The sequence below is a fragment of the Salvelinus alpinus genome, chromosome 2, assembly GCF_045679555.1.
Source record: "Salvelinus alpinus chromosome 2, SLU_Salpinus.1, whole genome shotgun sequence".
NCBI classification, from domain to species: Eukaryota; Metazoa; Chordata; class Actinopteri; order Salmoniformes; family Salmonidae; genus Salvelinus; species Salvelinus alpinus.
Window position 1 is genome coordinate 108,791,195 of NC_092087.1, and position 288,358 is coordinate 109,079,552.

Here is a 288,358-nt window from a genome sequence, read left to right on the forward strand (position 1 = left end):
CTTCACATCTGACTCCTGATGATCAACCTCCTCCTTCACATCTGACTCCAGATGATCAACCTCCTCCTTCACATCTGACTCCTGATGATCAACCTCCTCCTTCACATCTGACTCCTGATGATCAACCTCCTCCTTCACATCTGACTCCAGTGATCAATCCAGAGCGTCTTCTTTTTTGGGGGACCCCGATGGACGACGTCATCGAATAGGACGTCATCACCACCACCGCCCACAAGTTAATTGTCATTCAGGTTATTAATGGGAAGAACATTGGCAATATGTCCTGTCTGGTAACTTGTCTCGTTCAAAGGATTCACATTGGCAGGTGCACAGGGAGAAACACCATTAAAAAAACTCAGTTGATCTTAAACTGCGGAAACACTTTTGTAAGTCTTTAACTGCATCAAAGTCTGTGGCCTGAGGGCCTCCCGGGTGGCGCAGTGGTCTAGCTGTGCCACCAGAGTCTCTGGGTTCGCGCCCAGGCTCTGTCGTAGCCGGCCGCGACCGGGAGGTCCGTGGGGCGACGCACAATTGGCATAGCGTCGTCCGGGTTAGGGAGGGTTTGGCCGGTAGGGATATCCTTGTCTCATCGCGCTCCAGCGACTCCTGTGGCGGGCCGGGCGCAGTGCGAGCTAACCGAGGGGGCCAGGTGCACGGTGTTTCCTCCGACACATTGGTGCGGCTGGCTTCCGGGTTGGAGGCGCGCTGTGTTAAGGAGCAGTGCGGCTTGGTTGGGTTGTGCTTCGGAGGACGCATGGCTTTCGACCTTCGTCTCTCCCGAGCCCGTACGGGAGTTGTAGCGATGAGACAAGATAGTAATTACTAGCGATTGGTATACCACGAAAATTGGGGAGAAAAGGGGATAAAATAAAAAAATAGTCTGTGGCCTGTGATGTTGGGACAAATGATAGTCCCTTAATATACAAGAGACAAAATTCACAAATTCTACAGCACAACGTCAGAGTCATGTCTTCAGTGTAAAACTAACAATGACTCAATAATCCTTCTGGGAATGTTATGATGTCATAAAGGTATGGGCGGAGTTAGAAAGTTGGCTGTCAGAAGTACAGTTATACAATGTAAAATTACTTTTAATCTGTCTGTCTGTATATTTCAGTTAGATACCTCAGAGTTGGATAGGTGCTAGGTGCTGATGAATGCTCTGGCTGTGTTCCAGTGGGTCTGGGCAGGTGTGATGTAGTTAATGGAGATGGGGGTGTGTTCTAGTGGGTCTGATGTAGTTAATGGAGATGTAGGTGTGTTGTAGTGGGTCTGGGCAGGTGTGATGTAGTTAATGGAGATGGAGGTGTGTTCTAGTGGGTCTGGACAGGTGTGATGTAGTTAATGGAGATGGAGGTGTGTTCTAGTGGGTCTGGGCAGGTGTGATGTAGTTAATGTTTCTATGATGTTGTTTGTATGTGTATCTTTTGTACTGTTTATAAAATATCAAATAAAATATTAAAACATTTCCAATGTTCCATTTCCATTTCCAACATTTCCAATGCAAAATGCAAAATAACACCATACAGTTCTATTTTTGGAGTTATTACATTAAACCAATCAGAATTTAGAAGAATGCCAAAGTCAGGTGTGAAGTAATATGGAGGACCAGCCTATTCCCTATGATGTAAACTACAACAGAAATAACTTAAAATGTATAACTTTAAATTAAACCAATCATTTGCACTCATGACTTGAGTGATTAAAGTAAACCACAGTTTTGTAAATACATAACGCCATCTAACCAAATATCAAAGAATGTTAGCTATATGCAGTTATCTTAGCCAGCCAGCTAACATTAGCTATATGCAGTTATCTTAGCCAGCCAGCTAACATTAGCTATATGCAGTTATCTTAGCAGTTATCTTAGCCAGCCAGCTAACATTAGCTATATGCAGTTATCTTAGCCAGCCAGCTAACATTAGCTATTTAGCCAACTAGCTATTAGCCTAACCAGCGTAGCCAATCAGCACGGTTATGGTCAGCGAGCTGGAGCCCAACTAAAACATAACACTAGGTCAAAAGAGCAGAGACATACAGAATGATGGCAGGGAAAATCCCTTACATCCAAAATAGATTCCAGAAGTCAGTCAGAGTGCTAGCAATAAGCCAAGGTGGAAAATGTTACAAAACTCCCGTAGTCTAATTCACAGAAAACATGAAACTGAAAAGTAGTGACTATGGTCAGCGAATTATCTTAGTCAGCCAGCTAACAATATATGATGACCTATATGCAGTTATCTTAGCCAGCTAACATTATCTATATGCAGTTATCTTAGCCAGCTATCATTATCTATATGCAGTTATCTTAGCCAGCTATCATTATCTATATGCAGTTATCTTAGCCAGCCAGCTAACATTATCTATATGCAGTTATCTTAGCCAGCTAACATTAGCTATATGCTGTTATCTTAGCAAACCAGCTAACATTAGCTATTTAGTCAACTAGCTATGGTCAGAAAGATGGAGCCCAACTACCGGAGACCAGTTAGAACCCAACTAAAACATGATGTGTGTTGAACGTGTTTGCATATCAAAAGATTAGGGACGAAATGAAGCTTCAGACGTCATTGATCACTGCTGATAAAGTGACACACTGCTTTGAAGTTTACTGCTAAGCGATTTCAGCGCATGCCTCGTAGCTCCGGTATCAAATGTTACACGTAACAGCGCGTGCTACGGGTGGGTGTTGTTATCGTGACCAGTGAGCTGAGTAACGAATATCGAAAAGTTGACAAAACAAAAAGGAGCAAGCAGGTTGATTTCATCTGTTGTCTTGAGCCCACGGCAAGAAGGCACCAGAGCCTACCGTGCTAACGGGTTCCCACTAGATAACACAACCACACAGTTAATGAAAAGCATGAGGTGAAGCTTGAGCTAGATATCAACCTATCGAGCTAGTGTGACCTTCCTGGTCTCTCAAGTCAGTGAGTCAACACAGGAAGGAGCAATAGATGGATAGTTCATTTATTTCCAAAGCTGCAATGATGGGACACACACAGTATGGATGAATGATCAGTAGTGACAGGATATAAATAGCACTCCCACAGCAATTCTACATAAATCTGCCCTATAATATACTAACAAAAAAACGACTGAAATGTCTATCAAAGTCATTGTGATCGTATAGTGGATTTAACAATTCCTACTAATTCATAATTTACTATTATAAATCAATCAATTGTTTCCAAGTGTCTCATATTCACTACATCAGAATAAACTGTCATCCATTTTAGTTTCAAAATATATCAAATTAACCTGGAAAATGACTAATGTCCCCCTCTGGTGGTGAAGAAGTATAACACACCTAAACTAACAAAACCGGGCTAATAAACTGGCAGGTGTTCATGAGTTTATAAAACATATACTTTATACATTTGTCATAAATGACCTGCATTGATGAGACACACAGTGTGGATGAATGATCAGTAGTCGACAGGGTAAAAATAGCACTCCTAAAGAAGATGCATTTTCCAGTTAGATACCAACTTGAAAGAGGGAACTTTAGCATAAAACCCACATGGAAAACTGAGATTTGGCAAATAACATATAAAGAGAGGCTTACTTGACACCAAACCAACAACAGTAGTTACTAAAACATAAATTGCTAATGTATGATTTAAAAGGTGGATTTTATGATGTAATGTCAACTTTATATATTTCTATCCCGGGACTATTCCATTTTGAACTCACCCACAGCAATTCTCCATAAATCTGCTGTGGATTACCCAGAATCCCGAAATATGTGATAATTCAAAAACATAACTGGTTGTGCTTATAGGGAACCAGATCGTGAACACAACTACGTTACTAAGTCTTTAACCACACTGTATTGTTACACTGGTGAGTAAAAACTCATGCTTCCTACACTAACTTTTTGTCTGAACATTATAATATATATTTTACGTCACACTAGCGTCATTGTCTTAAAGTCGCACATCTCCATCGCAGTCAGAGGTTCAGACTGAGCGTTACCCACTCCAGTCAGCAGATGGCGGTGTGCGATTTTAAGGCAATCCTGTTAGTGTGACGTATAATCTAGTGGACGGAACGCAATGCTGTTAGTGTGACGTATAATCTAGTGGACGGAACGCTTCTTTCAGCAGCAGCAACAGTTAGTCCGCCACCTCGGTAGCTTGCTAGCCAAAATAGCCGAACCCATAAAGCTCTTTAGACGCTATAGTGTATATTAGCCACTGTGTTTTAAACCCTCTTCTGTCGTCTAGTTAGTTAGTTATCCTATTTCATTTCATGTTTACGGTGTTGTTGTTATTATTCAGCTGGCGGGCTGGTTAAGTTAGCATTAGCCTAGCTAGCTAACATCTCCGACCATGAGTTCACTAAATTACTCTCTTCCTGCTGAAGAAGAGACGGTCTGCTGGACGGAGAAAGAAGCTCTCATCAAAGAGGAGGAGGAAGAGAAGGGTGTTACAATACAAAAACAAGTAGAGGGTGAGGCTGTTAAAGGGAAAGAAGAAGAGAAAGACGTTACAGTGAAAGAAGAGGCGTTCAGAGTGAAAGAGGAGGAGGGTGTTACAGTAAAAGATGAGGAGGATTCAGTTTTTGAAGTGAAAGCGGAGGAGGGGGAGATTACGGTCTCATCGGAAGAAGAGGAGGAGGAAACTGGATATCTGGGCCCGATTTCCCAAACACAATTTAAGGCATCCAGTGGTTCTAAAGATGAACTTAGCCATAAGATGGTTTTGAGAAACCGGGCCGTGATTACCACTGGTAAGTACTGTCTTAAAAACAGAGGTACAAACTGCAGTTGTTGAACTGATGTTTGGTGTTAAAGGGGAAATCGGCAATTGCTACATCCATATTTTGACTTTTAAATGATTTATTTATAGCCATTGATTATTGAAGAATATAACACATGCCTCATGAGCTTAGTTCAACTGTTGTACCCCATCAGAACCCCAAATAAGTTTTTTTTACTCCAATGTTTAGAAACAATGGAAATCAACACTGTATCGCCTCAACATGGTTAAAACTATAATGTTGATATCATGGATGGTCAGTCCTTGCATCCATAGGTCTGTCTATGAATTTGAAAGTAGTTACATTTCTCCAGCCCCATCATCATCTTATTAGCAAAACAGTGGTGGAATTACAGCTTTGTTATTGGTTGATTGATTGATGTGTGGCTTTTTTAAAGGGACAACCTTGGATTTAAACAGAAACAAAATGGCTGCCCAGAGACTTGGTTTGGTAAACAGCTGAGGGATGGGGGTTGGAGAAATGTAACTACTCTCACATTCATAGAGAAAGCTATTGTATCAACCTTAACTTCTTTGGGCTGCAGGGGCAGTCATTTACCTAGGTCATCAGGAGCCAGGTCATTTACCCAGGTCATCAGGAGCCAGGTCCTTTACCCAGGTCGTCAGGAGCCAGGTCATTTACCCAGGTCGGCAGGAGCCAGGTCATTTACCCAGGTCCTTTACCCAGGTCGTCAGGAGCCAGGTCATTTACGCAGGTCATTTACCCAGGTCATTTACCCAGGTCATTTACACAGGTCATTTACGCAGGTCGTCAGGAGCCAGGTCATTTACCCAGGTCATTTACCCAGGTCGTCAGGAGCCAGGTCATTTACCCAGGTCGTCAGGAGCCAGGTCATTTACCCAGGTCCTCAGGAGCCAGGTCCTTTACCCAGGTCGTCAGGAGCCAGGTCATTTACGCAGGTCGTCAGGAGCCAGGTCATTTACCCAGGTAGTCAGCAGCCAGGTCATTTACCCAGGTCGTCAGGAGCCAGGTCATTTACCCAGGTCGTCAGGAGCCAGGTCATTTACCCAGGTCCTCAGGAGCCAGGTCCTTTACCCAGGTCGTCAGGAGCCAGGTCATTTACCCAGGTCATTTACCCAGGTCGTCAGGAGCCAGGTCATTTACCCAGGTCGTCAGGAGCCAGGTCATTTACCCAGGTCATTTACCCAGGTCGTCAGGAGCCAGGTCATTTACCCAGGTCCTCAGGAGCCAGGTCCTTTACCCAGGTCGTCAGGAGCCAGGTCATTTACGCAGGTCGTCAGGAGCCAGGTCATTCACCCAGGTAGTCAGCAGCCAGGTCATTTACCCAGGTCGTCAGGAGCCAGGTCATTTACCCAGGTCATTTACCCAGGTCGTCAGGAGCCAGGTCATTTACCCAGGTCGTCAGGAGCCAGGTCATTTACCCAGGTCATTTACGCAGGTCGTCAGGAGCCAGGTCATTTACCCAGGTCGTCAGGAGCCAGGTCATTTACCCAGGTCGTCAGGAGCCAGGTCTTTTACCCAGGTAGTCAGGACCCAGGTCATTTACCCAGGTCGTCAGGAGCCAGGTCCTTTACCCAGGTCGTCAGGAGCCAGGTCATTTACCCAGGTCATTTACCCAGGTCGTCAGGAGCCAGGTCATTTACCCAGGTCGTCAGGAGCCATGTCATTTACCCAGGTCGTCAGGAGCCAGGTCATTTACCCAGGTCCTCAGGAGCCAGGTCCTTTACCCAGGTCGTCAGGAGCCAGGTCATTTACGCAGGTCGTCAGGAGCCAGGTCATTTACCCAGGTCGTCAGGAGCCAGGTCATTTACCCAGGTCATTTACCCAGGTCGTCAGGAGCCAGGTCATTTACCCAGGTCGTCAGGAGCCAGGTCATTTACCCAGGTCGTCAGGAGCCAGGTCATTTACCCAGGTCGTCAGGAGCCAGGTCTTTTACCCAGGTCGTCAGGATCCAGGTCATTTACCCAGGTAGTCAGGAGCCAGGTCATTTACCCAGGTCGTCAGGAGCCAGGTCAGTTACCCAGGTCGTCAGGAGCCAGGTCATTTACCCAGATCGTCAGGAGCCAGGTCATTTACCCAGATCGTCAGGAGCCAGGTCATTTACCCAGGTCATCAGGAGCCAGGTCATTTACCCAGGTCATCTGGAGCAAGGTCATTTACCCAGGTCGTCAGGAGCCAGGTCATTTACCCAGGTCGTCAGGAGCCAGGTCATTTACCAAGGTCGTCAGGAGCCAGGTCATTTACCCAGGTCGTCATTTACCCAGGTCGTCATTTACCCAGGTCATTTACCCAGGTCGTCGGGAGCCATGTCATTTACCCAGGTAGTCAGGAGCAAGGTCATTTACCCAGGTAGTCAGGAGCCAGGTCATTTACCCAGGTCGTCAGGAGCCAGGTCATTTCCCCAGGTTCACAGGAGCCAGGTCATTTACCCAGGTCGTCAGGAGCCAGGTCATTTACCTAGGTCATTTACCCAGGTCGTCAGGAGCCAGGTCATTTACCCAGGTCATCAGGAGCAAGGTCATTTACCCAGGTCATTTACCCAGGTCGTCAGGAGCCAGGTCATTTACCCAGGTCGTCAGGAGCCAGGTCCTTTACCCAGGTCGTCAGGAGCCAGGTCATTTACCCAGGTCGTCAGGAGCCAGGTCATTTACCCAGGTCGTCAGGAGCCAGGTTATTTACCCAGGTCCTTTACCCAGGTCATCAGGAGCCAGGTCATTTACCCAGGTCGTCAGGAGCCAGGTCATTTACGCAGGTCATTTACCCAGGTCATTTACCCAGGTCGTCAGGAGCCAGGTCATTTACGCAGGTCATTTACGCAGGTCATTTACCCAGGTCATTTACGCAGGTCGTCAGGAGCCAGGTCATTTACCCAGGTCATTTACCCAGGTCATTTACCCAGGTCGTCAGGAGCCAGGTCATTTACCCAGGTCGTCAGGAGCCAGGTCATTTACCTAGGTCGTCAGGAGCCAGGTCATTTACCCAGGTCGTCAGGAGCCAGGTCCTTTACCCAGCTCGTCAGGAGCCAGGTCATTTACGCAGGTCGTCAGGAGCCAGGTCATTTACCCAGGTAGTCAGCAGCCAGGTCATTTACCCAGGTCGTCAGGAGCCAGGTCATTTACCCAGGTCATTTACCCAGGTCGTCAGCAGCCAGGTCATTTACCCAGGTCGTCAGGAGCCAGGTCATTTACCCAGGTCCTCAGGAGCCAGGTCCTTTACCCAGGTCGTCAGGAGCCAGGTCATTTACCCAGGTCATTTACCCAGGTCGTCAGGAGCCAGGTCATTTACCCAGGTCGTCAGGAGCCAGGTCATTTACCCAGGTCATTTACCCAGGTCGTCAGGAGCCAGGTCATTTACCCAGGTCCTCAGGAGCCAGGTCCTTTACCCAGGTCGTCAGGAGCCAGGTCATTTACGCTGGTCGTCAGGAGCCAGGTCATTTACCCAGGTAGTCAGGAGCCAGGTCATTTACCCAGGTCGTCAGGAGCCAGGTCATTTACCCAGGTCATTTACCCAGGTCGTCAGGAGCCAGGTCATTTACGCAGGTCATTTACCCAGGTCATTTACCCAGGTCGTCAGGAGCCAGGTCATTTACGCAGGTCATTTACGCAGGTCATTTACCCAGGTCATTTACGCAGGTCGTCAGGAGCCAGGTCATTTACCCAGGTCATTTACCCAGGTCATTTACCCAGGTCGTCAGGAGCCAGGTCATTTACCCAGGTCGTCAGGAGCCAGGTCATTTACCTAGGTCGTCAGGAGCCAGGTCATTTACCCAGGTCGTCAGGAGCCAGGTCCTTTACCCAGCTCGTCAGGAGCCAGGTCATTTACGCAGGTCGTCAGGAGCCAGGTCATTTACCCAGGTAGTCAGCAGCCAGGTCATTTACCCAGGTCGTCAGGAGCCAGGTCATTTACACAGGTCATTTACCCAGGTCGTCAGCAGCCAGGTCATTTACCCAGGTTGTCAGGAGCCAGGTCATTTACCCAGGTCGTCAGGAGCCAGGTCATTTACCCAGGTCATTTACCCAGGTCGTCAGGAGCCAGGTCATTTACCCAGGTCCTCAGGAGCCAGGTCCTTTACCCAGGTCGTCAGGAGCCAGGTCATTTACGCAGGTCGTCAGGAGCCAGGTCATTTACGCAGGTCGTCAGGAGCCAGGTCATTTACCCAGGTCGTCAGGAGCCAGGTCATTTACCCAGGTCGTCAGGAGCCAGGTCATTTACCCAGGTCCTCAGGAGCCAGGTCCTTTACCCAGGTCGTCAGGAGCCAGGTCATTTACCCAGGTCATTTACCCAGGTCGTCAGGAGCCAGGTCATTTACCCAGGTCATTTACCCAGGTCGTCAGGAGCCAGGTCATTTACCCAGGTCCTCAGGAGCCAGGTCCTTTACCCAGGTCGTCAGGAGCCAGGTCATTTACGCTGGTCGTCAGGAGCCAGGTCATTTACCCAGGTAGTCAGGAGCCAGGTCATTTACCCAGGTCGTCAGGAGCCAGGTCATTTACCCAGGTCATTTACCCAGGTCGTCAGGAGCCAGGTCATTTACCCAGGTCGTCAGGAGCCAGGTCATTTACCCAGGTCGTCAGGAGCCAGGTCATTTACCCAGGTCGTCAGGAGCCAGGTCATTTACCCAGGTCGTCAGGAGCAAGGTCATTTACCCAGGTCGTCAGGAGCCAGGTCATTTCCCCAGGTTCACAGGAGCCAGGTCATTTACCCAGGTCGTCAGGAGCCAGGTCATTTACCTAGGTAATTTACCCAGGTCGTCAGGAGCCAGGTAATTTACCCAGGTCGTCAGGAGCCAGGTCCTTTACCCAGGTCGTCAGGAGCCAGGTCATTTACCCAGGTCGTCAGGAGCCAGGTCATTTACCCAGGTCGTCAGGAGCCAGGTCATTTACCCAGGTCGTCAGGAGCCAGGTCATTTACCCAGGTCCTTTACCCAGGTCGTCAGGAGCCAGGTCATTTACCCAGGTTGTCAGGAGCAAGGTCATTTACCCAGGTCGTCGGAAGGCAGGTCATTTACCCAGGTCATTTACCCAGGTCATCAGGAGCCAGGTCATTTACTCAGGTAGTCAGGAGCCAGGTCATTTACACAGGTAGTCAGGAGCCAGGTCATTTACCCAGGTCGTCAGGAGCCAGGTCATTTTCCCAGGTTCACAGGAGCCAGGTCATTTACCCAGGTCGGCAGGAGCCAGGTAATTTATCCAGATCGTCAGGAGCCAGGTCATTTACCTAGGTCATCAGGAGCCAGGTCTTTTACCTAGGTCGTCAGGAGCCAGGTCATTTACCCAGGTCATTTACCCAGGTCGTCAGGAGCCAGGTCATTTACCCAGGTCCTCAGGAGCCAGGTCCTTTACCCAGGTCGTCAGGAGCCAGGTCATTTACGCTGGTCGTCAGGAGCCAGGTCATTTACCCAGGTAGTCAGGAGCCAGGTCATTTACCCAGGTCGTCAGGAGCCAGGTCATTTACCCAGGTCATTTACCCAGGTCGTCAGGAGCCAGGTCATTTACGCAGGTCATTTACCCAGGTCATTTACCCAGGTCGTCAGGAGCCAGGTCATTTACGCAGGTCATTTACGCAGGTCATTTACCCAGGTCATTTACGCAGGTCGTCAGGAGCCAGGTCATTTACCCAGGTCATTTACCCAGGTCATTTACCCAGGTCGTCAGGAGCCAGGTCATTTACCCAGGTCGTCAGGAGCCAGGTCATTTACCTAGGTCGTCAGGAGCCAGGTCATTTACCCAGGTCGTCAGGAGCCAGGTCCTTTACCCAGCTCGTCAGGAGCCAGGTCATTTACGCAGGTCGTCAGGAGCCAGGTCATTTACCCAGGTAGTCAGCAGCCAGGTCATTTACCCAGGTCGTCAGGAGCCAGGTCATTTACACAGGTCATTTACCCAGGTCGTCAGCAGCCAGGTCATTTACCCAGGTTGTCAGGAGCCAGGTCATTTACCCAGGTCGTCAGGAGCCAGGTCATTTACCCAGGTCATTTACCCAGGTCGTCAGGAGCCAGGTCATTTACCCAGGTCCTCAGGAGCCAGGTCCTTTACCCAGGTCGTCAGGAGCCAGGTCATTTACGCAGGTCGTCAGGAGCCAGGTCATTTACGCAGGTCGTCAGGAGCCAGGTCATTTACCCAGGTCGTCAGGAGCCAGGTCATTTACCCAGGTCGTCAGGAGCCAGGTCATTTACCCAGGTCCTCAGGAGCCAGGTCCTTTACCCAGGTCGTCAGGAGCCAGGTCATTTACCCAGGTCATTTACCCAGGTCGTCAGGAGCCAGGTCATTTACCCAGGTCGTCAGGAGCCAGGTCATTTACCCAGGTCATTTACCCAGGTCGTCAGGAGCCAGGTCATTTACCCAGGTCCTCAGGAGCCAGGTCCTTTACCCAGGTCGTCAGGAGCCAGGTCATTTACGCTGGTCGTCAGGAGCCAGGTCATTTACCCAGGTAGTCAGGAGCCAGGTCATTTACCCAGGTCGTCAGGAGCCAGGTCATTTACCCAGGTCATTTACCCAGGTCGTCAGGAGCCAGGTCATTTACCCAGGTCGTCAGGAGCCAGGTCATTTACCCAGGTCGTCAGGAGCCAGGTCATTTACCCAGGTCGTCAGGAGCCAGGTCATTTACCCAGGTCGTCAGGAGCAAGGTCATTTACCCAGGTCGTCAGGAGCCAGGTCATTTCCCCAGGTTCACAGGAGCCAGGTCATTTACCCAGGTCGTCAGGAGCCAGGTCATTTACCTAGGTAATTTACCCAGGTCGTCAGGAGCCAGGTAATTTACCCAGGTCGTCAGGAGCCAGGTCCTTTACCCAGGTCGTCAGGAGCCAGGTCATTTACCCAGGTCGTCAGGAGCCAGGTCATTTACCCAGGTCGTCAGGAGCCAGGTCATTTACCCAGGTCGTCAGGAGCCAGGTCATTTACCCAGGTCCTTTACCCAGGTCGTCAGGAGCCAGGTCATTTACCCAGGTTGTCAGGAGCAAGGTCATTTACCCAGGTCGTCGGAAAGCAGGTCATTTACCCAGGTCATTTACCCAGGTCATCAGGAGCCAGGTCATTTACTCAGGTAGTCAGGAGCCAGGTCATTTACACAGGTAGTCAGGAGCCAGGTCATTTACCCAGGTCGTCAGGAGCCAGGTCATTTTCCCAGGTTCACAGGAGCCAGGTCATTTACCCAGGTCGGCAGGAGCCAGGTAATTTATCCAGATCGTCAGGAGCCAGGTCATTTACCTAGGTCATCAGGAGCCAGGTCATTTACCTAGGTCGTCAGGAGCCAGGTCATTTACCCAGGTCATCAGGAGCCAGGTCATTTACCCAGGTAGTCAGGAGCCAGGTCATTTACCCAGGTCGTCAGGAGCCAGGTCATTTACCCAGGTCGTCAGTAGCAAGGTCATTTACCCAGGTCGTCGGGAGGCAGGTCATTTACCCAGGTCATCAGGAGCCAGGTCATTTACTCCGGTAGTCAGGAGCCAGGTCATTTACACAGGTAGTCAGGAGCCAGGTCATTTACCCAGGTTGTCAGGAGCCAGGTCATTTACCCAGGTTCACAGGAGCCAGGTCATTTACCCAGATCGTCAGGAACCAGGTCACTTACCTAGGTCATCAGGAGCCAGGTCATTTACCCAGGTCATTTACCCAGGTCGTCAGGAACCAGGTCATTTACCTAGGTCATCAGGAGCCAGGTCATTTACCCAGGTCATTTACCCAGGTCGTCAGGAGCCAGTTCATTTACCCAGGTCGTCAGGAGCCAGGTCATTTACCCAGGTCCTCAGGAGCCAGATCATTTACCCAGGTCATCAGCAGCGGTCACCAAGTCAAGATTCACATCCCATTGCCAAATGTGGTCAATTTCTTTCATATCAAATGAGGAGAGAAACTTACCACACAAGTCAGAGTTATTCTTAAACTAAATCTTTATTCACTTATTAATAAGGGAGCAGGTCAATACAACACGCAAATATAAAGTTAATCAATTGAGTGCTGTACGATGATGGCTGGTTAACAAATCACCCCCAGATGATTCGTTGAGAGCCACAAGACAGAAGTACAAAGGTCTTTCAACCTACATGACGAACAACAGATGTATAGAACGGGTCACAAGGTTAAGATTTGTATGAAAGATACTTATAATTCTCAGCAGACAGTATCTGCTGTAAAAACAGTACTCTTTGTGTAGAGACCAGGATCTGGCCCTGAGGTCATCTCTCCCTGGTACCATATAGAACAGAAACATTAACTCATGCTCTGGAATGCGGTCTCTTTGGGTTTTATTACCCAAAAGACATTATAAATCTCCCGTCAGTGTTTTCTCCCAGAGGCCCATCTAGTCTAGGACATCTAGTGGAAGGCGTATGAAGTGCATGTATACTAATACATATCAAGCACATTTATAGGCAGGCCCTAGAACAGAGCATCGATTTCAGATTTTCCACTTCCTATCAGGAAGTTTGCTCACAGATATAATTCAAACGGTTTTAGAAACTAGAGAGTGTTTTCTATCCAATAGTAATAATAATATGCATATTTTACGAGCAAGAATTGAGTACGAGGCCGTTTGAAATGGGCACCTTTTATCCAGGCTACTCAATACTGCCCCTGCAGCCCAAACAGGTTAAGACACATGTCAAATATTGAACATTCATTACAGATGTCATTGTTTGTACAACATCATGGCTATGCTGTTGACATCACCTTTTTACAGTGGATTTTTGCTGTTGTGGGCCTTAAACCACCTGTCTGACATTTTGTTCACACAGGAGAGATACGGGACTATCTTGGATCCTCTGGGGAGCCTCAACAACAACATGATGCTGAAGAGGCAGAGAAGAGGCTCTCCACATCAGAACACCTCAAGAAACACCAGCAGAGACCCACAGGGAAGAAATCTCACTGCTGCTCTGACTGTGGGAAGAGATTCACCTCATCAGGCATTAAAATTCATCAGAGAATCCACACAGGAGAGAAACCTTATAGCTGTGATCAATGTGGGAAGAGTTTCGTTCAATCTGGAGCGCTGACAGTGCACCAGAGAATACACACAGGAGAGAAACCTTATAGCTGTGGTCAATGTGGGAAGAGTTTTGGTCAATCTGGAGAGCTGACAGTGCACAAGAGAATACACACAGGAGAGAAACCTTACAGCTGTGATCAATGTGGAAAGAGTTATTCTAAACCTGGCTCTCTGGCTCTGCACCAGAGAACACACACAGGAGAGAAACCTTATAGCTGTGGTCAATGTGGGAAGAGTTTTGGTCAATCTTGCCATCTGGTATCACACCAGAGAACACACACAGGAGAGAAACCTTATAGCTGTGGGCAATGTGGGAAGAGATGTTCTACATCTGGCAATCTGACTATACACCAGAGAATACACACAGGAGAGAAACCTTATAGCTGTGATCAATGTGGGAAGGGTTTTGGTCAATCTGGAGAGCTGACAGTGCACAAGAGAATACACACAGGAGAGAAACCTTACAGCTGTGATCAATGTGGGAAGAGTTTTGTTCGATCTTGCCATCTGGTATCACACCAGAGAACACACACAGGAGATAAACCTTATAGCTGTGGTCAATGTGGGAAGAGTTTTGTTCGATCTTGCCATCTGGTATCACACCAGAGAATACACACAGGAGAGAAACCTTATAGCTGTGGTCAATGTGGGAAGAGTTTTTCTTCTTCAGGCTATCTAACTATACACCATAGAATACACACAGGAGAGAAACCTTATAGCTGTGGTCAATGTGGGAAGAGTTTTTCTTCTTCAGGCTATCTAACTATACACCATAGAACACACACAGGAGAGAAACCTTATAGCTGTGGTCAATGTGGGAAGAGTTTTAGTCAATCTGGAGATCTGACAGTGCACCAGAGAACACACACAGGAGAGAAACCTCTTAGCTGTGACCAGAGATAATCTGATAAAAGATCTCTGATCAAGTATCAGAAAATGTATATATGAAGGAGTTGTTTCATGATATCAATGAATTAATGTCACAATGTAGAATGTTTTAACATTGTAGTAGAAGTGTTTTAATGTCTCAATGTAGAATGTTTTAATATATAGTATATTAATATACTCTGCAGTCAGTCAGTCAGAATGTCACAATGTAGAACCCTAAACTTTTGCCCCCTTATCAATTGGTTTCAACATGATATGGATATTAGGCTCATTGGGGGAAATCCAGGCTCTGAATTGAAAGAGTACTATTTATGTGATTTAACACAGTGACTAACAAAAAAAAAGAGTTGTCCTCTAACCAGTGATGTACACATTATTTCCAGAATCAACTGATTTCAACATAATATCGATGAGTTATGACAAATAGGTGATGTGTTCCTTTGTTTAGCGACCCCTAAATTTAAATGCATCACTCCAATATGTAGCTGACTGTCTTCTGCAGGTTGTCCTCTAACCAGTGAGCTAAAAGATATCTCCCATTTCCATGTTTTTTTGTTGTTAGTTAGTTTCAACAGCATGAACTAATCGATATCCGTGATTTATTGCTACTTGTCAAAACAACAGTGTTTTTGGTGCTTGTGCAGTTTATAAGGAGCTTGTTTTAAAAAAGACAATTATTGTGGCAGATGTTTGTGTATTTACCACATGTTAGGTTTTCAATTTATCCCAAACTGTTTCTGCATATTGGATATTTATTTGGACACGTTAAAACTGTGTTTTGACATTGGGCTATCCCACCTAGCAAAATGTAATTGAAAAGCCGTTGAAAATAATACTATGCAATCAAATATTTCACATTTTACATTTCATGTAACATTTAGTAATGAAAATTATTCATGCAACCAACTGACAGTTTTTTGGGTACACTTATATTGACATTGTTGCCCTGTTTTTAGAATATCAGGGTTCATTCTCACATGTGCCAAACCAAATGTACTAGAGCATGACAATGGGGACTGGGCCCCGATCCAACAACATGCCTATCTAGTGAACCCTGAAAAGAGAGAGAAGCTCTGCAGTGAGGTGGAAAGTTACTATGGTTATTGCAGGAGTTTCCTCTTGAAATCAGACATGTCGGTGGTGAGAACAACCTGGTTGCTGATTGTCTCAAGGGGGGCAGTCAAAATGTTTTGTGTTTTGCGTTTAGCCAGTGCATTGCCATGGATCACAGTTTATTTTTACTGCACGTTTTTCCATATTGGAGATGAGTTTTGTTTGGGCTCGTTCCAAGGGGACGAGAGTTCTAGAAGTGAGTGGGTTTTAGGAAGACGAGAGTTCTAGAAGCTATAGAAAGAAAAATCTTTCTTGTGGGAATAATAAAAAATAAATATTGTTTTTAATTGTTGTTTGCCAGTAGACGGACACCATTTTTATATTGGTGACGGTGAAGCATTGTAGTTGATTATAATGTGAAATGGAAGTTGTTTTCTGTTGTTGGTGAGCAAACTCTTAAGGTGTTAGTTAGTCTTTGGTTTTTCCATTTATGTTTTGAGGTTGGACTTTAGCAAGTATAGCTCGTCAGCACGTAGGATGCACTGATAAGTGTCACCTCGTTAGTCAGTATGTGTTACACCTGTGCTGGCTTGTCCATCTCGTTAGTGGGAAGGTGTTTCACCTGAGCTGGTCCAGGTTCTATTTAAGAGTGTCTGGCCCAGTGCTCCAGTTGTCTTGATAGATGTGGAGAGTCAACACCTTTAGTTGATCCACCTTTTTGGTTTGCTTCCTGTCTTTACGTTTGGTGTGGGTTTTTCTTTTGGTGTGGGTTTTTCTTTTGTTTGCCTCTTCTTGGGCAGATTTAGTGGGTCTCATGGTGGGTGTCTTTTAGGTCCCAGTTGTTGTTACTAGTCAACTTTCAGTGGACACCCCCATAGTGTCTTTCAGAGCCCCTCCTAAAAAACAAGCTTATATTTTGGGTTGGATATTGCATCCAATTAGTGTTTAAATCAATGGAATTTCCTTAGGATGCTAATTAGTCTTTCAGTTGTTAGTCTTCTGTTTGATGTGTACTAAATATTTCTGTTTATTTTCATTTTTTCCCCCCCTGTGAAGCCGTTCTGTTGAATCCATGTCTGAAATGTGCTGTATAAATAAAGCTTGATTTGATTTCAACAAATGAACCCAAGACAGATCAATCAACAGACTCTTGGTCCATCTTAGTATGAAAAACTGTATCACTTTTCCAGCCTGCTGAAGGTGTGGTGGAGTGGTAAACACCACCCCCGGCTCTACCAGGGGCTTGAGGTGGTCTCCCACAGCTCTGCTTATGTCATGTTCTGTGGCCTTGCCGTTCCATTTCTTGACTGCCCCTGCAACACAGAAATAAACACTTTTAGTCATATTATATAAAACATTAAAAGTAATGGATATGGAGCATCTATGGCCTCAGTTACACCTGGCACCTAAATGTGACTTCTGTCATCAGATCACTCCAAGCTCCATTAGGTTCAGATCTAACAGGATGGGCCTTTGACAGTCTGGACGCAGTCAGGCCACTGAATATAAATAAGCAACGTAAAGAGGTGGGGTGAATGAGTGGGGAAAAGTACCTTCTACACAAATGACCTTCATAATATCAAAGAACAAATGTGTGTGTCTGAGGGAAAATGTACTTTCATACAGCCAAAAGGGGTGAGAAATTACACCAATATCAGTGGATAATTTGCACTAATGTAAATAAACAGATGATGGAACATATTCCCTTTTGCTTACGTGATGAACTGCTAAGGGAACATAAATATTTATCATCTAAACCATCTGTGACCTCTCACCTCTCTGGCTGTAGAAGTGTTCTTCCTAACCAGTCCCTCAACAGCTCTCTGACTGAGCTCCACCCTCACTGGGTCTTCAGAGGAGAGGAAGGCTGAGGAGGGATGGAAGGATGAATGGATCAGTCAGTCAATAAAGTATAGAGCTGCTGTCTGACAAAATCACTATTTTAGTAGTTCATTAAAGTAAATAAGGCTTTATGACTGATGAAGACCAACTATCAATCACTTAGATCATGTATTTTCAGGTAGCGATACATCCTTGGGACTTCCCTAGCCCGTTGAAGTTGACATTTAAAATGGTTAAGTTAGGGGTTACGGTTAGGGTTTTGGGTAGGGATGTCCCAAGAATCCCAGATAGCATTGACCATTGTGCATTTGTAACCGATGTGAAATGGCTAGCTAGTTAGCGGGGTGCGCGCTAATAGCGATGGTAACGATGTTTCGTGGGAGGCAGTTGTTGATGTGTGCAGAGTCCCTGGTTCGAGCCCAGGTAGGGGCGAGGAGAGGGACGGAAGCTATACTGTTACACATTCTTCGGTCTCTTTTACGTAGCAGGTGTAAAAGAAACACAAAGACAAGTAGGCGCTCAGGTTAATATGGTCATTGTAGTTTTAAAAATACCATCTAATTATGCGTAACTGTATGTGGGGTTGTTGGAGAAGAATGTGATTGTCAGCCCTAACAATCCATTCTAGCAGCTCATCAGGCTCTGTAAAAGTCTTCATTGATGACGTGTTCCTTCTATTCCAGGGGACAGCAGAGGAACTTCATCGATTCCACTCCTTCATCAATACAAGCAGTGAACATCTGAAATTCACCCTCACCTTTGATGCACATGAAACAAGTTACCGGATGGTTGGACTATACTTTTCTCGTCAATCATCTTAAATACTATACTTAACTGGAAATCAACCAATCCTCTATTGTTAACGCAATAGAAAGGTGTGCTGGGCGACGGAGAGAAATAAAATGGTGCAGTTTGAGGGAGATGCAGGAGCTGGAGGTGTGTTCTAGTGGGTCTGGGCAGGTGTGATGTAGTTAATGGAGATGGAGGTGTGTTCCAGTGGGTCTGGGCAGGTGTGATGTAGTTAATGGAGATGGAGGTGTGTTCTAGTGGGTCTGGACAGGTGTGATGTAGTTAATGGAGAAGGAGGTGTGTTCTAGTGGGTCTGGGCAGGTGTGATGTAGTTAATGGAGATGGAGGTGTGTTCTAGTGGGTCTGGGCAGGTGTGATGTAGTTAATGGAGATGGAGGTGTGTTCTAGTGGGTCTGGGCAGGTGTGATGTAGTTAATGGAGACGGAGGTGTGTTTTGTGGGTCTGGGCAGGTGTGATATAGTTAATGGAGATGGAGGTGTGTTCTAGTGGATCTGGGCAGGTGTGATGTAGTTAATAGAGATGGAGGTGTGTTCTAGTGGGCCTGGGCAGGTGTGATGTAGTTAATGTTTGTATGATGTTGTCGTTTGTATGTTTTGTATTGTTTATAAAAAGATAATATAAAACATTTTTCCCAATGCAAAGTTACACCTCACTGTTCTATTTTTTGGGAGTTATTACATGAAACCAATCAGAATTTAGAAGAATGCCAAAGTCAGGTGTGAAGTAATGTGGAGGACCAGCCTATTACCTATGATGTTAACTACAACAGAAATAACTTCAAATGTAGAACTTCAAATTAAACCAATCGTTTGCTCTCATGACTTAAGTGATTAAAGTAAACCAACGTTTTGGAAATACATAACGCCATCTAACCAAATATCAAAGAATGTTAGCTATATGCAGTTATCTTAGCCAGCCAGCTAACATTAGCTATATGCAGTTATCTTAGCCAGCCAGCTAACAATAGCTATATGCAGTTATCTTAGCCAGCCAGCTAACATTAGCTATATGCAGTTATCTTAGTCAGCCAGCTAACGTTAGCTATATGCTGTTATCTTAGCCAGCCAGCTAACATTAGCTACAGCCAGCTAACATTAGCTATATGCAGTTATCTTAGCCAGCCAGCTAACATTAGCTATATGCAGTTATCTACGCCAGCCAGCTAACAACAGCTATATGCAGTTATCTTAGCCGGGCCAGCTAACATTAGATATATGCAGTTATCTTAGCCGGCCAGCTAACGTTAGCTATATGCAGTTATCTTAGCCAGCCAGCAAACATTAGCTATATGCAGTTATCTTAGCTGGCCAGCTAACGTTAGCTATTTAGCTAACTAGCTATTAGCCTAACCAGCGTAGCCAACCAGCTAACGTTAGCTATTTAGCTAACTAGCTATTAGCCTGACCAGCGTAGCCAACCAGCTAACGTTAGCTATTTAGCCAACTAGCTGTTAGCCTAACCAGCGTAGCCAACCAGCACCGAGACCATTTAGAACCAAACTAACAAAACCTAAACGTGTTTGCAGATCAAAAGATCAGAGACAAACAGAATGATGGGAGAAAATTAATCTTCAGAAGTCATTGATCAATGCTGATAAAGTGACACACAGCTTCAATAATAATGAGTACTTATTTATGATGCAAGGTGATTTGTAGATCAGTCAGTCGCCTGCAGTGTCGAACCAGCCCAATACCAAACCAATCAGGTGGTTGTTCAATGAAATTAAGCTTCAGACGTCTTTGATGACGTGCTGCTGATAAAGTGATACAGGCATCAGCACACTGCTTTGGATGATTGTTTAGTGATTTGGACGCATGGCTCGTACATAACATCCCCATCGAAAAGTTTACAAAAACAAAAACCCACAGCAATTCTACATTAATCTGCCCTATAATATACGAACAAAAAAAACTATTGAAATGTCTATCAAAGTCATTGTGATCGTATAGTGGATTTAACAATTCCTACTAATTCCTAATTTACTATAATAAAATAAATACATTGTTTCCATGTGTCTCATATTCACTACATCAGAAAAAACTGTCATCCTCAAAATATATCAAATTAGCCTGGAAATTAGTCATGGTCCCCCTCTGGTGGCGAAGAAGTATAACACACCTAAACTAACAAAGCCGGGCTAATAAACTGTCTGGTGTTCATGAGTTTATAAAACATATACTTTATACATTTGTCATAAATGACCTGCATTGATGAGACACACAGTGTGGATGAACGATCAGTAGTCGACAGGGTAAAAATAGCACTCCTAAAGAAGATGCATTTTCCAGTTAGATACCAACTTGAAAGAGGGAACTTTAGCATAAAACCCACATGGAAAACTGAGATTTTGCAAATAACATATAAAGAGAGGCTTATTTGACGCCAAACCAACAACAGTAGTTACTAAAACATAAATTGCTAATGTATGATATAAAAGGTGGATTTTATGATGTAATGTCAACTTTATATATTTCTATTCCGGGACTATTCAATTTTGAACTCACCCACAGCAATTCTCCATAAATCTGCTGTGGATTACCCAGAATCCCGAAATAAATTAATACATATGTGATAATTCAAAAACAAAACTGGTTGTGTTTATAGGGAACCAGATCGTGAACACAACTAAGTTACTAAGTCTTTAACCACACTGTATAGTTACACTGGTGACTCATGCTTCCTACACTAACTTTTTGTCTGAACATTATAATATATATTTTACGTCACACTAGCGTCATTGTCTTAAAGTCGCACATCTCCATCGCAGTCAGAGGTTCAGAGTGAGCGTTACCCACTCCAGTCAGCAGATGGCGGTGTGCGATTTTAAGGCAATGCTGTTAGTGTGACGTTTAATCTAGTGGACGGAACGCAATGCTGTTGTAACAGTATAACTTTAAACCGTCCCCTCGCCCCGACACGGGCGCGAACCAGGGACCCTCTGCACACATCGACAACTGACACCCACAAAGCGTCGTTACCCATCGCTCCACAAAAGCCGCGGCCCTTGCAGAGCAAGGGGAAACCCTACTTAAAGTCTCAGAGCAAGTGACGTAACTGATTGAAATGCTACTAGCGCGTACCCGCTAACTAGCTAGCCATTTCACATCCGTTACACTGTTAGTGTGACGTATAATCTAGTGGACGGAACGCTTCTTTCAGCAGCAGCAACAGTTAGTCCGCCACCTCGGTAGCTTGCTAGCCAAAATAGCCGAACCCATAAAGCTCTTTAGACGCAATAGTGTATATTAGTCACTGTATTTTAAACCCTCGTCTGTCGTCTAGTTAGTTAGTTATCCTATTTCATTTCATATTTACGGTGTTTTGTTATTATTCAGCTGGCGGGCTGGTTAAGTTAGCATTAGCCTAGCTAGCTAACATCTCCGACCATGAGTTCACTAAATTACTCTCTTCCTGCTGAAGAAGATTCGGTCTGTTGGACGGAGAAAGAAGCTCTCATCAAAGAGGAGGAGGAAGAGAAGGATGTTACAATACAAAAACAAGTAGAGGGTGAGGCTGTTACAGGGAAAGAAGAAGAGAAAGACGTTACAGCGAAAGAAGAGGCGTTAAGAGTGAAAGAGGAGGGTGTTACAGTAAAAGATGAGGAGGATTCAGTTTTTGAATTGAAAGCGGAGGATGGGGAGAATACGGTCTCTCTGGAAGAAGAGGAGGAGGAAACTGGATATCTGGGCCCGATTTCCCAAACGCAATTTAAGGCATCCAGTGGTTCTAAAGATGAACCAAGCCATAAGATGGCTTTGAGAAACCGGGCCGTGGTTACCACTGGTAAGTACTGTCTTAAAAACAGAGGTACAAACTCTGCAGTTGTTGAACTGATGTTTGGTGTTAAAGGGGAAATCGGCAATTACCACATCCATATTTTGACTTTTAAATTATTTATTTTATAGCCATTGATTCTTGAAGAATATAACACATGCCTCATGAGCTTAGTTCAACTGTTTACCCCATCAGAACCCCAAATAAGCTTTTTTTACTCCAATTTCTAGAAACAATGTAAACCAACACTGTATAGCCTCAACATGGTTAAAACTATAATGTTGATATCATGGATGGTCAGTCCTTGCATCCATAGGTCTGTCTATGAATTTGAGAGTAGTTAAATGTCTCCAGGCCCATCATCATCTTATTACCAAAACAGTTGTGGAATGACTGCTGTGTTATTGTTTCAACTGCAGATTGGTTGATTGATGTGTGGCTTTTTTAAAGGGACAACCTAGTATTTAAACAGCAACAAAATGGCTGCCCAGAGACTTGGTTTGGTAAACAGCTGAGGGATGGGGCTGGAGAAATGTAACCACTCTCAAATTCATAGAGAAAGCTATTGTAGCAACCGTAACCCAACACCTAACGACCTCGTCAAGAAGTTCAGACATCTTGGTGTAACAGTTATAAGGTGTTGGCTTGACAGTCGCTGGACCCAGGTTTGAGTTCAGCTCAGGGAAACCCCCTGAATTCACTACACTATGAATACAAGGACTGGCCATGCATGATGTCATAATGATAGTTTAACCAGGTTTCTAGGATATATAGTATATTCTAGAATTCATCCATGATGTCATAATGATAGTTTAACCAGGTTTCTAGGATATATAGTATATTCTAGAATTCATCCATGATGTCATAATGATAGTGTAACCAGGTTTCTAGGCTGGTTACGCTGGTAAAACAGTTTGTGGGCACAGAAACACAAAATAATTTCAGAGTTTGCTAAATCCAATGGTTTTTAACTGAGAGTCATCTTGTAATCAGATGGCGTAGCAGTAAGACGTTTGTTGAAAATGTTACCTTTTTTTGTATATATTGAAATATATTGCAATATCTTTTTCCATTTTGTAATTACATATACCTTCCGGCAACCCACCTCACCCAATGTGATACGGATCAGTTTTTTTTTATAGACCTTATAGCTAGAACCTCCATCAGAAGCTAGCCATCAGAAGCTAACCAGCTAATTAGCTACTAGCTATTTAGTCATTGTTAGCCACTGCTAGCAGCCTTTACCTTTTTAGCTCAGACACCCGCCACTTTGACAGGTACTATCCAGGCTAAGTCTGCACAGCGCGATATCAACCCTTAGCATATCGGACTGTTTTTCTCCATTACATCACCGTATTCTTGCCGTAAGCTCTGGACCATTACACCAGATAATCGCAGCTGGCTAGCTGCTACCGAGTGGCCCAGCCCCGAAGCTAGCCTTGAGCCAGGCCCATCTCCCGGCCTGCTCGTGGACCCTATGATCACTCGGCTACACAGCTGATGCCTCCCAGACTCTTCACTAAGACGACTAGAAGCCACTACATCACCGGATTCCTGCCGTAAGCTCTGTACCTTTGCACCGGATTGGCTATAGTGGCTGACGCCCTTGTCCCGAAGCTATCACCAGTTAGCCTCGAGCCAGGTGCATCTCCCGGCTAGCAAACAATATTACTCCAGCTACAATACCTCTTTTGCCAATTGGCCTGGACCCTTTGTCGACACAGAGCCCCGCCGATCCATCACGACTGGCCTGCCAACGCAATTCCGTCAGATATGCCCTCAACCGGCCTTTGACAGACGTCAGTGACACTTTGTCCCGAAGCTTGCACCAGTTAGCCTCGAGCCAGGGCCGGCTCCCGGTAGTAACATTTAAGTCATTTAGCAGACGCTCTTATCCAGAGCGACTTACAAGTTGGTGCATTCACCTTATGATATCCAGTGAAACAACCACTTTACAATAGTGCATCTAACTCTTTTAAGAGGGGGGCGGGGGTTAGAAGGATTACTTTATCCTATCCTAGGTATTCCTTAAAGAGGTGGGGTTTCAGGTGTTTCCGGAAGGTGGTGATTGACTCCGCTGACCTGGCGTCGTGGGGGAGTTTGTTCCACCATTGGGGTGCCAGAGCAGCGAACAGTTTTGGCTGAGCGGGAGCTGTACTTCCTCAGAGGTAGGGAGGCGAGCAGGCCAGAGGTGGATGAACGCAGTGCCCTTGTTTGGGTGTAGGGCCTGATCAGAGCCTGAAGGTACGGAGGTGCCGTTCCCCTCACAGCTCCGTAGGCAAGCACCATGGTCTTGTAGCGGATGCGAGCTTCAACTGGAAGCCAGTGGAGAGAGCGGAGGAGCGGGGTGACGTGAGAGAACTTGGGAAGGTTGAACACCAGACGGGCTGCGGCGTTCTGGATGAGTTGTAGGGGTTTAATGGCACAGGCAGGGAGCCCAGCCAACAGCGAGTTGCAGTAATCCAGACGGGAGATGACAAGTGCCTGGATTAGGACCCGCTTCCTGTGTGAGGCAGGGTCGTACTCTGCGAATGTTGTAGAGCATGAACCTACAGGAACGGGTCACCGCCTTGATGTGGGTTGAGAACGACAGGGTGTTGTCCAGGATCACGCCAAGGTTCTTAGCACTCTGGGAGGAGGACACAATGGAGTTGTCAACCGTGATGGCGAGATCATGGAACGGGCAGTCCTTCCCCGGGAGGAAGAGCAGCTCCGTCTTGCCGAGGTTCAGCTTGAAGTGGTGATCCGTCATCCACACTGATATGTCTGCCAGACATGCAGAGATGCGATTCGCCACCTGGTTATCAGAAGGGGGAAAGGAGAAGATTAATTGTGTGTCGTCTGCATAGCAATGATAGGAGAGACCATGTGAGGATATGACAGAGCCAAGTGACTTGGTGTATAGCGAGAATAGGAGAGGGCCTAGAACAGAGCCCTGGGGGACACCAGTGGTGAGAGCACGTGGTGCGGAGACAGATTCTCGCCACGCCACCTGGTAGGAGCGACCTGTCAGGTAGGACGCAATCCAAGCGTGGGCCGCGCCGGAGATGCCCAACTTGGAGAGGGTGGAGAGGAGGATCTGATGGTTCACAGTGTCAAAGGCAGCCGATAGGTCTAGAAGGATGAGAGCAGAGGAGAGAGAGTTAGCTTTAGCAGTGCGGAGCGCCTCCGTGACACAGAGAAGAGCAGTCTCAGTTGAATGACTAGTCTTGAAACCTGACTGATTTGGATCAAGAAGGTCATTCTGAGAGAGATAGCAGGAGAGCTGGCCAAGGACGGCACGTTCAAGAGTTTTGGAGAGAAAAGAAAGAAGGGATACTGGTCTGTAGTTGTTGACATCGGAGGGATCGAGTGTAGGTTTTTTCAGAAGGGGTGCAACTCTCGCTCTCTTAAAGGCGGAAGGGACGTAGCCAGCGGTCAAGGATGAGTTGATGAGCGAGGTGAGGTAAGGGAGAAGGTCTCCGGAAAAGGTCTGGAGAAGAGAGGAGGGGATAGGGTCAAGCAGGCAGGTTGTTGGGCGGCCGGTCGTCACAAGACGAAAGATTTCATCTGGAGAGAGAGGGGAGAAAGAGGTCAAAGCACAGGGTAGGGCAGTGTGAGCAGAACCAGCGGTGTCGTTTGACTTAGCAAACGAGGATCGGATGTCGTCGACCTTCTTTTCAAAATGGTTGACGAAGTCATCCGCAGAGAGGGAGGAGGGGGGAGGGGGAGGAGGATTCAGGAGGGAGGAGAAGGTGGCAAAGAGCTTCCTAGGGTTAGAGGGAGATGCTTGGAATTTAGAGTGGTAGAAAGTGGCTTTAGCAGCAGAGACAGAAGAGGAGAATGTAGAGAGGAGGGAGTGAAAGGATGCCAGGTCCGCAGGGAGGCGAGTTTTCCTCCATTTCCGCTCGGCTGCCCGGAGCCCTGTTCTGTGAGCTCGCAATGAGTCGTCGAGCCACGGAGCAGGAGGGGAGGACCGAGCCGGCCTAGAGGATAGGGGACATAGAGAGTCAAAGGATGCAGAAAGGGAGGAGAGGAGGGTTGAGGAGGCAGAACCAGGAGATAGGTTGGAGAAGGTTTGAGCAGAGGGAAGAGATGATATGATGGAAGAGGAGAGAGTAGCGGGGGAGAGAGAGCGAAGGTTGGGACGGCGCGATACCATCCGAGTAGGGGCAGTGTGGGAAGTGTTGGATGAGAGCGAGAGGGAAAAGGATACAAGGTAGTGGTCGGAGACTTGGAGGGGAGTTGCAATGAGATTAGTGGAAGAACAGCATCTAGTAAAGATGAGGTCAAGCGTATTGCCTGCCTTGAGTAGGGGGGGGAAGGTGAGAGGGTGAGGTCAAAAGAGGAGAGGAGTGGAAAGAAGGAGGCAGAGAGGAATGAGTCAAAGGTAGACGTGGGGAGGTTAAAGTCACCCAGAACTGTGAGAGGTGAGCCATCCTCAGGAAAGGAACTTATCAAGGCGTCAAGCTCATTGATGAACTCTCCAAGGGAACCTGGGGGGCGATAAATGGTAAGGATGTTAAGCTTGAAAGGGCTGGTAACTGTGACAGCATGGAATTCAAAGGAGGTGATAGACAGATGGGTCAGGGGAGAAAGAGAGAATGTCCACTTGGGAGAGATGAGGATCCCAGTGCCACCACCCCGCTGACCAGAAGCTCTCGGGGTGTTCGAGAACACGTGGGCAGACGAGGAGAGAGCAGTAGGAGTAGCAGTGTTATCTGTGGTAATCCATGTTTCCGTCAGTGCCAAGAAGTCAAGGGACTGGAGGGAAGCATAGGCTGAGATGAACTCTGCCTTGTTGGCCGCAGATCGGCAGTTCCAGAGGCTGCCGGAGACCTGGAACTCCACGTGGGTCGTGCGCGCTGGGACCACCAGGTTAGAGTGGCAGCGGCCACGCGGTGTGAAGCGTTTGTATGGTCTGTGCAGAGAGGAGAGAAGAGGGATAGACAGACACATAGTTGACAGGCTACAGAAGAGGCTACGCTAATGCAAAGGAGATAAGAATGACAAGTGGACTACACGTCTCGAATGTTCAGAAAGTTAAGCTTACGTTGCAAGAAATCTTATTGACTAAAATGATACAGTGCTGCTGGCTGGTTAAGTAGGCTAGCTAGCTAGCAGTGGCTGCGTTGTTGACTTAGTTTGAAAGTGTAGCTGGCTAGGTAGCCCCGATAACTGGCTAGGTAACCTCGACAATTACTCTAAACTACACAATTATCTTGGATACAAAGACGGCTATGTAGCTAGCTAAGAAGAAATTGCTAAGATCAGACAAATCAAACCGTTGTACTGTAATGAAATGTAATACTACCTGCGGTGCGAACTGCGACCACAAAGACATCACCTACAGAGAGATAGATCTACATTTGTGCTCAGGACAGGTAGACTAGTCCTTCTTCTATATATGTAACCAGGTAGACTAGTCCTAGTTCTATATGTGTAACCAGGTAGACTAGTCCTACTTCTATATGTGTTGTCGGGTAGACTAGTCCTACTTCTATATGTCTAACCAGGTAGACTAGTCCTACTTCTATATGTGTAACCAGGTAGACTAATCCAACTTTTAAATTTCTAACCAGGTAGACTTGTCCTACTTCTATATGTGTTGTCAGGTAGACTAGTCCTCCTGCTATATGTGTGATCAGGTAGACTAGTCCTAGTTCTATATGTGTAACCAGGTAGACTAGTCCTACTTCTATATGTGTAACCAGGTAGACTAGTCCTACTTCTATATGTGTAATCAGGTAGACTAGTCCTCCTGCTATATGTGTTGTCAGTTAGACTAGTTCTACTTCTATATGTGTAACCAGGTAGACTAGTCCTCCTGCTATATGTGTAACCAGGTAGACTAGTCCTACTTCTATATGTGTAATCAGGTAGACTAGTCCTACCTCTATATGTGTAATCAGGTAGACTAGTCCTACTTCTATATGTGTAACCAGGTAGACTAGTCCTACTTCTATATGTGTAACCAGGTAGACTAGTCCTGCGGGTAGACTAGTCCTCCTGCTATATGTGTAACCAGGTAGACTAGTCCTACTTCTATAAGTGTCACCAGGTAGACTAGTCCTACTTCTATATGTGTTGTCAGGTAGACTAGTCCAACTTCTATATGTGTTGTCGGGTAGACTAGTCCTACTTCTATATGTGTAACCAGGTAGACTAGTCCAACTTCTATATGTGTTGTCGGGTAGACTAGTCCTACTACTATGTGTGTTGTCGGGTTGACTAGGTCTACTTCCATATGTGTAACCAGGTAGACTAGTCCTACCACTATATGTGTAACCTGTTAGACTAGTCCTACCTCTATATGTGTAATCAGGTAGACTCGTCCTACTTCTATTTGTGTTGTCGTGTATACTCGTCCTACTTCTATTTGTGTTGTCGGGTAGACTATTCCTACTTCTATTTGTGTTGTCGGGTAGACTCGTCCTACTTCTATTTGTGTTGTCGGGTAGACTCGTCCTACTTCGATTTGTGCTGTCGGGTAGACTAGTCCTACTTCTATTTGTGTTGTCGGGTAGACTCAACCTACTTCTATATGTCTAACCAGGTAGACTAGTCCTACTTCTATATGTGTAACCAGGTAGACTGGTCCTACTTCTATATGTGTAACCAGGTAGACTAGTTCTACTTCTATAAGTGTAACCAGGTAGACTAGACTTACTTCTATATGTGTAACCAGGTAGACTAATCCAACTTTTAAATGTCTAACCAGGTAGACTTGTCCTACTTCTATATGTGTTGTCAGGTAGACTAGTCCTCCTGCTATATGTGTGATCAGGTAGACTAGTCCTAGTTCTATATGTGTAACCAGGTAGACTAGTCCTACTTCTATATGTGTAACCAGGTAGGCTAGTCCTACTTCTATATGTGTAACCAGGTAGACTAGTCCTACTTCTATATGTGTAATCAGGTAGACTAGTCCTCCTGCTATATGTGTTGTCAGGTAGACTAGTTCTACTTCTATATGTGTAACCAGGTAGACTAGTCCTCCTGCTATATGTGTAACCAGGTAGACTAGTCCTACTTCTATATGTGTAATCAGGTAGACTAGTCCTACTTCTATATGTGTAATCAGGTAGACTAGTCCTACTTCTATATGTGTAACCAGGTAGACTAGTCCTACTTCTATATGTGTAATCAGGTAGGCTAGTCCTACTTCTATATGTGTAACCAGGTAGACTAGTCCTACTTCTATATGTGTAACCAGGTAGACTAGTCCTACTTCTATATGTGTAATCAGGTAGACTAGTCCTACTTCTATATGTGTAATCAGGTAGACTAGTCCTACTTCTATATGTGTAACCAGGTAGACGAGTCCTACTTCTATATGTGTTGTCGGGTAGACGAGTCCTCCTGCTATATGTGTAACCAGGTAGACTAGTCCTACTTCTATATGTGTTGTCGGGTAGACTTGTCCTACTTCTATATGTGTAACCAGGTAGACTAGTCCAACTTCTGTATGTGTTGTCGGGTAGACTAGTCCTACTACTATGTGTGTTGTCGGGTTGACTAGGTCTACTTCTATATGTGTAACCAGGTAGACTAGTCCTACCACTATATGTGTAACCAGTTAGACTAGTCCTACCTCTATATGTGTAACCAGGTAGACTAGTCCTACTTCTATATGTGTAATCAGGTAGACCCGTCCTACTTCTATTTGTGTTGTCGGGTATACTCGTCCTACTTCTATTTGTGTTGTCGGGTAGACTAGTCCTACTTCTATTTGTGTTGTCGGGTAGACTCGACCTACTTCTATATGTGTTGTCGGGTAGACTTGTCCTACTTCTTTTTTGTTTTGTCGGGTAGACTAGTCCTACTTCTATATGTGTAACCGGGTAGACTAGTCCTACTTCTATATGTGTAACCAGGTAGACTAGTCCTCCTGCTATATGTGTAACCAGGTAGACTAGTCCTCCTGCTATATGTGTAACCAGGTAGACTAGTCCTACTTCTATATGTGTAACCGGGTAGACTGGTCCTACTTCTATATGTGTAACCGGGTAGACTTGTCCTACTTCTATATGTGTAACCTGGTAGACTAATTCTACTTCTATTTGTGTAACCAGGTAGACTAGTCCTACTTCTATTTGTGTAACCAGGTAGACTAGTCCTTCTTCTATATGTGTTGCCGGGTAGACTAGTCCTACTTCTATTTGTGTTGTCGGGTAGACTCGTCCTACTTCTATATGTGTTGTCGGGTAGACTAGTCCTACTTCTATATGTGTAACCAGGTAGACTAGTCCTACTTCTATATGTGTAACAAGGTAGACTAGTCCTACTTCTATTTGTGTAACCAGGTAGACTAGTCCTGCTTCTATTTGTGTAACCAGGTAGACTAGTCCTACTTCTATATGTGTAAACAGGTAGACTCGTCCTACTTCTATATGTGTAAACAGGTAGACTCGTCCTACCTCTATATGTGTAACCAGGTAGACTCGTCCTACCTCTATATGTGTAACCAGGTAGACTCGTCCTACTTCTATTTGTGTAACCAGGTAGACTAGTCCTACTTCTATATGTGTAACCAGGTAGACTAGTCCTACTTCTATATGTGTTGTCGGGTAGACTAGTCCTACTCCTATATGTGTTGTCGGGTAGACTAGTCCTACTCCTATATGTGTTGTCAGGTAGACTAGTCCTACTTCTATATGTGTTGTCGGGTATACTCGTCCTACTTCTATTTGTTTTGTCGGGTAGACTAGTCCTACTTCTATTTGTGTTGTCGGGTATTCTCGTCCTACTTCTATTTGTGTTGTCGGGTATACTCGTCCTACTTCTATTTGTTTTGTCGGGTAGACTAGTCCTACTTCTATATGTGTAACCGGGTAGACTTGTCCTACTTCTATATGTGTAACTGGGTAGACTAGTTCTACTTCTATATGTGTTGTCGGGTAGACTAGTCCTACTTCTATATGTGTTGTCGGGTATACTCGTCCTACTTCTATTTGTTTTGTCGGGTAGACTAGTCCTACTTCTATATGTGTAACCGGGTAGACTAGTCTTACTTCTATATGTGTAACCAGGTAGACTAGTCTTACTTCTATATGTGTAACCAGGTAGACTAGTCCCACTTCTGTATGTGTTGTCGGGTAGACTTGTCCTACTTCTATATGCGTTGTCAGGTAGACTAGTCCTACTTCTATATGTGTAACCAGGTAGACTAGTCCTACTTCTATATGTGTTGTCGGGTAGACTAGTCCTACTTCTATATTCTTTGTCAGGTAGACTAGTCCTACTTCTCCAGTGGGGAGAAGAAGTATTTGATACACTGCCAATTTTGCAGGTTTTCCTACTTACAAAGCATGTTGAGGTCTGTAATTTTTATCATAGGTACACTTCAACTGTGAGAGACGGAATCTAAAACAAAAATCCAGAAAATCACATTGTATGATTTTTAAGTAATTAATTTGCATTTTATTGCATGACATAAGTATTTGATACATCAGAATAGCAGACCTTAATATTTGGTACAGAAACCTTTGTTTGCAATTAGAGATCATTTGTTTCCTGTAGTTCTTGACCAGGTTTGCACACACTGCAGCAGGGATTTTGGCCCACTCCTCCATACAGACCTTCTCCAGATCCTTCAGTTTTCGGGGCTGTCGCTGGGCCATACGGACTTTCAGCTCCCTCCAAAGATTTTCTATTGGGTTCAGGTCTGGAGACTGGCTAGGCCACTCCAGGACCTTGAGATGCTTCTTACGGAGCCACCCCTTAGTTTCCCTGGCTGTGTGTTTCGGGTCGTTGTCATGCTGGAAGTCCCAGCCACTACCCATCTTCATTGCTCTTACTGAGGGAAGGAGGTTGTTGGCCAAGATCTCGCGATACATGGCCCCATCCATCCTCCCCTCAATACGGTGCAGTCGTCCTGTCCCCTTTGCAGAAAAGCATCCCCAAAGAATGATGTTTCCACCTCCATGCTTCACGGTTGGGATGGTATTCTTGGGGTTGTACTCATCCTTCTTCCTCCAAACACGGCGAGTGGAGTTTAGACCAAAAAGCTCTATTCTTGTCTCATCAGACCACAAGACCTTCTCCTATTCCTCCTCTGGATCATCCATATGGTCATTGGCAAACTTCAGACGGGCCTGGACATGCGCTGACTTGAGCAGGGGGACTTTGCGTGCGCTGCAGGATTTTAATCCATGACGGCGTAGTGTGTTACTAATGGCATTCTTTGAGACTGTGATCCCAGCTCTCTTCAGGTCATTGACCAGGTCCTGCCGTGTAGTTCTGGGCTGATCCCTCACCTTCCTCATGATCATTGATGCCCCACGAGGTGAGATCTTGCATGGAGCCCCAGACCGAGGGTGATTGACCATCATCTTGAACTTCTTCCATTTTCTAATAATTGCGCCAACAGTTGTTGCCTTCTCACCAAGCTGCTTGCCTATTGTCCTGTAGCCCATCCCAGCCTTGTGCAGGTCTACAATTTTATCCCTGATGTCCTTGCACAGCTCCCTGGTCTTGGCCTTTGTGGAGAGGTTGGAGTCTGTTTGATTGAGTGTGTGGACAGGTGTCTTTTATACAGGTAACGAGTTCAAACAGGTGCAGTTAATACAGGTAATGAGTGGAGAACAGGAGGGCTTCTTAAAGAAAAACGAACAGGTCTGTGAGAGCCGGAATTCTTACTGGTTGGTAGGTGATCAAATACTTATGTCATGCAATAAAATGCAAATGAATTACTTAAAAATCATACAATGTGATTTTCTGGATTTTTGTTTTAGATTCCGTCTCTCACAGTTGAAGTGTACCTATGATAAAAATTACAGACCTCTACATGCTTTGTAAGTAGGAAAACCTGCAAAATCGGCAGTGTATCAAATACTTGTTCTCCCCACTGTATATATATATAGTCTGTTCAACCTCTCTTTCGTATCGTCCGAGATTCCTAAAGATTGTAAAGCTGCCGTGGTCATCCCCCTCTTCAAAGGGGGAGACACTCTAGACCCAAACCTACAGACCTATATCTATTCTACCCTGCCTTTCTAAGGTCTTCGAAAGCCAAGTTAACAAACAGATTACCGACCATTTCGAATCCCACCGTACCTTCTCCGCTATGCAATCTGGTTTCAGAGCTGGTCATGGGTGCACGTCAGCCACGCTCAAGGTACTAAACGATATCAGAACCGCCATCGATAGAAGACAGTACTGTGCAGCAGTCTTCATCGACCTGGCCAAGGCTTTCGACTCTGTCAATCACCGTATTCTTATCAGCAGAAAGTCCGTACAGCCGATAAGAACAACCGATCAATCAACAACCGATTGCTGCCCACACCCGCCCGACTAGCATCACTACTCTGGACGGTTCTTTCTTAGAATATGTGGACAACTATAAATACCTAGGTGTCTTGCTAGACTGTAAACTCTCCTTCCAGACTAATATTAAGCATTTCCAATCCAAAATTAAATCTAGAATTGGCTTCCTATTTCGCAACAAAGCCTCCTTCACTCACACTGCCAAACAAACCCTCGTACAATTGACTATCCTACCGATCCTTGACTTCGGCGATTTCATTTTCAAAATAGCCTCCAACACTCTACACAGCAAACTGGATGCAGTCTATCACAGTGCCACCCGTTTTGTCACCAAAGCCCCATATACCACTGCTCTCGTCGGCTGGCCCTCGCTACATATTCGTCGCCAAACCCACTAAGTTGTCTGGCACACTGCTTAGAGTTTCAACAACATGAATAACTTATTTCTACTCTACAATCATCGATGTTACTACTAAAATATGACTATTCTTGCTCATTTTGAGACAATTGTCAAATAATTTTAACATTCATTACAGACGTCAATTGTTGTACAACATCATGGCTACGCTGTTGGCATCACCTTTTACAGTGGATTTCCACTGTTGTGGGCCTTTAATCATCTGACTTTGTTGTTCGCACAGGAGAGATACGGGACTATAGTGGATCCTCTGGGGAGCCTCAACAACCTCATGATGCTGACGAGGCAGAGAAGAGTCTCTCCAGATCAGAACGCCTCAATAAACACCTGCAGAGATCCACAGGGAAGAGAACTCACTGCTGCTCTGACTGTGGGAAGAGATTCACCTCATCAGGCATTAAAATGCATCAGAGAACACACACAGGAGAGAGAACTTATAGCTGTGATCAATGTGGGAAGAGTTTTACTACATCTAGCAATCTGACTATACACCAGAGAATACACACAGGAGAGAAACCTTATAGCTGTGGTCAATGTGGGAAGAGTTTTACTACATCTAGCAATCTGACTATACACCAGAGAATACACACAGGAGAGAAACCTTATAGCTGTGGTCAATGTGGGAAGAGTTTTGCTGCATCTGGCTCTCTGACATTGCACCAGAGAATACACACAGGAGAGAAACCTAATAGCTGTGGTCAATGTGGGAAGAGTTTTAGTCAATCTAGCAATCTGACATTACACCAGAGAACACACACAGGAGATAAACCTTATAGCTGTGATCAATGTGGGAAGAGTTTTACTTCATCTAGCAATCTGACTATACACCAGAGAATACACACAGGAGAGAAACCTTATAGCTGTGATCAATGTGGGAAGAGTTTTTGTCAATCTAGTGAACTGACAGTGCACCAGAGAACACACACAGGAGATAAACCTTATAGCTGTGATCAATGTGGGAAGAGTTTTACTTCATCTAGCAATCTGACTATACACCAGAGAATACACACAGGAGAGAAACCTTATAGCTGTGATCAATGTGGGAAGAGTTTTTGTCAATCTAGTGAACTGACAGTGCACCAGAGAACACACACAGGAGATAAACCTTATAGCTGTGATCAATGTGGGAAGAGTTTCACTACATCAAGCCATCTGATTCGACACCAGAGAACACACACAGGAGAGAAGCCTTATAGCTGTGATCAATGTGGGAAGAGTTTTTCTACATCTAGACAGCTGACTACACACCAGAGAACACACACAGGAGAGAAACCTTATAGCTGTGATCAATGTGGGAAGAGTTTTACTAGATCTAGCTATCTGACAGTGCACCAGAGAACACACACAGGAGATAAACCTTATAGCTGTGATCAATGTGGGAAGAGTTTTAGTCAATCTAGCAATCTGACAGTGCACCAGAGAACACACACAGGGGAGAAATCTTATAGCTGTGACCAATGTGGGAAGAGTTTTGTTCAATCTAGCTATCTGACAGTGCACCAGAGAACACACACAGGGGAGAAACCTTATAGCTGTGGTCAATGTGGGAAGAGTTTTGTTCAATCTAGCTATCTGACAGTGCACCAGAGAACACACACAGGGGAGAAATCTTATAGCTGTGACCAGAGGTAATTTGATAAAAGATCTCTGACTAAACATCAGAAAATACATGAAGCAGTTGTTTCATGATATCAATGAATTAATGTCACAATGTAGAATGTTTAAACATTGTAGAAGGAGTATTTAAATGATGTCACAATGTAGAACCCTAAATGTTTGTCCCCTGTTCTATTGATTTCAACATGATATGGATATTAGCCTCAGGGGGAAAATCCAGGCTCTGAATTGAAAGAGTACTATTTATGAGATTTAGTAAGTACACATTATTCCCAGATTCCGTGTGGTTTTTGAACTGTTAGTTTTAACAGGACGTGCAACCTCATCTCCCTCCTGTCGCACAAATGATTTTAGCATGATATCGATTAGTTATGACAAATAAGTGTTGCGTTCCTTTGTTTAGCGACCCCTACATTTAAATGCATTCCAACATCACGTACAACCTGATTTCCCCCCTAATCGATATCAGTGATTTATTGCTACTTGTCAAAACAGTGTTTCTGGTGCTTGTGCAGATTATAAAGTCTTTTTTTTTTTTTTAATACAAGAAATATGATTATTGTGGCAGATGTTTGTGTAAATAGCACATGTTATGTTTAGGTTTTCAATTTATCCCAAACTGTTTCTACATATTGGTTATTGATTTGGACATGTTAAAACTGTGTTTTGACATTGAGGCTATCCCACCTAGCAAAATGTAATTGAAAAGTCTTTGAAAATAAGACTATGCAATCAAATATTTTTTAAACATTTTTTATTATACCATGCCTTACCATTAAGTGAATTATTGACAATACATATGATCAAAGGGGTGTACATTTGGTTTTGGTAATTCATGTTTACAATTCATGTAACTTTTAGTAATCATAATTATTTATGCAATCAACTGACAATTTTCGGGTATAAATATATTGACATTGTTGCCCTTCTTTTAGAATAGCAGGGTTCATTCTCAGATGTGCCAACCCAAATGTACTAGAGCATGACATTGGGGACTGGGCCCCGATACAACAACATGCCTATCTAGTGAACCCTGAAAAGAGGGAGAAGCTCTGCAGTGAGGTGGAAAGTTACTACGGATATTGCAGGAGTTTCCTCTTGAAATCAGACATGTCCGTGGTAAGGACAACTTGGTTGCTGATTTTCTCAAAGGTGGGCAGTCAAAAAGATTTGTGTTTTGCGTTTAGCCAGTGAGTTGCCATGGATCACAATTTATTTTGACTGCACGGTTTTCCGTATTGGAGATGAGTTTTGTTTGGGCTCGGGGACGAGAGTTCTAGAAGCTAGTGAGTTTTAGGAAGATGAGAGTTCTAGAAGCTAGTGAGTTTTAGGAAGACGAGAGTTCTAGAAGGGAAAAAATAATAGTTTAGGAATCTATAGAAAGAAAAAGGAGAAAAGATACGATATTATTATACGATTCTATATTATTATTTAGAAGGATGTGTTTTTTCTTGTTTTTAATTGTTGACTGCCAGTAGACACCATGTTTATATTGGTGAAGCATTGTAGTTGATTATAATGTGAAATGGAAGTTGTTTTCTGTTGGTGGTGCAAACTTGTCCAACAAAAAATATAGGATATATTTGTTGTCTTGAGGGGGTAGGTGTTACAGGCTTTGGTTTTTCCATTTATGTTTTGAGGTTGGATTTTAGCACGTCTAGCTCGTTAGCACGTATAGCTCGTTAGCACGTAGGGCGCCGATTGATGTCACCTCGTTAGTCAGTATGTGTTACACCTGTGCTGGCTTGTCCATCTCGTTAGTGGGAAGGTGTTTCACCTGAGCTGGTCCAGGTTCTATTTAAGAGTGTCTGACCCAGTGCTCCAGTTGTCTTGATAGATGTGGAGAGTCAACACCTTTAGTTGCTCCACCTTTTTGGTTTGCTTCCTGTCTTTAAGTTAGTTGTGGGTTTTTCTTTTGTTTGCCTCTTCTTGGGCAGATTTACCAGGGGCTTGAGGTGGTCTCCCACAGCTCTGCTGATGGAGTGGTAAACACCACCCCCAGCTCTACCAGGGGCTTGAGGTGGTCTCCCACAGCTCTGCTGATGGAGTGGTAAACACCACCCCCGGCTCTACCAGGGGCTTGAGGTGGTCTCCCACAGCTCTGCTTATGTCATGTTCTGTGGCCTTGCCGTTCCATTTCTTGACTGCCCCTGCAACACAGAAAGAAACACATTTAGTCATATTATATAAAACACTCAAAGTAATGGATATGGAGCATCTATGGACTCAGTTACACCTGGCACCTAAATGTGACTTCTGTCATCTGATCACTCCAAGCTGCATTAGGTTCAGATCTACCAGGATGGGCCTTTGACATAGTCTGGATGCAGTCAGGCCACTGAATATGCATCAGCAATGTAAAGAGATGGGGTGAATTAGTAGGGAAAAGTACATTTTTACACAATTTACCTTCATAATAACAAAGAACAAATGTGTGTGCCTGAGGTGAAATTAACTTTCATACAGCCAAAACGGGTGCAAAATTACACCAATATCAGTGGACAATTTGCACTAATGTAAATTAACATAGATAATGGAACATATTCCCTTTTGCTTACGTGATGAACCGCTAAGGGGACATAAATATTTACCATCTAAACCATGTGTGACCTCTCACCTCTCTGGCTGTAGAAGTGTTCTTCCTAACCAGTCCCTCAACAGCTCTCTGACTGAGCTCCACCCTCACTGGGTCTTCAGAGGAGAGGAAGGCTGAGGAGGGATGGAAGGATGAATGGATCAGTCAGTCAATAAAATGTAGAGCTGCTGTCTATGCTGTCTGACAAAATCACTATTTTAGTAGTTCATTAAAGTAAATAAGGCTTTATGACTGCTGAATACCAACTATCAATCACTTAGATCATGTATTTTCAGGTAGAGATACATCCTTGGGACGTCCCTAGCCCATTGAAGTTGACATTTAAAATGGTTAAGGTTAGGGGTTATGGTTAGGGTTTAGGGTAGGGATGTCCCAAGGATTCCAGATAGCATTGACCATTGTGCATTATTCTGTCTCTTTTACATAGCAGGTGTAAAAGAAACACAGACAAGACAAGTAGGTACGCAGGTCATTATGGTCATTGTAGTAAAATAGCGCCTAATTATGCGTAACTGTATGTGGGGTTGTTAGAGAAGAAAGTGATTGTCAGCCCTAACAATCCATTCTAGCACCTCATCAGGCTCTGTAAAAGTCTTCATTGATGACGTGTTCCTTCTATTCCAGGGGACAGCAGAGGAACTTAATCAATTCCACTCCTTCATCAATACAAGTAGTGAACATCTGAAATTCACCCTCACCTTTGATGCGCATGAAACAAGTTACCGGATGGTTGGATGATACTGTTCTCGACAATCATCTTAAATACTTCAACTGAAAATACTATACTTAAAAACCTCCGTTGATAACACAGTGGAAAAATAATTTATTATCTAAACATTAAAGTGCTGGGAGACAAATAACATGGTGCAGTTTGAAATAAAATAAAATATTTTTCCCAATGCAAAGTTACACCTCACTGTTCTATTTTTTGGAGTTATTACATTAAACCAATCAGAATTTAGAAGAATGCCAAAGTCAGGTGTGAAGTAATATGGAGGACCAGCCTATTCCCTATGATGTAAACTACAACAGAAATAACTTCAAATGTAGAACTTCAAATTAAACCAATCATTTGCACTCATGACTTGAGTGATTAAAGTAAACCAACGTTTTGTAAATACATAACGCCATCTAACCAAATATCAAAGAATGTTAGCTATATGCAGCTATCTTTGCCAGCCAGCTAACGTTAGCTATATGCAGTTATCTTAACCAGCCAGCTAACATTAGCTATATGCAGTTATCTTAGTCAGCCCGCTAACATTAGCTATATGCCGTTATCTTAGCCAGCCAGCTAACATTAGCTATATGCAGTTATCTTAGTCAGCCAGCTAACATGAGCTATATGCAGTTATCTTAGCCAGCCAGCTAACGTTAGCTACTTAGCCAAATAGCTATTAGCCTAACCAGCGTAGCCAGTCAGCCAACGTTAGCTATTTAGCCAACTAGCATTAGCCTAACCAGCGTAGCCAACTAGTACGGTTATGGTCAGCGAGACCAACTACCGGAGACCAATCAGAACCCAACTAACAGTAAGCCAACGTGGAAAAAGTTACAAAACTCCCGTATGGAGCATCCTTGGTCATGCGCAGTGTTGTTCTATGTTATTCTGGTACTAACGGATTCCAGTAAAATGTGAAGCTCCAGTACCATTTCTTGTATTCAGAGTCTTTCTTATTATATAAATAAGTAATAAGAGCTAAGACACTACAAAAATAAACAACAGTTACATTTTCACCTTCTAGGTCCTCAATCTAAACTTCCTGAGCAGCATTAACACGTCCAATTTGAATGAGATCTGCTGATTATTCCAGCAGTGGGGCGTATTCCTTGTTAAATGTAAGATTAAATAAATCAAATAACTGCGGTATATCCACTCCAGTCAGCAGATGACGATGTGTTTTTCTTCAGGCGATGCTGCCAGTGTGACGTGTAATCTAGTGGATGGGACGCTTTTTCATCAACAACAGCGAGTCAGTCACTTCAGTAGCTTGCTAGGCGACATAGCCTAAACGTTCAAGCTTTTTAGACTATTTCAGTGCGTATTTGCCTATGTGTTTTAAACATACTTCCGTTTTATATCTAGTTGCCACATTTATTTTCATATTTACATTGTTAGTCAGGCAGATGCCTTAAATTTGCCTAGCGCTAGCCTAGTCGCTAATGCTAACTAGCTAGCTAACATCCCCGACCATGAGTTCACTATTCTACTCTCCTCCTGCTAAAGAAGAGGTCTGCTGGACGGAGAAAGAGGGTCTGTGGCTGAACATTGTCGTGAAAGAGGAGAAGGAAGAAGAGGATGTTACAGTAAAACAAGAAGTAGAGGATGAGGCTGTTACCCTGAAAGAAGAAGAGAAAGACACGTTCAGAGTTAAAGAAGAGGAGGATGCCGATTTTGGAGTGAAGGAGGGAGAGGGGGAGATAACTGTCACATTGAAGGAGGAGAAGAAGGAAGAACAAGAACAGGAGGAGGAGACAGGCGATCTGATTAAGACCAGTAAGTACTGTCTTAAAAACAGGAGCACAAACTATTGATGAACTGATGCGTGGTTTTAAAGCAGCGTTCTACTGAATGTTTATGCTTGAATGTGTTATTATTTAATGTAGGAATTGATAACTACACTGTAAGATGTGTATACCACCAAAGAGCGGGTCACCAACAAAACCTTAACAATGGATTTACACGCAAAATCACAACTTTAATGTCACTCAGAATTGACAAACAAGATATAAATGACACGGGATGTGTGTTGCTATAGTAACAATGGGGAGTGATGTGTGTTGCTATAGTAACCCGTGGGGGGTGATGTGTGTTGCTATAGTAACCCGTGTGGGGAGTGGACACCCAGACAGTGGACATCTTTGAAAACAAAACCAGGAAGCTACTTCATCGTTACCCAGAAAGGATTTGATGTTGAGATTAAAAACGGCTGCATTGGCCCTTTAATGTAAGATACATACGGCTTCTTATGTGTTTTATTTATCCAACATAACTACCTTACCGTGAATGATTTATATTAAAATTGTCAACAAGAAACAATAATAATATTAACTACGACTACATACACCCTTCTAGCTAGCTGACCACCGATTTTCATTGTAATTCATGTAATTAAGTTAGGTTGTAGTGAAGTTAGGTTGTAGTTAAGTTAGGTTTTAGTTAAGTTAGGTTGTAGTTAAGTTAGGTTGTAGTTAAGTTAGGTTGTAGTTAAGTTAGGTTTTAGTTAAGTTAGGTTGTAGTTAGGTTTTAGTTAAGTTAGGTTGTAGTTAAGTTGGGTTGTAGTCAAATTATGTTGTAGTGAAGTTAGGTTGTAGTGAAGTTAGGTTGTAGTGAAGTTAGGTTGTAGTTAAGTTAGGTTGTAGTCAAATTATGTTGTAGTTAAGTTAGGTTGTAGTTAGGTTGTAGTTAAGTTAGGTTGTAGTTAGGTTTTAGTCAAATTATGTTGTAGTTAAGTTAGGTTGTAGTTAAGTTAGGTTGTAGTGAAGTTAGGTTGTAGTTAGGTTGTAGTTAAGTTAGGTTGTAGTTAAGTTAGGTTTTGAGAGTTTTCAAAAGAGTAATACGTACACATTTTGTGGGACATTCTGTATATTGTAAAATTCGACTGCGTGACACATTTCATTTCATATCCAACTTTTAACCTCTGAAATATAGTTAACGGGTTTGCTAATGTTGTTAGTTTAACGTAGTTGCTAAATGTTCAGCTGCTCAGCCTATAAACATGACATTATCTATTATTATAGAGCTCTGCTCAGCCTGTAAACATGACATTATCTATTATTATAGAGCTCTGTTCAGCCTATAAACATGACATTATCTATTATTATAGAGCTCTGCTCAGCCTATAAACATGACATTATCTATTATTATAGAGCTCTGCTCAGCCTAAAACATGACATTATCTATTATTATAGAGCTCTGCTCAGCCTGTAAACATGACATTATCTATTATTATAGAGCTCTGTTCAGCCTATAAACATGACATTATCTATTATTATAGAGCTCTGCTCAGCCTATAAACATGACATTATCTATTATTATAGAGCTCTGTTCAGCCTATAAACATGACATTATCTATTATTATAGAGCTCTGCTCAGCCTATAAACATGACATTATCTATTATTATAGAGCTCTGCTCAGCCTGTAAACATGACATTATCTATTATTATAGAGCTCTGCTCAGCCTATAAACATGACATTATCTATTATTATAGATCTCTGCTCAGCCTAAAACATGACATTATCTATTATTATAGAGCTCTGCTCAGCCTATAAACATGACATTATCTATTATTATAGAGCTCTGCTCAGCCTGTAACCATGACATTATCTATTATTATAGAGCTCTGCTCAGCCTATAAACATGACATTATCTATTATTATAGATCTCTGCTCAGCCTAAAACATGACATTATCTATTATTATAGAGCTCTGCTCAGCCTATAAACATGACATTATCTATTATTATAGAGCTCTGCTCAGCCTGTAACCATGACATTATCTATTATTATAGAGCTCTGCTCAGCCTGTAAACATGACATTATCTATTATTATAGAGCTCTGCTCAGCCTGTAAACATGACATTATCTATTATTATAGAGCTCTGCTCAGCCTGTAAACATGACATTATCTATTATTATAGAGCTCTGCTCAGCCTGTAAACATGACATTATCTATTATTATAGAGCTCTGCTCAGCCTGTAACCATGACATTATCTATTATTATAGAGCTCTGCTCAGCCTGTAAACATGACATTATCTATTATTATAGAGCTCTGCTCAGCCTGTAAACATGACATTATCTATTATTATAGAGCTCTGCTCAGCCTGTAAACATGACATTATCTATTATTATAGAGCTCTGCTCAGCCTGTAAACATGACATTATCTATTATTATAGAGCTCTGCTCAGCCTGTAACCATGACATTATCTATTATTATAGAGCTCTGCTCAGCCTGTAACCATGACATTATCTATTATTATAGAGCTCTGATCAGCCTGTCACCATGACATTATTATTATAGATCTCTGTTCAGCCTGTAAACATGACATTATCTATTATTATAGAGCTCTGCTCAGCCTATAAACATGACATTATTATTATAGATCTCTGTTCAGCCTGTAAACATGACATTATCTATTATTATAGAGCTCTGCTCAGCCTATAAACATGACATTATCTATTATTATAGAGCTCTGCTCTGCTATAAACATGACATTATCTATTATTATAGAGCTCTGATCAGCCTATAAACATGACATTATCTATTATTATAGAGCTCTGCTCAGCCTGTAAACATGACATTATCTATTATTATAGAGCTCTGCTCAGCCTGTAACCATGACATTATCTATTATTATAGAGCTCTGCTCAGCCTGTAAACATGACATTATCTATTATTATAGAGCTCTGCTCAGCCTGTAAACATGACATTATCTATTATTATAGAGCTCTGCTCAGCCTGTAAACATGACATTATCTATTATTATAGAGCTCTGCTCAGCCTGTAAACATGACATTATCTATTATTATAGAGCTCTGCTCAGCCTGTAACCATGACATTATCTATTATTATAGAGCTCTGCTCAGCCTGTAACCATGACATTATCTATTATTATAGAGCTCTGCTCAGCCTGTAAACATGACATTATCTATTATTATAGAGCTCTGCTCAGCCTGTAAACATGACATTATCTATTATTATAGAGCTCTGCTCAGCCTGTAAACATGACATTATCTATTATTATAGAGCTCTGCTCAGCCTGTAAACATGACATTATCTATTATTATAGAGCTCTGCTCAGCCTGTAACCATGACATTATCTATTATTATAGAGCTCTGCTCAGCCTGTAAACATGACATTATCTATTATTATAGAGCTCTGCTCAGCCTGCAAACATGACATTATCTATTATTATAGAGCTCTGCTCAGCCTGTAAACATGACATTATCTATTATTATAGAGCTCTGCTCAGCCTGTAAACATGACATTATCTATTATTATAGAGCTCTGCTCAGCCTGTAACCATGACATTATCTATTATTATAGAGCTCTGCTCAGCCTGTAACCATGACATTATCTATTATTATAGAGCTCTGATCAGCCTGTCACCATGACATTATTATTATAGATCTCTGTTCAGCCTGTAAACATGACATTATCTATTATTATAGAGCTCTGCTCAGCCTATAAACATGACATTATTATTATAGATCTCTGTTCAGCCTGTAAACATGACATTATCTATTATTATAGAGCTCTGCTCAGCCTATAAACATGACATTATCTATTATTATAGAGCTCTGCTCTGCTATAAACATGACATTATCTATTATTATAGAGCTCTGATCAGCCTATAAACATGACATTATCTATTATTATAGAGCTCTGCTCAGCCTATAAACATGACATTATCTATTATTATAGAGCTCTGCTCAGCCTGTAACCATGACATTATCTATTATTATAGAGCTCTGCTCAGCCTGTAAACATGACATTATCTATTATTATAGAGCTCTGCTCAGCCTGTAAACATGACATTATCTATTATTATAGAGCTCTGCTCAGCCTGTAAACATGACATTATCTATTATTATAGAGCTCTGCTCAGCCTGTAAACATGACATTATCTATTATTATAGAGCTCTGCTCAGCCTGTAACCATGACATTATCTATTATTATAGAGCTCTGCTCAGCCTGTAACCATGACATTATCTATTATTATAGAGCTCTGATCAGCCTGTCACCATGACATTATTATTATAGATCTCTGTTCAGCCTGTAAACATGACATTATCTATTATTATAGAGCTCTGCTCAGCCTATAAACATGACATTATTATTATAGATCTCTGTTCAGCCTGTAAACATGACATTATCTATTATTATAGAGCTCTGCTCAGCCTATAAACATGACATTATCTATTATTATAGATCTCTGCTCAGCCTAAAACATGACATTATCTATTATTATAGAGCTCTGCTCAGCCTATAAACATGACATTATCTATTATTATAGAGCTCTGCTCAGCCTGTAACCATGACATTATCTATTATTATAGAGCTCTGCTCAGCCTGTAAACATGACATTATCTATTATTATAGAGCTCTGCTCAGCCTGTAAACATGACATTATCTATTATTATAGAGCTCTGCTCAGCCTGTAAACATGACATTATCTATTATTATAGAGCTCTGCTCAGCCTGTAAACATGACATTATCTATTATTATAGAGCTCTGCTCAGCCTGTAACCATGACATTATCTATTATTATAGAGCTCTGCTCAGCCTGTAAACATGACATTATCTATTATTATAGAGCTCTGCTCAGCCTGTAAACATGACATTATCTATTATTATAGAGCTCTGCTCAGCCTGTAAACATGACATTATCTATTATTATAGAGCTATGCTCAGCCTGTAAACATGACATTATCTATTATTATAGAGCTCTGCTCAGCCTGTAACCATGACATTATCTATTATTATAGAGCTCTGCTCAGCCTGTAACCATGACATTATCTATTATTATAGAGCTCTGATCAGCCTGTCACCATGACATTATTATTATAGATCTCTGTTCAGCCTGTAAACATGACATTATCTATTATTATAGAGCTCTGCTCAGCCTATAAACATGACATTATTATTATAGATCTCTGTTCAGCCTGTAAACATGACATTATCTATTATTATAGAGCTCTGCTCAGCCTATAAACATGACATTATCTATTATTATAGAGCTCTGCTCTGCTATAAACATGACATTATCTATTATTATAGAGCTCTGATCAGCCTATAAACATGACATTATCTATTATTATAGAGCTCTGCTCTGCTATAAACATGACATTATCTATTATTATAGAGCTCTGATCAGCCTATAAACATGACATTATCTATTATTATAGAGCTCTGCTCAGCCTGTAACCATGACATTATCTATTATTATAGAGCTCTGCTCTGCTATAAACATGACATTATCTATTATTATAGAGCTCTGATCAGCCTATAAACATGACATTATCTATTATTATAGAGCTCTGCTCAGCCTGTAACCATGACATTATCTATTATTATAGAGCTCTGCTCAGCCTATAAACATGACATTATCTATTATTATAGAGCTCTGCTCAGCCTGTAAACATGACATTATCTATTATTATAGAGCTCTGCTCAGCCTGTAAACATTACATTATCTATTATTATAGAGCTCTGCTCAGCCTGTAACCATGACATTATCTATTATTATAGAGCTCTGCTCAGCCTGTAACCATGACATTATCTATTATTATAGAGCTCTGATCAGCCTGTCACCATGACATTATTATTATAGAGCTCTGCTCAGCCTGTAAACATGACATTATCTATTATTATAGAGCTCTGCTCAGCCTGTAAACATGACATTATCTATTATTATAGAGCTCTGCTCAGCCTGTAAACATGACATTATCTATTATTATAGAGCTCTGCTCAGCCTATAAACATGACATTATCTATTATTATAGAGCTCTGCTCTGCTATAAACATGACATTATCTATTATTATAGAGCTCTGATCAGCCTATAAACATGACATTATCTATTATTATAGAGCTCTGCTCTGCTATAAACATGACATTATCTATTATTATAGAGCTCTGATCAGCCTATAAACATGACATTATCTATTATTATAGAGCTCTGCTCAGCCTGTAACCATGACATTATCTATTATTATAGAGCTCTGCTCAGCCTATAAACATGACATTATCTATTATTATAGAGCTCTGATCAGCCTATAAACATGACATTATCTATTATTATAGAGCTCTGCTCAGCCTGTAAACATGACATTATCTATTATTATAGAGCTCTGCTCAGCCTGTAAACATGACATTATCTATTATTATACAGCTCTGCTCAGCCTATAAACATGACATTATCTATTATTATAGAGCTCTGTTCAGCCTAAAACATGACATTATCTATTATTATAGAGCTCTGCTATAAACATGACATTATCTATTATTATAGAGCTCTGTTCAGCCTATAAACATGACATTATCTATTATTATAGAGCTCTGCTCAGCCTATAAACATGACATTATCTATTATTATAGAGCTCTGATCAGCCTATAAACATGACATTATCTATTATTATAGAGCTCTGATCAGCCTATAAACATGACATTATCTATTATTATAGAGCTCTGCTCAGCCTATAAACATGACATTATCTATTATTATAGAGCTCTGCTCAGCCTGTAAACATGACATTATCTATTATTATAGAGCTCTGCTCAGCCTGTAACCATGACATTATCTATTATTATAGAGCTCTGATCAGCCTATAAACATGACATTATCTATTATTATAGAGCTCTGCTCAGCCTATAAACATGACATTATCTATTATTATAGAGCTCTGATCAGCCTATAAACATGACATTATCTATTATTATAGAGCTCTGCTCTGCTATAAACATGACATTATCTATTATTATAGAGCTCTGATCAGCCTATAAACATGACATTATCTATTATTATAGAGCTCTGCTCTGCTATAAACATGACATTATCTATTATTATAGAGCTCTGATCAGCCTATAAACATGACATTATCTATTATTATAGAGCTCTGCTCAGCCTGTAACCATGACATTATCTATTATTATAGAGCTCTGCTCTGCTATAAACATGACATTATCTATTATTATAGAGCTCTGATCAGCCTATAAACATGACATTATCTATTATTATAGAGCTCTGCTCAGCCTGTAACCATGACATTATCTATTATTATAGAGCTCTGCTCAGCCTATAAACATGACATTATCTATTATTATAGAGCTCTGCTCAGCCTGTAAACATGACATTATCTATTATTATAGAGCTCTGCTCAGCCTGTAACCATGACATTATCTATTATTATAGAGCTCTGATCAGCCTATAAACATGACATTATCTATTATTATAGAGCTCTGCTCAGCCTATAAACATGACATTATCTATTATTATAGAGCTCTGATCAGCCTATAAACATGACATTATCTATTATTATAGAGCTCTGATCAGCCTATAAACATGACATTATCTATTATTATAGAGCTCTGCTCAGCCTATAAACATGACATTATCTATTATTATAGAGCTCTGCTCAGCCTGTAAACATGACATTATCTATTATTATAGAGCTCTGCTCAGCCTGTAACCATGACATTATCTATTATTATAGAGCTCTGATCAGCCTATAAACATGACATTATCTATTATTATAGAGCTCTGCTCAGCCTATAAACATGACATTATCTATTATTATAGAGCTCTGATCAGCCTATAAACATGACATTATCTATTATTATAGAGCTCTGCTCAGCCTATAAACATGACATTATCTATTATTATAGAGCTCTGCTCAGCCTGTAAACATGACATTATCTATTATTATAGAGCTCTGCTCAGCCTATAAACATGACATTATCTATTATTATAGAGCTCTGCTCAGCCTATAAACACGACATTATCTATTATTATAGAGCTCTGCTCAGCCTAAAACATGACATTATCTATTATTATAGAGCTCTGTTCAGCCTATAAACATGACATTATCTATTATTATAGAGCTCTGTTCAGCCTGTAAACATGACATTATCTATTATTATAGAGCTCTGCTCAGCCTAAAACATGACATTATCTATTATTATAGAGCTCTGCTCAGCCTATAAACATGACATTATCTATTATTATAGAGCTCTGCTCAGCCTGTAAACATGACATTATCTATTATTATAGAGCTCTGCTCAGCCTGTAAACATGACATTATCTATTATTATAGAGCTCTGCTCAGCCTAAAACATGACATTATCTATTATTATAGAGCTCTGTTCAGCCTGTAAACATGACATTATCTATTGTTATAGAGCTCTGCTCAGCCTAAAACATGACATTATCTATTATTATAGAGCTCTGCTCAGCCTATAAACATGGCATTATCTATTATTATAGAGCTCTGCTCAGCCTATAAACATGGCATTATCTATTATTATAGAGCTCTGCTCAGCCTATAAACATGACATTATCTATTATTATAGATCTCTGTTCAGCCTATAAACATGACATTATCTATTATTATAGAGCTCTGCTCAGCCTATAAACATGACATTATCTATTATTATAGAGCTCTGCTCAGCCTGTAACCATGACATTATCTATTATTATAGAGCTCTTATTATGACATCATGACATTCCCTGAGAGATTAGATTTGGAGCTCTACATTATTTGTTTTTAAATCTCACCGTCACCAAGTTTATTTTTAATGATGTAATGTTGTGAAGACTGACCTCAGGTTATTGAGGGATCTAGTCTAGATTAAACCTCATCGGAAGACAATTTTATTTAATGCAGGCTTCATTCAGGTCTTTCTGTTTAACTAAATAATCTGTTTGTCTTTTGGCAGGAGAGAGACCAGACTCTGACAGCGAGAAGAGTTCCTCAGAGGAAACAGACCCAGAGACGCCTAACCAACACCACTGCTCCCACTGTGGAAAGAGTTTTAGGTGGTCAGGGAGTCTGAAAACGCATGAGAGAAAACACACAGGAGAAAAGCCTTATCACTGTTCTCACTGTGGAAAGAGTTTTAGGTGGTTATGGGTCCTGAAAACGCATGAGAGAATACATACAGGAGAAACGCCGTATCACTGTTCTCACTGTGGAAAGAGTTTTAGGTTGTCAGGGACTCTGAAAACGCATGAGAGAAAACACACAGGAGAAAAGCCTTTCCAACATACTAATACACAGGAGGAGACAACATACCACTGCTCTCATTGTGAAAAGACATTTTCCCAGTCAGAGGACCTGAAAACACACGAGAGAATAGAGAGGCTGTGTTCTGACTTATGTTTCTGACTGAGAATTTGTCCACGGCCAGGATTCACAGGACCAGGGTGTCCGCTATGGACACCTGGAAGAAATCAGCAGCGGACATTTCTGAAGGTTTATCCAACAGACCTGTACATCCATGAATGGATCTCTATAATGTGTAACTATTTCTGGAGGTTTATCCAACAGACCTGTACATCCATGAATAGATCTCTATAATGTGTAACTATTTCTGAAGGTTTATCCAACAGACCTGTACATCCATGAATGGATCTCTATAATGTGTAACTATTTCTGATGTATTGTGATGTATTGTTTAATAGATGTACTATGTTAGGTATATTTATCTGTGGTTTTATTTCAACAGATTTGACTGATGCTATTAGATTGTACTATGTTAGGTATATTTATCTGTGGTTTTATTTCAACAGATTTACTGATGCTATTAGATTGTACTATGTTAGGTATATTTATCTGTGGTTTTATTTCAACAGATTTTACTGATGCTATTAGATTGTACTATGTTAGGTATATTTATCTGTGGTTTTATTTCAACAGATTTTACTGATGCTATTAGATTGCTGGGTGGGGGGAGTTTTATATATACAGAGACTTCAGAAACTATTCACACCCCTTGACTGGTCCCACATGTTGTTGTGTTACATCCTGAATGTATAATGGATTCAATACCCCATAATGTCAAAGTGGAATTATGTTTTTGGAAATGTTTACAAATGTAATTAAAAGCCTAAATAAGTTCAGGAGTAAAGATGTTGCTTAACAAGTCACATAATAAGTTGCAGGGACTCACTCTGTGTGCAATAATAGTGTTTAACATGATTTTTGAATGACTACCTCATCTCTGTACCCCACACATACAATTATCTGTAATGGCCCTCAGTCGAGCAGTGAATTTCAAACACAGATTCAACCACAAAGACCAGGTAGGTTGTCTAATGCCTCGCAAAGAAAGACACCTATTGGTGAATATCCCTTTGAGCATCATTGGTGAACTTATTAATGACACTTTAGATGATGTATCAATACAACCAGTCACTACAAAGATGCAGGCGTCCTTCCTAACTCAGTTGCTGGAGAGGAAGGAAACCGCTCAGGGATTTCACCATGAAGCCAATGGTGACTTTAAAATAGTTACAATGTTTAATGGTTGTGATAGGAGAAAACTGAGGATGGATCAACAACATTGTAGTTACTCCACAATGCTAACCTCAATGACAGAGTGAAAAGAAAGAAGCCTGTACAGAAAAAAATATGTGTAACGTCAGGTGAATGATGGGTGTAGAGTCAGGCGCAGAGAGAGCAAAAGTTTTACGGGAACAAAATGCTTTAATGTCCTCAGTGAAACAGGAACAGGTACAAAAGGGGTGACGCCAAAACACAGGCGCAAACACAACCCACAGACCACTGTTTAAAATAAACTGGACAGCGAAAAACCCACAATCAAATAATCCACTCCCGACGTAACATGAACACACAAATAAGCCCGCACAAACACTAGCGGGCGAAACTAACCTAAATAGTACACCTCCCAAAACCCCAACAAGAAACAGGTGAAAACAATTAGACAGACATAAACGAAAAGGAAAAAGGGATCGGTGGCAGCTAGTAGACCGGCGACGACGACCGCCGAGCGCCACCCGAACGGGAAGGGGAGTCACCTTCGGTAGTATTCGTGACAGTAAAATATGCCAAAACATTTATCCTGTTTGCAATGAGGCACTAAAGTAATAATGCAAAACAATGTGGCGAAGAAATTAACTTTTTATCCTGAATACAAAGTGTTTTATGTTTGGGGCAAATCCAACACATCACTGACTACCACTCTTCATATTTTCAAGCATGGTGGTGGCTGCATCATGTTATGGGTGTGCTTGTCATTGGCGTCACTACAGTCCCTGGTTCTAATCCAGGCTGTATCACAACCGGCTGTGATCGGGAGTCTCATAGGGCGGCGCCCAATTGGCCCAGCGTCGTCCGGGTTAGGGGAGGGTGGCAGGAACTAATGGGGCTCCATAATAAACCCCAGGAAGAGTAGCTGCTGCCTTGGCAGGAACTAATGGGGATCCTTAATAAACCCCAGGAAGAGTAGCTGCTGCCTTGGCAGGAACTAATGGGGATCCGTAATAAACCTTATTTGTAAATGCTTATTAGCATCAAAGTAGATGACATGCAAGACTACAAATAATAATAATAATAAACTTCTTCCATTAAGTATGATGGAGGCCACTGAGACTACAAATCCCTGCAGCTCCACGGATTCAGACTACAAATAATAATAATAAACTTCTTCCATTAAGTATGATAGAGGCCACTAAGACTACAAATCCCTGCAGCCTCACGGATTCAGACTACACATAATAATAATAACAAACTTCTTCCATTAAGTATGATGGAGGCCACTGTGTTCTTGGGGACCTTCAATGCTGCAGAAATGTTTTGGTACCCTTCCCCAGATCTGTGCCTCGACACAATACTGTCTCAGAGCTCTACGGACAAATCCTTTGACCTCGTGGCTTGGTTACCTGTGGGACTTTATACACACAGGTGTGTGCCTTTCCAAATCATGTCCAATCAATTGAATGTACCACAGGTTGACTCCAATCAAGTTGTAGAAACATCTCAAGGATGATCAATGGAATCAGGATGCATCTGAGCTCAATTTCGAATTTCATAGTAAAGGGTCTGAATACTTAAGTAAATAAATGTGCAAAAATGTCTAAAAACCTGTTTTTGGTTTGTCATTATGGGGTATTGTGATGTCATAATGGGATATTGTGATGTCATTATGGGGTATTGTGATGCCATTATGGGGTATTGTGATGTCATTATGGGGTATTGTTTGTAGATTGATGAGGGAAAAAATCTTCCATTTTAGAATAAGGCTTTAATGTAACAAAATGTGGAGAAAGTGAAGGGGTCTGAATACTTAACGAATGCACTGTATACCCCTGGTAGAGTTTTCTACCGCTGGCAGAGTTTTCTTCCGTTGGCAGTTTTGTACACAGTCATGTGTCATGATACTTAGATGTATGTGTATTGGGTATATGTTGTGAAATGGTTAGATATTACTTGTTAGATATTACTGCACTGTCGGGGCTAGAAACACAAGTATTTCACTACACCCGCAATAACATCTGCTAAACACGTGTATGTGACCAATAAAATGTGATTTGATTTTGATTTGAAATAAATGTCCTATTTATCAAAGGTGCTTTTGGCTGGGGTCAAAATGACTCCAAAGGATTTGAATTTGTTAAAAGTCAATTTGATACAGAAACACTAAACCATGATTTAGATTTATTAAGAACAAGTTGATTGACAAAGTCATGAAAAATTGGAACAATTGAATAAACCACATTTTGGCTATGATAAAAGAGATGCCTCTGGGGTCAAAATTAAGTATGGATCAATGCAAATATGTAGTGGTGTAACGTTTGTTTTAAATTATCACTCATTAAACACGAATCAATCAACACATGCTTCTCTTTGAACGACTTTATATAATAATCAACTTTTATTAAATAAATAAAAAATAAACTTTTGGTTCCTCAACTGCGTTTCCCACTCCAGTCAGCAGATGGCGATGTGCGTCTTTTAGGTTCAGGCGATGCTGCCAGTGTGACGTATAATCTAGTGGACGGGACGCTCCTTCAACAACAACAGCTAGTCAGACACCTCGGTAGCTTTCTAGCAAACATAGCTACAACATTCACCCTCTTTACACTGTTTTGGTGTATATTAGTCGATGTGTTTGAAACACACTTCTGTTGTATGTACTTGTTGGTCCATGTAATTATATATTTACGTTGTTTGTCAGCTAGCTTGTTTGCTAAGTTAGCTTTGAACTAGGCTAGTCGCTAATGCTAACTAGCTAACATCCCCGACCATGAGTTCACTAAGTTACTCTCCTCCTGATAAAGATGAGGAGGTCTGCTGGACGGAGAAAGAAGCTTTCGTCAAAGAGGAGGAGGAAGAGAAGGATGTTACAATACAAATACAAGTAGAGGGTGAGGCTGTTACTTTGAAAGAAGAAGAGAAAGACGTTACAGTGAAAGAAGAGGAAGACGCGTTCAGAGTGAAAGAGGAGGAGGATGTTACAGTGAAAGAAGAGGAGGAAGAGAAAGAGGAGGATGTAGTTTTTGGTGTGAAAGAAGAGGAGGTTGGAGATCTGTTTAACACCAGTAAGTACCTTCTCTGCAGTCGTTGAACCAATATGCAGTAAAGGGGTTCTACACTTTAATGTTGTTCTGTAGAAATGGCTGAAGCTACACTGTAACGTGTTGAACATCAAGAGTGGACCATCAACAAAACGTTAACAATTGATCAAATGCATCCAATGACAATGCCTGAAATACTGTAGTCCTCAATATCTCCTATTAGATTAGCCCAATATGTAGTCTTAAAGGGGCAATCAGCAGTTGTTACATCCATTTTGGGACGTACACATTAATGATATGTACCCATTGTTTCTTGAAGAATTCACTTATAAATGCCTCATGAGCTTAGTTCAACTGTCGTACCCCATCAGAACCCAAAATATAAGCTTATATTTTCTCCAATGTTTGTCAGTAAATATAAACAAACACTGTATATCCCCAAAACATGGTTAAAACTAGAATGTTGATATCATGGATCGTTGCATTTCTCCAGCACCATCCCTCAGCTTTTTACCGAAACAGGCAGGGAGTACGCTTTGTTATTGTTTCTACTGCTGATTGCTGTCCCCGTTACTCCATAATTTCACATAATACTTTCATATCACATCAAAATAATTTCAAATACTTTCACATCAAAATAATTTCACACAATACTTTCATATCACATCAAAATAGGTAACCAGTCGTGACGCCCCGAACGGTAAACCGAATTCATTTTTCCTTCCTTCTTTTTCTTCTTTGGACTTTATATGGCAACCAACTTTAAGATGTATTACCACCATCAACTGGACTGGAGTGTGGACCTCAGTTCATCTTTTAATCACCCACGTGGGTATATACCAAGACAGTCATGAAGAGGGCACAACGAAACCTTTTCCCCCTCAGGAGAATGAAAAGATTTGGCAGGGGTCCCCAGATCTTCAAAAGGTAATACAGCTGCACCATCGAGAGCATCCTGACTGGACGCATCACCGCCTGGTATGGCAACTGCTCGGCATCTGACCGTAAGGCGCTACAGAGGGTAGTGCGAACAGCCCAGTACATCACTGTGGCCAAGCTTCCTGCCATCCAGGACCTATATAATAGGCGATGTCAGAGGAAAGCCCACAAAAGTGTCAGGGACTCCAGTCACCCAAGTTATAGACTGTTTTCTCTGCTAACGCACGGCAAGTGGTACCACAGCGCCAAGTCTAGGTCCAAAAAGCCACCTCAACAGCTTCTACCCCCAAGCCATAAGACTGCTGAACAATTCATAAAATCGCCACCAGACTGTCTGTTACCACAGAAGGGTTCCGTTTGTCCCCTCCCCAGAGGTGTCTCATTATTGGGATTCATTGCTGATTCCTACCTGTAGCTCACTATGAGGTGTCTAGTGAAACAGGTTAAGGGCCCTGTTGGAGATTGGTGGTTGGTAGCGGAGTCAAGGGAACAAGCTTCTGTTACCACAGAAGGGTTCCGTCTGTCCCATTCCCAGCTAGGTTACGAGGCGCTTTATCGGCATTACCTATGACTGGTTGATAGGGGAAACCTCCATGCTTATTATAGAAAAAATAATTAGGGGAAAACTATTTAGTAAACTGAAATAAAATAATAAACCTGTATGAAAAATGAAACTATTCCAAAACTATCTTTGACTCAAACTAAAATAGCCTTAAATAATAACCAGCATGAATTATGTTTCAGTTTGAATAATTTATATCTTAACTTTGGGCAAAAATATTAAAAATATTAAAATGTTATGTGGTTTTAAAGCTTCTAAACCTGGTGGCTGGTAAATGCTGCCATGGGATGGCAATGTTTCAAATAGACCTAGCTTGTGTATCACTATCACTAGCTATCACCAGAAATACTTTAAGAAATGAGGATATTGGAAACTCCTTTCGATTCGTATTAATAGCTAAAAGAAAAGAACATTGGCATTAATTACTTGTTCTCTGTAATATCGAAAAGCTTTGCAATCGTGACATTACGTACTTTCAAGGAAAATAGGCATGTTTCTCGACTCATACCCTGACTTTAAAAAGGGATTTTGTGAGAATTAGCTTAGGAACTGCGTGTCACAGCATGACAATGTGAACGCGATTGGTCGACAGTCTCTTGGACGGGCGTTATATACGCTTTGACATTTTCTGGAATAGTTTTTATTTGAAAACGTTTTTGTTTACTTGTCTGCCTATTGAATTTGGAATGCACTGTACTGTTCATCTCTGAAACTCACTGAGATAATTCCTTTGATACAGCAGTAGCAATACAGGGATATAACATCTACAGAAAAGACAGGAATGCTTATGGGGGAGGTGGTGCTGTATACAGTGCATTCGGGAAAGTATTCAGACCCCTTGACTTTTTCCACATTTTGTTACTTTAAAGCCTTATTCTAAAATTGATCAAATTTTTTTTTTCCCTCTTTCATTTAGCTAATTTATTTGGCACACCTGCATTTGGGGAGTTTCTCCCATCCTTCTCTGCAGATCCTCTCTAGCTCTGTCAGGTTGGATGGGGAACATTACTGCACAGCTATTTTCAGTTCTCTCCAGAGATGTTAGATCGGGCTCAAGTCCGGGCTCTGGCTGGGTCACTCAAGGACATTCAGAGACTTCTACCGAAGCCATTCCTGCGTTGCCCCCAAAATCATGTTCTTGTGTCCCCACCTAAAGTACATCTTGGTCAACCAAGAGTCGTCTGTTCTTTCTACCAAACGATTGGTTGAAATGTTATAACATGTATTTTTCCATATATAGACACACCCCATGTGTTTTAATTAAATCAACTATATGTACTGAACTGGTCTGATGCTTTAAGCACGCTGTTTGATCTAATAATGAAGACACACAAATGACTCGAGGGAGCCAGAGATCAAGATAACCTGACTAGAAGAGAGAAATTCTGCCGTTATGCTCCTGAAGTTTCCTGTAGTGGGCTACACCAGCGGTCGGCAACCTTTTCCAGTTGGAGTGCCAATTTATCTGACCATTTCTACCAATCTGCGTGCCAGTTATGATTTTCATATGCACATTTGACTGGAACAGTTTCATTTCATTTATAATAGTATCTCAAAATCATTGTCTGTGGTTAATCTACATTTAATCTAAATTAAAATTATACAAATCTAAAAGTGACTTTCACTGCCATTGCCAACTATGTAAAAATAGCCTACATAAAGCCAACAAATAAAAACATTGCAGCCTGCAGGTAGAAAATATCCAAAAATCACATTTGCTGCAAATGGCCTGTCTACAGCGATCTTGCAACATTGTATCAACTATCACCTGGGTCGGCCCAAAACTCCAGATAGCGAGCTTGCAACATTGTATAACATATTCTGGGCTGTTAGTTTCCTGCGCCAGTGAGTTCGGGACAGACACAGCTGTCGGCTATTTGTGCAAAGGATAAGAAGTAATTGGGTATTTTATGACATTTCCACTGGATCAGAGCATTACATTTTTCCCTTTTATGCCGAGTGGTCACTGAAAGTGGTTATTGAAAGGGCGAGAGCTGGAAATCTTTTATTAAATACTTTGAGGAACTATTGTCATTCGCAATTGATTTTGATTAGACTTTGTTTACTTGCTGTTTGAGGTGAAGAGAAATGTGCTTTAAAGCATTACTTTGAGAAGCTCCACAACTCATTAGTGGTGGTGCGTTAAGACAATCAGAAATACTATCAGACATCCCCAAATAGGCACATTTATAGGCCTACATTTGTGCTCAGTCCAGGTTGACTAGTCCTACTTCTATATGTGTAATCAGGTGTGCGTCCTTACTCAACACTGACAGGAGTGTTTCAAACAAAAGACAATGAATAAATTGACAAAACTGACGCATCTTGCGGGGTCAGGTCTGGGTGATCTGCCATGGGCTGTTTCATTTAGTATTCGTTTGGGTCGGTTGGGGAATGATTGTATTTCCCCATAGTATGTTCTACCGAAGTTGACCAACTGAAAGGGAGTGTAACTTTGATTATAATTACACTTCCTTGAAGGAGGGAAATGAGGTATAACACCTAATTGGCCCCACCCCTTCCTGGGTCGGTGAAGAGCGGTATTAAATTGAAGGATTAAATCCAAACCTCACGCTCATCACCTGTGGAAGGCGGGGCTTCCAGCGAGGCGTGAATTTGTGATAGTATGTTGTACCTAGTTTCCCTCCTTCAGGGAACAGTAGTTATAGTCATAACGTTACGCTTGTCATATGATGAACTTCAACTTAAATACGGGATCTTGCTGTCGGACAGTTTTTTTGTATTCTGAAATGCACTCGAACTATGTATCATTTAGTGGCTCCTTTTTTTTTTTTTCGACCTTATAGCTAGAACCTCCATCAGAAGCTAGCCATCAGAAGCTAACCGGCTAATTAGCTACTAGCTATTTAGTCATTGTTAGCCACTGCTAAAGGCCTTTACCTTTTTAGCTCAGACACCAGCCGCTTTTAGCCTGGATAATATCTGTCAGTCTGCACAGCGCGATATCAACCCTGAGCATATCGGACTGTTTGTCTCCACTACATCACCGTATTCCTGCTGTAAGCTCTGGACCATTACACCGGATAATCGCAGCAAGCTAGCTGCCACTGAGTGGCCCAGCCCCTAAGCTAGCCTTGAGCCAGGCCCATCTCCCGGCCTGCTTAGTGGACCCTATGATCACTCGGCTACACAGCTGATGTCTCCCAGACTCTTCACTAACACGACTAGAAGCCACTACATCACCGGATTCCTGCCGTAAGCTCTGGACCTTTGCACCGGACGCACTGGAGTGGCTAATGCCCTTGTCCCGACGCTAGCACCAGTTAGCCTCGAGCCAGGCGCATCTCCCGGCTAGCATAGTAATGACTACCTAACGGCTTCCCTAGTTCATATGTTGCTGTTCACTGGACCCTATGATCACTTGGCTACATAGCTGATGCCTGCTGGACTGTTCATTAATCACGGTTCTCCATTTTGTTTATTTTGTTCAGCCACGCTCAAGGTACTAAACGATATCATAACCGCCATTGATAAAAGACAATACTGTGTCGCTGTCTTCATCAACCTGGCCAAGGATTTCGACTCTGTCAATCACCGTATTCTTATCGGCAGACTCAACAGCCTTGGTTTCTCAAATGACTGACTCGCCTGGTTAACCAACTACTTCTTAGACAGAGTTCAGTGTGTCAAATCGGAGGGCCTGTTGTATGGACTTCTGGCAGTCTCTATGGGGGTACCACAGGGTTCAATTCTCGGGCCAACTCTTTTCTCTGTATATATCAACGATGTTGCTCTTGCTGCGGGGTATTCCTTGATCCACCTTTATGCAGACGACACCATTCTGTATACATCTGGCCCTTCTTTGGACACTTTGGACACTTAACTTCTTGGTGACAGGAGGGCAGTATTGAGTAGCTTGGATGAATAAGGTGCCCAGAGTAAACTGCCTGCTACTCTGTCCCAGATGCTAATATATGCATATTATTACTAGTATTTGATAGAAAACACTCTGAAGTTTCTAAAACTGTTTGAATGATGTCTGTGAGTATAACAGAACTCATATGGCAGGCGAAAACCTGAGACAAATCCAACCAGGAAGTGGGAAATCTGAGGTTTGTAGTTTTTTAAAGCTTGGCTTACCGAATACACATTGAGATATGGATAAAGTTGCACCTCCTACGGCTTCCACTAGATGTCAACCGTCTTTAGAAACTTGAATGAGGCTTCTACTATAAAGGAGGGGCTCATGAGACCTCTTTGAGTCAGTGGTCTGGCAGAGTGCCTTGGTCTCATGACGCGCGCTCCCGACAGAGTTACCTCTAGTTCCAGTGCTTTTCTTCAGACAAAGGAATTCTCCGGTTGGAACATTATTGATGTTTTATGTTAAAAACATCCTAAAGATTGATTCCATACATCGTTTGACATGTTTCTAAAGGAGTGTAACGGAACTTCTCAAGTTTTTGTCTGGACGAAGTGCCTGCGCCTCATGAAGATGGATTACTGGGCTGAACACGCTAACAACAAGTGGCTATTTGGACATATGAGTGTTTTCTATCCAATACTAACAATAATATGCATATATTATTGGGGGGCGCCCCCCCTTGGTTTGTGCTGTGGTGGAGATCTTTGTGGGCTATACTTGGCCTTGTCTCAGGATTGTAAGTTGGTGGTTGAAGATATCCCTCTAGTGGTGCGGGGGCTGGGCTTTGGCAAAGTGGGTGGGGTTATATCCTTCCTGTTTGGCCCTGTCCGGGGGTATCCACCTGGCCTTGCTGCTATTCCAGTTTCAACTGTTCTGCCTGCGGTTATGGAACCCCTACCTTTCCCAGACCTGCTGTTTTCAACTCTTAATGATCGGCTATGAAAAGCCAACTGACATTTATTCCTGATTATTATTTGACCATGCTTGTCACTTATGAACATTTTGAACATCTTGGCCATGTTCTGTTATAATCTCCACCCGGCACAGCCAGAAGAGGACTGGCCACCCCTCATAGCCTGGTTCCTCTCTAGGTTTCTTCCTAGGTTTTGGCCTTTCTAGGGAGTTTTTCCTAGCCACCGTGCTTCTACACCTGCATTGCTTGCTGTTTGGGGTTTTAGGCTGGGTTTCTGTACAGCACTTCGAGATATTAGCTGATGTACGAAGGGCTATATAAAATAAACTTGATTGATTGATTGATTAGCATCTGGGACAGAGTAGGAGGCAGTTCACTCTGGGCACGCTATTCATCCAAAAGTGAAAATGCTGCCCCCTATCCCATAAAGGTTAACAAACCTCCAAATGAGCTTCAATGCCATACAACACTCCTTCTGTGGCCTCCAACTGCTCTTAAGTAGTAAAACTAAATGTATGTCCTTCAACCGATCGCTGCCCGTACCCGCCCGTCCAGCATGACTACTCTGGTCGGTTCTGACTTAGAATATGTGGACAACTATAAATACCTAGGTGTCTTGCTAGACTGTAAACTCTCCTTCCAGACTAATATTAAGCATTTCCAATCCAAAATTAAATCTAGATTTGGCTTCCTATTTTGCAACAAAGCGTCCTTCACTCACGCTGCCAAACATACCCTCGTAAAACTGACTATCCTACCGATCCTTGACTTCGGTGATGTAATTTTCAAAATAGCCTCCAACACTCTACACAGCAAACTGGATGCAGTCTATCACAGTGACATCCGTTTTGTCACCATATCCCCATATACCACTGCTCTCGTCGGCTGGCCCTCGCTACATATTCGTCTCCAAACACACTGGATCCAGGTCATCTATAAGTCTTTGCTAGGTAAAGCTCTGCCTTAACTCAGCTCACTGGTCACCATAGCAACACCCACCCGTAGCACGTGCTCCAGGAAGTATATCTCACTGGTCATCCCCAAAGCCAACACCTATTTTGGCCGCCTTTCCTTCCAGTTCTCTGCTGCCAATGAACGAATTGCAAAAATCACTGAAGCTGGAGACTCTCCCTCACTAACTTTAAGCATCAGCTATCTGAGCAGCTTACCGATCGCTGCAGCTGTACACAGCCCATCTGTAAATAGCCCATCCAATTGCCTACCTCATCCCCATGTTTTTTAAAACTTTTTTTGCTCTTTTGCACACCAGTATTTCTACTTGCACATCATCATCTGCACATCTATCACTCCAGTGTTAATTTGTAATTACTTCACTACTATGGCCTATTTATTGCCTTACCTCCTTACTCCATTTGCACACACTGTATATAGACTTTCTATTGTGTTATTGACTGTACGTTTGTTTATCCCAAGTGTATGTAACTCTGTTGTTTTTTTGTCGCACTGCTTTGCTTTATCTTGGCCAGGTCGCAGTTGTAAATGAGAACTTGTTCTCGACTGGCCTATCTGGTTAAATAAAGGTGAAATACAAAGAAATCTTAACTTTATTAGCAACACCCAAATGTATACTGTCATTAACGCGGTTCTTCAATAATTACACATAATTCTTAATACTGTAGCAAACATTTATATTAAGCAGGACATTCAAACGAGCCTTACAATTATAATCCAAAGTAGTGTGAAATGTACTCATAATCAACCTGGAAATAGAGGTTACTCCCCTGAGTTTTCCCCCATTCACATTCAGAATACATTGTGAAAAACTAAAAGCTTTGCTCACCATTTTTGCTCCAGGCAGATATACTACATCCATAACTTGTGGTTTCCTCATTAGCAGATATACTACATCCATTACTATCGGTTTCCTCATTAGCAGGGAGGTGTTTCTGCAATCAAATTGTGTGCGCATCGCCCTTGTGCCACAATTTTTTTAAACACAGAAAGGGGCCTATATTGGAGACCAAAAGTCATCTGGCACACTGCTTAGAGTTTCAACAACATGAATAACTTATTTCTACTCTACAATCATCGATGTTACTACTAAAATATGACTATTCTTGCTCATTTTAAGACATTTGTCAAATAATTTTAACATTCATTACAGACGTCAATTGTTGTACAACATCATGGCTACGCTGTTGGCATCACCTTTTACAGTGGATTTCCACTGTTGTGGGCCTTTAATCATCTGACTTTATTGTTCACACAGATGAGAGACGGGACTATCGTGGATCCTCTGGGGAGCCTCAACAACCTCATGATGCTGAAGAGGCAGAGAAGAGTCTCTCCAGATCAGAACGCCTCAATAAACACCTGCAGAGATCCACAGGGAAGAGAACTCACTGCTGCTCTGACTGTGGGAAGAGATTCACCTCATCAGGCATTAAAATGCATCAGAGAACACGCACAGGAGAGAGAACTTATAGCTGTGATCAATGTGGGAAGAGTTTTACTACATCTAGCAATCTGACTATACACCAGAGAACACACACAGGAGAGAAATCTTATAGCTGTGTTCAATGTGGGAAGAGTTTTACTACATCTAGCAATCTAACATTACACCAGAGAACACACACAGGAGAGAAACCTTATAGCTGTGATCAATGTGGGAAGAGTTTTACTACATCTAGCAATCTGACTATACACCAGAGAATACACACAGGAGAGAAACCTTATAGCTGTGGTCAATGTGGGAAGAGTTTTACTGCATCTGGCTCTCTGACATTGCACCAGAGAATACACACAGGAGAGAAACCTAATATCTGTGGTCAATGTGGGAAGAGTTTTTGTCAATCTAGTGATCTGACAGTGCACCAGAGAACACACACAGGAGAGAAACCTTATAGCTGTGGTCAATGTGGGAAGAGTTTTACTACTTCTGGCTATCTGACTTTACACCAGAGAACACACACAGGAGAGAAACCTTATAGTTGTGGTCAATGTGGGAAGAGTTTTACTACTTCTGGCTATCTGACTTTACACCAGAGAGTACACACAGGAGATAAACCTTATAGCTGTGATCAATGTGGGAAGAGTTTTCGTCAATCTAGCAATCTGACATTACACCAGAGAACACACACAGGAGAGAAACCTTATAGCTGTGATCAATGTGGGAAGAGTTTTACTTCATCTAGCAATCTGACTATACACCAGAGAATACACACAGGAGAGAAACCTTATAGCTGTGATCAATGTGGGAAGAGTTTTTGTCAATCTAGTGAACTGACAGTGCACCAGAGAACACACACAGGAGATAAACCTTATAGCTGTGATCAATGTGGGAAGAGTTTTAGTCAATCTAGCAATCTGACATTACACCAGAGAACACACACAGGAGAGAAACCTTATAGCTGTGATCAATGTGGGAAGAGTTTTACTAGATCTAGCTATCTGACAGTGCACCAGAGAACACACACAGGAGAGAAATCGTATAGCTGTGACCAGAGGTAATCTGATAAAAGATCTCTGACTAAACATCAGAAAATACATGAAGGAGTTGTTTCATGATATCAATGAATTAATGTCACAATGTAGAATGTTTTAACATTGTAGAAGGAGTATTTTAATATTGTCACAATGTAGAAGTCTAAACGTTTGCCCCCTGTTCTATTGATTTCAACATGATATGGATATTAGCCTTTGCAAAAAATCCAGGTTCTGAATTGAAAGAGTACTATTTATGAGATTTAGTAAGTACACATTATTCCCAGATTCCGTGTGGTTTTTGAGCTGTTAGTTTTAACAGGACGTGCAACCTCATCTCCCTCCTGTCGCACAAATGATTTTAGCATGAAATTGATTAGTTATGACAAATAAGTGTTGCGTTCCTTTGTTTAGCGACCCCTACATTTAAATGCATTCCAACATCACGTACAACCTGATTTCCCCCCTAATTGATATCAGTGATTTATTGCTACTTGTCAAAACAGCGTTTCTGGAAATATGATTATTGTGGCAGATGTCTGTGTAAATAGCACATGTTATGTTTAGGTTTTCAATTTATCCCAAACTGTTTCTGCATATTGGTTATTGATTTGGACACGTTAAAACTGTGTTTTGACATTGAGGCTATCCCACCTAGCACAATGTAATTGAAAAGACGTTGAAAATAAGACTATGCAATCAACAACAACAAACAATATGTATTTTTTATTATACCATGCCTTACCATTAAGTGAATTATTGACAATACATATTATCAAAGGGGTGTACATTTGGTTCTGGTAATTCATGTTTACAATTCATGTAACTTTTCGTAATCATAATTATTTATGTAATCAACTGACAATTTTCGGGTATAAATATATTGACATTATTGCCCTTCTTTTAGAATAGCAGGGTTCATTCTCAGATGTGCCAACCCAAATGTACTAGAGCATGACATTGGGGACTGGGCCCCGATCCAACAACATGCCTATCTAGTGAACCCTGAAAAGAGAGAGAAGCTCTGCAGTGAGGTGGAAAGTTACTACGGATATTGCAGGAGTTTCCTCTTGAAATCAGACACGTCCGTGGTAAGGACAACTTGGTTGCTGATTGTCTCAAGAATGGGCAGTCAAAAAGATTTGTGTTTTGCGTTTAGCTATTGCGTTGCCATGGATCACAGTTTATTTTGACTGCACGGTTTTCCGTATTGGAGATGAGTTTTGTTTGGGCTCATTCCAAGGGGACGAGAGTTCTAGAAGCTAGTGAGTTTTAGGAAGACGAGAGTTCTAGATGCTATTGAGTTTTAGGATTCTATAGAATGAAAAAGGAGAAAAAAATAATACGATTGTATATTATTATTTAGAAATACGTGTTTTTTCTTGTTTTTAATTGTTGACAGCCAGTAGACACTATGTTTATATTGTAGAAGGTGAAGCATTGTAGTTGATTATAATGTGAAATGGAAGTTGTTTTCTGTTGGTGATGAGCAAACTTGTCCAACAAAAATTATAGGATTTATTTGTTGTCTTAAGGGGAAAGGTGTTCCAGGCTTTCGTTTTTCTATTTATGTTTTGAGGTTGGACTTTAGCACGTATAGCTCGTTAGCACGTATAGCTCGTTAGCACGTATAGCTCGTAGGGCTCACTGATTGGTGACACCTCGTTAGTCAGTATGTGTAACACCAGTTCTTTTGTTTGCCCCTTCTTGGGCAGATTTAGTGGGTCTCATGGTGGGTGACTTTTATGTCCCAGTTGTTGTTACTAGTCAACTTTCAGTGGACACTGAGAGCAAAACTGCAACATTATGTTATAATACTTTTATTGCATCAAATGGTTGTTTTATGCAACAGAATAGAGGGTTCTTAGAACTATTGTGTCTGTGTGTTCTACTGAGGATGGGCCTCTGGGAGAAAACACTGACAGGAGATTTACCATGTCTTTTGGGTGATAAAACCTAAAGAGACCACATTCCAGAGCATGAGTTAATGTTTCTGTTCTATATGGTACCAGGGAGAGATGACCCCAGGGCCAGACCCTGGTCTCTACACAAAGACTACTGTTTTTACAGCAGATACTGTCTGCTGAGAATTATAAGTATCTTTCATACCAGTCTTAACCTTGTGACCCGTTCTATACATCTGTTGTTGGTCATGTAGGTTGAAAGGTGTGTATCTTGGCTGTAAAAGACCTTTGTACTTTTGTCTTGTGGCTCTCAACAAATCATCTGGGGGTGATTTGTCGACCAGCCATCATTATCGTAGAGCACTCAATTGATTCACTTTATATGTGTGTGTTGTATTGACCTGCTCCCTTATTAATAAGTGAATAAAGATTTAGTTTAATAAGTTTGTCTCAGTTGATATGAAAGAAATTAACCACATTTGGGGATGTTAATCTTCACTTGGTGACCGCTCGTGACGACCTGGGTCGTCACGAGGGCACAAGGGCACGAGGGATCCTTCTAACTTGATCTCAGGGAGACCACACTTCGGGAACGGAGCAGATGGACCCACCTTTGATCTGAGAGGCAGTGAGCCGAGTCGATACAAAATCTCAAACTTTTTTTTTAAAGAGGTGAGGGAAACACGCAAAGTGTAGTAGTTAGAAAAGCCTCGTAGGCTCTGAGTGTGTATTCCTGTATTTTTCCAGTATGGGAGGAGTTGCTAGATTTATTGAATAAACCTTTTTCCATAAAGTTAGTGAACCAAGGTGGCTGACTAGCTGTTGATGTTGAAGAAGCGTCCCGTCCACTAGATTATACGTCACAGTGGCAGAATCACCTGAAAGACGCACATCGCCATCTGCTGACTGGAGTTGGTATCGCAGTTGAGAAAATAATTTCAGACAAAAAGCTAAAAAGCGACTGCCTCTAAAAACCAACGACTCCCTTTGAAAACGGGCGATGTGGCGTCAGAAACATTTATTATAGTGTAAAAATGTACTGCAAAGTGTAGCTAAATAGAATAACTTTGGTCATACCCAGTCAGCACGTGACGTCCAAGGACATCGAATTATGGGCCAGATCAGGTCTGTCTGTTGTGGCCGCTATTTCGCCCCAAAATAGTAATCACAAATTTGGCTGTGTATAACTATATAAATGTCTCTCGGACAAGGTGAGTTTTATCAATATACACTCTAAAAAGTAAAGGTTCCTCGAGTATCCTTTAGGGGTTCTTCAAATGGAAACTGTGGGGGAACCCCTATAAGTTATTTGAAGAACCCCTTATCTGGTCCTGGTTCATCAAAGAACCCTTTGGGGTTCATTTTTTAACTCCCTGTCCACCCTCCCTGCATTACAAAAACATATTTTAATAACAATATTGACTTAAATAATTAATTGTTTAATTAGTGGCACCACAAATGTGAATTAATATTTACAAAACAATTTACCAAACAAAACACATTACAAAATTGCAACATTTCTGCAGACATGTCAGACCATAATAAATAATACATTTACTTTGTATAGTGCTTTTCATGACATTTAAAATATATAAATAATGATGTACAATACAAACAACATACATTAAAAATGAATCATAGGTAAACTAACAATATTGTAGACTTGATGCTAAATACAGATTTTTCAGCTTTAGTGTGTATATCGTATCCACTTAGTAATGTTAGGAAGTTTGCCATCTTTATGACCGGCCCTGGTAACTTCACCCCAACTTCTCTTATCCCCAGAACACAGTAACTTAACATAAGTGTTTTTCTGACATTTTGGGGAAATGTAAGGGTAAATAAAAAATACAGCCCTAGCAGAGCCCCAAGTCCCATGGGGACGTCCTCGAGGGCGTGGATGTTCTCCCCCACCAAAGACCAGCGGGATTTCACTCTCGTGGTGAAATGGATTTCCACCGATGTGCAGTAAAGGAGTGAAGAGCGGTGAAATCTGTGTCAACAAAAGTAAGAAAAGATTAATACACATACAATTAACAAAGAACATAACAAATGTTCAGCTGTAGTTTTATATAAGCATGCACACCTATGTTAATGAAGAAACAGATGATTGGTGCATAGGCATACCTTGTCACGGACATAAAGGCCACTCGGGTCCTCATTGAAGAGGTAGAGCAGAATCGCTGCTGTGATCTCCAGTCCTAGTAAAGTAAAGCAATGATCTTACTACACTTGCTAATTTTATTACAAAATACATAAGAGAAAGGGAAGGAATAAGAGCAATTACCTCTTCTGTATTGTCCTTCAGGGACTGTCAAAATAGAAGGATGATGTCCTCACCCCTGCCTCGCCTCTCTACCTCTGATAGTCCTTGAATTATCTTTTTGTCTATATCCATTCCATGGACTTGATTCATTTCTGAGAAGATCTGAAAAGTACAATACTGTGTTTGGATTCTGAAGGGCATTTATACAAAAGAGGTAGTCTAGACACTGTATTAATACCATTATGCATTTGAATCCCATCTACAGCTACCATCTAAGATATTAATTTCCCTCCACAAGGGGGCGGACATGTAACGTTTCCAAAATGGGATAGTATTGTCCATGTAACGTTTCCTAAATGGGATAGTATTGTACATGTAACGTTTCCAAAATGGGATAGTATTGTCCATGTAACGTTTCCAAAATGGGATAGTATTGTACATATAACGTTTCCAAAATGGGACAGTATTGTCCATGTGACGTTTCCAAAATGGGATAGTATTGTCCATGTAACGTTTCCAAAATGGGATAGTATTGTCCATGTAACGTTTCCAAAATGGGATAGTATTGTCCATGTAACGTTTCCAAAATGGGATAGTATTGTCCATGTAACGTTTCCAAAATGGGATAGTATTGTCCATGTAACGTTTCCAAAATGAGATAGTATTGTCCATGTAACGTTTCCAAAATGGGATAGTATTGTCCATGTAACGTTTCCAAAATGGGATAGTATTGTCCATGTAACGTTTCCAAAATGGGATAGTATTGTACATGTAACGTTATGCCCCCTTGTGAGTTAATAGTATTGCATGCTGTAGCAGGCTATATAAAGAGGAAGACCTCCATTGACGATTCAGTTTGTTGTAACATCTCGTCTGGACAGGTCACCGTCCTTAGTTAGTTAGTTAACGTTAGCTAGTTCATTATCACAAAAGTGAGAACTGCTCTAGATTGGAAACTTACGTTAATGAGTGTAAAGCCATGTTGACTTTATGGAAACAATATACAATAAATGGGAAAGAATATAGTTGAGGAAATAATCCAAACCTAGTTCTGCCTAGTTAGGACATAACGTTATCTAGGTAGATAACGGTACTGTACTGTAGCTCATACAACGCCGACGGTCAAGACGTCCTCGAGGGCGTGGATGTTCTCCCCCACCAAAGACCAGCGGGATTTCACTCTCGTGGTGAAATGGATTTCCACCGATGTGCAGTAAAGGAGTGAAGAGCGGTGAAATCTGTGTCAACAAAAGTAAGAAAAGATTAATACACATACAATTAACAAAGAACAGAACAAATGTTCAGCTGTAGTTTTATATAAGCATGCACACCTATGTTAATGAAGAAACAGATGATTGGTGCATAGGCATACCTTGTCACGGACATAAAGGCCACTCGGGTCCTCATTGAAGAGGTAGAGCAGAATCGCTGCTGTGATCTCCAGTCCTAGTAAAGTAAAGCAATGATCTTACTACACTTGCTAATTTTATTACAAAATACATAAGAGAAAGGGAAGGAATAAGAGCAATTACCTCTTCTGTATTGTCCTTCAGGGACTGTCAAAATAGAAGGATGATGTCCTCACCCCTGCCTCGCCTCTCTACCTCTGATAGTCCTTGAATTATCTTTTTGTCTATATCCATTCCATGGACTTGATTCATTTCTGAGAAGATCTGAAAAGTACAATACTGTGTTTGGATTCTGAAGGGCATTTATACAAAAGAGGTAGTCTAGACACTGTATTAATACCATTATGTATTTGAAACCCATCTACAGCTACCATCTAAGATATTAATTTCCCTCCACAAGGGGGCGGACATGTAACGTTTCCAAAATGGGATAGTATTGTCCATGTAACGTTTCCTAAATGGGATAGTATTGTACATGTAACGTTTCCAAAATGGGATAGTATTGTCCATGTAACGTTTCCAAAATGGGATAGTATTGTACATATAACGTTTCCAAAATGGGACAGTATTGTCCATGTGACGTTTCCAAAATGGGATAGTATTGTCCATGTAACGTTTCCAAAATGGGATAGTATTGTCCATGTAACGTTTCCAAAATGGGATAGTATTGTCCATGTAACGTTTCCAAAATGGGATAGTATTGTCCATGTAACGTTTCCAAAATGGGATAGTATTGTCCATGTAACGTTTCCAAAATGAGATAGTATTGTCCATGTAACGTTTCCAAAATGGGATAGTATTGTCCATGTAACGTTTCCAAAATGGGATAGTATTGTCCATGTAACGTTTCCAAAATGGGATAGTATTGTACATGTAACGTTATGCCCCCTTGTGAGTTAATAGTATTGCATGCTGTAGCAGGCTATATAAAGAGGAAGACCTCCATTGACGATTCAGTTTGTTGTAACATCTCGTCTGGACAGGTCACCGTCCTTAGTTAGTTAGTTAACGTTAGCTAGTTCATTATCACAAAAGTGAGAACTGCTCTAGATTGGAAACTTACGTTAATGAGTGTAAAGCCATGTTGACTTTATGGAAACGATATACAATAAATGGGAAAGAATATAGTTGAGGAAATAATCCAAACCTAGTTCTGCCTAGTTAGGACATAACGTTATCTAGGTAGATAACGGTACTGTACTGTAGCTCATACAACGCCGACGGTCAAACCCGGCTTTCTAATATTTACGGTAATTAGCTATAGTAACGTTATAGAAGATATTCACAGAAAATCATCATTGTCTTCGTTATTCATTATTAGTATGTTATATTATTATAATAAATTATTTCGAGACATATTCAGAGCCAAACATCAACCCAACTTAACCTTTTTAACTTGTTGTCGCATTCAAACTTGTCACCATCGTTTTCAGTTGTAATTGCGAAGTTCCCGGAAGAAGTCCAGCAACAACGGAGGTTCCTCGATGAACCCACCTTCTAACAAGTTCTTTGAAGAACCTTTTGGGGCTGTTTTTCATTGACCAAGAACCCTACGGTTCTTAGGGGATCTGAGAACAACTCCAGTTGAACCCTTCATTTTTAGAGTTGTAGTCGGCTCTATTTACTCTCAGATTCAAACATGCTGATTAGCATCAACGATCAAGTCAGCTGCTGCTGCTCCAATACAGTATGAGGTGAGACGGTGAACTGATGTTGAACCGGGCAGTCAGCTGCTGCTGCTCCAATACAGTATGAGGTGAGACGGTGAACTGATGTTGAACCGGGCAGTCAGCTGCTGCTCCAATACAGTATGAGGTGAGACGGTGAACTGACATTGAATGTTGAACCGGGCAGTCAGCTGCTGCTGCTCCAATACAGTATAAGGTGAGACGGTGAACTGATGTTGAACCAGGCAGTCAGCTGCTGCTCCAATACAGTATGAGGTGAGACGGTGAACTGACGTTGAACCGGGCAGTCAGCTGCTGCTGCTCCAATACAGTATGAGGTGAGACGGTGAACTGATGTTGAACAGGGCAGTCAGCTGCTGCTGCTCCAATACAGTATGAGGTGAGACGGTGAACTGATGTTGAACCGGGCAGTCAGCTGCTGCTGCTCCAATACAGTATGAGGTGAGACGGTGAACTGATGTTGAACTGGGCAGTCAGTCATTCATTCTGTACTATGAGTTTGTCAAATAAAATAAAAATGTATCTTAGAGTGAAATGCTTATTTCCAAGCTAGACTATATACAGGGGGCACCGGTACAGAGTCAATGTGGAGACTATATACAGGGGGTACCGGTACAGAGTCAATGTGGAGACTATATACAGGGGTACCGGTACAGAGTCAATGTGGAGACTATATACAGGGGTTACCGGTACAGAGTCAATGTGGAGACTATATACAGGGGGTACCGGTACAGAGTCAATGTGGAGACTATATACAGGGGTACCGGTACAGAGTCAATGTGGAGACTATATACAGGGGGTACCGGTACAGAGTCAATGTGGAGACTATATACAGGGGGTACCGGTACAGAGTCAATGTGGAGACTATATACAGGGGGTACCGGTACAGAGTCAATGTGGAGACTATATACAGGGGGGTACCGGTACAGAGTCAATGTGGAGACTATATACAGGGGGTACCGGTACAGAGTCAATGTGGAGACTATATACAGGGGGTACCGGTACAGAGTCAATGTGGAGACTATATACAGGGGGTACCGGTACAGAGTCAATGTGGAGACTATATACAGGGGGTACCGGTACAGAGTCAATGTGGAGGCTATATACAGGGGGTACCGGTACAGAGTCAATGTGGAGACTATATACAGGGGGTACCGGTACAGAGTCAATGTGGAGACTATATACAGGGGGTACCGGTACAGAGTCAATGTGGAGACTATATACAGGGGGTACCGGTACAGAGTCAATGTGGAGGCTATATACAGGGGGTACCGGTACAGAGTCAATGTGGAGACTATATACAGGGGGTACCGGTACAGAGTCAATGTGGAGACTATATACAGGGGGTACCGGTACAGAGTCAATGTGGAGACTATATACAGGGGGGTACAGAGTCAATGTGGAGACTATATACAGGGGGTACCGGTACAGAGTCAATGTGGAGGCTATATACAGGGGGTACCGGTACAGAGTCAATGTGGAGACTATATACAGGGGGTACCGGTACAGAGTCAATGTGGAGACTATATACAGGGGGTACCGGTACAGAGTCAATGTGGAGACTATATACAGGGGGGTACAGAGTCAATGTGGAGACTATATACAGGGGGTACCGGTACAGAGTCAATGTGGAGGCTATATACAGGGGGTACCGGTACAGAGTCAATGTGGAGACTATATACAGGGGGTACCGGTACAGAGTCAATGTGGAGACTATATACAGGGGGTACCGGTACAGAGTCAATGTGGAGACTATATACAGGGGGGTACCGGTACAGAGTCAATGTGGAGGCTATATACAGGGGGTACCGGTACAGAGTCAATGTGGAGACTATATACAGGGGGTACCGGTGCAGAGTCAATGTGGAGACTATATACAGGGGGTACCGGTACAGAGTCAATGTGGAGACTATATACAGGGGGTACTGGTACAGAGTCAATGTGGAGACTATATACAGGGGGTACCGGTACAGAGTCAATGTGGAGACTATATACAGGGGGTACCGGTGCAGAGTCAATGTGGAGACTATATACAGGGGGTACCGGTACAGAGTCAATGTGGAGACTATATACAGGGGGTACTGGTACTGTACCTTTCCCCACCTTTACCTACCCTTAAAAACCCAGAGAAAAATTCAATTTCACATAATAAGGATATTTAATATTTTCATGTTCAGAAGTCAGAACTCATCACCTGCTATGTAAAAGAGACAGAAGAATGCACAATGGTCAATGTTATCTGGGATCCTTGGGACATCCCTACCCTAAACCCTAACCCCTAACTTAACCATTGTAAATGTCAACTTCAGCGGGCTAGGGAAGTCCCAAGGATGTATCGCTACCTGAAAATACATGATCTAAGTGATTGATAGTTGGTATTGAGCAGTCATAAAGCCTTATTAACTTTAATGAACTACTATAATATAGTGATAGTAGTGATAGTGTGAATAAAAGTGATAGTGAATAGTGATTTTGTCAGACAGCAGCTCTACACTTTATTGACTGACTGATCCATTCATCCTTCCATCCCTCCTCAGCCTTCCTCTCCTCTGAAGACCCAGTGAGGGTGGAGCTCAGTCAGAGAGCTGTTGAGGGACTGGTTAGGAAGAACACTTCTACAGCCAGAGAGGTGAGAGGTCACACTGGTTAAGATGGTAAATATTTATGTCCCCTTAGCGGTTCATAACGTCAGCAAAAGGGAATATGTTCCATAATCCATGTTTATTTACATTAGTGCAAATTTTCCACTGATATTGGTGTAATTTCTCACCCCTTTTGGCTGTATGAAAGTTAATTTCCCCTCAGGCACACACATTTGTTCTTCGATATTATGAAGGTCATTTGTGTAGAATGTACCTTTCCCCACTCAATCACAACATCTCTTTATATTAATTATGCATATTTGGTGAGCTGACTGCATCCAGACTATGTCAAAGGCCCATCCTGGTAGATCTGAACCTAATGCAGCTTGGAGTGATCAGATGACAGAAGTCACATTTAGGTGCCAGGTGTAACTGAGGCCATAGATGCTCCATATCCATTACTTTGAGTGTTTTATATAATATGACTAAATGTGTTTCTGTGTTGCAGGGGCAGTCAAGAAATGGAACAGCAAGGCCACAGAACATGACATAATCAGAGCTGTGGGAGACCACCTCAAGCCCCCGGTAGAGCCGGGGGTGGTGCTTACCACTCCACCAGCAGAGCTGTGGGAGACCACCTCAAGACCCTGGTAGAGCCGGGGGTGGTGTTTACCACTCCACCAGCAGAGCTGTGGGAGGCCACCTCAAGCCCCTGGTAGAGCCGGGGGTGGTGTTTACCACTCCACCAGCAGAGCTGTGGGAGACCACCTCAAGCCCCTGGTAGAGCCGGGGGTGGTGTTTACCACTCCACCAGCAGAGCTGTGGGAGGCCACCTCAAGCCCCTGGTAGAGCCGGGGGTGGTGTTTACCACTCCACCAGCAGAGCGGTGGGAGACCACCTCAAGCCCCCGGTAGAGCCGGGGGTGGTGTTTACCACTCCACCAGCAGAGCTGTGGGAGGCCACCTCAAGCCCCCGGTAGAGCCGGGGGTGGTGTTTACCACTCCACCAGCAGAGCGGTGGGAGACCACCTCAAGCCCCCGGTAGAGCCGGGGGTGGTGTTTACCACTCCACCAGCAGAGCTGTGGGAGACCACCTCAAGCCCCCGGTAGAGCTGTGGGAGACCACCTCAAGCCCCCGGTAGAGCCGGGGGTGGTGTTTACCACTCCACCAGCAGAGCTGTGGGAGACCACCTCAAGCCCCCGGTAGAGCCGGGGGTGGTGTTTACCACTCCACCAGCAGAGCTGTGGGAGACCACCTCAAGCCCACGGTAGAGCCGGGGGTGGTGTTTACCACTCCACCAGCAGAGCTGTGGGAGACCACCTCAAGCCCCTGGTAGAGCGGGGGTGGTGTTTACTACTCATGCACTGGGTTGGTTGAAAAGAGATACTAAACCACTACTACTATTAATGCACTGGGTTGGTTGAAAAGAGATACTAAACCACTACTACTATTAATGCACTGGGATGGTTGAAAAGTGATACTAAACCACTACTAATGCACTGGGTTGGTTGAAAAGTGATACTAAACCACTACTACTATAAATGCACTGGGTTGGTTGAAAAGTGATACTAAACCACTACTACTATTAATGCACTGGGTTGGTTGAAAAGAGATACTAAACCACTACTACTACTAATGCACTGGGTTGGTTGGAAAGAGATACTAAACCACTACTACTATAAATGCACTGGGTTGGTTGAAAAGAGATACTAAACCACTACTACTATTAATGCACTGGGTTGGTTGAAAAGAGATACTAAACCACTACTACTATAAATGCACTGGGTTGGTTGAAAAGAGATACTAAACCACTACTACTACTAATGCACTGGGTTGGTTGAAAAGTGATACTAAACCACTACTACTATGAATGCACTGGGTTGGTTGAAAAGAGATACTAAACCACTACTACTATTAATGCACTGGGTTGGTTGAAAAGAGATACTAAACCACTACTACTATTAATGCACTGGGTTGGTTGAAAAGTGATACTAAACCACTACTACTATTAATGCACTGGGTTGGTTGAAAAGTGATACTAAACCACTACTACTATTAATGCACTGGGTTGGTTGAAAAGAGATACTAAACCACTACTACTATTAATGCACTGGGTTGGTTGAAAAGAGATACTAAACCACTACTACTACTAATGCACTGGGTTGGTTGAAAAGAGATACTAAACCACTACTACTATTAATGCACTGGGTTGGTTGAAAAGTGATACTAAACCACTACTAATGCACTGGGTTGGTTGAAAAGTGATACTAAACCACTACTACTATTAATGCACTGGGTTGGTTGAAAAGTGATACTAAACCACTACTACTATTTTTGATATACTTCATTTATACTGTTTTTCATACTAAGATGGACCAAGATATATTTTTTTTTGTCAAAAAAAAAAATGTTAGTTGTATTTAACTAGGGAAGAACAAATTCATATTTAAATGATGGTCTACAGGGGAACCGTGGGTTAACTGCCTTGTTCAGGGGCAGAACGACAGATTTTTACCTTGTCAGCTCGCGATTCGATCCAGCAAAATTTTCAGTTACTGGCCCTACGCTCTAACCACTAGCCTACCTGCTGCCCCAAATATGTGTTGCTTTTGCAAGAGTCTGTTGGTCGGTCATTGGGTTCATTCGTTTCGCAATATGTTCAAATCAAGCTTTATTTATACAGCACATTTCAGGCATGGCTTCACAGAAAGAAAGAAATTACAAAATCTCACATTTACTACACAACAAACATAAGGGTAAAAACAAGATTAAATGGAAGACTAATGAGCATTTTAAGAAAATTACATTTGATTAAAATATTAACAATATGATGTTTTACTCCATTGTTTGTTGTTACGTTCCCCAGCAAGAAAACATAAATGTCCCTTAAATATCAAAGAGTCCCTGACAACAACAAGTAAACAGGTGGGGTTTTAGGAGGGGCTCTGAAAGACACTATGGGGGTGTCCACTAGAAGTTGACTAGTAACAACAACTGGGACCTAAAAGACACCCACCATGAGACCCACTAAATCTGCCCAAGAAGAGGCAAACAAAAGAAAAACCCACACCAAACTTAAAGACAGGAAGCAAACCAAAAAGGTGGAGCAACTAAAGGTGTTGACTCTCCACATCTATCAAGACAACTGGAGCACTGGGCCAGACACTCTTAAATAGAACCTGGACCAGCTCAGGTGAAACACCTTCCCACTAACGAGATGGACAAGCCAGCACAGGTGTAACACATACTGACTAACGAGGTGACACCAATCAGTGCGTCCTACATGTTAACGAGTTATACGTGCTGACGAGCTATACGTCCTGATGAGCTATACGTGCTGACGAGCTACGAGCTATACGTGTTAACGAGCTATACGTGTTGACGAGCTATAGGTGCTGTCGAGCTATACGTGCTGACGAGCTATACGTGCTAACGAGCTATACGTGCTGACGAGCTATACGTGCTGACGAGCTATACGTCCTGATGAGCTACACGTGCTGACGAGCTATACGTGCTGACGTGCTGTACGTGCTGACGAGCTATACGTGCTGACGAGCTATAGGTGCTGACGAGCTATACGTGCTGACGAGCTATACGTGCTACCGAGCTATACGTGTTGACGAACTATAGGTGCTGAGGAGCTATACGTGTTGACGAGCTATAGGTGCTAACGAGCTATACGTGTTGACGAGCTATAGATGCTGACGAGCTATACGTGTTAACGAGCTATACGTGTTGATGAGCTATACGTGTTGACGAGCTATACGTCCTGACGAGCTATACGTGTTGACGAGCTATACGTGCTGACGAGCTATACGTGCTACGAGCTATACGTGTTGACGAGCTATACGTGCTGACGAGCTATACGTGCTGACGAGCTATACGTCCTGGCGAGCTATACGTGCTACGAGCTATACGTGCTAACGAGCTATACGTGCTAAAGTCCAACCTTGAAACATAAATGGAAAAACCAAAGACTAACACCTACCCCTTAGGACAACAAATATATTTTATATTTATGACTCAATTTATTAGGATTGTTAATAAAATTGATTATAGACCGATTTATTATACTGCGTCCATGTGTATAAGCTGCAAGTACGTTGAAATTAAATAGTTTTCTTTTATACTTTCAACTAAAACCAAACTTATATTGTACGACGGTCATAGTCTTATTTTCAACGACATTTTGCTAGGTGGGATATCCCCAATGTCACAGTTTTAACGTGTCCAAATCAATAGTCCAAATGCAGAAACAGTTTGTGATAAATTGAAAACCTAAACATAAAATGTACTATATACACAAAAATCTGCCACAATAATCATATTACTTAAACAACTGCATAAGCACCAGAAACGCTGTTGTTTTGACAAGTAGCAATAAATCACTGATATCGATTAGGGGTGACATCAGGTTGTAGGTGCTGTTGAAACTAACACAACTAAAAGAACACATGGAAATGGGAGATATATTTTACCTCACTAGTTAGAGGACAACCTGCAGAAGACAGTCAGCTACATTTTGGAGTGATGCATGTAAATGTAGGGGTCGCTAAACAAAGGAACGCAACACTTATTTGTCATCACTCATCGATATCATGTTGAAATCATTTGTGCAAGAGGAGGGAGATGAGGTTGCACATCCTGTTAAAACTAACAGCTCAAAAACCACACAGAATCTGGGAGTAATGTGTACATCCCTGGTTAGAAGACAATTTGTAGAAAATAGATCGCTACATTTTGAAGTGTTGCATTTTGATTTAAGTGGGTCACCAACGTGGGAAGTGTAACACAACTCTTTTTGTGTTAGTCACTTTTTGTTAAATCACAAAAATAGTACTCTTTCAATTCATAGCCTGGATTTTCCCCCTGAGGCTAATATCCATATCATGTTGAAATCAATAGAACAGAGGACAAACATTTAGGGTTCTACATTGTGACATCATTAGAATACTCCTACTACAATGTTAAAACATTCTACATTGTGACATCATTAAAATATTCCTACTACAATGTTAAAACATTCTACATTGTGACATCATTAAAATACTCCTACTACAACGTTAAAACATTCTACATTGTGACATCATTAAAATACTCCTACTACAATGTTAAAACATTCTACATTGTGACATCATTAAAATACTCCTACTACAATGTTAAAACATTCTACATTGTGACATCATTAAAATACTCCTACTACAATGTTAAAACATTCTACATTGTGACATTAATTCATTGATATCATCAAACAACTCCATGTATTTTCTGATGTTTAATCAGAGATCTTTTATCAGTGTATCTCTTCCCACATTGATCACAGCACGGATTCTCTCCTGTGTGTGTTCTCTGGTGTACAGTTAGATAGCTTGATGTAGTAAAACTCTTCCCACATTGACCACAGCCATAAGGTTTCTCTCCTGTGTGTGTTCTCTGGTGTACAACAAGACGGCTAGGTCTAGTAAAAATCTTCCCACATTCATCACAGCTATACGATTTCTTTCCTGTGTGTCTTCTCTGGTGTAATATTAGGTTGAATACCAGAGGAAAACTCTTCCCACATTCATCACAGCTATACGATTTCTTTCCTGTGTGTGTTCTCTGGTGTAATATCAGGCCCCTTAGCTGAGTACAACTCTTCCCACATTGAGTACAGCTATAATATTTCTGTAATCCTGTGTGGATTATCTGATGAATTTTAATGCCTGCTGAGGAGGTGAATCTCTTCCCACAATCAGAGCAGCAGTGAGTTCTCTTCCTTGTGGATCTCCGCAGATGTTTCTTGAGGTGTTCTGATGTGGAGAAACTCTTCTCTGCCTTGTCAGCATCATTAGGTTGTTGAGGCTCCCCAGAGGATCCACAATAGTCCCGTCTCTCTCCTGTGTAAACAACAAAGTCAGACAGATGTTTAAAGGCCCACAACAGCAGAAATCCACTGTAAAAGTGATGTAAAAGTGATGCCAACAGCATAGCCATGATGTTGTACAATAATTGACACCTGTAATGAATGTAATGATTATTTGACATTTGTCTTAAAATGAGCAAGAATAGTCATATTTGCCTTGTTTTCACATTAGTAGTAACATCTAAGATTGTAGACTAGAAATAAGTTATTCATGTTGTTGAAACTCTAAGCAGTGTGACAGACGACTTTTGGGCTCCAATATAAGCCCCTTTCTGTGTTTAATAAAATTGCGGCATGAGGGCGATGCACACACAATTTGATTGCAGAAACACCTCCCTGCTAATGAGGAAACCACTAGTTATGGATGTAGTATATCTGCTAATGAGGAAACCACTAGTTATGGATGTAGTATATCTGCTAATGAGGAAACCACTAGTTATGGATGTAGTATATCTGCTAATGAGGAAACCACTAGTTATGGATGTAGTATATCTGCCTGGAGCAAAAATGGTGAGCAAAGATTTTAGTTTTTCACAATGTATTCTGAATGGGGGAAAACTCAGGGGAGTAACCTCCATGTCCAGGTTGCTTATTAGTGCATTTCACACTACTTTGGATTATAATTGTAAGGATCGCTTGAATGTCCTGCTTAATATAATGTTTGTGTCATCATCATGGTTGATACAGTATTAAGAATTATGTGTAATTATTGAAGAACGGCGTTAATGACAGTATCCATTTGGGTGTCAATAAAGTTAATATTTTTTATTTACCTTTATTTAACCAGGTGGCCAGTTGAGAACAAGTTCTATTTTACAACTGCGACCTGGCCAAGATAAAGCAAAGCAGTGCGACAAAAAAACAACAGAGTTACACTTGGGATAAACAAACGTACAGTTAACAACACAATAGAAAAATCTATATACAGTGTGTGCAAATGGAGTACGGAGGTAAGGCAATAAATAGGCCTTAGTGGCAAAATAATTACAATTTAGCAAATTAACACTGGAGTGATAGATGTGCAGATGATGATGTGCAAGTAGAATTACTGGTGTGCAAAAGAGCAAAAAAAATAAATAAAATAAATCATAAAACAATAGAGATGAGGTAGGTAGTTGGATGGGCTATTTACAGATGGGCTGTGCAGCTGCAGCGATAGGTAAGCTGCTCAGATAGTTGCTTCTTAAAGTTAGTGAAGTCTCCAACTTCAGCGATTTTTGCAATTCGTTCCAGTCATTGGAAGCAGAGAACTGTAAGGAAAGGCGGCCAAAGGAGGTGTTGGCTTTGGGGATGACCAGTGAGATATACCTCCTGGAGCACGTGTTATGGGTGGGTGTTGCTATGGTGACCAGTGAGCTGAGTGAAGGCGGCCTAGCAAAGACTTATAGATGACCTGGAGCCAGTGGGTTTGGCGACGAATATGTAGCGAGGGCCAGCCGACAAGAGCATACAGGTCGCAGTGGTGGGTATATGGGTATATGGGGCTTTAGTGACAAAACGGATGGCACTGTGATAGACTGCATCCAGTTTGCTGAATGACATCGCCGAAGTTAAGGATCGGTAGGATAGTCAGTTTTATGAGGGTATGTTTGGCAGCGTGAGTGAAGGAGGCTTTGTTGCGAAATAGGAAGCCGGTTTGAGATTTAATTTTGGATTGGAGATGCTAAATATTAGTCTGGAAGGAGAGTTTATAGTCTAACCAGACACCTAGGTATTGTAGTTGTCCACATATTCTAAGTCAGAACCATCCAGAGTAGTGATGCTAGTCGGGCTGGTGTGAGCAGCGATCGGTTGTTGATTGATCGGTTGTTATTATCGGCTGTTGAGTCTGCCGATAAGAATACGGTGATTGACAGAGTCGAAAGCCTTGGTCAGGTTGATGAAGACGGCTGCACAGTACTGTCTTTTATCGATGGCGGTTATGATATCGTTTAGTACCTTGAGCGTGGCTGAGGTGCACCCGTGACCAGCTCGGAAACCGGATTGCACAGCGGAGAAGGTACGGTGGGATTCCAAATGGTCGGTGATCTGTTTGTTCACTTGGCTTTCAAAGACTTTAGAAAGGCAGGGCATGATGGATATAGGTCTGTAACAGTTTGGGTCTAGAGTGTCACCCCCTTTGAAGAGGGGGATGACCGCGGCAGCTTTCCAATCTTCAGGAATCTCAAGAGATACGAAAGAGAGGTTGAACAGACTAGTAATAGGGGTTGCCACAATGGCGGCAGATCGTTTTAGAAAGAGAGGGTCCAGATTGTCTAGCCCAGCTGATTTGTACGTGTCCAGGTTTTGCAGCTCTTTCAGAATATCAGCTATCTGGATTTGGTGAAGGAGAAGCTGGGGAGGCTCGGTCAAGTAGCTGCGGGGGTGCGGAGCTGTTGGCCGGGGTTGGGGTAGCCAGCTGGTCCAGGTTCTATTTAAGAGAATCTGACCAGCCGTAGAGAAATGCTTATTGAAATTCTCGATTCTCGATTATCGTGGAGTTATCGGTGGTGACAGTGTTTCCTAGCCTCAGTGCAGTGGGCAGCTGGGAGGAGGTGCTCTTATTCTCCATGGACTTTACAGTGTCCCAGAACTTTTTGGAGTTAGAGCTACAGGATGCAAATTTCTGTTTAAAAAAGCTAGCCTTTGCTTTCCTAACTGACTGTGTATATTGGTTCCTGACTTCTCTGAAAAGATGCATATCGCGGGGACTATTCGATGCTAGTGCAGTACGCCACAGGATGTTTTTGTGCTGGTCGAGGGCAGTCAGGTCTGGAGTGAACCAAGGGCTATATCTGTTCTTAGTTCTACATTTTTTGAAAGGGGCATGCTTATTTAAGATGGTGAGGAAATTACTTTTAACTTCTTGCCACTATAGGGGGTGCTGTTTCGACTTTGTAAAATATCATTCCCAAATTAAAAACTGCCTCGTACTCAATTCTTGCTCGTACAATATGCATATTATTATTACTATTGGATAGAAAACACTCTCTAGTTTCTAAAACCATTTGAATTATTTCTCTGAGTGAAACAGAACTCATTCGGCAGCGAAAGTGCTGACTGGAACTGCAAAATGTGAAATCGGAGACTCTGTTCTAGGATCAGTTTAATACTCTGTATGTATCCTATGGGTCGACATGAACTGCACGCGCCTTCCCCTGGATGTCAGTAACCAATCAGAATTGGAATGGAGTTTCTAGGCAGATCTGAGACCATATAAAAGCCCATGGAAGGGGGGGTGCACTCTTTTCAATCTTCGTCATGGCGCAAAGGAGGACCTCAAGATGGCATTCTGAAAAGCTCACGTTATAGGCCTTAGATATATCCTGCTCTGATTTTATTCGATATAGGTGTTAGAAACATCATAACGAAGTTATTTTAAACCGAGTTATATCAGTTTATGTGAGTATATTGCGATTTTCGGAATTTCCTTTGTTTTGCGTTTTGAACATTTGGGCATGTCGTGGCCACATAGCTAATGTTTGCTGCTAATTACACGGTTGAAGAAGATGGTCTACAGCCGAGCAACGTTTATTATGGACAGAGGAAACTTGCCCAAGATTCTGATGGAAGCTCATCAAAAAGTAAGAGCTATTTATGATGCTAATTCGTATTTCTGTGGAAAAATGTAAAATGATTTGTCCGCCATTAATTTCGGTGAGGTCTCGCTGTAACGCACGCTGCATGTCTAGTAACGTTAATTTAAAAAATCTAACACAGCGGTTTCATTAAGAACTAAGGTATCTTTCATTTGCTGTCCAACCTGTATTTTTTAGTCAAGTTTATGATTAGTTATTGATTAGATTAGGTGCCTCTCCAAGATGGCGCCGGACAAATTGCTTGAAGCTTAGCTTAGAACCTAAGCTAATCACATTGTATAACCACGATTTGTGCCGCTACATATGCACATTTTCGAACAAATATCTGATGAAGCATTGTGTAATATGATGTTACAGGACTGTCATCTGATGAAGCATTGTGTAATATGATGTTACAGGACTGTCATCTGATGAAGCATTGTGTAATATGATGTTACAGGACTGTCATCTGATGAAGCATTGTGTAATATGATGTTACAGGACTGTCATCTGATGAAGCATTGTGTAATATGATGTTACAGGACTGTCATCTGATGAAATTTATGAAGGTTAGTCAAAAATTATATATCTTTTGCTGGATTGTTACGATCGCTAACCTTTGCTGCTGGTAGATGGCTTGTGTTTCTGGCTAATGCTGTATTGTGTTTTCACTGTAAAACACTTAAAAAATCTGAAATATTGGCTGGATTCACAAGATGTTGGTCTTTCATTTGCTGTACGCTGTGTATTTTTAAGAAATGTTTTATGATGAGTATTTAGGTATTTGATGTTGGTCTCTGTAATTATTCTGGCTGCTTCAGCCTATTTCAGATTGCAGCTGCAATGTAGAACTGTGATTTATACCTGAAATATGCACATTTTCCTAACAAAACATATGCTATACAATAAATATGTTATCAGACTGTCATCTGATGAAGTTGTTTCTTGGTTAGTGACTATTTATATCTTTATTTGGTCGAATTAGTGATGGCTACCTATGCAGGAAAAAAATGGTGGGGAAAAAAAGTTGTGTCTTTTGCTATGGTGGTTAGCTAATAGAAATACATATTGTGTCTTCCCTGTAAAACATTTAAAAAATCGGAAATGATGGCTGGATTCACAAGATCTGTATCTTTCATTTGGTGTCTTGGACTTGTGATTTCATGAACATTTTATTATATGATATCCCTGTAGCTTTAGGCTAGGCTATGCTAGTCTGATTTTTTGATGGGGGGGATCCCGGATCCGGAGTTGTGACTCGTTAGAGGTTAAAGAACAACCAGGCATCCTCTACTGACGGGATGAGGTCAAAATCCTTCCAGGATACCCGGGCCAGGTCGATTAGAAAGGCCTGCTTGCAGAAGTGTTTTAGGGAGCGTTTGACAGTGATGAGGGGTGATCGTTTGACCGCGGACCCATAACGGATGCAGGCAACGATCGCTGAGATCCTGATTGAAAACAACAGAGGTGTATTTGGAGGGCAAGTTGGTCAGGATAATATCTATGAGGTGGCCATGTTTACAGATTTAGGGTTGTACCTGGTGGGTTCCTTGATAATTTGTGTGAGATTGAGGGCATCTAGCTTGGATTGTAGGATGGCAGGGGTGTTAAGCATATCCCAGGTTAGATCACCTAATAGAACGAACTCTGAAGATAGATAGGGGGCATTCAATTCACATATGATGTCCAGGGCACAGCTGGGAGCTGAGGGGGGTCTGTAACAGGCGGCAACAGTGAGAGACGATTTTCTGGAGAGATTAATTTTTTTAATTAAAAGCTGTTTGGGCACGGACCTGGAAAGTATGACAGAACTCTTTGCAGGCCATCTCTGCAGTAGATTACAACTCCTCTCTTTTTGACAGTTCTATCTTGACGGAAAATGTTGTGGTTGAGGATAGAAATTTCAGAATTTTTGGTTGCCTTCCTAAGCCAGGATTCAGACACGGCAAGGACATCAAGGTTGGCGGAGTGTGCTAAAGCAGTGAGTAAAACAAACTTAGGGAGGAGGCTTCTGATGTTATCATGCATGAAACCAAGGCTTTTTTGATTACAGAAGTCAACAAATGAGAGTGCCTGGAGTCACGCAGGGCCTGGGATAACCTCTACATCACCCGAGGAACAGAGGAGTAGGATGAGGGTACGGCTAAAGGCTATCAGAACTGGTTGTCTAGTGCGTTGGGAACAGAGAATGAAAGGAGCAGATTTCTGGGCGTGGTAGGATAGATTCAAGGCATAATGTACAGACAGGGGTATGGTAGAGTGTGGGTACAGTGGCACTAGTTATGCTAGGTGAGGTCACCGCATGTATGGGAGGTAGGACAAAAGAGCTCTCTGAGCCATGTTGAGTGGGACTAGGGGCTCTGCAGTAAAATAAAACAATGATAACTACCCTAAACAACAGTATACAAGGCATGTTGACATTAGAGAGAGACAAAGCGAGGTATAAAGTAATCACAGGTGTTGATTGGGAGAGCTAGCTAAGACAACAACGGCTAAGACAACAACAGTTAATCAGCTAAGACAACAGGTAAAATGGCAATGAATGGGCAGAGAGGGTCAGTTAACTTCTTTGGTATAGGGGGCAGCATTTTCACTTTTGGATGAATTTCATGCCCATACTGAACTGCCTCCTACTCTGTCTCACATGCTAATATATGCATATTATTATTACTGTTGGATAGAAAACACTCTGAAGTTTCTAAAACTGTTTGAATGATGTCTGTGAGTATAACAGAACTCATATGGCAGGCAAAAACCTGAGAAAAAATCCAAACAGGAAGTGAAAATTCAGAGAGTGGTCATAGTTAAAGTCATCGCCTATTCAATTCCCTGTAATATATGGATCTGTTTGCACTTCAAACGCCTTCCACTAGATGTCAACAGTCAGTAGAACGTGGAATGAAGCTTATGCTGTGTTGTGGGACCGGATGGGAGGTGTTTGAGTCACTGGTCTGGCAGAGTGCCAGTTCCTGGTCACGCACTTTCCTCATTATATCATCTTGCGTTCCATTACTTATAGAGACTGAAAAGAATTCTCCGGTTGGAACCTTATTGGATATATATGATAACAACATCCTGAAGATTGATTCTCTACTAAGTTTGACCAGTTTATTCGACTTGTAATATAACTTTTTGAAGTTTTCGTCCGACGTTTGCCTGCATCCGCCCGAGCGTTTGGACACGTGTACTACACATGCTAGCAAATTAGCTAATTGGACACTAGTAATGGACATTATCGAACAAAACAACGATTTATTGTGGAACTAGGATTCCTGGCACTGCATTCTGATGAAAGATCATCAAAGGTAAGGGAATATTTATGATGTAATTTCGTATTTCTGTTGACTCCAACATGGCGGAAAAATGTTGTGTATTTCTGAACGCCGTCTCAGATTATTGCATGCTTTTTCCTAAAGTTTTTTTTTTTTTAAATCTGACACAGCGGTTGCATTAGGAAACCAGTGAATCTTTAATTATATGTAAAACATGTATCTTTCATCAAAGTTTATCATGAGTATTTCTGTTATTTGACATGGCTCTGTAATTACTCCGGGTATTATGGAGGCATTTCTGAACATGGCGCCAATGTAAACCGAGATTTGTGGATATAAATATGCACATTATTGAACAAAACATAAATGTATTGTGTAACATGATGTCATATGAGTGTCATCTGATGAAGATGTTCAATGGTTAGTGATTAATTTTCTCTCTATTTCTGGATTTTGTTACTACTATCTTTTGCTGGGAAAATGGCTGTTTTTCTGTGGCTATGTACTGAGCTAACATAATTGTTTGGTGTGCTTTCCCCGTAAATCCTTTTTGAAATCAGACAGGTTGGCTGGATTCACAACATGTGTAGCTTTAATTTGGTGTCTTTCATGTGTGATTTCATGAAAGATAGATTTTTATAGTAATATATTTGAATTTGGCGTGCTACATTTTTTCTGGATTTTGGCCAAGTGGGACGTTAGCGTCCCACATATCCTAGAGAGGTTAACCTGTTGAGGACAGAGGGCGCTGTTTTCACTTTGGGGGAAAATTGTGCCCAATTTAAACGGCCTCGTACTCAATTCTTGCTCGTACAATATGCATATTATTATTACTATTGGATAGAAAACACTCTCTAGTTTCTAAAACCGTTTGGATTTTGTCTGTGGGTAAAACAGAACTCATTTGGCAGCACACTTTCTGACCAGGAAGTGGAAAGTCTGAATTCGATGCTCTGTTCAAGGACCTGCCTATAAATGGGCATGATACGTATGACTATACGTGCACGTCATACACCTTCCCCTAGATGTCAAGAGGAAGTGAGAGAAGAAATTAGTTGATTATCTTGGTCTGAGATGGAATGAATCCTCTTGGAATGACGTGTCCTCCATTTTTGGTTTTCTGGAAGGCGCGTGGAGGGACCTGTAATTGCCTTCAGAAAAGCTGTCGTTATAGGCGAATACTATCTCCGGCTTTGATTTTATTTGATACATGTCACAATATCATCGTAAAGTATGTTTTTTCAATATAGTTTTATTAGATTATTGAAATTTTTTCGGGACGTTAGGCGTGTTGCTTTGTCTAAATATGTTCAGGAAGGATAGCTTCGCGCCACTTGGCCAGTGTGCTTGCTAATTCAAGAGGGAAAGAGGTCGTTCTAATACCAAACAAAGACGGTTCTGGACAAAGGACCCCTTGTACAACATTCTGATGGAAGATCACCAAAAGTAGGAACCATTTTGTGATGCTATTACATATATCTGTCGACCTTTGTACTATTAGTTTTGCGCTCAGGTTTTGGTTATTCCCTTACCATAACTAAGTCTTATGTCATAATGAAGATATTTTTAGAATTCTAACACTGCGATTGCATTAAGAACTAATGGATCTATCGTTTCCTATACAACATGTATTTTTTTGTAATGTTTATGAATAGCTATTTGGTCAGAATAGGTGAGAGTCTAATAGAAATATCCGCACATTCTGGGAAAAAGATGCTACGTTAGCACATTGTATAACCACGGATTTCAGCTCTAAATATGCACATTTTCGAACAAAACATAAGTGTATGTATAACCTGATGTTATAGGACTGTCATTTGAGGAAGGTTTATGAAGGTTAGTGAAATTTAATATATTTTGCTGGTTTATTCGCTAACGCTAACGTGCCTATTGCTATCGCTAACGTGCCTTGATGAATGAATGCGGTAGTGTGGTAGGCTATTGTAGTAAGCTAATATAATGCTATATTGTGTTTTCGCTGTAAAACACTTACAAAAATCTGAAATATTGGCTGGATTCACAAGATGTTTGTCTTTAATTTGCTGTACACCATCGATTTTTCAGAAATGGTTTTTGATGAGTATTTAGGTAATTCACGTTGGTCTCTATAATTACTCTGGCTGCTTCGGTGCTATTTTTGACGGTAGCTGTGATGGTAGCTGCAATGTAAAACTGATTTATACCTCAAATATGCACATTTTTCGAACAAAACAATCGATTTATTGTGTAACATGTCATAGGACTGTCATCTGATGAAGTTGTTTCTAGGTTAGTTTGGTTGGACCTTGGTTAGTTATGTTGGTTTTGTGCATGCTACCTGTGCTGTGAAAAATGTCTGTCTTTTTTTGTATTTGGTGGTGAGCTAACATAAATATACGTGGTGTTTTCGCTGTAAAACATTTAAAAAATCGGACATGTTGGCTGGATTCACAAGATGTGTATCTTTCATTTGCTGTATTGGACTTGTTAATGTGTGAAAGTTAAATATTTCAAAAATATATATTTTGAATTTCGCACCCTGCACTTGGCCTGGCTGTTGTCATAAGTGTACCGACGTCAGTTTAATTCTTCCCAAAGGGTTATTACAGCCATAGGTCAGACAAAAACATGTTTCCATCATCACAAGTATATATACACCACTTGGGACACTCCTCTCCAATCCTTACATCTTCTGGTTCGACAGGAAGAGGCTAATAGGATAATGAACCATAATTTCTCCCTTCAGGTGATCTGACGTGACCTCAACCCTTCCTTTGCCTAATCCACAGATGTCCATCCACTTCCCCTACAGCAATCCTGTGATCTCCTCCCGTCCAACCAGCACATTCCACAGCCACTCTGTCTTTCTACAGATCTCACTCCTTTATATACTCTGATCTATCATGTCTTTAATATCTCAATGTTCAAAGTTTAGCCCGAATCCAGTCATAAAGTTACACTCCCTTTCAGTCGGTCAACTTCGGTAAAACATACTATGGGAAAATACAATCATTCCCCATGCCGACCCAAACGGATACTAAATGAAACGGCCCCTGGCAGACCACCCAGACCTTACTTCGCAAGATTTTTCTATTTATTAATTGTATTTTGTTTGAAACACTCCTGTCAATATTGAGTAAGGACACACACCCAATTACGCATATAGAAGTAGGACTAGTCTTCCTGGCCTGAGCGCAAACGTAGGCCTAAAAATGTGCCCATTTGGGGATGTCTGATAGTATTTTGTGATTGTCTTAACGCACCACCACTAATGAGTTGTGGAGCTTCTCAAAGTAATGTTTTATTCACCTCAAACAGCAAGTAAACAAAGTCTAATCAAAATCAATAGCGAATGACAATAGTTCCTCAAAGTATTTTCGTAAAATATTTCCAGCTCTATTCCTTTCGATAACCACTCGGCACGAAAGGGAAAAACGTAATGCTCTGATCCAGTGGAAATGTCAAAATACCTGATTTACTTCTTATCCCTTTCACAAATAGCCTACAGCTGTGTCAGTCGAGAACTCACTGGCAGGGGAAACTTGCAACTTACAATGTTGCAAGCTTGCTATCTAGAGTTTTGGGCCGACCCAGTTGAAAGTTGATCCAATGTTTCCAGTTCGTTGCAGACAGGACATGTGTAGCCAATGAGGTTTATATGATATTTATTTTTTCAGGATATTTTATTCATGCAGGCTGCAATGTTAGCATTTTTTAGCTTTATGTAGGTTATTTTTTTTTAAACTTAGCAAGGGCAATAAAAATGTTTCTTTATAATTTTTATTTAAATAGAATGTAGATTAACCACAGAGAATGATGTTGAGATAAAGACTATTATAATTATTATTACTATTATAAATTAAATGAAACTGTTCCAATAAAATGTGAATATGAAAATCCTAACTGGCACCAGATCAGTAGAAATGGTCAGATAACTTGGCACCAAATGGAAAAGGTTGCCGACTGCTGGTGTAGCCTATTACCAGAAACTATAGGAGCATAACGACTGCTGGTGTAGCCTATTACCAGAAACTATAGGAGCATAACGACTGCTGGTGTAGCCTATTACCAGAAACTATAGGAGCATAACGACTGCTGGTGTAGCCTATTACCAGAAACTATAGGAGCATAACGACTGCTGGTGTAGTATATTACCAGAAACTATAGGAGCATAACGACTGCTGGTGTAGCCTATTACCAGAAACTATAGGAGCATAACGACTGCTGGTGTAGCCTATTACCAGAAACTATAGGAGCATAACGACTGCTGGTGTAGCCTATTACCAGAAACTATAGGAGCATAACGACTGCTGGTGTAGCCTATTACCAGAAACTATAGGAGAATAACGACTGCTGGTGTAGCCTATTACCAGAAACTATAGGAGAATAACGACTGCTGGTGTAATCTATTACCAGAAACTATAGGAGCATAACGACTGCTGGTGTAGCCTATTACCAGAAACTGTAGGAGCATAACGACTGCAGGTGTAGCCTATTACCAGAAACTATAGGACCATAACGACTGCTGGTGTAGCCTATTACCAGAAACTATAGGAGCATAACGACTGCTGGTGTAGCCTATTACCAGAAACTATAGGAGCATAACGACTGCTGGTGTAGCCTATTACCAGAAACTATAGGAGCATAACGACTGCTGGTGTAGCCTATTACCAGAAACTATAGGAGCATAACGACTGCTGGTGTAGCCTATTACCAGAAACTATAGGAGCATAACGACTGCTGGTGTAGCCTATTACCAGAAACTATAGGAGCATAACGACTGCTGGTGTAGCCTATTACCAGAAACTTTAGGAGCATAACATCAGAATTTACAAAGGCCAGCAGCAGCGGGAGGAGGAAGAGTTTTTTTTCTGATGGTTAGGCTATCTTGATCTCTGGCTCCCGAGTCATTTGTGTGTCTTAATTATTTAATCAAACAGCGTGCTTAAAGCATCAGACCAGTTCAGTACATATAGTTGATTTAATTAAAACACATGGGGTGTACCTATATATGGAAAAATACACATATAACATTTCAACCAATCGGTTGGCAGAAAGAAAATTAGACTCTTGGTTGACCCAAGATTTTTTTAGTTGGGGCCCTAGTGCATTCATTAAGTTCAGACCGCTTCCCTTTTTACACATTTTGTTACGTTACTTATTCTAAATTAGATTTTTTTTAAAGAATTAAATGAAAATGTTAAATGTTTTAGAAATGCTTGAGACTCAAATAAATCGATACGTCTACAGTATTTCAGGCATTGTCATTGGATGCATTTGATCAATTGTTAACGTTTTGTTGATGGTCCACTCTTGATGTTCTACACGTTACAGTGTAGCTTCAGCAATTCCTACAGAACAACATTAAAGTGTAGAACCCCTTTACTGCATATTGGTTCAACGACTGCAGAGACGGTACTTACTGGTGTTAAACAGATCTTCAACCTCCTCTTCTTCCTCCAATGTGACAGTAATCTCCCCCTCCTCCTCATCCTCTTCTTTTACTGTAACATCCTCCTCCTCTTTCACTCTGAACGCGTCTTCCTCTTCTTTAACTGAAACGTCTTTCTCTTCTTCTTTCACTGTAACAGCCTCACCCTCTACTTGTTTTACTGTAACAGCCTCCTCTTCCTCCTCCTCTTTCACAACAATGTTCTGCCACAGACCCTCTTTCTCGGTCCAGCAGACCGCCTCTCCTTCAACAGGAGGGGAGAAGCTTACTGACCTCATGGTCGGGGATGTTAGCTAGCTAGCTATCATTAGCGACTAGGCTAGTGCTAATTTAACCAGCCAGCTACTATAGCTGACTAATACAAAATAACGTAATATTAAATTAAATAGGTTAACAAGTAGATACGGGAGAAGTGTGTCTAAAACACAGTAGGTAATATACACCGAAAGCGTATAAATAGCTTGAATCGTTCGGCTATGTTGGCTAGCAAGCTACCGAGGTGGTTGACGAGCTGTTTATGAAGAACCGTCCACTAGATTATACGTCACGCTGGCAGCGTCGCCTGAAAGACGCACATCGCCGTCTGCTGACTGGAGGGGAAACGCAGTTGAGGATCATATTTTATTTTCAGACAAAGATTATTTTAAATGGATTTAATTAAATAATACTATTATATCGAGACATACAAAGACAGGAATGTGTTGATTGATTAGTGCGAATACATTTTTTAGTAGTTGGTCTCGCTGACCATAACCGTGCTGGTTGGCTACGCTGGTTAGGCTAATAGCTAGTTGGCCAAATAGCTAACGTTAGCTGGCTGGCTAAGATAACTGCATATAGCTAAGGTTAGCTGGCTGGCTATGATAACTGCAAATAGCTAACGTTAGTTGGCTGGCTAAGATAACTGCATATAGCTAACGTTAGCTGGCTGGCTAAGATAACTGCATATAGCTAACGTTAGCTGGCTGGCTAAGATAACTGCATATAGCTAACGTTAGCTGGCTGGCTAAGATAACTGCATAAAGCTAATGTTAGCTGGCTGGCGTAGATAACTTCAGTAGCTAATGTTAGCTGGCTGGCTAAGATAACTGCATATTGCTAACATTCTTTGATATTTGGTTAGATGGCATTATGCATTTCCAAAACGTTGGTCATGAGTTCAAATGATTGGTTTAATTTGAAGTTCTACATTTGAAGTTATTTCTGTTGTAGTTTACATCATAGGGAATAGGCTGGTCCTCCATATTACTTCACACCTGACTTCATCATTCTTCTGAATTCTGATTGATTTTATGTATTAACTTCAGAAATAGAACAGTGAGGTGTAACTTTGCAATGGGACTTAAAACATTTTTGGGGAAAAATATTTTATTTGATCTTTTTATAAACTTTACCATAACTTAACCATTTTATTAACCTCCGTCACTCACTTTCAATTTTTAGATAATAACGCATTTGACCTTTCCACTGCGTTATCAATGGAGGATTGGTTGATTTCCAGTTGAAGTATTTAAGATGATTGATGAGAAAAGTATCGTCCAACCATCCGGTAACTTGTTTCATGTGCATCAAAGGTGAGGGTGAATTTCAGATGTTCACTGCTTGTATTGATGAAGGAGTGGAATCGATGAAGTTCCTCTGCTGTCCCCTGGAATAGAAGGAACACGTCAGCAATGAAGACTTTTACAGAGCCTGATGAGGTGCTAGAATGGATTGTTAGGGCTGACAATCACATTCTTCTCCAACAACCCCACATACAGTTACGCATAATTAGATGCTATTTTTAAAACTACAATGACCATAATAACCTGAGGGCCTACTTGTCTTTGTGTTTCTTTTACACCTGCTACGTAAAAGAGACCGAAGAATGTGTAACAGTATAGCTTCCGTCCCTCTCCTCGCCCCTACCTGGGCTCGAACCAGGGACTCTGCACACATCAACAACTGCCTCCCACGAAACATCATTACCCATCGCTATTAGCGCGCACCCCACTAACTAGCTAGCCATTTCACATTGGTTACAAATGCACAATGGTTAATGCCATCTGGGATTCTTGGGACATCCCTACTCTAAACCCCTAACTTAACCATTTTAAATGTCAACTTCAACGAAGTCCCAAAGATGTATCGCTACCTGAAAATACATGATCTAAGTGATTGATAGTTGGTATTCATCAGTCATAAAGCCTTATTTACTTTATTGAACTACTAAAATAGTGATTTTGTCAGACAGCAGCTCTACACTTTATTGACTGACTGATCCATTCATCCTTCCATCCCTCCTCAGCCTTCCTCTCCTCTGAAGACCCAGTGAGGGTGGAGCTCAGTCAGAGAGCTGTTGAGGGACTGGTTAGGAAGAACACTTCTACAGCCAGAGAGGTGAGAGGTCACAGATGGTTTAGATGATAAATATTTATGTTCCCTTAGCAGTTCATCACGTAAGCAAAAGGGAATATGTTCCATCATCTGTTTATTTACATTAGTGCAAATTGTCCTCTGATATTGGTGTAATTTCTCACCCCTTTTGGCTGTATGAAAGTCAATTTTCCCTCAGACACATACATTTGTTCTTTGATATTATGAAGGTAATTTGTGTAAAATGTACTTTTCCCCACTCATTCACGTTGCTTATTTATATTCAGTGGCCTGACTGCGTCCAGACTGTCAAAGGCCCATCCTGGTAGATCTGAACCTATTTCAGCTTGGAGTGATCGGATGACAGAAGTCACATTTAGGTGCCAGGTGTAACTGAGGCCATAGATGCTCCATATCCATTACTTTTAATGCTTTATATAATATGTCTAAATGTGTTTGTTTCTGTGTTGCAGGGGCAGTCAAGAAATGGAACGGCAAGGCCACAGAACATGACATAAGCAGAGCTGTGGGAGACCACCTCAAGCCCCTTGTAGAGCCGGGGGTGGTGTTTACCACTCCACCAGGCCTTCAGCAGGCTGGAAAAGTGATACTGTTTTTCATACTAAGAGGGACCAAGAGTCTGTTGATTGGTCATTGGGTTCATTTGTTGAAATCAAATCCAGCTTTATTTGTACAGCACATTTCAGACATTGATACAACACAATGGCTTCTCAGGAAAAAAACTATGAAAATAAACAGAAATATTTAGTGCACAACAAACAGAAGACTAACTGAAAGACTAATGAGCACCCTAAGGAAATGTAACACCTTCCCCTTTAAGACAACAAATATCCTATATTTTTGTTGGACAAGTTTGCTTACAACCAACAGAAAACAACTTCCATTTCTCCTTATAATCAACTACAATGCTTCACCTTCTACAATATAAACATGGTGTCGACTGGCTGTCAACATTTAAAAACAAGAAAAAACACATATTTCGAAATAATAATATACAATCGTATCCTTTCTCCCTTTTCTTCCTATAGAATCTTAAAACTAGTTTTGAAAAACTATTTTTCTCTCTTCTCTTTTTAAACTTTTTTTCTCCTTTTTCATTCTATAGAATCCTAAAACTCAATAGCTTCTAGAACTCTCGTCTTCCTAAAACTCACCAGCTCCTAGAACTCTCGTCTTCCTAAAACTCACTAGCTTCTAGAACTCTCGTCCCCTTGGAACGAGCCCAAACAAAACTCATCTCCAATACGGAAAAACGTGCAGTCAAAATAAATTGTGATCCATAACAACGCACTGGCTAGACGCAAAACACAAATATTTTTGACTGCCCACCCTTGAGACAATCAGCAACCAAGTTGTCCTTACCACAGACATATCTGATTTCAAGAGGAAACTCCTGCAATATCTGTAGTAACTTTCCATCTCACTGCGGAGCTTCTCTCTCTTTTCAGGATTCACTAGATAAGCAGGACTGGATCGGGCCCCAGTCCCCAATGTCATGCCCCCAGTCCCCAATGTCATGCTCTAGTACATTTGGGTTGGCACATCTGAGAATTAACTCTGATATTCTAAAAGCAGGGAAATAATGTCAATATTATTGACTCAGTTGATCGTATAATTAATTAATTATGATTACTAAAAGTAAATATGAAAAACAAATGTACACCCCTTTGTTAATATGTATTGCAATAATTAACTTAATGGTGAGGCATGGAATAATAAAAAATGTATCTTTTGTCAGGCTGGATGTTTGAAATATGAGGTGATTTGAGTCATGCTTCTTCAGTAGTGGAATAAAGACAATTAGCACTTGAATGTTGTAAAGAAATGCTGGAGTGATGAAGGACTGGTAATAAAATTGATTATAGACCAATTTATTATACTGCGTCCATGTGTATAAAGTCTTCTCAACTTTCACTTCAACTAAAACCGAACGTATATTGGACGTCGGTCATAGTCTTCTTCTCAATGTCTTTTCAATGACATTTTGCTTGGTGGGATGGGATGGGAATAGCCCAATGTCAAAACACAGTTTTAATGTGTCCAAATCAATAACCAATATGCAGAAACAGTTTGTGATAAATTGAGCTGTATAAACACAAACATCTGCCACAATAATACATTTTACTTGTATTTATTTAAACAAGCTCCTTATAAACTGCACAAGAACCAGAAACGCTGTTGTTTTGGCATGTAGCAATACATCTGTGAAATTAATTAGGGGGGTAATCAGGTTGTATGTGCTGTTGAAACTAACACAACTAAAAAAACACATGGAAATGGGAGATATCTTTCACCTCACTGGTTAGAGGACAATCTGCAGAAGACAGTCAGCTACATTTGGGAGTGATGCATTTAAATGTAGGGGTCACTAAACAAAGGAACGCAACACTTATTTGTCATCACTCATCGATATCATGCTAAAATAATTTGTGTGACAGAAGGGAGATGAGGTTGCACGTCCTGTTAAAACGAACAGCTCAAAAACCACACAGAATATGGGAAAAATGTGTACATCCCTGATTAGAGGACAATTTGTAGAAAATAGATCGCTACATTTTGAAGTGTTGCATTTTGATTCTAGTGGGTCATCAACATGGTAAGTGTAACACAGCTCTTTTTGTGTTAGTCACTTTTTGTTAAATCACATAAATAGTACTCTTCCAATTCAGAGCCTGGATTTTCCCCCTGAGGCTAATATCCATATCATGTTGAAATCAATAGAACAGGGGACAAACGTTTAGGGTTCTACATTGTGACATCATTAAAATACTCCTACTACAATGTTAAAACATTCTATATTGTGACATCATTAAAATACTCCTACTACAATGTTAAAACATTCTACATTGTGACATCATTAAAATACTCCTACTACAATGTTAAAACCTTCTACATTGTGACATCATTAAAATATTCCTACTACAATGTTAAAACATTCTACATTGTGACATTATTTAATTGATATCATGAAATAACTCCATGTGTTTTCTGATGTTTAATCAGAGATCTTTTATCAGTGTACCTCTTCCCACATTGAGTACAGCTATAAGATTTCTCTCCTGTGTGTGTTCTCTGGTGTGACATCAAGCTGCATAGGTGAATAAAACTCTTCCCACATTCATTACAGCTATATGGTTTCTCTCCTGTGTGTGTTCTCTGGTGTGATATCAGGTTGCTTAGCTGAGTAAAACTCTTACCACATTGAGTACAGCTAAAAGGTTTTTCTCCTGTGTGTGTTCTCTGGTGTACAGTCAGAGTGCTAGATTGACCAAAACTCTTCCCACATTGATAACAGCTATAAGGTTTCTCTCCTGTGTGTATTCTCTGGTGTGATGTCAGCTGGCCAGATCGACCAAAACTCTTCCCACATTGACCACAGCTATAAGATTTCTCTCCTGTGTGTATTCTCTGGTGTACAATAAGATGGCTAGATGTATCAAAACTCTTCCCACATTGACCACAGCTATAAGGTTTCTCTCCTGTGTGTATTCTCTGGTGTACAATAAGATGGCTAGATGTATCAAAACTCTTCCCACATTGAGTACAGCTATACGATTTCTCTCCTGTGTGTGTTCTCTGGTGTGACATCAAGCTGCTTAGGTGAATAAAACTCTTCCCACATTCATTACAGCTATATGGTTTCTCTCCTGTGTGTGTTCTCTGGTGTGATATCAGGTTGCTTAGCTGAGTAAAACTCTTACCACATTGAGTACAGCTAAAAGGTTTCTCTCCTGTGTGTGTTCTCTGGTGTATCTTCAGATGGCCAGATGTAACAAAACTCTTCCCACATTGATCACAGCTATATGGTTTCTCTCCTGTGTGTGTTCTTTGGTGTACAATCAGATGGCCAGATGTATCAAAAGTCTTCCCACATTCATCACAGCTATACGGTTTCTCTCGTTTCTCTCCTGTGTGTGTTCTCTGGTGTGATATCAGGCTGGTTGAATGAGTAAAACTCTTCCCACATTGATCACAGCTGTAAGGTTTCTCTACCGTGTGGATTCTCTGATGAATTTTAATGCCTGCTGAGTAGGTGAATCTCTTCCCACTGTCAGAGCAGCAGTGAGATTTCTTCCCTGTGGATCTCTGCGGGTGTTTCTTGAGGTGTTCTGATGTGGAGAGACTCTTCTCTGCCCTGTCAGCATCATGAGATTGTTGAGGCTCCCCAGAGGACCCACGGTAGTCCCGTCTCTCTCCTGTGTGAACAGCAAAGTCAGATGATTAAAGGCCCACAACAGTGGAAATCCACTGTAAAAGGTGATGCCAACAGCGTAGCCATGATGTTGTACAACAATTGACGCCTGTAATGAATGTAATGATTATTTGACATTTGTCTTAAAATGAGCAACAATAGTCATATTTTGTCTTCTTTTCACATTAGTAGTAACATCTAAGCTTGTAGACTAGAAATAAGTTATTCATGTTGTTGAAACTCTAAGCAGTGTGGCAGAAGACTTTTGGTCTCCAATATAGGCCCCTTTCTGTGTTTAATAAAATTGTGGCACGAGGTCGATGCACATGCAATTTGGTTGTAGAAACTCCTCCCTGCTAATGAGGAAACCGCTAGTTATGGATGTAGTATATCTGGTAATGAGGAAACCACTAGTTATTGACGTAGTATATCTGGTAATGAGGAAACCACTAGTTATGGATGTAGTATATCTGCTAATGAGGAAACCACTAGTTATGAATGTAGTATATCTGGTAATGAGGAAACCACTAGTTATGGATTTAGTATATCTGGTAATGAGGAAACCACTAGTTATGGATGTAGTATATCTGGTAATGAGGAAACCACTAGTTATGGATGTAGTATATCTGCCTGGAGCAAAAATGGTGTGCAAAGATTTTAATTTTTCACAATGTATTCTGAATGGGGGAAAACTCAGGGGAGTAACCTCCATGTCCAGGTTGCTTATGAGTGCATTTCACACTACTTTGGATTATAATTGTAAGGCTCGTTTGAATGTCCTGCTGAATATAATGTTTGTGTCATCATCGCAAATCAACCACTTTATATTTAAAAAACACTTTAACCAGTAAAATACTATTTGGCTTTTCCATCAACCTGACAATGAGGGTTTGTACACTGTTTGCCAAATTGGCCCATAACTTCACCTAACAACAAATATACCTGTAATGAACGAAGAAGCACTCTGGTTGTTGTTGCATGACATACATAGTGTACTCTAGGACCCATAACAACATTATAGACCTACTGTAGGACCCATAACTTCACCTAGCAATAACATAGACCTACAGTAGGACCCATAACAATAACATAGACCTACTGTAGGACCCATAACTTCACCTAACAATAACGTAGACCTATTGTATGACCCATAACTTACCTAACAATAACATAGACCTACTGTAGGACCCATAACTTCACCTAACAATAACAGACCTACTGTAGGACCCATAACTTCACCTAACAATAACAGACCTACTGTAGGACCCATAACTTCACCTAACAACAAATAAAGGAAAATAGCTCTGTGTGTTGTACAATAGCCTATCCATCAAGGAACAGTTCTCTACACATTATGAGCTAAGTATCTCTGTGTCCAAACAGACTAACGAGAGCCTACAGTAAATCAAGCAGACAATAACATTATAAACATAAATTTTTTAGGGATGTTGGATCCAACGTGGAGCACGACATAACTGTCTTTACCAGAGTAATGAATGAAGAAGCACTTTGGTTGTTGTTGCATGTGGTGATGTTTGTCATGTGACTGTCTTTCAGAAAATGATTTCCTTGATCAGCTGATGACAGTTAAACATGTGACTAACTAAACAGCTACAGTATTAAGAATTATGTGTAATTACTGAAGAACCGCGTTAATGACAGTATCCATTTGGGTGTTGTCAATAAAGTTAAGGTGACTTGGTTACAACCATTGGATTTTGTAAACTCTGAAATTATTTAGTATTTCTGTGCCCATGAAAACTGTTTTCCCAACGTAATATAAGGAAACTAAATGTTACGTGGGTAGAGTGTATTTCAGAGATCTGAATACAAAAAACTGTATTAACAGGACAATAACCTAAACCACAAGGCCAAATCTACACTGGAGGAGCTTACCAAGATGACATTGAATGTTCCTGAGTGGCCTAGTTACAGTTTGGACTTAAATCGTCTTTAAAATCTATGGAAAGACTTGAAAATGGCTTTCTAGCAATGATCAACAACCAACTTGACAGAACAGGAAGGATTTTAAAAAGAATAATGAATATTCACATGAAGATCAGTCTCCTATTGGATGACATCACGACTTCCTATCAAGCCAACTCCTTGAAGGCCTTACTATGACATCACTCACTCCTTCTAGATTGGAGTTGTCTAAAAAAAAAAACTATTTTGCTCAAAACATTTATTTGTTTCTCTTTAGTGTGTTTGTACTTTACTGTATTTATATATCACTTTTCAACAGGAAAAGTTAAAATCACTGGAGGACGTCATGAACAATACAAGATAAAGCAAAGCAGTGCGACAAAAACAACAGAGTTGGGATAAACAAAAGTACAATAACACAATAGAAAAATCTATATACAGTGTGTGCAAATGGAGTACAGAGGCAATAAAGGCAATAAGGCAATAAATAGGCCGTAGTAGCAAAGTATTTACAATTTAGCATATTAACTGTAATATAATATAATATAATATATATAAACAATTTAGCTGTGTACAGCTGCAGCGATCGGTAAGCTGCTCTGACAGCTGATGCATAAAGTTAGTGAGGGAGATATAAGTCTCCAACTTCAGCGATTTTTGCATTTCGTTCCAGTCATTGGCAGCAGAGAACTGGAAGGAAAGGCGGCCAAAGTAGGTGTTGGCTTTGGGGATGACCAGTGAGATATACTTCCTGGAGCGCGTGCTATGGGTGGGTGTTGCTATGGTGACCAGTGAGCTGAGTTAAGGCGGCCTAGCAAAGACTTATAGATGACCTGGAGCCAGTGGGTTTGGCGACGAATATGTAGCGAGGGCCAGCCGACGAGAGCAGTGGTATAAGGGGCTTTGGTGACAAAACGGATGGCACTGTGATAGACTGCATCCAGTTTACTGAGTAGAGTGTTGGAGGCTATTTTATAGGTGACATCCCCGAAGTCGAGGATCGGTAGGATGGTCAGTTTTATGAGGGTATATTTGGCAGCATAAGTGAAGGATGCTTTGTTGCGAAATAGGAAGCCGATTCTAGATTTAATTTTGGATGGGAGATGCTTAATGTGAGTCTGGAAGGAGAATTTACAGTCTAACCAGACACCTGGGTATTTGTAGTTGTCCACGTATTCTAAGTCAGAGCCGTCCAGAGTAGTGATGTTGGACGGGCGAGCAGGTGCAGGCAGTGATCGGTTGAATAGCATGCATTTAGTTTTACTTGCGTTTAAGAGCAGTTGGAGGCCACGGAAGGAGAGTTGAATGGCATTGGTAGGTGGATTGGATACCACCAGCAGGTATATCTCTCTGGTCACCCCCAAAACCAATTCCTCCTTTGGCCACCTCTCCTTCCAGTTCTCTGCTGCCAATGACTGGAACGAACTACAAAAAATCTCTGAAACTGGAAACACTTATCTCCCTCACTAGCTTTAAGCACCAGCTGTCAGAGCAGCTCACAGATTACTGCACCTGAACATAGCCCATCTATAATTTAGCCCAAACAACTACCTCTTCCCCTGTATTTATTTATTTTGCTCCTTTGCACCCCTTTATTTCTATTTCTACTGTGCACATTCTTCCACTGCAAATCTACCATTCCAGTGTTTTACTTGCTATATTGTATTTACTTCGCCACCATGGCCTTTTTTTTGCCTTCACCTCACTTGCTCACATTGTATATAGACTTATTTTTCTACTGTATTATTGACTGTATGTTTGTTACACTCCATGTGTAACTCTGTGTGTTGTATGTGTCGAACTGCTTTGCTTTATCTTGGCCAGGTCGCAGTTGTAAATGAGAACTTGTTCTCAACTTGCCTACCTGGTTAAATAAAGGTGAAATAAATAAATAAAATAGATCAGCAACGGTGGCTTGCAAACAGTGGATAGTAAGTAGCCCACCTTTGGAATAACTATGTACAGTTATAACTGTAGTATCCTGTATAACTGTAGTATCCTGTATAACTGTAGTATCCTGTATAACTATGTGTAGTTATAACTGTAGCATCCAGTATAGTCTGGGAGGAGGTGAAACCACTCAGGCTTATTTGATGTGATCTAATGTTTTGATCATCTAGTTTTCCTTACAAGCATTCAGTCACCAACGGGGGTTCGGTCATTCCTTTGTTTATATACTGTCTCATTGACAAAAATATTTTTGATTATTTGTTTACATCATTCCTTTGTCTCGACATATACAGTAAATGTGCTGAGGTTCTAATGTTGCCAAGGAGACACATTTTATTATTTATTTACAGTTTGGAGGGTTGGGAGTCTGACATTCAGGATACACATTTTATTATTTATTTACAGTTTGGAAGGTTGGGGGTCTGACATTTTATTATTTATTTAGTTTGGAGGGTTGGGGGTCTGACATCCAGGATACACATTTGATTATTTATTTACAGTTTGGAGGGTTGGGGGTCTGACATCCAGGGGCCTGTTGCACAAAACTAGGATAAGGGATTAAGCCAGGATATCTTGGTGATCCTGGCTCAATTGATCCGTAATCCGGTTGCACTAAAGATGGATAGGGGGCAGGAGGATATGTTATGGTATAAATTACCATGGAGATTTATTCTGTGGAGCTAGCCTGCTCCAGACCAGGCTAAATTCCAGGATCTATTTAATCTCATCCCTAATGTCAGTCAGCAGTCACCACAAATGGAAACCAATAGTTATTTCACTGCTCACTATACATTGTTATCACATATAACTAGACCCACTGTTATTATTTAAACGTTTGTGATCATTAATTTCAATGATTTTGGATAAAAAATGATTTTTAGATGATGTTGCTATCATTAGATAATTTACAGTTTCCCATAGACTATAAGGCTATATATAAAATGATAGAATATTAGGGCCACAGAGGGGAAAAAAACACAAGTCATAATATTGTAACCAGTTGTTTTAAAGGAGGACAGTTGTTAAAATGACAGATGTGGGGCATTTCGTGAAATTGTACTTCAGTATGGTTTCATAAACAAAGACATGCTGATGTGCCAGAATATTAAGTATCACATTGTCATAAGTATCAAAACTGTAAAAACAATATGTAGCTTTTCTGCAGAAAGAACCAGCCTCATAAATTTATGACTTTATCCTTTTTCTTCAGTGTGGCCCTAGTACTCTGTCATATAAACAAATACACATTCCATATGAATATAAAAACACAATGTGTAACATTATGTTCCTTTATTGAATAAGGACAAAACAAAGCAGGTAAACCATCAGCTCCTTTCGAAACTGAAGTCACAGTGACTCTACAAGATGGAAAGCACAGAATCCAAGCATATTATACAAAATGATACATACACATTCAAAGGTCTGTATATAACACACCCTGCATGTCTGCACACTAAAATAAATGCAGGACAAATCCATACACATCAACTGAACAGACAAATGAATGGATGCAGTAGCCTCCCTGCAGCCTTGTATTACACACAGTATACCGCACAAACATCATAAGAGGCCAAATTCGTCAAAAAACGAACCCAAAAAAACCCAAATTCCTCTGCCACCGCAGGACATATTTAACCAAAATTGAAAGCACACATACTAACTAAAATAATTCAACACATATTGGTCCCTCAGCAGCCGACCACTGTCGTCATCAGGGAAGATTGCCGGATTGTCCCAGTCCATGGCTGGTGGCACTCTGGGGGCCCTCTCCTTCCTCAGGCAGGCCACATTGTGGAGGACAGCACAAGCCACAGTAATATCACATGCCCTAACAGGGCTGACCCTTAATTTGTGAAGGCAGTGAAAGCGTGCCTTCAGGAGGCCAAAGGTCATTTCAACTCTGGCCCTGGTCCTGGCATGGGCATGGTTGTAGGCCTGCTGTGCTTCCTGGGGGTCTGTGAAAGGTGTCAGGAGAAAAGGCTGGCAGCCATACCCCCTGTCTCCCAGCAACACACCAGAGAATTCACCTGTCAACACAAAATCTCATCATTACTACCTCATAAACACAGTGATATTCTTGACACAGCCATGATGGTTATAAATAGGGGTTGTGTGGCTTACCTTGTGATAGGCACTGATAGATTTCAGAGGCCCGAAAGATTCTGGAGTCATGGACTGAGCCAGGCCATTTTGCCACAACATTGCTGATCACACAGTCAGCATTGCAGACCATCTGAAATCATAAGATGAGGAATATTACACCAATCAATGCACATCACTGGCAATGCAGAGTGTTCGTCAATGGACAATATCAAAAAGTTATGTTCACCTGAACATTAATGCTGTGAAAGGATTTCCTATTCACAAAATCGGCCTCATGGGCACCTGAGGGGGCTTTTATCCTTATGTGTGTGCAGTCCACTGCACCAATGACATTGGGGAAACCTGTCACACAAAGTAATGAGTATCCTACTATGTGTTAACAGTTGTCCTGTAATTTGTAGATCCTCTTACCTGCAATCCTATAGAACTCCTCTTTGATGTCACAGAGTCTTCTGTGGCCAGGGAAGGAGATGAAGACATCTGCTAATGCTTTGATAGCCAGACACACACTCCTTATTGTGCGGCAAATTGTGGCCTTGTTCAGCTGTTCTGCATCCCCCACTGAGTACAGGAAGGCTCCACTAGCAAAAAAGCGCAAGGCCACACAAACCATTTGCTCCACACTCAGTGCATGGCTCCGTGCAGTGCGGTGCTTAATCCTGGGACCCAGTAGTCTGCATAGATACCTGATGCCATCTGCAGAAAACCTGTATCTTTCATATAGATGGTCATCAGGGAAGGCCAGTGGGTCCAACCGGTCCCTGAAGACCCTTTCTCGCCTGAAGGCTCTCCTCAGCACAAGTGCTTCTTCATCCACCACATCTCGCACGAATGGGCATGCCATTGTCAGAGCAGAAAGGAACACACAATTTTGGGCCTTCATATAGGCTAGTGGCCACACCTGGTGCTGGGGGGGTGGGCAAAAGAGGGCGATGCCTTATAACGATGACTTGGTTGTACTGATTGCTGGGAAAATAAAAAAAACCTTAGAAAGATGCCACCGTCCTGTGTGCTCACAATAAGAGCTCATATGTCATGGCTCACTTGACTTTACGAGAATATACCTAATTTTTATTTTGAGCTGTGTCATCTTCTTGGAGCTGGGGGAGGAAAGAAAAATAATGATTAATACATTTGTGTTACAGTTAGCATACAGTGTACATTGAAGGCATATCTCACCTCCCTCTCAAGTTTTTTTATTTCAAGGTCCAGTTTCCTAATTGTCCTCTTTTTTATTTCGGACTCCAGTGCAAGATTTTCCATCTTTTTCTTCTTGTACTGAATGTCTATGTCTGCCAGTTGTATTTGGCGCCGGAGGTGGTTGCCATACAACTTTCTGATAGCTTGTGAGCTCTGTGAACACAATACAATTAGCGCAGCTGGAATTTGGCAGGATGTGGTGTCCTTTTATTAATACGCACTATGTTGCCAGGCTGGTTTTCCCACTGTATAGCATCTGGGTCCTGTAAAAGAAATTAGATTTTTTGATTTTGATGAGGACTCCTCACCATTGTAGAGTAAATAGTACTTTCACAGTCTTAACATGATACCTCATGCCTTCTGGAATCCAGAGAGATGGTCTCCTCCTCATCATCGTCTCCATCATGTGCTGTTGCTGCTGCACTGGGGCCTTCACCCTATCACATTTAATCGGATTCATATTGAAGCTAGTAGACAAGACATGCCAGGCCTACAGTATGCCTTTGATGGAGTACTCACTGGATCAGCATCGTCTGGTGCTTGTGCTGGTGGCTCTAACAGGAACACAGTGCTGCCAGACACTGCAAGGCAATAGGTAAACCAAAGTCAGACAGTCCAAATTGATTCAATATGAATGTGGTTGTATCCCATGTAGAGATGGAAGGACATACCTTGAATGAAGCGGGTGGCATCTTGGGAGGAACCTATGCTCGTCTCTTTCCCCCCAGGGATCCCCTCTAAGACGGGCCTGCCTTTATTTAGCTCCAAGGCCATGTCCTCTGCTGGGGTAAGGTCAGCCTTTGGTGACCCACCACCCGTGCCTTGTCTGTGGGTATTCTTTTTCACTGCTAAAACAGTACAGACAATGTGTGAGCAGGCACCTTCTGGGTACAATATATGCTTGTGCTTTGTTAAATATTAGTCAGGGACCATACCATTCTGCAGAATGTTCTTGTATTTTATTTTGACCTGCTGCCATGTCCGTTTTGGCCCGTTCATGTTTAATCTACACACACACACACACACACACACACACACACACACACATTTAATGGAGTCACACTGCAAAAAATTACTTGGTATTTTTGTCTTGTTTTCAGTAAAAATATCAAAAAATTTATCATAGCTTTATACAGTGTGATGGAGTTACTTTACACAATTTCACTCATATCTGCAGTGCATTTCAATTAAAAATTTAACCGTTTCATAATTACAGTACAACTGCATTTTTGGAGATGTGAATTAAATATTTGAATTGTAATTGTGATGTTTCAGCGGAGCGGTGAGTGTGTAATTGTGCACTACTTACGCATTCAGGCGGTCTGCAATACTTTGCCACGCTTTTTCTCTTTGCTTTATCACTGTGGCGGTGTTGCCTTTCTTCTTAATTATATCTTTTACCTCCTCGTATGCCTCCATGAGGATTTGTGCTTCCGACGGGGAAAAGTACGCGGCTCTAGTTGCCATGGTAAATCAGTTAATCTGTGATCTGTGGCGGGGTCTATTTGAGTGAGCCGTGAGCGCGCACCTATCCAGGATTGGTTTCACCTGGCTTAATGAATCCGTGTCTGCTCATCCTGGCTTGGTCTTTGTGCAACCAATTAAGCCTGGACGCACATGTTTTGGCTTCATTGAGCTCAGCTGAGTCATTTATCCCGGATGTCTTAATTCTACTTTTGTGCAACAGGCCCCAGGTGTGAAAAGGATCACAGACAAAACAAACAGAAAAGGAAAAAGGGATCGGTGGCGGCTAGTAAACCGGCGACGCCGACCGCAGAGCGCCGCCCGAACAGGGAGAGGAGTTACCTTCGGTAGAAGTCGTGACAACATCATTGAAATTGTAATGAAATTTACATTTTAACTTCTAATTACTTCCACAAAGATGGCCGCCGGTCCGTCCAACCGTTGAATGTCAACTTAAATGGTCCTCTCTATTCTGTTTAATTTTTAGGATTTCCAACAGGTTTCTTATGGAGGGTTGACAGTATAATTTAAAACAACTGATATTCCCATTCAAGTTCAACATTCTCTGATGTGTGGACCTCCAACCATCTTTGTGGTTCAACTTGGAGGTCGAAATGTACATTTTATGACCATTTAGTACATTTTTCGACCAAAACATGACACCCATGAGAACAAGATTAGATTTGGAGCTCTACATCATTTTTTTATATTTTTTTAAATCTCACCAAGTTTACGTTTAATGGTGTAATGTTGTGAAAACTGACCTTGTGTTATTGAGGAATGTAGGGGGGGGGGGGGGGGTCTAGTCTAGATTAAACCTCATAGGAAGACAGTTTTTCATGTGGAGGTTAGGGTTAGGGTTAGGCCTCTGTTTAACTAAATAATATGTTTGTCTTTGGCAGGAGAAAGACCAGACTCTCCCTCGGACAGCAGGAAGAGTCCTTCAGGGGAACCAGACCCAGAGATGCCCAAACCAGCCAAAGGACATCACTGCTCCCACTGCGGAAAGAGTTTTACTAAGTTACGAAACCTAAAAGAGCATGAGAGGACACACACAGGAGAAAAGCCTTTCCAATGTCCCCAGTGTGGAAACAGTTTTAGTCAGTTAGGGAGCCTGAAAATACATAAGAGAATACACTCTGGAGAGAAGCCTTACCGCTGCTCCCACTGTGGAATTACTTTTACCTGGTTAGGAAGCCTGAAGTCACATGAGAGAATACACACAGGAGAAAAGTCCTACCACTGTTCCCACTGTGGAAAGAGTTTTAGGTGGTTAGAAGGCCTGACAAAGCATGAGAGGACACACACAGGAGAAAAGCCCTACCAATGCTCCCACTGTGGAAAGAGTTTTACTCAGTTGGGGAACCTGAAATCACATCAGAGGATACATACACAGGAGGAGAAGACATACCACTGCTCTCATTGTGGAAAGACATTTTCCCAGTCAGAGGACCTGAAATCACATGAGAGAATAGAGAGGCTGTGTTCTGACTTATGTTTTTGACTGAGAATTAGTGTTTTTGTTCATGCCAAATGAAATCGTATTGTTTATATGAAATCATTAAAAAAAAACTTTTGCTTTTGTTTTTTATCTGGAGACCTGATCATGTCTAAAATCAGATTGGAACATTTGCTCTGTTGGAACATTTTGCCACACTGCCATATACGACATCACACAACAGGTTGAAGTCAAAGAGGGGTTTCTTTGACTTATGAGATATGTGAGCAGAAGAAATATGAGCAGAAGATGCTGCTGAATGTGTGGCCACGACTCACGACTCATTCAGTTCTGCAGAACAGCAGTGTGTTGCCTATACCCTTACAGGAGGAAGCTGTTGAGGGTGGATGGCTTATTGGGGCGTGTTGTCTACTCATTCAACGTATATTTACCTTCTTGCTAAAGCAACTTGTGTTATAATAGTCCTCTCTCTGTGTTCTTATTGGTTAATCTCTCTGTGTTCTTATTGGTTAATCTCTCTGTGTTCTTATTGGTTAATCTCTCTGTGTTCTTACTGGTTAATCTCTCTGTGTTCTTATTGGTTAATCTCTCTGTGTTCTTATTGGTTAATCTCTCTGTTCTTATTGGTTAAGCCACAACGGAGACAAATTAAAGCTGTACTCAAGTTGTACTCAAACTTTGACACTATTTCAGTCTCTGAAAAGTTTTATTTTTTCATCGCTTTTTTTGTTGTTGATTGTGTCATATTTCATGGTACGGTGTTGTATATTTCCCCCGTGGGCTTTATCAAAGGGATGATTTTGACCATATATGGTTAATTAGGGGCATTTCGAAATGCAAATAGCCAAGGTGGTGCAGCAGCACTGAAGCTCAGAACAATTTGTATTTTATTAATGGTTATCTCCTACCAGTGTGCTGTGACACTCGTAGGGTTGTTTGACAAATCACACCTTTTCTATGCCTACAAACATTCTAAATTCCATTCGAAAGTAGTATTTGGAATATATATATATATATATATAATATATATAATAGTTTCTACACAATATTGATACATGAGGCTCCAGGACTCTTCGCTGGCCACTCCAGAACAGAACACTCCAGAACAGAACACTCCAGATTTGATTTGAGTTTAGGGTTGTTGTCCTGCTGGAAGACCTACAACCTTCAACAGAGACACAGACGTCAATTCAATGTCTAGCAACTGGAACGAGCTGCAGAAAACAGTAAAACTGGACAGTTTTATATCTTCATTCAAAGACTCAATCATGGACACTCTTACTGACAGTTGAGGCTGCTTCGTGTGATGTATTGCTGTCTCTACCTTTGTGCTGTTGTCTGTGCCCAATAATGTTTGTACCATGTTTTGTGCTGCTACCATGTTGTGCTGCTGCCATGTTGTGTTGTCATGTGTTGCTGCCTTGCTATGTTGTTGTCTTAGGTCTCTTTATGTGGTGTGGTGTCTCTCTTGTCGTGATGTGTGTTTTATCCTATATTTTTAATCCTAGTCCCCGTCCCCGCAGGAGGGCTTTTGCCTTCTGGTGGGCCTTCATTGTAAATAAGAATTTGTTCTTAACTGACTTGCCTAGTTAAATAAAGGTTAAAAAACACACTCTATTATGCATGGGAATAATGCTGGTGTTTTTAATGTCCAACATGCTGGTGTTTTATATCCAACATGATGGTGTTTTATATCCAACATAATGGTGTTTTTAATGTGCAGCACAACATTACATTTACATTTACATTTAAGTCATTTAGCAGACGCTCTTATCCAGAGCGACTTACAAATTGGAAAGTTCATACATATTCATCCTGGTCCCCCGTGGGAACATGACAACAACATGGTAGCAGCACAACATGACAACAACATGACAGCAGCACAACATGACAACAACATGACAGCAGCACAACATGACAACAACATGGTAGCAGCACAACATGACAACAACATGGTGGCAGCACAACATGACAACAACATGACAACATGGTAGCAGCACAACATGACAACAACATGGTAGCAGCACAACATGACAACAACATGATAGAAGCACAACATGACAACAACATGGTAGCAGCACAACATGACAACAACATGGTAGCAGCACAACATGACAACAACATGACAACAACATGACAACAACATGGTAGCAGCACAACATGACAACAACATGGTAGCAGCACAACATGACAACAACATGACAACATGGTAGCAGCACAACATGACAACAACATGGTAGAAGCACAAAGCATTGTACAAACATTATTGGCCACAGACAACAGCACAAAGAGGAAGAAGGTAGAGACAACAATACATCAGGCAAAGCAGCCACAACTGACAACTGACATTATATTGTCAGGATTGGAGTTAAATCCTTAACTAGGTATTAATTTATTAAAATGTTATTAATTAAGCAGACTCATATCAAACCAACAACCCTGGCGTTGCGTGCGCCATGCTTTACCAACTGTGCGACACGGAACTATTCTACCATTATATATTCATAATGTACATATTCACATGTAGCTACACGTCTGCATAGACGAAAGTATTGGCTGTAAGAAGTCAGACAAAACATATTTGCTCATCTTTAAATTAATAAACAATGTAGTGAATATTTTTCTAAACTGCGTTACTCATTCCAGTCAGCTGACGGCGATATGCGTCTTCAGATGGTGACGTCATATCTAGTGGACTACACGACACCGGAAGCTGTTTCAACAACACGGATGCTGACTCATTCAACCACCTCCGTAGCCTGGTATCCAACATACAACCGAAAACATTGAAGCTCTTTGGACCATTATTGATTTCGGTGTTTTTAACACAATCCTCTTTACGTATCTACTATTTAACTTAAGCGTAACTTGTTTGCTCAATTTACACATTTGTTGATTATACTGAACCTAAGCTAATCGTCAATGCTAGCTAGCCCACCATGAGCTCTCCAAGCTACTCTCCTCCTGCTAAAGAAGAGGTCTGCTGGACGGAGAAAGAGGGTGTGTGGCTGAACGTTGTCGTGAAAGAAGAGGGGGAAGAGGAGGATGTTTCCGTAAAAGGAGAGGAAGAAGCTTTCAGAATGAAAGAGGAGGAAGAGGAGGCTATCAGTATCACGTTTAAAGAAGAGGAAGAACCTTTTGGAGTGGAAGAGGAGGCTATCTCAATAAAAGAGGAGGAGGAAGACGTTTGGAGAGATGAAGAGGGAGAGGAAGAGGAGACTGAAGATCTGATTAACACCAGTGAGTACTGTCTTAAAAACACAGCCAGAAACTCTGCAGTTGTTGAACTAATGTGTGGTTTTAAAGCCAAAGGGGCATTGCACTGAAATGTGCTCCTCACCAGAACCCCAAATATAAGCTCGTAAAGCTCCGTTGTGTGTAAACAATGCAAATGTAAACAAACACTGTATTTGACTCAAAACGTATTTAAAACGATCATTTTGATCTCATGGTCGGTCCTTGCATCCACAGCTCTGTCTATGAATTAGAGTTGTTCCATTCCTTCAAGCCCTCCGCTACTCTCCCCTATCTGTTCATTAGGACAGTGGAGACTGAATTAGAGTTGTTCCATTCCTTCAAGCTACTCTCCCCTATCTGTTCATTAGGACAGTGGAGACTGAATTAGAGTTGTTCCATTCCTTCAAGCCCTCCCCTACTCTCCCCTATCTGTTCATTAGGACAGTGGAGACTGAATTAGAGTTGTTCCATTCCTTCAAGCCCTCCGCTACTCTCCCCTATCTGTTCATTAGGACAGTGGAGACTGAATTAGAGTTGTTCCATTCCTTCAAGCCCTCCGCTACTCTCCCCTATCTGTTCATTAGGACAGTGGAGACTGAATTAGAGTTGTTCCATTCCTTCAAACCCTCCGCTACTCTCCCCTATCTGTTCATTAGGACAGTGGAGACTGAATTAGAGTTGTTCCATTCCTTCAAGCTACTCTCCCCTATCTGTTCATTAGGACAGTGGAGACTGAATTAGAGTTGTTCCATTCCTTCAAGCCCTCCGCTACTCTCCCCTATCTGTTCATGAGGACAGTGGAGATATAAAACGTTTAAGTACCAAATCAAGTGTTATTGGTCACATACACATGGTTAGCAGATGTTAATGAAATTACACTTTATTTCTTCGGCCTCCTGAGGTTGAAGAGACACTGTTGCACCTTCTTCACCACACTGTCTGTGTTTGGTGGACCATTTCAGTTAGTCTGTGATGTGTACGCCGAGGAACTGAAAAGTTTCCGCCTTCTCCTCTACCCTCGGCTACACTCCCCTATCTTTTTATTAGGACACTGAAGCGTTTAATGACCAATAACAGGGGAGGTTCACATTTTTTAGAAGTATGAGGGTTATGGCTCTACCTTTCTCACTCATTATTATTCATGATCCATTCATGATTATCCCTAATCGTGTTAGCATCCACATTAATATACAAGTGTTCAGAAACATATTCTATTCTTGTGTGACTCGTATGACACGACACATTATTTACCGTTCATTTCTGTTGGGTACAACATCATCTGAAACACAACCAAAACAAACTGCAAATGCATCCAACATGTTTGTAGAGTCACAAGCTTGATGTAGTTATTACGTTATAGGAATGTGAGACCAAATACTAAACTTATGACTACTTCAATACACATATAAGGGAATTTTGGCCAAATACTTATGACGCATTCAAATGTGAGAGACTAGATACATGAAGTCATTTTATTTCTAATTGGTAAAACAGATATGTATGAAAATACCCTCAAATAAAAGGTGACGTTCTGTGCTGTCTCATATGAAACATATGATCTCATATCTAAAATTCTGGAGTATAGAGTCACCCTTCCCTGTCTGAGTAAATACGTAGGGGAGTATATATCGTTTATTTAAGCAATTAGGCCCGTATACCACAGGTATGTCAAAACATTTATTTTTACTGCTCTAATTACCTTGGTAACCTGTTTATAATAGCAATAAGTCACCTCGGGGGTTTGTGGTATATGGCCAATATACCACGGCTAAGGGCTGTTCTTAGGCACAGTCGAACTCCCATATTACCTGACCTCTTTACTAACCTGTAGGAGTAGGAGTTACCCTACCCAATCACAGGGATGGATAACTGGAAATTCCAACTGCTGCTACAGACGTAGGAAAAACAGCTGAGGCATTCCATGTCATTTCAGCAACTGATCTCTGAGGAAATGAAGCTAATTGATTAGCCCTTTTGATTTATAAGGATTCACATAATATTCTATAAATATAGTGTCCAACATCCAATTAGGACCAAACTTCTTCCTACCTTTTGAGTAGACATTAGGAATCCAACAACCAGTATATATTTTTTAATAGACAGCTACTATCTATCTACTTAAATTTGGAATAAAAAGGTCCCACGGTTGCGTCAAGTGTTTTTTGGAGAGACAGAAAGGAGAGGGGGACCCTTGTCCTCCATTACTACTGTACTGCTAATATTCACAAGATAACCTTTTGGGTTTTTACATTAAAAAATAAATAAATATATATTTCAGACAATGACGGCCTAGGAACATTCATAGAGGAGGAAGGACCGGTGTGTTCCTTTATGGAAAAGAACTCATGTCAAACACCATCCCTGGTCTCCTTAGTCTGTGCTCCACTACCATCCCTGGTCTCCTTAGTCTGTGCTCCACTACCATCCCTGGTCTCCTTAGTCTGTGCTCCACTACCATCCCTGGTCTCCTTAGTCTGTGCTCCACTACCATCCCTGGTCTCCTTAGTCTGTGCTCCACTACCATCCCTGGTCTCCTTAGTCTGTGCTCCACTACCATCCCTGGTCTCCTTAGTCTGTGCTCCACTACCATTCCTGGTCTCCTTAGTCTGTGCTCCACTACCATCCCTGGTCTCCTTAGTCTGTGCTCCACTACCATCCCTGCTCTCCTTAGTCTGTGCTCCACTACCATCCCTGGTCTCCTTAGTCTGTGCTCCACTACCATCCCTGGTCTCCTTAGTCTGTGCTCCACTACCATCCCTGGTCTCCTTAGTCTGTGCTCCACTACCATCCCTGGTCTCCTTAGTCTGTGCTCCACTACCATCCCTGGTCTCCTTAGTCTGTGCTCCACTACCATCCCTGGTCTCCTTAGTCTGTGCTCCACTACCATCCCTGGTCTCCTTAGTCTGTGCTCCCCTACCATCCCTGGTCTCCTTAGTCTGTGCTCCACTACCATCCCTGGTCTCCTTAGTCTGTGCTCCACTACCATCCCTGGTCTCCTTAGTCTGTGCTCCACTACCATCCCTGGTCTCCTTAGTCTGTGCTCCACTACCATCCCTGGTCTCCTTAGTCTGTGCTCCACTACCATCCCTGCTCTCCTTAGTCTGTGCTCCACTACCATCCCTGGTCTCCTTAGTCTGTGCCCCTACCATCCCTGCTCTCCTTAGTCTGTGCTCCACTACCATCCCTGCTCTCCTTAGTCTGTGCTCCACTACCATCCCTGGTCTCCTTAGTCTGTGCTCCACTACCACCCCTCGTCTCCTTAGTCTGTGCTCCACTACCATCCCTGGTCTCCTTGGTCTGTGCTCCACTACCATCCCTGGTCTCCTTAGTCTGTGCTCCACTACCATCCCTGGTCTCCTTAGTCTGTGCTCCACTACCATCCCTGGTCTCCTTAGTCTGTGCTCCACTACCATCCCTGGTCTCCTTAGTCTGTGCTCCACTACCATCCCTGGTCTCCTTAGTCTGTGCTCCACTACCATCCCTGGTCTCCTTAGTCTGTGCTCCACTACCATCCCTGGTCTCCTTAGTCTGTGCTCCACTACCATCCCTGGTCTCCTTAGTCTGTGTGTTTTATTCTAAAATGTATCACAATACCCCATTATGCCAAAGCAAAAACAGGTTTAGATTTTTTGCAAATATATTGAAACTATTCCCCAGGATAACTAGTCTCAGAGTAATGTAAGATCCCAGGATAACTAGTCTCAGAGTAATGTAAGATCCCAGGATAACTAGTCTCAGAGTAATGTAAGATCCCAGGATAACTAGTCTCAGAGTAATGTAAGATCCCAGGATAACTAGTCTCAGAGTAATGTAAGATCCCAGGATAACTAGTCTCAGAGTAATGTAAGATCCCAGGATAACTAGTCTCAGAGTAATGTAAGATCCCAGGATAACTAGTCTCAGAGTAATGTAAGATCCCAGGATAACTAGTCTCAGAGTAATGTAAGATCCCAGGATAACTAGTCTCAGAGTAATGTAAGATGCTTGGAAAAAGAAGCTGAAAAGAATAACAGAACGGCACCATTAGAACTAAAATGTGTCGCCTGGATGTCAGACACCCATCCCTCCAAACTGTAAATAAATAATAAAATGTGTCTCCTGGGGCCTGTTGCACAAAAGTAGAATTAAGACATCCGGGATAAATGACTCAGCTGAGCTCAATGAAGCCAAAACATGTGCGTCCAGGCTTAATTGGTTGCACAAAGACCAAGCCAGGATGAGCAGACACGGATTCATTAAGCCAGGTGAAACCAATCCTGGATAGGTGCGCGCTCACGGCTCACTCAAATAGACCCCGCCACAGATCACAGATTAACTGATTTACCATGGCAACTAGAGCCGCGTACTTTTCCCCGTCGGAAGCACAAATCCTCATGGAGGCATACGAGGAGGTAAAAGATATAATTAAGAAGAAAGGCAACACCGCCACAGTGATAAAGCAAAGAGAAAAAGCGTGGCAAAGTATTGCAGACCGCCTGAATGCGTAAGTAGTGCACAATTACACACTCACCGCTCCGCTGAAACATCACAATTACAATTCAAATATTTAATTCACATCTCCAAAAATGCAGTTGTACTGTAATTATGAAACGGTTAAATTTTTAATTGAAATGCACTGCAGATATGAGTGAAATTGTGTAAAGTAACTCCATCACACTGTATAAAGCTATGATACATTTTTTGATATTTTTACTGAAAACAAGACAAAAATACCAAGTAATTTTTTGCAGTGTGACTCCATTAAATGTGTGTGTGTGTGTGTGTGTGTGTGTAGATTAAACATGAACGGGCCAAAACGGACATGGCAGCAGGTCAAAATCAAATACAAGAACATTCTGCAGAATGGTATGGTCCCTGACTAATATTTAACAAAGCACAAGCATATATTGTACCCAGAAGGTGCCTGCTCACACATTGTCTGTACTGTTTTAGCAGTGAAAAAGAATACCCACAGACAAGGCACGGGTGGTGGGTCACCAAAGGCTGACCTTACCCCAGCAGAGGACATGGCCTTGGAGCTAAATAAAGGCAGGCCCGTCTTAGAGGGGATCCCTGGGGGGAAAGAGACGAGCATAGGTTCCTCCCAAGATGCCACCCGCTTCATTCAAGGTATGTCCTTCGATCTCTACATGGGATACAACCACATTCATATTGAATCAATTTGGACTGTCTGACTTTGGTTTACCTATTGCCTTGCAGTGTCTGGCAGCACTGTGTTCCTGTTAGAGCCACCAGCACAAGCACCAGACGATGCTGATCCAGTGAGTACTCCATCAAAGGCATACTGTAGGCCTGGCATGTCTTGTCTACTAGCTTCAATATGAATCCGATTAAATGTGATAGGGTGAAGGCCCCAGTGCAGCAGCAACAGCACATGATGGAGACGATGATGAGGAGGAGACCATCTCTCTGGATTCCAGAAGGCATGAGGTATCATGTTAAGACTGTGAAAGTACTATTTACTCTACAATGGTGAGGAGTCCTCATCAAAATCAAAAAATCTAATTTCTTTTACAGGACCCAGATGCTATACAGTGGGAAAACCAGCCTGGCAACATAGTGCGTATTAATAAAAGGACACCACATCCTGCCAAATTCCAGCTGCGCTAATTGTATTGTGTTCACAGAGCTCACAAGCTATCAGAAAGTTGTATGGCAACCACCTCCGGCGCCAAATAGAACTGGCAGACATAGACATTCAGTACAAGAAGAAAAAGATGGAAAATCTTGCACTGGAGTCCGAAATAAAAAAGAGGACAATTAGGAAACTGGACCTTGAAATAAAAAAACTTGAGAGGGAGGTGAGATATGCCTTCAATGTACACTGTATGCTAACTGTAACACAAATGTATTAATCATTATTTTTCTTTCCTCCCCCAGCTCCAAGAAGATGACACAGCTCAAAATAAAAATTAGGTATATTCTCGTAAAGTCAAGTGAGCCATGACATATGAGCTCTTATTGTGAGCACACAGGACGGTGGCATCTTTCTAAGGTTTTTTTTATTTTCCCAGCAATCAGTACAACCAAGTCATCGTTATAAGGCATCGCCCTCTTTTGCCCACCCCCCCAGCACCAGGTGTGGCCACTAGCCTATATGAAGGCCCAAAATTGTGTGTTCCTTTCTGCTCTGACAATGGCATGCCCATTCGTGCGAGATGTGGTGGATGAAGAAGCACTTGTGCTGAGGAGAGCCTTCAGGCGAGAAAGGGTCTTCAGGGACCGGTTGGACCCACTGGCCTTCCCTGATGACCATCTATATGAAAGATACAGGTTTTCTGCAGATGGCATCAGGTATCTATGCAGACTACTGGGTCCCAGGATTAAGCACCGCACTGCACGGAGCCATGCACTGAGTGTGGAGCAAATGGTTTGTGTGGCCTTGCGCTTTTTTGCTAGTGGAGCCTTCCTGTACTCAGTGGGGGATGCAGAACAGCTGAACAAGGCCACAATTTGCCGCACAATAAGGAGTGTGTGTCTGGCTATCAAAGCATTAGCAGATGTCTTCATCTCCTTCCCTGGCCACAGAAGACTCTGTGACATCAAAGAGGAGTTCTATAGGATTGCAGGTAAGAGGATCTACAAATTACAGGACAACTGTTAACACATAGTAGGATACTCATTACTTTGTGTGACAGGTTTCCCCAATGTCATTGGTGCAGTGGACTGCACACACATAAGGATAAAAGCCCCCTCAGGTGCCCATGAGGCCGATTTTGTGAATAGGAAATCCTTTCACAGCATTAATGTTCAGGTGAACATAACTTTTTGATATTGTCCATTGACGAACACTCTGCATTGCCAGTGATGTGCATTGATTGGTGTAATATTCCTCATCTTATGATTTCAGATGGTCTGCAATGCTGACTGTGTGATCAGCAATGTTGTGGCAAAATGGCCTGGCTCAGTCCATGACTCCAGAATCTTTCGGGCCTCTGAAATCTATCAGTGCCTATCACAAGGTAAGCCACACAACCCCTATTTATAACCATCATGGCTGTGTCAAGAATATCACTGTGTTTATGAGGTAGTAATGATGAGATTTTGTGTTGACAGGTGAATTCTCTGGTGTGTTGCTGGGAGACAGGGGGTATGGCTGCCAGCCTTTTCTCCTGACACCTTTCACAGACCCCCAGGAAGCACAGCAGGCCTACAACCATGCCCATGCCAGGACCAGGGCCAGAGTTGAAATGACCTTTGGCCTCCTGAAGGCACGCTTTCACTGCCTTCACAAATTAAGGGTCAGCCCTGTTAGGGCATGTGATATTACTGTGCCTTGTGCTGTCCTCCACAATGTGGCCTGCCTGAGGAAGGAGAGGGCCCCCAGAGTGCCACCAGCCATGGACTGGGACAATCCGGCAATCTTCCCTGATGACGACAGTGGTCGGCTGCTGAGGGACCAATATGTGTTGAATTATTTTAGTTAGTATGTGTGCTTTCAATTTTGGTTAAATATGTCCTGCGGTGGCAGAGGAATTTGGGTTTTTTTGGGTTCGTTTTTTGACGAATTTGGCCTCTTATGATGTTTGTGCGGTATACTGTGTGTAATACAAGGCTGCAGGGAGGCTACTGCATCCATTCATTTGTCTGTTCAGTTGATGTGTATGGATTTGTCCTGCATTTATTTTAGTGTGCAGACATGCAGGGTGTGTTATATACAGACCTTTGAATGTGTATGTATCATTTTGTATAATATGCTTGGATTCTGTGCTTTCCATCTTGTAGAGTCACTGTGACTTCAGTTTCGAAAGGAGCTGATGGTTTACCTGCTTTGTTTTGTCCTTATTCAATAAAGGAACATAATGTTACACATTGTGTTTTTATATTCATATGGAATGTGTATTTGTTTATATGACAGAGTACTAGGGCCACACTGAAGAAAAAGGATAAAGTCATAAATTTATGAGGCTGGTTCTTTCTGCAGAAAAGCTACATATTGTTTTTACAGTTTTGATACTTATGACAATGTGATACTTAATATTCTGGCACATCAGCATGTCTTTGTTTATGAAACCATACTGAAGTACAATTTCACGAAATGCCCCACATCTGTCATTTTAACAACTGTCCTCCTTTAAAACAACTGGTTACAATATTATGACTTGTGTTTTTTTTCCCCTCTGTGGCCCTAATATTCTATCATTTTATATATAGCCTTATAGTCTATGGGAAACTGTAAATTATCTAATGATAGCAACATCATCTAAAAATCATTTTTTATCCAAAATCATTGAAATTAATGATCACAAACGTTTAAATAATAACAGTGGGTCTAGTTATATGTGATAACAATGTATAGTGAGCAGTGAAATAACTATTGGTTTCCATTTGTGGTGACTGCTGACTGACATTAGGGATGAGATTAAATAGATCCTGGAATTTAGCCTGGTCTGGAGCAGGCTAGCTCCACAGAATAAATCTCCATGGTAATTTATACCATAACATATCCTCCTGCCCCCTATCCATCTTTAGTGCAACCGGATTACGGATCAATTGAGCCAGGATCACCAAGATATCCTGGCTTAATCCCTTATCCTAGTTTTGTGCAACAGGCCCCTGGATGTCAGACCCCCAACCCTCCAAACTGTAAATAAATAATCAAATGTGTATCCTGGATGTCAGACCCCCAACCCTCCAAACTAAATAAATAATAAAATGTCAGACCCCCAACCTTCCAAACTGTAAATAAATAATAAAATGTGTATCCTGAATGTCAGACTCCCAACCCTCCAAACTGTAAATAAATAATAAAATGTGTCTCCTTGGCAACATTAGAACCTCAGCACATTTACTGTATATGTCGAGACAAAGGAATGATGTAAACAAATAATCCAAAATATTTTTGTCAATGAGACAGTATATAAACAAAGGACTGACCGAACCCCCTTTGGTGACTGAATGCTTGTAAGGAAAACTAGATGATCAAAACATTAGATCACATCAAATAAGCCTGAGTGGTTTCACCTCCTCCCAGACTATACAGGATACTACAGTTATACAGGATACTTCAGTTATAACTATAGATAGTTATACAGGATACTACAGTTATACAGGATACTACAGTTATAACTATACACAGTTATACAGGATACTACAGTTATACAGGATACTACAGTTATACAGGATACTACAGTTATACAGGATACTTCAGTTATAACTATACATAGTTATACAGGATACTACAGTTATACAGGATACTACAGTTGTAACTATACATAGTTATACAGGATACTACAGTTATACAGGATACTACAGTTATAACTATACATAGTTATACAGGATACTACAGCTATACAGGATACTACAGTTATACAGGATACTTCAGTTATAACTATAGATAGTTATACAGGATACTACAGTTATACAGGATACTACAGTTATAACTATACATAGTTATACAGGATACTACAGTTATACAGGATACTACAGTTATACAGGATACTACAGTTATACAGGATACTTCAGTTATAACTATACATAGTTATACAGGATACTACAGTTATACAGGATACTACAGTTGTAACTATACATAGTTATACAGGATACTACAGTTATACAGGATACTACAGTTATAACTATACATAGTTATACAGGATACTACAGCTATACAGGATACTACAGTTATACAGGATACTACAGTTATAACTATACATAGTTATACAGGATACTACAGTTATACAGGATACTACAGTTATAACTATACATAGTTATACAGGATACTACAGTTATACAGGATACTACAGTTATACAGGATACTACAGTTATAACTATACATAGTTATACAGGATACTACAGTTATAACTATACACAGTTATACAGGATACTACAGTTATAACTATACACAGTTATACAGGATACTACAGTTATACAGGATACTACAGTTATAACTATACATAGTTATACAGGATACTACAGTTATAACTATACATAGTTATAGAGGATACTACAGTTATAACTATACATAGTTATACAGGATACTACAGTTATAACTATACATAGTTATACAGGATACTACAGTTATACAGGATACTACAGTTATACAGGATACTACAGTTATACAGGATACTACAGTTATAACTATACATAGTTATACAGGATACTACAGTTATAACTATACATAGTTATACAGGATACTACAGTTATACAGGATACTACAGTTATAACTATACATAGTTATACAGGATACTACAGTTATAACTATACATAGTTATACAGGATACTACAGTTATACAGGATACTACAGTTATAACTATACATAGTTATACAGGATACTACAGTTATACAGGATACTACAGTTATAACTATACATAGTTATACAGGATACTACAGTTATAACTATACATAGTTATACAGGATACTACAGTTATAACTATACATAGTTATACAGGATACTACAGTTATACAGGATACTACAGTTATACAGGATACTACAGTTATACAGGATACTACAGCTATACAGGATACTACAGCTATACAGGATACTACAGTTATACAGGATACTACAGTTATAACTATACATAGTTATACAGGATACTACAGTTATACAGGATACTACAGTTATAACTATACATAGTTATACAGGATACTACAGTTATACAGGATACTACAGTTATAACTATACATAGTTATACAGGATACTACAGTTATAACTATACATAGTTATACAGGATACTACAGATATACAGGATACTACAGTTATACAGGATACTACAGTTATACAGGATACTACAGTTATACAGGATACACAGTTATAACTATACATAGTTATACAGGATACTATACATAGTTATACAGGATACTACAGTTATACAGGATACTACAGTTATAACTATACATAGTTATACAGGATACTACAGTTATACAGGATACTACAGTTATAACTATACATAGTTATACAGGATACTACAGTTATAACTATACATAGTTATACAGGATACTACAGTTATAACTATACATAGTTATACAGGATACTACAGATATACAGGATACTACAGTTATACAGGATACTACAGTTATACAGGATACTACAGTTATACAGGATACTACAGTTATAACTATACATAGTTATACAGGATACTACAGTTATAACTATACATAGTTATACAGGATACTACAGATATACAGGATACTACAGTTATACAGGATACTACAGTTATACAGGATACTACAGTTATACAGGATACTACAGTTATAACTATACATAGTTATACAGGATACTACAGTTATACAGGATACTACAGTTATACAGGATACTACAGTTATAACTATACATAGTTATTCCAAAGGTGGGCTACTTACTATCCACTGTTTGCAAGCCACCGTTGCTGATCTATTTCATTTATTTATTTCACCTTTATTTAACCAGGTAGGCAAGTTGAGAACAAGTTCTCATTTACAATTGCGACCTGGCCAAGATAAAGCAAAGCAGTGTGACACAGACAACACAGAGTTACACATGGAGTGTAACAAACATACAATAATCAAACATCAATAATACAGTAGAAAAATAAGTCCAAGATAAACCACAGAGAACTGTTCCTTTATTCAGGACATTTAGAATGATAACGCATTACAGATTATTGTCCTGTTAGGACAGTTTTTTGTATTCAGATCTCTGAAATGCACTCTAACTATGTAACATTTAGTGCCTCCTTATGTTACGCTGGGAAAACAGTTTTCATGGGCACAGAAATCCTAAATAATTTCAGAGTTTGCTTAAAGTACCTAGGTGTCTGGCTAGACTGCAAACTCTCCTTCCAGACTCATATCAAACATCTCCAATCCAAAATCAAATCTAGAGTCGGCTTTCTATTCCGGAACAAAGCCTCCTTCACTCACGCCGCCAAACTTACCCTAGTAAAACTGACTATCCTACCGATCCTCGACTTCGGCGATGTCATCTACAAAATAGCTTCCAATACTCTACTCAGCAAACTGGATGCAGTTTATCACAGTGCCATCCGTTTTGTTACTAAAGCACCTTATACGACCCACCACTGCGACCTGTATGCCCTAGTCGGCTGGCCCTCGCTACATGTTCGTCGTCAGACCCACTGGCTCCAGGTCATCTACAAGGCTATGCTAGGTAAAGTGCCGCCTTATCTCAGTTCACTGGTCACGATGGCTACACCCACCCGTAGCACGCGCTCCAGCAGGTGTATCTCACTGATCATCCCTAAAGCCAAAACCTAATTTGGACGCCTTTCCTTCCAGTTCTCTGCTGCCTGCGACTGGAACGAATTGCAAAAATCTCTGAAGTTGGAGACTTTTATCTCCCTCAACAACTTTAAAAATCTGCTATCCGAGCAGCTAACCGATCGCTGCAGCTGTACATAGTCCATCTGTAAACTACCCACCCAATTTACCTACCTCACCCCCATACTGCTTTTATTTATTTACTTTTCTGCTCTTTTGCACACCAGTATCTCTTCTTGCACATGATCATCTGATGATTTATCACTCCAGTGTTAATCTGCTAAATTGTAATTATTCGATTTATTGCCTACCTCATGCCTTCTGCACACATTGTATATAGATTCTCTTTTTTCTACCATGTTATTGACTTGTTTATTGTTTACTCCATGTGTAACTCTGTGTTGTTGTCTGTTCACACTGCTATGCTTTATCTTGGCCAGGTCGCAGTTGCAAATGAGAACTTGTTCTCAACTAGCCTACCTGGTTAAATAAAGGTGAAATAAAAAAATAAATTTTTTTTTTTAGTGGGACTCATGGGTGGTGTCTTTTATGTCCCAGTTGTTGTTACTAGTCAACTTTCAGTGGACACCCCCATTGTGTCTTTCAGAACCCCTCCTAAAAAACAAGCTTATATTTTGGGTTGGATATTGCATCCAATTAGTGTTTTAATCAATGGCATTTCCTTAGAATGCTCATTGGTCTTTCAGTTGTTAATCTTCTGTTTGTTGTGTACCAAATATTTTTGTTTATTTTCATTGTTTTCTCCTGTGAAGCCATTATGTTGCATCTATGTCTGAAATATACTGTATAAATAAAACTTGATTTGATTTCAACAAATGAACCCAATGACTGACCTATCAACAGACTCTTGGTCCATCTTAGTATGAAAAACAGTATCAATCCCACTTTTCCAGCCTGCTGAAGGCGTGGTGGAGTGTTAAACACCACCCCCGGCCGGGGGCTTGAGGTGGTCTCTCACAGCTCTGCTGGTGGAGTGGTAAACACCACCCCCGGCTCTACCAAGGGCTTGAGGTGGTCTCCCACAGCTCTGCTTATGTCATGTTCTGTGGCCTTGCCGTTCCATTTCTTGACTGCCCCTGCAACACAGAAAGAAACACATTTAGTCATATTATATAAAACATTCAAAGTAATGGATGTGGAGCATCTATGGCCTCAGTTACACCTGGCACCTAAATGTGACTTCTTCATTTGATCACTCCAAGCTGCATTCGGTTCAGATCTACCAGGATGGGCCTTTGACATAGTCTGGATGCAGTCAGGCCACTGAATATAAATAAGCAATGTAAAGAGATGGGGTGAATGAGTGGGGAAAAGTACATTTTACACAAATTACCTTCATAATATCAAAGAACAAATGTGTGTGCCTGAGGGGAAATAAACTTTCATACAGCCAAAAGGGGTGAGAAATTACACCAATACAATTTGCACTAACGTAAATAAACATAGATGATGGAACATATTCCCTTTTGCTTACGTGATGAACCACTAAGGGGACAAAGATATTTACCATCTAAACCATGTGTGACCTCTCACCTCTCTGGCTGTAGAAGTGTTCTTCCTAACCAGTCCCTCAACAGCTCTCTGACTGAGCTCCACCCTCACTGGGTCTTCAGAGGAGAGGAAGGCTGAGGAGGGATGGAAGGATGAATGGATCAGTCAGTCAATAAAGTTGCTGTCTGACAAAATCAATATTTTAGTAGTTCATTAAAGCAAATAAGGCTTTATGACTGCTGAATACCAACAATCAATCACTTAGATCATGTATTTCCAGGTAGAGATACATCCTTGGAACGTCCCTAGCCCATTGAAGTTGACATTTAAAATGGTTAAGGTAGGGGTTATGGTAGTGATGTCCCAAGGATTCCAGATAGCATTGACCATTGTGCATTATTATGTCTCTTTTACATAACAGGTGTAAAAGAAACACAGACAAGACAAGTAGGCACGCAATGGATTATGGTCATTGTAGTTAATTACGTTTTATGTGCTAAACTATGTAGAATATTGGCCTGTTGGAAACTACAACTCTACTTCATCACACAGTTCCGTCTGGATCTGATTTATCTCAAGAGAAACTACAACTCCCTACTACATCACACAGTTCAGGCTGGGTCTGATTTATCTCTAGAGAAACTACAACTCCCTACTACATCACACAGTTCAGTCTGGATCTGATTTATCTCTAGAGAAACTACAACTCCCTACTACATCACACAGCTCAGGCTGGATCTGATTTATCTCCAGACTAGTTCCAGACACACCCTCTCGGCAGACAGGCCAAAGGAGCTTGCCCCAATTCAGGGAACCAGTGATCTACTTCAGAGGAACTGTGTCTAGAGTGATTTCCTGTTGTTTTGACACCTCACTAGAAGACTAGAATAACTAGGATTTCTACAAATTCTACTAATTCTTACCAAATAAAGGTTGATTGTTTGAAGAAATGTCAAAGTCTCTTTTTATTGGTTAGAATTTCCACCACAGTGTGCAATAATAACCTTTTTTCCACTCATAGTGTGTTCATACTGTATTGGAGCAGCAGCAGCTGACTGTCCAGTTCAACATCAGTTCACCGTCTCACCTCATACTGTATTGGAGCAGCAGCAGCTGACTGCCCGGTTCAACATCAGTTCACCGTCTCACCTCATACTGTATTGGAGCAGCAGCAGCTGACTGCCCGGTTCAACGTCAGTTCACCGTCTCACCTCATACTGTATTGGAGCAGCTGACTGCCCTGTTCAACATCAGTTCACCGTCTCACCTCATACTGTATTGGAGCAGCAGCAGCTGACTGCCCGGTTCAACATCAGTTCACCGTCTCACCTCATACTGTATTGGAGCAGCAGCAGCTGACTGTCCAGTTCAACATCAGTTCACCGTCTCACCTCATACTGTATTGGAGCAGCAGCAGCTGACTGCCCGGTTCAACGTCAGTTCACCGTCTCACCTCATACTGTATTGGAGCAGCAGCAGCTGACTGCCCAGTTCAACGTCAGTTCACAGTCTCACCTCATACTGTATTGGAGCAGCAGCAGCTGACTGCCCAGTTCAACATCAGTTCACCGTCTCACCTCATACTGTATTGGAGCAGCAGCAGCTGACTTGATCGTTGATGCTAATCATCATGTGTTGAATCTGAGAGTAAATAGAGCCGACTACAACTCTAAAAATGAAGGGTTCAACTGGAGTTGTTCTCAGATCCCCTAAGAACCGTAGGGTTCTTGGTCAATGAAAAACAGCCCCAAAAGGTTCTTCAAAGAACTTGTTAGAAGGTGGGTTCATCGAGGAACCTCCGTTGTTGCTGGACTTCTTCCGGGAACTTCGCAATTACAACTGAAAACGATGGTGACACGTTTGGATGCGACAACAGTTAAAAAGGTTAAGTTGGGTTGATGTTTGGCTCTGAATATGTCTCGAAATAATTTATATAATAATATAACATACTAATAATGAATAACGATTATGGAAGACAATGATGGTTTTCTGTGAATAGCTTCCATAACGTTACTATAGCTAATTACCGTAAATATTAGAAAGCCGGGTTTGACCGTCGGCGTTGTATGAGCTACAGTACAGTACCGTTATCTAGCTAGCTAACGTTATGTCCTAACTAGGCACAACTAGGTTTGGATTATTTCCCTCAACTATATTATTTCCCATATGTTGTATATCGTTTCCATAAAGCCAACATGGCTTAACACTCATTAACGTAAGTTTCCAATCTAGAGCAGTTCTCACTTTTGTGATAATGAACTAGCTAACGTTAACTAACTAACTAAGGACGGTGACCTGTCCAGACGAGATGTTACAACGAACTGAATCGTCAATGGAGGTCTTCCTCTTTATATAGCCTGCTACAGCATGCAATACTATTAACTCACAAGGGGGCATAACGTTACATGGACAATACTATCCCATTTTGGAAACGTTACATGGACAATACTATCCCATTTTGGAAACGTTACATGTACAATACTATCCCATTTTGGAAACGTTACATGGACAATACTATCCCATTTTGGAAACGTTACATGGACAATACTATCCCATTTTGGAAACGTTACATGTACGCCCCCTTGTGGAGGGAAATTAATATCTTAGATGGAAGCTGTAGATGGGATTCAAATGCATGGTATTAATAAAGTGTCTAGACTACCTCTTTTGTATAAATGCCCTTCAGAATCCAAACACAGTATTGCCACGCAGCAAAATGTTGCGTATAATCTTTCAAGTCAGCCTGATAAAATATTGAACAATATGTGTACAAAGATATATTGAAATGTGATATTAGGCCTGTATGGCAGTACTATATTGGCTAGTGCTTTCTCCAATATGTTCTTCTATTTTACATTACATTGTATGTCAATGCCATTTATCTTTCAATATTTATTTATATATATATATATATGTTTTAATGCTTGTAAGACTATTCTTTGACACATTTTCTCTTCCTTTGAAATTCGTATAGGACAGAACATGGACACAATGCAATTGGGATCAAGAAGAAGGTACAGATCTGTTGTAGGACAGCTGCATTTGAAGTGTACATTTAACCTACATAGCAGTCAATACAAACTGACATCTATTAGCATACAAATGTGTGCAAATTATCTTTTCAGATCTTCTCAGAAATTAATCAAGTCCATGGAATGGATATAGACAAAAAGATAATTCAAGGACCATCAGAGGTCGAGAGGCAAGGCAGGGGTGAGGACATCATCCTGCTATGTTGACAGTCCCTGAAGGACAATACAGAAGAGGGATTTGCTCTTATTCCTTCCCTTTCTCTAATGTATTTTGTAATAAAATTAGCAAGTGTAGTAAGATCATTGCTTTAACTTAACTAGGACTGGAGACCACAGCAGCGATTCTGCCCTACCTCTTCAATGAGGACCCGAGTGGCCTTTATGTCCGTGACAAGGTATGCCTATGCACCAATCATCTGTTTCTTCATAAACATAGGTGTGCCTGCTGATATAAAACTACAGCTGAACATTTGTTATGTTCTTTGTTAATTGTATGTGTATTAATCTTTTCTTACTTTTGTTGACACAGATTTCACCGCTCCTCACTCCTTTACTGCACATCGGTGGAAATCCATTTCACCATGAGAGTGAAATCCCGCTGGCCTTTGATGGGGAGAGCATCCACACCCTCGAGGACGTCCCCATGGGACTTGGGGCTCTGCTAGGGCTGTATTTTTTTATTTTCCCTTAAATGTCAGATAAACACTTATGTACTGTGTTCTGGGGATAAGAGAAGTTGGGGTGAAGTTACCAGGGCCGGCCATAAAGATGGCAAACTTCCTAACATAACTAAGTGGATATGATATACACACTAAACCTGAAAAATCTGTATTTAGCATCAAGTCTACAATATTGTTAGTTTACCTATGATTCATTTTTAATGTATGTTGTTTTTATTGTACATCATTATTTATATATTTTAAATGTCATGAAAAGCACTATACAAAGTAAATGTATTATTTATTATGGTCTGACATGTCTGCAGAAATGTTGCAATATTGTAATGTGTTTTGTTTGGTAAATTGTTTTGTAAATATTAATTCACAATTGTGGTGCCACTAAATAAACAATTAATTATTTTTGTCAATATTGTTATTAAAATATGTTTTTGTAATGCAGGGAGGGTGGACAGGGAGTTAAAATAATGAACCCCAAAAGGTTCTTAGAGGAACCATGATAAGGGGTTCTTCAAATAACTTTTAGGGGTTCCCCCACAGTTTAAATTTGAAGAACACCTAAAGGATACTCCAGGAACCTATACTTTTTAGAGTGTATATTGATTAAAGTCACCTTGTCCGAGAGACATTTACATAGTTTATACACAACCCGATTTGGGATGACTATTTTGGGGCGAAATAGCGACCACAACAGACAGACCTGATATCACCCATAATTCAACGTCCTTGGACGTCACAAGCTGAGTGGGTATGACCAAAGTTATTCTATTTAGCTACACTTTGTAGTACATTTTTACACTATAATAAATGTTTCTGATGCCACATAGCCCGTTTTCAAAGGGAGTCGTTGTTTTTTTTGTCTGAAAGTATTTTCTCAACTGCGATACCAACTCCAGTCAGCAGATGGCGATGTGCGTCTTTCAGGTGATTCTGCCACTGTGACCTATAATCTAGTGGAAGGGACGCTTCTTCAACAGCTAGTCAGCCACCTTGGTTCACTAACTTTATGGAAAAAATGGTTTATTCAAAAAATCTAGCAACTCCTCTCATACTGGGAAAATACAAGAATTCACACTCAGAGCCTACGAGGCTTTTCTAAAAACTACACTTTGTGTGGTTCGCTCACCTCTTTTTTTTAAACTAGGTTTGAGATTTGGTATCCACTCGGCTCGCTGCCGCTCAGATCAAAGGTGGTTCCATCTGCTCCGTTCCCAAAGTGTGGTCTCCCTGAGATCCCAAGTTTGAGGGATCCCTGGTGTACCATTTACCCAGGTCATCAGGAGCGTCACCAAGTGAAGATTAACATCCCCAAATGTGGTTAATTTCTTTCATATCAAATGAGACAAACTTATCACACAAGTCAGTTATTCTTAAACTAAATCTTTATTCACTTAATAAGGGAGCAGGTCAATACAACACACACATATAAAGTGAATCAATTGAGTGCTCTACGATAATGATGGCTGGTTGATAAATCACCCCCAGATGATTCATTGAGAGCCACGAGACAAAAGTACAAAGGTCTTTTACAGCCAAGATACACCCCTTTCAACCTACATGACCAACAGCAGATGTATAGAATGGGTCACAAGGTTAAGATTTGTATGAAAGATACTTATAATTCTCAGCAGACAGTATCTGCTGTAAAAACAATACTCTTTGTGTAGAGACCAGGGTCTGGCCCTGGGGTCATCTCTCCCTGGTACCATATAGAACAGAAACATTAACTCATGCTCTGGAATAAGGTCTCTATAGGTTTTATCACCCAAAAGACATTGTATATCTCCTGTCAGTGTTACCTCCCAGTGGCCCATCCTCAGTAGAACACACAGACACAATAGTTCTAAGAACCCTCTATTCTGTTGCATAAAACAACCATTTGATGCAATAAAAGTATTATAACATAATGTTGCAGTTTTGCTCTCAGTGTCCACTGAAAGTTGACGAGTAACAACAACTGGGACATAAAAGTCACCCACCATGAGACCCACTAAATCTGCCCAAGAAGAGGCAAACAAAAGAACTGGTGTTTTTTTTATACGTGCTAACGAGCTATACGTGTTAACGAGCTATACGTGCTAAAGTCCAACCTCAAAACATAAATGGAAAAACAAAAGCCTGGAACACCTTTCCCCTTAAGACAACAAATAAATCCTATAATTTTTGTTGGACAAGTTTGCTCACCACCAACAGAAAACAACTTCCATTTCACATTATAATCAATTACAATGCTTCACCTTCTACAATATAAACATGGTGTCTACTGGCTGTCAACAATTAAAAACAAGAAAAAACACGTATTTCTAAATAATAATATACAATCGTATTATTTTTTTCTCCTTTTTCATTCTATAGAATACTAAAACTCAACAAACTTCTAGAACTCTCGTCCCCTTGGAATGAGCCCAAACAAAACTCATCTCCAATACGGAAAACCGTGCAGTCAAAATAAATTGTGATCCATGGCAACGCAATGGCTAAACGCAAAACTATGACTGCCCACCCTTGAAACAATCAGCAACCAAGTTGTTCTTACCACAGACATGTCTGATTTCAAGAGGCAACTCCTGCAATAACCATAGTAACTTTCCAAATCACTGCGGAGCTTCTCTCTCTTTTCAGAGTTCACTCGATAGGCATGTTGTTGGATCGGGGCCCAGTCTCCAATGTCATGCTCTAGTACATTTGGGTTGGCACATCTGAGAATTAAACCTGCTATTCTAAAAGAAGGGCAACAATGTCAATATAATTATACCCGTAAATTGTCAGTTGATTGCATAAATAATTATGATTACTAAAAGTTACATGAATTGTAAATATGAATGATCAAACCAAATGGACACCCCTTTGTTAATATGTATTGTCAATAATTCACTTAATGGTAAGGCATGGTATAATAAAAAATGTTGAAAAAAATATTTGATTGCATAGTCTTATTTTCAACGACTTTTCAATTACACTGTGCTAGGTGGGATAGCCTCAATGTCAAAACACAGTTTTAACGTGTCCAAATCAATAACCAATATGCAGAAACAGTTTGGGATAAATTGAAAACCTAAACATAACATGTGCTATTTACACAAACATCTGCCACAATAATCATATTTCCAGAAACGTTGTTTTGACAAGTAGCAATAAATCACTGATATCAATTAGGGGGGAAATCAGGTTGTACGTGATATTGGAATGCATTTAAATGTAGGGGTCGCTAAACAAAGGAACGCAACACTTATTTGTCATAACTAATAAATTTCATGCTAAAATCATTTGTGCGACAGGAAGGAGATGAGGTTGCACGTCCTGCTAAAACTAACAGCTCAAAAACCACACGGAATCTGGGAATAATGTGTCCTTACTAAATCTCATAAATAGTACTCTTCCAATTCAGAGCCTGGATTTTCCCCCTGAGGCTAATATCCATATCATGTTGAAATCAATAGAACAGGGGACAAACGATTAGGGTTCTACATTGTGACATCATTAAAATACTCCTACTACAATGTTAAAACATTCTACATTGTGACATCATTTCATTGATATCATGAAAACTCCTTCATGTACTTTCTGATGATTAGTCAGAGAACTTTTATCAGATTATCTCTGGTCACAGCTATACATTGGCTCTCCTGTGTGTGTTCTCTTGTGCATTGTCAGATAGCTAGATTGAACAAAACTCTTCCCACATTGATCACAGCTATAAGGTTTCTCTCCTGTGTGTATTCTCTGGTGCACTGTCAGATAGCCAGATTGACAAAAACTCTTCCCACATTGATAACAGCTATAAGGTTTCTCTCCTGTGTGTGTTCTCTGGTGCACTGTCAGAGAGCCAGATGCAGTAAAACTCTTCCCACATTGACCACAGATGTAAGGTTTCTCTCCTGTGTGTGTTCTTTGGTGTAAAGTCAGAGAGCCAGATGCAGTAAAACTCTTCCCACATTGACCACAGATGTAAGGTTTCTCTCCTGTGTGTGTTCTTTTGTGTAAAGTCAGAGAGCCAGATCTAGTAAAACTCTTCCCACATTGATCACAGCTATAAGGTTTCTCTCCTGTGTGTATTCTCTGGTGTACAGTCAGATTGCTAGATGTAGTAAAATTCTTCCCACATTGATCACAGCTATAAGTTCTCTCTCCTGTGTGTGTTCTCTGATGCATTTTAATGCCTGATGAGTTGAATCTCTTCCCACAGTCAGAGCAGCAGTGAGTTCTCTTCCCTGTGGATCTCTGCAGGTGTTTATTGAGGTGTTCTGATCTGGAGAGACTCTTCTCTGCCTCGTCAGCATCATGAGGTTGTTGAGGCTCCCCAGAGGATCCACGATAGTCCCGTATCTCTCCTGTGCGAACAACAAAGTCAGATGATTAAAGGCCCACAACAGTGGAAATCCACTGTTAAAGGTGATGCCAACAGCGTAGCCACGATGTTGTACAACAATCGACGTCTGTAATGAATGTTAAAATTATTTGACAATTGTCTTAAAATGAGCAAGAATAGTCATATTTCTACCCGACAACACATATAGAAGTAGGACTAGTCTACCTGGTTACACATATAGAAGTAGGACTAGTCTACCTGGTTACACATATAGAAGTAGGACTAGTCTACATGGTTACACATATAGAAGTAGGACTAGTCTACCTGGTTACACAAATAGAAGTAGGACTAGTCTACCTGGTTACACATATAGAAGTAGCACTAGTCTACCTGGTTACACATATAGATGTAGGACTAGTCTACCTGGTTACACATATAGAAGTAGGACTAGTCTACCTGGTTACACATATAGTAGTGGGACTAGTCTACCTGGTTACACATATAGAAGTAGGACTAGTCTACCCGACAACACATATAGAAGTAGACTAGTCTACCTGGTTACACATATAGAAGTAGGACTAGTCTACCTGGTTACACATATAGAAGTAGGACTAGTCTACCTGGTTACACATATAGAAGTAGGACTAGTCTACCTGGTTACACATATAGAAGTAGGACTAGTCTACCTGGTTACACATATAGTAGTAGGATTAGTCTACCTGGTTACACATATAGAAGTAGGACTAGTCTACCCGACAACACATATAGAAGTAGACTAGTCTACCTGGTTACACATTAGAAGTAGGACTAGTCTACCTGGTTACACATATATAAGTAGAACTAGTCTACCCGACAACACATATATTAGTAGGACTAGTCTACCTGGTTACACATATAGAAGTAGGACTAGTCTACCTGGTTACACATATAGAAGTAGAACTAGTCTACCCGACAACACATATAGAAGTAGGACTAGTCTACCTGGTTACACATATAGAAGTAGGACTAGTCTACCTGGTTACACATATAGAAGTAGGACTACTCTACCCGACAACACATATAGTAGTAGGACTAGTCTACCTGGTTACACATATAGGAGTAGGACTAGTCCACTTGGTTACACATATAGAAGTAGGACTAGTCTACCTGGTTACACATATAGAACTAGGACTAGTCTACCTGGTTACACATATAGAAGTAGGACTAGTCTACCTGGTTACACATATAGAAGTAGAACTAGTCTACCTGGTTACACAAATAGAAGTAGGACTAGTCCACTTGGTTACACATATAGAAGTAGGACTAGTCTACCTGGTTACACATATAGAACTAGGACTAGTCTACCTGGTTACACATATAGAAGTAGGACTAGTCTACCTGTCCTGAGCACAAATGTAGATCTATTAAATGTCAAAACACCTGATTACTTCTTATCCCTTTCACAAATAGCCTACAGCTGTGTCTGTCGAGAACTCACAGGCACGGGAAACTGAGGGCCCAGAATATTTTATACAATGTTTCAAGTTCGTTATGGACAGGCCATGTGATTTATAGGACATCTTTTGCAATATTTTTATTTGTTGGCTTTATGTAGGCTATTTTTTACATAGGTGGCAATGGCAATAAAAGTTACTTTTAGATTTGTATAATTTTCATTTAGATAGAATGTAGATTAATCACAGACAATGATTGAGATACTATTATAAATGAAATGAAACTGTTCCAGTAAAATGAACATATGAAAATCATAACTGGCACCAGATCAGTAGAAATGGTAAGATACATTTGCACTCCAAATGTAGGTTGCCGACTGCTTGTGTAGCCGATTACCAGCAACGTCAGAATGTATGAAGGACAGCAAGAGGAGGTGGTTCAGGAAGAGTTTCTTCTCTTCTGGTTGGGCGTTATTGATGTAATGGCATGAAAATAAATGCTGAATATTATACAATGACTTATCAACAGCTCTAACAATTTGACCCTACAGGAAATCTACACTGGCAATTCTAGAATATACTATATATCCTAGAATCCTGGTTAAACTATCATTATGACATCATGGATGAATTCTAGAATATACTATATAGCCTCGAAACCTGGTTAAACTATCATTATGACATCATGGATGAATTCTAGAATATACTATATTTCCTAGAAACCTGGTTAAACTATCATTATGACATCATGGATGAATTCTAGAATATACTATATAGCCTAGAAACCTGGTTAAACTACCATTATGACATCATGGATGGCCAGTCCTTGTATTCATAGTGTAGTGGATTCAGGGGGTTGCCCTGAGCTGGACTCAAACCTGGGTCCAGCGACTGTCAAGCCAACACCTTATAACTGTTATGCCAAAATGTCTGAACTTCTTGACGAGTTCGCTAGGTTTTGGGTTACGGTTGATACAATAGCTTTCTCTATGAATTTGAGAGTGGTTACATTTCTCCAGACCCCATCCCAGCCCCCATCCCTCAGCTGTTTACCAAACCAAGTCTCTGGGCAGCCATTTTGTTTCTGTTTAAATCCTAGGTTGTCCCTTTAAAAAAGCCACACAAGAATCATCAACCAATAACAAAGCTGTAATTCCACCACTATTTTGCTAATAAAATGATGGATGAGGGTGGAGAAATGTAACTACTTTCAAATTCATAGACAGACCTATGGATGAAAGGGCTGACCATCCATGATATCAACATTATAGTTTTAACCATGTTGAGGCTATACAGTGTTTATTTACATTGTTGCTAAACATTGGAGTAAAAAAAGCTTATTCTGGGTTCTGATGGGGTACAACAGTTGATCTAAGCTCATGAGGCATGTGTTATGTTCTTCAAGAAACAATGGCTATAAATAAATAATTTAAAAGTCAAAATATGGATGTAGCAATTGCAGATTTCCCCTTTAACACCACACATCCTTCCAGTTCTCTGCTGCCAGTGACAGGAGCGAATTTCAAACATCGCTGAAGCTGGAGACTTATATTTCCCTCACCAACTTTAAACATCAGCTATCTGAGCAGCTAACCGATCGCTGCAGCTGTACATAGTCCATCTGTAAATAGCCCACCCAATCTCCCTACCTCATCCCCAAACTGTTTTTATTTACTTTTCTGCTCTTTTGCACACCAGTATCTCTACTTGCACATCATCATCTGCTCATTTATCCCTCCAGTGTTAATCTGCTAAATTGTAATTCTTCGCTACTATGGCCTATTTATTGCCTACCTCCTCATGCCTTTTGCACACACTATATATAGACTCTCTTTTTTTCCTACTGTCATTGACTTGCTTATTGTGTTATTGGCTTGTTTATTGTATGTTATTCCATGTGTAACTCTGTGTTGTTGTCTGTGTCACACTGCTTTGCTTTATCTTGGCCAGGTCGCAGTTGCAAATGAGAACTTGTTACTATGGCCTATTTATTGCCGTGCCTCCTTACTCCATTTGCACACTCTGTATTTCGATGTTTCTATTTTGTTATTGACTCTACGTTTGTTTATTCCACGTGTAACTCTGTTTTTTTGTCTCACTGCTTTGCTTTATCTTGGCCAGGTCGCAGTTGTAAATGAGAACTTGTTCTCAACTGGCCTACCTGGTTAAACTATCATTATGACATCATGGCCACCTGGTTAAATATCATTATGACATCATGGCCACCTGGTTAAATAAAAAAACAGAGTTTGTGTCCCTGTTTTTAAGACAGTACTTACTAGTGTTAATCAGGGAACAGTCTCTCAAAACCATCTTATGGCTAAGTTCATCCTTAGAACCATTGGATGCCTTAAGATGCGTTTGGGAAACCGGGCCCAGATATCCAGTTTCCTCCTCCTCCTTTTTCGATGTGACAGTCATGTCCCCCTCCTCCTCTTTCACCCCAAAAGCTGCATCCTCCTCTTCTTTTACTGTAAAAGCCTCTTCCTCTTTGAACGCGTCTTCCTCTTCTTTCACTGAAACGTCTTTATCTTCTTGTTTAACTGTAACAGCCTCACCCTCTAATTCTTGTTTTACTGTGATTACCTCCTCTTCCTCCTCCTCTTTCACCAGAGCTTCTTTCTCCGTCCAGCAGTCCTCCTCTTCATTAACAAGAGAGTAGCTTAGTGACCTCATGGTTGGAGATGTTAGCTAGCTAGGCTAATGCTAACTTAACCAGCCCGCTAGATGAATGAAAACAATACCGTAAATATGAAAATTATGAAATTAAAAGGGATAACTAACTAGGCGACAGAAGTGGGTTTAAAATACAGTGACTAATATACACTAAAGCGTCTAAAGAGCTTTATTGGTTCGTCTATTTTGTCTAGCAAGCTACAGAGGTGGCTGAATTACTTTTGCTGCTGCTGAAAGAAGCGTTCCGTCCACTAAATAATACGTCACAGTAGCAGCATTGCCTTAAAGTCGCAGACCGCAATCTGCTAAATGGAGTGGGTAACGCAGTTGAGTAAAATGTAAATAAAAATTTCAGACAAAGGTAGGTAGGAATCTGGAACATAGCTAGTCCTAAAATATTAATTAGCCCCCCTCCCTAAATAATTTAATATCAGTCAATATATTTTTTCTGTGATTTCTTATTTTCGTCAACCGTTCCATCGCATCTTAAACTTTTCACTGGGCCGGCACTAGGACCGGGGGAGGCTGCTGCTGGCTAGTGACTGTTAGACTTTCTTCAGCAAAGATATAGTAGAACTGAACTGAATCAAAGATGGCGAACAGAAATACTAGAAGAGAGGGGTACCACTACACAGAACTGAATCAAAGATGGCGGACAGAAATACTAGGAGAGAGGGGTACCCCTACACAGAACTGTACTGCATCAAAGATGACGAACATAAATACTAGGATGGAAGCAAATGTAAGGGATTATAACGTCATAACGAATCATGCAAAAAACATGTACAGTTGACAGGAATGTTAGTTCATGTAGAGACAAACGATTATGCATTTTTTTTATCATAAAGTTCATTTATGAAAATCGCGATTGTAATAAATACCATTTAAAATAACACAAGCATATTGCTATTACGTTGTTATAACTAACTTCTTTCTAAACAGGGTTTCTCACAAACTCATAAGCAGAAACTGAGACACACACACACCCAAGGACAGAGGGCTGGCACAGACCTTTCATAAACACTGATAAGAAAAGGGTGCTTGGGTCTGCATTTCACGAGATAATGAGACACACACATACCCAAGGACAGAGGGCTGACATAAACCTTTCATAAACACTGATTAAATAGGAACATCTACGCACACACCAAATCTCCTGTTTTAGCTGAACATTTGGTAACAAAGAACTTTTGCTGCAAGACTCAGAAGGATGACGCCCAGCTCATCAGGACCAATCTGAGAAGACAACGACCTGTCCAGAACCAACCAGAGGACCAGAACTTCCAGACTCAACCTACTTTCTGTGCTGTATAAAATGTCTATGCATTCTGTTATCTGGGCTTTTTCTGGAGGTTCCTTATGAGCTAAATGAACGAGTCCGTATACGCTTGTACCAGATATCTTTACTCTTAAATTAAACTGTCGCTTGTCATACAATTTACCACCTTGTCTGAATCGATCCTTGACCGGCTCACCCTTCTCCATATCCCATTATCAACACGATTTAGCAAGGTAGCTGACATTAACCAGCTAGCAGACTAGCTAACATTAGCCAGCTAGCTGACCCAGCTAACATTAGCCAGCTAGCTGACTAGCTTTATGGGTGTTGTGACATGAGTATGAAATTGTAATTCTGGTTGTTTTAGGGACTCCTGAAACAACCAGCAAACCAGGCGGTTGATTTGTGAAACAGTGGATGTCTAGAATCTAGCTAGCTGAAGAATTTACTGCAAATTGAATGTACAATTTTGTAAGCTTGCCTTGCTGATATTTGCCATGCAGATAGATGAAATCACGTAGCTAGCTATGTTCTTGCTTATTGTGCAGTGGATGATTAAAATCCCTGTATGCCCATCGATGTGTAGCTAGCTATCTAGCCGATCTGTGTATGGACCCAACCGTTTGGTATACATATTAGTTCATAACCTAGCTATGAACCTCAGCTATCATAGCCAATTGTATCAACTTCAAAACAGCCTGAATGACATTAATGAAGCCTATGGATTGAGTAGAATATAATATCATGTTGTACCAAGGATGCAAGTCATATATACATGTAGTTATTACCATGCATGAGATCCCCACATTGTAGCCTGTACATTTAATATATTCACTGATCATGTACTCTACCTTGGCAAATAAAGGTGCAGTTTAGGTATGAATGTCTTTGAGATTATTTTTCAGTCATATCCAATACCAGGAGTATCAAATTCCAGTCTTTGAATGATGCTGTGTCTGCATGTATGTATTACAATTCTACACTTCAACAGTGTTTACCAATCTTGGTCCTGGGACATCAATGGTTACACATTGTAAATAATAGACTAGAAACAGGATTTAACTAGTTAATTCATATATACAGAAATATAATGTTAAAAAACAGAACACTACACTTCCTATGCATCATGTAAATACTCTTAACACCGGTTCATCTCAACATCTAATGCCCTTCATCTGCATTGATCTGATAAACACAGGATAGGTGGAGTATTTCATCACATTACACTTCATTTCAACCAGTAGAGAATGTGAAACGCTTTATTGAAAAGCTCATTATCCAAGTGTTATAAATACAAGTTCAATCTGTACTTCAATGCACATCTGTTGTGCATTATAAAAACAGAGGAAGAGGTGGAGAGAGAGGTGTAAAAGACAGAAAGGGAAAGAGGTAAGCACATAGGAGCAGGGAAGGCAGCACATGATTAATGAATCACAGTGCTACATAAATATTCTCTCAGTTCATCACAATTACATAACAGTGTCTCTCGTCGGCCCAAAGGTCATCTTAAAAGAGGGTGAGGTGGCGATGATGGGACTGGGGGTTGGCATCCTCTCACATCAAAACATATCTGCAGACGAGAGACAGATGGAGAGAGAGAGCATGTTTAAGCCTTGTGTTTTTTATTCTAACATTGTTAGTCATCAATCAGGAGGTGAAATGCAAAACTGACCTTGGATCATTAACTCTGGGACTACTGCATCTGTCTGTATTTCAATGTAAAGCATCTCTTTAATAATACTTCCTGTATAATATAAACTGACCTGGGATCATTAACTCTGGGACTACTGCATCTCTGTCTGTGTTTCAATGTAAAGCATCTCTTTAATAATACTTCCTGTTGACCTGACCAAGTGACCTCTCACATCTGATCATGCCCTCTATGTAGCCAGTTCAGATGCAGGAGGGGTTCACCGACACAGCTGATATAACCTAGAGGACTTAGGGAGAAGGGGAGAGAGGGATGAAGTGGAGGAGAGAGACTGTTATTGAGAAAATAAGGTAGTTAAAGCCACAGTGTTCAACAGGAATCTGTATGTGGCCTCACCTGGTGTCCACACCACACTAAGTGGCTGCAGAGTACTTTATGCTGAAAAACATGAACGGACCCACAAGGACAAACAATATAGCGTAGTTATAGAAATAATGAAGTGTCTTACTATTCTCCATGGTTGGCCCTCTTGCCTATTCGTTGAAGGTGGAAGGAGCCACAGTTATACACCTGAGCCTGCTTACTGCACAACACAATCCATCAATCAGATTGATACATGAGTGTGTAGGTGTGGGTTATAGGGTGTCTAATTGCTCTACATTTCTTCAATATGGGTGATTTAAGATAGCCTGTTTTGTTTTTGCACAGACATCACACCCTTACCTAAACAGCACCCTCACCTGAGAAGTAGAAATCAAAGGGAGAGAAACTGTGAATTGAATAACTGCAGTTGACATGGCTAAGTAAATGGAGGAATACTCTTATTGTAATGTGGATGGCTCTTAAAAGAGCCTTTGGTTGTGCATAGTGTAGTCTATGGTGTTGCCAGGGAACAGCACCCTCTTAAAAGAGCCTTTGGTTGTGCATAGTGTAGTCTATGGTGTTGCCAGGGAACAGCACCCTCTTAAAAGAGCCTTTGGTTGTGCATAGTGTAGTCTATGGTGTTGCCAGGGAACACCCTCGTTGAAGAAGTAGGAGGTGAAGATCTCCTGCACACGGATTGCCTCTCTTGCTGCGTGGTTGGACCCCATCCTTGAAACATCCTGCAGAGCAGCAGACTCCTCCTCTGGGACACGGCGGCGAGCTGCAGATCCCCTCCTGGTCCTCGTGTCCATCCCCATGAAGTTACGCAGGACACAGGTAGCCTTCACACATCTGAATTCCTCCAGGAGGCAGTCCCATATGACCCTGGTCAACCAAACTTGCAGTGCCCTACACGGTAACTGTAGGCAATCGTTTTGAAGGAATCTCTTGTTACAAGGTATCTGTAGGAATATGGAAGACAATGTAATTATTAGACTGTTACATCACCAGGTCATTGTGGATTACTAAAGTATAATTTCCCTGATAACAAATCATGATAACATTGGATTGATAGATGCATGGGCACACATATGTACATGTGTAGCATGTGACAATAACAGGATCATATCAAGGATGACATCACAAATGAATACATAAATACCACTTGAAGCTTGATGACGAGTTGATCATTTGAATCAGCTGTGCAGTGCTGAGGCAAAAACAACAATGTACCTCTGTGAGTCCCCAGGACTGAGAACCACTGCTCTTCATTGGGACCTCTTCATATGTAGACTGGCTTTCATAGCGCTCTTTATCTGAGGACAGAAAACCTCACAAGAAACACACTTCATTATAGTCAAATTACACCACACTGAATATTATGTTACTATTATCTCAGTCCTCACTTCTAGGGACAGGAACTACACAAAAGTACCTTCCCTATCCAGAATAGCCTCCTCTCTCACTGACAGTTGGGGCTGCTATCCTTTCACCCTCCATGGCTGTTAGCTAGCTACCTACAAATGCATTTGGAGTTTGTTTTTTACAGTGATAAATAGATAGCTAGCTAATATGAAGTTAAGTAGCTGGTTATTTTTTTATTCACTTAGCTATCTATCTATACAGAATGTGAAGTTGGCTAGATAGCTAGCTATCTATCTATACAGAATGTGAAGTTGGCTAGATAGCTAGCTTTCTATCTATACAGAATGTGAAGTTGGCTGGATAGCTATCTATCTATCTATACAGAATGTGACGTTGGCTAGATAGCTAGCTATCTATCTATACAGATTTGAAGTTGGCTAGATAGCTCATTTAGCAGCTCATTTGAGTTAGCCTGCACTGTAGCTAGTTAGCAAATAGTACATTGTTGTATTTTTATATTTTCAATATCTATTTCCTTCCTTGAATAGGTTCTCCCAGCCATGTGGACAACTGGAAACAGGGCAGCAAAGTTTGTCCCCAGAGCGTTTCGAGAGTGATCGGATGACAGAAGTCACATTTAGGTGCCAGGTGTAACTGAAGCCATAGATGCTCCATATACATTACTTTGAGTGTTTTATATAATATGACTAAATGTGTTTATGTTGCAGGTGCAGTCAAGAAATGGAACGGCAAGGCCACAGAACATGACATAAGCAGAGCTGTGGGAGACCACCTCAAGCCCCTGGTAGAGCCGGGGGTGGTGTTTACCACTCCACCATCAGAGCTGTGGGAGACCACCTCAAGCCCCTGTTAGAGCCGGGGGTCGTGTTTACCACTCCACCATCAGAGCTGTGGGAGACCACCTCAAGCCCCTGGTAGAGCCGGGGGTGGTGTTTACCACTCCACAATCAGAGCTGTGGGAGACCACCTCAAGCCCCTGGTAGAGCCGGGGGTCGTGTTTACCACTCCACCATCAGAGCTGTGGGAGACCACCTCAAGCCCCCGGTAGAGCCGGGGGTGGTGTTTACCACTCCACCAGCAGAGCAGTGGGAGACCACCTCAAGCCCCTGGTAGAGCCGGGGGTGGTGTTTACCACTCCACTAGGCCTTCAGCAGGCTGGAAAAGTGGGATTGATACTGTTTTTCATACTAAGATGGACCAAGAGTCTGTTGATTGGTCAGTCATTGGGTTCATTTGTTCAAATCAAATCAAGCTTTATTTATACAGCACATTTCAGACATGGATGCAACACAATGGCTTCACAGGAAAAAACAATGAAAACATACAGAAATATTTAGGACACAACATAAGACTAACAACTGAAAGACTAATGAACATTCTGAAGAAATGCCATTGATTAAAATATTAATTGGATGCAACATCCAACCCAAAATATCAGCTTGTTTTTATAGGAGGGGCTCTGAAAGACACTATGTGGGTGTCCTCTGAAAATTGACAAGTAACAACAACTGGGACCTAAAAGACACCCACCATGAGACCCACTAAATCTGCCCAAGAAGAAGCAAACAAAAGAAAAAAATCCACACCAAACTTAAAGACAGGAAGCAAACCAAAAAGCTGGAGCAACTAAAGGTGTTGACTCTCCACATCTATCAAGACAACTGGAGCACTGGGCCAGACACTCTTAAATAGAACCTGCACCAGCTCAGGTGAAACACCTTCCCACTAACGAGATGGACAAGCCAGCACAGGTGTAACACATACTGACTAACGAGGTGACACCAATCAGTGCGTCCTACGTGCTAACGAGCTATACGTGCTAAAGTCCAACCTAAAAACATAAATGGAAAAACCAAAAGCTTAAGAGAATGCTCACCACCAACAGAAAACAACTTCCATGTCACATTAGAATCAACTACAATGCTTCACCATCACCAATATAAACATGGTGTCTGTCTAACAACAACTAAAAACAATATTTATTTTTCCCACAGAGAAACCTAAAACTCACTAACTTCTAGAACTCTCGTCCCCTTGAAACGAGCCCAAACAAAACTCATCTCCAATACGGAAAAACAGTCAAAATAAATTGTGATCCATGGCAATGCACTGGCTAAACGCAAAACATTTTGACTGCCCCCCTTGAGACAATCAGCAACCAGGTTGTCCTTACAACAGACTTGTCTGATTTCAAGAGGAAACTCCTGCAATATCCGTAGTAACTTTCCACCTCACTGCAGAGCTTCTCTCTCTTTTCAGGGTTCACTAGATAGGCATGTTGTTGGATATAAAATGAATGAACCCTGCTATTCTAAAAGCACAATGTCAATATAATTGTCAGTTGGTTGCATAAATAATTACCATTACCAAATGCTACATGAAATGTAAATATGAAATATTTGGTTGCATAGTTGGAGGTGGGATAGCCCAATGTCAAAACACATTTTTAACATGTTCAAATCAATAACCAATATGCAGAAACAGTTTCTGATATATTGAAAACCTAAACATAAACTGGGCTATATACACAAATATCTGCCACAATAATCATATTACTTGTATTTTTTTAAAACATGCACCTTATAAACTGCACAAGCACCAGAAACGCTGTTGTTTTGACAAGTAGCAATAAATCACTGATATCGATTAGGGGGGAAATCAGGTTGTAGGTGATGTTGAAACTAACAACTAAAAAAACACATGGAAATGGGAGATATCTTTCACCTCACTGGTTAGAGGACAACCTGCTGAAAACAGTCAGCTACATTTTGGAGTGATGCATTTAAATGTAGGGGTCGCTAAACAAAGGAACACAACCCTTATTTGTCATCACTCATCGATATCATGTCAAAATTAATTGTGTGACAGAAGGGAGATGAGGTTGCACGTCCTGTTAAAACTAACAGCTCAAAAACCACACAGAATCTGGGAGTAATGTGTACATCCCTGGTTAGAGGACAATTTGTAGAAAACAGCTTGCTACATTTTGAAGTGTTGCATTTTGATTCAAGTGGGTAACCAACGTGGGAAGTGTAACAGGGACAAATGTTTAGGCTTCTACATTGTGACATCATTAAAATACTCCAAATACAATGTTAAAACATTCTACACTGTGACATTATTTCATTGATATCATGAAACAACTCCATGTATACTTTATGTTTAATCAGAGATCTTTTATCAGAGTATCTCTTCCCCTGTGTGTGTCCGCTTGTGTATATTCAGGCTTTTTGGCCAAGTAAAACTCTTCCCACATTGATCACAGCTATGAGGTTTCTCTCCTGTATGTGTTCTCTGGTGTACAGTCAGAGAGCCAGATGTAGTAAAACTCTTCCCACATTGACCACAGGTATAAGGTTTATCTCCTGTGTGTCTTCTCTGGTGTACAGTCAGAATGCTAGATGTAGTAAAACTCTTCCCACATTGACCACAGGTATAAGATTTCTCTCCTGTGTGTATTCTCTGGTGTGATGTCAGATGGTCAGATCGACCAAAACTCTTTCCACATTGACCACAGATATAAGATTTCTCTCCTGTGTGTATTCTCTGGTGTGATGTCAGCTGGCCAGATCGACCAAAACTCTTTCCACATTGATCACAGCTATAAGATTTCTCTCCTGTGTGTATTCTCTGGTGTAGAGTCAGAGTGCTAGATGCAGCAAAACTCTTCCCACATTGATCACAGCTATAAGGTTTCTCTCCTGTGTGTGTTCTCTGGTGTAGAGTCAGTTGGGCAGATGTAGTAAAACTCTTCCCACATTGACCACAGCTATAAGATTTCTCTCCTGTGTGTATTCTCTGGTGTGATGTCAGCTGGCCAGATCGACCAAAACTCTTTCCACATTGATCACAGCTATAAGATTTCTCTCCTGTGTGTGTTCTCTGGTGTATCTTCAGATGGCCAGATGTAACAAAACTCTTCCCACATTGATCACAGCTATACGGTTTCTCTCCTGTGTGTGTTCTCTGGTGTGATATCAGGCTGGTTGAATGAGTAAAACTCTTCCCACATTGACAGCTATAAGGTTTCTCTACTGTGTGGATTTTCTGATGAATTTTAATGCCTGCTAAGGAGGTGAATCTCTTCCCACAGTCAGAGCAGCAGTGAGGTTTCTTCCCTGTGGATCTCTGCAGGTGTTTATTGAGGTGTTCTGATGTGGAGAAACTCTTCTCTGCCTTGTCAGCATCATGAGGTTGTTGAGGCTCCCCAGAGGACCCACGGTAGTCCCGTCTCTCTCCTGTGTGAACAACAAAGTCAGACAGATGGTTAAAGGCCCACAACAGGGGAAATCCACTGTAAAAAGTGATGCCAACAGCGTAGCCATGATGTTGTACAACAATTGATGTCTGTAATGAATGTAATGATTATTTGAAATTTGTCTTAAAATGAGCAAGAACAGTCATATATTGTCTTGTTTTCACATTAGTACACATCGATGATTGTAGACTAGAAATAAGTTATTCATGTAGTTGAAACTCTAAGCACTGTGCCAGACGACTTTGGTCTGATTCTTTCGGAATCTCTGACGATACGAAAGAGAGGTTGAACAGACTAGTAATAGGGGTTGCAACAATGGCGGCGGATAATTTTAGAAAGAGATGGTCCAGATTGTCTAGCCCAGCTGATTTGTACAGGTCCAGGTTTTGCAACTCTTTCAGAACATCAGCTATCTGGATTTGGGTGAAGGAGAAGCTGGGGAGGCTTGGGCAAGTATCTGCTGGGGGTGGGGAGCTGTTGAACTGAACTGCCTCCTACTCTGTCCCAGATGCTAATATATGCACATTATTATTAGTATTGGATATAAAACACTCTGAAGTTTCTAAAACTGTTTGAATGATGTCTGTGAGTATAACAGAACTCATATGGCAGGCAAAAACCTGAGAAAAAATCCAAACAGGAAGTGAGAATTCTGAGACTGGTCAATGTTCAACTCATCGGTGATTCAATTCCCTGTAAGATATGGATCTGTTTGCACTTCCTACGCCTTCCACTAGATGTCAACAGTTTGTAGAACGTGGAACGAAGCTTATGCTGTGTTGTGGGACCGGATGGGAGGGGAATGAGTCAGTGGTCTGGCAGATTGCCAGTTCCTGGTCACGCGCTTTCCTCATGATATCGCCTTGCGTTCCATAACTTCTACAGACATGAAGGAATGCTCCGGTTGGAACGTTATTGGATAGTTATGATAACAACATCCTGAAGATTGATTTTCTACTTAGTTTGACCAGTTTATTCTACCTGTTTTATATCTTTTTGAAGTTGTCCGAGTTCACCTGCATCTGCGCGAGCATTTGGACATGTGCAGTAAACATACTAGCAAAAGTAGCTACTTAGACATAAGTCATAGACATTATCGAACAAAACAACGATTTATTGTGGAACTAACTAACTCAGATTATTGCATGGTGTGCTTTTTACGTAAAGTTTTTTTGAAATCTGACACAGCGGTTGCATTAAGAACAAGTGTATCTTTAATTCTATGTAAAATATGTGTCTTTCATCAAAGTTTATGATGAGTATTTCTGTTATTTGACGTGGCTCTCTGCAATTTCTCCGGATATATTGGAGGCATTTCTGAACATGGCGCCAATCTAAACCGAGATTTGTGGATATAAATATGCACATTATCGAACAAAATGTATTGTGTAACATGATGTCCTATGAGTGTCATCTGATGAAGATCATCAAAGGTTAGTGATTAATTTGATCTCTATTTCTGCTTTTTGTGACTACTATCTTTTGCTGGGAAAATGGCTGTGTTTTTAAGTGGCTATGTAATGAGCTAACAAAATTGTTTGGTGTGCTTTCGCCGTAAATCCTTTTTGAAATCAGACATGTTGGCTGGATTCACAACATGTGTAGCTTTAATTTGGTGTCTTTCATGTGTGATTTCATGAAAGATAGATTTTTATAGTAATATATTTGAATTTGGCGCGCTACATTTTTTCTGGCTTTTGGCCAAGTGGGACGCTACCGTCCCACATATCCCAGAGAAGTTAAGTTGGTGAGGAAATTACTGTAAAAGAACGACCAGGCATCTTCGACTGACGGGAAGAGGTCAATATCCTTCCAAGATACCCGGGCCAGGTCGATTAGAAAGGCCTGCATGCAGAAGTGTTTTAGGGAGCATTTGACAGTGATGAGGGGTGGTCGTTTGACCGCGGACCCATAACGGATGCAGGCAATGAGGCAGTGATTGCTGAGATCCTGATTGAAAACAGTAGAGGTGTATTTGAAGGGCAAGTTGGTCAGGATAATATCTATGAGGGTGCCCATGTATACGGATTTAGGGTTGTACCTGGTGGGTTCCTCAATAATTTGTGTGAGATTGAGGGCATCTAGCTTGGATTGTAGGATGGCCGGGGTGTTAAGCATTTCCCAGTTTAGGTCACCTAACAGAACAAACTCTGAAGATAGATGAGGGCAATCAATTCGCATATGGTGTCCAGGGCACAGCTGGGAGTCGGTAACAGGCGGAAACAGTGAGAGACTTATTTCTGGACAGATTCATTTTTTAAATTAGAAACTTGAACTGTTTGGGCGTAGACCTGGAAAGTATGACAGAACTATATAGGCCATCTCTGCAGTAGATTGCAACTCCTCCCCCTTTGGCAGTTCTATCTTGACGGAAAATGTTGTAGTTGGGGATGGACATTTCAGAATTTTTGGTGGCCTTCTAGAGCCAGGACTCAGACACGGCAAGGACATCAAGAGGAGTAGGATGAGGGTACGGCTAAAAGCTATCAGAATTAGTTGTCTAGTGCGATGGGTACAGAGAAGATAAGGAGCAGATTTCTGGGCGTGGTAGGATAGACTCAAGGCATAATGTACAGACAGGTATATGGTAGGGTGCGGGTACAGTGGCGGTAAACCTAGGCATTGAGTGACGATAGGAGAGGTTGCATCTCTGGAGGCTCTAGTTATGCTAGGTGAGGTCACCGCATGTGTGGGAGTCAGGACAAACAAGCTCTCTGAGGCATGTTGAGTGGGACTAGGGGCTCTGCAGTAAAATAAAACAATGATAACTACCCTAAACAACAGTATACAAGGCATATTGACATTAGAGAGACATAAAGCGAGGCATAAAGCAATCACAGGTGTTGCTTGGGAGAGCTAGCTAAGACAACAACGGGTACGACAACAACAGTTAATCAGCTAAGACAACAACAGGTAAAATGGCAATGAATGGGCGAGAGGGTCAGTTAACTACACACAGGGCCTGAGTTCGAGGCTGGGGCCGACAGATAAACAAAATAAACAAAATGGAGACCCGTGATTAATGAACAATCCAGCAGGCATCAGCTATGTAGCCAAGTGATCATAGGGTCCAGTGAACAGGAATATATGAAACAGGAAAGCCGTTAGGTAGTCGTTACTATGCTAGCCGGGAGATGCGCCTGGCTCGAGGCTAACTGGTGCTAGCTTCGGGACAAGGGCGTTAGCCACTATAGCCAATCCGGTGCAAAGGTTCCTGCTTACAGCAGGAATCCGGTGATGTAGTGGCTTCTAGTCGTCTTAGTGAAGAGTCTGGGAGGCATCAGCTGTGTAGCCGAGTGATCATAGGGTCCACTGAGCAGGCCGGGAGATGGGCCTGGCTCAAGGCTAGCTTCGGGTCTGGGCCACTCATTGGCAGCTAGATAGCTGCGATTATCTGGTGTAAAGGCCCAGAGCTTACGGCAGGAATACGGTGATGTAGTGGAGAAAAACAGTCCGATATGCTCAGGGTTGATATCGCGCTGTGCAGACTGGCAGGTGTTATCCAGGCTAAAAGAGGCTGGTGTCTGAGCTAAAAAAGGGAAAGGCCGCTAGCAGTGGCTAACAATGACTAAATAGCTAGTAGCTAATTAGCTGGTTAGCTTCTGATGGAGGTTCTAGCTATAAGGTCTAAAAAACAGCAGATCCGTATCACATTGGGTAAGGCGGGTTGCCGGAAGGTATATGTAATTAAAAAAAGGAAAAAGAGATTGAAATATATTGCAATATATACAAAAAAAAGAAAACATTTACAACAACAAACATAAATGTCTTACTGCTACGCCATCTTGGATTACAAGATGACTCAGTTAAAACCCATTGGATTTATCAAACTCTGAAATTATTTAGTATTTCTGTGCCCATGAAAACTGTTTTCCCAGCGTAACATAAGGAGCCACTAAATGATAAGTAGGTCGAGTGCATTTCAGAAAACAAAAAAATTGTCCGACAGCAAGATCTCGTATTTAAGTTGAAGTTCATCATATGACACGCGTAACGTTATGACCATAACTACTGTTCCCGGAAGGAGGGAAACTAGGTACAACATACTATTAAATCCACGCCTCGCTGGAAGCCCCGCCACCCACAGGTGATGAGAGTGAGGCTTGGATTTATTCCGCTCTTTAATACCGCTCTTCACTGACACAGGAAAGGGCGGGGACAAACAGGTGTTGTAGCTCGTTTCCATCCTTCAGGGAAGTGATATTATAATCAAAGTTACACTCCCTTTCAGTCATTCAACTTCGGAAAAACATACTATGGGGAAATACAATCATTCCCCATGCCGACCCAAACGGATACTAAATGAAACAGTCCATGGCAGACCACCCAGACGTGACCCTACAAGATGCGTCAGTTTTGTCAATTTATTCATTGTCTTTTGTTTGAAACACTCCTGTCAATGTTGAGTAACGACGCAAACCTGATTACGCATAAAGAAGTAGGACTAGTCTACCTGGCCTGCACACAAATGTAGGCCTATAAATGTGCCCATATGGGGATGTCTGATAGTATTTCTCATTGTCTTAACACTGCACCACTAATGACTTGTGGAGCTTCTCAAAGTAACTTTTTCTTCACCTCCAAACAGCAAGTAAAGAAACGTCGTTATGTTGACGACCGGCTCCCTCTGGTCGGGTTATGTTGACGACCGGCTCCCTCTGGTCGGGTTATGTTGACGACCGGCTCCCTCTGGTCGGGTTATGTTGACGACCGGCTCCCTCTGGTCGGGTTATGTTGACGACCGGCTCCCTCTGGTCGGGTTATGTTGACAACCGGCTCCCTCTGGTCGGGTTATGTTGACAACCGGCTCCCTCTGGTCGGGTTGTGTTGACAACCGGCTCCCTCTGGTCGGGTTGTGTTGACGACCGGGTCCCTCTGGTCAGGTTGTGTTGACGACCGGCTACCTCTGGTCAGGTTATATTGACGACCGGCTCCCTCTGGTCAGGTTGTGTTGACGACCGGCTACCTCTAGTCATTTCCCTCTAGTTATGACTTTGAGTCATTTGTGTGTCTCAATTATTTGATCAAACAGCGTGCTTAAAGCATCAGACAAGTTCAGTACATATAGATTTGATAAACACACATGGGGCGATTGGTAGAAAGAACAGATGACTCTTGGTTGACCAAGATGTATTTTAGTTGGGAACAGCACTAGAACATGATTTTGGGGATCCCAGGTGAAGCAGCGGACACTGCATCTCAGTGCTTGAGGCGTCACAACAGACACCCTGGATCAAATCCAGACTGAATCACAACCGGCCGTGATTGGGAGTCCCATAGGGCGGCGCACAATTGGCCCAGCGTCGTCCGGGGTAGGCAGTCATTGTAAATAAGAATTTGTTCTTAACTGACTTGCCTAGTTAAATAAAGGTTACATTTAAATAAATAAAAAATAGTGTTTCATGACAAACCATTTTTTACAAATCCGTCAAGGCACCAACTTTGAGAAGGGTTTAAAACAAAGGTTTCAAACCAATTCATGAATGTAATTGCATCTAGGTATGTCTTGCCTTTAATGTAAGGGCATGAAAAAAATTGGCTGAATATTATACAATGACTTATCGACAGCTCTAATAATTTTCCTCCACAGGAAATCTTCACGGGCAATTCTAGAATATACTATATAGCCTAGAAACCTGGTTAAACTATCATTATGACATCATGGATGAATTCTAGAATATACTATAGAGCCTAGAAACCTGGTTAAACTATCATTATGACATCATGGATGAATTCTAGAATATACTATATATCCTAGAAACCTGGTTAAACTATCATTATGACATCATGGATGAATTCTAGAATATACTATACATCATGCATGGCCAGTCCTTGTATTCATAGTGTAGTGAATTCGTGGGGAAGCCCTGAGCTGAACTCAAACCTGTGTCCAGCGACTGTTAAGCCAACACCTTATAACTGTTACGCCAAGATGTCTGAACTTCTTGACGAGGTCGCTAGGTGTTGGGTTAAGGTTGATACAATAGCTTTCTCTATGAATTTGAGAGTGGTTACATTTCTCCAGACCCCATCCCTCAGCTGTTCACCAAACCAAGTCTCTGGGCAGCCATTTTGTTGCTGTTTAAATACTAGGTTGTCCCTTTTAAAAAGCCACACATCAATCAACCAATCTGCAGTTGAAACAATAACACAGCAGTCATTCCACCACTGTTTTGTAATAAGATGATGATGGGGCTGGAGACATTTAACTACTCTCAAATTCATAGACAGACCTATGGATGCAAGGACTGACCATCCAAGATATCAACATTATAGTTTTAACCATGTTGAGGCTGTTGATTTACATTGTTTCTAAACATTGGAGTAAAAAAAGCTTATTTGGGGTTCTGATGGGGAACAACAGTTGAACTAAGCTCATGAGGCATGTGTTATATTCTTCAAGAATCAATGGCTATAAATAAATAATTTAAAAGTCAAAATATGGATGTAGCAATTGCAGATTTCCCCTTAGACACCAAACATCAGTTCAACAACTGCAGAGTTTGTACCTCTGTTTTTAAGACAGTACTTACCAGTGGTAATCACGGCCCGGTTTCTCAAAATCATCTTATGGCTAAGTTCATCTTTAGAACCACTGGATGCCTTAAATTGCGTTTGGGAAATCGGGCCCAGATATCCAGTTTCCTCCTCCTCTTCTTCCGATGAGACCGTAATCTCCCCCTCCTCCGCTTTCACTTCAAAAACTGAATCCTCCTCATCTTTTACTGTAACACCCTCCTCCTCTTTCACTCTGAACGCCTCTTCTTTCACTGTAACGTCTTTCTCTTCTTCTTTCCCTGTAACAGCCTCACCCTCTACTTGTTTTTGTATTGTAACATCCTTCTCTTCCTCCTCCTCTTTGATGAGACCCTCTTTCTCCGTCCAGCAGACCGTCTCTTCTTTAGCAGGAGGTGAGTAATTTAGTGAACTCATGTTCGGAGATGTTAGCTAGCTAGGCTAATGCTAACTTAACCAGCCCGCCAGCTGAATAATAACAACAACACCGTAAATATGAAATGGAATAGGATAACTAACTAACTAGACGACAGACGAGGGTTTAAAATACAGTGGCTAATATACACTAAATCGTCTAAAGAGCTTTATGGGTTCGGCTAGCAAGCTACCGAGGTGGCTGACTAATTGTTGCTGCTGTTGAAAGAAGCGTTCCGTCCACTAGATTATGCGTCACACTAACAGCATTGCGTTCCGTCCACTATATTATACGTCACACTAACAGCATTGCCTTAAAATCGCACACCGCCATCAGCTGACTGGAGTGGGTAACGCTCAGTCTGAACCTCTGACTGCGATGGAGATGTGCGACTTTAAGACAATGACGCTAGTGTGACGTAAAATATATATTATAATGTTCAGACAAAAAGTTAGTGTAGGAAGCATGAGTTTTTACTCACCAGTGTAACAATACAGTGTGGCTAAAGACTTAGTAACTTAGTTGTGTTCACGATCTGGTTCCCTATAAGCACAACCAGTTATGTTTTTGAATGATCACATATGTATTAATTTATTTCGGGATTCTGGGTAATCCACAGCAGATTTATGGAGAATTGCTGTGGGTGAGTTCAAAATTGAATAGTCCCGGGGTAGAAATATATAAAGTTGACATTACATCATAAAATCCACCTTTTAAATCATACATTAGCAATTTATGTTTTAGTAACTACTGTTGTTGGTTTGGCGTCAAATAAGCCTCTCTTTATATGTTACTTGCCAAATCTCAGTTTTCCATGTGGGTTTTATGGTAAAGTTCCCTCTTTCAAGTTGGTATCTAACTGGAAAATGCATCTTCTTTAGGAGTGCTATTTTTACCCTGTCGACTACTGATCGTTCATCCACACTGTGTGTCTCATCAATGCAGGTCATTTATGACAAATGTATAGAGTATATGTTTTATAAATTCATGAACACCAGCCACTTTATTAGCCCGGTTTTGTTAGTTTAGGTGTATTATACTTCCTCGCCACCAGAGGGGGACATTGAGTAAATCTTCAGGTTCATTTGATATATTTTGATAGTAAAATGGATGACAGTTTATTCTGATGTAGTGAATATGAGACACATGGAAACAATGTATTCATTTTATTATAGTAAATTAGGAATTAGTAGGAATTGTTAAATCCACTATACGATCACAATGACTTTGATAGACATTTCAATAGTTTTTTTGTTCGAATATTATAGGGCAGATTAATGGAGAATTGCTGTGGGAGTGCTATTTATATCCCGTCACTACTGATCATTCATCCAGACTGTGTGTGTCCCATCATTGCAGCTTTGGAAATAAATGAATTATCCATCCATTGCTCCTTCCTGTGTTGACTCACTGACTTGAGAGACCAGGAAGGTCACACTAGCTCGATAGGTTGATATCTAGCTCAAGCTTCACCTCATGCTTTTCATTAACTGTGTGGTTGTGTTATCTAGTGGGAACCCGTTAGCACGGTAGGCTCTGGTGACTTCTTGCCGTGGGCTCAAATCAAAAGAGGACATCAACCTGCTCCTTTATGTTGTGTCAACTTTTCGATATGTTACGTTTGATACCGGAGCTACGAGCCTTGAAAGCAGTAAACTTCAAAGCAGTGTGCTGTATCACTTTATCAGCAGCACGTGAAGCTTCATTTCGTCAAACAACCACCTGATTAGTTTGGTATTGGGCTGGTTTGACACTGCAGGCGACTGATTGATCTACAAATCACTACTACATCAATAACTACATCACACCTCCCCAGACCCACTAGAACACAGTCCCATCTCCATTAACTACATCACACCTGCCCAGACCCACTAGAACACACCTCCATCTCCATTAACTACATCACACCTGCCCAGACCCACTAGAACACAGTCCCATCTCCATTAACTACATCACACCTGTCCAGACCCATTAGAACACACCCCCATCTCCAGCCCGCATCAGCACCATTTTATTTCTCTCCGTCACTTTCAACTTTTAGATAATAAAGCATTTGACCTTTCTATTGAATTAACAACAGAGGATTGGTTGATTTCCAGGTTTAATTAAGTATAATATTTAAGATGATTTATGAGAAAAGTATCGTCCAACTCTGGGGTATCTCACTGCACCCCCAAATGCCATGTTTAGAAATATACAGACAGACAGATTAAAAGTAATTTTACATTGTATAACTGTACTTCTGACAGCCAACTTTCTAACTCCACCCATAACTTTATGACGTCATAACATTCCCAGAAGGATTATTGAGTCATTGTTAGTTTTACACTGAAGACATGACTCTGCCGTTGTGCTGTAGAATTTGTGAATTTTGTCTCTTGTATAATAAGGGACTATCATTTGTCCCAACATCACAGGCCACAGACTTTGATGCAGTTAAAGACTTCCAAAAGTGTTTCCGCAGTTTAAGATCAACTGAGTTTTTTTAATGGTGTTTCTCCCTGTGCACCTGCCAATGTTAATCCTTTGAACGAGACAAGTTACCAGACAGGACATATTGCTAATGTTCTTCCCATTAATAACCTGAATGACAATTAACTTGTGGGCGGTGGTGGTGATGACGTCCTATTGGATGACGTCGTCCATCGGGATTCCCCAAAAAAGAAGACGCTCTGGATTGATCACTGGAGTCAGACGTGAAGGAGGAGGTTGATCATCAGGAGTCAGATGTGAAGGAGGAGGTTGACCATCAGGAGTCAGATGTGAAGGAGGAGGTTGATCATCAGGAGTCAGATGTGAAGGAGGAGGTTGATCATCAGGAGTCAGATGTGAAGGAGGAGGTTGATCATCAGGAGTCAGATGTGAAGGAGGAGGTTGATCATCAGGAGTCAGATGTGAAGGAGGAGGTTGATCATCAGGAGTCAGATGTGAAGGAGGAGGTTGATCATCAGGAGTCAGATGTGAAGGAGGAGGTTGATCATCAGGAGTCAGATGTGAAGGAGGAGGTTGATCATCAGTGAACCTCTAGGATTATGGCTGGGCTGGCGTTTCCACTTCCAGCTTGGTCATATATTTTGATACATTGAATGTTGATACTGTGAATCTATGTTATATATTTGTATCTCCTGTTTCATTAAGTGATGTCACTAAGTACTGCCCCTATATATACAATGCATTCGGAAAGCATTCAGACCCCTTCACTTTTTCCACATTTTGTTACGTTACAGCCTTATTCTAAAATTGATTCAATAATTTTTTCCCCTCATCAATCTACACAATACCCAATAATGACATCACAATACCCCATAAGACATCACATTGCCCCATAATGACATCACAATACCCCATAATTACAAAGCAAAAACAGGTAAATAAATGAAAAAATTAGATTTTCTTTAAAAAACAAGGACGTTTCTATGTGACCCCAAACTTTTTGAATGGTAGTGTACATCTACATGATGTATTGATACACCATGTAGGAGCAGTATAGACCTAGTCTGTTCATTATATACATCTACATGATGTATTGTTACACCATGTAGGAGCAGTATAGACCTAGTCTGTTCATTATATACATCTACATGATGTATTGTTACACCATGAAGGAGCAGTATAGACCTAGTCTGTTCATTATATACATCTACATGATGTATTGTTACACCATGTAGGAGCTGTATAGACCAAGTCTGTTCATTATATACATCTACATTGTGTATTGTTACACCATGTAGGAGCAGTATAGACCTAGTCTGTTCATTATATACATCTACATGATGTATTGTTACACCATGTAGGAGCAGTATAGACCTAGTCTGTTCATTATATACATCTACATAATGTATTGTTACACCATGTAGGAGCAGTATGGACCTACAGTAGCTTGCTAATTATTTAGATTTAGTTTGACTTAATGAAACTGCCTTAAATGTGCTGTAGTAACAATTTTTTATTTACACTAATCAATCAACACATTCCTGTCTTTGTATGTCTCAATATAATGAAATTATTGAATTAAATCCATTTGAAATAATCATTTTTTTAAAATAAAATATGATCCTCAACTGCGTTTCCCCTCCAGTCAGCAGACGGCGATGTGCGTCTTTCAGACGACGCTGCCAGCGTGACGTATAATCTAGTGGACGGTTCTTCATAAACAGCTCGTCAACCACCTCGGTAGCTTGCTAGCCAACATAACCGAAAGATTCAAGCTATTTATACGCTTTTGGTGTATATTACCTACTGTGTTTTAGACACACTTCTGTCGTATCTACTTGTTAACCTATTTAATTTAATATTACGTTATTTTGTATTAGTCAGCTATAGTAGCTGGCTGGTTAAGTTAGCACTAGCCTAGTAGCTAATGATAGCTAGCTAGCTAACATCCCCGAACATGAGCTCAGTAAGCTTCTCCCCTCTTGTTAAAGAAGAGGAGGTCTGCTGGGCGGAGAAAGAAGCTCTGGGGCTGAACATTGTCGTGAAAGAGGAGAAGGAAGAAGAGGATGTCACAGTAAAACAAGAAGTAGAGGGTGATGCTGTTACAGTGAAAGAAGAAGAGAAAGACGCGTTCAGAGTTTATGGAGTGAAAGAGGAGGAGGATTTTTCTGTGAAAGAAAAGGAGGAAGATGAAGTTTTTGGAGTGGAGGATGAAGAGGGGGAGATTACTGTCACATTAGAGGAGGATGAAGAACAGAGGACTGGAGATCTGATTAACACCAGTAAATACAGTGAGTACTATCTTATAAAACAGGGCCATTGATCTGATTAACACAAGTAAATACAGTGAGTACTATCTTATAAGACAGGGGCACAAACTCTGCAGTTGTTGAAGTAATGTGTGATTTTTGAAAGGGCATTCTATACTTGAATATGTTTTTGTACTGTGAATTGTTCATGACTTCCTCCAGTGATTATTTTCAAAATTTTCCTGTTGAAAAGTGATATATAAATACAGTAAAGTATAAACACACTAAAGGGAAACAAATAAATGTTTTGAGCAAAATAGTGTTTTTTAGACAACTGCAAACTAGAAGGAGTGAGTGATGTCATAGTAAGGCCTTCAAGGAGTTGGCTTGATGGGAAGTCGTGATGTCATCCAATAGGAGACAGATCTTCATGTGAATATTCATTATTCTTTTAAAATCCTTCCTGTTCTGTCAAGTTGGTTGTTGATCATTGCTAGAAAGCCATTTTCAAGTCTTGCCATAGACCTTCAAGACGATTTAAGTCCAAACTGTAACTAGGCCACTCAGGAACATTCAATGTCATCTTGGTAAGCTAATCCAGTTTAGATTTGGCCTTGTGGTTTAGGTTATTTTCCTGTTCCTACAGTTTTTTGTATTCAGATCTCTAAAATACACGCTACCTACGTAACATTTAGTGTCTCCTTATGTTATGCTGAGAAAACAGTGTATTATCATGGGCACAGAAATCCTAAATCATTTCAGAGTTTGCTAAATCCAATGGTTCTAACCGAGAGTCACCTTAACTTTATTGACAACACCCAAATCGATACTGTCATTAACGCGGTTCTTCAATAATTACACATAATTCTTAATACTGTAGCTGTTTAGTTACAGTCACATGTTCAACTATCATCAGCTGATCCAGGATTTTTTTTTTTTAATGCCAGTCAAATCGGGGCAGCAGGTAGCCTAGTGGTTAGAGCGTTGGACTAGTAACCGAAAGGTTGCAAGATCGTAAAAATCTGTCGTTCGTCCCCTGAACAAGGCAGTTAATCCACTGTTCCTAGGCCGTCATTGAAAAAAATAATTTGTTCTTAACTAACTTAGTTAAATAAATTTTAAAATAAAAATATATAAAAAAATGACAAACATAACGACATGCAACAACAACCAAAGTGCTTCTTCATTCATTACTCTGGTAAAGACAGTTATGCCGTGCTCCACGTTGGATCCAACATCCCTAACAAATTGATGTTTATAATGTGTTATTGTCTGCTTGATTTACAGTAGTGTCTCAGTCTGTTTGCACACAGAGATACTTAGCTCATAATGTGTAGAGAACTGTTCCTTGATGGATAGGCTATTGTACAACACACAGAGATATTTTCCTTTATTCAGGTCATTTAGAATGAAAACACATTACAGAGTAGCCTAGTGGGATTATTACAAAATTATCTGGTTATGAAATGTCATGAAAAAAAAAGCCATTTTAGTTTTCCATGTTTCACTTGAAATATTAAATGATTCATAGTCCTAGGTCTATGTTATTATTGTTAGGTGAAGTTATGGGTCCTACAGTAGGTCTATGTTATTGTTAGGTGAAGTTATGGGTCCTACAGTAGGTCTATGTTATTGTTAGGTTAAGTTATGGGTCTTACAGTAGGTCTATGTTGTTATTAGGGGAAGTTATGGGTCCTACAGTAGGTCTATGTTGTTGTTAGGTGAAGTTATGGGTCCTACAGTAGGTCTATGTTATTGTTAGGTGAAGGTGTGGGTCCTACAGTAGGTCTATGTTGTTGTTAGGTTAAGTTATGGGTCCTACAGTAGGTCTATGTTATTGTTAAGTGCTAGAAAGCCATTTTCAAGTCTTGCCATAGACCTTCAAGACGATTTAAGTCCAAACTGTCCAAACTGACGATTTAAGTCCAAACTGTAACTATGGGTCCTACAGTAGGTCTATCTTGTTGTTAGGTGAAGTTATGGGTCCTACAGTAGGTCTATGTTATTGTTAGGTGATGTTATGGGTCCTACAGTAGGTCTATGTTATTGTTAGGTGATGTTATGGGTCCTACAGTAGGTCTATCTTGTTGTTATGGGTCCTACAGTAGGTCTATGTTGTTGTTAGGGGAAGTTATGGGCCAATTTGTTAAACACTTAATGTACAAACCCTCAGTTTCACGCTGATGGAAAAGCTAGCTAAAGAGCATTTTACTGGTTGAAGTGTTTTATAAGTATAAAGCAGTTGATTTGCGACAATAACACAAACATATTAAGCAGGAGATTCAAACGAGCCTAACAGTTGTAATCCAAAAGTAGTGTGAAATGCACTCATAAACAACCTGGACATGGAGGATATTAATGCACTCACACGGTGGTGAATTAGTGAATAGACACAGAACTTAATGTGAGTTTCCTTCAGTAGCACTCCTGATCTTGCGCTGATTATGCGCTGTAATATTCAGAATACATTGTGGAAAACTAAAATCTTTGCTCACCATTTTTGTTCCAGGCAGATATACTACATCCATAATTAGTGGTTTCCTCATTAGCAGATATACTACATCCATAACTAGTGGTTTCCTCATTAGCAGGGAGGTGTTTCTGCAATCAAATTGTGTGTGCATCGCCCTCGTGCTGCAATTTTAGCACAGAAAGGGGCCTTTTTTGGAGTTCAAAGGTCGTCTGCCACCCGACTGTCTTTAGACAATTGTAAAATCATTTAACAGACCTCTGGGCATCACCTTTTACCTCAAATAAACAGTGGATTTCTGCTGTTGTGGCCCTTTAACCGTCTGACTTTGTTGTTCACACAGGAGAGAGATGTGACTATCGTGGATCCTCTGGGGAGCCTCAACAGCCTCATGATGCTGACAAGGCAGAGAAGAGTCTCTCCACGTTGAAACACCAGCAGAGAACCACGGGGAAGAAATCTCATTGCTGCTCTGACTGTGGGAAATGTTGCAACTCTTCATCAGAACTTAAAATACACCAGAGAACACACACAGGAGAGAAACCTTATAGCTGTGATCAATGTGGGAAGACTTTTACTACATCTAGCCAACTAACTGTACACCAGAGAACACACACAGGAGAGAAACCATATAGCTGTGATCAATGTGGGAAGAGTTTTGCTAAATCTAGCCATCTGACTGCACACCAGAGAACACACACAGGAGAGAAACCATATAGCTGTGATCAATGTGGGAAGAGTTTTGCTAAATCTAGCCATCTGACTGCACACCAGAGAACACACACAGGAGAGAAACCATATAGCTGTGATCAATGTGGGAAGAGTTTTGCTAAATCTAGCAATCTGACTACACACCAGAGAACACACACAGGAGAGAAACCATATAGCTGTGATCAATGTAGGTTGAGTTTTTCTACATCTAGCAATCTAACTAACCACCATAGAACACACACAGGAGATAATCCGTGCTGTGATCAATGTGGGAAGAGTTTTTGTACTCCTAGGTATCTAACTATACACCAGAGAACACACACAGGAGAGAAACCTTATAGCTGTGATCAATGTAGGAAAAGTTTTTCTTCTTCTAGCTATCTAACTATACACCATAGAATACACACCGGAGAGAAACCTTTTAGCTGTGATCATTGTGGGAAGAGTTTTTCTTCTTCTCGCTATCTAACTATACACCATAGAACACACACAGGAGAGAAACCATATAGCTGTGGTCAATGTGGGAAGAGTTTTACTCAGCCAAACAGCCTGAATATACACAAGCGGACACACACAGAGGAAGAGATACTCTGATAAAAGATCTCTGATTAAACATAAAATACATCAAGGAGTTGTTTCATGATATCAATGAAATAATGTCACAATGCAGAATGTTTTAACATTGTTGTAGGAGTTTTTTATTCATGTCACAATGTAGAAGCCTAAACATTTGTCCTCTGTTACACTTCCCACGTTGGTGACCCACTTGAATGAAAATGCAACACTTCAAAATGTAGCAAACTGTTTTCTACAAATTGTCCTCTAACCAGGGATGTACACATTACTCCCAGATTCTGTGTGGTTTTTGAGCTGTTCGTTTTCACAGAACGTGCAACCTCATCTCCCTTCTGTCACACAATTGATTTCAACATGATATCGTTGAGTGATGACAAATAAGTTTTGTTCCTTTGTTTAGCGACCCCTAAATTTAAATGCATCACTCCAAAATGTAGCTGACTGTTTTATGCAGGTTGTCCTCTAACCAGTGAGCTAAAAGATATCTCCCATTTCCATGTGTTTTTTTTAGTTGTGTTAGTTTCAACAGCACCTACAACCTGATTTCCCCCCTAATCAATATCAGTGATTTATTGCTACTTGTCAAAACAACAGTGTTTCTGGTGCTTGTGCAGTTTATAAGGAGCTTGTTTAAATAAATATAAATACAAGTAATATGATTATTGTGGCAGATGTTTGTGTATATAGTACATTTTATGTTTAGGTTTTCAATTTATCACAAACTGTCGACATTGGGGATATCCCACCTAGCAAAATGACGTTGAAAATAAGACTATGCCCGACGTACAATATAAGTTTGGTTTTAGTTGAAAGTTGAAAAGAAAACTATTTAATTTCAACGTACTCGCAGCTTATACACATGGACGCAGTATAATAAATCGGTCTATAATCAATTTTATTAACAATCTTAATAAATTGAGTCATAAATGTAGGATCTATTTGGGGGGAAGGTGTTACATTCTTTGGTTTTTCCATTTATGTTTTGAGGTTGGACTTTATCTCGTATAGCTTGTTTAGCCCGTCTAGCTCGTTAGCACGTAGGACGCACTGATTGGTGTCACCTCGTTAGTCAGTATGTGTTACACCTGTGCTGGCTTGTCCATCTCGTTAGTGGGAAGGTGTTTCACCTGAGCTGGTCCAGGTTCTATTTAAGAGTGTCTGGCCCAGTGCTCCAGTTGTCTTGATAGATGTGGAGAGTCAACACCTTTAGTTGCTCCACCTTTTTGGTTTGTTTTCTGTCTTTAAGTTTGGTGTGGGTTTTTCTTTTGTTTGCCTCTTCTTGGGCAGATTTAGTGGGTCTCATGGTGGGTGTCTTTTAGGTCCCAGTTGTTGTTACTAGTCAACTTCCAGTGGACACCCCCATAGTGTCTTTCAGAACCCCTCCTAAAACCCCACCTGTTTACTTGTTGTTGTCAGTGACTCTTTGATATTTAAGGGACATTTATGTTTTCTTGCTGGGGAACGTTACGTTTTTACCCTTATGTTTGTTGTGTAGTAAATGTGAGATTTTTGTAATTTTTTTCTTTCTGTGAAGCCATGCCTGAAATTTGATAAATAAATAAAGCTTGATTTGAACATATTGCGAAACGAATGATTCCAATGACCGACCAATCAGGCGTGGTGGAGTGGCAAACACCACCCCCGTCTCTACCAGGGGCTTGAGGTGGTCTCCCACAGCTCTGCTGGTGGAGTGGTAAACACCACCCCCGGCTCTACCAGGGGCTTGAGGTGGTCTCCCACAGCTCTGCTGGTGGAGTGGTAAACACCACCCCCGGCTCTACCAGGGGCTTTAGGTGGACTCCCACAGCTCTGCTTATGTCATGTTCTGTGGCCTTGCCGTTCCATTTCTTGACTGCCCCTGCAACACAGAAATAAACACATTTAATAATATTATATAAAACACTCAAAGTAATGGATATGGAGCATCTATGGCCTCAGTTACACCTGGCACCTAAATGTGACTTCTGTTATCTGATCACTCCAAGCTGCATTAGGTTCAGATCTAACAGGATGGGCCTTTGACATAGTCTGGACGCAGTCAGGCCACTGAATATAAATAAGCAACGTATATACATATGAGATGAGTAATACATAGACTAGGATACAGTATATACATATGAGATGAGTAATACATAGACTAAGATACAGTAGAATAGGATAGAATACAGTATATACATATGAGATGAGTAATACATAGACTAAGATACAGTAGAATAGGATAGAATACAGTATATACATATGAGATGAGTAATACATAGACTAAGATACAGTAGAATAGGATAGAATACAGTATATACATATGAGATGAGTAATGCCAGATATGTAAACATGCAGGAGATCCACGAAGGAAAGATAGTGATGGTGCTCAGTGACGTTGTTGCAAATGGTGGGTAAAATGGTAAAACGTTTGAGTTCATTTTGTCCATTATTACATCATTACATCAAGTGTTCCAATGGTAAAACGTTTGAGTTCATTCTGTCCATTATTACATCATTACATCAAGTGTTCCAATGGTAAAACGTTTGAGTTCATTCTGTCCATTATTACATCATTACATCAAGTGTTCCAATGGTAAAACGTTTGAGTTCATTTTGTCCATTATTACATCATTACATCAAGTGTTCCAATGGTAAAACGTTTGAGTTCATTCTGTCCATTATTACATCATTACATCAAGTGTTCCAATGGTAAAACGTTTGAGTTCATTTTGTCCTGGTCACTTTGCCTTCTGTTTATTGCCACGTTGGGATGCAACCTTTGTTTGTTGTCATTTTTTAAACATTTTTTATCATTTTACCCCCGTTTTTTCTCCCCAATGTGGATCTTGTCTCATCGCTGCAACTCCCCAATGGGCTCAGGAGGCGAAGGTCGAGTCATGCGTCCTCTGAAATATGACCCGTCAAACCGCGCTTCTTAACACCCGCCCGCTTAACCCGGAAGCCAGCTGCACCAATGTGTAGGAGGAAACACCGGGCGACGCTCGGCCAATTGTGTGCCGCCCTATGGAACTCCCGATCACGGCAGGTTGTGGTACAGCCCGGGATCGAACCCGGGTGACGCCTCTAGTGACGCCTCTAGCACTGCCATGCAGTACCTTAGACCGCTGCACCACTCGGGTCTATAGTGACGCCTCTAACACTGTGATCTAGTACCTTAGACTGCTGCACCACTCGGGTCTATCGTGACGCCTCTAACACTGTGATACAGTACCTTAGATCGCTCTGCCACTCAGGCATAACTTTTTTTAACCAATTCTGATGGTTGTTAAAAGTGGAATTTTGACATTATTACCGTTATATCAACACACTTAACACTCCCAACACCCCCAACTATAATTCTCTTTGGCACCGTAGACTTCTAGTGACCACTTGATTCCATGTGACCAAACATTTCATGTGACCGAATTCTCCGGTTGGAACATTATTGATGTTTTATGTTAAAAACATCCTAAAGATTGATTCCATACACCGTTTGACATGTTTCTAAAGGACTGTAACGGAACTTCTCGAGTTTTTGTCTGGACGAAGTGCCTGCGCCTCATGAAGAAGATGGATTACTGGGCTGAACACGCTAACAACAAGTGGCTATTTGGACATATGAGTGTTTTCTATCCAATACTACTAATAATATGCATATATTATTGGGGGGCGCTCATCCCACATTGATCACAGCTATAAGGTTTCTCTCCTGTGTGTGTTCTTCTATGACCTACTGAAGAGATAAGTCTTCAGTAAAGACTTAAAGGTTGAGACCGAGTCTGCGTCTCTCACATGGGTAGGCAGACCGTTCCATAAAAATGGAGATCTATAGGAGAAAGCCTTGCCTCCCGCTGTTTGCTTAGAAATTCTAGGGACAATTAGGAGGCCTGCGTCTTGTGACCGTAGCGTACGTATAGGTATGTACGGCAGGACCAACTCGGAAAGATAGGTAGGAGCAAGCCCATGTAACGCTTTATAGGTTAACAGTAAAACCTTGAAATCAGCCCTTGCCTTAACAGGAAGCCAGTGTAGGGAAGCTAGCACTGGAGTAATATGATCAAATTTCTTGGTTCTAGTCAGGATTCTAGCAGCCGTATTTAGCACTAACTGAAGTTTATTTAGTGCTTTATCCAGGTAGCCGGAAAATAGAGCATTGCAGTAGTCTAACCTAGAAGTAACAAATGCATGGATACATTTTTCTGCGTCTTTTTATAATTTGATCATTTTATATTGTATAATTATAATCCAAAGTAGTGTGAAATGCACTCATAAGCAACCTGGAAATGGAGTTTACTCCCATGAGTTTTCCCCTATTCACATTCAGAATACATTGTGAAAAACTAAAAGCTTTGCTCACCATTTTTGCTCCAGGCAGATATACTACATCCATAACTAGTGGTTTCCTCATTAGCAGATATACTACATCCATAACTAGTGGTTTCCTCATGACCAGATATACTACATCCATAACTAGTGGTTTCCTCATTAGCAGATATACTACATCCATAACTAGTGGTTTCCTCATTACCAGATATACTACATCCATAACTAGTGGTTTCCTCATTACCAGATATACTACATCCATAACTAGTGGTTTCCTCATTAGCAGGGAGGAGTTTCTACAACCAAATTGCATGTGCATCGCCCTCGTGCCGCAATTTTATTAAACACAGAAAGGGGCTTATATTGGAGACCAAAAGTCGTCTGGCACACTGCTTAGAGTTTCAACAACATGAATAACTTATTTCTAGTCTACAATCATCGATGTTACTACTAAAATATGACTATTCTTGCTCATTTTAAGACAATTGTAAAATAATTTTAACATTCATTACAGACGTCAATTGTTGTACAACATCATGGCTACGCTGTTGGCATCACCTTTTACAGTGGATTTCCACTGTTGTGGGCCTTTAATTATCTGACTTTGATGTTCACACAGGAGAGATACGGGACTATCGTGAATCCTCTGGGGAGCCTCAACAACCTCATGATGCTGACGAGGCAGAGAAGAGTCTCTCCAGATCAGAACACCTCAAGAAACACCTGCAGAGACCCACAGGGAGGAGAACTCACTGCCGCTCTGACTGGGAAGAGATTCACCTCATCAGGCATTACAATTCATCAGAGAACACACACAGGAGAGAAATCGTATAGCTGTGGGCAATGTGAGAAGAGTTTTAGTCGATTTGGCCATCTGACATTACACCAGAGAACACACACAGGAGAGAAACCTTATAGATGTGCTCAATGTGGGAGGAGTTTTGGTAGATCTGGCCAGCTGACATCACACCAGAGAATACATACAGGAGAGAAATCTTATAGCTGTGATCAATGTGGGAAGAGTTTTGGTGCATCTTGCTATCTGACAGTGCACCAGAGAATACACACAGGAGAGAAACCTTATAGCTGTGGTCAATGTGGGAAGAGTTTTGGTAGATCTGGCCAGCTGACATCACACCAGAGAACACACACAGGAGAGAAACCTTATAGCTGTGATCAATGTGGGAAGAGATGTACTACATCATACTCTCTGACTGTACACCAGAGAAAACACACAGGAGAGAAACCTTATAGCTGTGGTCAATGTGGGAAGAGTTTTGTTCAATCTGGCTCTCTGACTGTACACCAGAGAACACACACACACAACACACAGGAGAGAAACCTTTTAGCTGTGGTCAATGTGGGAAGAGTTTTGGTAGATCTGGCCAGCTGACATCACACCAGAGAATACACACAGGAGAGAAACCTTATATCTGTGCTCAATGTGGGAATAGTTTTACTACATCAAGCAATCTGACTTCACACCAGAGAACACACACAGGAGAGAAATCTCATAGTTGTGATCAATGTGGGAAGAGTTTTACGACATCAAGCAATCTGACTTCACACCAGAGAACACACACAGGAGAGAAACCTTATAGCTGTGATCAATGTGGGATGAGTTTTACTATATCTAGCTCTCTGACTTCACACCAGAGAACACACACAGGAGAGAAACCTTATAGCTGTGATCAATGTGGGAAGAGTTTTACTACATCAAGCCATCTGACTTCACACCAGAGAACACACACAGGAGAGAAATCTCATAGTTGTGATCAATGTGGGAAGAGTTTTACGACATCAAGCAATCTGACTTCACACCAGAGAACACACACAGGAGAGAAACCTTATAGCTGTGATCAATGTGGGATGAGTTTTACTATATCTAGCTCTCTGACTTCACACCAGAGAACACACACAGGAGAGAAACCTTATAGCTGTGATCAATGTGGGAAGAGTTTTACTACATCATTCCAGCTGACTTCACACCAGAGAACACACACAGGAGAGAAACCTCATAGCTGTGATCAATGTGACAAGAGATACTCTGATAAAAGATCTCTGATCAAACATCAGAAAATACATACATGAAGTTGTTTCATGATATCAATGAAATAATGGCACAATGTAGAATGTTAACATTGTAGTAGGAGTATTTTAATGATGTCACAATGTAGAATGTTTTAACATTGTAGAAGGAGTATTTTAATGATGTCACAATGTAGAATGTTTTAACATTGTAGAAGGAGTATTTTAATGATGTCACAATGTAGAATGTTTTAACATTGTAGAAGGAGTATTTTAATGATGTTCTACCTTATCCTTTGCCCTGTTCAATTGATTGCAGCATGATATGGATATTAGCCTCAGGGGGAAATCCAGGCTCTGAATTGAAAGAGTATTATTTAACAAAAAATTACTAACAAAAAAAGAGCTGTGTTACACTTACTGCGTTGGTGACCCACTTTAATCAAAATGCAGCACTTCAAAATGTAGCCAGCTGTTTTCTACAAGTTGAAAAAGCTGCTTGTTTAAAAAAATACATGTAATATGATAATTGTTGCAGATGTTTGTGTATATACATAACATGAAAGAAGTATAATAAATTGGTCTATAATCAATTTTATTAACAATCTGACATCACTCCAGTATTTCTTGACAACATTCAAATGCTAATTGTCTTTATTCCACTACTGAAGAAGCATGACTCAAATCACCTCATATTTCAAACATTCAGCCTGACGAAATATATATGTTTTATTATTCCATGCCTCATCATTAAGTTAATTATTACCCAATACATATTATCAAATGGGTGTACATTTGGTTTTGATATTTCATATTTACAATTATGTAACATTTAGTAATCATAATTATTTATGTAACCAGCTGACCGTTTTGGGTACAATTATATTGACGTTGTTACCCTATTTTTAGAATATCAGGATTCATTCTCAGATGTGCTAACCCAAATGCATGCCATTGGGGACTGGGCCCGATCCAACAACATGCCTATCGAGTGAACCCTGAAAAGAGAGAAGCTCCGCAGTGAGGTGGAAAGTTACTACAGATATTGCAGGAGTTGGTTGGTGATTGTCTCAAGGGTGGGCAGTCAGCAAGTTTTGCGTTTTGCCAGTGTGTTGCCATGGATCACAATTTATTTTGTTCCAAGGGGACGAGAGTTCTAGAACTTAGTGAGTTTTAGGAAGTGTGTTCTAGAAGCTCGTGGGGGAAAATATAGGATCTATTTGTTGTCTTAAGGGGGAAAGTGTTACATTCTTTGGTTTTTCCATTTATGTTTTGAGGTTGGACTTTATCACGTTTAGCTCGTTTAGCCCGTATAGCTCGTTAGCACGTTGGGCGCACTGATTGGTGTCACCTCGTTAGTCAGTATGTGTTACACCTGTGCTGGCTTGTCCATCTCGTTAGTGGGAAGGTGTTTCACCTGAGCTGGTCCAGGTTCTATTTAAGAGTGTCTGGCCCAGTGCTCCAGTTGTCTTGATAGATGTGGAGAGTCAACACCTTTAGTTGCTCCACTTTTTTGGTTTGCTTCCTGTCTGTAAGTTAGGTGTTGGTTTTTCTTTTGTTTTCCTCTTCTTGGGCAGATTTAGTGGGTCTCATGGTGGGTGTCTTTTAGGTCCCAGTTGTTGTTACTAGTCAACTTTCAGTGGACACCCCCATAGTGTCTTTCAGAACCCCTCCTAAAACCCCACCTGTTTAGTTGTGGTTGTTGTCAGTGACTCTTTGTTAGTTCCCTCTTCTGTTTAAGGAATATTTCTGGTTTTCTTGCCGGGGACCGTAACAACAAACAATGGAGTAAAACAAGCTGATATTTTGGGTCGGATATAGCATCATATTGTTAATATTTTAATCAATGGCATTTCCTTAGGATGCTCATTAGTCTTTCAGTTGTTAGTCTAATGTTTTTTATCCTCTTATGTTGTGTACTAAATATATCTGTTTATTTTCATAGTTTTTTCCTGTGAAGCCATTGTGTTGCATCCATGTCTGAAATGTGCTATATAAAGAAAGCTTGATTTGAACATATTGCAAAACAAATGAACCCAATGACTGACCAATCAACAGACTCTTGCAAAACCAATTAACAAAATATATGCAAACACATATCTTGGTCCATCTTAGTATGAAAAACAGTATGAATTCAGTATATCTTCCACTATGTCAAAATAGTTCATGGTATGTATGTTTAGTATCACTTTTCAACCAACCTAGTTCATTTGTTAAAAAATGTGACTTCTGTCATCTGATTACTCAAAGCTCCATTAGGTTCAGATCTAACAGGATGGGCCTTTGACATAGTCTGGACGCAGTCAGGCCACCAAATATGCATCAGCAATGTAAAGAGATACATCCTTGGGACGTCCCTAGCCCATTGAAATAATTAATTCTCCTACTATTATTCTGACTTTTCACATTCTTAAAATAAAGTGGTGATCCTAACTGACTTAAGACAGGGAATTTTTACTACGATAAAATGTCAAGAATTGTGAAAAACTGAGTTTGAATGTATTTGGCTAAGATGTATGTAAACTTCCGACTTCAACAAATGAGATGAGTAATGCCAGATATATAAACATTATTAAAAGTGACTAGTGTTCCATTCCTTAAAGTGGCCAACAGTCTGGTGGCCTTGAGATTGAAAAACAGCTTCTGTCTCTCTGTTCCAGCTTTGATGCACCTGTACTGACCTCGCCTTCTGGATGATAGTGGGCTGAACAGGCTTTGATGCACCTGTACTGACCTCGCCTTCTGGATGATAGCGGGGTGAACAGGCTTTGATGCACCTGTACTGACCTCGCCTTCTGGATGATAGCGGGGTGAACAGGCTTTGATGCACCTGTACTGACCTCGCCTTCTGGATGATAGCGGGGTGAACAGGCTTTGATGCACCTGTACTGACCTCGCCTTCTGGATGATAGCGGGGTGAACAGGCTTTGATGCACCTGTACTGACCTCGCCTTCTGGATGATAGCGGGCTGAACAGGCTTTGATGCACCTGTACTGACCTCGCCTTCTGGATGATAGCGGGCTGAACAGGCTTTGATGCACCTGTACTGACCTCGCCTTCTGGATGATAGCGGGGTGAACAGGCAGTGGCTCGGGTAATAACAAAGAACAAATGTGTGTACCTGAGGGGAAATATGAATACCAACTATCAATCACTTAGATCATGTATTTTCAGGTAGAGATACATCCTTGGGACGTCCCTAGCCCATTGAAGTTGACATTTAAAAGGGTTACGGTTAGGGGTTAAGGTTAGGGTTTAGGGTAGGGATGTCCCAAGGATCCCAGGTAGCATTGACCATTGTGCATTCTTCTGTCTCTTTTACATAGCAGGTGATGGGTTCTGACTTCTGAACTTGAAAATATGAAATATCCTTATTATGTGAAATTGAATTAAACAATAATGTATGTTGATGCTAATATGATGTACAATATTCCATGATGTTTCTATATGATAACAATAGAATAATATATTTAATATGCCATATACTAATTTTTAACAGTTTCACAGATTAATTTTCATTAACTTCATCATTATGACACACCCCTCACTATTGTCATTGGTTACACTAATTGCACTGTTTGTCTACATAACCTGGTTCAAGTGTTCATGACATCACCCTGAGGAAGGCACAGTGATGCTGAAACGTTGGTAAATACCCATTAAATTGTTGGGAGTTTACACGTGGAGTGTGCAACTTCCTTTATTTTGATAGTTTATAATTTATTCGCCGTTAGTCAGCACCTCCACACAAACTATTTTTCTGGGTGTGCGCCAGCTCATGATTTTTAAGGGTAGGTAACAACACATCCGCCACGCTGATCCTCAACACAGGGGCCCCTCAGGGGTGCGTGCTCAGCCCCCACCTGTACTCCCTGTTCACTCATGACTGCACGGCCAGGCACGACTCCAACACCATCATTAAGTTTGCCAATGCCACAACAGTGGTAGGCCTGATCACCAACAACTACGAGACAACCTATAGGGAGGAGTTCTGGCCGTGTGGTGCCAGGAAAACAACCTCTCCCTCAATGTGATCAAGACAAAGGAGATGATTGTGGACTACAGGAAAAGGAAGACAGAGCACGCCCCCATTCTCATCGATGGGGCTGTAGTGGAGCAGGTTGAAAGCTTCAAGTTCCTTGGTTTCCAAATCACTAACAAACTATTATGGTCCAAACACACCAAGACAGTCTTGAAGAGGGCACGACAAAACCTAATCGCCCTCAGGAGACTGAAAAGATTTAGCATGGGTCCTCAGATCCTCAAAAGGTTCTACAGCTGCAACATCAAGTGCATCCTGACTGGTTGCATCCCTGCCTGGTATGGCAACTGCTCGGCCTCCGACCGCAAGGCACTACAGAGGGTAGTGCGTACAGCGCAGTACATCACTGGGGCCAAGCTTTCTGCCATCCAGGACCTCTATCCCAGGCGGTGTCAGAGGAAGCCCCCCCCTCCACTGTCTGTTATTATCTATGCATAGCCACTTTAATAACTCTACCTACATTTACATATTACCTCAATTACCTCGACTAACCGGTGCCCCCGCACATTGACTCTGTACCGGTACCCCCTGTATATAGTCTCCACATTGACTCTGTACCGGTACCCCCTGTATATAGTCTCCACATTGACTCTGTACCGGTACCCCCTGTATATAGCCTCCACATTGACTCTGTACCGGTACCCCCTGTATATAGCCTCCACATTGACTCTGTACCGGTACCCCCTGTATATAGTCTCCACATTGACTCTGTACCGGTACCCCCTGTATATAGTCTCCACATTGACTCTGTACCGGTACCCCCTGTATTTAGCCTCCACATTGACTCTGTACCGGTACCCCCTGTATATAGTCTCCACATTGACTCTGTACCGGTACCCCCTGTATATAGTCTCCACATTGACTCTGTACCGGTACCCCCTGTATATAGTCTCCACATTGACTCTGTACCGGTACCCCCTGTATATAGTCTCCACATTGACTCTGTACCGGTACCCCCTGTATATAGCCTCCACATTGACTCTGTACCGGTACCCCCTGTATATAGTCTCCACATTGACTCTGTACCGGTACCCCCTGTATATAGTCTCCACATTGACTCTGTACCGGTACCCCCTGTATTTAGCCTCCACATTGACTCTGTACCGGTACCCCCTGTATATAGTCTCCACATTGACTCTGTACCGGTACCCCCTGTATATAGTCTCCACATTGACTCTGTACCGGTACCCCCTGTATATAGTTTCCACATTGACTCTGTACCGGTTCCCCCTGTATATAGTCTCCACATTGACTCTGTACCGGTACCCCCTGTATATAGTCTCCACATTGACTCTGTACCGGTACCCCCTGTATATAGTCTCCACATTGACTCTGTACCGGTACCCCCTGTATATAGTTTCCACATTGACTCTGTACCGGTTCCCCCTGTATATAGTCTCCACATTGACTCTGTACCGGTACCCCCTGTATATAGTCTCCACATTGACTCTGTACCGGTACCCCCTGTATATAGTCTCCACATTGACTCTGTACCGGTACCCCCTGTATTTAGTCTCCACATTGACTCTGTACCGGTACCCCCTGTATTTAGTCTAGCTTGGAAATAAGCATTTCACTCTAAGATACATTTTTATTTTATTTGACAGACTCATAGTACAGAATGAATGACTGACTGCCCGGTTCAACATCAGTTCACCGTCTCACCTCATACTGTATTGGGCAGCAGCAGCTGACTGCCCAGTTCAACATCAGTTCACCGTCTCACCTCATACTGTATTGGAGCAGCAGCAGCTGACTGCCCAGTTCAACATCAGTTCACCGTCTCACCTCATACTGTATTGGAGCAGCAGCAGCTGACTGCCCAGTTCAACATCAGTTCACCGTCTCACCTCATACTGTATTGGAGCAGCAGCAGCTGACTGCCCAGTTCAACATCAGTTCACCGTCTCACCTCATACTGTATTGGAGCAGCAGCAGCTGACTGCCCGGTTCAACGTCAGTTCACCGTCTCACCTCATACTGTATTGGAGCAGCAGCAGCTGACTGCCCAGTTCAACATCAGTTCACCGTCTCACCTCATACTGTATTGGAGCAGCAGCTGACTGCCCAGTTCAACATCAGTTCACCGTCTCACCTCATACTGTATTGGAGCAGCAGCAGCTGACTGCCCAGTTCAACATCAGTTCACCATCTCACCTCATACTGTATTGGAGCAGCAGCAGCTGACTGCCCAGTTCAACATCAGTTCACCGTCTCACCTCATACTGTATTGGAGCAGCAGCAGCTGACTGCCCAGTTCAACATCAGTTCACCGTCTCACCTCATACTGTATTGGAGCAGCAGCAGCTGACTGCCCGGTTCAACATCAGTTCACCGTCTCACCTCATACTGTATTGGAGCAGCAGCAGCTGACTGCCCAGTTCAACATCAGTTCACTGTCTCACCTCATACTGTATTGGAGCAGCAGCAGCTGACTGCCCGGTTCAACGTCAGTTCACCGTCTCACCTCCTACTGTATTGGAGCAGCAGCAGCTGACTGCCCAGTTCAACATCAGTTCACCGTCTCACCTCCTACTGTATTGGAGCAGCAGCAGCTGACTGCCCAGTTCAACATCAGTTCACCGTCTCACCTCATACTGTATTGGAGCAGCTGACTGCCCAGTTCAACATCAGTTCACCATCTCACCTCATACTGTATTGGAGCAGCAGCAGCTGACTGCCCGGTTCAACATCAGTTCACCGTCTCACCTCATACTGTATTGGAGCAGCAGCAGCTGACTGCCCAGTTCAACATCAGTTCACCGTCTCACCTCATACTGTATTGGAGCAGCAGCAGCTGACTGCCCGGTTCAACGTCAGTTCACCGTCTCACCTCATACTGTATTGGAGCAGCAGCAGCTGACTGCCCAGTTCAACATCAGTTCACCGTCTCACCTCATACTGTATTGGAGCAGCAGCAGCTGACTGCCCGGTTCAACGTCAGTTCACCGTCTCACCTCATACTGTATTGGAGCAGCTGCAGCTGACTGCCCGGTTCAACATCAGTTCACTGTCTCACCTCATACTGTATTGGAGCAGCAGCAGCTGACTTGATCGTTGATGCTAATCATCATGTTTTGAATCTGAGAGTAAATAGAGCCGACTACAACTCTAAAAATGAAGGGTTCAACTGGAGTTGTTCTCAGATCCCCTAAGAACCATAGGGTTCTTGGTCAATGAAAAACAGCCCCAAAAGGTTCTTCAAAGAACTTGTTAGAAGGTGGGTTCATCGAGGAACCTCCGTTGTTGCTGGACTTCTTCCGGGAACTTCGCAATTACAACTGAAAACGATGGTGACAAGTTTGGATTCGACAACAGTTAAAAAGGTTAAGTTGGGTTGATGGCTCTGAATATGTCTCGAAATAATTTATTATAATAATATAACATACTAATAATGAATAACGAAGACAATTATGGTTTTCTGTGAATAGCTTCCATAACGTTACTATAGTTAATTAACGTAAATATTAGAAAGCCGGGTTTGACCTTCGACGTTGTATGAGCTACAGTACAGTACCGTTATCTAGCTAGCTAACGTTATGTCCTAACTAGGCACAACTAGGTTTGGATTATTTCCCTCAACTATATTCTTTCCCATATATTGTATATCGTTTCCATAAAGCCAACATGGCTTTACACTCATTAACGTAAGTTTCCAATCTAGAGAAGTTCTCACTTTTGTGATAATGAACTAGCTAACGTTAACTAACTAACTAACTAACTAACTAACTAAGGACGGTGACCTGTCCAGACGAGATGTTACAACGAACTGAATCGTCAATGGAGGTCTTCCTCTTTATATAGCCTGCTACAGCATGCAATACTATTAACTCACAAGGGGGCATAACGTTACATGGACAATACTATCCCATTTTAGAAGTTACATGGACAATACTATCCCGTTTTGGAAACGTTACATGGACAATACTATCCCATTTTGGAAACGTTACATGGACAATACTATCCCATTTTGGAAACGTTACATGGACAATACTATCCCATTTTGGAAACGTTACATGTACAATAATATCCCATTTTGGAGACGTTACATGTACAATACTATCCCATTTTGGAAACGTTAAATGTACAATACTATCCCATTTTGGAGACGTTACATGTACAATACTATCCCATTTTGGAAACGTTACATGTACAATACTATCCCATTTTGGAAACGTTACATGTACAATACTATCCCATTTTGGAAACGTTACATGGACAATACTATCCCATTTTGGAAACGTTACATGTCCGCCCCCTTTTGGAGGGAAATTAATATCTTAGATGGTAGCTGTAGATGGGATTCAAATGCATAATGGTATTAATACAGTGTCTAGACTACCTCTTTTGTATAAATGCCCTTCAGAAACCAAACACAGTATTGCCATGCAGCAAAATGTTGCGTATAATCTTTCAAGTCAGCCTGATAAAATATTGAACAATTTGTGTACAAAGATATCTTGAAATGTGATATTAGACCTGTTTGGCAGTACTGTTACTGTATTGGCTAGTGCTTTCTCCAATATGTTCTTCTATTTTACATTCAAATGTTTGTCGATGCCATTTATCTTTCAATATTTATCTAACATATATATATATATGTTTTAATGCTTGTAAGACTATTCTTTGACACATTTTCTCTTCCTTTGAAATTCTTGTAGGACAGAACATGGACACAATGCAATTGGGATCAAGAAGAAGGTACAGATCTGTTGTAGGACAGCTGCATTTGAAGTGTACATTTAACCTACATAGCAGTCAATACAAACTGACATCTATTAGCATACAAATGTGTGCAAATGATCTTTTCAGATCTTCTCAGAAATAAATCAAGTCCATGGAATGGATATAGACAAAAAAGATAAAAAGATAATTCAAGGACTATCAGAGGTATCAGAGGTAGAGAGGCGAGGCAGGGGTGAGAACATCATCCTGCTATTTTGACAGTCCCTGAAGGACAATACAGAAGAGGTATTTGCTCTTATTCCTTCCCTTTCTATAATGTATTTTGTAATAAAATTAGCAAGTGTAGTAAGATCATTGCTTTACTTTACTGGGACTGGAGACCACTGCAGCGATCCTGCTCTTGCCCTACCTCTTCAATGAGGACCCGAGTGGCCTTTATGTCCGTGACAAGGTATGCCTATGCACCAATCATCTGTTTCTTCATAAACATAGGTGTGCATGCTTATATAAAACTACAGCTGAACATTTGTTATGTTCTTTGTTAATTGTATGTGTATTAATCTTTTATTACTTTTGTTGACACAGATTTCACCGCTCTTCACTCCTTTACTGCACATTGGTGGATATCCATTTCACCATGAGAATGAAATCCCGCTGGCCTTTGATGGGGAGAACATCCACGCCCTCGAGGACGTCCCCATGGGTCATGGGGCTCTGCTACGGCTGTATTTTTTATTTTCCCTTTAATTTCCCAAAAATGTCAGAAAAACACTTATGTTGTTAAGTTACTGTGTTCTGGGGAGAAGAGAAGTTGGGGTGAAGTTACCAGGGCCGGTCATAAAGATGGCAAACTTCCTAACATAACTAAGTGGATACGATATACACACTAAAGCTGAAAAATCTGTATTTAGCATCAAGTCTACAATATTGTTAGTTTAACTATGATTCATTTTTAATGTTTGTTGTTTTTATTGTACATCATTATTTATATATTTTTAAATGTCATGAAAAGCACTATACAAAGTAAATGTATTATTTATTATGGTCTGACATGTCTGCAGAAATGTTGCAATATTGTAATGTGTTTTGTTTGGTAAATTGTTCTGTAAATATTTATTCCCATTTGTGGTGGCACTAAATAAATAATGAATTATTTAAATCAATATTGTCAATATTGTTATTAAAATATTTTTTTATAATGGAGGGAGGGTGAACAGGGAGTTTAAGAAAATGGATACTCCAGGAACCTTTACTTTTTAGAGTGTATATTGATAAAAGTCCCCTTGTCCGAGAGACATTTACATAGTTATACACAGCCCAATTTGGGATGACTATTTTGGGGCAAAATAGCGGCTTCAACAGACAGACCTGATATCGCCCATAATTCGACGTCCTTGGACGTCGCTTTTTGCCTGCAAGTATTTTCTCAACTGCGATACCAACTCCAGTCCGCAGATGGAGATGTGCGTCTTTCAGGTGATTCTGCCACTGTGACGTATAATCTAGTGGACGGGACGCTTCTTCAACATCAGCAGCTAGTCAGCCACCTTGGTTCACTCTAACCCCCCCAACCCCCCCCAGGCCTTAAGGGCAGTTATTACAAATGTAGTACCCGGACAGAGAAAATCCAATAAGCGTTTTATAGTTTCATCCTCATGGTAACTTACCCTAAAGTGGACACACTCCCATCAGTTTCTGAGACAACTGCCCAGACTTTGTAGACGGTTTAATAATGCTTAAACCTCATCTTTATCAAATTATCCATTAAAGATACCAACTCAAAACCTACATTCGTCTACATATGGGTAGTTTAAATTTTATCTAATTATATTCCCAGTATTACTTTATCAAATCTCTAGTAATCGTTTATAAACACATACAATTTATCATATTTTCATTTATTCACATGTGAGCGTTGCGTTATTCGAATCCGGTATCAGGATAAATAAAAAGCAAGGTCTGCTAACTTTCTTTAATTATGTTTAATTACCGCAAACAATGACCCTAACCCTAACCCTAACCCTAACCAAATGCAATTTTCGTATTTACGGGTTCGCTGTATCTCCACGCAGGGTAGGACAGGGAACTGGCAGGAAGTACGTAAACAGCTGTTCTTATACCGTGATGACGTAGTTCCAACGCGTCTGTTGGCCTATCACAGTAGAGGCTGAGTGTGGTTTAAACTTGCTCAGCCTGTCTCCTTCTCTCAGATGTCCGCATCTGGTCGTTGCGTAGATTAGATCCGTCTTGTGTCTCCGTCGATTCTACACTCAAACAGTGCCTTATATGGTATTGTCCAGTGCTCTACCCTCCCTGGTTGGCCTAGAGATATGCAACCCTCCCCTCTCCAGATTGACCACAGCTTTTATGGCCTTTCACTCAATGTTGGTCAGTCTTTACACACATACATCTGTATTGTTTGTGTGTGTGTGTAACAAAACAACATTCATCTTCAAACAATATGGTAGCGGGCTATAGTGCATAAACATAAATCCTAACACACAGAACCCATACAAAACGTAAGACATTCTCAGGTACTCACGACAACCATTTCATTTGCTTTTTCAAGGACTCTCTACAGCTACGAAGCAGCTCTCCAAACATACTCCCAGCAGACCAGAAAAAAATAGATCTCTGTTACTATCTAAACTTCAGATTAAGACTCAATCACAGACGACTCATATTGCAGTCACACAATGCTAATCCCAAACATAGCATAGCTCGCATTTGGAAATCTCACTTCCGGATAGGAAATGGGCTGCAGAAAGAGTTCTGGTTCACTTAGAGAAATAATTCAAACGGTTTAAGAAACTAGAGAGTGTTTTCTATCCAATTGTAATGATAATATGCATATTGTACGAGCAAGAATTGAGTAGGAGGCCGTTTGAAATGGCCACCTCTTTCCAGGTTACTCAGTGCTGCCCCTTGCAGCCATAAGAAGTTAATAAACCACTGACAAACAACGGCCACCAGACTTGACACTGGGTGCTCCCAAATAAACTGCCCCAGACACGGGGAACGAAAACAGTTCAAGAAAAATGCACACTAATACAAACACGTAACGATCAGACAAACAAACACCAAGCTTACAATAAAACAATCCCGCACAAAGAAACGGGCGGGCCGGCTGACAGATAAAGCCCAACTAATTACGAACAAACACAAAACAGGTGTAACCAATGAACACATAAGGAGGGGGAGGAAAAAGATCAGTGGCAGCTAATAGGCCGGTGACGACGACCGCCGAGCGCCACCAGAACGGGAAGGAGAGCCTGCCTCGGTCGGAGTCGTGACAGTAACTTTAAATTTTTAAATGTAACTCACACATTTACATCTTTCAATACTTATAAAATGGGGTCCAGGTTTAAAATAATTACATGTTTAAAATACTTACAGGTTTATAACAATTACAGGTGCACCTTACACTATATCATACATGGCCTTAACTAGTAAACACAGTTTCTAGTTCTCATCCAGTTCACACAGATAGCTGACTGGGCCCTGTTTACACCTCCGAGGTGCCCCCCCTCACACAGGAATACTCACTCAAAGCCTACGAGGCATTTCTAAAAACTTCACTTGTTTCGCTCACCTCATTCTTTAAAAAAAAACTACTTTCGAGATGTGGTATACACTCGACTCACTGCCTCTCAGATCAAAGGTGGGTCCATCTGCTCCATTCCCAAAGTGTGGTTTCCCTGAGATCCCAAGTTTGAGGGATCCCTGGTGCACCATTTACCAGGTCATCAGGAGCGGTCACCAAGTGAAGATTAACATCCCCAAATGTGGTTAATTTCTTTCATATCAAATGAGGAGACAAACTTATCACACAAGTCAGAGATATTCTTAAACTAAATCTTTATTCACTTATTAATAAGGGAGCAGGTCAATACAACACACATAAAGTGAATCAATTGAGTACTCTACGATAATGATGGCTGGTCGACAAATCACCCCCAGAAGATTCGTTGAGAGCCACGAGACAAAAGTAAAAAGGTATTTTAAAGCCAAGATACACCCCTTTCAACCTACATGACAAACAACAGATGTATAGAACGGGTCACAAGGTTAAGATTTGTATGAAAGATATATATAATTCTCAGCAGACAGTATCTGCTGTAAAAACAGTCCTCTTTGTGTAGAGACCAGGGTCTGGCCCTGGGGTCATCTCTCCCTGGTACCATATAGAACAGAAACATTAACTCATGCTCTGGAATGTGGTCTCTTTAGGTTTTATCACCCAAAATACTTTGTAAATCTCCTGTCAGTGTTTTCTCCCAGAGGCCCATCCTCAGTAGAAAACACAGACACTATAGTTCTAAGAACCCTCTATTCTGTTGCATAAAACAACCATTTGATGCAATAAAAGTATTATAACATAATGTTGCAGTTTTGCTCTCAGTGTCTACTGAAAGTTGACTAGTAACAACAACTGGGACATAAAAGACACCCACCATGAGACCCACTAAATCTGCCCAAGAAGAGGCAAACAAAAGAAAAACCCACACCAAACTTACAGACAGGAAGCAAACCAAAAAAGTGGAGCAACTAAAGGTGTTAACTCTCTACATCTATCAAGACAACTGGAGCACTGGGCCAGACACTCTTAAATAGAACCTGGACCAGCTCAGGTGAAACACCTTCCCACTAACGAGATGGACAAGCCAGCACAGGTGTAACACATACTGACTAACGAGGTGACACCAATCAGTGCGTCCTACGTGCTAACTAGCTATACGTGCTAAAGTCCAACCTCAAAACATAAATGGAAAAACCAAAGACTAACTAACACCTTAAGAGAATGCTCACTAACAACAGAAAACAACTTCCGTTTCACATTATAATCAACTACAATGCTTCACCGTCACCAATATAAACATGGTGTCTATCTACTGGCAACAACAATTAAAAACGATATTTATTTTTTATTACTCCCACAAAGATTTTTCTTTCTATAGCTTCTAGAACCCACTAGCTTCTAGAACTCTCCTCTTCCTAAAACTCACTAGCTTCTAGAACTCTCGTCTTCTATAAACTCACTAGCTTCTAGAACTCTCCTCTTCCTAAAACTCACTAGCTTCTAGAACTCTCGTCCCCTTGGAACGAGCCCAAACAAAACTCATCTCCAATACGGAAAAACGTGCAGTCAAAATAAACTATGATCCATGACAACGCACTGGCTAAATGCAAAACACAAATATTTTTGACTGCCCCCCTTGAGACAATCAGCAACCAAGTCGTCCTTACCACAGACTTGTCTGATTTCAAGAGGAAACTCCTGCAATATCCGTAGTAACTTTCCACCTCACTGCAGAGCTTCTCCCTCTTTTCAGGATTCACTAGATAGGCATGTTGTTGGATCGGGGCCCAGTCCCCAATGTCATGCTCTAGTACATTTGGTTTGGCACATCTGAGAATTAACCCTGATATTCTAAAAACAGGGCAACAATGTCAATATAATTGTACCCAAAAAAAACGTCAGTTGGTTGCATGAATAATTTTCATTACTAAATCTTACATGAAATGTGAAATATTTGATTGCATAGTATTATTTTCAAAGGCTTTTCAATTACATTTTGCTAGGAGGGATAGCCCAATGTCAAAACACAGTTTTAACGTGTCCAAATAAATAACCAATATGCAGAAACAGTTTGGGATAAATTGAAAACCTAACATGTGGTCACAATAATTGTCTTTTTTTAAAACAAGCTCCTTATAAACTGCATAAGCACCAAAAACACTGTTGCTTTGACAAGTAGCAATAAATCACGGATATCGATTAAGGGGGAAATCCGGCTGTACGAGCTGTTGAAACGAACAACTAAAAAAACATGGAAATGGGAGATATCTTTAACCTCACTGGTTAGAGGACAACCTGCAGAAAACAGTCAGCTACATATTGGAGTGATGCATTTAAATTTAGGGGTCGCTAAACAAAGGAACACAACACTTATTTGTCTTAACTCATCGATATTATGTTGAAATCAGTTGATTCTGGGAATAATGTGTACATCACTAGTTAGAGGACAACTCTTTTTTTGTTAGACACTTTGTGTTAAATCACATAAATAGTACTCTTTCAATTCAGAGCCTGGATTTCCCCCAATGAGCCTAATGTCCATATCATGTTGAAATCAATTGGAAAACGTTTAGGGTTCTACACTGTGACATTCTGACTGACTTACTGCAGAGTATATTAATATACTATTTATTGAGACATTGATATCATGAAACAACTCCTTCATACATTTTCTGATATTTGATCAGAGATATTATTATTATCTCTGGTCACAGCTAAGAGATTTCTCTCCTGTGTGTATTCTCTGGTGTGATACCAGATGGCAAGATTGACCAAAACTATTCCCACATTGACCACAGCTATAAGGTTTCTCTCCTGTGTGTGTTCTCTGGTGTACAGTCAGATTGCCAGATGTAGAATATCTCTTCCCACATTGACCACAGCTGTAAGGTTTCACTCCTGTGTGTGTTCTCTGGTGTGATACCAGATTGGCAGAATGACCAAAACTCTTCCCACATTGACCACAGCTATAAGGTTTCTCTCCTGTGTGTGTTCTCTGGTGTGATACCAGATTGGCAGAATGACCAAAACTCTTCCCACATTGACCACAGCTATAAGGTTTCTCTCCTGTGTGTGTTCTCTGGTGTGATACCAGATGGCAAGATTGACCAAAACTCTTCACACACTGACCACAGCTATAAGGTTTCTCTCCTGTGTGTGTTCTCTGGTGTACAGTCAGACGGCTTGATGTAGTAAAACTCTTCTCACATTGATCACAGCTATAAGGTTTCTCTCCTGTGTGTGTTCTCTGGTGTGAAGTCAGCTGGCTAGATGTAGGAAAACTCTTTTCACAATGATTACAACTATAAGGTTTCTCTCCTGTGTGTGTTCTCTGGTGTACAGTCAGATGGCTTGATGTAGTAAAACTCTTCTCACATTGATCACAGCTATAAGGTTTCTCTCCTGTGTGTGTTCTCTGGTGCAGAGCCAGAGAGACAGATGTAGTAAAACTCTTCCCACATCGATCACAGCTATAAGATTTCTCTCCTGTGTGTATTCTCTGGTGTAATACCAGATGGCAAGATCGACCAAAACTCTTCCCACATTGACCACAGCTATAGGGTTTCTCTCCTGTGTGTGTTCTCTGGTGTAATACCAGATGGCAAGATTGACCAAAACTCTTCCCACATTGACCACAGCTATAAGGTTTCTCTCCTGTGTGTATTCTCTGGTGTAATACCAGATGGCAAGATTGACCAAAACTCTTCCCACATTGACCACAGCTATAAGGTTTCTCTCCTGTGTGTATTCTCTGGTGTACAGTCAGATTGCTAGATGTAGAACATCTCTTCCCACATTGACCACAACTATAAGATTTCTCTCCTGTGTGTATTCTCTGGTGTAATACCAGATGGCAAGATTGACCAAAACTCTTCCCACATTGACCACAGCTATAAGGTTTCTCTCCTGTGTGTATTCTCTGGTGTACAGTCAGATTGCTAGATGTAGAACATCTCTTCCCACATTGACCACAGCTGTAAGGTTTCTCTCCTGTGTGTGTTCTCTGGTGTGATACCAGATGGCAAGATTGACCAAAACTCTTCCCACATTGACCACAGCTATAAGGTTTCTCTCCTGTGTGTGTTCTCTGGTGCAGAGTCAGAGAGCCAGATGTTGAAAAACTCTTTCCACATTGACCACAACTATAAGATTTCTCTACTGTGTGTATTCTCTGGTGAATTTTAAATGCCTGATGAGGTGAATCTCTTCCCACAGTCAGAGCAGCGGTGAGATTTCTTCCCTGTGGGTCTCCACTGGTGTTTCTTGAGGTGTTCTGATGTGGAGAGACTCTTCTCTGCCTCTTCAGCATCATGTTGTTGTTGAGGCTCCCCAGAGGATCCACGATAGTCCGTATCTCTCCTGTGTGAACAACAAAGTCAGACGGTTAAAGGCCCACAACAGCAGAAATCCACTGTTTATTTGAGGTAAAAGGTGATGCCCAGAGGTCTGTTAAATTACTTTACAATTGTCTTAAGACAGTCGAAACCTAAGCAGTGTGGCAGACGACCTTTGATCTCCAAAAAAGGCCCCTTTCTGTATTTGCTAAAATTGCAGCACGAGGGCGATGCACACACAATTTGATTGCAGAAACTCCTCCCTGCTAATGAGGAAACCACTAGTTATGGATGTAGTATATCTGCTAATGAGGAAACCACTAGTTATGGATGTAGTATATCTGGTAATGAGGAAACCACTAGTTATGGATGTAGTATATCTGTCTGGAACAAAAATGGTGAACAAAGATTTTAGTTTTCCACAATGTATTCTGAATATTACAGCGTAAGATCAGGAGTGCTACTCAAGGAAATTCACATTAAGCTCTGTGTCGCTAGTTACTAATTCACCACTGTGGGGGAAAACACAGGGGAGTTCTCATAGGCTGACAGCAAATATAGCATTTCACATTACTTTTGGATTATAACTGTTAGGCTCCTTTGAATCTCCTGCTTAATATGTTTGTGTTATTGTCGCAAATCAACTGCTTTATACTTATAAAACACTTCAACCAGTAAAATGCTCTTTAGCTAGCTTTGCCATCAGCCTGAAACTGAGGGTTTGTACATTGAGTGTTTAACAAATTGACCCATAACTTCACCTAACAACATAGACCTACTGTAGGACCCATAACTTCACCTAACAATAACAGACCTAATACTATAAATAATTTAATATTTACAGGTGAAACATGGAAACTAAAATGTCTTTGTCATGACATTTCATAACCTGATCACCAGATAATTTTGTGAATAATCCCACTAGGCTACTCTGTAATGTGATTACTCTGTAATGTGATGTCATTCTAAATGTCCTGAATAACAGAAAATAGCTCTGTGTGTAGTACAATAGCCTATCCATCAAGGAACAATTCTCTACACATTATGAGCAAAGTATCTCTGTGTCCAAACAGACTAACGAGAACCTACTGTAAATCAAGCAGACAATAACACAATACAAACATCAATTTGTTAGGGATGTTGGATCCAACGTGGAGCACGGCATAACTGTCTTTACCAGAGTAATGAATGAAGAAGCACTTTGGTTGTTGTTGCATGTCGTGATGTTTGTCATTTGACTGGCATTCAGAAAATTATTTCCTGGATCAGCTGATGATAGTTGAACATGTGACTGTTACTAAATTGCTACAGTATTAAGAATGATGTGTAATTATTGAACCAGTTATATGCATATCATATTTTCTGGGCCTGAGTAGCAGGCAGTTTAATTTGGGTTTTCATCCAAAATTCCAAACGCTGCCCCCTACCCTAGAGAAGTTAAGCTCCAGATCTTGGGTCTCGACCACCGCCCTGTGCAACTGGGTCCTGGACTTTCTGACCGGCTGCCCCCAGGTGGCGAAGGTAGGAAACAATATCGTCACCCCGTTGATCCTCAACACTGGGGTCTCCCACAAGGGTGCGTTCTGAGCCCTCTCCTGTACTCCCTGTTCACCCATGACTGTGTGGCCATGCACGCATCCAACTCAATCATCAAGTTGGCAGACAACGCTACAGTGGTCGGCTTGATTACCAACAACGACGAGACGACCCACAGGGAAGAGGTGAGGGCCATCGGAGTGTGGTGTCAGGAAAATAACCTCTCACTCAACATCAACAAAACAAAAGGAGATGATCGTGGACTTCAGGAAACTGCAGAGGGAGCACCCCCCTATCCACATCGACGGGACAGTAGTGGAGAAGGTGGAACGTTTTTAGTTCCTCGGCGTACACATCACAGACAAACTGAAATGGTCCACCCACACAGACAGTGTGGTGAAGAAGGCGCAACAGCGACTCTTCCACCTCAGGAGGCTGAAGAAATTTGTCTTGTCACCGAACACACTCACAAACGTTTACAGACGCACAATCGAGTGCATCCTGTCGGGCTGTATCACCGCCTGGTATGGCAACTGCACCGCCCTCAACCGCAAGACCCTCCAGAGGGTGGTCCGGTCTGCACAACGCATCACCGGGGCAAACTACCTGCCCGCCAGGACACCTACACCACTCGATGTCACAGGAAGGCCAAAAAGATCATCAAGGACAACAACCACCCAAGCCACTGCCTGTTCACACCGCTATCATCCAGAAGGCGAGGTCAGTACAGTTGCATCAAAGCTGGGACCGTGAGACTGAAAAACAGCTTCTATCTCAAGGCCTTCAGACTGTTAAAACTTCTTCTCAATAGGGGGTGCTGTTTCACTTTGTAATAATTTCGTTCCCAAATTAAACTGCCTCGTACTCAATTCTTGCTCGTACAATATGCATATTATTATTACTATTGGATATAAAACACTCTCTAGTTTCTAAAACCGTTTGAATTATGTCTGTGAGTGAAACAGAACTGGACTTAGAGCAATTTTCCTATGAGGATGTGAGAATGCTGAATTCTGCAAGCTGTTCCCAGGTCAGTTTATTCATTTGCCTGTCTTCTATTGGTTGAGATGCACTGCATACGCCTTCCCCTGGATGTCAGCGAATAGTGAGATTTGAAGTGGAGTCTCTAGGCAGATCTGAGAGCTTATAAATGGCTTGGGAACGAAGGGTCCGGTCTTTGTCGTCTTCGCTCTGACGCAGGAAGGACTTTGGCATGTCATACTAGAAAGCTCCGGTTATAGCTCTTAGATATATCCGGCTCTGTTTTTATTCGATATAGCTGTTAAAGACATCATAATGTTGTTATTTTAAACCGAGTTATATCAGTTTATGTCAGTATATTGCGATTTTCGGGTATTTATTTGTGTTACGTTCTAGGGAGTTGGGTATGTCTGGCCCACATGGCTAATGTTTACTGCTAATTGCAACGCTGAAGACTACATTCTACAACCGAGCAACGATTCTTTTGGACAAAGGACAACTTTCCCAAAATTCTGATGGAAGCACATCAAAAAGTAAGAAGTATTTATGCTGTTAATTCGTTGAAAAAATGTTGAAAAATTTAAAATGCATAATCCGCCATTAATTTCGGTGCGTTCTCGCTTTAACGCACGCTGTATATTGTAGTAACGTTAATTTAAAAAATGTAACACAGCGATTGCATTAAGAACTAATGTATCTTTCATTTGCTGTCCAACCTGTATTTTTTAGTCAAGTTTATGATTAGTTATCGATTAGAATAGGTGCCTCTCCCAAGATTTCTCCCGACATATTGTTGACAGCTTGGCTACTTTTCTCATTGTATAACCACAATTTGTGCCGCTAAATATGCACATTTTCGAACAAACTCTATATGTATTGTGTAATATGATGTTATAGGACTGTCATCTGAAGAATTCTGAGCAGGTCAGTGAAAAAATTAATATCTTTTGGTGGTTTATACGTTATTACTATTTTTGGCTTGAATCAATGCTGTTGTGTGGTTGGCTATTGTAGTAAGCTAATATAATGCTATATTGTGTTTTCGCTGTAAAACACTTAGAAAATCTGAAATATTGGCTGGATTCACAAGATCTTTGTCTTTCATTTGCTGTACGCTGTGTATTTTTCAAAAATGTTTTATGATGAGTATTTAGGTAATACACGATGGTCTCTGTAGTTATTCTAGTTGCTTTGGTGAGAGTTGTGATGGTGGCTGCAATGGTAAACTATGATTTATACCTGAAATATGCAAATTTTTCTAACAAAACATGCTATACAATAAATATGTTATCAGACTGTCATCTGATGAAGTTGTTTCTTGGTTAGTGGCTATTTATATCTTTATTTGGTCGAATTTGTGATAGCTACTGATGCAGTAAGAAAATGGTGGAGTAACAAAAGTTGTGTCTTTTGCTAACGTGGTTAGCTAATAGACTTACATATTGTGTCTTCCCTGTAAAACATGTGTCTTGGACTTGTGATTTAATGATATTTAGATGCTAGTATTTACTTGTGACGCTATGCTAGGCTATGCTAGTCAGCTTTTTTACTGATGGGGGTGCTACCGGATCCGGGTTTGTGAGGAAGTAGAGGTTAACCTGCCATCACTGACATTGAGAGGCTGCTGCCAACATACAGACTCAATCTCTGGCCACTTTAATAAATGGACCTAATAAAAGGTATCACTAGTCACTTTAAATAACGCAACTTTATTAATGTTCACATATGCTATATTACCCTCATATGTATATACAGTATATGTATATACTCATATGTATATACAGTATTCTATACCATCTACTGCATCTGCCAATGACGCACGGCCATCGCTCATCCATGTATTTATATGTACATATTCTTATTCATCCCTTACATTTGTGTGTATAAGGTAGTTGTTGTGAATTTGTTAGATTACTTGTTAGATATTACTGCATTGTCGGAACTAGAAGCACAAGCATTTCGCTACAGTCGCATTAACATCTGCTAACCATGTGTATGTGACCATTAACATCCCCTAACCATGTGTATGTGACCATTAACATCTGCTAGCCATGTGTATGTGACAATTAACATCCGCTAACCATGTGTATGTGACCAATAACATCTGCTAACCATGTGTATGTGACCATTAACATCCGCTAACCATGTGTATGTGACCATTAACATCTGCTAACCATGTGTATGTGACCATTAACATCCGCTAACCATGTGTATGTGACCATTAACATCTGCTAACATGTACATGTGACCAATAACATCTGCTAACCATGTGTATGTGACCATTAACATCTTCTAACCGTGTGTATGTGACCATTAACATACGCATGTGACCATTAACATCCGCTAACCATGTGTATGTGACCATTAACATCTGCTAACATGTACATGTGACCAATAACATCTGCTAACCATGTGTATGTGACCATTAACATCTTCTAACCGTGTGTATGTGACCATTAACATCCGCATGTGACCATTAACATCTGCTAACCATGTGTATGTGATCATTAACATCTAACCATGTGTATGTGACCAATAACATCTGCTAACCATGTGTATGTGATCATTAACATCTGCTAACCATGTGTATGTGACCATTAACATCTGCTAACCATGTGTATGTGACCATTAACATCCGCTAACCATGTGTATGTGACCATTAACATCCGCTAACCATGTGTATGTGACCATTAACATCCGCTAACCATGTGTATGTGACCGTTAACATCCGCTAACAATGTGTATGTGACCGTTAACATTCCCTAACCATGTGCATGTGACCGTTAACATCCGCTAACCATGTGCATGTGACCGTTAACATCCGCTAACCATGTGCATGTGACCGTTAACATCCGCTAACCATGTGTATGTGACCGTTAACATCCGCTAACCATGTGTATGTGACCGTTAACATCCGCTAACCATGTGTATGTGACCGTTAACATCCGCTAACCATGTGTATGTGACCGTTAACATCCGCTAACCATGTGTATGTGACCATTAACATCCGCTAACCATGTGTATGTGACCATTAACATCCGCTAACCATGTGTATGTGACCGTTAACATCCGCTAACCATGTGTATGTAAACATTAACATCCGCTAACCATGTGTATGTGACCGTTAACATCCGCTAACCATGTGCATGTGACCGTTAACATCCGCTAACCATGTGCATGTGACCGTTAACATCCGCTAACCATGTGTATGTGACCGTTAACATCCACTAACCATGTGTATGTGACCGTTAACATCCGCTAACCATGTGTATGTGACCGTTAACATCCGCTAACCATGTGTATGTGACCATTAACATCCGCTAACCATGTGTATGTGACCGTTAACATCCGCTAACCATGTGTATGTGACCGGTAACATCCGCAAACCATGTGTATGTGACCGTTAACATCCGCTAACCATGTGTATGTGACCATTAACATCCGCTAACCATGTGTATGTGACCGTTAACATCCGCTAACCATGTGTATGTGACCGTTAACATCCGCTAACCATGTGCATGTGACCGTTAACATCCGCTAACCATGTGTATGTGACCATTAACATCTGCTAACCATGTGTATGTGACCATTAACATCTGCTAACATGTACATGTGACCAATAACATCTGCTAACCATGTGTATGTGACCATTAACATCTGCTAACCGTGTGTATGTGACCATTAACATCCGCATGTGACCGTTAACATCCGCTAACCATGTGTATGTGACCATTAACATCCGCTAACCATGTGTATGTGACCATTAACATCCGCTAACCATGTGTATGTGACCATTAACATCCGCTAACCATGTGTATGTGACCATTAACATCCGCTAACCATGTGTATGTGACCATTAACATCCGCTAACCATGTGTATGTGACCATTAACATCCGCTAACCATGTGTATGTAAACGTTAACATCCGCTAACCATGTGCATGTGACCGTTAACATCCGCTAACCATGTGCATGTGACCGTTAACATCCGCTAACCATGTGCATGTGACCGTTAACATCCGCTAACCATGTGTATGTGACCGTTAACATCCGCTAACCATGTGTATGTGACCGTTAACATCCGCTAACCGTGTGTATGTGACCGTTAACATCCGCTAACCATGTGTATGTGACCGTTAACATCCGCTAACCATGTGTATGTGACCGTTAACATCCGCTAACCATGTGTATGTGACCGTTAACATCCGCTAACCGTGTGTATGTGCCAATTAACATCCGCTAACCGTGTGTATGTGAACAATAACATCCGCTAACCATGTGTATGTGCCCATTAACATCCGCTAACCATGTGTATGTGACCATTAACATCCGCTAACCATGTGTATGTGACCGTTAACATCCGCTAACCATGTGTATGTGACCGTTAACATCCGCTAACCATGTGTATGTGACCGTTAACATCCGCTAACCATGTGTATGTGACCATTAACATCCGCTAACCATGTGTATGTGACCATTAACATCCGCTAACCATGTGTATGTGACCATTAACATCCGCTAACCATGTGTATGTGACCGTTAACATCCGCTAACCATGTGTATGTGACCGTTAACATCCGCTAACCATGTGTATGTGACCGTTAACATCCGCTAACCATGTGTATGTGACCATTAACATCTGCTAACCATGTGTATGTGACCATTAACTTCTGCTAACCGTGTGTATGTGACCATTAACATCCGCATGTGACCATTAACATCTGCTAACCTTGTGTATGTGACCATTAACATCTGCTAACCATGTGTATGTGACCATTAACATCTGCTAACCATGTGTATGTGACCAATAACATCTGCTAACCATGTGTATGTGACCAGTAACATCTGCTAACACTGTTTAAGAGACCATTAACATCTGCTAACCATGTGTATGTGACCATTAGAATCTGCTAACCATGTGTATGTGACCATTATCATCTGATAACCATGTGTATGTGACCACGAACATCTGCTAACACTGTTTAAGAGACCATTAACATCTGCTAACCATGTGTATGTGACCACGAACATCTGCTAACACTGTTTAAGAGACCATTAACATCTGCTAACCATGTGTATGTGACCATTAACATCTGCTAACCATGTGTATGTGACCATTAACATCCGCTAACCATGTGTATGTGACCATTAACATCCGCTAACCATGTGTATGTGACCATTAACATCTGCTAACCATGTGTATGTGACCATTATCATCTGCTAACCATGTGTATGTGACCATTAACATCCACTAAACATGTGTATGTGACCATTAACATCCGCTAACCATGTGTATGTGACCATTAACATCCACTAACCATGTGTATGTGACCATTAACATCCGCTAACCATGTGTATGTGACCAGTAACATCTGCTAACCATGTGTATGTGACCATTAACATCCACTAACCATGTGTATGTGACCAATAACATCTGCTAACCATGTGTATGTGACCATTAACATCCGCTAACCATGTGTATGTGACCATTAACATCCACTAACCATGTGTATGTGACCATTAACATCCGCTAACCATGTGTATGTGACCATTAACATCTGCTAACCATGTGTATGTGACCATTAACATCCGCTAACCATGTGTATGTGACCATTAACATCTGCTAACATGTACATGTGACCAATAACATCTGCTAACCATGTGTATGTGACCATTAACATCTTCTAACCGTGTGTATGTGACCATTAACATACGCATGTGACCATTAACATCCGCTAACCATGTGTATGTGACCATTAACATCTGCTAACATGTACATGTGACCAATAACATCTGCTAACCATGTGTATGTGACCATTAACATCTTCTAACCGTGTGTATGTGACCATTAACATCCGCATGTGACCATTAACATCTGCTAACCTTGTGTATGTGACCATTAACATCTAACCATGTGTATGTGACCAATAACATCTGCTAACCATGTGTATGTGACCATTAACATCTGCTAACCATGTGTATGTGACCATTAACATCTGCTAACCATGTGTATGTGATCATTAACATCTGCTAACCATGTGTATGTGACGATTATCATCTGCTAACCATGTGACCAATAACATCTGCTAACACTGTGTATGTGATCAATAACATCCGCTAACCATGTGTATGTGACCATTAACATCCGCTAACCATGTGTATGTGACCATTAACATCCGCTAACCATGTGTATGTGACCATTAACATCCGCTAACCATGTGTATGTGACCATTAACATCCGCTAACCATGTGTATGTGACCATTAACATCCGCTAACCATGTGTATGTGACCATTAACATCTGCTAACCATGTGTATGTGACCATTAACATCTGCTAACCATGTGTATGTGACCATTAACATCTGCTAACCATGTGTATGTGACGATTATCATCTGCTAACCATGTGACCAATAACATCTGCTAACACTGTGTATGTGACCAATAACATCCGCTAACCGTGTGTATGTGACCATTAACATCCGCTAACCATGTGTATGTGACCATTAACATCCGCTAACCATGTGTATGTGACCATTAACATCCGCTAACCATGTGTATGTGACCATTAACATCCGCTAACCATGTGTATGTGACCATTAACATCCGCTAACCATGTGTATGTGACCGTTAACATCCGCTAACAATGTGTATGTGACCGTTAACATTCCCTAACCATGTGCATGTGACCGTTAACATCCGCTAACCATGTGCATGTGACCGTTAACATCCGCTAACCATGTGCATGTGACCGTTAACATCCGCTAACCATGTGTATGTGACCGTTAACATCCGCTAACCATGTGTATGTGACCGTTAACATCCGCTAACCATGTGCATGTGACCGTTAACATCCGCTAACCATGTGCATGTGACCGTTAACATCCGCTAACCATGTGTATGTGACCGTTAACATCCGCTAACCATGTGTATGTGACCGTTAACATCCGCTAACCATGTGTATGTGACCGTTAACATCCGCTAACCATGTGTATGTGACCGTTAACATCCGCTAACCATGTGTATGTGACCGTTAACATCCGCTAACCATGTGTATGTGACCGGTAACATCCGCTAACCATGTGTATGTGACTGTTAACATCCGCTAACCATGTGTATGTGACCATTAACATCCGCTAACCATGTGTATGTGACCATTAACATCCGCTAACCATGTGTATGTGACCGTTAACATCCGCTAACCATGTGCATGTGACCGTTAACATCCGCTAACCATGTGTATGTGACCATTAACATCTGCTAACCATGTGTATGTGACCATTAACATCTGCTAACATGTACATGTGACCAATAACATCTGCTAACCATGTGTATGTGACCATTAACATCTGCTAACCGTGTGTATGTGACCATTAACATCCGCATGTGACCGTTAACATCCGCTAACCATGTGTATGTGACCATTAACATCCGCTAACCATGTGTATGTGACCATTAACATCCGCTAACCATGTGTATGTGACCATTAACATCCGCTAACCATGTGTATGTGACCATTAACATCCGCTAACCATGTGTATGTGACCATTAACATCCGCTAACCATGTGTATGTGACCATTAACATCCGCTAACCATGTGTATGTGACCATTAACATCCGCTAACCATGTGTATGTAACCATTAACATCCGCTAACCATGTGTATGTGACCGTTAACATCCGCTAACCATGTGCATGTGACCGTTAACATCCGCTAACCATGTGCATGTGACCGTTAACATCCGCTAACCATGTGTATGTGACCGTTAACATCCGCTAACCATGTGTATGTGACCGTTAACATCCGCTAACCGTGTGTATGTGACCGTTAACATCCGCTAACCATGTGTATGTGACCGTTAACATCCGCTAACCATGTGTATGTGACCGTTAACATCCGCTAACCGTGTGTATGTGACCGTTAACATCCGCTAACCGTGTGTATGTGACCGTTAACATCCGCTAACCATGTGTATGTGCCAATTAACATCCGCTAACCGTGTGTATGTGAACAATAACATCCGCTAACCATGTGTATGTGCCAATTAACATCCGCTAACCATGTGTATGTGACCATTAACATCCGCTAACCATGTGTATGTGACCGTTAACATCCGCTAACCATGTGTATGTGACCATTAACATCCGCTAACCATGTGTATGTGACCATTAACATCTGCTAACCATGTGTATGTGACCATTAACTTCTGCTAACCGTGTGTATGTGACCATTAACATCCGCATGTGACCATTAACATCTGCTAACCTTGTGTATGTGACCATTAACATCTGCTAACCATGTGTATGTGACCATTAACATCTGCTAACCATGTGTATGTGACCAATAACATCTGCTAACCATGTGTATGTGACCATTAACATCTGCTAACACTGTTTAAGAGACCATTAACATCTGCTAACCATGTGTATGTGACCATTAACATCTGCTAACCATGTGTATGTGACCATTATCATCTGCTAACCATGTGTATGTGACCACGAACATCTGCTAACACTGTTTAAGAGACCATTAACATCTGCTAACCATGTGTGTGACCACGAACATCTGCTAACACTGTTTAAGAGACCATTAACATCTGCTAACCATGTGTATGTGACCATTAACATCTGCTAACCATGTGTATGTGACCATTAACATCCGCTAACCATGTGTATGTGACCATTAACATCTGCTAACCATGTGTATGTGACCATTAACATCTGCTAACCATGTGTATGTGACCATTAACATCTGCTAACCATGTGTATGTGACCATTAACATCCACTAAACATGTGTATGTGACCATTAACATCCGCTAACCATGTGTATGTGACCATTAACATCCACTAACCATGTGTATGTGACCATTAACATCCGCTAACCATGTGTATGTGACCAGTAACATCTGCTAACCATGTGTATGTGACCATTAACATCCGCTAACCATGTGTATGTGACCAATAACATCTGCTAACCATGTGTATGTGACCATTAACATCCGCTAACCATGTGTATGTGACCATTAACATCCACTAACCATGTGTATGTGACCATTAACATCCGCTAACCATGTGTATGTGACCATTAACATCCGCTAACCATGTGTATGTAAACATTAACATCCGCTAACCATGTGTATGTGACCGTTAACATCCGCTAACCATGTGTATGTGACCGTTAACATCCGCTAACCATGTGTATGTGCCCGTTAACATCCGCTAACCATGTGCATGTGACCGTTAACATCCGCTAACCATGTGCATGTGACCGTTAACATCCGCTAACCATGTGCATGTGACCGTTAACATCCGCTAACCATGTGTCTGTGACCGTTAACATCCGCTAACCATGTGTATGTGACCGTTAACATCCGCTAACCATGTGTATGTGACCGTTAACATCCGCTAACCGTGTGTATGTGAACAATAACATCCGCTAACCGTGTGTATGTGTCCATTAACATCCGCTAACCATGTGTATGTGACCATTAACATCCGCTAACCATGTGTATGTGACCATTAACATCCGCTAACCATGTGTATGTGACCATTAACATCTGCTAACCATGTGTATGTGACCATTAACTTCTGCTAACCGTGTGTATGTGACCATTAACATCCGCATGTGACCATTAACATCTGCTAACCTTGTGTATGTGACCATTAACATCTGCTAACCATGTGTATGTGACCATTAACATCTGCTAACCATGTGTATGTGACCAATAACATCTGCTAACCATGTGTATGTGACCATTAACATCTGCTAACACTGTTTAAGAGACCATTAACATCTGCTAACCATGTGTATGTGACCATTAACATCTGCTAACCATGTGTATGTGACCATTATCATCTGCTAACCATGTGTATGTGACCACGAACATCTGCTAACACTGTTTAAGAGACCATTAACATCTGCTAACCATGTGTATGTGACCACGAACATCTGCTAACACTGTTTAAGAGACCATTAACATCTGCTAACCATGTGTATGTGACCATTAACATCTGCTAACCATGTGTATGTGACCATTAACATCCGCTAACCATGTGTATGTGACCATTAACATCCGCTAACCATGTGTATCTGACCATAACATCCGCTAACCATGTGTATGTGACCATTAACATCCGCTAACCATGTGTATGTGACCATTAACATCCGCTAACCATGTGTATGTGACCATTAACATCCGCTAACCATGTGTATGTGACCATTAACATCCGCTAACCATGTGCATGTGACCGTTAACATCCGCTAACCATGTGTATGTGACCGTTAACATCCGCTAACCATGTGTATGTGACCGTTAACATCCGCTAACCATGTGTATGTGACCGTTAACATCCGCTAACCATGTGTATGTGACCGTTAACATCCGCTAACCATGTGTATGTGACCGTTAACATCCGCTAACCATGTGTATGTGACCGTTAACATCCGCTAACCATGTGTATGTGACCGTTAACATCCGCTAACCATGTGTATGTGACCGTTAACATCCGCTAACCGTGTGTATGTGACCGTTAACATCCGCTAACCGTGTGTATGTGACCGTTAACATCCGCTAACCGTGTGTATGTGCCAATTAACATCCGCTAACCGTGTGTATGTGAACAATAACATCCGCTAACCATGTGTATGTGCCAATTAACATCCGCTAACCATGTGTATGTGACCATTAACATCCGCTAACCATGTGTATGTGACCGGTAACATCCGCTAACCATGTGTATGTGACCATTAACATCCGCTAACCATGTGTATGTGACCATTAACATCCGCTAACCATGTGTATGTGACCATTAACATCTGCTAACCATGTGTATGTGACCATTAACATCCGCATGTGACCATTAACATCTGCTAACCTTGTGTATGTGACCATTAACATCTGCTAACCATGTGTATGTGACCATTAACATCTGCTAACCATGTGTATGTGACCAATAACATCTGCTAACCATGTGTATGTGACCATTAACATCTGCTAACACTGTTTAAGAGACCATTAACATCTGCTAACCATGTGTATGTGACCATTAACATCTGCTAACCATGTGTATGTGACCATTATCATCTGCTAACCATGTGTATGTGACCACGAACATCTGCTAACACTGTTTAAGAGACCATTAACATCTGCTAACCATGTGTGTGACCACGAACATCTGCTAACACTGTTTAAGAGACCATTAACATCTGCTAACCATGTGTATGTGACCATTAACATCTGCTAACCATGTGTATGTGACCATTAACATCCGCTAACCATGTGTATGTGACCATTAACATCTGCTAACCATGTGTATGTGACCATTAACATCCGCTAACCATGTGTATGTGACCATTAACATCTGCTAACCATGTGTATGTGACCATTAACATCTGCTAACCATGTGTATGTGACCATTAACATCCACTAAACATGTGTATGTGACCATTAACATCCGCTAACCATGTGTATGTGACCATTAACATCCACTAACCATGTGTATGTGACCATTAACATCCGCTAACCATGTGTATGTGACCAGTAACATCTGCTAACCATGTGTATGTGACCATTAACATCCGCTAACCATGTGTATGTGACCAATAACATCTGCTAACCATGTGTATGTGACCATTAACATCCGCTAACCATGTGTATGTGACCATTAACATCCACTAACCATGTGTATGTGACCATTAACATCCGCTAACCATGTGTATGTGACCATTAACATCCGCTAACCATGTGTATGTAAACATTAACATCCGCTAACCATGTGTATGTGACCGTTAACATCCGCTAACCATGTGTATGTGACCGTTAACATCCGCTAACCATGTGTATGTGCCCGTTAACATCCGCTAACCATGTGCATGTGACCGTTAACATCCGCTAACCATGTGCATGTGACCGTTAACATCCGCTAACCATGTGCATGTGACCGTTAACATCCGCTAACCATGTGTCTGTGACCGTTAACATCCGCTAACCATGTGTATGTGACCGTTAACATCCGCTAACCATGTGTATGTGACCGTTAACATCCGCTAACCATGTGTATGTGACCATTAACATCCGCTAACCATGTGTATGTGTCCATTAACATCCGCTAACCATGTGTATGTGACCATTAACATCCGCTAACCATGTGTATGTGACCATTAACATCCGCTAACCATGTGTATGTGACCATTAACATCTGCTAACCATGTGTATGTGACCATTAACATCTGCTAACCGTGTGTATGTGACCATTAACATCCGCATGTGACCATTAACATCTGCTAACCTTGTGTATGTGACCATTAACATCTGCTAACCATGTGTATGTGACCATTAACATCTGCTAACCATGTGTATGTGACCATTAACATCTGCTAACCATGTGTATGTGACCATTAACATCTGCTAACCATGTGTATGTGACCATTAACATCCGCTAACCATGTGTATGTGACCATTAACATCTGCTAACCATGTGTATGTGACCATTAACATCTGCTAACCATGTGTATGTGACCATTAACATCTGCTAACCATGTGTATGTGACCATTAACATCCACTAAACATGTGTATGTGACCATTAACATCCGCTAACCATGTGTATGTGACCATTAACATCCACTAACCATGTGTATGTGACCATTAACATCCGCTAACCATGTGTATGTGACCAGTAACATCTGCTAACCATGTGTATGTGACCATTAACATCCGCTAACCATGTGTATGTGACCATTAACATCTGCTAACCATGTGTATGTGACCATTAACATCCGCTAACCATGTGTATGTGACCATTAACATCCACTAACCATGTGTATGTGACCATTAACATCCGCTAACCATGTGTATGTGACCGTTAACATCCGCTAACCATGTGTATGTGACCGTTAACATCCGCTAACCATGTGTATGTGACCGTTAACATCCGCTAACCATGTGTATGTGACCGTTAACATCCGCTAACCATGTGTATGTGACCGTTAACATCCGCTAACCATGTGTATGTGACCGTTAACATCCGCTAACCATGTGTATGTGACCGTTAACATCCGCTAACCATGTGTATGTGACCGTTAACATCCGCTAACCATGTGTATGTGACCGTTAACATCCGCTAACCGTGTGTATGTGAACAATAACATCCGCTAACCGTGTGTATGTGTCCATTAACATCCGCTAACCATGTGTATGTGACCATTAACATCCGCTAACCATGTGTATGTGACCATTAACATCCGCTAACCATGTGTATGTGACCATTAACATCTGCTAACCATGTGTATGTGACCATTAACTTCTGCTAACCGTGTGTATGTGACCATTAACATCCGCATGTGACCATTAACATCCGCTAACCTTGTGTATGTGACCATTAACATCTGCTAACCATGTGTATGTGACCATTAACATCTGCTAACCATGTGTATGTGACCAATAACATCTGCTAACCATGTGTATGTGACCATTAACATCTGCTAACACTGTTTAAGAGACCATTAACATCTGCTAACCATGTGTATGTGACCATTAACATCTGCTAACCATGTGTATGTGACCATTATCATCTGCTAACCATGTGTATGTGACCACGAACATCTGCTAACACTGTTTAAGAGACCATTAACATCTGCTAACCATGTGTATGTGACCACGAACATCTGCTAACACTGTTTAAGAGACCATTAACATCTGCTAACCATGTGTATGTGACCATTAACATCTGCTAACCATGTGTATGTGACCATTAACATCCGCTAACCATGTGTATGTGACCGTTAACATCCGCTAACCATGTGTATGTGACCATTAACATCCGCTAACCTTGTGTATGTGACCATTAACATCCGCTAACCATGTGTATGTGACCATTAACATCCGCTAACCATGTGTATGTGACCATTAACATCCGCTAACCATGTGTATGTGACCATTAACATCCGCTAACCATGTGTATGTGACCGTTAACATCCGCTAACCATGTGTATGTGACCGTTAACATCCGCTAACCATGTGCATGTGACCGTTAACATCCGCTAACCATGTGTATGTGACCGTTAACATCCGCTAACCATGTGTATGTGACCGTTAACATCCGCTAACCATGTGTATGTGACCGTTAACATCCGCTAACCATGTGTATGTGACCGTTAACATCCGCTAACCATGTGTATGTGACCGTTAACATCTGCTAACCATGTGTATGTGACCGTTAACATCCGCTAACCATGTGTATGTGACCGTTAACATCCGCTAACCATGTGTATGTGACCGTTAACATCCGCTAACCATGTGTATGTGACCGTTAACATCTGCTAACCATGTGTATGTGACCGTTAACATCCGCTAACCATGTACATGTGACCGTTAACATCCGCTAACCGTGTGTATGTGCCAATTAACATCCGCTAACCGTGTGTATGTGAACAATAACATCCGCTAACCATGTGTATGTGCCAATTAACATCCGCTAACCATGTGTATGTGACCATTAACATCCGCTAACCATGTGTATGTGACCGTTAACATCCGCTAACCATGTGTATGTGACCATTAACATCCGCTAACCATGTGTATGTGACCATTAACATCTGCTAACCATGTGTATGTGACCATTAACTTCTGCTAACCGTGTGTATGTGACCATTAACATCCGCATGTGACCATTAACATCTGCTAACCTTGTGTATGTGACCATTAACATCTGCTAACCATGTGTATGTGACCATTAACATCTGCTAACCATGTGTATGTGACCAATAACATCTGCTAACCATGTGTATGTGACCATTAACATCTGCTAACACTGTTTAAGAGAACATTAACATCTGCTAACCATGTGTATGTGACCATTAACATCTGCTAACCATGTGTATGTGACCATTATCATCTGCTAACCATGTGTATGTGACCACGAACATCTGCTAACACTGTTTAAGAGACCATTAACATCTGCTAACCATGTGTGTGACCACGAACATCTGCTAACACTGTTTAAGAGACCATTAACATCTGCTAACCATGTGTATGTGACCATTAACATCTGCTAACCATGTGTATGTGACCATTAACATCCGCTAACCATGTGTATGTGACCATTAACATCTGCTAACCATGTGTATGTGACCATTAACATCTGCTAACCATGTGTATGTGACCATTAACATCTGCTAACCATGTGTATGTGACCATTAACATCCACTAAACATGTGTATGTGACCATTAACATCCGCTAACCATGTGTATGTGACCATTAACATCCACTAACCATGTGTATGTGACCATTAACATCCGCTAACCATGTGTATGTGACCAGTAACATCTGCTAACCATGTGTATGTGACCATTAACATCCGCTAACCATGTGTATGTGACCAATAACATCTGCTAACCATGTGTATGTGACCATTAACATCCGCTAACCATGTGTATGTGACCATTAACATCCACTAACCATGTGTATGTGACCATTAACATCCGCTAACCATGTGTATGTGACCATTAACATCCGCTAACCATGTGTATGTAAACATTAACATCCGCTAACCATGTGTATGTGACCGTTAACATCCGCTAACCATGTGTATGTGACCGTTAACATCCGCTAACCATGTGTATGTGACCGTTAACATCCGCTAACCATGTGTATGTGACCATTAACATCCGCTAACCATGTGTATGTGACCATTAACATCCGCTAACCATGTGTATGTGACCGTTAACATCCGCTAACCATGTGTCTGTGACCGTTAACATCCGCTAACCATGTGTATGTGACCGTTAACATCCGCTAACCATGTGTATGTGACCGTTAACATCCGCTAACCGTGTGTATGTGAACAATAACATCCGCTAACCGTGTGTATGTGTCCATTAACATCCGCTAACCATGTGTATGTGACCATTAACATCCGCTAACCATGTGTATGTGACCATTAACATCCGCTAACCATGTGTATGTGACCATTAACATCTGCTAACCATGTGTATGTGACCATTAACTTCTGCTAACCGTGTGTATGTGACCATTAACATCCGCATGTGACCATTAACATCTGCTAACCTTGTGTATGTGACCATTAACATCTGCTAACCATGTGTATGTGACCATTAACATCTGCTAACCATGTGTATGTGACCAATAACATCTGCTAACCATGTGTATGTGACCATTAACATCTGCTAACACTGTTTAAGAGACCATTAACATCTGCTAACCATGTGTTGCTAACCATGTGTATGTGACCATTAACATCTGCTAACCATGTGTATGTGACCATTAACATCCGCTAACCATGTGTATGTGACCGTTAACATCCGCTAACCATGTGTCTGTGACCGTTAACATCCGCTAACCATGTGTATGTGACCGTTAACATCCGCTAACCATGTGTATGTGACCGTTAACATCCGCTAACCGTGTGTATGTGACCAATAACATCCGCTAACCGTGTGTATGTGTCCATTAACATCCGCTAACCATGTGTATGTGACCATTAACATCCGCTAACCATGTGTATGTGACCATTAACATCCGCTAACCATGTGTATGTGACCATTAACATCTGCTAACCATGTGTATGTGACCATTAACTTCTGCTAACCGTGTGTATGTGACCATTAACATCCGCATGTGACCATTAACATCTGCTAACCTTGTGTATGTGACCATTAACATCTGCTAACCATGTGTATGTGACCATTAACATCTCCTAACCATGTGTATGTGACCAATAACATCTGCTAACCATGTGTATGTGACCATTAACATCTGCTAACACTGTTTAAGAGACCATTAACATCCGCTAACCATGTGTATGTGACCATTAACATCTGCTAACCATGTGTATGTGACCATTATCATCTGCTAACCATGTGTATGTGACCACGAACATCTGCTAACACTGTTTAAGAGACCATTAACATCTGCTAACCATGTGTGTGACCACGAACATCTGCTAACACTGTTTAAGAGACCATTAACATCTGCTAACCATGTGTATGTGACCATTAACATCTGCTAACCATGTGTATGTGACCATTAACATCCGCTAACCATGTGTATGTGACCATTAACATCCGCTAACCATGTGTATGTGACCATTAACATCCGCTAACCATGTGTATGTGACCATTAACATCCGCTAACCATGTGTATGTGACCATTAACATCCGCTAACCATGTGTATGTGACCGTTAACATCCGCTAACCATGTGTATGTGACCATTAACATCCGCTAACCATGTGTATGTGACCGTTAACATCCGCTAACCATGTGCATGTGACCGTTAACATCCGCTAACCATGTGCATGTGACCGTTAACATCCGCTAACCATGTGTATGTGACCGTTAACATCCGCTAACCATGTGTATGTGACCGTTAACATCCGCTAACCGTGTGTATGTGACCGTTAACATCCGCTAACCATGTGTATGTGACCGTTAACATCCGCTAACCATGTGTATGTGACCGTTAACATCCGCTAACCGTGTGTATGTGACCGTTAACATCCGCTAACCATGTGTATGTGACCGTTAACATCCGCTAACCGTGTGTATGTGACCGTTAACATCCGCTAACCGTGTGTATGTGCCAATTAACATCCGCTAACCGTGTGTATGTGAACAATAACATCCGCTAACCATGTGTATGTGCCAATTAACATCCGCTAACCATGTGTATGTGACCATTAACATCCGCTAACCATGTGTATGTGACCGTTAACATCCGCTAACCATGTGTATGTGACCATTAACATCCGCTAACCATGTGTATGTGACCATTAACATCTGCTAACCATGTGTATGTGACCATTAACTTCTGCTAACCGTGTGTATGTGACCATTAACATCCGCATGTGACCATTAACATCTGCTAACCTTGTGTATGTGACCATTAACATCTGCTAACCATGTGTATGTGACCATTAACATCTGCTAACCATGTGTATGTGACCAATAACATCTGCTAACCATGTGTATGTGACCATTAACATCTGCTAACACTGTTTAAGAGACCATTAACATCTGCTAACCATGTGTATGTGACCATTAACATCTGCTAACCATGTGTATGTGACCATTATCATCTGCTAACCATGTGTATGTGACCACGAACATCTGCTAACACTGTTTAAGAGACCATTAACATCTGCTAACCATGTGTGTGACCACGAACATCTGCTAACACTGTTTAAGAGACCATTAACATCTGCTAACCATGTGTATGTGACCATTAACATCTGCTAACCATGTGTATGTGACCATTAACATCCGCTAACCATGTGTATGTGACCATTAACATCTGCTAACCATGTGTATGTGACCATTAACATCTGCTAACCATGTGTATGTGACCATTAACATCTGCTAACCATGTGTATGTGACCATTAACATCCACTAAACATGTGTATGTGACCATTAACATCCGCTAACCATGTGTATGTGACCATTAACATCCACTAACCATGTGTATGTGACCATTAACATCCGCTAACCATGTGTATGTGACCAGTAACATCTGCTAACCATGTGTATGTGACCATTAACATCCGCTAACCATGTGTATGTGACCAATAACATCTGCTAACCATGTGTATGTGACCATTAACATCCGCTAACCATGTGTATGTGACCATTAACATCCACTAACCATGTGTATGTGACCATTAACATCCGCTAACCATGTGTATGTGACCATTAACATCCGCTAACCATGTGTATGTAAACATTAACATCCGCTAACCATGTGTATGTGACCGTTAACATCCGCTAACCATGTGTATGTGACCGTTAACATCCGCTAACCATGTGTATGTGCCCGTTAACATCCGCTAACCATGTGCATGTGACCGTTAACATCCGCTAACCATGTGCATGTGACCGTTAACATCCGCTAACCATGTGCATGTGACCGTTAACATCCGCTAACCATGTGTCTGTGACCGTTAACATCCGCTAACCATGTGTATGTGACCGTTAACATCCGCTAACCATGTGTATGTGACCGTTAACATCCGCTAACCGTGTGTATGTGAACAATAACATCCGCTAACCGTGTGTATGTGTCCATTAACATCCGCTAACCATGTGTATGTGACCATTAACATCCGCTAACCATGTGTATGTGACCATTAACATCCGCTAACCATGTGTATGTGACCATTAACATCTGCTAACCATGTGTATGTGACCATTAACTTCTGCTAACCGTGTGTATGTGACCATTAACATCCGCATGTGACCATTAACATCTGCTAACCTTGTGTATGTGACCATTAACATCTGCTAACCATGTGTATGTGACCATTAACATCTGCTAACCATGTGTATGTGACCAATAACATCTGCTAACCATGTGTATGTGACCATTAACATCTGCTAACACTGTTTAAGAGACCATTAACATCTGCTAACCATGTGTATGTGACCATTAACATCTGCTAACCATGTGTATGTGACCATTATCATCTGCTAACCATGTGTATGTGACCACGAACATCTGCTAACACTGTTTAAGAGACCATTAACATCTGCTAACCATGTGTGTGACCACGAACATCTGCTAACACTGTTTAAGAGACCATTAACATCTGCTAACCATGTGTATGTGACCATTAACATCTGCTAACCATGTGTATGTGACCATTAACATCCGCTAACCATGTGTATGTGACCATTAACATCTGCTAACCATGTGTATGTGACCATTAACATCTGCTAACCATGTGTATGTGACCATTAACATCTGCTAACCATGTGTATGTGACCATTAACATCCACTAAACATGTGTATGTGACCATTAACATCCGCTAACCATGTGTATGTGACCATTAACATCCACTAACCATGTGTATGTGACCATTAACATCCGCTAACCATGTGTATGTGACCAGTAACATCTGCTAACCATGTGTATGTGACCATTAACATCCGCTAACCATGTGTATGTGACCAATAACATCTGCTAACCATGTGTATGTGACCATTAACATCCGCTAACCATGTGTATGTGACCATTAACATCCACTAACCATGTGTATGTGACCATTAACATCCGCTAACCATGTGTATGTGACCATTAACATCCGCTAACCATGTGTATGTAAACATTAACATCCGCTAACCATGTGTATGTGACCGTTAACATCCGCTAACCATGTGTATGTGACCGTTAACATCCGCTAACCATGTGTATGTGCCCGTTAACATCCGCTAACCATGTGCATGTGACCGTTAACATCCGCTAACCATGTGCATGTGACCGTTAACATCCGCTAACCATGTGCATGTGACCGTTAACATCCGCTAACCATGTGTCTGTGACCGTTAACATCCGCTAACCATGTGTATGTGACCGTTAACATCCGCTAACCATGTGTATGTGACCGTTAACATCCGCTAACCATGTGTATGTGACCGTTAACATCCGCTAACCGTGTGTATGTGAACAATAACATCCGCTAACCGTGTGTATGTGTCCATTAACATCCGCTAACCATGTGTATGTGACCATTAACATCCGCTAACCATGTGTATGTGACCATTAACATCCGCTAACCATGTGTATGTGACCATTAACATCCGCTAACCATGTGTATGTAAACATTAACATCCGCTAACCATGTGTATGTGACCGTTAACATCCGCTAACCATGTGTATGTGACCGTTAACATCCGCTAACCGTGTGTATGTGACCGTTAACATCCGCTAACCGTGTGTATGTGCCAATTAACATCCGCTAACCGTGTGTATGTGAACAATAACATCCGCTAACCATGTGTATGTGCCAATTAACATCCGCTAACCATGTGTATGTGACCATTAACATCCGCTAACCATGTGTATGTGACCGTTAACATCCGCTAACCATGTGTATGTGACCATTAACATCCGCTAACCATGTGTATGTGACCATTAACATCTGCTAACCATGTGTATGTGACCATTAACTTCTGCTAACCGTGTGTATGTGACCATTAACATCTGCTAACCTTGTGTATGTGACCATTAACATCTGCTAACCATGTGTATGTGACCATTAACATCTGCTAACCATGTGTATGTGACCAATAACATCTGCTAACCATGTGTATGTGACCATTAACATCTGCTAACACTGTTTAAGAGACCATTAACATCTGCTAACCATGTGTATGTGACCATTAACATCTGCTAACCATGTGTATGTGACCATTATCATCTGCTAACCATGTGTATGTGACCACGAACATCTGCTAACACTGTTTAAGAGACCATTAACATCTGCTAACCATGTGTGTGACCACGAACATCTGCTAACACTGTTTAAGAGACCATTAACATCTGCTAACCATGTGTATGTGACCATTAACATCTGCTAACCATGTGTATGTGACCATTAACATCCGCTAACCATGTGTATGTGACCATTAACATCTGCTAACCATGTGTATGTGACCATTAACATCTGCTAACCATGTGTATGTGACCATTAACATCTGCTAACCATGTGTATGTGACCATTAACATCCACTAAACATGTGTATGTGACCATTAACATCCGCTAACCATGTGTATGTGACCATTAACATCCACTAACCATGTGTATGTGACCATTAACATCCGCTAACCATGTGTATGTGACCAGTAACATCTGCTAACCATGTGTATGTGACCATTAACATCCGCTAACCATGTGTATGTGACCAATAACATCTGCTAACCATGTGTATGTGACCATTAACATCCGCTAACCATGTGTATGTGACCATTAACATCCACTAACCATGTGTATGTGACCATTAACATCCGCTAACCATGTGTATGTGACCATTAACATCCGCTAACCATGTGTATGTAAACATTAACATCCGCTAACCATGTGTATGTGACCGTTAACATCCGCTAACCATGTGTATGTGACCGTTAACATCCGCTAACCATGTGTATGTGCCCGTTAACATCCGCTAACCATGTGCATGTGACCGTTAACATCCGCTAACCATGTGCATGTGACCGTTAACATCCGCTAACCATGTGCATGTGACCGTTAACATCCGCTAACCATGTGTCTGTGACCGTTAACATCCGCTAACCATGTGTATGTGACCGTTAACATCCGCTAACCATGTGTATGTGACCGTTAACATCCGCTAACCGTGTGTATGTGAACAATAACATCCGCTAACCGTGTGTATGTGTCCATTAACATCCGCTAACCATGTGTATGTGACCATTAACATCCGCTAACCATGTGTATGTGACCATTAACATCCGCTAACCATGTGTATGTGACCATTAACATCTGCTAACCATGTGTATGTGACCATTAACTTCTGCTAACCGTGTGTATGTGACCATTAACATCCGCATGTGACCATTAACATCTGCTAACCTTGTGTATGTGACCATTAACATCTGCTAACCATGTGTATGTGACCATTAACATCTGCTAACCATGTGTATGTGACCAATAACATCTGCTAACCATGTGTATGTGACCATTAACATCTGCTAACACTGTTTAAGAGACCATTAACATCTGCTAACCATGTGTATGTGACCATTAACATCTGCTAACCATGTGTATGTGACCATTATCATCTGCTAACCATGTGTATGTGACCACGAACATCTGCTAACACTGTTTAAGAGACCATTAACATCTGCTAACCATGTGTGTGACCACGAACATCTGCTAACACTGTTTAAGAGACCATTAACATCTGCTAACCATGTGTATGTGACCATTAACATCTGCTAACCATGTGTATGTGACCATTAACATCCGCTAACCATGTGTATGTGACCATTAACATCTGCTAACCATGTGTATGTGACCATTAACATCTGCTAACCATGTGTATGTGACCATTAACATCTGCTAACCATGTGTATGTGACCATTAACATCCACTAAACATGTGTATGTGACCATTAACATCCGCTAACCATGTGTATGTGACCATTAACATCCACTAACCATGTGTATGTGACCATTAACATCCGCTAACCATGTGTATGTGACCAGTAACATCTGCTAACCATGTGTATGTGACCATTAACATCCGCTAACCATGTGTATGTGACCAATAACATCTGCTAACCATGTGTATGTGACCATTAACATCCGCTAACCATGTGTATGTGACCATTAACATCCACTAACCATGTGTATGTGACCATTAACATCCGCTAACCATGTGTATGTGACCATTAACATCCGCTAACCATGTGTATGTAAACATTAACATCCGCTAACCATGTGTATGTGACCGTTAACATCCGCTAACCATGTGTATGTGACCGTTAACATCCGCTAACCATGTGTATGTGCCCGTTAACATCCGCTAACCATGTGCATGTGACCGTTAACATCCGCTAACCATGTGCATGTGACCGTTAACATCCGCTAACCATGTGCATGTGACCGTTAACATCCGCTAACCATGTGTCTGTGACCGTTAACATCCGCTAACCATGTGTATGTGACCGTTAACATCCGCTAACCATGTGTATGTGACCGTTAACATCCGCTAACCATGTGTATGTGACCGTTAACATCCGCTAACCGTGTGTATGTGAACAATAACATCCGCTAACCGTGTGTATGTGTCCATTAACATCCGCTAACCATGTGTATGTGACCATTAACATCCGCTAACCATGTGTATGTGACCATTAACATCCGCTAACCATGTGTATGTGACCATTAACATCCGCTAACCATGTGTATGTAAACATTAACATCCGCTAACCATGTGTATGTGACCGTTAACATCCGCTAACCATGTGCATGTGACCGTTAACATCCGCTAACCATGTGCATGTGACCGTTAACATCCGCTAACCATGTGTATGTGACCGTTAACATCCACTAACCATGTGTATGTGACCGTTAACATCCGCTAACCATGTGTATGTGACCGTTAACATCCGCTAATCATGTGTATGTGACCATTAACATCCGCTAACCATGTGTATGTGACCGTTAACATCCGCTAACCATGTGTATGTGACCGTTAACATCCGCTAACCATGTGTATGTGACCGTTAACATCCGCTAACCATGTGTATGTGACCATTAACATCTGCTAAACATGTGTATGTGACCATTAACATCTGCTAACATGTACATGTGACCAATAACATCTGCTAACCATGTGCATGTGACCGTTAACATCCGCTAACCATGTGCATGTGACCGTTAACATCCGCTAACCATGTGTATGTGACCGTTAACATCCACTAACCATGTGTATGTGACCGTTAACATCCGCTAACCATGTGTATGTGACCGTTAACATCCGCTAATCATGTGTATGTGACCGTTAACATCCGCTAACCATGTGTATGTGACCGTTAACATCCGCTAACCATGTGTATGTGACCGTTAACATCCGCTAACCATGTGTATGTGACCGTTAACATCCGCTAACCATGTGTATGTGACCGTTAACATCTGCTAAACATGTGTATGTGACCATTAACATCTGCTAACATGTACATGTGACCAATAACATCTGCTAACCATGTGTATGTGACCATTAACATCTGCTAACCGTGTGTATGTGACCATTAACATCCGCATGTGACCGTTAACATCCGCTAACCATGTGTATGTGACCGTTAACATCCGCTAACCATGTGTATGTGACCGTTAACATCCGCTAACCATGTGTATGTGACCGTTAACATCCGCTAACCATGTGTATGTGAACAATAACATCCGCTAACCGTGTGTATGTGACCAATAACATCCGCTAACCATGTGTATGTGACCATTAACATCCGCTAACCATGTGTATGTGACCATTAACATCCACTAACCATGTGTATGTGACCATTAACTTCCGCTAACCATGTGTATGTGACCATTAACATCCCCTAACCATGTGTATGTGACCATTAACATCCGCTAACCATGTGTATGTGACCATTAACATCCGCTAACCATGTGTATGTGACCATTAACATCCGCTAACCATGTGTATGTGACCGTTAACATCTGCTAACCTTGTGTATGTGACCATTAACATCTGCTAACCATGTGTATGTGACCATTAACATCCGCATGTGACCATTAACATCTGCTAACCTTGTGTATGTGACCATTAACATCTAACCATGTGTATGTGACCAATAACATCTGCTAACCATGTGTATGTGATCATTAACATCTGCTAACCATGTGTATGTGACCATTAACATCTGCTAACCATGTGTATGTGATCATTAACATCTGCTAACCATGTGTATGTGATCATTATCATCTGCTAACCATGTGACCAATAACATCCGCTAACACTGTGTATGTGACCAATAACATCCGCTAACCGTGTGTATGTGACCATTAACATCCGCTAACCATGTGTATGTGACCATTAACATCCGCTAACCATGTGTATGTGACCATTAACATCCGCTAACCATGTGTATGTGACCATTAACATCCGCTAACCATGTGTATGTGACCATTAACATCCGCTAACCATGTGTATGTGACCGTTAACATCCGCTAACAATGTGTATGTGACCGTTAACATCCGCTAACCATGTGTATGTGACCATTAACATCCGCTAACCATGTGTATGTAAACATTAACATCCGCTAACCATGTGCATGTGACCGTTAACATCCGCTAACCATGTGTATGTGACCGTTAACATCCGCTAACCATGTGTATGTGACCGTTAACATCCGCTAACCATGTGTATGTGACCGTTAACATCCGCTAACCATGTGTATGTGACCGTTAACATCCGCTAACCATGTGTCTGTGACCGTTAACATCCGCTAACCATGTGTATGTGACCGTTAACATCCGCTAACCATGTGTATGTGACCGTTAACATCCGCTAACCATGTGTATGTGACCGTTAACATCCGCTAACCGTGTGTATGTGAACAATAACATCCGCTAACCGTGTGTATGTGACCATTAACATCCGCTAACCATGTGTATGTGACCATTAACATCCGCTAACCATGTGTATGTGACCGTTAACATCCGCTAACCATGTGTATGTGACCATTAACATCCGCTAACCATGTGTATGTAAACATTAACATCCGCTAACCATGTGTATGTGACCGTTAACATCCGCTAACCATGTGCATGTGACCGTTAACATCCGCTAACCATGTGCATGTGACCGTTAACATCCGCTAACCATGTGTATGTGACCGTTAACATCCACTAACCATGTGTATGTGACCGTTAACATCCGCTAACCATGTGTATGTGACCGTTAACATCCGCTAATCATGTGTATGTGACCATTAACATCCGCTAACCATGTGTATGTGACCGTTAACATCCGCTAACCATGTGTATGTGACCGTTAACATCCGCTAACCATGTGCATGTGACCGTTAACATCCGCTAACCATGTGTATGTGACCATTAACATCTGCTAAACATGTGTATGTGACCATTAACATCTGCTAACATGTACATGTGACCAATAACATCTGCTAACCATGTGCATGTGACCGTTAACATCCGCTAACCATGTGCATGTGACCGTTAACATCCGCTAACCATGTGTATGTGACCGTTAACATCCACTAACCATGTGTATGTGACCGTTAACATCCGCTAACCATGTGTATGTGACCGTTAACATCCGCTAATCATGTGTATGTGACCATTAACATCCGCTAACCATGTGTATGTGACCGTTAACATCCGCTAACCATGTGTATGTGACCGTTAACATCCGCTAACCATGTGCATGTGACCGTTAACATCCGCTAACCATGTGTATGTGACCATTAACATCTGCTAAACATGTGTATGTGACCATTAACATCTGCTAACATGTACATGTGACCAATAACATCTGCTAACCATGTGTATGTGACCATTAACATCTGCTAACCGTGTGTATGTGACCATTAACATCCGCATGTGACCGTTAACATCCGCTAACCATGTGTATGTGACCGTTAACATCCGCTAACCATGTGTATGTGACCGTTAACATCCGCTAACCATGTGTATGTGACCGTTAACATCCGCTAACCATGTGTATGTGAACAATAACATCCGCTAACCGTGTGTATGTGACCAATAACATCCGCTAACCATGTGTATGTGACCATTAACATCCGCTAACCATGTGTATGTGACCATTAACATCCACTAACCATGTGTATGTGACCATTAACTTCCGCTAACCATGTGTATGTGACCATTAACATCCCCTAACCATGTGTATGTGACCATTAACATCCGCTAACCATGTGTATGTGCCAATTAACATCCGCTAACCATGTGTATGTGACCATTAACATCCGCTAACCATGTGTATGTGACCGTTAACATCCGCTAACCATGTGTATGTGACCATTAACATCCGCTAACCATGTGTATGTGACCATTAACATCCGCTAACCATGTGTATGTGACCATTAACATCTGCTAACCATGTGTATGTGACCATTAACTTCTGCTAACCGTGTGTATGTGACCATTAACATCCGCATGTGACCATTAACATCTGCTAACCTTGTGTATGTGACCATTAACATCTGCTAACCATGTGTATGTGACCATTAACATCCGCATGTGACCATTAACATCTGCTAACCTTGTGTATGTGACTATTAACATCTAACCATGTGTATGTGACCAATAACATCTGCTAACCATGTGTATGTGATCATTAACATCTGCTAACCATGTGTATGTGACCATTAACATCTGCTAACCATGTGTATGTGATCATTAACATCTGCTAACCATGTGTATGTGATCATTATCATCTGCTAACCATGTGACCAATAACATCCGCTAACACTGTGTATGTGACCAATAACATCCGCTAACCGTGTGTATGTGACCATTAACATCCGCTAACCATGTGTATGTGACCATTAACATCCGCTAACCATGTGTATGTGACCATTAACATCCGCTAACCATGTGTATGTGACCATTAACATCCGCTAACCATGTGTATGTGACCATTAACATCCGCTAACCATGTGTATGTGACCGTTAACATCCGCTAACAATGTGTATGTGACCATTAACATCCGCTAACCATGTGTATGTGACCATTAACATCCGCTAACCATGTGTATGTAAACATTAACATCCGCTAACCATGTGCATGTGACCGTTAACATCCGCTAACCATGTGCATGTGACCGTTAACATCCGCTAACCATGTGCATGTGACCGTTAACATCCGCTAACCATGTGTATGTGACCGTTAACATCCGCTAACCATGTGTATGTGACCGTTAACATCCGCTAACCGTGTGTATGTGACCGTTAACATCCGCTAACCATGTGTATGTGACCGTTAACATCCGCTAACCATGTGTATGTGACCGTTAACATCCGCTAACCGTGTGTATGTGACCGTTAACATCCGCTAACCGTGTGTATGTGACCGTTAACATCCGCTAACCGTGTGTATGTGCCAATTAACATCCGCTAACCGTGTGTATGTGAACAATAACATCCGCTAACCATGTGTATGTGACCGTTAACATCCGCTAACCGTGTGTATGTGACCGTTAACATCCGCTAACCATGTGTATGTGACCGTTAACATCCGCTAACCATGTGTATGTGACCGTTAACATCCGCTAACCGTGTGTATGTGACCGTTAACATCCGCTAACCGTGTGTATGTGACCGTTAACATCCGCTAACCGTGTGTATGTGCCAATTAACATCCGCTAACCGTGTGTATGTGAACAATAACATCCGCTAACCATGTGTATGTGCCAATTAACATCCGCTAACCATGTGTATGTGACCATTAACATCCGCTAACCATGTGTATGTGACCGTTAACATCCGCTAACCATGTGTATGTGACCATTAACATCCGCTAACCATGTGTATGTGACCATTAACATCTGCTAACCATGTGTATGTGACCATTAACTTCTGCTAACCGTGTGTATGTGACCATTAACATCCGCATGTGACCATTAACATCTGCTAACCTTGTGTATGTGACCATTAACATCTGCTAACCATGTGTATGTGACCATTAACATCTGCTAACCATGTGTATGTGACCAATAACATCTGCTAACCATGTGTATGTGACCATTAACATCTGCTAACACTGTTTAAGAGACCATTAACATCTGCTAACCATGTGTATGTGACCATTAACATCTGCTAACCATGTGTATGTGACCATTATCATCTGCTAACCATGTGTATGTGACCACGAACATCTGCTAACACTGTTTAAGAGACCATTAACATCTGCTAACCATGTGTGTGACCACGAACATCTGCTAACACTGTTTAAGAGACCATTAACATCTGCTAACCATGTGTATGTGACCATTAACATCTGCTAACCATGTGTATGTGACCATTAACATCCGCTAACCATGTGTATGTGACCATTAACATCTGCTAACCATGTGTATGTGACCATTAACATCTGCTAACCATGTGTATGTGACCATTAACATCTGCTAACCATGTGTATGTGACCATTAACATCCACTAAACATGTGTATGTGACCATTAACATCCGCTAACCATGTGTATGTGACCATTAACATCCACTAACCATGTGTATGTGACCATTAACATCCGCTAACCATGTGTATGTGACCAGTAACATCTGCTAACCATGTGTATGTGACCATTAACATCCGCTAACCATGTGTATGTGACCAATAACATCTGCTAACCATGTGTATGTGACCATTAACATCCGCTAACCATGTGTATGTGACCATTAACATCCACTAACCATGTGTATGTGACCATTAACATCCGCTAACCATGTGTATGTGACCATTAACATCCGCTAACCATGTGTATGTAAACATTAACATCCGCTAACCATGTGTATGTGACCGTTAACATCCGCTAACCATGTGTATGTGACCGTTAACATCCGCTAACCATGTGTATGTGCCCGTTAACATCCGCTAACCATGTGCATGTGACCGTTAACATCCGCTAACCATGTGCATGTGACCGTTAACATCCGCTAACCATGTGCATGTGACCGTTAACATCCGCTAACCATGTGTCTGTGACCGTTAACATCCGCTAACCATGTGTATGTGACCGTTAACATCCGCTAACCATGTGTATGTGACCGTTAACATCCGCTAACCGTGTGTATGTGAACAATAACATCCGCTAACCGTGTGTATGTGTCCATTAACATCCGCTAACCATGTGTATGTGACCATTAACATCCGCTAACCATGTGTATGTGACCATTAACATCCGCTAACCATGTGTATGTGACCATTAACATCTGCTAACCATGTGTATGTGACCATTAACTTCTGCTAACCGTGTGTATGTGACCATTAACATCCGCATGTGACCATTAACATCTGCTAACCTTGTGTATGTGACCATTAACATCTGCTAACCATGTGTATGTGACCATTAACATCTGCTAACCATGTGTATGTGACCAATAACATCTGCTAACCATGTGTATGTGACCATTAACATCTGCTAACACTGTTTAAGAGACCATTAACATCTGCTAACCATGTGTATGTGACCATTAACATCTGCTAACCATGTGTATGTGACCATTATCATCTGCTAACCATGTGTATGTGACCACGAACATCTGCTAACACTGTTTAAGAGACCATTAACATAACATCTGCTAACCATGTGTATGTGACCATTAACATCTGCTAACCATGTGTATGTGACCATTAACATCCGCTAACCATGTGTATGTGACCATTAACATCTGCTAACCATGTGTATGTGACCATTAACATCTGCTAACCATGTGTATGTGACCATTAACATCTGCTAACCATGTGTATGTGACCATTAACATCCACTAAACATGTGTATGTGACCATTAACATCCGCTAACCATGTGTATGTGACCATTAACATCCACTAACCATGTGTATGTGACCATTAACATCCGCTAACCATGTGTATGTGACCAGTAACATCTGCTAACCATGTGTATGTGACCATTAACATCCGCTAACCATGTGTATGTGACCAATAACATCTGCTAACCATGTGTATGTGACCATTAACATCCGCTAACCATGTGTATGTGACCATTAACATCCACTAACCATGTGTATGTGACCATTAACATCCGCTAACCATGTGTATGTAACCATTAACATCCGCTAACCATGTGTATGTAAACATTAACATCCGCTAACCATGTGTATGTGACCGTTAACATCCGCTAACCATGTGTATGTGACCGTTAACATCCGCTAACCATGTGTATGTGCCCGTTAACATCCGCTAACCATGTGTATGTGACCGTTAACATCCGCTAACCATGTGTATGTGACCGTTAACATCCGCTAACCATGTGCATGTGACCGTTAACATCCGCTAACCATGTGTCTGTGACCGTTAACATCCGCTAACCATGTGTATGTGACCGTTAACATCCGCTAACCATGTGTATGTGACCGTTAACATCCGCTAACCATGTGTATGTGACCGTTAACATCCGCTAACCGTGTGTATGTGAACAATAACATCCGCTAACCGTGTGTATGTGTCCATTAACATCCGCTAACCATGTGTATGTGACCATTAACATCCGCTAACCATGTGTATGTGACCATTAACATCCGCTAACCATGTGTATGTGACCATTAACATCCGCTAACCATGTGTATGTAAACATTAACATCCGCTAACCATGTGTATGTGACCGTTAACATCCGCTAACCATGTGCATGTGACCGTTAACATCCGCTAACCATGTGCATGTGACCGTTAACATCCGCTAACCATGTGTATGTGACCGTTAACATCCACTAACCATGTGTATGTGACCGTTAACATCCGCTAACCATGTGTATGTGACCGTTAACATCCGCTAATCATGTGTATGTGACCATTAACATCCGCTAACCATGTGTATGTGACCGTTAACATCCGCTAACCATGTGTATGTGACCGTTAACATCCGCTAACCATGTGCATGTGACCGTTAACATCCGCTAACCATGTGTATGTGACCATTAACATCTGCTAAACATGTGTATGTGACCATTAACATCTGCTAACATGTACATGTGACCAATAACATCTGCTAACCATGTGCATGTGACCGTTAACATCCGCTAACCATGTGCATGTGACCGTTAACATCCGCTAACCATGTGTATGTGACCGTTAACATCCACTAACCATGTGTATGTGACCGTTAACATCCGCTAACCATGTGTATGTGACCGTTAACATCCGCTAATCATGTGTATGTGACCATTAACATCCGCTAACCATGTGTATGTGACCGTTAACATCCGCTAACCATGTGTATGTGACCGTTAACATCCGCTAACCATGTGCATGTGACCGTTAACATCCGCTAACCATGTGTATGTGACCATTAACATCTGCTAAACATGTGTATGTGACCATTAACATCTGCTAACATGTACATGTGACCATTAACATCCGCTAACCATGTGTATGTAAACATTAACATCCGCTAACCATGTGTATGTGACCGTTAACATCCGCTAACCATGTGTATGTGACCGTTAACATCCGCTAACCATGTGTATGTGCCCGTTAACATCCGCTAACCATGTGCATGTGACCGTTAACATCCGCTAACCATGTGCATGTGACCGTTAACATCCGCTAACCATGTGCATGTGACCGTTAACATCCGCTAACCATGTGTCTGTGACCGTTAACATCCGCTAACCATGTGTATGTGACCGTTAACATCCGCTAACCATGTGTATGTGACCGTTAACATCCGCTAACCGTGTGTATGTGAACAATAACATCCGCTAACCGTGTGTATGTGTCCATTAACATCCGCTAACCATGTGTATGTGACCATTAACATCCGCTAACCATGTGTATGTGACCATTAACATCCGCTAACCATGTGTATGTGACCGTTAACATCCGCTAACCATGTGTATGTGACCGTTAACATCCGCTAACCATGTGTATGTGCCCGTTAACATCCGCTAACCATGTGCATGTGACCGTTAACATCCGCTAACCATGTGCATGTGACCGTTAACATCCGCTAACCATGTGCATGTGACCGTTAACATCCGCTAACCATGTGTCTGTGACCGTTAACATCCGCTAACCATGTGTATGTGACCGTTAACATCCGCTAACCATGTGTATGTGACCGTTAACATCCGCTAACCGTGTGTATGTGAACAATAACATCCGCTAACCGTGTGTATGTGTCCATTAACATCCGCTAACCATGTGTATGTGACCATTAACATCCGCTAACCATGTGTATGTGACCATTAACATCCGCTAACCATGTGTATGTGACCATTAACATCTGCTAACCATGTGTATGTGACCATTAACTTCTGCTAACCGTGTGTATGTGACCATTAACATCCGCATGTGACCATTAACATCTGCTAACCTTGTGTATGTGACCATTAACATCTGCTAACCATGTGTATGTGACCATTAACATCTGCTAACCATGTGTATGTGACCAATAACATCTGCTAACCATGTGTATGTGACCATTAACATCTGCTAACACTGTTTAAGAGACCATTAACATCTGCTAACCATGTGTATGTGACCATTAACATCTGCTAACCATGTGTATGTGACCATTATCATCTGCTAACCATGTGTATGTGACCACGAACATCTGCTAACACTGTTTAAGAGACCATTAACATCTGCTAACCATGTGTGTGACCACGAACATCTGCTAACACTGTTTAAGAGACCATTAACATCTGCTAACCATGTGTATGTGACCATTAACATCTGCTAACCATGTGTATGTGACCATTAACATCCGCTAACCATGTGTATGTGACCATTAACATCTGCTAACCATGTGTATGTGACCATTAACATCTGCTAACCATGTGTATGTGACCATTAACATCTGCTAACCATGTGTATGTGACCATTAACATCCACTAAACATGTGTATGTGACCATTAACATCCGCTAACCATGTGTATGTGACCATTAACATCCACTAACCATGTGTATGTGACCATTAACATCCGCTAACCATGTGTATGTGACCAGTAACATCTGCTAACCATGTGTATGTGACCATTAACATCCGCTAACCATGTGTATGTGACCAATAACATCTGCTAACCATGTGTATGTGACCATTAACATCCGCTAACCATGTGTATGTGACCATTAACATCCACTAACCATGTGTATGTGACCATTAACATCCGCTAACCATGTGTATGTAACCATTAACATCCGCTAACCATGTGTATGTAAACATTAACATCCGCTAACCATGTGTATGTGACCGTTAACATCCGCTAACCATGTGTATGTGACCGTTAACATCCGCTAACCATGTGTATGTGACCGTTAACATCCGCTAACCATGTGTATGTGACCGTTAACATCCGCTAACCATGTGTATGTGACCGTTAACATCCGCTAACCATGTGTATGTGACCGTTAACATCCGCTAACCATGTGTATGTGAACGTTAACATCCGCTAACCATGTGTATGTGACCGTTAACATCCGCTAACCATGTGTATGTGACCGTTAACATCCGCTAACCATGTGTATGTGACCGTTAACATCCGCTAACCGTGTGTATGTGAACAATAACATCCGCTAACCGTGTGTATGTGTCCATTAACATCCGCTAACCATGTGTATGTGACCATTAACATCCGCTAACCATGTGTATGTGACCATTAACATCCGCTAACCATGTGTATGTGACCATTAACATCCGCTAACCATGTGTATGTAAACATTAACATCCGCTAACCATGTGTATGTGACCGTTAACATCCGCTAACCATGTGCATGTGACCGTTAACATCCGCTAACCATGTGTATGTGACCGTTAACATCCGCTAACCATGTGTATGTGACCGTTAACATCCGCTAACCATGTGTATGTGACCGTTAACATCCGCTAACCATGTGTATGTGACCGTTAACATCCGCTAACCATGTGTATGTGACCATTAACATCCGCTAACCATGAGTATGTGACCGTTAACATCCGCTAACCATGTGTATGTGACCGTTAACATCCGCTAACCATGTGCATGTGACCGTTAACATCCGCTAACCATGTGTATGTGACCATTAACATCTGCTAAACATGTGTATGTGACCATTAACATCTGCTAACATGTACATGTGACCAATAACATCTGCTAACCATGTGCATGTGACCGTTAACATCCGCTAACCATGTGCATGTGACCGTTAACATCCGCTAACCATGTGTATGTGACCGTTAACATCCACTAACCATGTGTATGTGACCGTTAACATCCGCTAACCATGTGTATGTGACCGTTAACATCCGCTAATCATGTGTATGTGACCATTAACATCCGCTAACCATGTGTATGTGACCGTTAACATCCGCTAACCATGTGTATGTGACCGTTAACATCCGCTAACCATGTGCATGTGACCGTTAACATCCGCTAACCATGTGTATGTGACCATTAACATCTGCTAAACATGTGTATGTGACCATTAACATCTGCTAACATGTACATGTGACCAATAACATCTGCTAACCATGTGTATGTGACCATTAACATCTGCTAACCGTGTGTATGTGACCATTAACATCCGCATGTGACCGTTAACATCCGCTAACCATGTGTATGTGACCGTTAACATCCGCTAACCATGTGTATGTGACCGTTAACATCCGCTAACCATGTGTATGTGACCGTTAACATCCGCTAACCATGTGTATGTGAACAATAACATCCGCTAACCGTGTGTATGTGACCAATAACATCCGCTAACCATGTGTATGTGACCATTAACATCCGCTAACCATGTGTATGTGACCATTAACATCCACTAACCATGTGTATGTGACCATTAACTTCCGCTAACCATGTGTATGTGACCATTAACATCCCCTAACCATGTGTATGTGACCATTAACATCCGCTAACCATGTGTATGTGCCAATTAACATCCGCTAACCATGTGTATGTGACCATTAACATCCGCTAACCATGTGTATGTGACCGTTAACATCCGCTAACCATGTGTATGTGACCATTAACATCCGCTAACCATGTGTATGTGACCATTAACATCCGCTAACCATGTGTATGTGACCATTAACATCTGCTAACCATGTGTATGTGACCATTAACTTCTGCTAACCGTGTGTATGTGACCATTAACATCCGCATGTGACCATTAACATCTGCTAACCTTGTGTATGTGACCATTAACATCTGCTAACCATGTGTATGTGACCATTAACATCCGCATGTGACCATTAACATCTGCTAACCTTGTGTATGTGACCATTAACATCTAACCATGTGTATGTGACCAATAACATCTGCTAACCATGTGTATGTGATCATTAACATCTGCTAACCATGTGTATGTGACCATTAACATCTGCTAACCATGTGTATGTGATCATTAACATCTGCTAACCATGTGTATGTGATCATTATCATCTGCTAACCATGTGACCAATAACATCCGCTAACACTGTGTATGTGACCAATAACATCCGCTAACCGTGTGTATGTGACCATTAACATCCGCTAACCATGTGTATGTGACCATTAACATCCGCTAACCATGTGTATGTGACCATTAACATCCGCTAACCATGTGTATGTGACCATTAACATCCGCTAACCATGTGTATGTGACCATTAACATCCGCTAACCATGTGTATGTGACCGTTAACATCCGCTAACAATGTGTATGTGACCGTTAACATTCCCTAACCATGTGCATGTGACCGTTAACATCCGCTAACCATGTGCATGTGACCGTTAACATCCGCTAACCATGTGCATGTGACCGTTAACATCCGCTAACCATGTGTATGTGACCGTTAACATCCGCTAACCATGTGTATGTGACCGTTAACATCCGCTAACCATGTGCATGTGACCGTTAACATCCGCTAACCATGTGCATGTGACCGTTAACATCCGCTAACCGTTAACATCCACTAACCATGTGTATGTGACCGTTAACATCCGCTAACCATGTGTATGTGACCGTTAACATCCGCTAACCATGTGTATGTGACCATTAACATCCGCTAACCATGTGTATGTGACCGTTAACATCCGCTAACCATGTGTATGTGACCGGTAACATCCGCAAACCATGTGTATGTGACCGTTAACATCCGCTAACCATGTGTATGTGACCATTAACATCCGCTAACCATGTGCATGTGACCGTTAACATCCGCTAACCATGTGTATGTGACCATTAACATCTGCTAACCATGTGTATGTGACCATTAACATCTGCTAACATGTACATGTGACCAATAACATCTGCTAACCATGTGTATGTGACCATTAACATCTGCTAACCGTGTGTATGTGACCATTAACATCCGCATGTGACCGTTAACATCCGCTAACCATGTGTATGTGACCATTAACATCCGCTAACCATGTGTATGTGACCATTAACATCCGCTAACCATGTGTATGTGACCATTAACATCCGCTAACCATGTGTATGTGACCATTAACATCCGCTAACCATGTGTATGTGACCATTAACATCCGCTAACCATGTGTATGTGACCATTAACATCCGCTAACCATGTGTATGTGACCATTAACATCCGCTAACCATGTGTATGTGACCATTAACATCCGCTAACCATGTGTATGTGACCATTAACATCCGCTAACCATGTGTATGTGACCATTAACATCCGCTAACCATGTGCATGTGACCGTTAACATCCGCTAACCATGTGTATGTGACCGTTAACATCCGCTAACCATGTGTATGTGACCGTTAACATCCGCTAACCATGTGTATGTGACCGTTAACATCCGCTAACCATGTGTATGTGACCGTTAACATCCGCTAACCATGTGTATGTGACCGTTAACATCCGCTAACCGTGTGTATGTGAACAATAACATCCGCTAACCATGTGTATGTGCCAATTAACATCCGCTAACCATGTGTATGTGACCATTAACATCCGCTAACCATGTGTATGTGACCGTTAACATCCGCTAACCATGTGTATGTGACCATTAACATCCGCTAACCATGTGTATGTGACCATTAACATCTGCTAACCATGTGTATGTGACCATTAACATCCGCTAACCATGTGTATGTGACCGTTAACATCCGCTAACCATGTGTATGTGACCGTTAACATCCGCTAACCATGTGTATGTGACCATTATCATCTGCTAACCATGTGTATGTGACCACGAACATCTGCTAACACTGTTTAAGAGACCATTAACATCTGCTAACCATGTGTATGTGACCATTAACATCTGCTAACCATGTGTATGTGACCATTAACATCTGCTAACCATGTGTATGTGACCATTAACATCCGCTAACCATGTGTATGTGACCATTAACATCTGCTAACCATGTGTATGTGACCATTAACATCTGCTAACCATGTGTATGTGACCATTAACATCTGCTAACCATGTGTATGTGACCATTAACATCTGCTAACCATGTGTATGTGACCATTAACATCCGCTAACCATGTGTATGTGACCATTAACATCCACTAACCATGTGTATGTGACCAATAACATCTGCTAACCGTGTGTATGTGACCATTAACATCCGCATGTGACCATTAACATCTGCTAACCATGTGTATGTGACCATTAACATCTGCTAACCATGTGTATGTGACCATTAACATCCGCTAACCATGTGTATGTGACCATTAACATCCACTAACCATGTGTATGTGACCATTAACATCCGCTAACCATGTGTATGTAAACATTAACATCCGCTAACCATGTGTATGTGACCGTTAACATCCGCTAACCATGTGTATGTGACCGTTAACATCCGCTAACCATGTGTATGTGACCGTTAACATCCGCTAACCATGTGTATGTGACCATTAACATCCGCTAACCATGTGTATGTGACCATTAACATCCGCTAACCATGTGTATGTGACCATTAACATCCGCTAACCATGTGTATGTGACCATTAACATCCGCTAACCATGTGTATGTGACCATTAACATCCGCTAACCATGTGTATGTAAACATTAACATCCGTTAACCATGTGTATGTGACCGTTAACATCCGCTAACCATGTGCATGTGACCGTTAACATCCGCTAACCATGTGCATGTGACCGTTAACATCCGCTAACCATGTGTATGTGACCGTTAACATCCACTAACCATGTGTATGTGACCGTTAACATCCGCTAACCATGTGTATGTGACCGTTAACATCCGCTAATCATGTGTATGTGACCATTAACATCCGCTAACCATGTGTATGTGACCGTTAACATCCGCTAACCATGTGTATGTGACCGTTAACATCCGCTAACCATGTGTATGTGACCGTTAACATCCGCTAACCATGTGTATGTGACCGTTAACATCCGCTAACCATGTGTATGTGACCGTTAACATCCGCTAACCATGTGTATGTGACCGTTAACATCCGCTAACCATGTGTATGTGACCGTTAACATCCGCTAACCATGTGCATGTGACCGTTAACATCCGCTAACCATGTGTATGTGACCATTAACATCTGCTAACCATGTGTATGTGACCATTAACATCTGCTAACATGTACATGTGACCAATAACATCTGCTAACCATGTGTATGTGACCATTAACATCTGCTAACCGTGTGTATGTGACCATTAACATCCGCATGTGACCATTAACATCCGCTAACCTTGTGTATGTGACCATTAACATCCGCTAACCATGTGTATGTGACCATTAACATCCGCTAACCATGTGTATGTGACCATTAACATCCGCTAACCATGTGTATGTGACCATTAACATCCGCTAACCATGTGTATGTGACCATTAACATCCGCTAACCATGTGTATGTGACCATTAACATCCGCTAACCATGTGTATGTGACCATTAACATCTGCTAACCATGTGTATGTGACCATTAACATCCACTAAACATGTGTATGTGACCATTAACATCCGCTAACCATGTGTATGTGACCATTAACATCCACTAACCATGTGTATGTGACCATTAACATCCGCTAACCATGTGTATGTGACCAGTAACATCTGCTAACCATGTGTATGCGACCATTAACATCCACTAACCATGTGTATGTGACCAATAACATCTGCTAACCATGTGTATGTGACCATTAACATCCGCTAACCATGTGTATGTGACCATTAACATCCACTAACCATGTGTATGTGACCATTAACATCCGCTAACCATGTGTATGTAAACATTAACATCCGCTAACCATGTGTATGTGACCGTTAACATCCGCTAACCATGTGTATGTGACCGTTAACATCCGCTAACCATGTGTATGTGCCCGTTAACATCCGCTAACCATGTGCATGTGACCGTTAACATCCGCTAACCATGTGCATGTGACCGTTAACATCCGCTAACCATGTGCATGTGACCGTTAACATCCGCTAACCATGTGTCTGTGACCGTTAACATCCGCTAACCATGTGTATGTGACCGTTAACATCCGCTAACCATGTGTATGTGACCGTTAACATCCGCTAACCGTGTGTATGTGAACAATAACATCCGCTAACCGTGTGTATGTGTCCATTAACATCCGCTAACCATGTGTATGTGACCATTAACATCCGCTAACCATGTGTATGTGACCATTAACATCCGCTAACCATGTGTATGTGACCATTAACATCCGCTAACCATGTGTATGTAAACATTAACATCCGCTAACCATGTGTATGTGACCGTTAACATCCGCTAACCATGTGCATGTGACCGTTAACATCCGCTAACCATGTGCATGTGACCGTTAACATCCGCTAACCATGTGTATGTGACCGTTAACATCCACTAACCATGTGTATGTGACCGTTAACATCCGCTAACCATGTGTATGTGACCGTTAACATCCGCTAATCATGTGTATGTGACCATTAACATCCGCTAACCATGTGTATGTGACCGTTAACATCCGCTAACCATGTGTATGTGACCGTTAACATCCGCAAACCATGTGTATGTGACCGTTAACATCCGCAAACCATGTGTATGTGACCGTTAACATCCGCTAACCATGTGTATGTGACCGTTAACATCCGCTAACCATGTGTATGTGACCGTTAACATCCGCTAACCATGTGTATGTGACCGTTAACATCCGCTAACCATGTGCATGTGACCGTTAACATCCGCTAACCATGTGTATGTGACCATTAACATCTGCTAACCATGTGTATGTGACCATTAACATCTGCTAACATGTACATGTGACCAATAACATCTGCTAACCATGTGTATGTGACCATTAACATCTGCTAACCGTGTGTATGTGACCATTAACATCCGCATGTGACCGTTAACATCCGCTAACCATGTGTATGTGACCATTAACATCCGCTAACCATGTGTATGTGACCATTAACATCCGCTAACCATGTGTATGTGACCATTAACATCCGCTAACCATGTGTATGTGACCATTAACATCCGCTAACCATGTGTATGTGACCATTAACATCCGCTAACCATGTGTATGTGACCATTAACATCCGCTAACCATGTGTATGTGACCATTAACATCTGCTAACCATGTGTATGTGACCATTAACATCCACTAAACATGTGTATGTGACCATTAACATCCGCTAACCATGTGTATGTGACCATTAACATCCACTAACCATGTGTATGTGACCATTAACATCCGCTAACCATGTGTATGTGACCAGTAACATCTGCTAACCATGTGTATGTGACCATTAACATCCGCTAACCATGTGTATGTGACCAATAACATCTGCTAACCATGTGTATGTGACCATTAACATCCGCTAACCATGTGTATGTGACCATTAACATCCACTAACCATGTGTATGTGACCATTAACATCCGCTAACCATGTGTATGTAAACATTAACATCCGCTAACCATGTGTATGTGACCGTTAACATCCGCTAACCATGTGTATGTGACCGTTAACATCCGCTAACCATGTGTATGTGCCCGTTAACATCCGCTAACCATGTGCATGTGACCGTTAACATCCGCTAACCATGTGCATGTGACCGTTAACATCCGCTAACCATGTGCATGTGACCGTTAACATCCGCTAACCATGTGTCTGTGACCGTTAACATCCGCTAACCATGTGTATGTGACCGTTAACATCCGCTAACCATGTGTATGTGACCGTTAACATCCGCTAACCGTGTGTATGTGAACAATAACATCCGCTAACCGTGTGTATGTGTCCATTAACATCCGCTAACCATGTGTATGTGACCATTAACATCCGCTAACCATGTGTATGTGACCATTAACATCCGCTAACCATGTGTATGTGACCATTAACATCCGCTAACCATGTGTATGTAAACATTAACATCCGCTAACCATGTGTATGTGACCGTTAACATCCGCTAACCATGTGCATGTGACCGTTAACATCCGCTAACCATGTGCATGTGACCGTTAACATCCGCTAACCATGTGTATGTGACCGTTAACATCCACTAACCATGTGTATGTGACCGTTAACATCCGCTAACCATGTGTATGTGACCGTTAACATCCGCTAATCATGTGTATGTGACCATTAACATCCGCTAACCATGTGTATGTGACCGTTAACATCCGCTAACCATGTGTATGTGACCGTTAACATCCGCAAACCATGTGTATGTGACCGTTAACATCCGCAAACCATGTGTATGTGACCGTTAACATCCGCTAACCATGTGTATGTGACCGTTAACATCCGCTAACCATGTGTATGTGACCATTAACATCCGCTAACCATGTGTATGTGACCATTAACATCCGCTAACCATGTGCATGTGACCGTTAACATCCGCTAACCATGTGTATGTGACCATTAACATCTGCTAACCATGTGTATGTGACCATTAACATCTGCTAACATGTACATGTGACCAATAACATCTGCTAACCATGTGTATGTGACCATTAACATCTGCTAACCGTGTGTATGTGACCATTAACATCCGCATGTGACCATTAACATCCGCTAACCATGTGTATGTGACCATTAACATCCGCTAACCATGTGTATGTGACCATTAACATCCGCTAACCATGTGTATGTGACCATTAACATCCGCTAACCATGTGTATGTGACCATTAACATCCGCTAACCATGTGTATGTGACCATTAACATCCGCTAACCATGTGTATGTGACCATTAACATCCGCTAACCATGTGTATGTGACCATTAACATCCGCTAACCATGTGTATGTGACCATTAACATCCGCTAACCATGTGCATGTGACCGTTAACATCCGCTAACCATGTGTATGTGACCGTTAACATCCGCTAACCATGTGTATGTGACCGTTAACATCCGCTAACCATGTGTATGTGACCGTTAACATCCGCTAACCATGTGCATGTGACCGTTAACATCCGCTAACCATGTGTATGTGACCATTAACATCTGCTAACCATGTGTATGTGACCATTAACATCTGCTAACATGTACATGTGACCAATAACATCTGCTAACCATGTGTATGTGACCATTAACATCTGCTAACCGTGTGTATGTGACCATTAACATCCGCATGTGACCGTTAACATCCGCTAACCATGTGTATGTGACCATTAACATCCGCTAACCATGTGTATGTGACCATTAACATCCGCTAACCATGTGTATGTGACCATTAACATCCGCTAACCATGTGTATGTGACCATTAACATCCGCTAACCATGTGTATGTGACCATTAACATCCGCTAACCATGTGTATGTGACCATTAACATCCGCTAACCATGTGTATGTGACCATTAACATCCGCTAACCATGTGTATGTAAACATTAACATCCGCTAACCATGTGTATGTAAACATTAACATCCGCTAACCATGTGTATGTGACCGTTAACATCCGCTAACCATGTGCATGTGACCGTTAACATCCGCTAACCATGTGCATGTGACCGTTAACATCCGCTAACCATGTGTATGTGACCGTTAACATCCACTAACCATGTGTATGTGACCGTTAACATCCGCTAACCATGTGTATGTGACCGTTAACATCCGCTAATCATGTGTATGTGACCATTAACATCCGCTAACCATGTGTATGTGACCGTTAACATCCGCTAACCATGTGTATGTGACCGTTAACATCCGCAAACCATGTGTATGTGACCGTTAACATCCGCTAACCATGTGTATGTGACCATTAACATCTGCTAAACATGTGTATGTGACCATTAACATCTGCTAACATGTACATGTGACCAATAACATCTGCTAACCATGTGTATGTGACCATTAACATCTGCTAACCGTGTGTATGTGACCATTAACATCCGCATGTGACCGTTAACATCCGCTAACCATGTGTATGTGACCGTTAACATCCGCTAACCATGTGTATGTGACCGTTAACATCCGCTAACCATGTGTATGTGACCGTTAACATCCGCTAACCATGTGTATGTGACCATTAACATCCGCTAACCGTGTGTATGTGACCATTAACATCCGCTAACCATGTGTATGTGACCATTAACATCCGCTAACCATGTGTATGTGACCATTAACATCCACTAACCATGTGTATGTGACCATTAACTTCCGCTAACCATGTGTATGTGACCATTAACATCCCCTAACCATGTGTATGTGACCATTAACATCCGCTAACCATGTGTATGTGCCAATTAACATCCGCTAACCATGTGTATGTGACCATTAACATCCGCTAACCATGTGTATGTGACCGTTAACATCCGCTAACCATGTGTATGTGACCATTAACATCCGCTAACCATGTGTATGTGACCATTAACATCCGCTAACCATGTGTATGTGACCATTAACATCTGCTAACCATGTGTATGTGACCATTAACTTCTGCTAACCGTGTGTATGTGACCATTAACATCCGCATGTGACCATTAACATCTGCTAACCTTGTGTATGTGACCATTAACATCTGCTAACCATGTGTATGTGACCATTAACATCTGCTAACCATGTGTATGTGACCAATAACATCTGCTAACCATGTGTATGTGACCATTAACATCTGCTAACACTGTTTAAGAGAACATTAACATCTGCTAACCATGTGTATGTGACCATTAACATCTGCTAACCATGTGTATGTGACCATTATCATCTGCTAACCATGTGTATGTGACCACGAACATCTGCTAACACTGTTTAAGAGACCATTAACATCTGCTAACCATGTGTATGTGACCACGAACATCTGCTAACACTGTTTAAGAGACCATTAACATCTGCTAACCATGTGTATGTGACCATTAACATCTGCTAACCATGTGTATGTGACCATTAACATCCGCTAACCATGTGTATGTGACCATTAACATCTGCTAACCATGTGTATGTGACCATTAACATCTGCTAACCATGTGTATGTGACCATTAACATCTGCTAACCATGTGTATGTGACCATTAACATCCACTAAACATGTGTGTGACCATTAACATCTGCTAACCATGTGTATGTGACCATTAACATCCGCTAACCATGTGTATGTGACCAGTAACATCTGCTAACCATGTGTATGTGACCATTAACATCCGCTAACCATGTGTATGTGACCAATAACATCCGCTAACCATGTGTATGTGACCATTAACATCCGCTAACCATGTGTATGTGACCATTAACATCCGCTAACCATGTGTATGTGACCATTAACATCCGCTAACCATGTGTATGTAAACGTTAACATCCGCTAACCATGTGTATGTGACCGTTAACATCCGCTAACCATGTGCATGTGACCGTTAACATCCGCTAACCATGTGTATGTGACCGTTAACATCCGCTAACCATATGTATGTGACCGTTAACATCCGCTAACCATGTGTATGTGACCATTAACATCCGCTAACCATGTGTATGTGACCGTTAACATCCGCTAACCATGTGTATGTGACCGTTAACATCCGCTAACCATGTGTATGTGACCGTTAACATCCGCAAACCATGTGTATGTGACCGTTAACATCCGCTAACCATGTGTATGTGACCGTTAACATCCGCTAACCATGTGTATGTGACCGTTAACATCCGCTAACCATGTGTATGTGACCGTTAACATCCGCTAACCATGTGTATGTGACCGTTAACATCTGCTAACCATGTGTATGTGACCATTAACATCTGCTAACCATGTGTATGTGACCATTAACATCTGCTAACCGTGTGTATGTGACCATTAAAATCCGCATGTGACCATTAACATCTGCTAACCTTGTGTATGTGACCATTAACATCCGCTAACCATGTGTATGTGACCATTAACATCCGTTAACCATGTGTATGTGACCATTAACATCCGCTAACCACGTGTATGTGACCGTTAACATCCGCCAACCATGTGTATGTGACCGTTAACATCCGCTAACCATGTGTATGTGACCGTTAACATCCGCTAACCATGTGTATGTGACCATTAACATCCGCTAACCATGTGTATGTGACCATTAACATCCGCTAACCATGTGTATGTGACCGTTAACATCCGCTAACCATGTGTATGTGACCGTTAACATCCGCTAACCATGTGTATGTGACCGTTAACATCCGCTAACCATGTGTATGTGACCGTTAACATCCGCTAACCATGTGTATGTGACCGTTAACATCCGCTAACCATGTGTATGTGACCATTAACATCCGCTAACCATGTGTATGTGACCATTAACATCCGCTAACCATGTGTATGTGACCATTAACATCCGCTAACCATGTGTATGTGACCGTTAACATCCGCTAACCATGTGTATGTGACCGTTAACATCCGCTAACCATGTGTATGTGACCGTTAACATCCGCTAACCATGTGTATGTGACCATTAACATCTGCTAACCATGTGTATGTGACCATTAACTTCTGCTAACCGTGTGTATGTGACCATTAACATCCGCATGTGACCATTAACATCTGCTAACCTTGTGTATGTGACCATTAACATCTGCTAACCATGTGTATGTGACCATTAACATCTGCTAACCATGTGTATGTGACCAATAACATCTGCTAACCATGTGTATGTGACCAGTAACATCTGCTAACACTGTTTAAGAGACCATTAACATCTGCTAACCATGTGTATGTGACCATTAGAATCTGCTAACCATGTGTATGTGACCATTATCATCTGATAACCATGTGTATGTGACCACGAACATCTGCTAACACTGTTTAAGAGACCATTAACATCTGCTAACCATGTGTATGTGACCACGAACATCTGCTAACACTGTTTAAGAGACCATTAACATCTGCTAACCATGTGTATGTGACCATTAACATCCGCTAACCATGTGTATGTGACCGTTAACATCCGCTAACCATGTGTATGTGACCGTTAACATCCGCAAACCATGTGTATGTGACCGTTAACATCCGCTAACCATGTGTATGTGACCGTTAACATCCGCTAACCATGTGTATGTGACCGTTAACATCCGCTAACCATGTGTATGTGACCGTTAACATCCGCTAACCATGTGTATGTGACCATTAACATCTGCTAACCATGTGTATGTGACCATTAACATCTGCTAACCATGTGTATGTGACCATTAACATCTGCTAACCGTGTGTATGTGACCATTAACATCCGCATGTGACCATTAACATCTGCTAACCTTGTGTATGTGACCATTAACATCCGCTAACCATGTGTATGTGACCATTAACATCCGCTAACCATGTGTATGTGACCATTAACATCCGCTAACCATGTGTATGTAAACATTAACATCCGTTAACCATGTGTATGTGACCATTAACATCCGCTAACCACGTGTATGTGACCGTTAACATCCGCTAACCATGTGTATGTGACCGTTAACATCCGCTAACCATGTGTATGTGACCATTAACATCCGCTAACCATGTGTATGTGACCGTTAACATCCGCTAACCATGTGTATGTGACCGTTAACATCCGCTAACCATGTGTATGTGACCGTTAACATCCGCTAACCATGTGTATGTGACCGTTAACATCTGCTAACCATGTGTATGTGACCAATAACATCTGCTAACCATGTGTATGTGACCATTAACATCTGCTAACACTGTTTAAGAGACCATTAACATCTGCTAACCATGTGTATGTGACCATTAGAATCTGCTAACCATGTGTATGTGACCATTATCATCTGATAACCATGTGTATGTGACCACGAACATCTGCTAACACTGTTTAAGAGACCATTAACATCTGCTAACCATGTGTATGTGACCACGAACATCTGCTAACACTGTTTAAGAGACCATTAACATCTGCTAACCATGTGTATGTGACCATTAACATCCGCTAACCATGTGTATGTGACCGTTAACATCCGCTAACCATGTGTATGTGACCGTTAACATCCGCAAACCATGTGTATGTGACCGTTAACATCCGCTAACCATGTGTATGTGACCGTTAACATCCGCTAACCATGTGTATGTGACCGTTAACATCCGCTAACCATGTGTATGTGACCGTTAACATCCGCTAACCATGTGTATGTGACCGTTAACATCTGCTAACCATGTGTATGTGACCATTAACATCTGCTAACCATGTGTATGTGACCATTAACATCTGCTAACCGTGTGTATGTGACCATTAAAATCCGCATGTGACCATTAACATCTGCTAACCTTGTGTATGTGACCATTAACATCCGCTAACCATGTGTATGTGACCATTAACATCCGCTAACCATGTGTATGTGACCATTAACATCCGCTAACCATGTGTATGTAAACATTAACATCCGTTAACCATGTGTATGTGACCATTAACATCCGCTAACCACGTGTATGTGACCGTTAACATCCGCCAACCATGTGTATGTGACCGTTAACATCCGCTAACCATGTGTATGTGACCATTAACATCCGCTAACCATGTGTATGTGACCGTTAACATCCGCTAACCATGTGTATGTGACCGTTAACATCCGCTAACCATGTGTATGTGACCGTTAACATCCGCTAACCATGTGTATGTGACCGTTAACATCCGCTAACCATGTGTATGTGACCGTTAACATCCGCTAACCATGTGTATGTGACCATTAACATCCGCTAACCATGTGTATGTGACCATTAACATCCGCTAACCATGTGTATGTGACCATTAACATCCGCTAACCATGTGTATGTGACCGTTAACATCCGCTAACCATGTGTATGTGACCGTTAACATCCGCTAACCATGTGTATGTGACCGTTAACATCCGCTAACCATGTGTATGTGACCATTAACATCTGCTAACCATGTGTATGTGACCATTAACTTCTGCTAACCGTGTGTATGTGACCATTAACATCCGCATGTGACCATTAACATCTGCTAACCTTGTGTATGTGACCATTAACATCTGCTAACCATGTGTATGTGACCATTAACATCTGCTAACCATGTGTATGTGACCAATAACATCTGCTAACCATGTGTATGTGACCAGTAACATCTGCTAACACTGTTTAAGAGACCATTAACATCTGCTAACCATGTGTATGTGACCATTAGAATCTGCTAACCATGTGTATGTGACCATTATCATCTGATAACCATGTGTATGTGACCACGAACATCTGCTAACACTGTTTAAGAGACCATTAACATCTGCTAACCATGTGTATGTGACCACGAACATCTGCTAACACTGTTTAAGAGACCATTAACATCTGCTAACCATGTGTATGTGACCATTAACATCTGCTAACCATGTGTATGTGACCATTAACATCCGCTAACCATGTGTATGTGACCATTAACATCCGCTAACCATGTGTATGTGACCATTAACATCTGCTAACCATGTGTATGTGACCATTAACATCCGCTAACCATGTGTATGTGACCATTAACATCCACTAAACATGTGTATGTGACCATTAACATCCGCTAACCATGTGTATGTGACCATTAACATCCACTAACCATGTGTATGTGACCATTAACATCCGCTAACCATGTGTATGTGACCAGTAACATCTGCTAACCATGTGTATGTGACCATTAACATCCACTAACCATGTGTATGTGACCAATAACATCTGCTAACCATGTGTATGTGACCATTAACATCCGCTAACCATGTGTATGTGACCATTAACATCCACTAACCATGTGTATGTGACCATTAACATCCGCTAACCATGTGTATGTGACCATTAACATCTGCTAACCATGTGTATGTGACCATTAACATCCGCTAACCATGTGTATGTGACCATTAACATCTGCTAACATGTACATGTGACCAATAACATCTGCTAACCATGTGTATGTGACCATTAACATCTTCTAACCGTGTGTATGTGACCATTAACATACGCATGTGACCATTAACATCCGCTAACCATGTGTATGTGACCATTAACATCTGCTAACATGTACATGTGACCAATAACATCTGCTAACCATGTGTATGTGACCATTAACATCTTCTAACCGTGTGTATGTGACCATTAACATCCGCATGTGACCATTAACATCTGCTAACCTTGTGTATGTGACCATTAACATCTAACCATGTGTATGTGACCAATAACATCTGCTAACCATGTGTATGTGATCATTAACATCTGCTAACCATGTGTATGTGACCATTAACATCTGCTAACCATGTGTATGTGATCATTAACATCTGCTAACCATGTGTATGTGATCATTATCATCTGCTAACCATGTGACCAATAACATCCGCTAACACTGTGTATGTGACCAATAACATCCGCTAACCGTGTGTATGTGACCATTAACATCCGCTAACCATGTGTATGTGACCATTAACATCCGCTAACCATGTGTATGTGACCATTAACATCCGCTAACCATGTGTATGTGACCATTAACATCCGCTAACCATGTGTATGTGACCATTAACATCCGCTAACCTTGTGTATGTGACCATTAACATCTGCTAACCATGTGTATGTGACCATTAACATCTGCTAACCATGTGTATGTGACCAATAACATCTGCTAACCATGTGTATGTGACCAGTAACATCTGCTAACACTGTTTAAGAGACCATTAACATCTGCTAACCATGTGTATGTGACCATTAGAATCTGCTAACCATGTGTATGTGACCATTATCATCTGATAACCATGTGTATGTGACCACGAACATCTGCTAACACTGTTTAAGAGACCATTAACATCTGCTAACCATGTGTATGTGACCACGAACATCTGCTAACACTGTTTAAGAGACCATTAACATCTGCTAACCATGTGTATGTGACCATTAACATCTGCTAACCATGTGTATGTGACCATTAACATCCGCTAACCATGTGTATGTGACCATTAACATCCGCTAACCATGTGTATGTGACCATTAACATCTGCTAACCATGTGTATGTGACCATTAACATCCGCTAACCATGTGTATGTGACCATTAACATCCACTAAACATGTGTATGTGACCATTAACATCCGCTAACCATGTGTATGTGACCATTAACATCCACTAACCATGTGTATGTGACCATTAACATCCGCTAACCATGTGTATGTGACCAGTAACATCTGCTAACCATGTGTATGTGACCATTAACATCCACTAACCATGTGTATGTGACCAATAACATCTGCTAACCATGTGTATGTGACCATTAACATCCGCTAACCATGTGTATGTGACCATTAACATCCACTAACCATGTGTATGTGACCATTAACATCCGCTAACCATGTGTATGTGACCATTAACATCTGCTAACCATGTGTATGTGACCATTAACATCCGCTAACCATGTGTATGTGACCATTAACATCTGCTAACATGTACATGTGACCAATAACATCTGCTAACCATGTGTATGTGACCATTAACATCTTCTAACCGTGTGTATGTGACCATTAACATACGCATGTGACCATTAACATCCGCTAACCATGTGTATGTGACCATTAACATCTGCTAACATGTACATGTGACCAATAACATCTGCTAACCATGTGTATGTGACCATTAACATCTTCTAACCGTGTGTATGTGACCATTAACATCCGCATGTGACCATTAACATCTGCTAACCTTGTGTATGTGACCATTAACATCTAACCATGTGTATGTGACCAATAACATCTGCTAACCATGTGTATGTGATCATTAACATCTGCTAACCATGTGTATGTGACCATTAACATCTGCTAACCATGTGTATGTGATCATTAACATCTGCTAACCATGTGTATGTGATCATTATCATCTGCTAACCATGTGACCAATAACATCCGCTAACACTGTGTATGTGACCAATAACATCCGCTAACCGTGTGTATGTGACCATTAACATCCGCTAACCATGTGTATGTGACCATTAACATCCGCTAACCATGTGTATGTGACCATTAACATCTGCTAACCATGTGTATGTGACCATTAACATCCGCTAACCATGTGTATGTGACCATTAACATCCGCTAACCATGTGTATGTGACCGTTAACATCCGCTAACAATGTGTATGTGACCGTTAACATTCCCTAACCATGTGCATGTGACCGTTAACATCCGCTAACCATGTGCATGTGACCGTTAACATCCGCCAACCATGTGCATGTGACCGTTAACATCCGCTAACCATGTGTATGTGACCATTAACATCCGCTAACCATGTGTATGTGACCATTAACATCTGCTAACATGTACATGTGACCAATAACATCTGCTAACCATGTGTATGTGACCATTAACATCTTCTAACCGTGTGTATGTGACCATTAACATACGCATGTGACCATTAACATCCGCTAACCATGTGTATGTGACCATTAACATCTGCTAACATGTACATGTGACCAATAACATCTGCTAACCATGTGTATGTGACCATTAACAACCGCTAACCATGTGTATGTGACCGTTAACATCCGCTAACCATGTGTATGTGACCGTTAACATCCGCTAACCATGTGCATGTGACCGTTAACATCCGCTAACCATGTGCATGTGACCGTTAACATCCGCCAACCATGTGCATGTGACCGTTAACAACCGCTAACCATGTGTATGTGACCGTTAACATCCGCTAACCATGTGTATGTGACCGTTAACATCCGCTAACCATGTGCATGTGACCGTTAACATCCGCTAACCATGTGCATGTGACCGTTAACATCCGCTAACCATGTGTATGTGACCGTTAACATCCACTAACCATGTGTATGTGACCGTTAACATCCGCTAACCATGTGTATGTGACCGTTAACATCCGCTAACCATGTGTATGTGACCGTTAACATCCGCTAACCATGTGTATGTGACCGGTAACATCCGCTAACCATGTGTATGTGACCGTTAACATCCGCTAACCATGTGTATGTGACCATTAACATCCGCTAACCATGTGTATGTGACCGTTAACATCCGCTAACCATGTGTATGTGACCGTTAACATCCGCTAACCATGTGCATGTGACCGTTAACATCCGCTAACCATGTGTATGTGACCATTAACATCTGCTAACCATGTGTATGTGACCATTAACATCTGCTAACATGTACATGTGACCAATAACATCTGCTAACCATGTGTATGTGACCATTAACATCTGCTAACCGTGTGTATGTGACCATTAACATCCACTAAACATGTGTGTGACCATTAACATCTGCTAACCATGTGTATGTGACCATTAACATCCACTAACCATGTGTATGTGACCATTAACATCCGCTAACCATGTGTATGTGACCAGTAACATCTGCTAACCATGTGTATGTGACCATTAACATCCGCTAACCATGTGTATGTGACCAATAACATCCGCTAACCATGTGTATGTGACCATTAACATCCGCTAACCATGTGTATGTGACCATTAACATCCGCTAACCATGTGTATGTGACCATTAACATCCGCTAACCATGTGTATGTAAACGTTAACATCCGCTAACCATGTGTATGTGACCGTTAACATCCGCTAACCATGTGCATGTGACCGTTAACATCCGCTAACCATGTGTATGTGACCGTTAACATCCGCTAACCATATGTATGTGACCGTTAACATCCGCTAACCATGTGTATGTGACCGTTAACATCCGCTAACCATGTGTATGTGACCGTTAACATCCGCTAACCATGTGTATGTGACCGTTAACATCCGCTAACCATGTGTATGTGACCGTTAACATCCGCAAACCATGTGTATGTGACCGTTAACATCCGCTAACCATGTGTATGTGACCGTTAACATCCGCTAACCATGTGTATGTGACCGTTAACATCCGCTAACCATGTGTATGTGACCGTTAACATCCGCAAACCATGTGTATGTGACCGTTAACATCCGCTAACCATGTGTATGTGACCGTTAACATCCGCTAACCATGTGTATGTGACCGTTAACATCCGCTAACCATGTGTATGTGACCATTAACATCTGCTAACCATGTGTATGTGACCATTAACATCTGCTAACCATGTGTATGTGACCATTAACATCTGCTAACCGTGTGTATGTGACCATTAACATCCGCATGTGACCATTAACATCTGCTAACCTTGTGTATGTGACCATTAACATCCGCTAACCATGTGTATGTGACCATTAACATCCGCTAACCATGTGTATGTGACCATTAACATCCGCTAACCATGTGTATGTGACCGTTAACATCCGCTAACCATGTGTATGTGACCGTTAACATCCGCTAACCATGTGTATGTGACCGTTAACATCCGCTAACCATGTGTATGTGACCGTTAACATCCGCTAACCATGTGTATGTGACCGTTAACATCCGCTAACCATGTGTATGTGACCATTAACATCTGCTAACCATGTGTATGTGACCATTAACATCTGCTAACCGTGTGTATGTGACCATTAACATCCGCATGTGACCATTAACATCTGCTAACCTTGTGTATGTGACCATTAACATCCGCTAACCATGTGTATGTGACCATTAACATCCGCTAACCATGTGTATGTGACCATTAACATCCGCTAACCATGTGTATGTGACCATTAACATCCGCTAACCATGTGTATGTGACCATTAACATCCGCTAACCACGTGTATGTGACCGTTAACATCCGCCAACCATGTGTATGTGACCGTTAACATCCGCTAACCATGTGTATGTGACCGTTAACATCCGCTAACCATGTGTATGTGACCATTAACATCCGCTAACCATGTGTATGTGACCATTAACATCCGCTAACCATGTGTATGTGACCGTTAACATCCGCTAACCATGTGTATGTGACCGTTAACATCCGCTAACCATGTGTATGTGACCGTTAACATCCGCTAACCATGTGTATGTGACCGTTAACATCCGCTAACCATGTGTATGTGACCGTTAACATCCGCTAACCATGTGTATGTGACCGTTAACATCCGCTAACCATGTGTATGTGACCATTAACATCCGCTAACCATGTGTATGTGACCATTAACATCCGCTAACCATGTGTATGTGACCGTTAACATCCGCTAACCATGTGTATGTGACCGTTAACATCCGCTAACCATGTGTATGTGACCATTAACATCCGCTAACCATGTGTATGTGACCATTAACATCTGCTAACCATGTGTATGTGACCATTAACATCTGCTAACCGTGTGTATGTGACCATTAACATCCGCATGTGACCATTAACATCTGCTAACCTTGTGTATGTGACCATTAACATCTGCTAACCATGTGTATGTGACCATTAACATCTGCTAACCATGTGTATGTGACCAATAACATCTGCTAACCATGTGTATGTGACCAGTAACATCTGCTAACACTGTTTAAGAGAACATTAACATCTGCTAACCATGTGTATGTGACCATTAACATCTGCTAACCATGTGTATGTGACCATTATCATCTGCTAACCATGTGTATGTGACCACGAACATCTGCTAACACTGTTTAAGAGACCATTAACATCTGCTAACCATGTGTGTGACCACGAACATCTGCTAACACTGTTTAAGAGACCATTAACATCTGCTAACCATGTGTATGTGACCATTAACATCTGCTAACCATGTGTATGTGACCATTAACATCCGCTAACCATGTGTATGTGACCATTAACATCTGCTAACCATGTGTATGTGACCATTAACATCCGCTAACCATGTGTATGTGACCATTAACATCCGCTAACCATGTGTATGTGACCATTAACATCCGCTAACCATGTGTATGTGACCATTAACATCCACTAACCATGTGTATGTGACCAATAACATCTGCTAACCGTGTGTATGTGACCATTAACATCCGCATGTGACCATTAACATCTGCTAACCTTGTGTATGTGACCATTAACATCTGCTAACCATGTGTATGTGACCATTAACATCTGCTAACCATGTGTATGTGACCAATAACATCTGCTAACCATGTGTATGTGACCATTAACATCTGCTAACACTGTTTAAGAGAACATTAACATCTGCTAACCATGTGTATGTGACCATTAACATCTGCTAACCATGTGTATGTGACCATTATCATCTGCTAACCATGTGTATGTGACCACGAACATCTGCTAACACTGTTTAAGAGACCATTAACATCTGCTAACCATGTGTATGTGACCACGAACATCTGCTAACACTGTTTAAGAGATCATTAACATCTGCTAACCATGTGTATGTGACCATTAACATCTGCTAACCATGTGTATGTGACCATTAACATCCGCTAACCATGTGTATGTGACCATTAACATCTGCTAACCATGTGTATGTGACCATTAACATCTGCTAACCATGTGTATGTGACCATTAACATCTGCTAACCATGTGTATGTGACCATTAACATCCACTAAACATGTGTGTGACCATTAACATCTGCTAACCATGTGTATGTGACCATTAACATCCACTAACCATGTGTATGTGACCATTAACATCCGCTAACCATGTGTATGTGACCAGTAACATCTGCTAACCATGTGTATGTGACCATTAACATCCGCTAACCATGTGTATGTGACCAATAACATCCGCTAACCATGTGTATGTGACCATTAACATCCGCTAACCATGTGTATGTGACCATTAACATCCGCTAACCATGTGTATGTGACCATTAACATCCGCTAACCATGTGTATGTAAACGTTAACATCCGCTAACCATGTGTATGTGACCGTTAACATCCGCTAACCATGTGCATGTGACCGTTAACATCCGCTAACCATGTGTATGTGACCGTTAACATCCGCTAACCATGTGTATGTGACCGTTAACATCCGCTAACCATATGTATGTGACCGTTAACATCCGCTAACCATGTGTATGTGACCGTTAACATCCGCTAACCATGTGTATGTGACCGTTAACATCCGCTAACCATGTGTATGTGACCGTTAACATCCGCTAACCATGTGTATGTGACCGTTAACATCCGCAAACCATGTGTATGTGACCGTTAACATCCGCTAACCATGTGTATGTGACCGTTAACATCCGCTAACCATGTGTATGTGACCGTTAACATCCGCTAACCATGTGTATGTGACCGTTAACATCCGCTAACCATGTGTATGTGACCGTTAACATCTGCTAACCATGTGTATGTGACCGTTAACATCTGCTAACCATGTGTATGTGACCATTAACATCTGCTAACCGTGTGTATGTGACCATTAAAATCCGCATGTGACCATTAACATCTGCTAACCTTGTGTATGTGACCATTAACATCCGCTAACCATGTGTATGTGACCATTAACATCCGCTAACCATGTGTATGTGACCATTAACATCCGCTAACCATGTGTATGTAAACATTAACATCCGTTAACCATGTGTATGTGACCATTAACATCCGCTAACCACGTGTATGTGACCGTTAACATCCGCCAACCATGTGTATGTGACCGTTAACATCCGCTAACCATGTGTATGTGACCGTTAACATCCGCTAACCATGTGTATGTGACCATTAACATCCGCTAACCATGTGTATGTGACCATTAACATCCGCTAACCATGTGTATGTGACCGTTAACATCCGCTAACCATGTGTATGTGACCGTTAACATCCGCTAACCATGTGTATGTGACCGTTAACATCCGCTAACCATGTGTATGTGACCGTTAACATCCGCTAACCATGTGTATGTGACCGTTAACATCCGCTAACCATGTGTATGTGACCATTAACATCCGCTAACCATGTGTATGTGACCATTAACATCCGCTAACCATGTGTATGTGACCATTAACATCCGCTAACCATGTGTATGTGACCGTTAACATCCGCTAACCATGTGTATGTGACCGTTAACATCCGCTAACCATGTGTATGTGACCGTTAACATCCGCTAACCATGTGTATGTGACCATTAACATCTGCTAACCATGTGTATGTGACCATTAACATCTGCTAACCGTGTGTATGTGACCATTAACATCCGCATGTGACCATTAACATCTGCTAACCTTGTGTATGTGACCATTAACATCTGCTAACCATGTGTATGTGACCATTAACATCTGCTAACCATGTGTATGTGACCAATAACATCTGCTAACCATGTGTATGTGACCAGTAACATCTGCTAACACTGTTTAAGAGACCATTAACATCTGCTAACCATGTGTATGTGACCATTAGAATCTGCTAACCATGTGTATGTGACCATTATCATCTGATAACCATGTGTATGTGACCACGAACATCTGCTAACACTGTTTAAGAGACCATTAACATCTGCTAACCATGTGTATGTGACCACGAACATCTGCTAACACTGTTTAAGAGACCATTAACATCTGCTAACCATGTGTATGTGACCATTAACATCCGCTAACCATGTGTATGTGACCGTTAACATCCGCTAACCATGTGTATGTGACCGTTAACATCCGCTAACCATGTGTATGTGACCGTTAACATCCGCTAACCATGTGTATGTGACCGTTAACATCCGCTAACCATGTGTATGTGACCGTTAACATCCGCTAACCGTGTGTATGTGAACAATAACATCCGCTAACCGTGTGTATGTGTCCATTAACATCCGCTAACCATGTGTATGTGACCATTAACATCCGCTAACCATGTGTATGTGACCATTAACATCCGCTAACCATGTGTATGTGACCATTAACATCCGCTAACCATGTGTATGTAAACATTAACATCCGCTAACCATGTGTATGTGACCGTTAACATCCGCTAACCATGTGCATGTGACCGTTAACATCCGCTAACCATGTGCATGTGACCGTTAACATCCGCTAACCATGTGTATGTGACCGTTAACATCCACTAACCATGTGTATGTGACCGTTAACATCCGCTAACCATGTGTATGTGACCGTTAACATCCGCTAATCATGTGTATGTGACCATTAACATCCGCTAACCATGTGTATGTGACCGTTAACATCCGCTAACCATGTGTATGTGACCGTTAACATCCGCAAACCATGTGTATGTGACCGTTAACATCCGCTAACCATGTGTATGTGACCGTTAACATCCGCTAACCATGTGTATGTGACCGTTAACATCCGCTAACCATGTGTATGTGACCGTTAACATCCGCTAACCATGTGCATGTGACCGTTAACATCCGCTAACCATGTGTATGTGACCATTAACATCTGCTAAACATGTGTATGTGACCATTAACATCTGCTAACATGTACATGTGACCAATAACATCTGCTAACCATGTGTATGTGACCATTAACATCTGCTAACCGTGTGTATGTGACCATTAACATCCGCATGTGACCGTTAACATCCGCTAACCATGTGTATGTGACCGTTAACATCCGCTAACCATGTGTATGTGACCGTTAACATCCGCTAACCATGTGTATGTGACCGTTAACATCCGCTAACCATGTGTATGTGAACAATAACATCCGCTAACCGTGTGTATGTGACCAATAACATCCGCTAACCATGTGTATGTGACCATTAACATCCGCTAACCATGTGTATGTGACCATTAACATCCACTAACCATGTGTATGTGACCATTAACATCCGCTAACCATGTGTATGTGACCATTAACATCCCCTAACCATGTGTATGTGACCATTAACATCCGCTAACCATGTGTATGTGCCAATTAACATCCGCTAACCATGTGTATGTGACCATTAACATCCGCTAACCATGTGTATGTGACCGTTAACATCCGCTAACCATGTGTATGTGACCATTAACATCCGCTAACCATGTGTATGTGACCATTAACATCCGCTAACCATGTGTATGTGACCATTAACATCTGCTAACCATGTGTATGTGACCATTAACTTCTGCTAACCGTGTGTATGTGACCATTAACATCCGCATGTGACCATTAACATCTGCTAACCTTGTGTATGTGACCATTAACATCTGCTAACCATGTGTATGTGACCATTAACATCTGCTAACCATGTGTATGTGACCAATAACATCTGCTAACCATGTGTATGTGACCATTAACATCTGCTAACACTGTTTAAGAGAACATTAACATCTGCTAACCATGTGTATGTGACCATTAACATCTGCTAACCATGTGTATGTGACCATTATCATCTGCTAACCATGTGTATGTGACCACGAACATCTGCTAACACTGTTTAAGAGACCATTAACATCTGCTAACCATGTGTATGTGACCATTAACATCTGCTAACCATGTGTATGTGACCATTAACATCCGCTAACCATGTGTATGTGACCATTAACATCCGCTAACCATGTGTATGTGACCATTAACATCTGCTAACCATGTGTATGTGACCATTAACATCTGCTAACCATGTGTATGTGACCATTAACATCTGCTAACCATGTGTATGTGACCATTAACATCCACTAAACATGTGTGTGACCATTAACATCGCTAACCATGTGTATGTGACCATTAACATCCACTAACCATGTGTATGTGACCAATAACATCTGCTAACCGTGTGTATGTGACCAGTAACATCTGCTAACCATGTGTATGTGACCATTAACATCCGCTAACCATGTGTATGTGACCAATAACATCCGCTAACCATGTGTATGTGACCATTAACATCCGCTAACCATGTGTATGTGACCATTAACATCCGCTAACCATGTGTATGTGACCATTAACATCCGCTAACCATGTGTATGTAAACGTTAACATCCGCTAACCATGTGTATGTGACCGTTAACATCCGCTAACCATGTGCATGTGACCGTTAACATCCGCTAACCATGTGTATGTGACCGTTAACATCCGCTAACCATGTGTATGTGACCGTTAACATCCGCTAACCATATGTATGTGACCGTTAACATCCGCTAACCATGTGTATGTGACCGTTAACATCCGCTAACCATGTGTATGTGACCGTTAACATCCGCTAACCATGTGTATGTGACCGTTAACATCCGCTAACCATGTGTATGTGACCGTTAACATCCGCTAACCATGTGTATGTGACCGTTAACATCCGCAAACCATGTGTATGTGACCGTTAACATCCGCTAACCATGTGTATGTGACCGTTAACATCCGCTAACCATGTGTATGTGACCGTTAACATCCGCTAACCATGTGTATGTGACCGTTAACATCTGCTAACCATGTGTATGTGACCGTTAACATCTGCTAACCATGTGTATGTGACCATTAACATCTGCTAACCGTGTGTATGTGACCATTAAAATCCGCATGTGACCATTAACATCTGCTAACCTTGTGTATGTGACCATTAACATCCGCTAACCATGTGTATGTGACCATTAACATCCGCTAACCATGTGTATGTGACCATTAACATCCGCTAACCATGTGTATGTAAACATTAACATCCGTTAACCATGTGTATGTGACCATTAACATCCGCTAACCACGTGTATGTGACCGTTAACATCCGCCAACCATGTGTATGTGACCGTTAACATCCGCTAACCATGTGTATGTGACCGTTAACATCCGCTAACCATGTGTATGTGACCATTAACATCCGCTAACCATGTGTATGTGACCATTAACATCCGCTAACCATGTGTATGTGACCGTTAACATCCGCTAACCATGTGTATGTGACCGTTAACATCCGCTAACCATGTGTATGTGACCGTTAACATCCGCTAACCATGTGTATGTGACCGTTAACATCCGCTAACCATGTGTATGTGACCGTTAACATCCGCTAACCATGTGTATGTGACCATTAACATCCGCTAACCATGTGTATGTGACCATTAACATCCGCTAACCATGTGTATGTGACCATTAACATCCGCTAACCATGTGTATGTGACCGTTAACATCCGCTAACCATGTGTATGTGACCGTTAACATCCGCTAACCATGTGTATGTGACCGTTAACATCCGCTAACCATGTGTATGTGACCATTAACATCTGCTAACCATGTGTATGTGACCATTAACTTCTGCTAACCGTGTGTATGTGACCATTAACATCCGCATGTGACCATTAACATCTGCTAACCTTGTGTATGTGACCATTAACATCTGCTAACCATGTGTATGTGACCATTAACATCTGCTAACCATGTGTATGTGACCAATAACATCTGCTAACCATGTGTATGTGACCAGTAACATCTGCTAACACTGTTTAAGAGACCATTAACATCTGCTAACCATGTGTATGTGACCATTAGAATCTGCTAACCATGTGTATGTGACCATTATCATCTGATAACCATGTGTATGTGACCACGAACATCTGCTAACACTGTTTAAGAGACCATTAACATCTGCTAACCATGTGTATGTGACCACGAACATCTGCTAACACTGTTTAAGAGACCATTAACATCTGCTAACCATGTGTATGTGACCATTAACATCCGCTAACCATGTGTATGTGACCGTTAACATCCGCTAACCATGTGTATGTGACCGTTAACATCCGCTAACCATGTGTATGTGACCGTTAACATCCGCAAACCATGTGTATGTGACCGTTAACATCCGCTAACCATGTGTATGTGACCGTTAACATCCGCTAACCATGTGTATGTGACCGTTAACATCCGCTAACCATGTGTATGTGACCGTTAACATCCGCTAACCATGTGTATGTGACCGTTAACATCTGCTAACCATGTGTATGTGACCATTAACATCTGCTAACCATGTGTATGTGACCATTAACATCTGCTAACCGTGTGTATGTGACCATTAAAATCCGCATGTGACCATTAACATCTGCTAACCTTGTGTATGTGACCATTAACATCCGCTAACCATGTGTATGTGACCATTAACATCCGCTAACCATGTGTATGTGACCATTAACATCCGCTAACCATGTGTATGTAAACATTAACATCCGTTAACCATGTGTATGTGACCATTAACATCCGCTAACCACGTGTATGTGACCGTTAACATCCGCCAACCATGTGTATGTGACCGTTAACATCCGCTAACCATGTGTATGTGACCATTAACATCCGCTAACCATGTGTATGTGACCGTTAACATCCGCTAACCATGTGTATGTGACCGTTAACATCCGCTAACCATGTGTATGTGACCGTTAACATCCGCTAACCATGTGTATGTGACCGTTAACATCCGCTAACCATGTGTATGTGACCGTTAACATCCGCTAACCATGTGTATGTGACCGTTAACATCCGCTAACCATGTGTATGTGACCATTAACATCCGCTAACCATGTGTATGTGACCATTAACATCCGCTAACCATGTGTATGTGACCGTTAACATCCGCTAACCATGTGTATGTGACCGTTAACATCCGCTAACCATGTGTATGTGACCGTTAACATCCGCTAACCATGTGTATGTGACCATTAACATCTGCTAACCATGTGTATGTGACCATTAACTTCTGCTAACCGTGTGTATGTGACCATTAACATCCGCATGTGACCATTAACATCTGCTAACCTTGTGTATGTGACCATTAACATCTGCTAACCATGTGTATGTGACCATTAACATCTGCTAACCATGTGTATGTGACCAATAACATCTGCTAACCATGTGTATGTGACCAGTAACATCTGCTAACACTGTTTAAGAGACCATTGACATCTGCTAACCATGTGTATGTGACCATTAGAATCTGCTAACCATGTGTATGTGACCATTATCATCTGATAACCATGTGTATGTGACCACGAACATCTGCTAACACTGTTTAAGAGACCATTAACATCTGCTAACCATGTGTATGTGACCACGAACATCTGCTAACACTGTTTAAGAGACCATTAACATCTGCTAACCATGTGTATGTGACCATTAACATCTGCTAACCATGTGTATGTGACCATTAACATCCGCTAACCATGTGTATGTGACCATTAACATCCGCTAACCATGTGTATGTGACCATTAACATCTGCTAACCATGTGTATGTGACCATTAACATCCGCTAACCATGTGTATGTGACCATTAACATCCACTAAACATGTGTATGTGACCATTAACATCCGCTAACCATGTGTATGTGACCATTAACATCCACTAACCATGTGTATGTGACCATTAACATCCGCTAACCATGTGTATGTGACCAGTAACATCTGCTAACCATGTGTATGTGACCATTAACATCCACTAACCATGTGTATGTGACCAATAACATCTGCTAACCATGTGTATGTGACCATTAACATCCGCTAACCATGTGTATGTGACCATTAACATCCACTAACCATGTGTATGTGACCATTAACATCCGCTAACCATGTGTATGTGACCATTAACATCTGCTAACCATGTGTATGTGACCATTAACATCCGCTAACCATGTGTATGTGACCATTAACATCTGCTAACATGTACATGTGACCAATAACATCTGCTAACCATGTGTATGTGACCATTAACATCTTCTAACCGTGTGTATGTGACCATTAACATACGCATGTGACCATTAACATCCGCTAACCATGTGTATGTGACCATTAACATCTGCTAACATGTACATGTGACCAATAACATCTGCTAACCATGTGTATGTGACCATTAACATCTTCTAACCGTGTGTATGTGACCATTAACATCCGCATGTGACCATTAACATCTGCTAACCTTGTGTATGTGACCATTAACATCTAACCATGTGTATGTGACCAATAACATCTGCTAACCATGTGTATGTGATCATTAACATCTGCTAACCATGTGTATGTGACCATTAACATCTGCTAACCATGTGTATGTGATCATTAACATCTGCTAACCATGTGTATGTGATCATTATCATCTGCTAACCATGTGACCAATAACATCCGCTAACACTGTGTATGTGACCAATAACATCCGCTAACCGTGTGTATGTGACCATTAACATCCGCTAACCATGTGTATGTGACCATTAACATCCGCTAACCATGTGTATGTGACCATTAACATCCGCTAACCATGTGTATGTGACCATTAACATCCGCTAACCATGTGTATGTGACCATTAACATCCGCTAACCTTGTGTATGTGACCATTAACATCTGCTAACCATGTGTATGTGACCATTAACATCTGCTAACCATGTGTATGTGACCAATAACATCTGCTAACCATGTGTATGTGACCAGTAACATCTGCTAACACTGTTTAAGAGACCATTAACATCTGCTAACCATGTGTATGTGACCATTAGAATCTGCTAACCATGTGTATGTGACCATTATCATCTGATAACCATGTGTATGTGACCACGAACATCTGCTAACACTGTTTAAGAGACCATTAACATCTGCTAACCATGTGTATGTGACCACGAACATCTGCTAACACTGTTTAAGAGACCATTAACATCTGCTAACCATGTGTATGTGACCATTAACATCTGCTAACCATGTGTATGTGACCATTAACATCCGCTAACCATGTGTATGTGACCATTAACATCCGCTAACCATGTGTATGTGACCATTAACATCTGCTAACCATGTGTATGTGACCATTAACATCTGCTAACCATGTGTATGTGACCATTAACATCCACTAAACATGTGTATGTGACCATTAACATCCGCTAACCATGTGTATGTGACCATTAACATCCACTAACCATGTGTATGTGACCATTAACATCCGCTAACCATGTGTATGTGACCAGTAACATCTGCTAACCATGTGTATGTGACCATTAACATCCACTAACCATGTGTATGTGACCAATAACATCTGCTAACCATGTGTATGTGACCATTAACATCCGCTAACCATGTGTATGTGACCATTAACATCCACTAACCATGTGTATGTGACCATTAACATCCGCTAACCATGTGTATGTGACCATTAACATCTGCTAACCATGTGTATGTGACCATTAACATCCGCTAACCATGTGTATGTGACCATTAACATCCGCTAACATGTACATGTGACCATTAACATCCGCTAACCATGTGTATGTGACCATTAACATCTGCTAACATGTACATGTGACCAATAACATCTGCTAACCATGTGTATGTGACCATTAACATCTTCTAACCGTGTGTATGTGACCATTAACATACGCATGTGACCATTAACATCCGCTAACCATGTGTATGTGACCATTAACATCTGCTAACATGTACATGTGACCAATAACATCTGCTAACCATGTGTATGTGACCATTAACATCTTCTAACCGTGTGTATGTGACCATTAACATCCGCATGTGACCATTAACATCTGCTAACCTTGTGTATGTGACCATTAACATCTAACCATGTGTATGTGACCAATAACATCTGCTAACCATGTGTATGTGATCATTAACATCTGCTAACCATGTGTATGTGACCATTAACATCTGCTAACCATGTGTATGTGATCATTAACATCTGCTAACCATGTGTATGTGATCATTATCATCTGCTAACCATGTGACCAATAACATCCGCTAACACTGTGTATGTGACCAATAACATCCGCTAACCGTGTGTATGTGACCATTAACATCCGCTAACCATGTGTATGTGACCATTAACATCCGCTAACCATGTGTATGTGACCATTAACATCCGCTAACCATGTGTATGTGACCATTAACATCCGCTAACCATGTGTATGTGACCATTAACATCCGCTAACCATGTGTATGTGACCGTTAACATCCGCTAACAATGTGTATGTGACCGTTAACATTCCCTAACCATGTGCATGTGACCGTTAACATCCGCTAACCATGTGCATGTGACCGTTAACATCCGCCAACCATGTGCATGTGACCGTTAACATCCGCTAACCATGTGTATGTGACCATTAACATCCGCTAACCATGTGTATGTGACCATTAACATCTGCTAACATGTACATGTGACCAATAACATCTGCTAACCATGTGTATGTGACCATTAACATCTTCTAACCGTGTGTATGTGACCATTAACATACGCATGTGACCATTAACATCCGCTAACCATGTGTATGTGACCATTAACATCTGCTAACATGTACATGTGACCAATAACATCTGCTAACCATGTGTATGTGACCATTAACATCTTCTAACCGTGTGTATGTGACCATTAACATCCGCATGTGACCATTAACATCTGCTAACCTTGTGTATGTGACCATTAACATCTAACCATGTGTATGTGACCAATAACATCTGCTAACCATGTGTATGTGATCATTAACATCTGCTAACCATGTGTATGTGACCATTAACATCTGCTAACCATGTGTATGTGATCATTAACATCTGCTAACCATGTGTATGTGATCATTATCATCTGCTAACCATGTGACCAATAACATCCGCTAACACTGTGTATGTGACCAATAACATCCGCTAACCGTGTGTATGTGACCATTAACATCCGCTAACCATGTGTATGTGACCATTAACATCCGCTAACCATGTGTATGTGACCATTAACATCCGCTAACCATGTGTATGTGACCATTAACATCCGCTAACCATGTGTATGTGACCATTAACATCCGCTAACCATGTGTATGTGACCGTTAACATCCGCTAACAATGTGTATGTGACCGTTAACATTCCCTAACCATGTGCATGTGACCGTTAACATCCGCTAACCATGTGCATGTGACCGTTAACATCCGCCAACCATGTGCATGTGACCGTTAACATCCGCTAACCATGTGTATGTGACCGTTAACATCCGCTAACCATGTGCATGTGACCGTTAACATCCGCTAACCATGTGCATGTGACCGTTAACATCCGCTAACCATGTGCATGTGACCGTTAACATCCGCTAACCATGTGTATGTGACCGTTAACATCCACTAACCATGTGTATGTGACCGTTAACATCCGCTAACCATGTGTATGTGACCGTTAACATCCGCTAACCATGTGTATGTGACCATTAACATCCGCTAACCATGTGTATGTGACCGTTAACATCCGCTAACCATGTGTATGTGACCGGTAACATCCGCAAACCATGTGTATGTGACCGTTAACATCCGCTAACCATGTGTATGTGACCATTAACATCCGCTAACCATGTGTATGTGACCATTAACATCCGCTAACCATGTGTATGTGACCGTTAACATCCGCTAACCATGTGCATGTGACCGTTAACATCCGCTAACCATGTGTATGTGACCATTAACATCTGCTAACCATGTGTATGTGACCATTAACATCTGCTAACATGTACATGTGACCAATAACATCTGCTAACCATGTGTATGTGACCATTAACATCTGCTAACCGTGTGTATGTGACCATTAACATCCACTAAACATGTGTGTGACCATTAACATCTGCTAACCATGTGTATGTGACCATTAACATCCACTAACCATGTGTATGTGACCATTAACATCCGCTAACCATGTGTATGTGACCAGTAACATCTGCTAACCATGTGTATGTGACCATTAACATCCGCTAACCATGTGTATGTGACCAATAACATCCGCTAACCATGTGTATGTGACCATTAACATCCGCTAACCATGTGTATGTGACCATTAACATCCGCTAACCATGTGCATGTAAACATTAACATCCGTTAACCATGTGTATGTGACCATTAACATCCGCTAACCACGTGTATGTGACCGTTAACATCCGCTAACCATGTGTATGTGACCGTTAACATCCGCTAACCATGTGTATGTGACCGTTAACATCCGCTAACCATGTGTATGTGACCATTAACATCCGCTAACCATGTGTATGTGACCGTTAACATCCGCTAACCATGTGTATGTGACCGTTAACATCCGCTAACCATGTGTATGTGACCGTTAACATCCGCTAACCATGTGTATGTGACCGTTAACATCCGCTAACCATGTGTATGTGACCGTTAACATCCGCTAACCATGTGTATGTGACCGTTAACATCCGCTAACCATGTGTATGTGACCGTTAACATCTGCTAACCATGTGTATGTGACCATTAACATCTGCTAACCATGTGTATGTGACCATTAACATCTGCTAACCGTGTGTATGTGACCATTAAAATCCGCATGTGACCATTAACATCTGCTAACCTTGTGTATGTGACCATTAACATCCGCTAACCATGTGTATGTGACCATTAACATCCGCTAACCATGTGTATGTGACCATTAACATCCGCTAACCATGTGTATGTAAACATTAACATCCGTTAACCATGTGTATGTGACCATTAACATCCGCTAACCACGTGTATGTGACCGTTAACATCCGCCAACCATGTGTATGTGACCGTTAACATCCGCTAACCATGTGTATGTGACCGTTAACATCCGCTAACCATGTGTATGTGACCATTAACATCCGCTAACCATGTGTATGTGACCATTAACATCCGCTAACCATGTGTATGTGACCGTTAACATCCGCTAACCATGTGTATGTGACCGTTAACATCCGCTAACCATGTGTATGTGACCGTTAACATCCGCTAACCATGTGTATGTGACCGTTAACATCCGCTAACCATGTGTATGTGACCGTTAACATCCGCTAACCATGTGTATGTGACCATTAACATCCGCTAACCATGTGTATGTGACCATTAACATCCGCTAACCATGTGTATGTGACCATTAACATCCGCTAACCATGTGTATGTGACCGTTAACATCCGCTAACCATGTGTATGTGACCGTTAACATCCGCTAACCATGTGTATGTGACCGTTAACATCCGCTAACCATGTGTATGTGACCATTAACATCTGCTAACCATGTGTATGTGACCATTAACTTCTGCTAACCGTGTGTATGTGACCATTAACATCCGCATGTGACCATTAACATCTGCTAACCTTGTGTATGTGACCATTAACATCTGCTAACCATGTGTATGTGACCATTAACATCTGCTAACCATGTGTATGTGACCAATAACATCTGCTAACCATGTGTATGTGACCAGTAACATCTGCTAACACTGTTTAAGAGACCATTAACATCTGCTAACCATGTGTATGTGACCATTAGAATCTGCTAACCATGTGTATGTGACCATTATCATCTGATAACCATGTGTATGTGACCACGAACATCTGCTAACACTGTTTAAGAGACCATTAACATCTGCTAACCATGTGTATGTGACCACGAACATCTGCTAACACTGTTTAAGAGACCATTAACATCTGCTAACCATGTGTATGTGACCATTAACATCTGCTAACCATGTGTATGTGACCATTAACATCCGCTAACCATGTGTATGTGACCATTAACATCCGCTAACCATGTGTATGTGACCATTAACATCTGCTAACCATGTGTATGTGACCATTAACATCCGCTAACCATGTGTATGTGACCATTAACATCCACTAAACATGTGTATGTGACCATTAACATCCGCTAACCATGTGTATGTGACCATTAACATCCACTAACCATGTGTATGTGACCATTAACATCCGCTAACCATGTGTATGTGACCAGTAACATCTGCTAACCATGTGTATGTGACCATTAACATCCACTAACCATGTGTATGTGACCAATAACATCTGCTAACCATGTGTATGTGACCATTAACATCCGCTAACCATGTGTATGTGACCATTAACATCCACTAACCATGTGTATGTGACCATTAACATCCGCTAACCATGTGTATGTGACCATTAACATCTGCTAACCATGTGTATGTGACCATTAACATCCGCTAACCATGTGTATGTGACCATTAACATCTGCTAACATGTACATGTGACCAATAACATCTGCTAACCATGTGTATGTGACCATTAACATCTTCTAACCGTGTGTATGTGACCATTAACATACGCATGTGACCATTAACATCCGCTAACCATGTGTATGTGACCATTAACATCTGCTAACATGTACATGTGACCAATAACATCTGCTAACCATGTGTATGTGACCATTAACATCTTCTAACCGTGTGTATGTGACCATTAACATCCGCATGTGACCATTAACATCTGCTAACCTTGTGTATGTGACCATTAACATCTAACCATGTGTATGTGACCAATAACATCTGCTAACCATGTGTATGTGATCATTAACATCTGCTAACCATGTGTATGTGACCATTAACATCTGCTAACCATGTGTATGTGATCATTAACATCTGCTAACCATGTGTATGTGATCATTATCATCTGCTAACCATGTGACCAATAACATCCGCTAACACTGTGTATGTGACCAATAACATCCGCTAACCGTGTGTATGTGACCATTAACATCCGCTAACCATGTGTATGTGACCATTAACATCCGCTAACCATGTGTATGTGACCATTAACATCCGCTAACCATGTGTATGTGACCATTAACATCCGCTAACCATGTGTATGTGACCATTAACATCCGCTAACCTTGTGTATGTGACCATTAACATCTGCTAACCATGTGTATGTGACCATTAACATCTGCTAACCATGTGTATGTGACCAATAACATCTGCTAACCATGTGTATGTGACCAGTAACATCTGCTAACACTGTTTAAGAGACCATTAACATCTGCTAACCATGTGTATGTGACCATTAGAATCTGCTAACCATGTGTATGTGACCATTATCATCTGATAACCATGTGTATGTGACCACGAACATCTGCTAACACTGTTTAAGAGACCATTAACATCTGCTAACCATGTGTATGTGACCACGAACATCTGCTAACACTGTTTAAGAGACCATTAACATCTGCTAACCATGTGTATGTGACCATTAACATCTGCTAACCATGTGTATGTGACCATTAACATCCGCTAACCATGTGTATGTGACCATTAACATCCGCTAACCATGTGTATGTGACCATTAACATCTGCTAACCATGTGTATGTGACCATTAACATCCGCTAACCATGTGTATGTGACCATTAACATCCACTAAACATGTGTATGTGACCATTAACATCCGCTAACCATGTGTATGTGACCATTAACATCCACTAACCATGTGTATGTGACCATTAACATCCGCTAACCATGTGTATGTGACCAGTAACATCTGCTAACCATGTGTATGTGACCATTAACATCCACTAACCATGTGTATGTGACCAATAACATCTGCTAACCATGTGTATGTGACCATTAACATCCGCTAACCATGTGTATGTGACCATTAACATCCACTAACCATGTGTATGTGACCATTAACATCCGCTAACCATGTGTATGTGACCATTAACATCTGCTAACCATGTGTATGTGACCATTAACATCCGCTAACCATGTGTATGTGACCATTAACATCTGCTAACATGTACATGTGACCAATAACATCTGCTAACCATGTGTATGTGACCATTAACATCTTCTAACCGTGTGTATGTGACCATTAACATACGCATGTGACCATTAACATCCGCTAACCATGTGTATGTGACCATTAACATCTGCTAACATGTACATGTGACCAATAACATCTGCTAACCATGTGTATGTGACCATTAACATCTTCTAACCGTGTGTATGTGACCATTAACATCCGCATGTGACCATTAACATCTGCTAACCTTGTGTATGTGACCATTAACATCTAACCATGTGTATGTGACCAATAACATCTGCTAACCATGTGTATGTGATCATTAACATCTGCTAACCATGTGTATGTGACCATTAACATCTGCTAACCATGTGTATGTGATCATTAACATCTGCTAACCATGTGTATGTGATCATTATCATCTGCTAACCATGTGACCAATAACATCCGCTAACACTGTGTATGTGACCAATAACATCCGCTAACCGTGTGTATGTGACCATTAACATCCGCTAACCATGTGTATGTGACCATTAACATCCGCTAACCATGTGTATGTGACCATTAACATCCGCTAACCATGTGTATGTGACCATTAACATCCGCTAACCATGTGTATGTGACCATTAACATCCGCTAACCATGTGTATGTGACCGTTAACATCCGCTAACAATGTGTATGTGACCGTTAACATTCCCTAACCATGTGCATGTGACCGTTAACATCCGCTAACCATGTGCATGTGACCGTTAACATCCGCCAACCATGTGCATGTGACCGTTAACATCCGCTAACCATGTGTATGTGACCATTAACATCCGCTAACCATGTGTATGTGACCATTAACATCTGCTAACATGTACATGTGACCAATAACATCTGCTAACCATGTGTATGTGACCATTAACATCTTCTAACCGTGTGTATGTGACCATTAACATACGCATGTGACCATTAACATCCGCTAACCATGTGTATGTGACCATTAACATCTGCTAACATGTACATGTGACCAATAACATCTGCTAACCATGTGTATGTGACCATTAACATCTTCTAACCGTGTGTATGTGACCATTAACATCCGCATGTGACCATTAACATCTGCTAACCTTGTGTATGTGACCATTAACATCTAACCATGTGTATGTGACCAATAACATCTGCTAACCATGTGTATGTGATCATTAACATCTGCTAACCATGTGTATGTGACCATTAACATCTGCTAACCATGTGTATGTGATCATTAACATCTGCTAACCATGTGTATGTGATCATTATCATCTGCTAACCATGTGACCAATAACATCCGCTAACACTGTGTATGTGACCAATAACATCCGCTAACCGTGTGTATGTGACCATTAACATCCGCTAACCATGTGTATGTGACCATTAACATCCGCTAACCATGTGTATGTGACCATTAACATCCGCTAACCATGTGTATGTGACCATTAACATCCGCTAACCATGTGTATGTGACCATTAACATCCGCTAACCATGTGTATGTGACCGTTAACATCCGCTAACAATGTGTATGTGACCGTTAACATCCCCTAACCATGTGCATGTGACCGTTAACATCCGCTAACCATGTGCATGTGACCGTTAACATCCGCCAACCATGTGCATGTGACCGTTAACATCCGCTAACCATGTGTATGTGACCGTTAACATCCGCTAACCATGTGTATGTGACCGTTAACATCCGCTAACCATGTGTATGTGACCGTTAACATCCGCTAACCATGTGCATGTGACCGTTAACATCCGCTAACCATGTGTATGTGACCGTTAACATCCGCTAACCATGTGTATGTGACCGTTAACATCCGCTAACCATGTGTATGTGACCGTTAACATCCGCTAACCATGTGTATGTGACCATTAACATCCGCTAACCATGTGTATGTGCCCGTTAACATCCGCTAACCATGTGTATGTGACCGGTAACATCCGCTAACCATGTGTATGTGACCGTTAACATCCGCTAACCATGTGTATGTGACCGTTAACATCCGCTAACCATGTGTATGTGACCGTTAACATCCGCTAACCATGTGTATGTGACCGTTAACATCCGCTAACCATGTGCATGTGACCGTTAACATCCGCTAACCATGTGTATGTGACCATTAACATCTGCTAACCATGTGTATGTGACCATTAACATCTGCTAACATGTACATGTGACCAATAACATCTGCTAACCATGTGTATGTGACCATTAACATCTGCTAACCGTGTGTATGTGACCATTAACATCCACTAAACATGTGTGTGACCATTAACATCCGCTAACCATGTGTATGTGACCATTAACATCCACTAACCATGTGTATGTGACCATTAACATCCGCTAACCATGTGTATGTGACCAGTAACATCTGCTAACCATGTGTATGTGACCATTAACATCCGCTAACCATGTGTATGTGACCATTAACATCCGCTAACCATGTGTATGTGACCATTAACATCCGCTAACCATGTGTATGTGACCATTAACATCCGCTAACCATGTGTATGTAAACATTAACATCCGTTAACCATGTGTATGTGACCATTAACATCCGCTAACCACGTGTATGTGACCGTTAACATCCGCCAACCATGTGTATGTGACCGTTAACATCCGCTAACCATGTGTATGTGACCGTTAACATCCGCTAACCATGTGTATGTGACCATTAACATCCGCTAACCATGTGTATGTGACCGTTAACATCCGCTAACCATGTGTATGTGACCGTTAACATCCGCTAACCATGTGTATGTGACCGTTAACATCCGCTAACCATGTGTATGTGACCGTTAACATCCGCTAACCATGTGTATGTGACCGTTAACATCCGCTAACCATGTGTATGTGACCGTTAACATCCGCTAACCATGTGTATGTGACCGTTAACATCTGCTAACCATGTGTATGTGACCATTAACATCTGCTAACCATGTGTATGTGACCATTAACATCTGCTAACCGTGTGTATGTGACCATTAAAATCCGCATGTGACCATTAACATCTGCTAACCTTGTGTATGTGACCATTAACATCCGCTAACCATGTGTATGTGACCATTAACATCCGCTAACCATGTGTATGTGACCATTAACATCCGCTAACCATGTGTATGTAAACATTAACATCCGTTAACCATGTGTATGTGACCATTAACATCCGCTAACCACGTGTATGTGACCGTTAACATCCGCCAACCATGTGTATGTGACCGTTAACATCCGCTAACCATGTGTATGTGACCGTTAACATCCGCTAACCATGTGTATGTGACCATTAACATCCGCTAACCATGTGTATGTGACCATTAACATCCGCTAACCATGTGTATGTGACCGTTAACATCCGCTAACCATGTGTATGTGACCGTTAACATCCGCTAACCATGTGTATGTGACCGTTAACATCCGCTAACCATGTGTATGTGACCGTTAACATCCGCTAACCATGTGTATGTGACCGTTAACATCCGCTAACCATGTGTATGTGACCATTAACATCCGCTAACCATGTGTATGTGACCATTAACATCCGCTAACCATGTGTATGTGACCATTAACATCCGCTAACCATGTGTATGTGACCGTTAACATCCGCTAACCATGTGTATGTGACCGTTAACATCCGCTAACCATGTGTATGTGACCGTTAACATCCGCTAACCATGTGTATGTGACCATTAACATCTGCTAACCATGTGTATGTGACCATTAACTTCTGCTAACCGTGTGTATGTGACCATTAACATCCGCATGTGACCATTAACATCTGCTAACCTTGTGTATGTGACCATTAACATCTGCTAACCATGTGTATGTGACCATTAACATCTGCTAACCATGTGTATGTGACCAATAACATCTGCTAACCATGTGTATGTGACCATTAACATCTGCTAACACTGTTTAAGAGACCATTAACATCTGCTAACCATGTGTATGTGACCATTAGAATCTGCTAACCATGTGTATGTGACCATTATCATCTGATAACCATGTGTATGTGACCACGAACATCTGCTAACACTGTTTAAGAGACCATTAACATCTGCTAACCATGTGTATGTGACCACGAACATCTGCTAACACTGTTTAAGAGACCATTAACATCTGCTAACCATGTGTATGTGACCATTAACATCTGCTAACCATGTGTATGTGACCATTAACATCCGCTAACCATGTGTATGTGACCATTAACATCCGCTAACCATGTGTATGTGACCATTAACATCTGCTAACCATGTGTATGTGACCATTAACATCCGCTAACCATGTGTATGTGACCATTAACATCCACTAAACATGTGTATGTGACCATTAACATCCGCTAACCATGTGTATGTGACCATTAACATCCACTAACCATGTGTATGTGACCATTAACATCCGCTAACCATGTGTATGTGACCAGTAACATCTGCTAACCATGTGTATGTGACCATTAACATCCACTAACCATGTGTATGTGACCAATAACATCTGCTAACCATGTGTATGTGACCATTAACATCCGCTAACCATGTGTATGTGACCATTAACATCCACTAACCATGTGTATGTGACCATTAACATCCGCTAACCATGTGTATGTGACCATTAACATCTGCTAACCATGTGTATGTGACCATTAACATCCGCTAACCATGTGTATGTGACCATTAACATCTGCTAACATGTACATGTGACCAATAACATCTGCTAACCATGTGTATGTGACCATTAACATCTTCTAACCGTGTGTATGTGACCATTAACATACGCATGTGACCATTAACATCCGCTAACCATGTGTATGTGACCATTAACATCTGCTAACATGTACATGTGACCAATAACATCTGCTAACCATGTGTATGTGACCATTAACATCTTCTAACCGTGTGTATGTGACCATTAACATCCGCATGTGACCATTAACATCTGCTAACCTTGTGTATGTGACCATTAACATCTAACCATGTGTATGTGACCAATAACATCTGCTAACCATGTGTATGTGATCATTAACATCTGCTAACCATGTGTATGTGACCATTAACATCTGCTAACCATGTGTATGTGATCATTAACATCTGCTAACCATGTGTATGTGATCATTATCATCTGCTAACCATGTGACCAATAACATCCGCTAACACTGTGTATGTGACCAATAACATCCGCTAACCGTGTGTATGTGACCATTAACATCCGCTAACCATGTGTATGTGACCGTTAACATCCGCTAACCATGTGTATGTGACCGTTAACATCCGCTAACCATGTGCATGTGACCGTTAACCTGTTGGGGATGAGGGCGCTGTTGTGGCTATTTATGCTAATCGTGTAATTTTTTGAAACGGCTTCCCACAAAGTTCTTGATCGTACAATATGCATATTATTATTATTATTGGATAGAAAACAGTCTATAGTTTCTATAGGAGTTGAAATTTTGTCTCTAAGTGGAACAGAGCCCATTCTACAGCAATTTCCCTGACATGGAGTCAGATTCCAGAAATTTTGGCCACTGGTCTGGAGTCAGTTAAAAGGCCACTGTTATTGCTATGACTATACGGACACTGCTTACGTCTTCCCCTGGATGTCTTTACGTGATGACGATTTGAATCGTGTCGATTGCACGTTCACAGGCACTATAAATTAAAAAACCCTGAGCCTAGTCAGTCTTTTGGAGCTGCGTCATGCGCATAGAGGGCACCGACCCGCACCTGTTCCAAGCATTAGTGGAGGGAGTAATATTACTCGGGTCATGTTTCTACTCGTTATGGGAGTTAAAAACATCATAAGGTAGTTAATTTAAAGCGTTTTATAGCAATTTATATCCGTTTAGTGCGATTTTGGGACATTTATTTCTGAAAGGCTGTGAATTGCTGGGCACGCTTCCAGTTCATCCCGAACGCAGTTGGCATTTCCACATGGCAAGAGGACAGCTTTCCACCAAAAGACGATTGGACCCAAGAAAGGATCCTTTGCCCAAGATACCGATGGAAGAACAGCTCAAAGTAGGACATTTTTATTATGATAAATCGTGTTTCTGTCGAAAAGTTTTAGTGGCTTCGGACGCCATGTTTTTTGACGTAGCTTCGCTTGGCGCAAGCTGTATTGAAAAGTAAGGATAATTTAAAAAATGTAATTCCGCGATTGTATTAAGAATTAAATTGTCTATCAATCCCTGTCCACCCTATATTTTTTAGTCACGTTTATGAGTATTTATGTATAAGAGTAGATCACTGTCTAAGTGGCGCACAGACTTTTTCTGACCAGCTGAGCTACATTCCACATTGTCTAACCATGATTTTGGTGGCTAAATATAAACATTTTCGATCAAACTCTATATGGATTGTGTAATATGATGTTACAGGAGTGTCATCTGAAGAATTCTGAGAAGGTTAGTGAAAAAATTAATATATTTTGGCGATGTTTACTTTTATCGCTCACTTTGGCTAGAATCAATGCTGGGCTGCTATGTGCTATGTGCTATGCTAATATAACGATTTATTGTGTTTTCGCTGTAAGACACTTAGAAAATCTGAAATATTGTCTGTATTCACAGGATCTGTGTCTTTCGATTCGTGTATGCTGTGTATTTTTACGAAATGTTTGATGATTAGTAAGTAGGTAAACACGTTGCTCTAAGTAGTTTTTCTATTCCATTTGTGATGGTGGGTGCAATTGTAACCTATGCCATCTACCTGAAATATGCACTTTTTTCTAACAAAACCTATCCCATACCATAAATATGTTATCAGACTGTCATCTGATGAGTTTTTTTATTGGTTAGGGGCTATAAATATCTTAGTTTAGCCGAATTGGTGATAGCTACTGGTGTTGGTGGACAAATAAAAGATGGTGGATTATGCTAATGTGTTTTTAGGTAATAGATGTACATCTTTACATATTGTGTCTTCCCTGTAAAACATTTAAAAAATCGGACATGTTGACTGGATTCACAAGATCTGTGTCTTTCATTAGCTGTATTGGACTTTAATGTGTGAAAGTTAAATATTTAAAAAAAATATTTTTTTTGAATTTCGCGGCACTGGTTTTTCAGTGGGGGTGGGGGGGGAGTGCCGCTAGCGCCACTCTCATCCTAGAGAGGTTAACATCCGCTAACCATGTGTATGTGACCATTAACATCTGCTAACCATGTGTATGTGACCATTAACATCTGCTAACATGTACATGTGACCAATAACATCTGCTAACCATGTGTATGTGACCATTAACATCTGCTAACCGTGTGTATGTGACCATTAACATCCACTAAACATGTGTGTGACCATTAACATCTGCTAACCATGTGTATGTGACCATTAACATCCACTAACCATGTGTATGTGACCATTAACATCCGCTAACCATGTGTATGTGACCAGTAACATCTGCTAACCATGTGTATGTGACCATTAACATCCGCTAACCATGTGTATGTGACCAATAACATCCGCTAACCATGTGTATGTGACCATTAACATCCGCTAACCATGTGTATGTGACCATTAACATCCGCTAACCATGTGTATGTGACCATTAACATCCGCTAACCATGTGTATGTAAACGTTAACATCCGCTAACCATGTGTATGTGACCGTTAACATCCGCTAACCATGTGTATGTGACCGTTAACATCCGCTAACCATGTGTATGTGACCGTTAACATCCGCTAACCATATGTATGTGACCGTTAACATCCGCTAACCATGTGTATGTGACCGTTAACATCCGCTAACCATGTGTATGTGACCGTTAACATCCGCTAACCATGTGTATGTGACCGTTAACATCCGCTAACCATGTGTATGTGACCGTTAACATCCGCAAACCATGTGTATGTGACCGTTAACATCCGCTAACCATGTGTATGTGACCGTTAACATCCGCTAACCATGTGTATGTGACCGTTAACATCCGCTAACCATGTGTATGTGACCGTTAACATCCGCTAACCATGTGTATGTGACCGTTAACATCTGCTAACCATGTGTATGTGACCATTAACATCTGCTAACCATGTGTATGTGACCATTAACATCTGCTAACCGTGTGTATGTGACCATTAAAATCCGCATGTGACCATTAACATCTGCTAACCTTGTGTATGTGACCGTTAACATCCGCTAACCATGTGTATGTGACCGTTAACATCTGCTAACCATGTGTATGTGACCATTAACATCTGCTAACCATGTGTATGTGACCATTAACATCTGCTAACCGTGTGTATGTGACCATTAACATCCGCATGTGACCATTAACATCTGCTAACCTTGTGTATGTGACCATTAACATCCGCTAACCATGTGTATGTGACCATTAACATCCGCTAACCATGTGTATGTGACCATTAACATCCGCTAACCATGTGTATGTAAACATTAACATCCGTTAACCATGTGTATGTGACCATTAACATCCGCTAACCACGTGTATGTGACCGTTAACATCCGCCAACCATGTGTATGTGACCGTTAACATCCGCTAACCATGTGTATGTGACCGTTAACATCCGCTAACCATGTGTATGTGACCATTAACATCCGCTAACCATGTGTATGTGACCATTAACATCCGCTAACCATGTGTATGTGACCGTTAACATCCGCTAACCATGTGTATGTGACCGTTAACATCCGCTAACCATGTGTATGTGACCGTTAACATCCGCTAACCATGTGTATGTGACCGTTAACATCCGCTAACCATGTGTATGTGACCGTTAACATCCGCTAACCATGTGTATGTGACCATTAACATCCGCTAACCATGTGTATGTGACCATTAACATCCGCTAACCATGTGTATGTGACCGTTAACATCCGCTAACCATGTGTATGTGACCGTTAACATCCGCTAACCATGTGTATGTGACCGTTAACATCCGCTAACCATGTGTATGTGACCGTTAACATCCGCTAACCATGTGTATGTGACCATTAACATCTGCTAACCATGTGTATGTGACCATTAACTTCTGCTAACCGTGTGTATGTGACCATTAACATCCGCATGTGACCATTAACATCTGCTAACCTTGTGTATGTGACCATTAACATCTGCTAACCATGTGTATGTGACCATTAACATCTGCTAACCATGTGTATGTGACCAATAACATCTGCTAACCATGTGTATGTGACCAGTAACATCTGCTAACACTGTTTAAGAGACCATTAACATCTGCTAACCATGTGTATGTGACCATTAGAATCTGCTAACCATGTGTATGTGACCATTATCATCTGATAACCATGTGTATGTGACCACGAACATCTGCTAACACTGTTTAAGAGACCATTAACATCTGCTAACCATGTGTATGTGACCACGAACATCTGCTAACACTGTTTAAGAGACCATTAACATCTGCTAACCATGTGTATGTGACCATTAACATCCGCTAACCATGTGTATGTGACCGTTAACATCCGCTAACCATGTGTATGTGACCGTTAACATCCGCTAACCATGTGTATGTGACCGTTAACATCCGCAAACCATGTGTATGTGACCGTTAACATCCGCTAACCATGTGTATGTGACCGTTAACATCCGCTAACCATGTGTATGTGACCGTTAACATCCGCTAACCATGTGTATGTGACCGTTAACATCCGCTAACCATGTGTATGTGACCGTTAACATCTGCTAACCATGTGTATGTGACCATTAACATCTGCTAACCATGTGTATGTGACCATTAACATCTGCTAACCGTGTGTATGTGACCATTAAAATCCGCATGTGACCATTAACATCTGCTAACCTTGTGTATGTGACCATTAACATCCGCTAACCATGTGTATGTGACCATTAACATCCGCTAACCATGTGTATGTGACCATTAACATCCGCTAACCATGTGTATGTAAACATTAACATCCGTTAACCATGTGTATGTGACCATTAACATCCGCTAACCACGTGTATGTGACCGTTAACATCCGCTAACCATGTGTATGTGACCGTTAACATCCGCTAACCATGTGTATGTGACCGTTAACATCCGCTAACCATGTGTATGTGACCATTAACATCCGCTAACCATGTGTATGTGACCATTAACATCCGCTAACCATGTGTATGTGACCGTTAACATCCGCTAACCATGTGTATGTGACCGTTAACATCCGCTAACCATGTGTATGTGACCGTTAACATCCGCTAACCATGTGTATGTGACCGTTAACATCCGCTAACCATGTGTATGTGACCATTAACATCCGCTAACCATGTGTATGTGACCATTAACATCCGCTAACCATGTGTATGTGACCATTAACATCCGCTAACAATGTGTATGTGACCATTAACATCCGCTAACCATGTGTATGTGACCATTAACATCCGCTAACCATGTGTATGTGACCATTAACATCTGCTAACATGTACATGTGACCAATAACATCTGCTAACCATGTGTATGTGACCATTAACATCTGCTAACCGTGTGTATGTGACCATTAACATCCACTAAACATGTGTGTGACCATTAACATCCGCTAACCATGTGTATGTGACCATTAACATCCACTAACCATGTGTATGTGACCATTAACATCCGCTAACCATGTGTATGTGACCAGTAACATCTGCTAACCATGTGTATGTGACCATTAACATCCGCTAACCATGTGTATGTGACCAATAACATCCGCTAACCATGTGTATGTGACCATTAACATCCGCTAACCATGTGTATGTGACCATTAACATCCGCTAACCATGTGTATGTGACCATTAACATCCGCTAACCATGTGTATGTAAACGTTAACATCCGCTAACCATGTGTATGTGACCGTTAACATCCGCTAACCATGTGTATGTGACCGTTAACATCCGCTAACCATGTGTATGTGACCGTTAACATCCGCTAACCATATGTATGTGACCGTTAACATCCGCTAACCGTGTGTATGTGACCGTTAACATCCGCTAACCATGTGTATGTGACCGTTAACATCCGCTAACCATGTGTATGTGACCGTTAACATCCGCTAACCATGTGTATGTGACCGTTAACATCCGCTAACCATGTGTATGTGACCGTTAACATCCGCTAACCATGTGTATGTGACCGTTAACATCCGCTAACCATGTGTATGTGACCGTTAACATCCGCTAACCATGTGTATGTGACCGTTAACATCCGCTAACCATGTGTATGTGACCATTAACATCTGCTAACCATGTGTATGTGACCATTAACATCTGCTAACCATGTGTATGTGACCATTAACATCTGCTAACCGTGTGTATGTGACCATTAAAATCCGCATGTGACCATTAACATCCGCTAACCTTGTGTATGTGACCATTAACATCCGCTAACCATGTGTATGTGACCATTAACATCCGCTAACCATGTGTATGTGACCATTAACATCCGCTAACCATGTGTATGTAAACATTAACATCCGTTAACCATGTGTATGTGACCATTAACATCCGCTAACCACGTGTATGTGACCGTTAACATCCGCTAACCATGTGTATGTGACCGTTAACATCCGCTAACCACGTGTATGTGACCGTTAACATCCGCTAACCATGTGTATGTGACCGTTAACATCCGCTAACCATGTGTATGTGACCGTTAACATCCGCTAACCATGTGTATGTGACCATTAACATCCGCTAACCATGTGTATGTGACCGTTAACATCCGCTAACCATGTGTATGTGACCGTTAACATCCGCTAACCATGTGTATGTGACCGTTAACATCCGCTAACCATGTGTATGTGACCGTTAACATCCGCTAACCATGTGTATGTGACCATTAACATCCGCTAACCATGTGTATGTGACCATTAACATCCGCTAACCATGTGTATGTGACCATTAACATCCGCTAACCATGTGTATGTGACCATTAACATCCGCTAACCATGTGTATGTGACCGTTAACATCCGCTAACCATGTGTATGTGACCGTTAACATCCGCTAACCATGTGTATGTGACCGTTAACATCCGCTAACCATGTGTATGTGACCGTTAACATCCGCTAACCATGTGTATGTGACCGTTAACATCTGCTAACCATGTGTATGTGACCATTAACATCTGCTAACCATGTGTATGTGACCATTAACATCTGCTAACCGTGTGTATGTGACCATTAAAATCCGCATGTGACCATTAACATCTGCTAACCTTGTGTATGTGACCATTAACATCCGCTAACCATGTGTATGTGACCATTAACATCCGCTAACCATGTGTATGTGACCATTAACATCCGCTAACCATGTGTATGTAAACATTAACATCCGTTAACCATGTGTATGTGACCATTAACATCCGCTAACCACGTGTATGTGACCGTTAACATCCGCCAACCATGTGTATGTGACCGTTAACATCCGCTAACCATGTGTATGTGACCGTTAACATCCGCTAACCATGTGTATGTGACCATTAACATCCGCTAACCATGTGTATGTGACCGTTAACATCCGCTAACCATGTGTATGTGACCGTTAACATCCGCTAACCATGTGTATGTGACCGTTAACATCCGCTAACCATGTGTATGTGACCGTTAACATCCGCTAACCATGTGTATGTGACCGTTAACATCCGCTAACCATGTGTATGTGACCATTAACATCCGCTAACCATGTGTATGTGACCATTAACATCCGCTAACCATGTGTATGTGACCATTAACATCCGCTAACCATGTGTATGTGACCGTTAACATCCGCTAACCATGTGTATGTGACCGTTAACATCCGCTAACCATGTGTATGTGACCGTTAACATCCGCTAACCATGTGTATGTGACCGTTAACATCCGCTAACCATGTGTATGTGACCGTTAACATCTGCTAACCATGTGTATGTGACCATTAACATCTGCTAACCATGTGTATGTGACCATTAACATCTGCTAACCGTGTGTATGTGACCATTAAAATCCGCATGTGACCATTAACATCTGCTAACCTTGTGTATGTGACCATTAACATCCGCTAACCATGTGTATGTGACCATTAACATCCGCTAACCATGTGTATGTGACCATTAACATCCGCTAACCATGTGTATGTAAACATTAACATCCGTTAACCATGTGTATGTGACCATTAACATCCGCTAACCACGTGTATGTGACCGTTAACATCCGCCAACCATGTGTATGTGACCGTTAACATCCGCTAACCATGTGTATGTGACCGTTAACATCCGCTAACCATGTGTATGTGACCATTAACATCCGCTAACCATGTGTATGTGACCGTTAACATCCGCTAACCATGTGTATGTGACCGTTAACATCCGCTAACCATGTGTATGTGACCGTTAACATCCGCTAACCATGTGTATGTGACCGTTAACATCCGCTAACCATGTGTATGTGACCGTTAACATCCGCTAACCATGTGTATGTGACCATTAACATCCGCTAACCATGTGTATGTGACCATTAACATCCGCTAACCATGTGTATGTGACCATTAACATCCGCTAACCATGTGTATGTGACCGTTAACATCCGCTAACCATGTGTATGTGACCGTTAACATCCGCTAACCATGTGTATGTGACCGTTAACATCCGCTAACCATGTGTATGTGACCATTAACATCTGCTAACCATGTGTATGTGACCATTAACTTCTGCTAACCGTGTGTATGTGACCATTAACATCCGCATGTGACCATTAACATCTGCTAACCTTGTGTATGTGACCATTAACATCTGCTAACCATGTGTATGTGACCATTAACATCTGCTAACCATGTGTATGTGACCAATAACATCTGCTAACCATGTGTATGTGACCATTAACATCTGCTAACACTGTTTAAGAGACCATTAACATCTGCTAACCATGTGTATGTGACCATTAGAATCTGCTAACCATGTGTATGTGACCATTATCATCTGATAACCATGTGTATGTGACCACGAACATCTGCTAACACTGTTTAAGAGACCATTAACATCTGCTAACCATGTGTATGTGACCACGAACATCTGCTAACACTGTTTAAGAGACCATTAACATCTGCTAACCATGTGTATGTGACCATTAACATCTGCTAACCATGTGTATGTGACCATTAACATCCGCTAACCATGTGTATGTGACCATTAACATCCGCTAACCATGTGTATGTGACCATTAACATCCGCTAACCATGTGTATGTGACCATTAACATCCGCTAACCATGTGTATGTGACCATTAACATCCGCTAACCATGTGTATGTGACCATTAACATCCGCTAACCATGTGTATGTGACCATTAACATCTGCTAACCATGTGTATGTGACCATTAACATCCGCTAACCATGTGTATGTAAACATTAACATCCGTTAACCATGTGTATGTGACCATTAACATCCGCTAACCATGTGTATGTGACCATTAACATCCATGTACATGTGACCACATCTGCTAACCATGTGTATGTGACCAATAACATCTGCTAACCGTGTGTATGTGACCATTAACATCCGCATGTGACCATTAACATCCGCTAACCCTGTGTATGTGACCATTAACATCCGCTAACCATGTGTATGTGACCATTAACATCCGCTAACCATGTGTATGTGACCATTAACATCCGCTAACCATGTGTATGTGACCATTAACATCCGCTAACCATGTGTATGTGACCATTAACATCCGCTAACCATGTGTATGTGACCATTAACATCCGCTAACCATGTGTATGTGACCGTTAACATCCGCTAACCATGTGTATGTGACCATTAACATCCGCTAACCATGTGTATGTGACCATTAACATCCGCTAACCATGTGTATGTGACCATTAACATCCGCTAACCATGTGTATGTGACCATTAACATCCGCTAACCATGTGTATGTGACCATTAACATCCGCTAACCATGTGTATGTAAACATTAACTTCCGTTAACCATGTGTATGTGACCATTAACATCCGATAACCATGTGTATGTGACCAGTAACATCCGCTAACCATGTGTATGTGACCATAAACATCTGCTAACATGTACATGTGACCAATAACATCTGCTAACCATGTGTATGTGACCATTAACATCTGCTAACCATGTGTATGTGACCATTAACATCCGCATGTGACCATTAACATCCGCTAACCATGTGTATGTGACCATTAACATCCGCTAACCATGTGTATGTGACCAATAACATCCGCTAACCATGTGTATGTGACCATTATCATCTGCTAACCATGTGTATGTGACCACGAACATCTGCTAACACTGTTTAAGAGACCATTAACATCTGCTAACCATGTGTATGTGACCATTATCATCTGCTAACCATGTGTATGTGACCATTAACATCCGCTAACCATGTGTATGTGACCATTAACATCCGCTAACCATGTGTATGTGACCATTAACATCCGCTAACCATGTGTATGTAAACATTAACATCCGTTAACCATGTGTATGTGACCATTAACATCTGCTAACCATGTGTATGTGACCATTAACATCTGCTAACCATGTGTATGTGACCATTAACATCCGCATGTGACCATTAACATCTGCTAACCTTGTGTATGTGACCATTAACATCTGCTAACCATCCGTATGTGACCATTAACATCCGCTAACCATGTGTATGTGACCATTATCATCTGCTAACCATGTGTATGTGACCACGAACATCTGCTAACACTGTTTAAGAGACCATTAACATCTGCTAACCATGTGTATGTGACCATTATCATCTGCTAACCATGTGTATGTGACCATTAACATCCGCTAACCATGTGTATGTGACCATTAACATCCGCTAACCATGTGTATGTGACCATTAACATCCGCTAACCATGTGTATGTAAACATTAACATCCGTTAACCATGTGTATGTGACCATTAACATCTGCTAACCATGTGTATGTGACCATTATCATCTGCTAACCATGTGTATGTGACCACGAACATCTGCTAACACTGTTTAAGAGACCATTAACATCTGCTAACCATGTGTATGTGACCACGAACATCTGCTAACACTGTTTAAGAGACCATTAACATCTGCTAACCATGTGTATGTGACCATTAACATCCGCTAACCATGTGTATGTGACCATTAACATCTGCTAACCATGTGTATGTGACCATTATCATCTGCTAACCATGTGTATGTGACCATTAACATCCACTAAACATGTGTATGTGACCATTAACATCCGCTAACCATGTGTATGTGACCATTAACATCCACTAACCATGTGTATGTGACCATTAACATCCGCTAACCATGTGTATGTGACCAGTAACATCTGCTAACCATGTGTATGTGACCATTAACATCCGCTAACCATGTGTATGTGACCAGTAACATCCGCTAACCATGTGTATGTGACCAGTAACATCCGCTAACCATGTGTATGTGACCATTAACATCCGCTAACCATGTGTATGTGACCATTAACATCCGCTAACCATGTGTATGTGACCATTAACATCCGCTAACCATGTGTATGTGACCATTAACATCCGCTAACCATGTGTATGTGACCATTAACATCCGCTAACCATGTGTATGTGACCATTAACATCTGCTAACCATGTGTATGTGACCATTAACATCCGCTAACCATGTGTATGTAAACATTAACATCCGTTAACCATGTGTATGTGACCATTAACATCCGCTAACCATGTGTATGTGACCATTAACATCTGCTAACATGTACATGTGACCAATAACATCTGCTAACCATGTGTATGTGACCATTAACATCTGCTAACCGTGTGTATGTGACCATTAACATCCGCATGTGACCATTAACATCCGCTAACCATGTGTATGTGACCATTAACATCCGCTAACCATGTGTATGTAAACATTAACATCCGTTAACCATGTGTATGTGACCATTAACATCCGCTAACCATGTGTATGTGACCATTAACATCCGCTAACCATGTGTATGTGACCATTAACATCCGCTAACCATGTGTATGTGACCAGTAACATCCGCTAACCATGTGTATGTGACCAGTAACATCCGCTAACCATGTGTATGTGACCATTAACATCCGCTAACCATGTGTATGTGACCATTAACATCCGCTAACCATGTGTATGTGACCATTAACATCCGCTAACCATGTGTATGTGACCATTAACATCCGCTAACCATGTGTATGTGACCATTAACATCCGCTAACCATGTGTATGTGACCATTAACATCCGCTAACCATGTGTATGTGACCATTAACATCCGCTAACCATGTGTATGTAAACATTAACATCCGTTAACCATGTGTATGTGACCATTAACATCCGCTAACCATGTGTATGTGACCATTAACATCTGCTAACATGTACATGTGACCAATAACATCTGCTAACCATGTGTATGTGACCATTAACATCTGCTAACCGTGTGTATGTGACCATTAACATCCGCATGTGACCATTAACATCCGCTAACCCTGTGTATGTGACCATTAACATCCGCTAACCATGTGTATGTAAACATTAACATCCGTTAACCATGTGTATGTGACCATTAACATCCGCTAACCATGTGTATGTGACCATTAACATCCGCTAACCATGTGTATGTGACCATTAACATCCGCTAACCATGTGTATGTGACCATTAACATCCGCTAACCATGTGTATGTGACCGTTAACATCCGCTAACCATGTGTATGTGACCATTAACATCCGCTAACCATGTGTATGTGACCATTAACATCCGCTAACCATGTGTATGTGACCATTAACATCCGCTAACCATGTGTATGTGACCATTAACATCCGCTAACCATGTGTATGTGACCATTAACATCCGCTAACCATGTGTATGTAAACATTAACTTCCGTTAACCATGTGTATGTGACCATTAACATCCGATAACCATGTGTATGTGACCAGTAACATCCGCTAACCATGTGTATGTGACCATAAACATCTGCTAACATGTACATGTGACCAATAACATCTGCTAACCATGTGTATGTGACCATTAACATCTGCTAACCATGTGTATGTGACCATTAACATCCGCATGTGACCATTAACATCTGCTAACCTTGTGTATGTGACCATTAACATCTGCTAACCATCCGTATGTGACCAATAACATCTGCTAACCATGTGTATGTGACCATTATCATCTGCTAACCATGTGTATGTGACCACGAACATCTGCTAACACTGTTTAAGAGACCATTAACATCTGCTAACCATGTGTATGTGACCATTATCATCTGCTAACCATGTGTATGTGACCATTAACATCCGCTAACCATGTGTATGTGACCATTAACATCCGCTAACCATGTGTATGTGACCATTAACATCCGCTAACCATGTGTATGTAAACATTAACATCCGTTAACCATGTGTATGTGACCATTAACATCTGCTAACCATGTGTATGTGACCATTAACATCTGCTAACCATGTGTATGTGACCATTAACATCCGCATGTGACCATTAACATCTGCTAACCTTGTGTATGTGACCATTAACATCTGCTAACCATCCGTATGTGACCAATAACATCTGCTAACCATGTGTATGTGACCATTATCATCTGCTAACCATGTGTATGTGACCACGAACATCTGCTAACACTGTTTAAGAGACCATTAACATCTGCTAACCATGTGTATGTGACCATTATCATCTGCTAACCATGTGTATGTGACCATTAACATCCGCTAACCATGTGTATGTGACCATTAACATCCGCTAACCATGTGTATGTGACCATTAACATCCGCTAACCATGTGTATGTAAACATTAACATCCGTTAACCATGTGTATGTGACCATTAACATCTGCTAACCATGTGTATGTGACCATTATCATCTGCTAACCATGTGTATGTGACCACGAACATCTGCTAACACTGTTTAAGAGACCATTAACATCTGCTAACCATGTGTATGTGACCACGAACATCTGCTAACACTGTTTAAGAGACCATTAACATCTGCTAACCATGTGTATGTGACCATTAACATCCGCTAACCATGTGTATGTGACCATTAACATCTGCTAACCATGTGTATGTGACCATTAACATCCGCTAACCATGTGTATGTGACCATTAACATCCGCTAACCATGTGTATGTGACCATTAACATCCGCTAACCATGTGTATGTGACCATTAACATCCACTAACCATGTGTATGTGACCATTAACATCCGCTAACCATGTGTATGTGACCAGTAACATCTGCTAACCATGTGTATGTGACCATTAACATCCGCTAACCATGTGTATGTGACCAGTAACATCCGCTAACCATGTGTATGTGACCAGTAACATCCGCTAACCATGTGTATGTGACCATTAACATCCGCTAACCATGTGTATGTGACCATTAACATCCGCTAACCATGTGTATGTGACCATTAACATCCGCTAACCATGTGTATGTGACCATTAACATCCGCTAACCATGTGTATGTGACCATTAACATCCGCTAACCATGTGTATGTGACCATTAACATCTGCTAACCATGTGTATGTGACCATTAACATCCGCTAACCATGTGTATGTAAACATTAACATCCGTTAACCATGTGTATGTGACCATTAACATCCGCTAACCATGTGTATGTGACCATTAACATCTGCTAACATGTACATGTGACCAATAACATCTGCTAACCATGTGTATGTGACCATTAACATCTGCTAACCGTGTGTATGTGACCATTAACATCCGCATGTGACCATTAACATCCGCTAACCCTGTGTATGTGACCATTAACATCCGCTAACCATGTGTATGTAAACATTAACATCCGTTAACCATGTGTATGTGACCATTAACATCCGCTAACCATGTGTATGTGACCATTAACATCCGCTAACCATGTGTATGTGACCATTAACATCCGCTAACCATGTGTATGTGACCAGTAACATCCGCTAACCATGTGTATGTGACCAGTAACATCCGCTAACCATGTGTATGTGACCATTAACATCCGCTAACCATGTGTATGTGACCATTAACATCCGCTAACCATGTGTATGTGACCATTAACATCCGCTAACCATGTGTATGTGACCATTAACATCCGCTAACCATGTGTATGTGACCATTAACATCCGCTAACCATGTGTATGTGACCATTAACATCCGCTAACCATGTGTATGTGACCATTAACATCCGCTAACCATGTGTATGTAAACATTAACATCCGTTAACCATGTGTATGTGACCATTAACATCCGCTAACCATGTGTATGTGACCATTAACATCTGCTAACATGTACATGTGACCAATAACATCTGCTAACCATGTGTATGTGACCATTAACATCTGCTAACCGTGTGTATGTGACCATTAACATCCGCATGTGACCATTAACATCCGCTAACCCTGTGTATGTGACCATTAACATCCGCTAACCATGTGTATGTAAACATTAACATCCGTTAACCATGTGTATGTGACCATTAACATCCGCTAACCATGTGTATGTGACCATTAACATCCGCTAACCATGTGTATGTGACCATTAACATCCGCTAACCATGTGTATGTGACCATTAACATCCGCTAACCATGTGTATGTGACCGTTAACATCCGCTAACCATGTGTATGTGACCATTAACATCCGCTAACCATGTGTATGTGACCATTAACATCTGCTAACCATGTGTATGTGACCATTAACATCCGCTAACCATGTGTATGTGACCATTAACATCCGCTAACCATGTGTATGTGACCATTAACATCCGCTAACCATGTGTATGTAAACATTAACTTCCGTTAACCATGTGTATGTGACCATTAACATCCGATAACCATGTGTATGTGACCAGTAACATCCGCTAACCATGTGTATGTGACCATAAACATCTGCTAACATGTACATGTGACCAATAACATCTGCTAACCATGTGTATGTGACCATTAACATCTGCTAACCATGTGTATGTGACCATTAACATCCGCTAACCATGTGTATGTGACCATTAACATCCGCATGTGACCATTAACATCTGCTAACCTTGTGTATGTGACCATTAACATCTGCTAACCATCCGTATGTGACCAATAACATCTGCTAACCATGTGTATGTGACCATTATCATCTGCTAACCATGTGTATGTGACCACGAACATCTGCTAACACTGTTTAAGAGACCATTAACATCTGCTAACCATGTGTATGTGACCATTATCATCTGCTAACCATGTGTATGTGACCACGAACATCTGCTAACACTGTTTAAGAGACCATTAACATCTGCTAACCATGTGTATGTGACCATTAACATCCACTAACCATGTGTATGTGACCATTAACATCCGCTAACCATGTGTATGTGACCATTAACATCCACTAACCATGTGTATGTGACCATTAACATCCGCTAACCATGTGTATGTGACCATTAACATCCGCTAACCATGTGTATGTGACCATTAACATCCGCTAACCATGTGTATGTGACCAATAACATCCGCTAACCATGTGTATGTGACCATTAACATCCGCTAACCATGTGTATGTGACCATTAACATCTGCTAACCATGTGTATGTGACCAATAACATCTGCTAACCATGTGTATGTGACCAATAACATCTGCTAACAATGTGTATGTGACCAGGGCCATATTCCCTATATAATCCTCTTCTTTAGACCAGGGCCATATTCCCTATATAATCCTCTTCTTTAGACCAGGGCCCTATTCCCTATATAATACTCTACTTTAGACCAGGGCCCTATTCCCTATATAATACTCTACTTTAGACCAGGGCCCAATTCCCTATATAATACTCTACTGTAGACCAGGGCACTATTCCCTATATTACACTCTACTGTAGACCAGGGCCCTATTCCCTATATAATACTCTACTTTAGACCAGAGCCCTATTCCCTATATAATACTCTACTTTAGACCAGGGCCATATTCCCTATATAATCCTCTACTTTAGACCAGGGCCATATTCCCTATATAATACTCTACTTTAGACCAGGGCAATATTCTCTATGTTATACTCTACTGTACACCAGGGCCCTATTCCCTATATAATACTCTACTTTAGACCAGGGCCCTATTCCCAATATAAGCCTCTACTTTAGGCCAGGGCCCCATTCCCTATATAATACTCTACTTTAGACCAGGGCCCTATTCCCTATATAATACTCTACTTTAGACCAGGGCCATATTCCCTATATAAGCCTCTACTTTAGACCAGGGCCCCATTCCCTATATAATACTCTACTTTAGACCAGGGCCCCATTCCCTATATAAAACTCTACTTTAGACCAGGGCCCTATTCCCTATGTTATACTCTACTGTAGACCAGGGCCCTATTCCCTATATAATACTCTACTTTAGACCAGGGCTCTATTCCCTATATAATCCTCTACTTTAGACCAGGGCCCTATTCCCTATATAATCCTCTACCGTAGACCAGGGCCCCATTCCCTATATAATAATCTACTTTAGACCAGGGCCCTATTCCCTATACAATACTCTACTTTAGACCAGGGCCCAATTCCCTATATAATACTCTACTTTAGACCAGGGCCCTATTCCCTATATAATACTCTACTGTAGACCAGGGCCCTATTCCCTATATAATACTCTACTGTAGAACAGGGCCCTATTCCCTATAAAATACTCTACTTTAGACCAGGGCCCTATTCCCTATATAATCCTCTACTTTAGACCAGGGCCATATTCCCTATATAATACTCTACTTTAGACCAGGGCCCTATTCCCTATATAATCCTCTACTGTAGACCAGGGCCCTATTCCCTATATAATACTCTACTTTAGACCAGGGCCTTATCCCTATTCCCTATATAATACTCTACTGTAGACCAGGGCCATATTCCCTATATAATACTCTACTTTAGACCAGGGCCCTATTCCCTATTTAATACTCTACTGTAGACCAGGGCCCTATTCCCTATATTATACTCTACTGTACACCAGGGCCGTATTCCCTATATAATCCTCTACTTTAGACCAGGGCACTATTCCCTATATAATACTCTACTGTAGACCAGGGCCCTATTCCCTATATAATACTCTACTGTAGACCAGGGCCCTATTCCCTATATAATACTCTACTTTAGACCAGGGACCTATTCCCTATATAATACTCAACTTTAGACCAGAGCCCTATTCCCTATATAATACTCTACTTTAGACCAGGGCTCTATTCCCTATATAATCCTCTACTTTAGACCAGGGCCCTATTCCATATATAATACTCTACTTTAGACCTGGGCCCTATTCCCTATATAATACTCTACTGTAGAACAGGGCCCTATTCCCCTTTATAATACTCTACTTTAGACCAGGGCCCTATTCCCTATATAATACTCTACTGTAGACCAGGGCCATATTCCCTATATAATACTCTACTTTAGACCAGGGCCATATTCCCTATATTATACTCTACTGTACACCAGGGCCCTATTCCCTATATAATACTCTACTTAAGACCAGAGCCCTATTCCCTATATAATACTCTACTGTAGACCAGGGCCCTATTCCCTATATAATCCTCTACTTTAGACCAGGGCCCTATTCCATATATAATACTCAACTTTAGACCAGGGCCCTATTCCCTATATAATACTCTACTTTAGACCAGGGCCCTATTCCCTATATAATACTCTACTTTAGACCAGGGCCCAATTCCCTATATAATACTCTATTGTAGACCAGGGCCATATTCCCTATATAATACTCTGCTTTAGACCAGGGCCATATTCCCTATATAATCCTCTAATTTAGACCAGGGCCCTATTCCCTATATAATACTCTACTTTAGACCAGGGCCATATTCCCTATGTTATACTCTACTGTACACCAGGGCCCAATTCCTTATATAATCCTCTACTTTAGACCAGGGCCCTATTCCCTATATAATCCTCTACATTAGACCAGGGCCCTATTCCCTATATAATCCTCTACTTTAGACCAGGGCCCCATTCCTTATATAATACTCTACTTTAGACCAGGGCCCTATTCCCTATACAATACTCTACTTTAGACAAGGGCCCAATTCCTTATATAATACTCTACTTTAGACCAGAGCCCTATTCCCTATATAATCCTCTACTTTAGACCAGGGCCCAATTCCTTATATAATACTATACTTTAGAACAGAGCCCTATTCCCTATATAATCTTCTACTTTAGACCAGGGCCCTATTCCCTATATAATACTCTACTTTAGACCAGGGCTCTATTCCCTATATAATCCTCTACTTTAGACCAGGGCCCTATTCCATATATAATACTCTACTTTAGACCTGGGCCCTATTCCCTATATAATACTCTACTGTAGAACAGGGCCCTATTCCCCTTTATAATACTCTACTTTAGACCAGGGCCCTATTCCATATATAATACTCAACTTTAGACCAGGGCCCTATTCCCTATATAATCCTCTACTTTAGACCAGGGCCCTATTCCATATATAATACTCAACTTTAGACCAGGGCCCTATTCCCTATATAATCCTCTACTTTAGACCAGGGCCCTATTCCATATATAATACTCAACTTTAGACCAGGGCCCTATTCCCTATATAATACTCTACTTTAGACAAGGGCCCTATTCCCTATATAATACTCTACTTTAGACCAGGGCCCAATTCCCTATATAATACTCTACTGTAGACCAGGGCACTATTCCCTATATTACACTCTACTGTAGACCAGGGCTCTATTCCCTATATAATACTCTACTTTAGACCAGGGCCATATTCCCTATATAATCCTCTAATTTAGACAAGGGCCCTATTCCCTATATAATACTCTACTTTAGACCAGGGCCATATTCCCTATGTTATGCTCTACTGTAGACCAGGGCCCTATTACCTATATAATACTCTACTTTAGACCAGGGCCCTATTCCCTATATAATACTCTACTGTAGACCAGGGCCATATTCCCTATATAATACTATACTGTAGACCAGGGCCATATTCCCTATATAATCCTCTACTTTAGACGAGGGCCCAATTCCTTATATAATACTCTACTTTAGACCAGGGACCTATTCCCTATATAATCCTCTACTTTAGACCAGGGCCCAATTCCTTATATAATACTCTACTTTAGACCAGGGACCTATTCCCTATATAATACTCAACTTTAGACCAGGGCCCTATTCCCTATATAATCCTCTACTTTAGACCAGGGCCCCATTCCCTATATAATCCTCTACTTTAGACCAGGGCCCTATATAATACTCTACTGTAGACCAGGGCACTATTCCCTATATTACACTCTACTGTAGACCAGGGCCCTATTCCCTATATAATACTCTACTTTAGACCAGGGCCATATTCCCTATATAATCCTCTAATTTAGACCAGGGCCCTATTCCCTATGTAATACTCTACTTTAGACCAGGGCCATATTCCCTATGTTATACTCTACTGTACACCAGGGCCCTATTCCCTATATAATCATCTACTTTAGACCAGGGCCCCATTCCCTATATAATAATCTACTTTAGACCAGGGCCCTATTCCCTATATAATACTCTACTTTAGACCAGGGACCTATTCCCTATATAATACTCAACTTTAGACCAGAGCCCTATTCCCTATATAATACTCTACTTTAGACCAGGGCTCTATTCCCTATATAATCCTCTACTTTAGACCAGGGCCCTATTCCATATATAATACTCTACTTTAGACCTGGGCCCTATTCCCTATATAATACTCTACTGTAGAACAGGGCCCTATTCCCCTTTATAATACTCTACTTTAGACCAGGGCCCTATTCCCTATATAATACTCTACTGTAGACCAGGGCCATATTCCCTATATAATACTCTACTTTAGACCAGGGCCATATTCCCTATGTTATACTCTACTGTACACCAGGGCCCTATTCCCTATATAATACTCTACTTAAGACCAGAGCCCTATTCCCTATATAATACTCTACTGTAGACCAGGGCCCTATTCCCTATATAATCCTCTACTTTAGACCAGGGCCCTATTCCATATATAATACTCAACTTTAGACCAGGGCCCTATTCCCTATATAATACTCTACTTTAGACCAGGGCCCTATTCCCTATATAATACTCTACTTTAGACCAGGGCCCAATTCCCTATATAATACTCTATTGTAGACCAGGGCCATATTCCCTATATAATACTCTGCTTTAGACCAGGGCCATATTCCCTATATAATCCTCTAATTTAGACCAGGGCCCTATTCCCTATATAATACTCTACTTTAGACCAGGGCCATATTCCCTATGTTATACTCTACTGTACACCAGGGCCCAATTCCTTATATAATCCTCTACTTTAGACCAGGGCCCTATTCCCTATATAATCCTCTACATTAGACCAGGGCCCTATTCCCTATATAATCCTCTACTTTAGACCAGGGCCCCATTCCTTATATAATACTCTACTTTAGACCAGGGCCCTATTCCCTATACAAAACTCTACTTTAGACAAGGGCCCAATTCCTTATATAATACTCTACTTTAGACCAGAGCCCTATTCCCTATATAATCCTCTACTTTAGACCAGGGCCCAATTCCTTATATAATACTATACTTTAGAACAGAGCCCTATTCCCTATATAATCTTCTACTTTAGACCAGGGCCCTATTCCCTATATAATACTCTACTTTAGACCAGGGCTCTATTCCCTATATAATCCTCTACTTTAGACCAGGGCCCTATTCCATATATAATACTCTACTTTAGACCTGGGCCCTATTCCCTATATAATACTCTACTGTAGAACAGGGCCCTATTCCCCTTTATAATACTCTACTTTAGACCAGGGCCCTATTCCCTATATAATACTCTACTGTAGACCAGGGCCATATTCCCTATATAATACTCTACTTTAGACCAGGGCCATATTCCCTATGTTATACTCTACTGTACACCAGGGCCCTATTCCCTATATAATACTCTACTTAAGACCAGAGCCATATTCCCTATATAATACTCTACTGTAGACCAGGGCCCTATTCCCTATATAATCCTCTACTTTAGACCAGGGCCCTATTCCATATATAATACTCTACTTTAGACCAGGGCCCTATTCCCTATATAATACTCTACTTTAGACCAGGGCCCTATTCCCTATATAATACTCTACTTTAGACCAGGGCCCAATTCCCTATATAATACTCTATTGTAGACCAGGGCCATATTCCCTATATAATACTCTGCTTTAGACCAGGGCCATATTCCCTATATAATCCTCTAATTTAGACCAGGGCCCTATTCCCTATATAATACTCTACTTTAGACCAGGGCCATATTCCCTATGTTATACTCTACTGTACACCAGGGCCCAATTCCTTATATAATCCTCTACTTTAGACCAGGGCCCTATTCCCTATATAATCCTCTACATTAGACCAGGGCCCTATTCCCTATATAATCCTCTACTTTAGACCAGGGCCCCATTCCTTATATAATACTCTACTTTAGACCAGGGCCCTATTCCCTATACAATACTCTACTTTAGACAAGGGCCCAATTCCTTATATAATACTCTACTTTAGACCAGAGCCCTATTCCCTATATAATCCTCTACTTTAGACCAGGGCCCAATTCCTTATATAATACTATACTTTAGAACAGAGCCCTATTCCCTATATAATCTTCTACTTTAGACCAGGGCCCTATTCCCTATATAATACTCTACTTTAGACCAGGGACCTATTCCCTATATAATACTCAACTTTAGACCAGGGCCCAATTCCCTATATAATCCTCTACTTTAGACCAGGGCCCCATTCCCTATATAAAACTCTACTTTAGACCAGGGCCCTATTCCCTATAAAATACTCTACTTTAGACCAGGGCCCTATTCCCTATGTTATACTCTACTGTAGACCAGGGCCCTATTCCCTATATAATACTCTACTTTAGACCAGGGCTCTATTCCCTATATAATCCTCTACTTTAGACCAGGGCCCTATTCCCTATATAATCCTCTACCGTAGACCAGGGCCCCATTCCCTATATAATAATCTACTTTAGACCAGGGCCCTATTCCCTATACAATACTCTACTTTAGACCAGGGCCCAATTCCCTATATAATACTCTACTTTAGACCAGGGCCCTATTCCCTATATAATACTCTACTGTAGACCAGGGCCCTATTCCCTATATAATACTCTACTTAAGACCAGAGCCCTATTCCCTATATAATACTCTACTGTAGACCAGGGCCCTATTCCCTATATAATCCTCTACTTTAGACCAGGGCCCTATTCCATATATAATACTCAACTTTAGACCAGGGCCCTATTCCCTATATAATACTCTACTTTAGACCAGGGCCCTATTCCCTATATAATACTCTACTTTAGACCAGGGCCCTATTCCCTATATAATACTCTACTGTAGACCA

At 41.4% G+C, this 288,358-nt stretch overlaps 8 protein-coding genes and 1 long non-coding RNA gene across 15 annotated transcripts in view; 5 read left to right on the forward strand and 4 right to left on the reverse strand.

The window, feature by feature from the left end:
• Positions 1-4,098: 4,098 nt before the first annotated feature.
• Positions 4,099-36,138, forward strand: LOC139550358 (zinc finger protein 585A-like). The gene is made up of 3 exons (XM_071361219.1): positions 4,099-4,731; positions 13,469-14,555; positions 34,141-36,138. Exons 1-3 carry the CDS (start codon positions 4,332-4,334, stop codon positions 35,384-35,386), a joined length of 2,733 nt encoding a protein of 910 aa, XP_071217320.1. The 5' UTR covers positions 4,099-4,331; the 3' UTR covers positions 35,387-36,138.
• A 3,760-nt stretch (positions 36,139-39,898) lies between these two features.
• LOC139549622 (zinc finger protein 239-like) lies at positions 39,899-110,049 on the forward strand. Of its 2 annotated transcripts, none has more exons than XM_071360302.1 (2): positions 39,899-40,464; positions 107,878-110,049. In XM_071360302.1, the coding sequence occupies exons 1-2, from the start codon at positions 40,161-40,163 to the stop codon at positions 108,477-108,479; spliced, it is 906 nt and encodes a 301-aa protein (XP_071216403.1). In that variant the 5' UTR covers positions 39,899-40,160; the 3' UTR covers positions 108,480-110,049. The 2 variants fall into 2 exon arrangements, 1 of the variants encoding a protein (XP_071216403.1); XR_011669918.1 differs by lacking the exon at positions 39,899-40,464 and adding an exon at positions 107,234-107,351 and having other exon boundaries at positions 107,878-108,015.
• LOC139550627 (uncharacterized) lies at positions 49,858-50,671 on the forward strand. The gene is made up of 2 exons (XR_011670097.1): positions 49,858-50,168; positions 50,360-50,671. It is a non-coding gene; the product is annotated as an uncharacterized lncRNA (long non-coding RNA).
• On the forward strand, positions 53,502-66,079 carry LOC139548425 (zinc finger protein ZFP2-like). The gene is made up of 2 exons (XM_071358121.1): positions 53,502-54,033; positions 62,537-66,079. The coding sequence occupies exons 1-2, from the start codon at positions 53,739-53,741 to the stop codon at positions 63,775-63,777; spliced, it is 1,536 nt and encodes a 511-aa protein (XP_071214222.1). The 5' UTR covers positions 53,502-53,738; the 3' UTR covers positions 63,778-66,079.
• LOC139549565 (zinc finger protein 664-like) lies at positions 76,254-92,355 on the reverse strand. Of its 3 annotated transcripts, none has more exons than XR_011669914.1 (3): positions 91,736-92,355; positions 78,698-79,478; positions 76,254-78,555 (listed from the first exon to the last, which is right to left on the reverse strand). XR_011669914.1 is itself a non-coding variant. In XM_071360196.1 (2 exons), exons 1-2 carry the CDS (start codon positions 92,040-92,042, stop codon positions 78,847-78,849), a joined length of 939 nt encoding a protein of 312 aa, XP_071216297.1. In that variant the 5' UTR covers positions 92,043-92,355; the 3' UTR covers positions 76,254-78,846. The 3 variants fall into 3 exon arrangements, 1 of the variants encoding a protein (XP_071216297.1); XR_011669913.1 differs by having other exon boundaries at positions 78,650-79,478; XM_071360196.1 differs by having other exon boundaries at positions 76,254-79,478.
• On the reverse strand, positions 103,484-106,961 carry LOC139549902 (uncharacterized). 2 transcript variants are annotated; one of them, XM_071360595.1, is made up of 9 exons: positions 106,447-106,961; positions 106,183-106,359; positions 106,031-106,092; positions 105,862-105,948; positions 105,733-105,774; positions 105,491-105,664; positions 104,723-105,411; positions 104,330-104,441; positions 103,484-104,235 (listed from the first exon to the last, which is right to left on the reverse strand). In XM_071360595.1, the coding sequence occupies exons 1-7, from the start codon at positions 106,508-106,510 to the stop codon at positions 105,376-105,378; spliced, it is 642 nt and encodes a 213-aa protein (XP_071216696.1). In that variant the 5' UTR covers positions 106,511-106,961; the 3' UTR covers positions 103,484-104,235; positions 104,330-104,441; positions 104,723-105,375. The 2 variants fall into 2 exon arrangements, with proteins under 2 accessions (XP_071216696.1, XP_071216695.1); XM_071360594.1 differs by having other exon boundaries at positions 104,723-105,664.
• A 1,081-nt stretch (positions 110,050-111,130) lies between the features above and the next one.
• LOC139548923 (zinc finger protein 180-like) lies at positions 111,131-162,735 on the forward strand. 3 transcript variants are annotated; one of them, XM_071358906.1, is made up of 9 exons: positions 111,139-111,674; positions 116,604-116,780; positions 116,871-116,932; positions 117,015-117,101; positions 117,189-117,230; positions 117,299-117,587; positions 117,686-118,240; positions 118,522-118,633; positions 118,728-119,479. In XM_071358906.1, exons 1-6 carry the CDS (start codon positions 111,374-111,376, stop codon positions 117,524-117,526), a joined length of 897 nt encoding a protein of 298 aa, XP_071215007.1. In that variant the 5' UTR covers positions 111,139-111,373; the 3' UTR covers positions 117,527-117,587; positions 117,686-118,240; positions 118,522-118,633; positions 118,728-119,479. The 3 variants fall into 3 exon arrangements, with proteins under 3 accessions (XP_071215001.1, XP_071215007.1, XP_071214991.1); XM_071358900.1 differs by lacking the exons at positions 116,604-116,780; positions 116,871-116,932; positions 117,015-117,101; ... (3 more) ...; positions 118,522-118,633; positions 118,728-119,479 and adding an exon at positions 160,869-162,735 and having other exon boundaries at positions 111,131-111,674; XM_071358890.1 differs by lacking the exons at positions 111,139-111,674; positions 116,604-116,780; positions 116,871-116,932; ... (4 more) ...; positions 118,522-118,633; positions 118,728-119,479 and adding exons at positions 157,441-158,097; positions 160,869-162,735.
• LOC139549238 (zinc finger protein 664-like) lies at positions 131,931-137,701 on the reverse strand. Its single transcript, XM_071359483.1, has 2 exons — positions 137,109-137,701; positions 131,931-133,418 (listed from the first exon to the last, which is right to left on the reverse strand). The coding sequence occupies exons 1-2, from the start codon at positions 137,503-137,505 to the stop codon at positions 132,682-132,684; spliced, it is 1,134 nt and encodes a 377-aa protein (XP_071215584.1). The 5' UTR covers positions 137,506-137,701; the 3' UTR covers positions 131,931-132,681.
• Positions 162,736-180,712: 17,977 nt separating the features above from the next.
• LOC139547888 (zinc finger protein 271-like) overlaps positions 180,713-288,358 on the reverse strand; it is a 163,197-nt gene continuing 55,551 nt past the window's right edge. The window contains exon 2 of the mRNA XM_071357046.1: positions 180,713-184,810. Coding sequence (XP_071213147.1) covers positions 183,150-184,810 — 1,661 coding nt within the window. The 3' untranslated portion in view covers positions 180,713-183,149. The remainder of the gene's footprint in view (positions 184,811-288,358) is intronic.

Coding starts and splice junctions, on each gene's coding strand:
- LOC139550358 (XM_071361219.1), top strand. CDS start 4,332: ATGAGTTCACTAAATTACTCTCTTCCTGCTGAAGAAGAGACGGTCTGC. Junction 4,732..13,468: donor CCGGGCCGTGATTACCACTG/GTAAGTACTGTC, acceptor TTGTTCACACAG/GAGAGATACGGGACTATCTT. Junction 14,556..34,140: donor TGTGGGAAGAGTTTTAGTCA/ATCTGGAGATCT, acceptor GAAGAGATTCAC/CTCATCAGGCATTAAAATGC.
- LOC139549622 (XM_071360302.1), top strand. CDS start 40,161: ATGAGTTCACTATTCTACTCTCCTCCTGCTAAAGAAGAGGTCTGCTGG. Junction 40,465..107,877: donor AGGCGATCTGATTAAGACCA/GTAAGTACTGTC, acceptor TGTCTTTGGCAG/GAGAAAGACCAGACTCTCCC.
- LOC139548425 (XM_071358121.1), top strand. CDS start 53,739: ATGAGTTCACTAAGTTACTCTCCTCCTGATAAAGATGAGGAGGTCTGC. Junction 54,034..62,536: donor TGGAGATCTGTTTAACACCA/GTAAGTACCTTC, acceptor TTGTTCACACAG/ATGAGAGACGGGACTATCGT.
- LOC139549565 (XM_071360196.1), bottom strand. CDS start 92,042: ATGAGGTCAGTAAGCTTCTCCCCTCCTGTTGAAGGAGAGGCGGTCTGC. Junction 79,479..91,735: donor TGAAGATCTGTTTAACACCA/GTAAGTACCGTC, acceptor TTGTTTACACAG/GAGAGAGACGGGACTATTGT.
- LOC139549902 (XM_071360594.1), bottom strand. CDS start 106,510: ATGAACGGGCCAAAACGGACATGGCAGCAGGTCAAAATAAAATACAAG. Junction 106,360..106,446: donor CAAGAACATTCTGCAGAATG/GTATGGTCCCTG, acceptor GTACTGTTTTAG/CAGTGAAAAAGAATACCCAC. Junction 105,775..105,861: donor TGGATTCCAGAAGGCATGAG/GTATCATGTTAA, acceptor TTTCTTTTACAG/GACCCAGATGCTATACAGTG.
- LOC139549238 (XM_071359483.1), bottom strand. CDS start 137,505: ATGAGGTCACTAAGCTACTCTCTTGTTAATGAAGAGGAGGACTGCTGG. Junction 133,419..137,108: donor CTGTTCCCTGATTAACACTA/GTAAGTACTGTC, acceptor TTGTTCGCACAG/GAGAGATACGGGACTATCGT.
- LOC139548923 (XM_071358890.1), top strand. CDS start 157,764: ATGAGCTCAGTAAGCTTCTCCCCTCTTGTTAAAGAAGAGGAGGTCTGC. Junction 158,098..160,868: donor GATTAACACCAGTAAATACA/GTGAGTACTATC, acceptor TTGTTCACACAG/GAGAGAGATGTGACTATCGT.